Raw genomic sequence first — 288,358 nt, 5'->3', positions numbered from 1 at the left:
GACAAGACCCAAACCAATTTCCACTGAATTTCCACTCTTTCCAAAATGGTTTTTCAACTTTCCTCAAAACACAAGTTTGACTTCTTAAAAAATTGCTTTTAAGAGGACAGACACATTATCCTCACACTGCCTGTCTCAAGTATTTATGAGTCAAGTGTGACCATACCTATACCCTGACTTCAGGGCTTTGAACTCTGTGCCAGAGCACCCACCCTGGTGCTTTTTTCAACTTTTATGCTTACTTCATTGTTAATATTGATCATGGCTGATGCAATCCCAGACTCTTAGCACCAGTTTGACTGGTCTCTTCCCTTTTGTCAGTCATTCGATCTCCACTGACTCTTTGCTCTCAATACTCCCTTAGGAAAAAAAAACAGCCAAGTTAGCTGGCTACTGTGTTCTCTGCTTTTTGCATCATGGGGCACCATCTTCCCTCCACAGGTGATGGCAGAAGTACCCTTCTCTGACTCAGTGCCACATTTTCACCCTTTCTCCTTTGTCTTCTCCACATGTCAGCTCCACATGGCCCTCTGCTCCCCTGGTGTCAGGGTGCAGCTCCCACTCTTTTCTCATTCAGCCTTCCTTCTCTGCGTCCTGCTGGCAGGAGAGTCTGTCCGACACTGGGTTAGTTGTTTACCGAGGTACATACCCAACCTCTGAACATCTGAGCAGGTGCTAGCACCAGCATCCAAACTGGCATCAGCACAGTCAACACGGTTACAATTGTATTGTTGTTAAGTAACCCGAGTAAAGAGGCACTTGCCCCATGCTGCCCTGTCCTGGCTTGACCCTGACCTTATAAACTGCTTTTATTACCAGTGCTTAAAGGATTGCATCGCTTTCTATCTCTTCAGAAGCTACCAGTGGTTTGAAAGCTTCATCCCAAGTTCTTGTGACTAAACTTAGGTAAACGTCTGTATGTTCAAACAGTTATCCTGTCTTTAGGGACCCTTTTTATGAAACAGAAATGCCGAGCCATGTCTGACCAGCAGTACAGCACAAACATCTACTCATTGTCCAATAGTGGTCACTAGCTCTGGTACTTCATAGGCAAACCTGTTTTCACGTTGGCTGTTAAACAGTAAATTCCTACAAATTCTTTAGAGAGAATTTCTAGTTAAGCATGATGGCTTTTGTTCTTTGGTAATACTGGCAAGACGACAAAGCCTTGTCAGATCGTAATAACCTCTGTGTGTCTTATGCTGTGTACAGTTTACTTCAGAACTCTAGAAAAGCAATAAATAATTTCTTTGCCATTGGCCCTGCACAACTGCTGTGTTGCAGCCCAAGCTTGTGGGGTGGAAAATGAGAGGAGGAAGTAAATTTGCCTAAATTAAAAAGAAAAAATAAAAAAAGAAACAAAATAATTGTTAATAATCTCTGTTAATAGGATTTTCACAGCGTGCTCTACCACTGGAGTGTATTACTCTTCAGGGCAGCTTCCCTATCTGATTTAGCCAAATAGAAACCTTCTGTGAATAGCTGGTATCTTCTATCAAATCTTCACCTTGCCTTCAGACATCAGAGAGATATTGGTGGGGGTTGGTTAGAAACGAGGGGAGAGAACCTTGTTCTCCGAGGTTTCAAATAATTCATCAGCAAAATACGCTGATGACTCTTTTCCTTTTTCTAGCTGTGAATTTTTGTTTTGGTCTGTTTCCTTCCAAAAGTTTGAGTTGTTTACTTTGGGGATTACGTCTTTCATGAAAATAACCAGGCTTCCAAATGCAGTCTGTCAAGATTGCCAAGTTACTAGATACACAGGTTGCCAGTGGAGTTTTGCTTCTTGTATTGCCTGTAAGTAGATCAGCAGTGTGGGAGCTTTGATTTTTTTTCATGTCCTCAGCTCACCTGCCATATTTTGCTGAGGAAAGGTGAGGCAGTGCAATACAGAAGAAGTGGAATTTTTTGGTTTTCCCTTTTGTGACTTTCTGGTAGGGACAACAGTAAAGTGCATGGGCACCTCTTAAGAGCATGTTACATGCCCTAGATGGATGAAATCTTAGAAGCAAGCTGGGATCTTGACTGGGACAAGAGTCATTCTGGTCATATGGGAAAGGAAAGCCTAAATGTTCGTTACAGTTAGTTAAGGCTACTCAACCATGGGAATCGGGCTATTACAGAATTGTTTGGGTCCAGCTGTTGTGCATTTCCGTGGTACCTTTTACTTCTGGGGACAATGATTTTTCTTCATTGTTTTTCTGAGAACTGTAAGGCCTCCTTTGGGGTTGTTTTTAAGTAATTCTTAGTAAAATATATGTGTCCAAAGCAGCTCATTTCTGACGTGCTTGCTAAAGCAACATAGCCCAGAAGAGCAGCAAATAATACAGAATAAATCTCCAAAAAGAAAGGAGCAACATGACAGGCAAGATTTTAAACTCTCAAAAGTAAGACCATGTTAGGGATTGTTCTGCTTGTTATCCTTATGGTCTGCTCCCTCCAGTGCTTTGAATTTTAGTGGCCCTGGTCCTTAAAACCATGTTGTCTGCTTCTGTTGCTGGAGCTGCCTCCCTGCAGCACTTTCTTAGGGAGACAGTGGATGTTTCTTGACAAATATCTGTTCATCTTCTGAAAAAAATAAGCAAAAAGAAATAAAGAACGAAACAAAACACAGCCAACAGCTGTGATCTGTTAGAGAATATTTCTTTAAATGCTTATAATGGTTTGTGTGTTAACAAACCCATCCGTAACACAAAAGTAAACATGAGTCGACAATGCTGGTTTCCACTGTGCTGAATAAAAGCTCATGCAGGCAGGGGCATGTTACAGAGGCCTTGCACTTGGCCATCTGATACACAGGTGACCCAGTTCATGACTGATAGTATGTGGGAAGTTATCCACCAGAGTGACTGCTAAACTGTGCTATGGCACTCTGCAACAGGTGTTGACTGTAGCTGCCTTTGGAAAGATGTCAGGTCAGGCTGGAGCCTGGGTTTAACTCATTTATTATAAGGACTTTTGTCAACTGCTACGGATCATTTCAGACTGCTTTGTAATTCTCAATGGATGAGGTTGCAAATGTAATTCCTGAAAATTATATTAAACTGATCAAGCACAACATGAAGCTTTGGCTAGAATGTCTTATGTATTGCGGCTATGAACTCCTCCTAAACGTTAAACGGAACTGACTTAGTGACTCATCTTTCCATGTATCATATCATCCATCAGATAACAGCATTTTCAGAAGTACAGGAAAAGGAGAGATTATTTTGATGTCTTCTAGGGCATGCAGCATAGATTTGCTTTCTCTTTTCTCTCTGTCTCTTCCCTGTCTCCATCTCTGTCTCTGTGTCTCTCGCTTTTCCAATTTGTGTGGATTAAACAAGTCTCTGATTATTCTTTATGCCACTGCAAATAAAGTCATTTTCAGAAACAGATGTCGAAAGAGCCTAGTGAAATAATCCTGGAGGCAGATGCAGTCTTCCATAAGCTGCCAAGTGCATGGTGCAATCAAAGTGATGAAACAAAATGGAACAGGCTGCAGAAAAAGTAATTAAATTATAGTTCCATTGTAGAAGCACATTTTAAAATTACTGAGATTCAGAGCCCATAATGCTGGTATTATAGTTGAAAGAATACTTGCCATGGGTCATGAGCATTTTTTTTTTAACAGTTATTAATCATGCTTGACTGGAAAGACATGTGTAACCTACAACAAGCAGTGGCTGTAGTTGTGCCAAAGGAAGCTTTTGTTCCCTGAAGAGAATTGTATCAAAGGCCAGTGTGTCCTATTATTACGTGTGCAATAGCAACGTGCAGAATCTGAAACGGGCTTTTCAGATTTCAATACAGAGCACTGGAGGGGAAAAAAGAAAACAAGTATTGTATCTTTTTGAATACTATATGACCTCCTTTTCCTCTTACCAAGTTAACTTACTTATTGACTAAATAATAGTAAAAAAAAATTCTGAAACATCCCTCCCCTCCCTAACTTCAGTAAAAATAATGCCAAGACTCTGGTAAAAATGGAAAAGAGACAGAAAATGTCCAAAGTCTTGGAGACTGGAGATTAGAGACCTCATCAGTTCATGTGGCTCTGTTTGCTTTCCATTACAAAGTGAGTCTATAGAAGATAGACTGGACAGTGGCTAAAATTCACCTCCGTCTTTCTGTCATTTTTAACTAATAGGTGTTTTCCACTCTTCTCTCATAAACTACTTTTTCTTCTTCCACTTTTTCGGGGAAGGGGGGGGAGTTGGGGTTCTTTTTGTTTTGGTTTGCTAGGGTTATGGAGTGTCCAGATACAAATATGAAACAGGAGATGGTTATGTGAACATAAATGTTTCCTCTTTCCCCACTTCAAAGTGTAAGTTTTCAACCTTTATTTTGTAACTTTATGTCATCCCCAGGCCTTTCGTATCATCGGAGCCTTCCAGATTTGACTAATTTTTAAGAACTGGGTTTCCCTAGCTGTTGTATTTGTATTGTAAATATATTGCTTGTGTTGTAGATTTATTGTCACTTTCTTTTCACTGTGTTACTTTTTGGGTTATTATCTTTCTACTCCTATTTGAGCTCTTCTCTTTTTTTAACATCTGCAGTCCTTCCAAATGACTGTCATTAATGTGTTGCTAATACCCTCTTCTAGTTATTGATGTAGATACTACCAAAACTTTAGTAATGCTTTTTTTAATTTTGGGGGGGGGGGGGTGTTAAAATTTATTTAGTAGTAACCTATTCCTCAGCACATCTTTGGAATCTCTGCAGTAAGTCAGTAATTACCTTCTCTTGATCTTTACTTTTTTCTTTTAAATGAACGAATGGACTACTTTGTGGTCCCAAGACAAAGGTGGGAAGCTAAGGGCAGAGTCAAATTATTCTCATTAGCAGAGATCCTGTCTTGTTTTCATAAAGAACATAGAAGACCAAAGTACACATCCAGTTATGTCCGTGAAACTCTGTTAAAGGTAGTGGGATTGTGTATGAGTCACAAAGCTACTGGAGCAGTGTGTGTGTGGGGGGGAAATCGAATATTTGTCCTGTGTCTGCTTAAAGCACCTTTTGTTGGGAGTTTCTCTGAATATGGGAGCTTTTTCAGCAATTGTGTTAGTTGACTTTCAGAGTCCTCTCCTCCCACTTTGCTCTCTTGCAATTATCACTATGAGAGGAGGCTACCATATGGCGTGGCTGGCTGTGAGCTGCTGAGCTCAGTGCCATCAGTGCCACATCTACACCTCCTTTAAATACCTCCAGGGATGGTGACTCAACTGCTTCCATGAATAGCCTGTTCCAATGCTTGACAACCCTTTTGGTGGAGAAATTTTTTCTGATATCCAATTTAAACCTCCCCTGGTGCAACTTAAGGCCATTTCATCTTGTCCTATTTGGTTCATACCAGAACTTTTCCTGCGGTCGAACTGTGACCTTGTGCCTCTAGTTTGTGTCTCAGTGAAACTTGTGTGAACCTGACGCATTTGACATCCCTGTATCTCATAAAAATGTTGAAAGTGGTTGGGAAGCTTGTATACATACATGCACAAATACACAGGTAGGTATGTATACATGTATTTGTATGGAAAGGGACTGAAGTTTAGACAGAAGGACAAATACTTCATGAAACACTGTTTCAGATGAGTTACTGGGTGAAGCAAATGAGTGTTTATTCAAAAATAGGCTCCTTCCATTCTAAAGATTGCAGAGAAGTAACAAATGGATGGCTTTAGTACTGTTTTTTTCCCAGTGCTAGAGCAAGATATAGTGGCTCGCTTTACAACTAGCACTTTGAAGTCACTAATAAATAAACTGTTTGATTTTTTTCCTTTTTTTTTAATACTTCATCAATTAGACTGGCTTTTGAGTTTTAAAGAGTCTCCTGGTTTAAATCAGTGACAAAAATATTGATTTAAGTGGCTTAAATCTTGGCACGTGTTTGGCTCTTTACTCTGAGTATTGACGGCCCATAAAAGAGTCATTTATTGTGGGCTGGTTGTTGGTTTTTTTGATTGGGTTTTTTTTTGTTAAATCTTGTTTCAAATGAGGCCCTGGAACTTACTGGGGTTTTTTATTCACTGCATAGTCTTGGGTTTCACAGTAAAATCTGTATAATGCTGTATGTTTTGACTAACCACCGGTGACTGAGAACTTAAATATTCAGTTTGTGACTTTTGAAGGCAACAAATCCTGGCAGGACATGGCAATGTTGCTTCTTGTTTCCCTTTTATGCCCATGAATGATGGAAGTCTTTGCAGTGCTTAGCCATATTTGCAGCTGTTACAGCTGTACTGCTGTTGGACCAGTTTCTCAGACAATTCCCAATCCATCCTTGCCTCAAGGAAGCACAAGTGTTGTGTCCCAGGAGGGAGCCCATGACTTACATTCCAGAGGCTGGTACCAATCCCTTTGTGACAGAATGATGGGAGCTCATCCTCTTCCCTTCATTAGATGCTGTATGAATTTCCCTTTCTTTAAATAAGTATTTATTTTATCCATCTAGGAAACGTGAAAGGATTTTCAAATCACAGCCTTGTAAATAACATAATTAAGGTGATGACAAAAGTGATTATTTTTCTTGTTTGTGTCAGAGATTCAATAAATAGATAATATTTTTCTGTTTAATAAGGTGAAATGTATTATTATTATTAACCTCTTTTCCCTAAACTACAACCATGTTTGTGGTTTGAGTGAAACAACTGACCCATGTTTATCAAACTAAATATGTCTAGAAAGCCTTTAATTTACAAATAGGTTGGACAAAGAAATATTCTAGGGCAGATATAATTTCAACACTGATGGAATTATAAAAACCTAAAGATATTTAAATATCTGTTTGTTCTGTGCCCATTCAGACCATACTTGGTGGGTTAATATTTCCAATTAAAGAAGCTTCCATATTTCTTGGACTATTCTACTGCTATGGGGAATTTTTTCCTTTGATCAATAAGAAACTTATCTGTACTCCTGTATGTACTGACAAAGAAAATTACAAATCTCTATGTCTGTGAGACCATTTTTACTAAAGATAAAAATCTCATTTTTAAAATCAATCTATTCTTAATATTTGCTCATTAGATTATACCCCGGCAATCTTTTATCCTTGGCCACATACGTCATGTAAAAAAATATACCTTACTTGCTTCCTAGCATTTAACCATATTCTATGCACATATGCATTCTGTATTGAAATGTGTCTTTTTATACATGTATGTAAATCTAGTTCACTTACAATATCTTGGAAACAGACCATGTGAATGATTTCTCTGTTCTCTCAGAGATTTTAAAAAATAGAAAAAGTAACATTTTTTTAACCTTGACTTTCCTTTGGTGCCAAGTGGATTTATTTTTAAATCAACAAGCAAAGTTATTGCTTTATTTGTTTTAAACTGTATTAAGGTAAATGTACAATTTAAATGCTGTTTAAAAATAAAACCATTTAATTGAGGAAATGTGAAAGTCATGCGTTTGACTTTAGTGGGCAGAGATAATTTAACAGGTATAACAGATGTTTACAATGTTTAGGTTAGAATGTAGGGTTTTTCCAGGAACAAGTGTGGACCAAAAATCTGTTTTTATACAGTAGGCCATTCTTGTAAACAACTCTGTGCTGGACAGACCACTATGCTACTGGTGGTGGTGGTGGTCTGCTCAATTCTTCCCCCACCTTCCCTGTGGGGGTTATCTCACACCATATGGAATGATTAATTCAAGCTTGTTGGAGTATCTGTTTCTTAGTAGAACATAAGCAAGTAAGGCCAAATTTCTTTTTCAAACAAGCAACATAAAAAATCCCAGGGGTTTGAGAAACATGGTGCCTTGCCTGAGGATTTTGGAGCCAGAGGATAAAGTGGCAGGTAAAGCTGATTTTGTGCTCAAAGCTATGACTAGAGCTTTAGATTCTTTGGTAAATAACTGGTCTACCATATGCATACATTCTCTTCCCTTATATTGCAAACTGACAGGTTCATGATGAAGCTTACTGTTAATTTCATTGCTGCCATTAGGAAAGGAAAGATAACCACTTTCTGCTCTGCTCTGTCTGTCCTGAACTCGTCGTCGAATCCTCCTGGAGATTATGTCTGCGGAGTAATTTATAGTGGGCTGCCACAATTTCTTATTAGTGGAAGCATTTCTGTTTCATTAGTCTAGCATGGCAGCTTCTATCTGCAGGAGCTTTTATCTGCCTGGCTTTTTCACATATGCAGAAGTGTTAGTTGGCTACTGGATCTGTACGGAGTATCGACATGCACACTGCACTGCTTGTTTTTCAGTTCATGGTGAATTCTAAAGATGCTCTCTGCATTCCTGCCAAGGTAATTCTTTCTGAAAGAATTACAGAAAGGAGGAAAAAAAAAAAAAAAGAAAGATGGAAGATACCTTTGGCAAAATAATCACTGTGTTTTCCATAGGCTGGAAATGACTTACTTCACTCAGATCCCAGATCTGCTTGGCATTTGCTAAATGCCATGATACAGTTTTTCTAAATTTCCTGATACTTGATTTCCAGGCATCTAATAGCATTTATTAGCTGTTTGACATGTGATGTTTTCTGAAGGGATGACTTTCTTTATTTTTGCAGTGTGTAACTGTCTATTCACACACAGAATAATATTTTGACATTAATTTATGTTAAATAAACAATTTGTCATTGAGTGTTGATAGTAGGAAATGGTTTCATTAACAACGAGACAATAGCCTTTATTGTGCTTCTGTAATTTTTATTCCTGTAATAAATTCACAATACCATATTGTTTAGTCAGAAGACTTTACAAAAAGCTTTATAATTAGAAGAATTAATAAATAGGTTGCTGTTTACTTCCTGTGATAAATAAAAAAGGAAACAACCAGTGCCATTGGCTGAAGCATATGCTTTTTGATTAGCATGAGGAGAAGTGGTCCATTGAAAGAATGGGACTCATATACATCAAGTTCAGCAGCTAAACATTTATGAGTTGAGAATAGAAAAAATAAGTCTCTAATCTTTTGCTATTCTCTTCAAAGATTATTCAACATCTAGTGATCTTCAGCAAATGAGACATCAGTTGTATGGAGTGAGGGCATTTCTTGTTTTAGGGAGAACACAAGACAACTTCTTCTGTAGATAGGATAGGTTCTTCCTCTGGCTAAATACCATTAAACATATCTGTCAAGGAAAAACTAGTGCCACTTCACAAACTTCGTAAAATTACATTCAAACGACTGGAGTCTTGCCAGTTTTTATACTTGCTTTTGCCTTTAAAAGTTGTTCTGTTATTTTTTCATTATGTTCTTTCCATGTCAATTTTACATCTTTGGCAAACCTCCTACTTCTGACTCTCTTTAGTAACACAGATAAAGACATCTTTACAATAATTAGTAAAATAAGCACATGACTTGCTAAGCTGTGGAACTGCATTTTGTTGGGAGCTGTTGACTAGTGGAATAACATGTTGCTTTTTAATCTCCTTTGACTTTCGAGCTAATATTTTACCACTTAAAAAAACCCCCAAACAACCCACATGTATTTTTATATCTGTTGGTGTACTCAGTTGCTGCTCTCTGTGGCCCATGTTCAGCTTACTATCCTATTAGTTGTTATTTAGATCCATTTGAGCACAGAATTTATGAATTTCCTGAAACATTCTCTCTAGTGTTTCTTTAAATTTAGTTCTTGAGCTATTCCTGTATCTTATCTTTTTCCCGTTTTTCCAACTGAGACAACACACACACACACACACACACAGGCTTTGTTGTGGTAACACAAAGAATTAATTTTCTCATTTCTGGATTTTTGGATCCCTACCAGTGATCAAACTACTTAGAATGGGTCATGATACAACATTTTAAGGGAACCAGGTTCTGCAGATCTTGTTCACTTCATGAAAGAGTTAGAGATTAGCATTAAAGCTATTTTGGGGATATAAATTATAAGGATGTGAATAAAATGTATAATCTCATTCCTTTCTGTATGGTCCTCTCTAGTAATTTGGGAGTTGGAACTGGTGAAGTAGAAGGGTTCATGCTGCACCTGCTTCTTTAGCTATTTCTCATTAATCAGGTTCTCCTGGTGAGGCTTCTGTATAAAATGAGAGTGCTCCAAAGCCTGGTTTCTCCTTTTGCAAATAGCTATTATTGGAAGATAAATCCTTTGAAGAGTTGTCATTGTTATATTACTGTTTGATTATTGTAGGCTACCTGTGAGCTTTTTGTTCTTGGTAACCTCACAACAGTGTGGTTTAGTAACACTAGATTTCTTCATCCTTCAGTTGACACAGAAACTGAAGAAGTGTGGGTTTAGCAAATATCCAGTCATCTTCTATTGTTTCAGCTGAGACCGTAAATACCAGCTGATCATTATCCCTTTTCATGCTCTCTGATAAAAAGGTTTTTGAAACAAAATAATACAACTGGATCTGAGCTGGTTTTGCTTTGGATTTCACTTAGAGTTGTGATTGTTGGGGTTTTTTTAACTTTTGCCAATGTTTTTCTGTATCATAACCCTGTTTAGTCCTTTGACATCCAGAGATGTTGCTTTCAAGTGAAAAATCATAAATAATAACTGCTTGGCTTATCAAAGAACTTGAAAGCCAAGCAGTTATTTCTTCGTTTGATAGCATGAACTTTTCCATGGCAGACAAATTATTTTTAATTTTAAGCCTTACATATATGGCCAAATGTGTTGATTTCTGTTGATAATATCATCATTTCTTGTCCTGTAGTAATTTTCCTGTGTTCCTGTATTCCCTCCAGTTTAAATGAAAGATTAAAATCATGTGAATAGCATAAATCTGCCTCCGAAGAACTGTGCTCTGCTGAAAGCACAGGCCCTTTCTTCTCATCTCGATCCCTGGCAATGTGTTTCTTCCAATTCCTGGGAGGTCTCCCACCACCCGGAGGCTTCTGATTAAGAACATTTAGCTACAGCCTTTTCATGACTTCCAGTGTTTCAGTTTTCTCTGTTCTTTTCTATTCACTCTTGCTATCTTTTTTTCTTTTTTTTTTTTCTTTTGGTAACAACTTTTTTTTAAGAGTTCTTGCTAAAACTCCGAACTATTTCTTCATAACACCAGTGTGTTACTGTCCAACTTCCAATTCTTCATAACTCATGATAATTCTCTTTGTTCATCTTCAGGTTACTCTGATCTTGTCTTAGTCTCCTTATTCATCCCATCTTTTCCTGCCCCTGTGCTATGGCTTGATATCTGCCTAGCTAGCCCTCCTTTGGTGTGTTTCCACATATTGTGAAAATGACAAATTTACTGTGAGAGACTGAATGTTCTTATGTTTCCTTTATAGAAGTTATCTTTTTCTGAACCTACATATACATGGAAACCATATGACTGAGTTTAAATGTCCTCATTTAAATTAGACGTGACTTCTCCTGAATGTCAGTCGCTATACTTTCCCCATTCTTTTATCTTTTTTATTTTTTTTCTTCCAGTGGAACAACTGGGTTTTTTTCTTTCGAATTTCATCTGTAGATTCTTTCTTGCTTTCTGCATAATGGCATTTTTCAGTTGGTGGTGATGAAGCATCATAATTAGGTTCAAGAGGTTTTGAGGCCCAAGCACAGGGAATGCTGTGCTGGGTGCTCCGACCAGTTTCATTTTTCCCAACAGACTCAGATTTAACAACTGTATAATCAAGGTTTCAGATAACGGAGCAGGCTTCCTCCTTTATGTTTCCAGGTGATTCTTACTTCCACATTGATTTTTCTCACATTATTCCCTGTATGAGCTATCGGAAGCTTCATTTCTCTCTTACTCCCTGCCTTTCTCCTCTCCTCTTACCATCTCTTTGCTTTCCAGCACACCTCCGTGACTGTGCAGTTTCATCCCATATCACCCTGTACACATTCTCTCTCCCTCCTCCCTCCCATCCCTCTGGATCATCCAGATGATTAGCTTTCTTGGCAGATTCACGGATGTCACGTAATTTATTTGGACTTTAAACTCAGAGATCAATTGCCTGATGTCTGCCTTGGTACTATGTTGATTTTATTCATCTTTGGCATCCTTGCCTGCTGCTTTTTTATCCTGTGTGCCTGAAGTGGTCACCTTAGAGATTTAAAACACACATATTTTTTTTAAGCACTGTGCTGCCATATTCTCTGCAATGGTCTGTTTGTTTTCTTGGAAGGGATTGATAGGCTTGAGGGGTAGGAAGAAAGGAGGTCATGAGGTTGATTTTCCATGTCTCAGGCTTCAGGCAGCCATCTCACACTACCCCCTTAGCCACATGGATTCCTAACTTCCATGTGTGAGTATGTGTGGGGGATGTGACACTGCCCTTCAGTTGTATAGTTCATTTTGTAGCTTTTATTAATTCACTGAAATCCCTAAGGAACTGTGTTGGTTTTTGTAGTAGTCTGATGAACATGTGGCTTATATGCTTATTGTTTTATTTGCCCAATCTACCAACCAAAGCCGTGTTAGAAAATTGCATGTAATGAATAGTGAGCATATAGGACATGCAGTTTTGTGCCAGCTTGGGATAGCTGATACTAAAAATGTGTAGAAACACATACTTACAGATAAAAGGCATTTGCATAAGACTACATGCTCATTTTATTGGAGTTTTTAAAAGGTTGTGTTTGGTTTTTTTAAATGCATTTGCATGTCTTTTTCTACCTGAAGAAAAATGTTCACCTTTTACATGATAAACAGCAGTGAAAATGTCCACAGGACAGTGTAAAAGCCCCACAGGAAGCAAAGATTTGCAGTTTGCTGGGAACCGTCTGACATGGGCGTGATACGTTTTGCTTGTCACCTGGAACTTCAGAACCCCAGATCTTGGATTGTGTCCATTCTGGTCCAGAGTCCCAAGGTCAGAAAGATGATGTTGTCCAGCTGTCCTCCTGTCACTGCCAGCTCTCTGCTGAAGGCAGGCTAAAATGCATATACCCTCATTCTTAAAATTTAGCCATGCCAGTGACTGTATCTGTCTGCACAATGCTCTCTGCTCACCTGTGGAGTCCTCTGGCATTCATGAAAAGTGTGACACACTGATTTTTTTTCAGTCTAAGACTCAGCTCTCCCAGCCTTATGTATTTAACCTTCTTTTTGCTTGCAGAGAGACACATGTAAGCCAGGAACGTAGTAAATTGTACAAAATACTGATTTTGCAAAGGAGAGGGAAATTATTTTACTGATTAGATATTAACAATGAGCATTTATATTACAGCAGTAGGTTTGTAAATACACAGATGTATTGCTGTCTGGTAGGAGGCTTTGTGGAAGAAAACCATTCCCTTCCCTGTGCCATGATCTGACATCTGCATGCACACAGAGATCTAGATCAGCACGTTTGCAATGCTGTCTGCAGAAAATTTTGCTTTAATTAGTTAAAAATAATGAAGTACAACAATGCATTTTAATCTGTCTTTAAAACTGAAATACCCAGGTAGTTAACAGTGCTATATGTTTCCTTTATAAAAGCGTAAATGTTTTATCCAGAATATTTGCACTCTCAGGATGACTGAAGCAGATGTAAATGACCTGGCACAGTAAGTCTTCTCTCTTCATGGTATCTGTACAGGTTTCACATATTTCCTTATCATGTGAGACTGCCTTTTTGAATTAATTCCTTTTGTATCTCACACAGCTGCCTAACTCCTTGCAGGCACACACACTCTCAGCCCTCCCCCAGACATCTGTTCTGTTTCTTAGTACCAGGTGCCAGAGTTTAAGCTTGTTGGGGGGAAGGACAGTAACAAAATCCTTTAAAAATTAGGTAGCAGTGATATTTTTAATGATATTTGTGATGGAGTTTCATTTTTAGCCTCTGGCTGTCAGCAAAGAGCTGGTTGAGTAGCGTGAGACCATTCCCTTTCTTAGTCTGGGAACAACCACAGTCATCTACTCTGCTCCTCGCTCTGAACTTGTTGGAAGGGACTGTTATGGTCATCCAGTTGCAGGCTTTCCTCTGAGTCGTGGTCTAACCTTAGAGAAGCAGAATACATCCTGATATCTTTCTCTACCATTACCTACCATCTGTCTCATTTTCCTCTCACCCTCTTGCGCGCATAATGCATCAGAAACATGGCCAGGCTGCTTCTGTTTTCTGCCTTCTCATGCAGCCACCTGTCTGCTCGTCTCCCTTTTCTCCATCAGGATAGGGAATATGTAATGTAAGTGATAAGCCTAGAAATGTGGCATAAATGGATTTATATCAGTGTCTACAGGCTGGGTGATGGATCATATGGTATTAAATACACTGAGTCCGCATTGGGGAAGGAAAAATCAGGAAGGAGGAAAGAGGAGTTTAAGTTGCTCTTTCTTCTCACCTCTCCCCAGGCATGTCAGCTACTTACTCTTCTAGTCACTGAAGGCACAGAAATTCTTTGTGGTCCTTAGTACTCCTACAGAGGTTTGAGAGAAAACTCTGCATCTTCCAATGTATTTCCCACCGGCAAAAATGTCAGGAGTGGTTTGGTCACTCAAAGGCTCAGGCTAAAGTGAGAAGCTTCAGCAATCAGATGAGTGACTTTCTGGAATGGTCTTAAGAAAGTACTCACAAGGCAAAACATGTAACAAGAGCAAATTTAAGGCAGATAGAGCGGAGCACTTTTTTCCACACTAATAATGAACGTGCGAGACCAGAACTTTTGCAGACCAGATGTATGAATTCAAGAAGGCATTAGACAGATTCCTGGAAGAGTGGTCTGCCAATGGCTTCTGAAAATGTGGATCTGGATGCAGTCTCCCAGAATACCATGACTGCTGGCAGCTCAGCAAGTCTATCAGGAATCACTCCATACATGTTTCTTGTGCTCTTTCTTTAAACATTGCTGTTGATTGCTCTCACACATAACATGTTCAACTAAGGTGGGCTTCACTTTAGTCTAGTAAAGCGCATAGTGGCTCTTAAGATGGAGCTTAATCAATGGATGAAACAGTCTGCATGATAGTTCCTCCAGTGTTTTTAGGGGAATGATCCCGTAGGTCCTTCCGATAGTTTTGTCCCATGCCTGAGCAATCTCCACAAGGGTACAATAGCCTGCCACCTTAATGAAACACTGCTGTACACTCTGAAACACAAAATGGTTGTCCCTAGGAGTGCTCATTAGCCAGTGCCTGAGCATGGCAATTTTTTGGGAAGCTCAAAGATGCAAAGCTAATGTGGTTGTTAGAGAGGATGGGTAACAAAAGGGATGGTTACCGAGAGGCACGGTCTGTTTAAGGGTTTTATGCTCTATGAATTAAGTCTGAAAAGGACAAACTGAATAAGGAGTCGCTAAGCCTTTTCTACTGTGGAATTTGCCTGCCCTTGGTAATATTCCTTCCTGCCCCCATTTTTGTTTGTACTGATAAATTTCCTTGCATTAATAAACTCATAATGCATCTTGTTTATCCCTTCAAAGCTAGCCCTTGCAGCTTTCATTAGCATTTTAGGATATTTATGGCTTTGTAGATGACTGAAAATCTGCAATTTGTCATTAGGAATTAAGAAAAATCTTCCTTCTACTGCAGGCTGAAGCTCAGCTTTGGCCTTTGAGGGACTGAGCCACCTCTGGGCCTCATAGACAAAAACAAAGTCAGACAGTGCCCAGATTTACAACAGCAAGTGGTTTTTAGTTATTCAGATGTCTTTGATAATGTGTCATCCGCTGTTGCTGGCAGGGATCAGTGTTTAGGCTCAGAATTAATTTCTCTCTAGCTGAAGAGAAAACAAAAACAAAAATATCCCTTTTGCAAGAGCAAAAAGAGAGAGAGGTAGTAACGAGGAGAGAAATGAAAACCACACAAGGCACATGTAAAAAATACATGCATATATATATGTTTCTCATATACACACTGCAAAGGTTAAAGTGCTGTTCACAAGAAAACGTCGTTTTTCACTCTGCTGTGCTCTGTACTTTCGACTTTGAAATACAGGAAGTTAAGAAAATTTTTTAAGGTTTCAGAAAGGAATTTATCTTGTAATTGGTGAAGGGCTAGAGTTGGATGGGAGCGATAATAATCAAAGGAGCCTTTTCAACACTAAGCTGTAGTCCAGAAAATCAAAGGGAGGAATGTTAATTGGTTTGTACAACATGATATTCTCATTTCAGAGTAGCTTCAGCCACTCAATGGTATTTTTTTTCTTTTTTTTCTATCTCTCTCTGTAGGTTGATTAAGTGAATAGAAAAAATAAAAAAGAAAAACGAAGCTACTTTCAAGTATTGAAGATACAAGGCCAGGATGAACACGAAGGACGGAAAAGTGTCTGAAGGAGGTCTCAATGTCACGCTTACCATACGCCTTCTCATGCATGGCAAGGTGAAGCATTTACTGTGTGTTGAGTGAGTTTGTGCAGTTACCATCAGAGCCTGAGAGTAACATTGACAGAGGGTCTGCTCCTCCTCCGACTTGAGTCAAAAGCGCAATTGCCATGACCAAGAAATCACCCCCTGCCTTTCAAGGGATCCTGCTGAAGTTCACACTGCAGCCCAAATTCATTGAAACAAACCCTTTTGAGCAGATCCAGAGGCGAAAAAGGAGTTCTTTCACTGATAGTTAGCCAAACTGGGCAGACCCTTGCACAAGGCTGACTTGCATACAGCTTGCCTTTCTCATCATTTGCTGGGTTTTGCAGGGCTTTTTTTGAGATACCAGAACGTTGACTTGTGTGAAATAATTGTGACAGAGTTACTGTCTATTTCTGTTGAATGCAAATAGGATAGTTCTTCATTATTCTGATGTAACATGTTATTAGAGTGAACCCCCTGATACGCCAAGCGTTTGTCCAGATCCCCTGTGGGTTTGTTTTGGAAGACTGAGTGTCATTTTGTTTCTGTCCAGCACAGCACTTAAGTATGCAGATAAGTGTGAAATCTGTGCCACAGACAAAGTGCCAGTTCAGTATTGTCAGACTTAGCAGTCTGATCGCTGCTTATTTCACATTGCCAGATCATAAAATGGGCTTTTAATTAAAAAACACGTTTCATAGGTATGTTTGTAATATTTGCATCAGGCAACACCAGGCTTAGTGAATGAATGTTATATAAAGGAGGTGGTTTGGGTGCTTTCTTAACAGGGAACAGTGAACATATATATGTATTAATCTGGAGATTAAATTTATATATATAAATCTAAAGAAGTATTTTTACTCCTGGAATTTAATTTTAAAATAAAATACTTTTACATTTTAAAATAGTGGAGGTTTTTAACCGATAACATGAACACACGTATGATTACTCATAGCACAAATTGGAGACTAAGGTATCTCCCTCTGTATTTTACTTATGGAGAAGTATGAGGGGGTACAGCTTAAGTTTGCAAATTAAAAACCTCGGAAATTAGGTTATGTCAGATCAAATTATGTTTTTTCTCAGAAATGATCTAACCATTTTGTTTGATTTTTTTCCCCTGAAATAGTCAGCTTCAGGCAGGCATCTGGTGTGTAAATCTGCATCTTAAATAGGGATCTGTCAAACAAATTTAATAGCACTCTCTCTCTTAGAAAACCCACCTAAAATCTGTACACGTGTCTGCTCAAAATTAGGTCTTAGGGATTGATTCTACTGGGTTCTGGTCCCAGTCTATGAAAGCATTTGAACACATGCTTATCCCACTGGGTGTAAGCAACCCTACTGGTTGCAGTCAAATTCCCATGTGCTTAGTTGTGTTTTGTGTTTTGTTTTGTTTTGTTTTGTTTTTAACCACTATCTGACAGCTCTGCTTCTTTCAGAGTCATGTGTAATTTTCAGGACGGTTTACTTAAACAGTGGGCCAGGATTATTAGGTTTTTTTAAATCAGAAATTAAATCAGATAATGCTTGTTTTCTCTGTTAAACATCATTGATTGTGTGTGCAACCTCTTATAAGAATAATGGATATTATGTGTCCAGTCTTCTGTGCATATGTAGCCCCAACCCATAAAAGCTACCAAGTTCAAATTTTGACTGGAACTATACCATGCATCCTCACTTAACAGGGCATGGTGGGTATACCACTAGCTCCACTATGCTCTAATCATGTATCCTGTTGTGCCTAAGTATTGCAAAGAGTACATTAAATCAGAATTTATTTTGGTGATAAAAGTCAGACCCTTATGGTTTCTTTGATGTAATTTCTATGATTTAGGAGTAATAATACAGAGGAATGAAGGATGTCTGAGTCAATATGAACTCAGTGGGAGAAGACACTCTGAAAGCTGTATGTGCCTCTGAAAAAGAAGAAACAAGTTTCTAGGCTCTTCCTCAAGATTTGTTGTGGTAATGATATCAGTGGAAATTGCTGATCTCTAATTAGTATTTCTAGACAAAACAATTAGCTGAAGCAGAGCTTGGTCTGTAAATAACTGGTCAAAGCTTGAGAGAGAAGAGAGGAAATAAAAGGTTTTTAAAAATAACAGTAGCAAACTGGATTCAGTTGTTTTTGAATTAAACTAATTTTAAAGTTACTTATTTATTGATGTCTTTCATGGAAATATGAGGATCTCTCCCCACTATCCTTAACTCTCTGTCTGTAAACCTTTATTACCAGTGTACCTTTGCATAGGGAACTTCTATGTGTTTTGTGATATTTGCATTCATTTTGATTGAAAATCCATAACTTGTCCTTGGTTATCTCAGCTGTAAATCCTTCATACTTAGGAAATTTTCAGTATGTACTTTTAATGTGACTTGTGTAGAGGCATAATGTCAAGGATGGACATCTTAATTAGGCAATTAGGGTAAATTCTGTACCTGCAGACAAAAAAATTACAGTTTGTATGAATGGACAGACCTCTGCAAGATGGCAGGGAATTAAAAAGCAACAACAGCAAACAAAATAAGTAGAAAAAATAAAAGACATTAGTGTCTGGTGAAAGGAAAACAAATAGGAACAGTCCTGCGGTCTGGGAGAACCCAGGGCCAGTGCCTCCCCAGTGCAGATAGGACACAACTCATCAGCACCTCTGCTTTGTCTTGCTTTGAGGGAAGAAGCAGCTGTAGGGCCAGCTGAGTTCCTACATAGTTTTGTGCAGCCTCCGACTGAAAAGGCTGGGAGGAGCAGCTAAGCTGCTCACCCACAGTGTAGCAAGGTTTGGGAGTAGCCAGCTGGCAACGAGGCAAGGCACAGCCGTGATATTCTCAGAAAATGTGGTGTTAAGGAAGGGCAGCAATTGTTTTATCTATGGAAGTGGAGAAAGGGCTTGTGTGGGCCCTGCAGAAAGCTAACCACTGCAAGGTATAAAAGGGCAACCTCAGGGTAACCTCAGTGTTTCCAGGGTCTGATATAAAAGGTGTCCTGCTCAGCCAGGACTTCAGAGATTTTGTGATGATGTAAGCTGAAAGGCCTAGTTTCATCTTGTACCATGTTAGATCAGTAAAAAAATTATGATAGTTTGACAGCCCTGAAGAGAAACCAGGAGCAGCACAAAACATTTGTAATACTTTCTTGCACTGAATTAGAGGGCAGGTGTTAGGGAGGATACTACAAGGGCAGTGCTCAGGCATTCTTTGCATCTGCAGAGAAGCAACTGTCAGTGTTTGCAGGAATTATTAAAAGCAAGATTAGGAAAAACTTGTTAGGTGGATTTGTGAGGAGGGGAGGAGTCTGTCTGGGCACGCTGCAGCATCCGTCACTGAAGGTTTCTAAGGACAAGTCAGACAAAACTGAATTCATCCTGTAAAGCTGCCATGGCACTGCAGCCTTTTCTGCTCGGGACCTTTTTGACTGAGTTACCTGAATGGTGCTTCATTGAGGTCAGGAAGAGGAGAGCCTTTTGAAGCATATGCAGAAGTTGGATATATAGAATATACTAAATAATGCAGATATGCGTTCTCATCTCTTATTAATGAGAAAGATGTACCCCATTTAGAAATAAAGCTGTTTAATGGATTTCAGTAGAGAAAAACAGAAAATATGGATTGGAGCTATTTACAATACCTGCTTCTGTATTTTCCATCTAATTCATGCTGTTTCTTGAAGTAAAGTAAGTAAAACCTCTGTGTAGGACAGAGACGTGAATGGATATGGGTATTTTATTTTCTTTGTCTGCTTCAAAAGTAGGAAGGATTGGAATATTGCAGGGATTGCAAGATTTCTGCTTCCAGCAAAGGCAGTATTTACTCAGATCAGATCAACATTTTTGAAGGACTTAAGGAAGACAAACTGAGTGTATGCTGTCAGAGCCCTCTGTATGGAGAGGCAGAGCTCGGACCCCAGAAGAACGTCTTTTTCTTCCTTTTTAAATTTTTGTGAAAATAGAAATTCTTTTGGCTCTCAGCATATATGGAGAGAGAGAGAGAGAGAGAGCGAGAGAGAGAGAGAGAGCTCCATATTTCTCTCTTACCATTCCTTGCTCGCCTTTTGCTGAATTTTCTATTCCCTTGACTTGTGGCTGTCTTTTTAACTTGCTTACTGCCACAGGTAATGAGGTTGGAAGACTGGAAAATTGTAGCCTTGCCCACAGGTATCTGCCAACATACCTTAGTACTTGGCATCTGCAGTACTCTTGTTCTGATTTTGGTCAGTTCATGCCCAGAAAGAAATAGCACCTACTTTGACTGTACTGGATAATGATTACATGAATTTGGGCTGGTTGGGTTTTGTACGCAGTCAGTGTTAACTGACTGGTTAAGACCCTGGAGACTCACCATTAAAGGTTAATTTTAGATGTGGATGCTAAGAGATTGTGCTGGTAGAAAGATCTTAAATCTCAGGAAAGTAGCTTAATGGAGGTTTAAAAGCCAGGTCCATGAGGTGGAACCCAAGAAAATGTTCAAATGGGCCAGCACAGAAAGGCCGACCGGGTCACAAATCCACTCCATCTGAGTCTCCATCTCATAGCAGTGGCACAGGAGTCTCTGCTTCTTCTCGCCAGTACAAACCTGCAGAAGAAATAATGCATTGTTTCCAAAGGCACTGTGTGAACATGAGCATTGATGAAACTGTCTTACTGAAGACTGTAAGAAACCAAAGTAGAATATGGTAATGTATGGCATCTGAGGAATCTTTTAGAGAAAGGGAATGGAATTCAGAAATAAAAACTAAAATGAATTATTGAAGTTGGATGGTTAGGAAGAACAAGGAAGTAATTTACAAGTAGGATGAAGGAGGGAAGGGAAAACTGGCAGGGAAACAGGGCTCTTGCCAAATATTGAGAGGTGTAAATTGGCGAGTTGAGGCAATTATTGGAGAAGGTAATTTAGAAGATACATGTTCAGTGACAGGAGGAAATCTGGAAAGCATGAAAAGTTGAAAAGCATCAGATGTGACAGTGTCTAGAGAGTGGCAAATCTGGGATATGCCAAGTTGGAGAGTAAAGCTATTGCAGCAAAAGTATATGCAATTTTGGATGTATGGTGTTGGTGCGTCATGGGACAAAGAGACAATAATTACCTTACTGTTCTTCTGGCAAAATCACACCTGCAGTTCTGTGCTCAGCAGCAGATGCCATGTGTATGAGTGATGTTGAAGACTGAGCAGAGGGGGAATTCACAGAAAAAATAACAAAAGTTTTATGAGGCTGAGGAGACTGTGTCTAGCTTTCTTCACACATTCTCATAAATACCTGGAGAGAATAAATACAAGTGTAATGGAGTGTAGTTATTTTGAATGCTGCAAGTGCTTGTAGCTGGAAATAATGGGATAAAATAAAATTTTGAAAATAAATCCTAGTAAGAGAATACCAATAGAAATTCCTGGTATTGAGATTTTCACGAGGTTCTGTAAGTCTCCCATGCAAATTTTAAACATGTCTGGGAAAGAGTAGCATATGTACTATTAGACTGTATAATCTGCATTGATGGAGGAAAGATATGATGGCTGAGTGGAGCTTTTCTTTCCCTGATGCCATTTGCTCAGTGATATGTTTCTCATAGATTCAGCAGTAGCGAATTAGAAATATGTACCTTCAGTCAAATGTTTGGGTTTGAACAAAACCCTATGAGTACCTTGATTTTTAGGCGCTAAACTTACAGCTTAGTTTTAGGTTCCCTGAGGAACTCTGAGTATCTGAGTTCCCATTGATTTTAGCAGGATCAGCGGACTTGCAGCACTGAAAGTTCTGGTTACCGTGGACTTAGATCCAGCTTCAGTGGTGACTTTCAGACATGTTGGTGATTACTTTATGGTGCTCTATGTAGAACGTTTCACAAGAAAAAGAAAGAAAATTTAGATTCATTAAATGATTGCTCACACTTAACAGCTCAAATACAGAATAAAATCATGGAGAAAATTGCCATTTTCATCAGTACAGACAATACAATTATAGTATCAGGGATTTCTTTTAGTGGGCACTTTTTCATGTCTCCTTAATTGCCTCCCTGGAAGAGTTTAAAGCATTAGAGAAATAAATTTTCTCCATCTTAAAGTCCTTCTCCTTTCCCATTTTTTCTTTTATTTTTTACTTTTTTAAAATACAGAATACAACAAAGTAACTTCAAGAATCACCTTGTCAGTAATATAATCCAAGCAGTAAAATGCCAGTCAAGCCAATGTTTGTTCTGTTCTTTTCGGTTTCCATGAACGCTGTCAGGGTATTATGAGGATTGACTGTCCTGCCTATTGCTATTATAGTTCTTGTTTTGTTTGCTTGCATTACTGTGATACCTGAGAGGTCTAGTCATGGAACAAAGTTCTGCATGCAAATACGCAACACGAGATGGATCTCCTCTCAGTGTGTTTGTAGTAGCAACCGAGAGCCTCTCACTAGCCTAAAAAACCAACAGAAAGGAGAGAGAGAGTTCCCCCAGCCCTTAGGCACTGTGTATCGCTGAAAACAATCTCTGTAGCCGAATGTTCCCACTTGTACCAAACAAAATCTCCTCATCAGTCCGCAGTTGTAACCACGACTGCAGAAGGCGCACGCCCTACTCAGTGCTGCTGCTTCAGCATCACACGTGCAGGGACAAGCAAAGGGACAGAACTGGGTTTTGGGTTGGTTTTGCAGGGGAAGGCTGTGAGCTTTGGTGTGAAATTGAATGTAAACTGGATACCCATCTGCCATAAAAAAGCAAATAAGAAACATCCATTTGCACAGCAGCCCAAAACATGCTAGATGGACTTGTGAGAGATGCGTAACACTGGCATTTCCATCAGGAAGACCATGATTTGCAGGTTTCCTCATACACTACCGATTTATTAGCATAAGATTTGTCTCAGTAAGGGCTTGGACTGTAGTGCCTTACTAAGTTAGGGCTGTTAGCATCAGACAGTGACTACTGAAGCATCACCTAGGAACGTGAGATCTCCCGTGTCAGTGAGGCTAATCCCACGTAATCCCAGAACACAAATCAGATTCTCAGTTTATCTGAGGCAGCCATTTGTTCCCTGAGGTAGACACATTACATCATGTTTCCCCAAAGTGACTTTTCTTCTAGTCTCTGAAAAATACTGATGACCCGCATGCTCCATGCAAACACAGTGTTCAGAATGTCTTCATGAAACAGGAATGTTCCTGGAATCTTCCTGGAATCTTCCATGCAAGCGTATTCATGAGTTTGTTCAAGTATTGACAACTGTATCCTCAAAACAAAGTGAAGAGAGAGAGTTGAATTATGTATGCCTCTTTGTGGAGGGGAGAAAGACAACTGGTCTGGGTCTAGAAAACTTTATCAGCCCAGCAGTCATTTGCTGTTGCCAGGGCCCCTCCTTGTCCCGTGACAGATGTGTTTTCCCATCATGGAAGGCTGTATTTCTTTCCTTTCAATGCTTTTCTAGTAGGCTTTTTTGTTTGTAAAGTCCAACCGTAATGGTTCTACCTTATCTTTGCTCATAGAAAGCATAGAAAGCACATGCAATCAAAGCATTGCCTGAAGGAATTGCAGGCTTTAGGATGGGCCCTGTGACTTGTCAGATGCTTTGGGATGAAAGTATGTATTGCTATACTATTTCTTAAACCCGTTTCCTTCTAGATGTGGCTTTATCTCAGGGATTCTCTGAAGCTTTTGTTCTATTTGCCCCGTAGCACTGATAAAAAAGTTGTATGCCCATGACAATACAGCAAGACCTGTACTTTTCTATGCTCCCACAATGGCTACCTGGTTTTGTTTTGATTTTCTGGGACACAGTAATTATTAAACTAACCTCACACTTCGAAAAAATTATGGAATTTCACACTTCATGTTTACTGACCAAAGGTTAATCTTTAAACCGTGGTTTGTAACCATTTGTTAAGCTTCTTGTTTTCTTAATATGACTGATTTCTTTCTCTTGTTATTCAAAGGACACACCAAATAATTGATTAGGAAATAGCTTTCTTCTACAGCCTGTTTTGTATCTTTGTTTAGTTGTTCTCACCAGCAAGAGCCCTGCAAAAGCCTTGGGTCACAGACTTTGCTGCTGCCAGCTGGTGCTGCCTTGCCTTCACCACAGATGATGTAAAAACTGCACAAACAGCTTTCTGCTCTTTGATGGGCCCACTACTCCCCAGATGTTCATTAAGAGCAAAATTTATCCCATTTGTGTGAATAAGGTGTGCAAATAATATTATATGCTGCATTCCACATGAAAGAAACCAACCCTTGTTTTTAGCATTGCTCTTCGTCAAGATATCTACAATATATTGGCTGGTTGGCTTGCAGTATACTTTATTGATACTGACCAGTCTCCTAGTGTTTGTTCTTGAAGTTCACCCCTTTTTGTTTTATCTGTTTTATTAGAAATATCGTACTAAAGAAAACTGTAGTGACGACTCAGGCTTGAGAATTATTTTCAGGCTTTCTGAAATCAGCATGTAGATTTTCCTGGGGTTTTCCAAAAGGACTCTTGGAGCCCAAGTGTGAGACTACCCTGCATGAGGTGCTCTCACCAGGAGATGATGCCCTTTGTAAGGCACTACCTGGGCTAGGTACTGAGCACAATCTGAAACTTAGACTCCTTGCATGAATCTCAAGATAGGCATCCCAAATTGCTGTCATTTCTTGTAGGAAAGTTGATATCCATCTGTTTAGTGCCTGCATGTGTATACTGACTTTACACACAAATATATGTGTGTGTGAGTATACATATGTATCAGTGGATGTAGATAAACACACACTTGCAGCTTTTTGGAATCATCCCGTTCATCCAGCGTAGTTGCTGTGGCTCATCTGCTTCTGAAGGGTGGGTGTTTATATGCTGAGGCCAAGGAACCTGCATAATACTTTTAGCTCTGGCAACAGTCTGCCAGGTTGGTTTGGACCTGTCTTTCTCCCAGATGAGTTTTAATTCCTCCCTTTATAATTTCTTTGTGAGAACTACTTTTTGATCTGCCGTTGAAATGTGATTATATGAAACTCAGTGATTGTTGTCATATAACTTACTTTTCTACTATATTTACATGTAGATGGTTAGTCAATGAATAAATCTGAAATTGATCGTAAATAGTTACCATTAGCTTATATTCCTGAGCACTGGAATACAGCAAATAGTTCAGGAGTTATTAGTATATTCTAGTAGGCAATTATTTGCTACTGCAGCTAAATCAAACTCCTGTCTGACCTGCACTGACGCTGAATTTCACATCAGCTGTAGGATTCTGCTCACCAAACTTCGCATATGTTAGTGTCAGTTTAGGCTGCTTCTTCTGCAGATGAAGAAAGCCAAAACCTTTGGGAGTACACTTCTCTCCCCCTTCTTTAGGAACAAAATGTCCTCCATTCTCTCTCTCCCTGAACTTCAGAAAAGGCTGGCTGCCTGACTTACTTGTAATGAACCAGTGTAGGTGACATACATCTTAGGCAGTTAACTACAGCACACTGGTGTCTGGAAAATTTAGAAACATTTTCTAAAGGAGATAAAACCCTCAAAATAACCTTGGCTAGAAATACTGATAAAACTTGAGTGTCATAAAAATGGTGTTGGGTATCTCATTTAGCAGTAAACTTATTTCAAGGTGATATAAGAAGTTATATGAAACAAATACTGAACTGTATAAAGAAACATTAAAGGTTTGATGAAGTAGCTTTGGTAGTTTGAAGAGTGAGGTATAAAGAGTCTTTTGATTTAATCTGTGGCTGAAGCCCTATCATAATTGAAGACATGATCTGTTGTCACCAGTACTTCCTAGGAGCTTTCCTAAAAACAGCTAGGGGCCCAGAAAAAAAAAAACAAACTCTAAAGTGACCCATTTCAAACCATTTTGCATTTTTATTTTTTTTAGTAATTTGTATGGATCAAAATTCTGAAAAAATTAGAAATGTCCATGTAACGTTAGTGCTTCTCTGTGTCCCTGTGACCTTACCCCACACTGCCAAGCAGAATCCCAGTTTCCAGTGTAGAGGAAGAGGCGGCTGTTGCTTGGAAGTTTTGAAATTGCCTGCTTATAGAATAAGCTCTAAAGTCGCCCTTTGAGGAGGAGAAGGTTTGAAGTGCTCCATAGGATTACAGTGACATTTGCTAGCATGTTCCAAGGACCTCATCACCAGTCTTATTGAAATATTTTTTTCTCAGTGGGATTCACACTGTTCATTCATTCAGTCCTTTGGCAGCTTGTACTCTTTGTTAATAAATACCAAGGTGATAATCAGTCAGGTAGAATTCCTGTCCCCTCTGAAATCCATAGCAAAAGTCCCACAGAATTGAATGGAACAAGCAGCTTGAAAATCCTAATATTTTGTGCTCTACTTTGCTTGTTTTAATACTCTTAATCTCTTTGTTGGAAATGGACCATCTTTTTTTTACCAGTGCTACAAACAGTTTATTGCTTTTCTGTTTCTAAGGCAAAGTATGCTTTCCTATTTCCAAGGAAGATATATTTGTATTTATTAGCCATGACCCATCCATACATTTCTGAAAGAACAGCATCTGTCATTAAGACCCACCCAAGATGATCAAATGGGTTAGGGGAGATTTCATACTAAGTTTATACTGACAAAAACTTGCAGGTTCAAGAGCAGGCCTAAAGATTCTAATGAAACTTCAGGTATACAAAAAACCCTGAAGTTATACCATGGACTGAAATACAGTTGCTTGCCCATAGCAACTGAAACCCAATACACTCACCCCTAGCTAAAGGTCCTTCTACCTCCTAAGAATCTGTTTTATGAAAGTAATTATTTCTGAAAGCTGGGACTGAGAGAATGGAAAAAGTTTTCAAGGTAAAACTGCTGAATGTGCTAAGTGGGGAGATAGGAACTGCCAGACATGGGGACTTCCCAGGCCTTACTCCCTGTATTGTTTAAGCCCATTCAACAATTACAGACAGGTTGGCAGAGTTACAGTGACGATGTAAAAAAAATAGTAAAATCTTAAAAATTTGGGGGAATGGGTGTCCCAGATTTCTGTCACTGCTAACAAAAAAGCTGCATCTCGTTTTAGAGCCCACACAACATGCTGGTGTAGCTGTCTCAGCCATGTGATATAAAGCCACATATTAAGAGAAAATATTAAGATAATTTGGTAACAAGACAAACTGCAGTGAGTCTGCCTCATTAATTCCCATTCTCACAGAGCTGCTGCTTTGCGTTGTGTGTGCAGATGTACAGATGTCTAAGTTTTAGATGGAAACAGGAAGCTTTAGCAAGAACACTCACGGCTGTGTGATCTGTAAAGCTCTCCTGTACATCAGCCTGCAGACTATAGGTTTGCAAAGCAGATACATCTGGAAGATTTGCAGTGCCTGTCTGGACAATATGTGTTCTCTGATCAGTATGTACAAGAGAGCAGAATACCATCTTGGAAGAGCAGTTGGAAGGGAAATAAAAAAGGGAAATGGGAAACAGAAAAAGTAAAGTTTGAAAATAAACGTGAAAAGGGGCCTCACTGGATTGAGGAATTTTTTGGCGATTAAGGCACTGACTTCAGTGGGTATAAGGCTGTGATTGAAGAATCACAGAGCCCTGAAGGTTGGAAGGGACCCCAAAGGTCTCCAGTTTGACAACCTGAATCAAGCAGATTCCATTGGAGCAGGTTAATCAGGGCTTTGCCCAAGCTGAGTTCAGCCACCTTCAAGGATGAGGATTCCACATCTTCTCTGGGTACCTGTTTCAATGTCCAGCCATTCCCATGGCAAAAAATATTTTCCTCGTATTGAGTAGGAATTTGGTATTGTAGCATGCTTTCCTTATTGCACATTGCAATGAGACTCCCCACTCATTCTCTTCTTAAGAACAAATGCAGTTCTCTTAGCCTCTCCTCATGTGTCCTGGGCTCCAGTCCCCTGACCAATTTGGTGGCCCTGCATTGGATTCACCTCTGTGTGTCCTTGTCTGTCTTGTATTAGGAGCCCAAAACAGGACACAATCCTCTAGGCATGGTCTCACCGAAACAAGAAGACAAGAATCATTGCCTCAGCCTGCTGGCTACGCTCCTGCTAATAAAGTCCAGTTCTTTCTTTGATCAGGGCTGCACTGCTGATGCAGTAATGTATTCAGGTTAAAGTTGTGCAATGGGACCCTCAGGACTTCTTCTGCAAAGTCAGTTTTGAGGTAGCAAGTTTTTGTCCTGCATGGGCTTTTTCCATCCCAGACACGGGACTTTTCATTTGATTTTTTTCCACTCCCTGAGGATTCTCTCAGCCCGTTTCTCCAGTCTGTCTAGGTGACTCCAGATAGGAGCCATGTCCAGCAATGTCTGGACTATTCCCCAAGCCTGGTGTTATGTGCAGACTTGCAGAGAGTGCAAAGAAACCATATGCCAAAGTTCTTCATTGAGATAGGTAACTTCTCACTGAAGTCTTTACATCTTGTGAGCAGGATGTGAGGAGCTGCAAGCACAACAGCTTCATGGCATGAGCTTATAAGCAACTGGTGAAAAATAATTATTAACGTCACTGCAGTTAGTTCTCTACTGCAGAGTGAAGTTCGTACCACTTTATCACTAGTCCATCATTGGATAGAGCAATGGAGGACAGTTTCTAAAATCTAAACTTTGGGCTGTGTTTTAGGATGAACCACACAAATATATAGACTGAGTAGGGGAAATGGTGTATCGTATGTCTGGGACAGCTCAGCCATCTGAGACAGTCTTTAACGATTGAAGTAGATTTCCTAGTCTGTGTATAGGAGAAGAGTTTATTTTCCTTTATTTGGTCTCTCCATCAGATGATTTCCAGTCTGATGTCACAGCTGTGTGATTTGTGTAACATATCCAGACTACTCCCTTTAGAGTTAATAGTTTCATTTTTGCTACCTTTCGGTTTTATTTCCCAAGCTTTTAACCCTTGGGGTGCTGCCAGAACTGTCACATTGTTCCCCTATTCTATGTTCACAGCCATGTTTCTCAGTATTTTCTTTCCCTTCAGAGAAAATTGTAGGAGCCTAGTAGCAATTCCCAAATCCCTAAAAAGTGATTAGCGGTTATTGTTCTGTAAGTGCCTAATAGGGAGATTAAAACAGGCCACCAGGTGTTTACACAATAACACTTGGTAGCATGGAAATTCAGCTCTAGTTATTACATGGTGTAAAGGGGGTAAATGCCTGCCCTTGGAGAAACCAGCAATTATTTTGATGCTTGTATTACACCTCATTTTCTCTAATAGATTGTGCGGTTCGGTTATTTCTTAACTTTTCATTCCCTGATAGGGATTTGTCTGTGTTTCACTGTAGCAGGATTGATCTGTAACCACAAGATCAGTTTCTATTAAAGGTGTTTTTCTTGCACAGTCAGTTGACTGCAAAGCTGCATTTTTAGTCCACCCCTTTGTATCTAACATGGCATATTTGTATACAGAAACAGTGAAGGGGGCTATGCTTCACATTGCAGGTTTTGAAATAAGTGATGGCAAAATAGCTTAGAAACTAGAGCTTGCTGCTCTTCTGCAGCAAATTGTATCATTCACAATGTCTTTTTTTCTGTTTCAGGAGGTTGGAAGCATTATTGGAAAGGTCAGAAAATTACTTTATTTATATTCATGTCAAAATATTGCATATCAGTTCTCTTTTTTAGCCCAGGCTAACGTTTTTTTCTGTTTCTTTAACAGAAAGGTGAGACAGTGAAGAAGATGAGAGAGGAGGTAAGACAAGCCTTGATGTCTTCACTTGCCTTTCTTTCCAGCTCGGAGAACAGGGAATTCAGCATATGCAGACTGATGCTGCCATCAAGTGGGCAGTTAATTTAACATCACCATTCTTAGCAAGCGGTGGTGTATAAATATGTTGGCCTCAATTAAACATTGTTGTTAATGTAACCTCCTTATCGCAGCAGCAGTCTGGAGTCTTTCATTCCCACAGCGATATGCCTGCTGCTGTCTTATCTCAGGAACAGCTTACCTGCATTATTCTGTGCGTCGAGCCCATTATATCTTTCATTAGCATACCAACATCGGTCCTGCATGGGGCTTGGCCTCCTCCTAGGCAGTTTCCAAAAATCTGAAACCAAGCATTAGACTGATGCACATCAAGTTTGAGGGTAGACACAAGCTTATCAGAGCTGGAGACAGACTTGTGTAAGCCAAAGCATCCCTCTGCCATGTCTTGGCAAAGCCTTAACTCTTCCTCAGTTTGCATCTTTGAGTAGGATGTGGGCAGGGTAGACCTGCACACCTGCCATTCACGTCCTTTGAAAAGGTCATAGACACAAAATGATTAACTAAAACAGGCCACTGCATAAACCTCAGTCTCCCCATTGTCTACAGGTTTCTTTCCCTGCCACAGAGCAACCTGCACTGTCTTCAGAGGGGTATGCGCAGGTGGAGGTTACAGACCCACACTGGTCTGCAAGGCATCACATCTTACCTGGAGATCTGGGTCATTTTTCTTCTTTGAAGATACTGTTAAAAGTCAAAAGGCTAAATCCTACTGTTTAAAACTTTAGGAGTAGTGTATAGAGAGGATGCCTCAGGAAAAGTCAGTTTGGTTCTAGTAAAGCTGCAGTGCATTACTATGTCAGCTGCTTTGTTGTTTTGTCCACTGATAGAAGGTCTGTGGCAGGAAAATGTCAAAGTATTTTAGTAAAGAAAATTGCGGACATCCATCTTTAAATATACACAATAGGGATTTCATTGTCAGGCTAACTGAGTTCAGAGCTCCTTTTTTGACCATAAGAGCTTTCACCCATGTTTTCATACATAAGTACATTTGCTAAGACTTAAAAAAAAAGGTAAGAAAAAATGTTTCAAATATACTAGGTAATCCTACCAGTTGATTAAACACATTTTAGTTTAATTATTAATTATGACCATGAGCAGATATCTGTGGATATAAATTGCATGCACAGAAGGGAAGCCGTAATTGGAGAGTGTTCCTGACTTCTGAGTTAAACATCTTAGAGAAGAGTTATGATCCTTGGTTTGTCTTTCAAGATAAATATCAAATGTTCTTCTTCCAGTCCTGGAAAACACTGTCATGTATCTGTGGTCAAAAGGCACTGTGTTTGTTTGGTTGTTTTTTTAAAATAATGGAATTATAAGCATCTTTGTATCAGCAAAACACTAAGAGGCTATGTCTCCACATCATGGTAACTTGGTCCCCCTTTAAATTACTACTTTCTTCAATACTTCTTTAAAAGAAAAAAGGCAACCTTTCTTTTGGCTTTCCTGACAGATGTGGCATATTGCATGCCATCTTTATGATATAAAATGTGACTCCGTCTTACTCTGTCATTCGGGAAATGTCAGAGACAACTTCAGGCCTAAAGAAAAGTACAAAAACCGCAGTTCTGTGCCCAGGTCTGTGGCAGCACGATTTTTTTATCAGTAGTCTTGGGCTTCATTTTGCTCTTATTGTGTGTGGGTGCTTACATATGGGGAAATATGGTCTTTTGCTGTAGAGAAGCAGCGAGAGTGGGAATAAGGTCTGGGACACACAGCACATCAGGTGCTCATGGTGACCCTGAAGGCAAAGGGCCATATTAACCCAGGTTGTCCCACATTTGTTTCGGGCCCTGGTCCCCAAGGTCAGTGCCTGGGGATGAGTTGAGGCTCCAGTGACTTGTTAGGCTGCATTAACACATTTCCATGCCTGAAACCTCAGGGAACATATAGAGTGGGTCTTACCTGAACTGGATTTTATCATTATCTACACCAAGATCCTCTTAAATAAATATATATCAAAATACAATATATAAAACCCCGTGGTTTAGGGGTTTTCTCTGTGATACCACAGTAGCATAAAGAGGACTGAGTATACCTGAGAGCCATCCTGGCTGTCTCCAAGGCTTATCAGTGCATATTGATTGACTGCCTTCACATGAGACACATCCCTCTATAAGGAGCCTTCTCCATAGTGTAAAGTAATGCCCCAGCTGGAGAGGTCAAACCCTGCCTTTGAGGCTTGAAGCCTGAGAGTTGCATCATTCCTGGGAGATGTTGATGCCCCCTGGAGACAACCACCTTGTCTTAAATTCTGCAGCTGCAGTCCTACTTAAGGTTAATCCTCCAAGAGGGAAGGGAAGAGAACTGATTATGCAATTATTTGCAACTTTTGAGTTACAGAGGTGTGATTTGCATATTGCAAAGAAGGCTGTGTAAGTATTTACTCCGACAGGATCCTGCTTCCCGCAGTTAGATGAATTTTTGAAATGAGATCAGTTTATGCTGAAATTATATGATGTTGGGGCTGCAGTTGTAGGGGAGGGAATTAGATGCCTCAAGATATTCCTTCCCAAACTATATCCCTAATCCTGCTTAGTTTGCTCCCTGGGAAGTATAACTTTGAAAAATATTTGTTCCTTTTGACAGAGTGGTGCTCGAATCAATATTTCAGAAGGCACTTGTCCAGAGAGAATTGTGACAATAACAGGCCCAACAGATGCAATTTTTAAAGCTTTTTCTATGATTGCACTAAAATTTGAAGAGGTAAGCAAATAAAATATGGGGGGGGACTCTCTCTTCAAGTTGAAATACAAACACTGTTTGAATTTTCTCATGTTTGCTTTAATGTTAAATAGGATTTGTTTAATGTTCTATTTAATAGCAATGAAAGTGGTTGTATTTTTATAAATGCTTTTGGCAGCAATGCTGAAGAAAAATAATGGGTCAATTTACAAGCTGTTTGATCATTTCTTTTGCTTTTTGGAGGCTTCAGGGAACAGCAATTGCTTTTAGTAATGTGCACTAATGGTAGGAAAAATGTCTTGTAAAAATTCTAGTCCCATTGTGGGTTTGATTTGAAAAGAATAATTGCCTAACTTTTAACTTTGTTTTTATGTAAACCCAGCTGGTATTGATGTAAATTTTAGATACGTCAAAATGAATATATAACTCATTTAACTAAAAAATTTTTATTTTAAAAACAAAGTGTATGATTTCCACTTACTATATTTAAAGCTTGGCTTTTAAAATCAATTAAAATAAAGGCACTAAGAGAAAGTAAGGCAAGAGCGCAATTCACTGTAGAATAATTGTTCTGTGCAGATACGTACGTAAAGTGCTGAGGTCTCCTTCAATTTCATGGACCAACTACAATTAGATATGGTCACCACTTAATCAGGAACCTCACAGAAAAGACAGTAGAGTACAGAACACGAACTCTGGTCACTCTGGAGAGGATTTAATTCCCTCTACTTTTGAAAATCATATGTCTAGTCCAGGCATCTCTCCTGTCATTTCTGGAGAGACAGATGCTCTTGCAGAAAGCATTTCACCTTTTCCTAAAGGAAGAGCCTGCAGACAGGTGGACTGAATCACCTACAGCAGAAGAAAGGGGCTGTGTCTGTCCAGAAAGGATTAAACTAAAGGGATGTTAATCCCTTTCTTAAGAGTACTTATTTTTCTGAATCAGTGAGGTTAGTCTCCACATCTCCCCATCACACTGGAAGATGCTGACATTGATGAGAAATGTCAACGTGTGCCTTTATTTACCCATGGTGATTGCTGATGTTTAGAACAACAGAAGAGAGCTTATAGGCCATCAGATGCAGTTGTCATCTAGCATAAGCCATATGACTTGCAACTTGCAACTTCACAACATGATTAAAAACTATTTTGAATTTTTACTACTTCCTGATCCTGGATCCACGACTTCGGGTCTCTCATAATCTGACACTTTCTTTTCACTCCTCACCTGAATTTATTCATGAACAGTTTATGCAGCTTTGTTTCTGTGCCAGCACTGGCCACTGGTTTAAATAATTCTTGCCTTTCCATCCCTGAGAATTCCTCTCTTAGAAGTGTTTTTAGAAACTGATTTTATCCCCTCACATTCCCCACTCCTCTCGTGACTGTAGTAGTCCCTCTCTACCTGTTTCCAGTTACAGTTTGTGTTTAATGTGTGCATTAATTGTGGACAGGTTGCAGATGAAGTTCCACAAAGGTTTATTTGATTGCACTAACAGCCTGCCATCCTAGTTATCATGATCACACATCTGTACCACTTCTGGAAATGCCTCACCTCTTACTAGTGTAATGCTTTGCACACAGCCATGTGCCTAGTGGGTATCCCCAGCTCCTGCTCAGGTGTTTTCACCTCTTCAGTCTTGGCAAGCATTCCTGTCAGCCCCCAGACAAATGACCTTTTTTTTTAATATTGCAAATGTTAATCCTATTTATATTTCTTCCATCCTTCATGGTTTTTCAGATCTTCCTGTGTGATATCCCAGTCTTTCAACATGTTGATAAAATATCCGTTTTGTGACATGGCACATTTTACAAGAATGTTAATTTTTTTTCTTGCCTGTTATTAATAAAATAATAATGATTTTGAGGTTGAATCCTGCAGAACCACACAAGTAATTCTATCTAACCCAGTTTTAGTACCACCTATTGTCATCTCTTCCTCATCTCTTATCTCCTACCCATCTTGAACCAATCCCTGTTTCTTCTAGCTTAAGAGGTAGCTTTGTGTACAGTACCATACCCTCCAGTCCACAGAGTCCTGGAGAGAGCCATCTCTCTGCTCTCTACATGAAAAACATGTTCTGCATAGGGCCTTATCTTGAAAAGTGCTGAGGGAATCATTAACACAGATAATCCTTGCCAGTTCCCACCAAAATGAGTACCCAGTGGAAATAATGCTGCATTTTTCATAAAAACATCAAACACTGCACAGCATCAGATCCCCAGCCTACCACCCAACGCAATGTAGTCTTTGAAAGTGCTGTGGATAGCAGTAGGAGAAGAAATCTGAAATTCAGTCATCTGGATGGATTTTATGCATATTTGCACTAGCAGAGTTTAGAAGGTAGTCTGGACTCTTCATATGAGTGTTAGCAAAGGAGTATTGACACTCCTTGCAAATCAAGTACTGCCATTATAAGTTTTGAAATATCTGTATTTAGTTTTAAACATAATTGGTTTGTGGTATATTTAAAAGAACAGCAGTAAATAAATATGTTTCATATAATCAGTTAGGTTTCCTATAAATCTTCCTGTCAATAAAATGAGATAACTGTAACACTCTGGAGGCAAAATAAAGTACTGTTTCAGAAATTACAAATAAGCTAGCTACCAAATGCTATTTTTCATGCATATCTTTTTGTTGGAGATTTCTTCAGTCATTTAAAAAATTCAGTCCAGCTCTGGCTATTGCAGCTACATTCAAACAGAAAAAAAAAGGTGCATGTGTGAGACTGCTGCTTTGAGGAATTTTTTTTGGTATTTTTTGTGCACGCCCCAGGAAGCATTTTGACATGAAGCCCTTGAACCCTTAATTTCAACCCCTACAGCTGTATACCTGGGGATAAGGAAGGGCCTAGGAAGAAATGGAAGCCTTGGAATGCCTTTCAACTGTCAGTAAAAATCTCAAAATGTGTCAGATAGATAGAAAAAAAAGAAAGGTTGTGTTCTCGTTGAGGTTGCTCTGCAGCCTTATATCACTCTGCTTTGACCACCTTCCTAATAAAAGGTGATTTTCTAGCAGTCTTAGATGAATTTACAAGCTCGGTAGGTAATTACATAAATAATTTAAGTATCCACCGCAAAGGAAAAAGAGAGTTGTTAAAAAATGACAGTAGCCCCGGCAGACCACTGGAATTGCAAGAGAGGACATTTTAGAGCAGTCATTTCTAGACTGGAGGCTGAGACCTGAGAAATGCAGCTGGAACTTCACTGGTGAGCGGGGCAGCTCTAGCTTTGCTTCAAAGTGTATAATCCACAGGAAGCACGTGGTAGTTAAGCACTGGAGTAACCAGCAGGTACAGTTCAGCTGGCACTCCCAGCACTTCCAGACTCCCATTTAGCCTGTGCAGGCTGAGGAGCAGCCCACCAAGCAGGCAGAAAGCCATGCGAGGTCCAGCTCTAGTGTCTGACAGAGCCTTGAGGAGATGGATGCAGTGCCACGGAAAGAGCCCTATTTGGGAGCCTTCAGTTCTGAAAGGGATTTTTTTTCTGCTCATTTCTCTTTTGTCATGTTTTTAGGCTGGACTGACTCCTTTATGCACTCCACACTGCTGAGCCTGCATATTTAGATTTTGCTCTTTTTAAATGCTGAGGAGAAAATAAAGAGAATACTGGCTTTCAGTTTTTGCAAAGTGCTTTTGAAAGCAGCAAGTGCAACAAAGGCTTTGAGGCCAGGCCACAGATTGTATGGAGACATTATCAGGGTTGTGCTGTGTGGCTAAAGAGGGTTATTTACCTACATCTGGATGATCGTGTGCCTGCACCTGCCACAAACATGATATAGTGAGATGACATCTTCCAGCTGAAAAATCCGCATGACTTGGCCTTTATTTCAGATACATGTGTGCTGCAAAATTTTGCTATCCCTCTCACTTTATTTTGGAATGCAACCTCTCACTGACACAGGCACTAAACAAAATGTGAGTTACTGCTGGCTGGCAGAGGAATGATTGTCACATGCAGCAGTGCTTCATTCCATGCAAGATTTTTTTTTCTTCTCTTTTAAGCTGAGCAAGGTCATCCCAAGCCATTTCTTGGACAGAAGAATGCTGCCATCAGAGCTGGGGAGGTACTGTAGTGATCAGTGCTGGTGTTACTGGGCTTCCACACCAGTTCAGTGAGACATGCAGAGTTGCTTGAAGTACTAAGTAGTTTGTTGGATTTTTTTTTTTTTTTAATTTAAGGTCCTGATTGCACAGTATAGGCACCTTTTTTTGTTTTTCTAACAAGTGATAAGTGAGAATGTAGGGAATCATATCAGTTCTGTCTGCTGGAACTTGTGTTGCATCACAAATGAGTTAAATTAGTACAAAATGCATGTTTTCTCATTCCTGTCCAAATCTCTTGGGTAACATTTCTGTGAAAGGTATAATAGCTGTGCCCTGCCACCTCACAGATGGATGAGACAGTCTTTCTAGTTCATAGCTACTGTTACCAAAACACATTGAGATTCTTACGAGTTGTTGGACAGGTGCCATGCAGCTTGTGGTAGTATATTGAGATGTAGTAGTATATTGAGATGCTCATGAGAATGTATAGCATAGTCTCATTGGATAATGAGATACACAGATATATGTTACAGTACCTGGATACAGGCAATTGCTGTTCTGCTGAGCATTTCGTACTCTGGTTACATAGCCATGATGGAAAAGATTTTGAAACTGGGTAGCTCTGCGAGTGCTTATGGATCTGCTACAGAAGAGAAATTGTATCTAGGGGACAGCAAAATATTTGTCAAACTAACCTGATTTTCTCTGCTTCAGATTATTCACAGGTTCATTGTCATCCCCTTTTTTAATCTTTGTCTTTTGTACCAAATCTGAGAAGAAACTCTGTGAAATGTAAAGACATATCATATAATATAAAGATTCTAATTGAGTTGGTGGAAAAGAGACCAAGACAGGACTTGGAAGCCTGTGAACACAAAAGCCTCTGCCTTTTTCATCTGTTTGGGCTGGTCTAATGACAGATACCACCTCCTCCTCCCTGTCTTGCCCTCTGACCCCACAGCATGGACTTGCAAACAGCTGAAGGGTTCCTCTGGCACAAGCCGCTTGTGTGGCTCGTGCTTATGGTGTATCACCACCAGAGCCGGTGGTTTTACCCACCAGAAAACAAACTAGAACTGGTTGCACGCTCCCCAGGTCTCCACGGGCATTTTCTCGGAGCCCTTCAGTGCTTACCAGGAGTGACAAATCCCCCGCTAATGCTCACTGACATTGTGATTACAGGACATAAACGCTTCAATGACGAACAGCACGGTGACAAGCAAACCGCCCGTAACGCTGCGACTCGTCGTCCCGGCAAGTCAGTGTGGATCCCTTATAGGAAAAGGAGGTTCCAAAATCAAAGAAATCAGGGAGGTAAGTAGGTCATGGGATGTCTGCTGGGGACACTGGCTAGCTCAGCATCCTACTGCAGCATGCCCTGCCAGCATCACCCACTGCACTTTGCTCATCGCACCAGCATGAGCATGAGCGAGTGAAAAAACTGTAAAAACCTTGCTGTAGGAGAAGCAGTGGGTCCAACTGTGCTGGACAGCTGTACTGTCCTTGACACTAAAGACCACGTGTGAAATAGAAAAACAGCTTTACAATACATGAAGCCCTTGATGCACAATTTAATGAAACAACAGTGACAGAAATGGATCTTCAAGTTTCTCTTCAGGCACAGGCCCTTCCCCAGCCATACTCAGGTTATCCCAAGTCAGAGAGTTGCAACCATTTCCAAATTAGTTACCATGCTTGCAGACAGAGAAAGACCCAGGTAGCACTGGGAAGTCCAGGTTCTACTTTTTAGAAAAATATGATTTTCATGCTCCTGTTTTGTTTCTCCCTAGTGTTTATGTGCTACAGGTGAACTGGTTTCATGTATTACAAACACATATTGGGGTTTTTTTTTAATCCAAACTTTAGCTAAGGTATTCACTTAATGTGCTAGCAGCCACTTTTTCCTCTAACCAAAAAATGCAAAAATTATCGTACTTTGCCAGTTTTAATTCTTCCATGCATGACTGTAACAATATGCACATGCCAAGCCAAGGATTTGGTGTTTGTAAATCAGTCATACAAGAAAATTAGGAACATGCTTGGTTATATAGAGAAAATCTGACTTGGAAATTTTAGAAAAGTGGATTTTTAGTCTGAAGAAAGTGACAGTATTCCGTCTAAATTTGTATTCATTCCAACAGAGGATGAAGTGTTGAATATTAAGATAACATGTTGATCCATTTTTTTTATTTGCCTGTGTCAAAAAACCCCACTTTTGACGGGCTTTACCGTGTTCCTTTTTATCTAAAATGTAGATTCAAGACAGTAGGTTTTATGAAGCTTTAAGTTGATTTTTTAGTTGTATTAAAATTGGAGCAGGCATGAGTGTGAACTGTGTGCTAGTGAGTACTTAGCTCTAGGTTTTGCAGTTTGGATTTTATTTTAAGTATGGGTAACTCCATTGAGAGTACTGAAAGAATGCATTTAGGACATAGGATTTTAAAGGTAAAATTGGTCTGTTGGTTAAATTAAATGACTGAAGTGATTATCCTGGTGAGCGTAGTGTCATAAGCAATTACCTTTAGTCTAGTACAAGGAAGTAAAAGGATAGTGTTTGGCCAAATAGGTGTTTTGATAAGGCTAATGTAGCAAGAAGTCACACTACACATTTTCTTAAGCATAACGGACAAAATATTACTCATTTTTTCATTGCTGATGTATGACCAAAAAGACTGGCACTGGAAGCAAATGCATGAATGACTCTGGCAGTCTTTTGTGCTAGATGTACACATACCCAGAAATGTACGTTAAAAAGCAATTTCTTCATCACACAACACACAGAGTAGCAGTTGCACGAGGGATGGTCTTTTGTGTTCAGTCGTGCATCCAGAAACAACATGGAGGGTTGCAGTACTATTTTCAAGATAAGATTACAAAAAGAAAAAAAAAAAGAAAAAAAAGGCACGATGATTGATCAAATTATGGCAAAATTCCAAAGCCTATTACAGAGCAAGGAATTGATATTTTGGCCTTAAAAAGCAGTAGTGAATAGAAGATACAATCAGTAATTTAATCAGTCTTTGGAGAGAAGAATAACATGTGTTGTGTGTAACCAGCAGGAAAACAAATTAACTCCTTGCTGACTGACATGAAGTCAGTGGTTACTGAAAATACTTTTTTTTTAAAAGCCCCAGATACTGCAGTACAACAACAGTCAGGAATAGATCTTTTTTGCAATATGTGGAAGACCTAACTCAATATCAAATGCCTGAGTTTTTTTCTAGGGATTAAAAAGATCTTCCATGTTTGTGAAATAATGTCAGCGTTTGTTTTGGCCGCTAGTATTTTTTTCTTTGTTTTTTTGTTTGTTTGTTTGTTTGTTTTTTGGTTTTGGTTTTGTTTTTTTTTTTTGTTAACTAACAAACATTAGTGCCAAGATCAAATTTTAAAAAAAAAAAACCTCAAAAGTGGCTCATTACCTCCTTGGGTTCATTAATGAGCTAAAAGTTGATGATATGCATATATTTAATCAACACTAATTATAATTTAGAAGTGGTTCTGTACCATCCTGAAATACAGCATAAGGCAGCCTCAGATTTCAACGAGCAACACAAATCAGCCATCAATAGATTAAAGAGCCATTTATCTGAGACACATTTGATTAGTCAGTCTTCTTCAGTTATTGGTATTTTTTTCCTTTCATTTTTTTATTATTGAAAAGTACTTCATTTCACGTTTTTAACTTTTTAGTCAGCATTACAACTGTCTGTCTTCAAGAGGGTTAAAAGACTTCTCCTGAAATTCAGGTCACAATTTGATTCATTAACAGCAGCTAAGGACTAATCCTCCTCGGATGGGAGTGCTGACGAATTGGCTTGAACAGGCAAATCCATGTCCTACCAGACCCCAGTGTGGGGACGAGTTTTACATACACGCTCCACCACGTGTCTCGGAAAGAAAAGACAAAAAGTTTAGAGGTGAATGACTGGGTTTGGAGAGGTGCCATTTCCTCGTGGTGACACTCCCTTTGCTTTGTCTCTGCTCAAGTCCACAGGAGCCCAGGTGCAGGTAGCAGGGGACATGCTGCCGAACTCGACGGAGCGCGCAGTGACTATCTCGGGCACTCCCGACGCCATCATCCAGTGTGTGAAACAGATATGTGTGGTTATGCTGGAGGTGAGTGAGCACTTGGCATTTCACCTCTCACTCGGGAGCTGCTCAAACACAGTATTAATAATTTTCAATTGCCATGGGCTCCCCTGGGGTGCTGCCTGCCCTTCCTGTGCTGGGAATTTCCAGAGGGCTCTGTTAGACTGTGCCCTTCTGGGTGTTTGAGATCCTCTCGCAGCAGGGATTAGCAATCAAAGATCAAGGCTGTCATGTCACTGTCAAACAACAACCAGGTCCAGCACGGAGCTGCAGCTGTTCTGAGAGAAATGCATTTTATTCTGATGCAGAATAGGGAAGAAAACCCCTAAGTCTTGTTTAAATAGAAATAATTCTGACTAGTCAGGATATTCCTTAGGGTCAGGTCATTGCATAAGGCCAGAATGTTTTATTTTGATGACAGGGTTTTTAGCTCTTAGTTTAAATGATACAAAATTAATTTATGTAAAAATCCCCTTGCTGAAAATGCCCATAATTTCATGCAAGTACATTTCTCAACTGAATGGAAATTTGTAAAAAAAAAAATTTAGCAAATCAAAATTAAGTATTTTGACCTAGTAATTTTTGACAATGAACGTGAAACATCTCTGCTTTTATCACATTTTCCACTGGAAAATTTTCTGTGGTTTTTAGGTTTGTTTTGCTTTTTACATAATCTAGTCAAGGACTGTCTCATGGTGACCTCTGACACCCTACTGTTTTGTTATTCTTTAAAGAGGGGAGAAACAGTGGAGTATCTGAGACAGCACTACAACTATTGGTTGTTCAGAAGTATGCAGTGCATCAAAATGACATAGAGCCTTTGTGTTAAAATGTCATACAGCCTAAATGCAAATAAAAGCATAAAACCCAATAAATCCCCAGTGTTTTACTGGGGAAAACTGACTCTTCCTTCAGTTTTTGCTGGACTACTGTGAGGAAGGGATTTCTGTATAAAAATACAAGAGAATAGAAACTAATATTAAGAAATAATTTTAGTTTCTTAGAAATATTTTACATGAAGGCAACAGTTACCAGCTTTGTAACTACTGAATGTAGTCTACTGTCTATGTGACATTGGTGGAATAAATAGTTATTTAGTAAAGAAGAAGAGAGAAGCTGCTTCTCAAAATCAGAGAGGCACAATCCTATTTCTCCACAGGTAGAGCCACTTTTTAAACAACCAGCTTTCACTTAAGAGTACTTAATTTTAGGGTTAGGCAAATAGCAAGCAGCACAAAGAGGACACTGGCTTAACTGCAGTTTGCTGCTTCAAACATTTAAGAACACATATGGGCTCTAATTTGTAGCATATATTTAATTTGGCAACAAGCACTTTCATTGACATGCAGTAGCTAATTATATGATACCAATTCATGGACACACAAATTGTTGTAACCTTCTCTAATTGTAGTCAGCACACTGAAATCAGGGTACCATTCTGCTAGGTGTTCCACAGACAGCTTGAAGCGTATTTTGCAGACACATGCTCTTGCTTTACTTAGGAGGATAAAGTTAGCCTCAGGCAGGGGTTTCTCCTTGGGTTCTTGCCTTGGGCTACAGGGAACAGGTCCCCTTTTGATGCATTACAGACCGTTGTTACACTCCTGCTGAAGGTGAGAGGATTTTTCTCCAGCCTTCCAGCTCAGTCAGACGAAAGGCAGGATCAGGCTGATCATTTGCAATGGAACAGCTGACTTAATTGAGTTGGTAAAAAAGAAACCTTGAAGTGTAAGCAGTATGGGAAAAATTGATAAGCAGGAGAGGGGCTCTCTGTTAGCAAAGCAAGAGGCCAGGCTGGACTCTTCCAAAACAATGACAAATTTCAAAATTGTGCCCGTGTTTCCTGAAATGCCTTGGTATGCTTAATTAAGCTTCATAGCTTCATCTGACAGTGGCAGTAGTGAACCACAAGTGTCACCACTGCCTGTTTTGGCTGTGGAGTAGGTCCTCAACTCTTCCCCTGAAAGCCCAGACAGGAGGCCTCTGGCATTCTTTTGATCTGATGGGATGGAGGACAGGGTGGGCTGGGTTATCTGCATGCCTTGTTGTCTGAGGTGACCAAAATAAAGAGAGATTTTATTAATACAAGATCTGCTTCATTCTGCATTTTGATTGCTTTGTGTTTTTGTCTGCAGTCCCCACCCAAAGGTGCCACCATCCCCTACCGTCCCAAACCTGCCTCTGCACCTATCATTTTTGCAGGTGGCCAGGTAAGAGCAGACACCATTTTGGCTTCAGCTGGAAACCACACCGTCTTGGCCCAACCTCAGCCAGCGCCTGTTAGTTTTCAACTTTTACTCTTTCTTGCCTGGTATAGTATTGATGTGCTTTGTCTACTCTGCGTGCTTACAGTTTGCAGGACAGGAGAACACTGCATTGCAAACTTGATGCAAAATGTGATGACTGGTATTTTACCAAGATTTAAAATTGAATTCTGTAATTAAGAAAAGTTTGCCCTTCTGTGAATTGAGAGGTGTCCAAATCAGATGCTCATTGAGTGGGACAAATCTCCTTATTGTAGGGTCAGTTTTTTGACTCTTAATTTGTAGCTCCACTAGCAGTATAAGCAGTTTTGTCAGTTTTCAGAGCTAATCAAACAGCAGGACATCTCTGCTCATGAAAGACATAATTTTTCTCTCGTAGTTTTCATATTTTTTGGGACCAAATAGTGCGTTCTGCAGTAAAAATTTACACGCGCACAATGTCTGCTGTTTGTAGTCCCTTGGGACCAAGTAGCAACGGGTTTCTGAGGTTGCACGAACTACCTACATGCAAATGTAGACCTTACCAACCACGGCATGCAAGCCTGATTGATAACATAAGAACAGTGTTCCTGTTTCTTTTTTATGCAAGGAGGTTTTGATGATTCCCCCTTCATGTTAAGCTATATCAGTCAGGATTCTCATCTGCCTTTAGAAACCCATGTGCAGTGTGATTCTTCTGTGTCTTTTGGTAATGCTCTGAAATGAGTGTTCAACATGTGGCTGAGACATAGCAGAAATTTCTCTGCCATCATCCATTGCAGGGGGAATGCAGCTGTAGTCACTGATAAGCCAATGATGAGCACAGTTGATAAGTACTCTGTAAAACACCGTGGGAGGCTCACAAGGGAACCTGTATAGCCACCAGACTACGGGCAGTGGTGGAGCAGTGAAATGCTGCAACCCTGTCCAACTCAAGGGGAAATTGATCCCCTAAACCCAGCCTAAAGGAAGGCAGCCATCTCTCTACTCAGGATTCACATATGTAAAGCCTCTTTGGCAGTAAGGCACCCCCACCCAGCCAAATTTTTTCCCCATGGTGATGTCAAGACCTATTTTTAAGCAGTTACCCATTTACTCACCTACATGGTGGAACATCTGCAAGCAGGTTCCACCTCCCGTCCCATCAGCCCACCTCATGGTTGGTACATGACCTCAGGTCATCACCCTGTTGTGGGGTGTGAGCTGCTGTGACAGCAGCCCTAGAGACCATGTCCCACCCCAGGCAATTTGGAAGTCATATGAGAAGCTGGACACTGGGTTCCTGGTGGGACCGAGGGCACAAGGTGCTGCTGGTATTATTGGTGTGATGACCTGTGCCACCACAATCTGCTTGTATAAGGAAGCTCCTGCAACTCTCAAGCAAACACCAAAATGCCATTACTTCTGACAACCCTTTATCATGAGCTCTCTCTGAATTTTTTTGTTTTGGAGTTTTACTTTCTAGTCTGTAAGGATACGTTGTGATGTTTATGCAGATTTTTATAACTTGGATGTAGTATCTTTCCTCATGTTCAAACCTGCCAATGCTAATTGTCTTCAAAATAAGAAATCTGCTTCCTTAGTTACCAGAGTTGAACTGAAATTTAAAATAGCTTGCCAGAAATTGGTCTATGACTGAAAGTTCAGAATAATTTACTCCATATATATGTTTACACTGCAGTGCTTTCCTTTAAGAAATATGTGTATATGTATGCAGCAGCCCATTCTACCAGTATTGTAATTGCTACTGCCATCAAAGACTGTCTGCGTATATGACTGCTCAAAAGTATTGAAACTGTTTGCTAGAATGCTCCAAGCAGTTTGTATAAATAATTGAAAGCATCCTATTTTCCGTTCTTAATACTCTTGTCATCTTCAGTTTTATCAGCTAAAAGAGTGTTCTCACTTTTCTAATGCAGCCTTGTTGATGTGAGAAAGAGTGTTAAGAGACAGACACTTTCTATGTGCTTTGACTTTCTGTGTGCTCTGGCTAAGCATATTTTTTAAGAAAATGCTTAAGGTGTGTTTGGACATCAGTATGGAAAGACATTTTAACATGTTTCATAAGTGGAAATTAACACTGAAAATAAAATTTTATCAGCACTGTTAATCACATTCAACCTTTTAGCTGCACTATCAGAAGTTATTTTTCTGTTCTATATTACAGCATGGCTATCTCAAAAGGTTTTGGTTTCTTTAATACTTGCATATCAAGCAACATCAGCAAAATAAAATTTTTAGTTTTCTTTAACAAATTGGGGTTCTTCCACTATAAGTATTGTTTTTAATTCTCTTGTGCTTCTTTGATACTGCATTGCATAAAAAAAACTAAAAGGAAACTGAACACTGCCCTGCTCTGCCCCTTTACCAATACTTAGCATATGCAGTGGTTAAATTGGAAATTTCTACCCAGTGTGCTACATTGGTGTTCAGATGGGTACTCACAGGGTGCAACTTTGCTTTATGTCCCATAGCAGTTTTATGGTTTAAATTGAGGAAGAGTTGAAGACCGGGTTATCCCTGCTGTTACTTACATCAGTAGGAAAGTTGCCCTTGGCTTTAACATTTCACTGAGACATGAGCTATGGATCTGCTTCCATCAAAGGACAGATGTCTCAGCAGACTCTCCCAGGCTTGTGCTGAGTGTGCCTCAGCCCCAGAAACACATGGTTCCCTTGCTAAGGGGTAAACCTGTCAAAGACTTTTTTCTCAACCTAAATCAATCAAATGACCTTTTGGGAGCCTAAGAAATTAAGAACTTCCTTTTTTTTCTTTTTTTCTTTTTTTTTTTTTTTTTTTTTTTTTTTTTTTTTTTTTTACTGAGAAAGAAAATTCAAGTCCCATATTGTCCATGCTGCTATGATGGTTTTCATTGACAACCAAAGTGACCAAGTAAAACTAGTCCAAGCACTGAATGTTTTTGTTATTTCTCCAGTCTGTTTGCTTTGTTGTATATGTACATGGAAGTATGAGGGAGCGGAATGATGAGATAAGGGCTGAATTTCGTTAGGTTCACTGGTGATTTGTGAGATATTCTTGCTGGTTTGCAGACCACTGCTTGGGAAACAGCCATGTGAAAGATGTTCTCTCAGCTAGGTTAGAAGTAAAGCTGAGACCAGAAGGGACACTTGTGATCCAGCACAGAGGGTCAGACACCAAAGTGGAGTTTCCAAACCTGAGGCTGCTCCTGTGCTTGGCTAAGCACAGAGCCCCCACTCAGCTTGTCCTCATTTGGTAAAACAGTTAAACACGTCTTGTTTGCTTGAACACGTGCTTCCTTTAGACCCACTGATGGCAGTGATCACCTGTTCTGGTGGACTGGAAGCTTGTCTTTTGATACATAAACCCTCATTGATGGCCATCCGCTATAGATGCACATGAATATGTTTGCCCATGAACATCCCATTGAGCCCCACACTTCTGCCTGAAAACTACTCATGTGCATAATGTTTGCCTGATTACAGCCTGGCTTTATAACTAATTTAAAAACTAAATGAAATGTTTCTTCTCCAGAAGGGAAATTCTGCTGCAGAAATGTGCATCACGCAGTTGAGACATTAAAGGTTTTAATATCCAAACTCCATTAAATGAATTGTTTGATCATTTGCAGAGGATTCATTGCTTTCTAAGAGGCCTTTTGTCAAATAAGCATTTTGCAAACTAAGCTAATCAGCTCTGTTCCTGTTTATAATTCTCCCACTACAAATATTTATGTTATAATTTGTCCTTCTGTTTTCCTGCCTGTCTAAGCACAAGCACATTAAAATTTTTCTGGCATGCCATACCTTTCAGATACAATAGAAAATCATAAACTCTCTGTAGTTTGTAGGCCACTGCAGAGAGCTGAACAGAACCAGCAGAAGAGACAAAGGACTGTGTTAACTAGTGCCAGTTATATCCCTTCTCTGTCACATGCTTTTTTGCCTCCCCCACCTCAGCCCAGTCCTGCCAGAAGTGATGCCAGAAACTATACCCCATGCACTGTTCTTGTGGTGCAGAATGGCTGAATTTGGAGGGAGAATATTTGGCTTTTTGTGGAAGACAAGACCACCATGCTGGGGGTCTCCATCATGCTCCTATCTCCAGGTTGGCCTGCTGGCCCTGTGCCCAGGCAGTGCGGGACAGACTGCCATCCAGCACAGGTACTCTCATACCCCCTGGCATGGCAGCCTGGGGTGCAAGCCCCATGAGGTGTCCCAGGGCACGTGTTTGCTGGCACTCAGCATCTGTGGCTGTCGATAACCAGAGGAGGTGACTCAGAACTGACTGGCATGTGTCCATGCACACACATGGCAATCAGGAGCTGGATGGCAGAGCAGGGCAGGGCATCCACTGGGCACATCTGTCCCCTCTTTGCTGTGCCCCTTGCTGCTTCAGCATCAGCATCTCCCTATGTGCATTGGTGTCACTGGGCAGATGGAGTAGCAGTGAGGGGAAGTGGCCACCCCCTGTGCTCCTTGACCCCCTCAGTGTCCTCAGCTCTGAGGTCCTGAGGGTCAAGGTTGTCAGAGCTCAGGCAGCGGCACTGGGCATCCTCTGCACGCAAGGGGTACATGGACAGCCTGACAGAGACATTTCTGTTCTGTGCCAAGAGTTATCAAGCAGCACAAGACAATTAAACTTCACTCAGTGTTGAAAGCGATGCAGGTAGCATTTACCTAAGGGGCCAGGAGAAGCTTTTCTGATGAGAACAGGAGCGCTGCTTGTCCCACCTGACTAACCTGTGTCTTAACTGTGCTTGTTTTCAGGCATTCACGATTCAGGGGCAGTATGCCATCCCTCATCCAGACGTGAGTCCAGCACATGTAAATTACTCCCTTTTTGTTCCTTTCCCTCTTATTTGTTCTGGGCAGCATTTGCTTTCTACAGGTAGCAATAAAGACACGGCCTAAGGACACCTTTCCTGAACAACACACTGTATAGCCAAGTGTTAGCTCAGCTGCATCTCTTACCTTGTGTAATAATTGCTAGAAAGTACAATGGCCCAGGAACAAATGACAGTTATCTTGGTCTTTTTTCGCATGTGATATATTTGAATTCTTTTAATATGTAATCCTACAGTAATTAGTTAATATTAACAACAGCCATTACATGTAATAACAGTAGAGATGTCATTTATAACCAGTTTGGGTTTTCTTTTTTTCCTCTACGGTAGAATAGAATGAATTATTAAACCTTTTTTTTTCAATATAATTTTAATTAATCCAGTTTTAGAACATGTAAGATGGTTTCTCTGCTCTGAAATAATTCCATTTGATTGGTTAGTTCTAATTTCCCATCCTGCCCTGCAGTTGACCAAGCTTCACCAGTTGGCTATGCAGCATCCCCCCTTTACTCCCCTTGGGCAGACCACCCCTGGTTTCCCTGGTACGTACCCATGACCCCCTGGGGATGTCCTTCTTCTTAACAGCTTTGTTTCCCGTGGTCATTACATCATTTTAATAATAAATGTGGTCAATGACCAGCAATCCTTCTGTTTTTATACATTAACCTGTCTTCTTCCCCCCCAAACCTCTGTTACAGTTCCTGTCATCACTACTAAAACATGCTTTGTTTGTTACTTTTATTAATCACAACTGCTTCATTTGTGCCATTGGCTAAAAGCCCTGAGTTTCTTTTGTTCAGTCCTCATAAAGTTATTATGGACCATACAGTATGTACCAGTTGCTTACAAGTGAAGTACTTGGGCATGCTCCTTGTCCAATTTAGTAACATAGTTCAGAAAGAAATGAAAATGGGAAAACAGTATGTATTCATGGTACAGAAATACCAATTAAAGAAATTATGGCATGCTGAAACTTGAATTCCTGTAGAGCCAAATCTCTTGAGAGCATCTGTAGTCAGCACTGCTGGGACAAGTGCCTCACTTCCTACTAGATAACACAGATAGCTACAAAGTCCAATGGCAGTTTAGCTAAGGACTACAAATTTGTTCTATGCTTAATAAAGCTGAGGCTGAATTCTTGATTCAAGAGTGAGAAGTAACTTAACCCTGCAAATAAACATTTTTACTGTGCTTCACAACATACATGCTTGATACCTAAAAACTTCAGAGAACAGAAGTGCATATGTGCTGGTACATGCTTTGTATGGCAAATAACATTTTATCACATACATCAAATTCCTTGAGCAACTTGTTTGATATTTTTGTAGAATGTGACTTAAGCATATGCAACTCGTAATTGAATGTAAACATCAGTAAAATGTAGGCAAGTCACTTTTCTGTAGAGTATTTATTTTCCACCTTTTCTAGTTGGAAATTGGTATTTTTGGCATGTCTGTACAGATAATACAATAAACAGCAAAAAAGAGAACATAAGAGAAAGAGACATGACATCCAAAATATTCTTTTGTTTCTTTATGATGTATCTGATAAAATACCTACAAGTAATACTAAACTGCCTTTCCTAGCTTTGTATTTTCCTTATTCTTGTCATTAACATGCTGCTCCCCAATCTTTTCCTGGTTATATTTGTGAGATATACGTTTCTGTAATGTCACTGTGTGTTAGAGCAGTAATTCCATTTTTCCTGAGCATTTTCCTTTTGTCCACCCAATTTACAAACAAATGTATGCAGCTTAGAGTATTTTGTCCATTTCCCTTCCAAAATTACCCTTCCCAACATTTCTTCAGCAACTAATCCCACATATATAATTTCCAAGTTAGTTTCCTTGTCCTTACTTTAATTTGTAATTTTTTTATTTTTCATATCTATGTATTATGTTCTGCTAATTGTTCATTTGACATCCACTTTAATTTTCCATATTCTAGAACTCCTGGTAGACAGGTCAAATTTCAGCCATCCATTAATTTCTCAGTTGATGTGTTTAGAACAAACTTTGGAGACTATTTTTAGGGGAAACCCTTCATTTTCTAGAAGCTTTTTATGACCTTGTGGAATCTCATGTAACATTTGTTGCTTTGGTGGGTTAAAGGTTAATTAAAATAAGACTCATTTAAAATTAGTCCAGCCCTCAGAGTTTTGCATCCTTTGCTTTCTTTTCTGTTTCACTAGCAGTTCTCTTTTTTCTTTGCTCCTCTCTTCTCTTTTTTTTTTCTCTCCTGCCTTCTGTATGTTTTCTTCTTTAAAATTTCATTTGTTGTGTCTTGCCCTTCTTGCAAACAGCTGGCGTAACATTTTCCCTCTGTCCCCTGAATAGGACTGGATGCCACTACTCCAACCAGTTCCCATGAACTTACTATTCCCAATGATGTAAGTGGACCAATAGTCCGTATCTCTTTCTCTTCTCTCGCTCCTCTGCCACCAGAGGGGAAACCTCCCATCTTTGGCTGATCTGTAAACAGTAGCCCCCAGAATAAACTGTACAGCATTTAGTCTGTTGGGGAGAGGGTGCTTAGAGGTTAGTGAAATGCTGGATGGAAGTAGCAGAAGTGACTGTCCCCTCTTGTGTCAGGTCTCAAGCAATACTGGGTTGGTTGCCTGATGGTGCTGGTGCCGAGGTGCTTCATCGACTTCATTAAAGCCTGGGTGCCTGCTGCTTTCCTAGATGAGTTCCCAAAACTCATCTCTCAGGTGGCAGCAGCACGGGTGGTCTCAGCAGAAGGGCTAAAGGGGGTGTAAGAACATGCAGCCCCATGTGCTCTGTGTTGGGCTGGAGTCCTCTGTGCCAGGAAGTGGAGAGCTTGCTCCACAATGGCTCGTGCTGTACCAGTCCCCACTGCACCTGCACTTATCCAAGGCATCATTTTTCCTCAGCAAAAAAGCTACTTCGGTTATGTGAAGGTCCAATATAAAGGGTTATTTGAAAAAAACAAGGGTTAGAAACACTCCTGCTTCAGCTACTGGGCTGGCTATGATCAACAGGCCCAGTGTCCATGAGCAATATGGTGCTGAACCTTAAAACAGCTACTCAAAATGCCCAACTGATATACTGTGCATCACGTAATGCCTTCCCCTGTTACTCAATTTCATTGCAAACAGGGTTGGGGTTTTTTTCAGTTTTCATTGCAAATGAGTCATTTGGAAAATGGAAGTTTTCCCCTCTAGTAAAAAAAGCTTTCAAGCATAAGTGGGAACACAAATAGCAATTAGACTATTTAAAAGATACTTACAATATTGTGCAAGCCCTATTAAACTCAGTGGCAATGATTTACAGTAAGAAAAAGATACAGAATAACAAAGAAGCAAAGGTGTGAGTGCTGTGACTTCATAAGCTTTCTGTTACTTAAAAGATGCGATTTATCAGTACCTGCTTTACAACCCAATTTGTTGTATGTTGAGAATTTTATAGGAGCAACCTGTTTGTCCTTACAGTGCAAATTTTTTTAATATCGCTTTCAGGCAGATCTTGTTCTTGCCATCAGAGATATAAACCCAAGGTCACTCTTTTGACTTCTTTTGGGGTTCATAGCGGAGAAAGAAAAGGAGGAAGTTTGCCTCGGGTCCTGTAGTGGAGTAGAAAATTTAAAAAACCCATCAGTTTCTCATGTGGGAGGTGTGAAATGCCCCAATGAAAATGCCCCAGTGACAGTGAAATGCTTTTCACTGTCAGTGAAAAGCAAACACACATCCACACTTTGCTTCTGACAGAAGATTTTTATGGCTACGCCGTGTGAGTCTTGCTGTTGTTGCTAAAGGAGCAAAGTCAAGGCCAAAATGGGGTTAGGCTTAGAAACAGTCTGCACGGGCTCTAGAGGTGGTAAGAGGGAGTTCTGATGTTCACGGGGTGTCAAGGTGTGCATTAAAGCACCGAAGGACATTAGTGCTGCCCACCAGTGCTCTGTGCATGCCCGTGTCTGTGTGTGCACACTTGGTGTTGCAGTGCCAGCACAGAGGGGAGAACAGGCTCCCATGTCTTATCAGGCATCTGGAGCTGCTTGGGAATTTGCAGGGGGACAGCCAGTTTCCCTGTGCATTTCCCCAAGGCATTTGCTCTGCCTGTGCCCCAGCCTATCAGAGGTGCCTTGCCAGGCTGTCCTTGGGCTGCATCAGCTAGAGGGTACCTTCCCTGGGGTCTCCCATTTATAGGGTATCCCATCACAGCTTCAGTAAGGCTGCTCTCCAGGCAGCCCAGTGCCAAAAATTTTGTATCAGAAATGGTGTGACCAGCAGGATCAGGGCAGTGATTGTCTCCCTGTACTCAGCACTGGTGAGGCCACACCATGCATCCTGTGTTGAGTTTGAGTCCCTCAGTTCAGGGAAGACACTGAGGTGCTGAAATGTGTCCAGAGAAGGGCAAGGAAGCTGGTGAAGGGTCTGAGCACAAGTCCCATGAGGAGCTGCTGAGGCAGCTGGGGTTGTTTAGCCTGGAGAGAGGAGGCTCAGGAGGGACCTCGTTGCTCTCTACAGCTGCTTGAAAGAAGGGTGTAGCCAGGTGGAAGTACTTACTTACTTCCCAAGTAAGTAAGGTTGTGCCAGGGGAGGTTTTAGGTTGGATATTAGGAAAAATTTCTTCACCAAAAGGGTGGTCAGACATGGGAACAGGCTGTCCAGGGAAGTGGTGGAATCATCATCCCTGGAAGTGTTCAAAAGGACAAAAGAAAGAGATCAGGGCAACAGCAGTTGGGTAATTTGTCCTTGCTTTCCCATAAGCATCTCCTAGTCCCAGTCTTGGTAGACAGGCCATCAGTGTGGTATAATGGTTATTTATCTGGTTGAAGGTGAAGGAAGCTGCAGGCCCTGGCACAGAGCTGCAGTGCAGCCCCAGAGTTGCCCATGGCCAGTCCCCCTGCCTGCCCCAACTCCATGGATTCCCTGTGCTGCATGAGTCCCACAGCTTTCTTATTGTATGTGCTGATTTGTGTAAAAGTCCAGCACACATGAGAACAACATGAGACTTGCAAATACATGCTTTGCAGCTACTAGAGAAGTCAGTGTATATCTACATGGGCTACAACATACTCTTTAAAACCAAGATAATGATAAGCACATAAAGCCAAAGCCTCAGTGAGAATAAGGAGCTGAGAGTTTAGCCTAGTCTACAGCAAATAGATGTTAATAGCCATTTGCAAATTACCTAGCTTCATATTGAAATAAATTTTCCTCATTCCCTCTGGCATTAAGGCTGTGACAGAATTTTTTTTTTTTATGTCATTAATATTTTCTGTAACAACAGTATGCTGCTTTCTTCATACAGTATGCTGACAGTACCGCCTAACCTGTTGCTTGATAGCAAAGAGATTCTGGAGAATTAAAAAAAAAAAATGTTTTACAGAAGGTTATTTTCCACATGCTAAAAGCTGAGGCTTCCTCTCCAAATAATGAATTCAGAAGATTTGACTTTCTAGGTTTTTTTCATAACCTCTGTGTAACTCCAAAAGAACAGAAAGGAAATTTCTCTTGGTCCCTCTCAGAAGTCACTTTGATCCTTACCTAGCATCTCCTTTTGCTCATCAAAACCTCTTACAGGGGCATTTGGTTGCCTTTCTTTCCTTGCTGGGATCTTGGTTGTCCTATCACTGCTGCCCAAGTTATTCAATATAAGTGTGTTTCACCTAAATCCGAGAAAAAAGTGGCATTAACAGTGGCAGGTCCTTAAAAGAATGGAAGAAACAGCATCCATGGGTGTAGGGGATTGGACACAGAAAGTAGATGTCTTAAGATTTCATAATTCAATCTTCCAGAATGCCCATTGACAACAAACGAACAAACCAATAAAAATTAAACAATCTGTCTGATTAAAAATTGGCCATATTTTGCATATATGTGGGAGAGACAGGGACAAGTAACGGGAAAGCAACTTACCCCTCCAAAAGCACCAAGAAATTTTAAGATCAGTATTCCATAGACAGAAATGCCAGTCCATCCAATTTGGATATGGCGCACTTGAAGAACTGCCTCTATTTCTCCATGGTGCCTTAAATACTTCCCTGCAAATAACAAAGGGGGACCCACATCAGCAAAATTTTCTTGGAAAATACTGAAAATACCCAGTATCAGCTCCACAGGGAGCATGTGGCACTGCCTCTTCCACCAGCAGTCCCTGGAGGACTGAGCTCTCGTCTTTGCAGATCCCCAATCCACTGCCTGCAGTGGGGAGAATGGGCACAATCCATTGAGGAGAACATTAGGGCAGTATCCAACCCTAGCTGTGACTTCCAGCGGGGCCACCCACTGCGAACATGTTACAGGAAAAGTACACCTCACCCTCCATACAGCCCTCTTCCAGAAAAGTCCCGAGAACAAGTGCCACGTTCTTACAAAACTAAGATGCTGGCTAAGTCCATCCCTGCCTCAGAAGCTTTCCAGTTGTATGAGAGGATTTAGAATCAATGGTTAGGCAAAGACTTAATAATCCGTACAAGATGTGCCGGGAAAGGTTCTGCAGTAGTCTAAGTCAAAGCACTTCTACTGAAGGCAAGGGATTTCTGGATTCAAGCTCAATAAATTTACCTTACTGCCGACAGCTTCCCGTGTAGTAGAGAAATAATGCTCAGAGGAAAAACACAGAAATAACCAGATTCTGTCAGTTAGCAATGCCTATGAGGATAGTTTTTGTATTTTTTAATATGTTTGCACATGGCCTGATTTGCATCTCCCCTTAATCTAAGAAAATGGCATTGGATTCCTCAAGTAGACCTGTCCGAATGAGCTCAAGAATCAGTAGAATGATTTTGCAGACTTAATATGTATCAGAGGCAAAGTGAAACCATTTATGGGATAAGGCACTGTTTAGCATTGAAAGTAATATTCCCCAGAACCACCTACTGCTCACTTTAGGGAATGAGATGGAAACCGGTGTTGGGCCCTCAAAAAAATTGAAATGCACAACAAATATTGAGTTATAAAACCCAATAAGAAGGCTCATCTCTGAACATGGGTTCTCAGTTTTCTATATGTCTTCTTGCAAAGTCTGTGAAAATTGTTATAATCCAGATTTTGCATTATCCTAGCAAGGAAAGTGACATTTCTTTTCATTATTTTTGTTTTGTTTTTAAGAGATACAGAGTATTTAAGAATCTTTTTCCAGGCCCTGCTGTAAGTCAGTAAAGAACTGTAATCAAACCTCAGGAGATTATTTCTCCCTATAGAGTACTATGCCCTGGACTTTCTAATTAAAAAACCACAAAACAAAAAAACTCAAACCTGAAGCTAAGAAAGCTTGTATAGCTTTCTGAAAAGTGATTGAAGAGTCTCATTGATGATGCTCAACTAATGAAGAGGCTTTGCCAAAGCAAATGGACTTGTTCTGTGTTGACAGAGGAGAACCAAGGGAAACCATGTGTACCTGTGGACAGGTATGGTCAACTGCTCCAGATAGCAGATACCAAGTTGCAGAGGCTAATTCTTTGCCCTTTTTACAAGCACTACATTATAAAAATCCTTTTACCTTTGAGAAAAGCAAAAGGATTTTTTTTACCAGTATTTAAAAAGAAAGTGATCTCCATGCCACTTCCTGTGGCAATCAATGTTCTACAGCATTGGACTGTTATTATTAGGCTCTGTCAGTTCTTAAGCATTACAAGAAAGATATCTAGATATATAGATAGATATATATAGATATATAGATATTTAGCATTTATATTTACCATTGTGGAGAAATAAAAAAAATGGAAGAGAGGGACATGAACCAGAGATGACATAGTGTATTGGGAGAAAATGTCAGGATCAAGAGTTTGGGAGGAATCACAGCAGACTTTTGAATGCCACTCGTTAAGAGTCCGGACTCCTGATTCAGTCCAGTTTGCACTCGTACCAGCAGAACTTTACTGAAGAACGGAGTAAAGCTAGAAAAAGGCAAAAAGCAGAACCTTTGTTTTACAGTTGTTTGGTTTGGAGTTTTTTTGGTATGAGGAGAAACTGAGGGTAAGGGAAGATGGATGGAAGTGGTATAGAGAAAGTGAAAAGGGAAACATTTTTATCTGATGCTCACAGTCCAAGAAGAAGGGTACATCAGCTGAAATTTTGAGTTGTGCCAACGAAGGTGATACTTACGACACAGAACCAAGCTCTGCAGGTCACTGTCGTGGCCCTTGGGCAGCAAAAGGAGAAACAAGTTCAAAAAGAAATTGTCAGACACATGAACTATAGAGCATAAAGGCAGAGATACCAGGTGCTGCTCAGGTATGTAAGCCTTAGATGGAAATTTGGAATACCAGTGGTAACTTTTTTTTATACCTCACACTGGTTCTATCTTCTTCTTTTTTGTAAGGGTGTGCTACTGCCACAGGCTGCTGGGCTGGGTGCACATCTGATCCAAGCTCTTCCACTCACTTCTTGAGAAAGTTAAAATACATGTGGGTATACATGTACATATATTGTGTGTGTGTTATATATTTATAATACATGCATTCACAGAATTCACAGAATGGGTCAGATTGGAAAGGACCACAGTGGGTCATCTGGTCCAACCTCCCTGCTCAAGGGTCATCGTAGAGCACATGGCACAGGATTGTGTCCAGGCAGTTCTTGACTACTTCCACTCAGGGAGACTCCACAGCTGCTCTATCACCCACACAGTAAAGTTCTTCCCCCCAAATCTTTGTTCGTGAAGCCTAGCCATGAAAGTTCTTCCTCATGTTGAGGTAGAATTTTCTGTCCATCAGTTTCTGCCCGTTGCCTCTTGTCCTATTGCCTGGCACCACCAAGAAGAGCCCGGATCCATCCCCTTGGGCCCCCTTTTTCAGATACCTCAGACATTGATGAGATCCCCTCTCAGTTGTCTCTTCTCAAGGATGAACAGGCCCAGCTCCCTCAGCTTTCCTTATAATCATCTTTGTGGCCCTCCTCTGGAGCTGCTCCAGGAGCTCCATGTCTCTCTTGTCCTGAGGAGCCCAGAACTGGACACAGCACTCCAGACATGGCCTCACTAGGGCTCCATAGAGGGGTAGGATCACCTCCCTCGACCTGCTGGCAATGCTCTTGCTAATGCACCATAGGATATTGTTGGCCTTCTTGGCCTCCAGGGCACACAGCTGGCTCATGGGCACCGTGTTTTCCTCCAGCACCCCCAGCTCCTTCTCAGCAGGTCAGCTCACAGCCTGTACTGGTGCCTGGGGTTATTCTTCCCCAGGTGCAGGACCCTGCACTTGCCTTTGTTGAATTTCAGAAGGTTCCTCTCTGCCCACCTCTCCAACTTGTCGAGGTCCTTCTGAATGGCTGCACAGCACTCTGGGGTATCAGCCACTCCTCCCAGCTTTGTGTCAACAGTGAACCTGCTGAGGAGGAATCTGCCCTTTCATCCAAGTCATTGATGAATAACTTAAACAATACTGGCCCAGTATTGAACCCTAGCGGAACACCGCTAGTGGCAGGCCTCCAACTAGATCCTGTGCCACTGATTATTATAGTATTATACTACAGTGTATAATGGGCTTGGTAAATTCTACAGTAGGTTTGGCTCCTCTCCCAAGTGGGACAGAGATAGGTGTTTGGATGCAATTTGACATGGTTTTATCTCAAAGCAAGGCTAGGCAGGTGTTTTTATGTGAAACCAAATGTTCGTGGCTTGATTGATCAAAGCTTTTTAGATGAAAACTTCTTCAAGAACTCATCAGCTCTTGATTATTAAGGTACTGCACAAATTGCAATGTAAGTAACGTGTAATGGGAAAGGCACCCCAGAGAGACCCCCAGCACTGCTGTCCTTCCTGCATGGCAAATGGAGTAGTGTATTCTGCATGAGCAGAATACATGCGGGTTGTGTCATGGATTGCAGAGTGTGTTTAAGCAGCCTGATGTGACAGCAACAAAGGAGGACTTTGGAGAGCTTCAGATGAAAGGTTACCAAACCTCTCTTCGAGATGATTGCATCACCAGTATCCATGACTGGTCTGGACTGAATCCTCACTCCATAACTCAAAGTCAGCTAGGAGATTGCAAATTCTTTGCACTGACCCACCTGGGTTATAAGCTGGGGGTCACTGGAGGACCTCCAGCACATAGAAGTGGCAGCTTCCTGAATGACCCATCAAGTGCCTTCTCTGTGCTCTGGTTGCTCTCTTGTCCTGCATTACCTTCACTACCTGCAGACCAGTAAGGCTGAGGTGTAGGAAGTGGAGGCTTAGGGATCCCTGTGCTACCAACAGCTGGCCAATGCGGGCAGATTTGTGTGCACAGACAGGCTGGAGGCTCCCTGGTGAAGCTCAGATCAGTCCTCTGCACTGGCACGTGCAGTCACACTCTCAGACAGGTCCTTGGGATAAGGACAGGGAGCTCAGCGAAGCCCTCCTGTTGTAACAGGATGGGATATCCTGTGTGCATTTCCTGCCACCCCATTTCCCCACCTCGTGGTTGCTCCTCTTGTGCTTGGTCTTTGTTTCAGCTACCCAGGTACCCACTTCGGCTTTCTGTTTGTCCCTGAGTGTGAAGCAAGGATTGCGTTGGGAGGTTTTTCTTCTTTTGATAAAATGTCTGGACAATGTGAATCTGTTTCTGGCAAGTTACTTCAAGTACTACAGTACCAGAAAGGGGAACGTGTCAGGGCCTGAAGCAGCAGGAAGGGTTGGAGGGGAAGGCAATCTCTGCATTTTGGCACATCCTTCTGCAAAACTGGCAGCAACATCCCAGTGTCAACAGATGTGTAGAGCAAAGTTTCCGTTTTCTACCCGTTCTGGCCATCGCTGAGCTTCTCAGCACCCATCCTTCCTTAACACAGAACAAAAGCCTCCTCCTCACCCTTACAGAAACCAAAACATCTCTGCCTCACCTGCTGGCTCAGTGCCTACTTGCTGGAGGAGCAACACCCCGGTACACACATGCCCACACAACACACAACTCAGGCTCAGTTTTATTCACAATATATGAGTTTTGGTAAGCGCCTGTAAAGGAAAGCAGATAAATTTCAGTCTCTTCCTATGCCTGCTTCTGCCTGCAGTTACAGAGCTGTAAATCCCACTGACTTTAATCACACAGTACCTGGCCAAGCAAGAACCACATGTTCCCAGGGAGGTCTAGGACTAGCAGCGCACTGGAAGGGTACAGAGCTGCACGTGGCAGCTTTGGATGGTCAGCCTGACTTCCAGCTGGTGTTCTTGGCTTGCTGCTGCCACTGGCAAGTCAGGCCAGGCTGTGTTTTGTTTTCCTCAGCACCACGGCACACTGCCATTTTCTGCCATGGGAGATAGCAAAATAGTCTGATAGTGAGCTAATAATAACCACGTAGCAGCAGAGCTAGATCTAGAGCCATAGAGCCAATAGGCTGCACCAGTTACCCCTTCCAAACAGCACAGCAAAAATCTGGTTTGCTACTGAGCTTTTCATAACCATGTTTTTAGCAGTACTACAGATTGCAGTTAAGTGGTTTTTGCTTGTGTCTGTGGCACTAATCTCGGTCTTTGTCCCGCTCCAGTTAATAGGCTGCATTATTGGCAGACAAGGCAGTAAGATAAATGAAATCAGGCAGATGTCAGGAGCGCAGATCAAGATTGCTAATGCCACAGAAGGCTCCGCAGAACGACAAGTTACAATCACAGGATCCCCTGCAAACATCAGCTTAGCACAGTACCTCATTAATGCAAGGTAAGTTTGCTTTGTAAGTGATCATGCTTCTGCGAGGTTGCTCTGTCTGCTCTCCAGCAAATGTCTGTCCTGGGTAGATCCAGAAAGTTGCTTTGCAGTGTCCATTTCGCATAGTATTACTCAATTCCTAATGGGTTCTAAAGCCTGTATCATTAGAAGCTGTGTTTGCTGTTGGTTTATATGGAAAGGAGCTTAATCTGGTGCAATTCCAGGTACATGTTGAATGACAAAAGCTGCAAAATCTGAATACTCATACTGTCATCCATCCTAAAATATAAGCAGATAAATTAAATTAAATGACAATCATAAATGCTTTAGAAGAAAATACTTTTCACAGACGCATTTTACTGTCCTAAATGGCAAATATAGTGAAACAGATTGCAAAACAGATTTAATTTACCAAGTGGAAATTGCCACTCAGAGTTGATTTCAAACTGACATTCGGTTGCTCAAAAGGCATGGGATTTATTTTTTCAGAGGCAGCACCACAAATTTGTGAGAAGCATTCCCTAATGAGACAGAGTGAGACTCCCTGCTTCTTCACTTCTCGGTCCCAGAATTATTGAAAGCACTGGCTGTTTAGCTAAGCCATGACGATGGTTAAAGTGTCTAACAGTTTTTATATGATTATATAGAAAAATATTAAAATTGATACCGCCTTTACTTGCAATTATCCAGAGAAGAAAGTGCAATGGATGTAGCGCTGTCTCATAGATCTACTTGCAGACAGTGGACTGAGACAATATATTGTGGGGGAGGGGGAGTATCTATGTATTTTATGGCTTTTTATCTTTTATTTTTTTTCCCCCCACAAAAATACTGTGATATGAATCAAGCTTTGTGTTTAACTATGTTTGCTGTTAAGGTAGTACAAAGCATGTGATTTATGTGGGGGCTGTAGTCATAGCAGGTCTACAGCTTCCTGTGGTCCAACCTCCTCTCCATCCCAGCTGTGTAGTGCACCAGTGAAAACTACTGTAAATGGAGTGGAGGACGTTTGTGCAGCTCTGTGTTACAGCAAACAAAAATACTACTTTTTATAATTCAGTCTGAAAGCAGCTTCCTAGGGAAAAATATATTGAGGGGTGGCACTGTGAAAACTAAGATAAGCCGTTTCCAGAATCTTAAAACAACCTACAGCTCTTTTGATTTATATTCTTTGTAGCAAATATAAGTCACTTCCGTAAGCCCTGTAATCAAATAAAAATGTGTTCCCTCCTTTAACCCTTAAGGATATGTTCTTCTCTTGGTGTTCAGGGATTCCCCACACATCGAGACGAGAATAGACCCCTTCATTTTTAGTTGCACAAACACCATATGGCATGCATCTGGATCTCGGAAGATAACAATTTAAGATCTTCAAGACAGCTAAAGCATGCAAATAAAGTAATGCACTTATTAATGGAATTGCAGTGAGCTGCTCACCAGAGACAAACTCTAGTGAACAAACCTGTTTGACTCACTTTAGAAAAGCCTGTGAACTCTCACACTTCTGTTGATTACTGTCTAATGATTCTTTTGACGGAATGGGATCTATATGAGGTCTTTTAACATACTTTCGCAAAGAAGAAAGCTTCTCAGCAGTCATATACTACGGATACTCAGTACCCTGTGAAACCAGAAACAAAGTATTTTCTTCTTGTTAAATTTCTAGATAGAAGTCATTTGTTACCATCGTCTACAATAAACCATCATATATTATTATGTACCATGTGTTGAAACTGTATTTAGATGAAGTGACTTCATTTGTAAATGAAGACCTTAAAGTAATGTTTAATAAATTAAGCTGTAAGGTAACATAGGAAATTAAGGTGCCTTTTTCATTTTAAAAAGTGACACTGTTCCAGATCTCTCCTTTCGCAAGAGACACTTCTGTCCAGCCAGGTGCCACCACAGCAGCAGTGCTTGGTGGCAGTTGCACTGGAGAAAGGACTGAGAAACTGTCAGGCAAGTGGGAGGTTTGCTCTAGCTGGGGTTTAGGTGCTCAGGCAGGTGTCCGAGGGTCAGAGCCAGGCGGCTGCTGCTGCTGCTGCTTTTGCTGCCTCTGCATGCTGGGGACGTCTCAGGGTTGTCAGTCCTAAACCTGTCACAAGTGATGCCTTCTCTTTTAAAGATGGTGGCATAAAACAGCACTGGGGAAGAGATGAGTACAGTATAGTACTGCCCAAAGTATAGTCTGGTATGGGAAAATAATAATTATAAAAAATAAAAGCCATATAAGCATTCAATGTAAGGTAGACTTTTTCTTTTTTCTCCCGCACCAGATCTGTTGTTTATGGAAATTTGGTTTCCAGGGCCAGTATTTCTGCATAAACTAGTGTCTTTCAGCAGCATAAGATGTAAAAAATCAAAACTAATCTATCCACAGTAATCCTGAAACATTCTGCGTGTATCTTTAAACTATCCTCCAACCAAAGTTGCTAGCTATAGAATAATTTATCAGCTTGCTTTAAGACTTTTATTGCAATCTGGTGTTGGATATGTACATAGTATACTCTAAATTATAGATATATAAATATATTGATACAATATCAAGACAGAGATATAAATATTTCTAAAGTATTGTTTTGATTCTGTGTTGATTATCTGAGCACTGACCTCTGTATGAGTAGAACATGTCCTGGTTTGTTTGCAGTAGAACTGTCTTATTTCCTGTAAAACATTCTGTCTCTTAACTGGTCTCCACTGTAGTAACTGGATTTTCAGTACCCAATTCCATCTTCTAGCTTTTATTAAGAACGAACTGCAGTTTAGTTTTCCTGTGTAAGACTCAGCTTTGGATTATAAATGAACTGTAGCCAGCAGCACTTGCTCCTTGTTGAAGGGCAGTTTCCTGAAAGGTATTTTTTTACTGTCCTTTTCTCAAGGGGTTCATTCATAGAGCTAATAGGACTGCCAAAGCCACATCTGAGCTCTGTTCTTTTCAACAATTTTGGGTGATGCAGGATGTGGTCTTCAGTGTATATATTCAGAAAGCATAGTTCTTCAAAGGGACAGTGTAAAATTGTATGAAGGCTGCCTCATCCACTTTCACATTTAATTTTATTGCATCCACAACCGGTTTGGGAAACCGCCACTGCCATGGGACAACTGACAGTTAACCTGATGAACTTTCCCCTTATGTGTTGCCCTTATGTTTCCAGTAACAAATGGGAAGCAGGGCAAATTACTGCTACAGTCATACCTGTGTGAGTACACCAGAGACAGGGAGTTTGAATGGCTGCTACCAACACCAGCATTTGGTCTGTGGGATCTGTTCTCCTTGCTGGTGCAGGAAAAATCTCAGGCTCAAACACCTTGCCATATCAGTAAGGATTTTTTTTGTTTCTGTTAAATGCACAGTAGGCAAATCTGGAGTCACTGAAACACTTGAGTCCTGCATTATCTTTCTATATGCCTCCCTACCAGAATAATACTGAGTCATATTAAAAAATCCCAACTGTATAAACTGAGTTTTTCAAAACATACAGGGTATCACATATAACTCCTACACCCCCAAGTCGAGGATGTACACTGGAGTTGGATTCACTGATTCAGTGGTCTTGATGTAAATCCCTCAGTCTGAGTAGACTGCAAGTAGCATGTGCTGACAGCACAGGGATGCTCTTCTCTCTGCAAAGAACAACTCTGCTGCGAGGGTTAGAAAAATTCTGAGTTGCTCATCCATGGGGACAGATAAAGACCACCAGGGAGGAAAATAAAAACTTTACCTCGCACAAAGCAGTCTGCATTTCATGCAATCACCCTCCTCCCCTCCCATCTCCGCACAGCTAATGCGCCCCTTCCAACTTCCCAGCAAAAGCCGCTGAGGAGTTAATATTCCAAGAGCCCTCTTTCACAAGAAAGAGAGAAGCTCCGTGCTTAAGCTCTCCCTCTCTTCTCCATTTTCCTCTCCCCAGCTCAGACCCATTCCAAATATCCTTTAGACTTCCCCTCAGCAGCAGTGCTTTGGGAAGCTCTAGTCCCATGTCCCCATTCCCTACGTAGTGCTGGTTTATCACTTGCATCCTTGCAGGAACCTTTCTCTGGCTGTTAATAGCCCACGGGCTGTTACTCTCAAAACTGCGTGTAAGTCTAAGGTGAGGAAAAGCGAGGTTCTTGCAAGCCCTGTGTAGGGTGATCGTGCTCCCCTCCCAGCCTGTAGCCTGGCTACAGCTGCTCTGCAGGCCTGCACACCCCGTCCCCAACAGGGACCAGCACAAACCCTATGCTAGGAAGCCTCGTAGGGCCTGATGTGGTTTGGTAAGAAAGGGGCAGGTCCTCTGCAGAGACAGCTAGCAGCTTGTTTGCACTCCACTCTGGAGGGGAGGAGCTTCTGCAGCTCCTCAGATCACCTAAGGAGAAAGCCCAGGAGCCTGACAAGTTAGTAATTACCACAGAGAAAACCCCAAACTTAATAGGAATATACATATGACTGTAGCTAGCAAAGATTTCCTAGCCCATAGTCCTATTTATATGCTAGGCTGCCATAGCTCACAGCTGGTCACCTGCAAAATGCATCCTGAAATTAATACTTAGGTTATTTGTTGGCCCAAAAGCCAGTGCACAAGCTGCAACAAACAAACAGCGAAGGGAGGATTTATTTAGGCAAACATTTTGTCATCTGAAAAAAAAGATGCGTCCTTGGAAATACTGTCTAAAAATGTACAGAAAAGCAGGAGTATGTGGGCCAAACTCATCTCACTGGCTGATGGGTGGAGTTAGGCTAAAGTGACGGTGGTTTGATACCTACATCCTCCAAAAAGAGACCATTGCTGCCTTGGGCTCGGAGGTTGGGTCAGTCTTGAACTTCCTCATGCTGTTGGGGTCTGTCTGAGGATATGTATGTTGTATCCATGTAGTACCTTGTCTGTCAGCTGGTAAGCTTTTTCATGTTCACTGTAACCACTGCCACAAGCTCAGAAAGGATACCACTGCTGTGTAAGCCGGGGTGTTTTTCAGTGTTCCTTTTTTACTAATTAACTTATAATTAGGTTGCATAAATATTTTGTTGTGATATTAAAAAGTCTGGGGGAAGTACAAACCGAAGTGAACACACTGGCTAATCTGGTTTGTTTTATATGAAAAATGCACACTGACCTCACAGTGAATGAAATGAAAAACTAACTTGCTTAAAAAAAAAAAAACAACCAAAACTTAATGCCTTAAATGGAAGCAGCAAAATGTTGCTCAGTCTCCTCTCATCCTAGCAAAATGACAAAGGGTACTTTTTATGTCACAAACTGACGAATTGAAAAAATTACCAAAACCCCCCGCGTCCCCCTTTCAAAAATACCCTAATTATGAAAAGCAAAATTCACCATATCAGTGCTGGGGAGTAAACTTCATAGTTATTTTAAGTTTTCTCTTAAGTTTCGTTTTTTCCATCTTTTTGCCATTACCTGCATTCCTTAGATTTCTTTTTTCATGCGTAAAATGAACTAGCAAACCCCCCCACCCTCCTTTTCTTTTCTGTTCCAGAAGAACTTTAGAGTCTCAGTAATGTTTTCACCATCGAATCATGGAAAACCCTTTTGTTATTTCTCTTCTTTAACACATAACATGTTCCTCCTTTGACCCTCATTTTCCCTTTTTTTCTCTCTCTCCCCCTTCTCCCTCCCACTCGTCTGTCCCCCTCGTCCACCGATCTAATCCTGCCCTTTCGTGGTTGCTGTCCTTCCCTCCTTCCTTCTCTCCCTCCTTCCTCCTCCTCCTCCTCCTCCTCCTTTTCCTCCTCCCGGCCCCACCGCCCTGGCTGAACCCTCCCAACCTGTTTGTTCCTCTTCCTCTCTTCGTTTGCAGCTTAGAGATGGCTAAAGTCAGCACCCAGACCGCTTCCGTCACGACCCCTGTTGACCTCAACATGAACCTCTCTCAGTCTGCCACCCCTACCTCCACCCCCACCTCCATGGCCGTGCTGGCGGCCTCCGCCGTTACCGTCAGTACCCCCCCTCCCCTACCAACTCTGCCAACCACCCACTATGCCGTTCCTGTCTCCAGTCTGCTTGGCATGAAAACTGTCCCACTCCTGGCACTAAATGCCGCGGCCGCTGCGGGGGCCACGGGGAGTTTGTCCGCTTACACTGCCAAAATTCCTTCGACGAGCGGGGTTAAGAAATCTGACCGCCAGAAGTTTGCTCCATATTGAAGGGATGAGACACACAATGCAAGCTTTGCCAGCTCTACCAAGAGTCTGTGGTAGATCCTAGTTATCAAGGAAACAATACGGCATCTTTTATTTTCTGTTAAATTGCTAGTGTTAACTGTTGCCAACTCAAGTCGTCTTCTGCTCTCCATAACAACTAACACCCAGGCACCACCTACCAACTAGTTCCAACAGCAAGCAGACACCAGCCTGGGCTCCTTCTCCCCCAACACTGTCCCTCTGGCAGGGCGGCAGCCAGGCAGGGTTGCCCCCACCCCAGCAAGGAGAAATGTGAAAGAGACAGAAAAAACATAAATGAGGCAAAATTTTGACAGCCAGGTCCTGCTCCAGCAATACTGCCCAGCATCTAAATACACTTATTTGCAGGTATTCCTCCAACCCCAGGACAGTTCCTTATGGCAAAGTGGCATCTCTGATGACTTTTTCTCTTGCTGGGACCTGCAAATCTGGCACTTGTGACAATCACTAACGCCCCTGAAATCCCACATGAAGTGCTGTTGGCCCCCTCAATCGTTCTTCTGCTCCCAGTAGGCCCAAAAATCCCTGTCCCCCTGCCCTGAGACCTGCCTGCAAGCAGGAGAGGGAGGCTACAAAGTACAAACGTCAGGTACTTCTGCATACAAAAAAAAAAGTACAGATGAAGCTTTCTGGTCTGACAAAAACTGCTAAATTAAAATGATTGGAAAACAACAAGGAAAAAAATATCGGGCACCTGTGCCATTCTTTTAAATTTTTCTCTGCTTTGGAAAAACATATTTTTAAGAACTCTGCTGTAGGAAGGGAGAGTGGGAGGGAGAGCAGGCTCTTTGTTTTGCGGTCAGATGTTTTATATACACTGACAAAGTATTTATTTCTTTAAGTACTTAAAAGCAGGTGCAAATCAGATATGCAGTCACTATTCTGGTACCTCCTCCCATGTATATTTTATTCAGCCAAAATGACCTTTTTTTTGTTGTTAGGTTTCTGTACAAAAGACATCCCTGTCTAACTCACCACCAATAATGCAGTCAGGTTGTATTGTAATCATGAAAATGATGTAGCACTTATCAAAGGTCATTCAGAAGTTGCTGCTTGGACAGATACCATCCCTTTAACAAGAACTTAAGGATGTTCTGATTACAGACACCTAATTGCAACCAAAGCCAAGAGAGCTGGGGGATGGAGTGGCTGGTTGCTAGCTGTTGGAACTAGTTCTTAACCGCATTTTCTGTTTGTCCATCCGCCTTCCTTTTAATTTCTGTTGCATAACTCAGTAATGCAATATTGTTTTCCTCACCACTTCCAAATCCAGAATCCCATTAGCCTGCCATGTTCATCCACTTTGCACTCCTTGGACACAAAGCTTTAACAATTGAACTGTATTCAGTGCATTTTAATATAAACTAAAAACACAATGCAAATGCAATACTTTTTAAAACGTGGTATTTCAAAGTGTGTTATTGTATAGGGCTAAGTACTATCTCAGTATTTTGTGTCATTTCTGTATTCTGTGGGCTTTTCTTCACCTTAGCACCTTTGCACTAAGTTTTGTCACTGTAATCATTTGTAGACCTGCCATTGTTACAGTTCGCATTTATCCAAATGGGGTTTTTGGTTGCTTTTGTTGGGAATTTTTTGTTTTGGTTTTTTGTTTGTTTGTTTTGGGCCTTTTTTCGGTTGTACTTTTTTTTTTTTTGAGTGTATATAATGAAGGAAAAACTGGAAATAATTTCAAGGTACCACAACTATTCAAAAGCTCTAGAAAACTGCTGTAAAACTGTTCTGGGCTATTGTAACTGTTTCAGTAATTGACATTTAAGAAAAGAAAAAACAAATCACCAACCTGTGTCAGAAAACTTGCCTGCACTGAAATGCTGTTCTATGCTGGTTGTACTCAAGTGGTATTTTTTTAATAGTGAGAAGATTTTTTTCTTTTTTTTGCCTTTTTCTTTTTTTTTTTTTTTTTTTTTTTTTTTATTTTCCTCATTTTTGTTCCTACATTTTAGGCTGTCTTCAGAAGTTACTGGCCTGGGGGCTCTCTAATGTATCTCTTCATGCCCTAGTGCATTAGCCACCAGACAGGACTTTTCCAAAGCCCCATGAGACAATGCTTTCTATGGACTAATCTACAGAGGAGTTTCTGCCATTTCTAACTTTCTTATTATTCTGAGACATCAAAAGAAAATACTTCTTTACTCTTTAAGCAACTGTGCTTCCTAACTCTTGTGTTGCTTTCATTACTGTTCCAGTTTTAACTCTGTTGTGGCTCATAACATAAAGCAAAGACAAGTTATTTTCGGGGGTTAATTTTTATTGATGTTCATGCTTTGGCTAATCTGTATAAAAAAGCATGGGCCGTTAGTGTTCTAAGCCACTGTATTCAGCTAGAGACTTGACAGTAAATTAAATGAGACGTTTTTATAAATAAATTTTTTTCCTGATTAAAAAAAAAAAAAAAGACGTGGTAGCTTTGTGCATACAACTGTTGTGTTGTTTAAATTTTGTTCTTTGTAACCGAGTTGCTAATTTGTCATTTAAGAAGCACTATTTTATGAATTGTCAAACTAAGATCACAGACAAATCGCTTGTTTTCATTAATGATTAAACGTTCATATTATCACGCTTAAGGTCCCACTGCTCATTGGGAAAGAGTGTAACACCTGTGCAAAACAGGCAGTGTTAGAAAGGATGTTAGCCCGTTGTCAGGGATGATGAGGCTTTTCAGGAGTAGATGGAGCCAGATTGTGTAATTAGTAGAGTAAGCAATATTTCTCTATAACTTTATTTGGTGTTTAACAAAGTTGCTCTTTAAGAACCTCACACAGTGAACAGAAAAGACAAATTTGTCTTCTTGTTACAAGCAGCCGCTGGTTTGTATCTCCAGTGTTTTCCCAAACTGGTTTATAGATCAGATACTGGGGAAAGAAAAACAAGAACAAAAGAATGAACTTGGGTACTGAGTACAGCATTGCTAAGACCCTTCGTTCTTTCCCATTCCCAGCAGCATTGTTGAGTGAGGCTTCTAGACAGCACCTTCCATTCTGCCAGGAAACTAGCCCAGCAGCTGGGAGGAGCATGGCAATTTGCATTAGAAGAGGGAGAATGGAGAGCTGAGGAGGCCAGGGGACTGTCTCATTCTGCCCTGATACTCTGCTCGAGCAGTTCAGGTTCTCCTTTAGATCTGCTGAAGCGCTGCAGTCACAGCCTCAAATTCTCTCTTCACACACAGGCAAAAGAAAGGTGCTGGCCCTGAGCTGCTGTTGCGATCCAGCATCTCTGGCTGCACGCTCTGGCCACCTCTCCTCTTAGGGCACTGGCAGTACTTCCACATTTACTGCTTGCTCTACCTTCATGAGAAAAGCAGAGTTTTCTGGCAGTGCAAGTGAGTAGCATCCTTAATGACATGAGCCTGATTCTACAACCTTCATCTATTAAGGTCTCTACTTGCTTCTGGGAATTTAATTTGGGGTCCCACTTCCCTTCCCTGCCCCAGCTGAACTTGTGAGCCATACCACTATTATTTTACACTCTCTGCAGGATACAGACAGCTCTAAAGTGTCTGGATCTTGAGTCTGAGCCTGGTACTGTATGACCAAGATGTGCATACAGACTTGCACATCTCTGTAGAAGTCAACAACTTTTCCAATGCAGATGCAGCCACAGAGCAATTCTTGACAACAAAGGCTGCCAAGGAAGATTGCACAGAAGAACTCTTTGCATCCCAGCATCCAGGAAGCCTTACCCAATGTTGGCAATTAGCTATTTCAACCCTTAGGTTAAAAGAACTATAGGCCATAGTACTAACCTTGATAAAATTCTGTTGTTATTATTACTTAAAAAATATTTATATTACTTAGAATATATTTAAATTCATACTCTTGAAAGGAGAGCTAAAGCTCCTTTTACAGCAGAGACCTCCACAGTCTTCATTTCCACAACAGCAAAAGCTATTTCTATGGCTAGCCTGGCTAACGTAAACGAAAAAAAAAATTACTGCAGCTCAACACTAAGTAGGTCAAGACTTTGCTCTCCCAGTAGAGCTGCCAGGCAAAGGGCAGCAGCAGCAGCTCTGTGTTGTATAGTATCTTTCACATTAATAATTCACGTATGCCTTGCAGAATTGGCTAGAAAAGACCGAGATTTAAATGAACTAGTGTAGGGACACGTTTGTGTATGGAATGAGGAGACATAAAAGCACAAAGGAAGAAAAAGAAGTCTTTTGAGAGGGTTTTTGCAAAAAAATACAGGCAGAAGTGTGATAAACTCTAGGCTCATTTTAATTTCATTATTTTAGTTGGAAAATATTTCTGAATGGCAAGAAAAAGCTCCTGAATAGCTTTAGTATATAAACCGGGCAAACAAAACACTAGAAGGTATGTCTGGAGGGGGGGAAAAAATGCAAAAAATAGTACTACTCAAGACAAAAATCTAAACCACTCATGCCAAAGGTAGAAAAGAGGAAGCATGTACCCAATGTGAAAAGGTCACTGCCCACACAATTGTGAGTTTCCAGATGAAAGACAGCACAAGTTCTGCAGCTTCCGCATCATCAAATAGCTGTTAGGTTTCTGGAAACATCTCAAATGAATTCAAGCAGCTCTGTTGTGTTTCTTGAGTGAAAAAAATTGAAATTATGAATGCTGGCTGGAACAGTCAACCAGAAGGAAAACAAAGTTAGTCCATTGTTAATATGCAGAGTGCTTTGTGTTCTCAGGCATAGCCAGAGGGCATCTGTGGGCCCCAAGGTTCATATCTGTGCCAGTCAAAGCTCCTAGGAAGCTAACAGCATAAATCTCACTGGTGCCATCAATGCAGGCACCTGGTAAGGGCCTCAGCCTCAGAAGGCTTGCATGGACAAGGTGGTGTTTGTCAGGTTTCACAAGAAAGTGTTAAAGCGTGTGCTGACCCCTTTCCCACCCAAACCAGGTAGAAATGGAAACACTGCCATTGCTTTCATTTTTAAATACCCAACGGCATGGAAAAAACAGTGTTTCTCTCAGATGGGAAAGATCCAAATCCAGTTTATTCCACAGCCTCAATAGCAGCTGAACGTATTTCAGCACTATTTATGTACTTGGAACAGGACTTTCCCCTTCTTGGCTGAGTGCCACGATTATCTAACAAGAAAGTCACATATACTCACTAATTCAGTCATTTTACAAGGGCACAGCTTCTACAGAAAAGACTGGAATTGTTAGACTGCTCAACTAGGTCACACAAAGTGGCCGTTCAAAGGACAGCATTGAAAGGAGGGATTTGAACAGAGATCTCTTGTATCCTCCGTAACTGCTGCAGCCACCAATTGTGCAAGGCATTTGTTCCTCCGCTGTATTTTTGGAAGACCTGGTTTAGATGTCTGCACAAAGGAAATGCTCGCATTTCTTTTCTTAGCCATCAGGCCAGGATAGTTGTAACTGAAGTGATGAACAGAAGATCAGTTGAAGGCAGATACTGAAAAACTGCTTCACACCTGAAATTTCCAACTCTTGGCCTGAGCAATCCTTTCTAGGGATACAAGTACACACCGCCCTTCCTGGCACTGCAGTGTACTCGATCAATTCACTCGTTCTATGAAGGAATGCAGGAATGTTGATTAAAGCAGTGTCTGCATCTGTCCTGTGTCCTGGATGCATGTGTCCTGTCACTCTACAGAGTGGCATGTATCTTAAGACAGTAACTGAAATGAAAGAGAAGTGTCAAATTCATTTGATGCTACCTAACAAAAGGGAATTTCTTTCACATTATATACTCACATTAAGGTTTCTAATGGCAACAACATGATTCCTACAGGCTGAATGTCTGATTTTCTAGTGCAAGCTTTCTGAATTATAAGAAAAAAATTCGGAAAATATTGAAATATTTGAAAATATTTGAATATTACTTCTCATTAGTTATTTCTAGCTCCCTGTTTTAAAGATGATAAAATGCAGAGAATCTAATTATAGTGGTATGAAATAAGCAAAATCTGTCTCTCCTCAAATTGAAATTATTGGCAGGTGGCCTGGCAAAAGCTAATGTTAGCGTTCTTTTTAATCAGTATTTGCAATTCTGAAGCAAATTTTTAAATTAAATTCTGTGGTAGAGGAATAACAATCATGTTAGCAAATGAGAACGTTGTTTGGTTTGTTGTTATCTGGGTTTGGTTGTTTTTGCACGGTTGCTTCTGGCCTTTTTCCACAATCTATTTTCCAAATACAGACCTTTTTCCACATCTGCTTTTAAGTCATGACAGCAGCAGCAGCAGCTTGTTTCTTCCAGGGCAAGAGAGAAGGTAGCACACCGATTACCATTTGTGACTGACTGCACTCACCTGCCAGAGAAGAGCTGATCATGAGCAGCTGGCAGCTGTAGCTGTGGTAGCTGAGCCTGCAGAGCTGCTACTTGGAACTCCATTTCGAACATTCATGCACCTACAGGCACATACATCCATCCTGGCCCTGCAAGGCACTTAACCAGTTTCACAACCACTGAGCAGGGGAACCTCAGCTACTTTTTGGTGGCCTGAAATTCCACAGTTCTTAAGTTTGGACAACACTCTCCATTATTATTATCAATCAACGAGGATTACAAATGTTAAGCGCCTTCCCCCTTAATTCTGATTCTTCAGTTTTCTGGAAGTCCTGGAGATCAGAGAATTAAAATAAGTCTTCTCAATTCCAATTAAAATTTCATTTTTAATAGTGGCTATGGACAAAGCTAGTTATTAGGACTACTTTAATCTTTATTGTTTAAAAACAGAATTCAAGAAAGTTAAGAAATGAGAGAAATTAAGGAAGTACACGTTTTTAAAACAATTATTTTCTCTGATTAATAATCAGTCTAGCTTGACAGCTCATCAGAAGTACATAACATTGTTTTCTAAAGCTGAAGATATATTTAGATTATAAACTAATTATGCCTATGTTTTTCTAAGACACAGGAGATTATTTAACTTGATAAATTAGCTTGACTACTGAGTAAGGTTAGGATATATCCCTCTTCTCCCTTATAGCCATGCTACTTCTGTTGCTAAAAAGCTGGATGATTTCTTGCCTTCTTAACATAACAGCACACGTACATCAGTGGTCACAAAGGGCAAAGTCACTACTCCCACTACCTTCACAAAGCTCTCTAAAAGCTTTGTTCCACATGCTGAAGAAATGTACAGTACACAGCAGTAAGATGGGTAAAACTTGGATACAACATTATGTGTAGATCTCTGAGATTCCTCCAAGAGCATCAACCCCTAAACAAGAAGCAACCAAGAGGGACCAATGCTGTCACTTCCCCAGCAATGCATACACACACTGGCCAGTCCATCGCCTTTAGTCTTTCAACAAGTAGTGCAAGGATAATGAATAGAACGATGAGTGATCTGGTGTTTATTCCTGCCATCTCTTCCTAATAATAACAATGGGCTGCACTGGTTTGGATTTCAATGTACAAGCTCCATGCTGTGTAACTAAACTCCCTGCCTTTAGCTTGTTACCACAAGATACCCCTAAAGATGAGGGCAACTGAACTAAAACAGCTGAACTGTTTTAATGCTCAGTTCATTTCCTGTTCATCTGCAGCTGAAACCATGATTTGCAGGTTCATGTACAAGATGAAAGTAAAACTACAGAAAAATGTACAAAAAAAGAGATGTCAGTTATAAACTCAGAGATTAACATTTTCATACTGTCAAAACATGTATGTTCATGATGCTCAGTGTAACCTGACATTAATCACATCCTGTTTCTCTGATGTTAAGCCAAAGGCAGAGTGGTTCTAAAGCTCAGTGTTAACAAGCTAGGATGCTTTTGTGAGTGGGGTCAGTGAAAAGCAAATGTAAGTAGAACAGTTAGAAACTGAGCTTAGCTCTTGTCAGAGGGAAAGTGGGGGTCTGTCTTTCATTTTGTTTTGAAAAAGACTGTCCATCTCTTCAGACTGTAGCACTCTCTCAGCTCAAAGTTCTCTTTACAGTGATAAATGGATCTAGAGATCTTTCACTGCAGCGTGCCAGGCACCTTAGACATCAATATTCAAGTGTTTCACGCTATAAAAGGAAATTTTATTTCAGTTTTGGTCCAACTAAGTCTTCTCCAGCTTGTCCAAACATTCTTATTTATTTTGATATCCTCTGAATGCTTATTCTCTATTTCAGTACTCTCTGAATATTGCTATTTTAATGACAGTACTAATTCATGTAAGACTGCAGTGTTTCATCAAACATTTTAGCAGCAGCAGCTACTTACATTTAGGGTTATTAAATCAACCAAGACCCAATGGCTGTAATCCAGCACATGTGAGCAGGAATAAATGGATGCAATAAACTGCTAAGGACCATTGCTTGAATTTTGACAGCTTTATAAATATAAAGAGCTGAACCCAAGCATCATGGAAATCAGGAGTGATAAAAAAGCATCTCTATCACTATATGGAAAGGGCTCCCACCGTATCAAATCGTTCTTCCAAAACAGGCAAATCAAATATCTAACTTTAGTTTTAATCTTTATTGCTTGGTCCATAAACATCTCTGAGACAAGTAATGAGAATGCCCTCATAAGAGTAAAGCTTGTTTTCTCCCTTTAAAATCTAGCTTTGAAAGTAGAATCTTAAAGGAAAACGTTAAACTGCTCCTTCGCAACTTTACTTTTTGATATAAATCAAGCCACACATCTCCTATTTTTTCCAAGTGCTCAGCAAATTTGAAATGTTTTAAGATTTGCTTCATTAAAAAAATAAAAAAGAGACACTTACCCATGCTTAAGGTAGGTCTGCTTTTCATGTCCCAGTCTCGTCAAATTTGTTGGTTCTTCATTTTACTTAATCTGTGTTTATCAGAACAGAAATTAATTTTAGATGCTCTCAGTGCCTAAGATAATATTTAAAGAAAATTTCCAGTATTTACAGCTAGAGAAATTATTTTACCTTCTCAGTGTCCAGTGCAGTACCTTCCTCTCTGGCATTTTGTCACCCTTTCATTTAGTTATGCAGATATGTAACTACTGTATTCTTATCCCCCTGGTTCAAGAAATGTGAGGTATGCTACATGATGGCTGCACTAAGCAAAACAGGATACTATAAAGAAAAATATTCAGCACTGCCTATGGCACATCACAGAGTATACACTGTGAAGAAGCTGTAACTCAGCATTTCTGAGCTAGTCCTTATATACACAGAGAAACTGTAACAGATCCTGAAAAAAAATGTACATATTTTATTGGAAGCTGGGGCAATGGACAGAAGAGCACTTAAAATTTTAAGAAAACATAAATATATAATATTTTCCTTTCCCTAACCCCACAGTCTGGAAAAACTCCATAGACTATTCAAATCCTTTACTTCTATACACAATAAGCCAAGTCTCAAAATTACCAAATATAGTTAATGCTTCCAAAACCTCAGAGATTCTTTATAGACTTATTAATTCCACTAAAATACTTCTGGTAAGAAACCAATAATTTTAATAGGAAAGGTGCATTCAATATTGTAAAACATTTGCAATGTACAGTTTTTACAACAAGTAATACACCACTTAGATCTACAAAGATTTTTTTTCTTAAAACACTTGGCTCTTTACCATCTCACAATCCTCTTTAAATAAATAATTAACAAAAGTGTCTCACTTCTAATAATGGAAGTAACATTACAGATAAAAAGAGTATCAGCCATGTTGCAGAAATGCTACAACAATGCCCCTTTCACCCGCCAGTCTTGAGACAGCAAATCCTGCAGCTCTTCTTCATCTTCACTACCAATATCCTCATCCTCTTTCTCTTGTGTTGCTCTTAATCTCATGGCTTCCTTTAGCTTCTCCTTCATCTCGTCTTGGCGGTTACGCAAAAGCTCGACACGGCGATAACATTCACTGTTGAAAAGTAAACCACCTATTAACACTTATGGCCTTTTCACATTAATTTGATCATCTACAGTGCTGGATTTTGCTTCTCCAGCTTTGGATAAAGAAGCGTTACAGCTTCCAATCCATTTAAAAAAATAAGCTTTCAAGATGCTACTGCACCTTCTCTGTGTTAATGAGGTGGAAAGAGACCAGAGGAGAGGAGCGGTGTGGGCAATCTCTAGCAATGAGATCAAATCCAAATATTTTAACAACTGCAGTACCACCACAAATCATTTTTTAAAGAGCACAGAACCAATATTTACTTCCACACAAGAAGATACAGCATTCTTTCCTCAACCTGTGGTTTTCATATGTGATAGAAAGGTGAGACATCAATTGGTTATCAATTTTGATAACTTAGAAGTGGCATCTCTGAAAATAAAAAAGCAGCACAAGTGTTCAGATTCTTTATCTGCTTCCTATGTGCTATAGCAGAACATTTTAAGTAAACATAATCCAAAAGTTTCAGTTTTCCATTTACTTAAAAAGTTCTGTCCTTGAAATATGTTCTGTAACAATTATTCTAGCCATTTTAAACACTGTATTTTGTTGAAAATGCCAACTAGTACCTGCCTGATTTAAATACATCTTTGCTAAGAAAAGACACCAGGGAAAGATTACAATCCAGATCCTGTTTCCCCTTGTATATCTCAAATACAATTACAGGGAGTCATAGCTGAAACTTTGAAGGCTAAGGAAAACATTAATGTCTCTGGAATTAATTTGATTTTCAGTTTAATTTGAAATAGCCTGCATTTAAATACAGTCAAAAGACAAAGCTACAAAAACTCTAAAAATCTATTTGTAACTTTTATTTTGGAGAAAATTAATTTCAGTAACAAACTTGAAATTCTCTACAAATTTCTGAATTTGGTTCTGTGTATCAGAGCATCCTTAGCTACTGAGAAAAGTGAATCCTCAGAGAGGCAGGTTTAGCTCTCCCCAGCCCTCTGCAGAATTAGATGAACACTGTTTAAAGACATTCCTGTAATACCAAAGCTCAGTTTGAACCCCATGCTATTGTTATTATACGCTGATGTGTAGCGTGCAAATCTGCCCAGATGTCTTAAGTGTTGCTTTAATTTTTTGTGTCTTCTTTTTGTTGCAAGGTTCATCAAAATCAGAATTCATCTTTTCAGTCGCTACTACTGCCATTATCACTATTAATCAATGTGTTAAGCTACATGATAATGGTAACAAACTGTTCTACAAAGCTGTATTTCAGGTTACTGAGTTTAAACTAATGCTTATCCAACCGCCACATCTGCCATTTCAGCAAAACAAAACAAACCACTTCATTAAATGTAGTACATTGTTCAACATAAACTTTAAGTAAACTTTTACTAGAAACAAGCAGAGTTGGTCACAGAATAGAACATTTCAGTACAGCAAATGCTTTTTAAAAATGTGCACAGAAATTCCAGAGAAATACAAATTAAGACATTTGACAAGGGAAGGGGGGACAGTTTGTTCCAAGAATTTGCCTTCTGTACTTTCAGTGATTCACATGTGTTTTTTCTTTGGAGAAAGTTACATAACTTTGCCCCAGAACTCATGTCTTTATTAGGTATAATTCTGCAATTTGAGGGAGTCTGTCCTTCAAATATTCAGGTGATTATTGAAAGGTAGTATCACAGATTAAAAATGTTTTTATCACTCTAGTCAAGTAGCAGTCCGTTACTGCTGGAGAACAGAGAGTTTGAGGAAAAATTGATCTACTTACATCTGCTCATCAATTTCTCCAATCTGGCGATCTAGTCGTCCCTCCTCATCATCTTCTGCCACTATTGCTTCTGAAATCTAAACCAGAAAAGCACCAAGAAAATTCACCTTCATCCTGAATTCCACTTTCGTTCCTTTATGATGTCTGTCTTTCCCTCCTCCCTCCTATCTCGAGTTAGTGTCAATCTCCTATATGTATATTCCCACTTTCACAAGGGCAAATACAGAAAAAAAATGGTATGGTTTGATATGAAATGGAAATGTTTTTTCATAAAAGCAAAAGTAGATTGGCTGCTTTGGGGTTAATCTTTTGATTTTTTTCAATACACTGCAATTTGAAACTGAGCATAAACAAACTACACACATCCAAAGTCTGAGGCTGAAACAGGAGCTATATCCCAGTGCTTGGGACTTAATTACACACGCTTATTGAACATATCACTTAAATATTCCCGCTAGATCCCGAAGTGTTTCTAACCTGTTATTTTTTTCAGCATATACTTTCTCAAATCTGAATGTCTGGGAGATGCTATGCAATCAATGGTCCACGCATAACTGAGAAGATTCCTCCTAAGCTGAAGAATATCTGAATGGCTTATGCTAGCAAAATGTATCCACCACTGCTTTTGTATGAACATTCGCTCTGTTTATAGTGCTGACGGCTTTAAAATGAGCAATGACAAATTTTTCTGCATCACTTTTCTTAGCAGTTGACAGATGAGTAATTATTTACAATTAAAATAACTTTAAAAAAAGCAAATATTCTAGGGGAAGACTGAGGACACCAGGTATTCTTTAGTACAGTTTTATATTGTACAAAAGGGCAGATGAAAACCTGCTGCAGGAAGACTTTCCATGCAATGCTAAATAGTAAAAAGTGGAAGTACAGAAAAACTGTGGCCAATTCATGTGTCTCACACACAAACTCCTTTGTCATTTTCCCAAATTTTGGGGTTCCTTTCCAGTACATTTAAATTAACCATGAAACCCAGGTTACCTACACTTTATAGATACATTTTGAAAAAGGCAGACAAATGGGCGTGTTTTGTTCTGTGTTTTTAAAGGTTAAAATATACATATATCTCTAGATCTAAAGAAGAGTCCACAATCATGTCCTGTTTGGATACAGGACACTGATCTGAGGTATATAGTATTTAAATAGTATTTAAATAAAATACAATTTAACAAATGTAACTAGATACACACTGATGACTGGATCCTGATCAAAGGTTTTTCAACTTAATTTCCTTTAAGTGGAAAATAGAAGGAACCCTTTGCTCATTTATACAGTGCATTTAACCACACATTGCATTGAAACAAACAGCTGACAAATGCAGATGTCAGTCATTCTGCAGAGCTGCATGAAACTGTTGTTTTCTTTATTGTGTATAGTATTTAGAATCAATAAAAATAGATTCCATTACTTACTGTGTTGACCTGTCGCATTGCCTTTTGAAATTCATCCCATTCTTTGTCCATCTGATCCTTTGGAGCATCAACTTTTCTCACCTAAGGAACATGAAAATTTGTAAGTTAACAATTTATGTCTAGTGACTCCTTGGGGCACTGTAAAATATCAGGAGAAATAGGAAAAATGCTATCAGAAAAGTCTGGTCGATGTACTTCAGTTTAAGTAATGCATATGAGTAAGAGAGTGCACCTGCACAATGGTTTTGGAGGAAAAATCTGACTCCTGGATTAAAACAACATCAGTGACTGTAGCATTAAAGAATAATCAAGCATGGCTGGTGTGGAACATCTGGAGTAACAAAAGTGACTAAGTCTGTTAATTTGATGGACTGGAATTTCTCTGTGTCAGGTGATAACTTCTAAATTCTTCTGTAAACTGCCTGTTCAATTGCATACAGTAGCCATTTCACAAGCCAAAAAGCAGTAAATTATTTGTCTTTGGCATAACATAGAACATCAGCTTTTTCGGTCGCTGTTGTTGTTAGATAGTCTGACTGTATTTCAAATCTAGTCTAATTCTGTTGGCTAACAGAAGAAAATGTACAGCTACAAACCAATTTTAGTGGCACGTAAAGCTTTTTATTCTGTGGTAGATGGCATTAGTTACTAAGACATGAAGTCTGAAAAAGCAGTAGCTGTAAGAACGTGTTTAAGATCTACAACTAAGGTAATCAAAACCAGATTGTGCTTTTAATGCCAATAAATAAACAAGATAACCTACCTGTGTAATCAGAACTTTCACAACTCAAGACTGGAAGATGTGGCATATAACACGTTAGATGACAGATTATGCCTGACTCAGGACTGGGTAGAAATTATATAGCTTGGAGAACTAAGCAGTTTGAACACAGTAATTCATGACACCATCTTTTTGCATTAGTTTTATTTTTCCTTTATTTGTTCTGCTCTTTTGGTGACACATCAGTCATCACCTCGGTAAAGAAAACAGTTTGGTACATTTTGTTCCTGAGTAATTATACAAAATCGAGTAGTATGAATTAAGTTTATAGAATAAATTAGAAGCTTCCAAGCAAACTCATACTGGGAAGTAATAGTCATCATTTCATTTTTCTGTTCTGTGATTATTTCTATCATATGTGTATGTACTGTGTTATTATGCATTGTGGTTGTCTTTTGTAATTCATAATTATTTGTATTTCTTACAATAAATTTAAACACTAAAGTTATTTTTTCTTGAAATATTTATCTAATCTAGAATTTATACACTTTACAAATACCCAATGTAAATAACAAACATTTTTGATGCCCACAATCTCCCTTCCAAATGGTCAGATAATTTTTAAAATAATTATTTTATGTTATGATTCCAAAACAGGACCACTGCAGCCATCTCAATTTAAGTGATGTCCTTTGTCTGAGTATTAGCTACACTCAGAAAGAGTTCATTAAAAGGAAGAGCATCTGCACCAGTTCCAGGAAGAGCTTGTTGGAACAAGTAACTGCTTGTAAATTTTATCAGTTGAGGCAATAACCAGAACAAAGATCACTAACCAGTGTCCTCACAGATATAAGCAGATTCTCCTCTGCCTGCTAGGTATTCCCAGCTTTGTACAAGCTTCCCAACTCATGATGAAACTAAGTATTTGAAAAATTTAACACTTAAGTTAGTCAGAAGCGAAGAAAACAAACAGAAAATGAAAAACACCCTCCCCCCCAAAAAAAAACCAACAAAAACCCAAAACCAACCAACCAAAACCAAGAAAATCAAACCAAAGCAAGCAAAAAAAGAAGTCGCTTTTTCAGCTACGTATTTCAGTATTCAGAACATCACTATTCAAAAACTATTCACATATGGCAACATGTGGCCATGAGTGGTGCCAAAAGAATCTTGTCAGAGTAAATAAGACACCTAAGCTTGTTAGCTGAGACAATGGGACTAAACATAAAGAAGCATTATTTGGAAGGTCTCCAAATTAGATGTCATGGCTGGACCTCACAATGCAATTTAAATACAACAGTAGCCTTCCACAGTGTGAACAGGGAAATATACTCATGGAAAATAAAAAAGACTTGAGCCCTATAGCACTATTATTTCAATAAAGAAAGCAAGAAAGTCATCAAATCTGTGGCAAATTTTACAAAACAAAACAAAAAGGTTGGTAATTGAAATATCAGTGTTTGTTTTGGTCATTTGGCACTGTGCAAGTTGAAGGAAGTGTGAGGGTGGAACAGGCTTCCTGGAGAGGGTGTCCATGCCCCAAGCCTGCCAGTGCTCAAGAGGCATTTGGACAATGCCCTCAATAACATGCTGTAACTTTTGGTCAGCCCTGAAGTGGTCAGGCAGTTGGACTAGATGGTTGCTGTAGGTCCTTTCCAAATGAAATAGTCTATTGTATTCTAAGTAGTTCAGTCACTTTCTTTTATTCTGGTATGACTGATTATCTGGAGAAGCATCTACTCAGAAAATGATTACAACTGGTAGAAATAAATCTTGCAGCATAAAAAGAGTAGATCACTTACTTTTGCATCCACTTCAGGATCATCAAAGAAACCTTCTGGCAAAGCTTCAGCAGTGTTTTCTTTCCTGAAATATTTGATTACTATAAGCCCAGGTTAACAGTTTGCAACCTGATTTATTGTAGAGTTAAAAAGTCAAGAATGAAATCCATAATCTTTTATAAAAGTACCTAGAAATGGACCACGTTTTTTAAGACCCAAATTTTACCTATAATCATCAAAACTTCCTTCTTCAGCTTGGTCTTGCCTCACTGACAAGGAAAGTCACAAAAGGGTTTAAATCTCACTGTGAAAACAAGCACTACAGCTTATGCTTCTTAACTATTCTTTCCACTGTGCTGAGCATCCTAACATTTTAACAGCACAGTCACTACTTCTGAAAGACTAAACCACTGTCTACAAGTGCTCAAGTGAGCTGAACCATTACTACAAAACAAGCAGTTATAAGCAGTGGCTGACATTAAGCTTCCACAGCACCCTGTGTTAAAATTTGCAAACAGACATGTCTAACAGATATTGTATGGCATTCCTCCACGTCTTATTCTGTCCCTAAGGTGCAAAATACCTGTCTGAAATAATGCCAGAGGGTGGCATATATACAAACTATTCTGAATGCAGCTTAACAATATGACAGATTTCTAAGTGATCATGGTCTGTACTTCCTGTAAGAATAATTACAACTCCTAAAACTATCAATATTTGATTTGGCTGCTTACCTTTCCACTATCTTCTCTTGTACCTCTGCTTTCTGTATGGATCCTGAATGGGAAACTACAGGAGCAGCAGGAGTTTTGCTGTCAAAGAAGTCTATAGGGAAGGACAGAAGTCTATGACAAAAAGAAGAGCTATTCAAGCAGTTTCTAAAATTCTGACTAGACAGGAATATCAATTAACACCTTACTGAATCAAGGGAAGAACACCCAGGCATTATCTCACTTGACAGCCTCAAACAATTAGAACATAAAATCAATAATCATGCTGACAAACCACCACATAATAACAAATTAGCAAAGAATCTCCTTCCTCTAATTCCAGTATTACCCACCCTAACCAGCTAATGGCAACAATTAGAAAAATAAATTAAAAACCCTTCATCATCAGTTAAAATACAGCTTTTCCTTACTGAATCACTTACTATTTCAGTCAGCATTACCTGCAGGCAGAGAATTAGCTATTGCTTCTTGAGTTGGGATTTCAGTTTTATGCATAATGGAGGATTTGCTTGACTGTTCTTGTTCCTCCTCTTCATCATCATCGTCATCATCATAATTTCCTGACAATAAACTGGGACCTGGACCCTTGGAAAGCTGTACATTTGCACTGTCTTGCTCCGCTTCATCAAAAAAATCTGATGGCAGCCTAGTAAAGAGCCCACAACACAACGATTTCAAACTTCACAATAAACCTTGATAACTACATGTAACACAACTACTTATTTTGGGTACCTACTGCTGCCCAGAACTGCAGCTCAGAAAAGCCACACAGGTTCAGCAGTAAGAAAACCCAGATTTGCTTAGAATAGCTACAGGCCTCCAGGCCAAACAATTTTCCATGTTATATTTTAAACTAATCACACGGATGAGTTCAGAAATCAACAAACCTCTCAAGTGTTAATTTTGCACACAAACTCAAAACTTCTACAAGGTACATAATATCTATGCAAGATAATAATAATTCAGCCTGTGAAGTGTACAATAGACCCTCAGGTCTCATGTGACATCTACCAATCCTGCAAAGATGTCCGAACATATCAGACATTTTTAGTGGCAGTAAAGGTGCTTAACCCACTCCCTTGAAGTCAAATACAGTCCTTTATTTGTTAGAGTTCAACTGCAGGATATGCACTTACATGAATTTTAAGTGACAAAAACCATCTTAACGAAGATCTACTGATGACATTTGTTAGCTGTTTTTGTAAATATAATTTAATTATACATTCAAAATTTGTCTTAATTTCAGACTACCACCTCTTCTGCAGTACTCTAGCATTAAAGATCAGAGTGCATGCCATAAACCAGTTACATTCATTCTAGCAAACTGTATAATACCACCACGTTAATATCTAAAAGTCTGATAGTGACAGTAAAAGAATTCCTGTTTTCCCAGAGACTCTAAGAGTAGATAGGATTTTCTCATCTGCACTGAGGAAGATGCTGCCATGTTCAGGAATATACAACCCCATTAGAAAATGATCGGAATCAGGGATTTGCTGACACTCTGAATCTTTACCCTTGGCTAGGAAAGAGTGACAAGGAAGAACTGGGCGAGAATGCAGCTGTTGGTAGTTACAAAGAAATCATCTACTTACCCAGCTGTAGACGTATGTGGCTTTTCGTCTGTACCTGTACAACAGCCAAGAGTCACTCCTTAAAATTCATGCTTTTACAAGAAACAACCCTCAGACTCCTACTACAGAGGCAAGTTCACAAATGCACACTTTGGCGTATTTCAAGGGTTTACATGTCTACACCAAGAGAAAAAAAATTAACTATCTTTCCTTTAGCAAGAACTTTAAAGCATGGGTTGAGGTAAAACAGTGGCTTGATCCCACTGAAAAGGAGTAACACCACTTCTGGGCAAGTGCTTCTACTGCTTAGCTTACACTGCTACTGGTTCTGTTTGGGCCAAGCCCACAGTTCCGTGATGTACCAAAAACCCAGAAGAAAACTGCCAAAGGCATTGTTTTCTCCTGACAGTGAACTAACAGAGAAAGACAGATTTCTTCCTTTTCTAGCCACAATGGGCTGACATTAACTCAACAGTCTTGTGTATTCATGTGTATTCACGCTCACTTCCAAAGGACAAAAAATAAACCAAAAACATTCAGGATGTAAAATGGCTGGATTCTGGCAGGTACTTGATAAGTATTTTCCTCTCCTCACCTTTTACTCTTTTTAGCTCTGTATTTTCCGTGTCAACAGTTTTTCTCTTGACAGGATGAGACGATGTGCCAGCAGCTGAACCAGTTGCAGTCTGCTTTGTACCCTTTAATTCTGCAACTCTCTGTAAAGAAATAAAAATTCAGGACACTTTCCTAGCAGTAACTTCTGGATTGCATCTTAAAATACAGTGCTTTTAGAACAGATTATAAAAGTGAGCTAATATCTTTCTAGAACAGGATCACTGAAACAAAGACTGTCAACCTCTGGAATGATGTGACATGGGGACAGGCACCTGCACAAAGGAAACTGTATGAGTAAGAAAGGAAAGATCAGTGATACTGACAGCAGTAGGGCACTGGAGGAGAAAGCAGGAGGGCTGGACTCATTCTAAGGTCCTGGGATATTAAGTGTTTTAAAATTAAGACACAGCACTAGCGTTAAAGACATGTCAGTATGCCTTGCCATGGTCATCTAGTCTGAATGCAGGCAATGAACTAGGAACCCCTCAGTTCTTTTGGTCTTTTCCTCGGTACTTGTAAAATTAAGCACGATCTCCCAGCTTCTGCTAAGAAGCAGCAGCAGAACTTAGAAGGATTAAAATCCCTCCCCCAGATTTAAGGCTGCATCCAAATTACAAGCTCCTTGAATCATTTTATAAATTCTTCATCTTTACTGCTAAATTACAAAGAAAAAAAAAAGGCATATTTTCTTAACCTTAACATATTTTCCTAAGCTGTCACTTGACAGCACACAGGTACCAGAGCAACCCCCAGAGGGGTTTCACAGTCCGAGCTTCAGACAAGTGACAGCCAAAAGCTGTGGCTTAGGTGGGAACCGCTTCACCTTACGGGCAGGCCAACTGAAAGACACAGGACCCCCCTCCTTTTAAGCGCTGGCCTTTCGATCCCTGCACAGCTTTTAAGAAAACAAAAAGCGGACGAACCAACCAGGCTTGTTTTCACACTCTTCCCGCACCCCGGAGGGTGCTGCGCTGCTCCCGTTACTGCGAACCCTCGGGAGCAGCGAACCCCCAAGCCCCCGATCCGGCGGGGGGACCTTTCCCCAACAATCCCTTCTCATGTGCTGCCCCGGCACTCCCGAATGGCAAAGCCCCAGACAACGCTGAGCCGAGACCCGCATCCCCCGGGACCAGCGGCACACCAGCACCACCGCCCCTCCGCAAACCCCGCTCACCTCCCGGTGCTGCTTGCCCAGGACGTGGGTCTGCCACAGCAGCTCGCTCTTCACGGGCGCGTTGCACAGGGAGCAGCTCAGGTGCCCCAGGCTGTTGTACGTGTCGGCCACGTTAAGGAAAGAAGCAGCGTGCGGGCGCGGACTCCCTCTCCCTCTATCCCTTCTTTCTTTCCTCCCTCCCTCCCACAGCCCCCAAGCCGAGCGCTAGGGAGCCCGGCGCCGAGGATATTTGGCGAAGGGCGAGTCGATCCGCTTCTTCCCCGCGTTCTGGCGCTGCTTCTCCCGCATGAGGCGCCGCAGCTCCTCCTGCCGCACCTGCTTCCGCCCCCGCGCCAGCCCCGGCCGCCGCCATCTTCCTTCGCCCGGCGCCCGCCGTGGACGCGCCAGGAGGCCGCCGGCGGGAGGAGGAGGAGGAGGAGGAGGAGGGTTGGATTCTCCGCCCTCGTCAGGCTGTGCGTCGGTTAGGCCTTTGGAGCGCCGTTAGCACTCGACAGGCCCAGCGATGGAGCTGTGGGACGCGTCTCCGAATAAATTCCCTAAAACATGCCCCCTCGCCTCCCGCCCCAACCCCCAGTAAGTAAAAAATAATAAACGGTACGTCCTGTACATCCAGATACCACAGAATGGGTCCGGTGGGAAGGGTGAGTCATCTGGTCCAACCTCCCTGTTCAGGCAGGGTCATCCTAGAGCACATTGCGCAGGATTGTGTCCAGACGGTTCTTGAGATCTCCAGTGAGGGAGACTCCACAGCCTCCTCTCTGGGCAACCTGTGCCAGACCCTCGGTGCACAACGTAGTTGTGAAAGGAAAAAGAAAAAAAAAAAAAAAAAAAGAAAAAGCTGCCACAAAACCCCACGGCTTTTCTTTAAGCTTTGGCTCACTGCCAATCCCAGGACCGTCCCAGGCCCTGGATCACTGCGCCCTTCAGAAGGCCCCCCACACCCGGTGGCTGCTCCCAGTGCCAACACTGAGAGCATGTGCACCTTCCCCACTAAAATACAGCCCATCTACAGAATTTAGTGACCACAACATGACCAAGGACAGCAGAGAACTCTCCTTATTTTATTGTCACCTTTTCATTTATAATAGTAGATAGTACAATAAAGTAAGTTAACAAAAAAAATCTAGTGCCAAGTTCCACTCCAAACCATGAGTGTCCATTAGAAGTCAAAAAGTGTTGCTCCAGGTTTACAGCGACATTAGAGGACTTGGTCACAGAGGATGCCACTAATTTTATGCTGTTTCCAGAGAGCAACCCGTCCCACGGCTCAAGACTCCACAGCTCCCTGAATGTTGGGTTTGGTTCATCTCACACCAGCCCGTGGGATCTGGGGAAGAAAATGGGCCAAGGGAGTGTGTAATTCAATTTCCATTTTCCTAAAAGACAAACCATTTTGCCCAGATGGCAAGTCCAAGATGTGTAAACACAGCCAGAGCAACACAGCAACTGGAGGAAGACAATGGGATAAGTGCAACTAAGGCAAAAGGGAGTAACTTCTGTTTTGACATGATCAGGGCAGGTGGCTGGGGTGAGGAAATGATTCAGTAGCAAAACAGGTATCACAGTACACCTGGACTACAGAATCATTGAGAATATAGCTTAAGCTTGCTTGAGATCTATATTTACAAATTCTAAAGAATATTTAAAATCTCTCCCTTCCCCTTTCTCCCACAACTGTAGTCTGCTGCACTTTTCAAAAGCATAGATGCTTGCTTTTACCGAAATTTAAGGCTATTATGACAAAAAAGTGTAGGACTCCTCTTCGAAAACTAAGTATAAAAGTCAATCCACTCTAGAATGTCTTAGATAACTCTAAGTACAACCATCTGTTTTCCAAAACAACTCATTTTTGTATTTGGAAGACAAAAAAATTTATACTGCAAAAGTTGGTCTTCATACACATTCTTTTGTCCTAGAAATCAGACACCAGGAGTTATCACTGTAAGGTGAGTTCAGCCCAGGACACCCACTCTCTGCAGAATACAGATGTGCTGGTGGGAGAGGTTCACCATCACTCTTTTTGCCTAAAAGTACCAGATCATCAAGAGATCTACTACAGAACATCCTAAAATTAATTCACCTTGCTTTGAGACAGGCTGAGGATGTACTCACATAAGCACACCTCGAGAAGCAGCAGCTTCTGGGAAGAAGTGCTGGGAAGATGATGTCTGCCTGCAGCCTTAAGTGTTCTTGCCTGAGAGAGAAATACAAAGGAACAGCAGAAATGGACATAGTTCTAGCCATGACCACAGCTCCCAGTTCTCTTTGTGGGCACAAGAGGATTATTTTGCTTATTATACATGCACCTGTGAAAGCTCAATGCATTAGAGGACCTATAGTTGGGAGGGTGAGGATCCTTTCCATCACAGGAAAGTGGATGATTCTGCATTCCCTGAATTAGGCAAGTGTTGCTGGTGGTTTAAGAGTCAGCTGAATCTGGTCCAGAAGCAGCAACAGGCTAGGCAAGGCTTCACAAAAATGGCTACAACCAACGCTTCTTCCTCTTAACCCTAAAGTGCTGGGAAAAATGCAGCATGACCAGACTAGTAGCCTAGGATAAAACCTCCACAGTCCTACGATACCATTTCCTAACATAGATAAGGTTCCTAGGAGTTTAGACCATGAAATCCTCCACAGATGCTGATAGGAGAATTTCATAAGTTAAAAATACAAGCTTGAAATAACTGGTTAACAACATGGCAACACAAATCTTGGTATGGTCAACCAGCATTTTAGAATAGTGACCCTTTCTAATGCAGGACTATCACTTCACTTGTCCAATGGCATTTTTCACTAAAAAGAAAATGCTCCTCCAATTACAAACATCAAAGATAATACTTTAATAATAACACTTTAGGCATTGTTTAAGTTTTATAACTTATTAGAAGTTAAGATCTTTTTACATACATTTCCTATTTTTATCTTGAAAGGACAGCTAACATTAAAACATATGGATAAGGGCTCACTACCTAAGGGCCATTTCTAAACATTCTCAGTCTGACTCATTTGGGATGAAAGAGCTTTATTTTTCCCACAGAAAGAGGCTCCTTACCAGTCACTACTTCACCAGCAGCTATGTGTATGACTGACCTACCAACCAGAAGCATCAGTGAAAAAGCAACTCCTATTACAGTTGTGTTAGCTACAGGCGACCACCTACAGTATGGTCACAGGCTCTGACCATAGGCTACAGCCTCTGACCAACAACTGCAAAGCTGGCTGCACCCACTCAAAGTTCCTATCTCTGGCAAAAACCTTATTTTTCACCTAACAGAGAAGGTTAAGCACGACACATATCTGACTGTGAGAATCAGTCATAACCCTCAGACAAATGGCATTGCTAAAATAAAGCTGTGTCACTTTGCAATGTGTTATAAAAATTCACTGACTGCCTTAACATACTAGAAATAATCACTGCATTTTTCCATTAAATATAGCATCGTGAATTCAGTAAAATCAGAAAAAAGTATAAAAAACCCTTTCAAAATAGCTCCTTAATTATACCTTGCTTGAACTGAACCCTTGGTATTTGAGCAGCACGAGTAATCTCATTTCATTTCCCAACATATTTTAAGACAGAACACAAATAATAAAAATACAAATAATCTATAAAAACCACAGTACCTCAGAAATCTATGTAAAAAACATACATCTGTATCAAGGAGCTCAGTAACAACTTAAAGCACCACTCAAAATTAAGTACCATACATGTTACAGTACATTCCATTTATTATGACAATTTAAGGCTAAAATAGGTACAACTCCCTTATAGTCAAGCTTTCTTATATTTATAAATGCATACAAACATTAAGTAGATACAAATGCGTAGGGTTTTTTATTGCTCTGAACTGTCTACTAGAATGTTCAGCTTTCCCAGATGTTGTCTCAGTTTGCCTTTTTCAATCAAGCTGAAGTCCTACAACTGCAACTTATGGCACTTGTACAATTATACACCTTCTTTGATTTGAGCTGTAAATAAATTCAAAGATACATCAGACAAAATTGCCCATCATCAAAAACTTCATAACTTAGTTAACTAAACATTCATCCGTAAGATACATAATTCATCACAAAGATTAGTTCTGCCATTCTTCAGGAAGGATTTTCTTTTCAAAATAATATTTCTAACCAAGCGGCAAACCAGCAAGAAATGATTGACTGGTACCAGTCTAACAGACTGGGTTTAAAAAAGAAAAAAAAAAAAACGGAAGCTGGATATGTGCTCCAAAACAAAGAGCAAACTTTTCTTCTTGCTCATAGAGCAATTATGTTTCCTAATTATGTAAGGCGATGCCTCATTCTGCCAATGCCAAATTCTTTGACTGTAGCTTGTCCATTTCTTGACCAATATTTCCTTCAATGGTATCACACTGGGCAAGAAAAACCTAAGAATAAGAAACAAACAAATGTCACTGGTTATGCAATTTAGCAGTGGAAGGTGCCTCTTAAGAACAGAAAGTTCCTATCCTGAATCTGAAGATGCCAACTCAATAACCACCTTCCAGCTGTTTTGATAATAGCTTATTCACAACTGCATTTATCCAGAACCCAAAAGAAACATGACATTTGATAAGGCAACAGCATGGCTGCCCATCATCACCAGTCCTGCCGCTGAAGTACTTTCATAAACAATAATGAGAAACATAAAGGTTCAGACAAGTTAGTGCTTCATTCAGTTTGGAACATGACTTTTAAGCTCCTTTCCAAAACACATACTTCAGAGGCCAAGGGGTGGGAATGACAAACCTACTCAGTCAAATCTAAAATGAGCTTTCATTAAACCAAGAGCTCTTCTATTTCTCTGGACTACAGGGCACCATTGAACCTTCATCTTTATCAGTAAGTAGCATTTAAGCCAATAAATGATTTTAGGCCAATCCTAAGGTAAGCAAGTACACTGCAGTTTCTGAGAAGATTCTTCCACTAGCTATTCAAGTCTTGCACTTGGTTTTGCTATGTCTGCACCAGACTCTAACAGTCAAACCAGATATTTCACATGATTTACATTAAAATGACACTAAGAAACCTCTTTCCCTCTAGAGCAGCAAACTGTTGTGCTAGGTGAATGTTTCTCAACCATCGCACTGTTTTCAACCAATCCAATCCCTTGAGCCATCATCAACTTACATCATTAAGGACTTGAGGGATAAAAAATCAAGGTGATAACAACTGCTGCTGCTGGCTGCAAGTGTTTTATACTTATCTCTGCATCCTAGAAGATATATGACTGCCAGCAATAGAAGGCAGTTAATAGCTCCCCCTTGCTTTCATGAATACTTAGGAGTAACAAGCATAACTTGCCACTGTTTTCTTGTTCTTGCTCTGGAAAAACAAACTGTTGTTGACTGCTCTGGTCTGCAACCCCTAAAGATTCTTCTGCAGTCCTCAAAGGGTTCATGACCTACAGTTGTAGAACACTGTGCCTATAAAAGCACATCAGTAATTCTGATCTCTGCTCAACAGAGTCTGTTTTATACTTTAACAGCAATTCTTATTCAAAGCCCCACTTATTTCTGCTGTAACTTCATCCAGGAGTGGAGGTCTAATAGCTTGCCACAAAGTTTATAGCCATCAGTCCATGCTGCTGTGGTTAGGCATAAGGAATCAAGAGCACGTTCAGAGCCCCATATAACACAGCTACTCCAGCAACCACCTTCATTCCAATTTGCATTGTCTGAACTTATCTCAGTAACTGAGTACAAATGCTTTGTCCCTAAAGCTTTAACTAAAACCATTTCTACTACAAAGTGCTTCTTCGTAGGCCCTCCTCTAAAATAGATGGCTGTTTTAAAAAGCTTGTGAAACACCAATGTGAAGTACTTAGTAAGGTTACAGTAAAAGACAGAATCTTTCAACTCCATATATGAATGCCAGGTACTTAACACAATTAATTTTTAGGAGTCTAACCTGGGAATAAAGCAAAACAAATAAAACCAGTAATACAAGTAGCATTAGCATTCATTTATGTAAATTTGACTGGAGGGGGCTGAATTCCAGTATTTATTAACAAACCTTCAGTTCAAGGTCTCTAAGCAAACAATGCCTAGGAATTTATAAGCATCATAAAAAAGCAAAGCAACTTAACCCCTCGCCCCCAGCTGCTCTTCTGTACAGATCTTATTTTAAAGACCTACTCTCCATACAAAGTTGGTACATTGCAATAGAAGCTAAATTTTCCAAAGAACATCTCTGGCAAGGTCAGGAGTAGGTCAGCAGGGGTTACAGCTGACTGCATCCTTGTGCCCAGACCTCAGTCATTACTCCAATCCACCAGGATGCCAAAAAGAAGGAATGATCAATCCTGTTTTCCTTACTAGTTATACTTTATAAGAATTATTTAACATTATCACACAGCAAAAAGGCCAACCACTAATGTAAATGGCAAGCACTGACAACCAGCACGAGCAATGAAAATCTGTATTGTTGTATGCTGTTTTATAAAGTATTAAATACCTCTCAAAGGGAGGTCATAAAAAATATCAATGTCAGAACAAACACTGAGAAAATCTAAACAGCTCATTTTCACAAACTCTTGTGTACAAGTGCCCAGCATTAATGGGAAAAAAAACAGGAAATAAACCGCCACCAAAAACAAACCAAGAAAACTCACCTGAACCCTCTTCACTAACCCCTTCTTTTTGAGTTTGCAATCACTGAAATTCTCTGGCAGATTCTGCAGTAAAATAAACAAACAAGTTGATGAAGCTTAATGGTGAAATTAACATATTAGCAAAAACTGAAATTATCAAAGAATCCCCTGAACAGGCATCCTGAATGTCATGCCTGCTTAGTGAGGATGATTACACAAGAAAGAATTGATAAGAAAAAGTAATAAAAAAAGTCAGGGATGAGGCATGCTGACTGCAAAAAAACAGAGCTAGAAAATTTACCACTTGTCTTTAGGTAGCATACAGAAATAAGCTACATAATACATTAACTCAATCATTTGCCATCATTAGAATGTATCATCAGTAATGCAGACATTGCCAGTCTGTTAGAGCTGTATATCTGATCATCTCTGCAATGTACTCACGGAAGGCAACAGATGTGAGGTGTTACACGCTGTCAGCTTTTAATTTAATTAAAATGGCATAATTTTCTGTACTCCTACCACCCAATATATATTCATGTATTTCTTCCTGGCAAATGTTACGTCTTTTGTCCTTTTCGAGCTATGTGAAAGTGGAGTGTTGCTGGGGAATGGTGCTCAGGTTTATGATTTTTTTTAACAGTTAAAATACCCGTACAGATAATTATCATTATATAATGTTTATGTAAACATGTTTAGAAACATTGTGCTCTCACTGTTGAAAATACATACAGTTCTTGAATTTTCTCATTAGTACACCTTTTATTTTCTAATCTAACTCCAGATCAAGAATAGAAGTTTCTTTATAGTACTGTTTCATTTCAGCAAAAATGTGAGCCCCTCTGCAAGGTTTAGAGACATAAACTTTTGTAACAATCAAAAACAAAAAAAAAGGTGCTCTTTTATTGTTCAGACAAATGGTTTCTAATCCTCCTGTTTGTTGGCCGTGCCACATGCGTTGTTGTGAGGCACTTCAGCTGGGCTGTCAGCTGTATCACCTTCCTAGAGGAATACTTCTTAAAGCCTTTGAGGTATTTCATTGGTGTTTCCCTCTTGGTTCCTAAGAGCAGGGTGTCTGGAGTAGAAAGCTACAACTTAGTTTTCACTACTGAAACTTGGTGGGACGAATCCATGACTGGAGTCATGAGATGGCATTGCAGGGAGGCTGGACAGCAGCAGGTAACATATTCAACTGTGGAGACCCGTGAGGGGGTCTCTCATGCTGTTGGTGTGTGTCCCTGAATCTTTCCTGGGGTGCCGACAGACTAATTAAAGGTGTGGAGACCCAGGAGGGGGTCTTTCTGTCTGCATGTAACCCTGAACAGGTTAGCTGAACTGCCCTCCAGTCCACACTGCTCAGTGAAGGGTCCCCATAACAGGACACTGCAGACACATTGGTTGGGCACAAGAGTCTTGGCTCACCTGGGGCAATGACAGATTAATCAAAGGGTTTGAGAAAATCTTCCCTTTCATGTGGTGATGCTCCTTGAGCTTTAGAAAAATTGTCCTCTGAAGCTTTAAGTTTATGTTTATGATCCATGCTAAGGGATTGAAGGATTATACTAGGGAAAGCTTATCAAATGCTTATTGATCCAGACAAATTCAAAAGTTTAATAGTAAGTTCTCATCTTATTGTATGTGGCAAAACTTCCCAGAAGTCTGGCAAATATTTGCTACAGGCACAATGATGGTTTTTCAGAATACTTCTTTCTTTTAATCCTTTAAATGTTAATTTGGTATAGATTTACCAGATGACAAGTATAGCAGGGACAAGGAGAAGTTAAGTTTCATCAGAACAGCACCGTAATTTAAGTTCTAAAGAAGAACTATAACTCAAAAAAATCCTCAAGAAAGGAGGACGGGCCACCAGAGCATAATTATGAGTCAGTAACACTATCAATGTCCTCACTCCTGATACATGCAATTTGACAGATTTGTCATGAACTTATGTAAACAAAATCAGTGACTGGTATTTAAGAAGAGACAGGTTTTTTTTCAATTCTTAGAACAACCTGTTCTCTGCAATTACAAATTCTAGATTACAAATCTGCCATTTAATAAAAAAAACATATTCTTAACAGCAAATTTCTGTTGGGATTTTACCGTCTTCTGTGGTTAGTTAGTTACTTACAATGGCATCAATCTGTTCCAGGGTTTTCATGAACTGCTCTGCAGTTCCTTTTATCCTCTTGTCCAGCTGTTTTAGTGCTTCTGCTTGGAGCTCCTTTGCTAAAAATCCCTGAGGAAGGAAAACCAAAATTATCCCATACCCTACAGAATACTAATCTTCGAAGATCTGCCAATCCACAACAACAGAAAACACCATTTACTATTTGTGTAGTTTCAAGCATGGTAGGGACTCCAGTCTCAATCTGAATTCTATCAATCCTTGACATGGTAAATGTAAGATCTGCTAGGTTTACTTAAAAGATAAACAAGTAACAGATATTCTCCTTTGGACTTTAAGTGAATTCTTTAATGTTTTTCCAGATATAAAGAATATAATTTATCCCACATGAAACAAAATTTACCTTTTTCCAAAAAGTGCCATGTCTCTATTTTGCAAACTCATAAATGGCATTTGAAGTTCACTAAGAATTATACAGGACCCTTGGACAGTTAGGAGGGACAGCCTATTACTGACTACTCAAAACCTTTAAACTGTTTTGGTTTGGGTTTTTTTAATACATATACCTACAAAATTGTTTTGCAAAGATATAAAGTGATACAAAACTGGCATACCTTCTGGATACTTGTGAACTCTTTATTAACTTCCTCTAACTTATTAGCTATTTGCTCCACTGACTTCTCCAAATCTTTTAACTTCTTTAATTCAGCCTCTTCTTCTGGACTATTCTGTGTATTCAAAAGTACAACATTCACAACTATGGAACAAGTGGATACACAATGCAGCTAAAAAGCAGCAGCAGTGGCGACACAGACATAAAGGCTTCTGTTGGTTTACATACTACACTGTGGCTATTCTTTTCATATTTGAGAATATGTAAATTCTCATGAATAAGCTTCTTCCAAAGCTTAATTACAAATATTAGAAGAGTAAGGTATATAAACACACTAAATGAAATTAAATTGAAGGGAAAAAGGAAAAGTGCAAACTTTTTTTTTTCTTATTGTTAACTTAGCATTTTTAAAGTAGAGGTAGCATTTACATCACAAGATTATTACCTTGTCCTCTACTTGGCAAAGCCAGCCACAAGTCCTTTCACCAGAAATAACCCAGCAGACTCAGTAGCTACAGTTGGGGGAGGTTTTTATTAAACCAGAAAAAAAAAGATGAGCAGATAAGGTCATGGTTCACAGAAGGTTCATGAGCACTGACAATAGATTACGCAAAGTCTTGTCAATAACGTAAAGCAGAAGCCAGTCAATAATGTAATTTCAGAAATGTACAAACTGCAGTTATTTGCAGGGTAACATGAGATTGAATTCAATTTTGTGGATAGGTATACAAAATTAGGTTAATGCTGTAACCTGTTTCTGTGTTCAGCATCTGACTTACTGACAAAAATTACAATAATTTAAGGAAAAAAAAGGTCCAAAGGCAACACTTACCCTTTTCCCAATCAACATGACTTTGCAACCATTTTTAACGCCAAGTGCTGATAATGGTTGTTCCAGTTCTTTCAGAGACTTTCCTAAATGAAAAACAAGAGAGAAAAAAACCAGCTAAAGTATGGTTAGTGGCATAAGAATGTCTTTTTAAAGATATTCAAAACATTGACACTTGAAAGCGACTAAGATGAAATGTTATCATCTATAAGAAATGTTGCAGATTTATAAGTTACCTTTGTATATCAGTTTCTGAAAGGGAACTGGAACTCCAGTGACTTGTTCAATAAGTACAGCCATGTCTTGTAGTGTAGGTTCACCGTCTTCTTGTTGAGAAGCAACCTGAATACTGTGTTTTTCGTTGCCTAACAGAAAAACAGAGTAACAGTAATACCTAGAAATACCTAGGAAACATTACAGAAAATCCATTTCTAATATTTATTTCCATTAATGCAAAAAGTTCTCAAACCACTGATTCTCATGTAAAATCATAATTTTCAGTCTTTCCTCTTGGAGTGACTGACCTGAGTTGAAAGTTTTGGTTTACACTGTAATAATCTGAAGAGTTCGATTGGGTGTATTTTACTGGCATAATGCTCCTGCTAAATATTACTCCCTATCTCTTTTTTAAGAGTACAGATAGTGTCCAGACATTCCACAAGCTGAAGCATGAAAGCCCACACCTTCCTGATGTATCCCATTTCCCACTTGTAGGAACTTTTAATAGCATGAGTCTTGGTATCTGAGACAATTTATCAGTTCCTTTGCTCCCCACTCCCCATACGTGAGAAACAAGCCATCAGTGTCTACCCTGTGTTGCCTCCACACCAATCAGACAGAATTCTCACAGTCCAAAAACTACTTCTCCCCATAATACTACTGATAAGTAGCCTTAACCACTTTGAGAAGCCCCAGCTTATCTGTCACAATCCACTTATGGAGCATCCTATTCAGACTCCCTAAGATTACTTGCATGCAGTAAGGAGGAAGTTCTTAGGAAAAAAGGAGTATGCCTATTAATCTCTGCTTTGCAACAGACCCTTTCTATAACCCTCTGTTCCCATGCATTTAAGATCTGTCAATCTGAAAGCACCCACAGGAATCAGCCATCACTGGCTGCATGGGAAATCAAGACAGGTATTTTTTACTCTGCAGGAAGAGAAAAGTCCTGAGCAAATACCAGAAATAAAACTATTCTCATGCCACTAATTTTAAGTGCATGTATCTTTGATAAAGAAGATTAATATTAATATTGATATTAAAATACTCCAGCCTCCCACAGTCACATGAAAAGTGACACTGTGGCCTCAAAAACTTTAAAGCTCTAACAATACTTGTTAATTCTAAGACATTCTTAAGCTTAAAATTACATTATGTCCCCCTCACTGAAGCATTTTCCATAAACAGAACTTCCCAATTTGTTGTGGAAAAAAAAATCCCACAAAGCACAATCTCAGTATATTTCAAACAGTTGTTTTGATATACAACTGCTTTGCATAAGGGCTCTGCCTATGAGGAGTTGAGAAAAAAAAAACAAAAACAAGCATTAACTGAGGAAAAGAACAGATGAAGCCTGTCTAACTAGAGAACCAGTTTAATTAGAAATTATAAGTACCACTTTTGGGCAGACTGTAAAAAAAAAATTCACAACAAAGGTCCTCAGTGGAGCAGAGATCCACCTGCAGCCTGTGGAGGAGACACACACCAGAGCAGGTGAATGCCCTAAGAAGGCTATGGCCGCTTTGGGAAGCCTGCACTGGAGCTGGCTACTGGCAGGACCTGTGGCTCTCTGAAGAGAGGAGCCCACGCTGGAGCCGATTTGCTGGCAAGGCTTGTGACCCTGTGGGGAACCCACACTGGAGCAGCCTGTTCCTGAAGGACTGCAATCAATGGGAGGGACCCATACGCTGGAGCAAGGGAAGAGTGTGAGGAAGAAGCAGCAGCAGAGACAGAGTGTGATGAACTGACCACAGCCTCCCTTCCCCTGCACTGCTCAGGGGGTAGGAGTTAAAGAATTTGGGACGAAAGCGAAGCCCAAGAAGGAGGGAGGGTTGGCGGAAGGTGAGTTTTTCTCTTTTAGTTCTCATTATTGTACTCTGATTTGAATGTTAATAAACTACGTTTCCCCGAGTCGGGTCTGTTTTGTCCGTGACAGTACCTGGTAAGTGATATCCCCCTGCCTTTATCTCAGCCCACCAGCCTTTCCTTCTATTTTCTCTCCCCTGCCCGGCTGAGGAGGGGAGTGACAGAGTGGCTTTGGTGGGCACCCGGCGTCCAGCCAGGGTCAACCCTCCATACTTGCAGATTGTGAAGTGATGCATGTGGGTCTACTGCTGTTCTGTTTCTCAACCCTAATTTGCATCTTTCCCCACTTTCACTCATGCATGCAAAACTTTACTAAAAACATTTGTGCAAAGTGTTAAATCAGCATCTGACAGCAGCAGGTGTAAATCAGCCAGCTGAAGCCCAAGGTGAACAATGGCTTCTATTTGCTATTTATTAATGACAAAGTAATTACCAGGTAAGAAAAAATAGGAAAGATGAAAACATTCTCACATAAGATGACTGATGGCAAAGAGCAAGATGTTGGAATTATAAATATGTCAATATCTCGAAGTTATTGACATCTTTGCAAATGAAAACCCCTCAGACCAAATGGAGCTCTCTGAAGGCATCAACGAGCACATGAATAATGACAATTCAAACATATTATTCCACAAAGTTCCTCACCAAAGACTCTTAAATAAAACTACCAGGTGATAAAGAAAACATTTTAACAAAATAATGTAACAATTTGAAAACATGAATGAGCAAACAGAAATAAACTCTAAAGATGGAAAGAACATCACCAGCATGGTGCAAAAGGAACACAGGCTGAATTTATTATTCAATAATTTAAAAAAATCTAGTCAAAAAATTAACAAGTTTTGCTAACAAAAATGAGCAGAATACCTTGTTGATTTAATACCTTACTATCCTCCTCAGTCCTCCTACTGTCTCACTTCACCAAAATTTAACCATGGTATTTCCATACTGTGGAGTCAGGGCTATTCTCACCTCTTCACACTAACTTTTTATATTTTTTTGCAGATATAAGACCATCTTCCCTTCCACCTCCTTCTCCCTCCTCATATTTCTTTTTTTGAGGGAAAAAACCTCAACTGTGTAAGCCGGCCTTTGAGTGACCCATTCCACCAGGTCAGCACCCATCTGTCATACTGAAGAAACCACACTCTCTGTTGCAGTCTTGCAGCCCACTAGCTGCAAACATCCAAGTATTTTTCAACAAAGAAGAAGAAAACCTATCAGGTAGCACCTGCCTTTAACATGCAGTGCTGACTTCAGCAATATATTGCATCTAAATGAAGATTACTACCGAACAATAGGATCACAGAATGGGTCAGGCTGGAAGGGACCACAGTGGGTCAGCTGGTCCAACCTCCCTGCTCCAGCAGGGCCATCCTAGAGCAGATGGGACAGGATTGTGTCCAGATGACTTCTGAATATCTTCAGAAAAGACCACTGCACAGCCTCTCTGGGCAATCTGTTCCAGTCCTCAGTCACACTCACAGTAAAGAAATTCTTCCTCGTATGCAGGTGGAACTTCCTGTGCATCAGTTTCTGCCCACTGCCTCTTGTCCTATTGCCTGGCACCACCGAGAAGAGCCCGGATCCATCCTGCTGGCATCCCGCCTTTACACATTCATACACATTGACAAGGTCCCCTCTCAGTTGTCTCTTCTCGGGGCCGAACAGGCCCAGCTCCCTCAGCTTTTCCCCGTAAGAGAGATGCTCCAGCTCCTCGATCATCCCCGCTGCCCCCCACCGATCCGAGCTCTGCGCTCCCTGGCAAAGGCCGCCCTGTCCCCTGCTCCCACTATCCCCCCTCACGGCAGGTCTACGCCTGCGATCCAGCCGGAGAGAGACACTTGGAATCGGTGGCCAGCAAGGAGCGAAACCTTATGGCAGCAGTGGGGATGGAGAGCGGGCCGAGCGGGGCCGAGCCGGCCCCGGCCGCTCCCCGCTTCCCGGGGCAGCCGCGGCCCGCCCGCCCCGCCCCTGCACACCGAAACAGCCGGACGGAGCCCCCGCCGCCGCAGCCGAGCCCCCCGGCCGCTCCCCTGTCCCGGGGCTCTTACTGTAAGTGACGGTGACGGTCACCGGCGCTCCGGGCGCCGCCATCTCACCCCGGCACAGGGAAGCGTCTGCGGCACCTCCCGGGGCGCGCCCGTAGCACGTCACTTCCGCACCAGGAAAACGGGAATGCCGCCTTCCCGGGGCGCTGTTATTGCTTTCTCCCCCCCACAAGCAGCAAGGGCACGGCCGGGGCAACCCGGCCGTAAACGGGACGGGTTTTTTTGCCACCCTAGATGCTTCTGGGATCAGATCCAGACCCCGCCTCTGGCAAATCCTGTGCTTGTGCCACACACTGCGCTGATAACCTGCCCCCGCCCCGTCTGGAAGACCAAATCAGGTACCAAAAACACCACACAGAGGGATCTGCTAATCTACGTGGTTTTATGTCTCCATAGAATACATAAAGTTAACGACGACCCGATTTGGTACAGTTTTCTGAAAGGTTACAAGTACAATCGCATAAAACTCTCGAGACTGCAGTAGTTTAAAAATTGCGTTGAGTTCTTTTATCAAATAAGCATAGTAATAAGGGAGCTATTTTACAGAGAGTAAGCAGCAACGTACAGTCTTAGTCTCAAGAAAGAGAAACATAATACAAAGTCAAAATAAACCTCAGCTATCAACAGCCACCACTACTCTTCACGTTTTACTTTGTCCATTAGACACGGAAATCAAAACCTGTAAGACTGACTGCTTCCACCGAAGGGAATTGTGACGAGTTTTCCATTAACAGAAAAGTCAGTAGCAGAACAACTTTCTTCAAAGAAAGAACACCACCAGCCATTCATATTGCATTCTAGGATGTAGTGATATTAAGGTTACACTGGAAGGACAAGCTCTCCAGGATTTAAAAAAAAAAAAACAATTTGTAAAGTATAGTTCATTATATCCATTGTGCTTTTGAAACATTTATGTTGCAGGGATCTTTGGCAATCCAAATTCATCCACCAATACACCATCCTGTAAGAAAGAAGAAGAATGGGTTAACAACTCTCTACCAAACAGAACGTTTCACAAATGTTTCCTTACCATTTCTATAAAGTTTCTATATCTGCATTTGTCACTGTGTGACAGCTGGAATCAAAGTGTACTTCCTCCATATGGAGCTCTATTAAAGCCCCAAAACCAAACATAGAGAACACTTTCTTACGGTTTTAAGAATAACTATTACTAGAGTTGTAACGGTACACTTAAATTATACTTCCAGTCTGAAAATATTTGATAGGAATTACAAAATGCCATTTTAGTTATTTTCTTTAAATATAATTAAGAGCATTCCTGTACCTGTATTCTGTCATATGTAGTATTCAAAATACATAAAACATTAAGCACACTTTTTTGTTCAAAATATTAATGGTCCCAAATATAAAGTAACCAACACAAATGTGATTAATTCAAAACAAACAAACAAAAATGTAATTCACTTTTAAAAAGCAAAAGACTCACTTTGTTTTTTGTGTCTGTAGGAGTGACCTCTGGGATTGCTGGTGCAGATGCGGCTTCATCTAAGTAGGAATTGTCTTCATCAGCTAAAAGCTCATCACCTAACGCATCCAGTTCTGAAAGTGAATTATGCTGGTTGAAAAATTATGCAAGGAATTCCTTTTGCAAAAGAAAAGCTGCTCTTACAAAGAAACACAGTTCATACTGAATGCTTACATTCAGACTTAATTAGCATTAGTCATCGGTCAGAAATACACACACACATACACACTAGAGAGAACCTCTTTCCCTGCCCTGCAGCATTCCATTGGTGAGTACCTCATGTTTGTCTCATGCTCTTGTTACTGCTCTTAAAGGAAATGCAGATTTAATGTTTAAAAAAACCAGTTTTTAAAAAATACATTTAAAGCATTTGACTTATCAAATTAAACCTCACTGTATGACAGTATGATGATTTTTACATTTAGGAATATAAAAAATCATCCTCCCCTTTCCTCACCTGCTTCCAAATCATCTTCATCAATATCTGGTGTTCCATAGCTACGACTCAGTGCCTCCTGGACTTCATTGGCTTCTTCCATCATATCCTCCAACTGATCTTGTATGTCCTGAAGCAACAATCAATTTCAATTGGTCCGTATTTAATCAAATTCTGTTTAGTAATTCCAACATACAAAGCACTCAATTCTTTTAATGCATAAACCATTTTTTTGAAGCAGCATTAATACAAGTCAAGGCACATGCATTCAGTGCTAATGTGGCTTTAACTACTATTAAAATTATAATGTATGAGATAGAAAAAGAGGAACCTTGAAACATCTCTGCAAAATCCTTTTGTTTGAAGTATTCTTCAGGGAAAACTAAAAACCTCTAATAAATTAGCCAGTCCACCATTATCTTGAAAAGCAGAAAAGGTATGAAATCTAGACAAATTAAATCTACCATCTGGAAAATAAGCACTAAGCTAAGTTGTGCCACAGCAAAATTTAGAAGATACTTTAGCACACTTATGGGCACTGTACTTGGGTACAAGTAAGGAGACAATAGTTGCCTAAAGGTTTACAATTCAGGCCACATAACTGCGTAGGAAAGAGACCTTGAAGGAATTCAGCACTGGCATTGGATAAGAGCTTAAGTGCAGCATTTTTGAAATTATATTTAATGATCTTATCAGGGGGGTTATACATTGTCTGAAGTCAGGGCCAGGCCTTGCTGATTTCTTGAAATTACATTTTTTTGTTTGATTGGTGTTTTTTTGCTTTTAGGTTTTGTTCTTTTTAATCAGGCACTTTCTTAAACTGGGGGAGTAAAGGACTAATCTGCATGGGGGGAAAAAAAAAGGACAAAAAAAGCCATAGCAGGAAGTATCCACTAACATTTATGCTGAAGTGCAGAGGAGAGGAAAGGAGAGAAGGGAAAGTTCAAAGATTAGCTCAGCAAGGAAACAATAATCAGAACAATAAGGCCAACAACTGATTACGCAGTACCAGAAAAATCAGGAAGGGATTACGATGGTGGTCCCATAAAAAAAGCCAACTAAAATAGTCAGGAATAGTGGAGTATTAACCTTCAAGTTAATAGTCCACTCACCACTATTTCAGTACATTATTTCTGTTCTTTAATCATTTAACTATAGAAGCTCACCTCAATTTGATCAATCTTGACTTGCTTGTACGCTTTCTTCATTTCTTTCACCCCCAGTTTCATTGCATCCACCTAAAAGAGAGTCAGACCACATGCTTCTATCTGATGTAGCACACACAAATTAAACAAGTGTGAGATTAATAAACTGGTACCGTTGTCTTTGTATCCTTCAGTGCCTGAATAGTGTAATTAGCTTGTTCCATATTAAAAGACTGCTGTGACAGATTATCCCTCTGTTGTTCATACCTGTTAAAAACAATACAAATAATGGCTTTAAAACACCACACTAATTATTACCACAAACATTTTCAATTTTTTTTTAAAAATTGAAAAATCAGCAGAAGTAGTCTAAACATAGGAACAGATTTGGGGTGTTTTTCATTTATTATAAACAACTGCAGAATAAACAGCTTCATAAGAATCTAGCCATTGTGCATTTCTGTTTATTTGAAGCTGACAAAGCTATTCCTGAACTAAGCTTCTGTTTTAACTGATAGCAACACCAAATTTGCCTAGGAGTAGGTGAGCATATAGGAGGAGTTTAATCACCATAAGCTTGACATGCATGCCATGCTCACTAATGCTCTAAGCAGAATGGAAGAGTTGCCAGGTTATCCAAACCACAATGGCTCTGCACTGGAGCTTTGCAGGGCAGGGAGTGGGGGGAGGATAGGGTACCAAAAGGAAACCATTAAGGCTAACCAAAAACAAAAGGGAGATTTTAAAAATCAAGAAACCATCCTTCTCCGAGGTAAACTTGTATTAAATCAAGAATGTAGACTACGTCAAGTTAAGCAAAAGAACAAAAGCATAAAAATGAACAATGAGTCCTTCAAACATCCAAAGTGGGAGGTCTGCAAGACAAGGATGAACCAAATACAAAATCTTCTGGACAACTAATAGCTAAATGCATTACTGTTCAACAAGAGGGAAAAGAGATGACTGAGGGATATGACAATAGCCTATTATGAGGGGCCTGGCAACTGTAAATAGAGGAACAACTAGCAAGGAAGATTAACAGGCAGCACAGTCAAAATACAGAAAAAAAAAAATCAAAACGTAAACCACAAAATCAAGCCCTCCTCACAACATCTAACTAAACTATTGCATTCCTTGCCATATGATATTTTGGATGGTAAGAGTTCACAAATACTTAACAAGTAATTGAGTAAATCTATAAAGGTACAATTTATCTGAAGGACATGAAATACAAGATGACACAAGCTTTGGCTTTGGCTCAGGTAGCATCTAAGATTTGCAGTTCATGGACTGTAAGATATTGCAATGAAACATTCACGAATACTTGCTTTGTTCTGACATCTTTTCTTTGGATCTGTTCAAGATACTTTTCAAGCCAGTATACTAGACAAGACCAGAGCACATGATCACCCAGCCCGTCCATTTTGGTTTATTTGCATAAACACAATTACCTTCGCTACATCTGCTCAAGTCCTCAAGGGTGTCCCCAGAGAACAGGTAAATTTCCAATAAACCAGAGCAAGGTCTTCAAGTACACAATTTACAGTAACCAATTAATAATATAAAATGAGGCAATCTCTCAGAATGTTTAGGAGCCAAACACAGCTACACTAATGAGCAGATTTCAGTCACCTTGTACCAATATAAATTTATAGACTGACATTTAAATGCTGATGCAAAATCTGTAAGAAGATGCTTCTGAAAGGCTTGTTCTTTAAAGGCATTTTTCTTTAAAGAATGCTCAGAAGAGTACTGGAAAGAGAGATGAAAGTGTGCCACCCCTCCTTAAAGAAAAAAGGCTTTTATTAATCACAAGCTGAGAAAGGCTTCAACTTACATTCGCTTCTGCTTTAACACTCTCAGTGCTTTCTGCTTTACTGTATTCTGAAAGACACAATATTGTTACATTATAAAAAATATCTGACTTTACACTTGATTATACTGTTTAAACCTAATGCATTAGATTTATGTTTTCTAAAAGATTCCTCAGTTACTAGTGCCAGGAGGTTAGCAATAGTCACATTCAGTGTTGTCCTGCATTAATGATTAACCAAACAGGTGAGTACACGAAGCTTCTAATAGAAAATACTTTCAATTCCAGGCTTTTGAATTATGTTTTCAATAAACATGAAAATCAAGCTTAGTCCATCCGAGCCATCTTTCATTAACACATTTTAATGGTCAGCATCAAGTAATACTGCAACAGGTGCTTTAACAATACTGTTTATATCAGATATGTTTATTATTGGATACATCTTGTATTGTAAGTTCATCCCCTTTAAAAATGGGTTGTCCTGCTCCCTTTAGGCATAGTGCAGACCTTTTGGTTTTGGCTGATGAACAAAACAGACTCTCTGTCACACTTAATTAATACAAGGAACAAGGCAAGCAAGTTACTTCTGACTGAGGAATTACATGACACTTTAGAAGAAATAAAAACCAATGAAAACACTGTTCAAAGACGCATGTCTAATAAAAATAATCTTGCAGGATCTTATATCTCATCTGCAGGGCAAGATGCATTTCTAAGAACCCGATGAACTGGCTAAATCACTCCACTACATGACATGAAGTGTGAGTCACATCCTCTCATGCTTAAACCCCACAGAAGATTCTTACCTTTGCAGGTCCCTCTCTCATCTTCTTCATTTGATCCTTATACTTCACCAGTTCTGCATCAAGCCTAGCGATTTTCTTGTCAATTGACTCAGCTCTGCTATCCACCTTTAATATAGGACGGGGAAAACAAACAAAACAACTTTCATTAAGGTTTTATTCAGGTATTGGACAACAAAATGAACAACCTCAGTTTCAATATGTTTCTAACTGAATTGTTTCTTCGCTCAGTGGTTTTATAAACAAGTGAAGTCTAGATTTTGCAGAGAATCCAAAACCAGAATCAAGTGAAACAACTTGTACAAGGAGCACAAGAAGCAACACACTTGAGGTTACAGGAAGCTCTGCTATTGTAACATGTTCTCATCATTTTGAGATGCTCCCTTGCAAACCCACTCAAGTCACGTCTCCATGCAACAATTTCTAATAACAACACAGGGCCAGGGACTAAACTGGAATGGAAAAATGTATAAGCGTACCGTGGTAGCAGATCAGGGGGTGATGCAAAAGTGAAAGGTGCGTGTTCAGCAAGGCTTGGGGTTTATTTTTGGTGGGCAGAGAACATTAATCCTTCAGAATGATATCTGGATTACAGGTTACATCTAAGAAGCCCAGACTTAAACAGTTTTTCAAAGGTGCCTAACTGCTTTGTCAGAGAGAGATGCTGTTCCCATCAGTTCCCACAAAGGGTCCCAGGACACAGCACTTTGACCTGGTAGCTACTCTGAATTCTTACTGTGCTTTTGCTCCAAATCCCAACAGTAGTTTCATAGAGAGACCCCCAGCAGCCAACCCTAACAGCCCTGGTGCAATGCATACCACAGGGCTGTCATTAGGGAAATATTTTAATCCTTCACCATAAGAGGGTTAAAGATGACAATTACATAACCGAGAATGGGTATAGGTAATTCGAACAGCATACACAAATTCATAAAAAGCCTTCTTAACATGAACTGACTATCACAGCATTTCTCTGGAAACAACAGGATAAAGCTTATTCACTTCTCATTCCAAGGAGCCCCTCTAGGGATTAGAATACAATGACATTCCAATTATAGCAGGAGACATCAGTGCAAATTTACAATTCTGACTTGCTAATGCTGTGGCTAAGCACATACAATTATGTGGATTTTCATTCTGGTGTTTCAATGACCCTTCAAAAACTGTGCTCTATGACAGCAACATGCATTTGCCAGAGGCATCCTGAGTGGAACGTTTGATATGATCCCTTCACACAAGATAGTGAAGTGCCTGGGCACAGCTGGCATTGAAAAATTTGTATTAAGCTTTCTATTATGCCAAATATTTTACTAATAGCAAGAAAGAGAGATATTTGTGATTTTAGAACTCTTCTATGTTCAAAGCATAGCACCTCCTCAAGATCTTCATCAGCTAAATGCATCTTTGAGGTCAGCCTCCATAGGGGAAAAACAGTTATTTGGTTTATTATGTAATGATTCTTTTAAGAAGTACTAGCAGGAAACTGAGAGAGAGCCTCCTACATCGATTAACTACATAAAAATTTCACACACACATTACATGGGACCTCAGCTTTTAAAAATGAGACCGGGCAGAAGAGGGGAGAATGGATCTAATCTATCCTGAAGAAAATTAGACTGCGTATTAGGACTTGAACAGTTGTTGTATACTATTTACAAATAAGGCACACCCAGGTATATTTCATTGCTACATATTAGAAAGGTCCCAATCTACACAAAAGAAAGTGACCCTGAATTTTAACACTGTTGTCACAACTTTTGTTCCTATGTTTTCTGTTTACTACTCTGAAAAACCCTAGGTTTGGAGCGTTTTTTTCAAAGAAGTAAAAACACTACTAATGCCACACTTCCTGATGCATCCTTCCTCCTACTGGTCTCGTGATAACTTTGAGTCATCTGACTGTGCCCTGACAGCAAGCATAAAAAATCTTGCCATTAAGTGCAATGAATTTCAGATATCTAAACTTGCCTACACAGGAAAAAACATCAAAACACAGGCATGATTACTGCCTAAGAGTTGTCCACATTTTTACCAAATGTTAACTATGAATATAAATTGTTAGTCACCGCATACAAATTTTCCTAACTGCCATTTAATGGCTAATTACCACTGAAGTAGCATGGTAAGAGATTTCCCAAAATAATTTGACTCTTTCAAAAGGTAGAGCAAAATGTGTCTAAGACAGAAAATACCACAGAACTGACATTACTTGAGCCTCCAAACTGCCAAAGTTAACGTGGTAAAGAAACAGTGCACGTTTTTTAATATCTCAAACAACTCTCTTCAACAATAATTCACATGTAATTTAAGAAAAAAAATCCAATCATGTCTGTAGTTCTTTAGCAGAAGCTATACTAGAGACTTCACTATAGTGAAAATGAACTGAAAATACAGCGAGTCTTTCACAAATCAGGTAGATTACTGCATATAACTTGGCACAAAAAGTTAATTCATAAGCTTCAAACTTGTAAAAGGAAGCATATTACCCATGTTTACTAGTATACAGAGATGTCTTAAATTTTAATTTCATCCACAGAAATTGAGAGGCATCGAAACAGGGTGGTTTATAGACTTCCTGTGATGACACACCCTTAGCAGGTATGTTTGCAGCCAGCCCTTCATCTTTCATCAGCTGACCAACACAGGCTCTTGATTTCATGTTTTAAAAACCACTCTGTAACTCATCACTGGTTGCCAAAGTCATCACATACCTAAAATAAACCTGAAACTCCGCTTTTCAGTTAACCTGCTGTCTTGCATAGTCAAATTTTCAGACAATGCAATTACAAACAACAAGAAGAAGATCAAAACTGCATTCAGCAGATTTTGGAAAAAATCCTAAAATTTACAGCTGTTTAAATTACACTTTGATGAATCCCAAAAATCCAATGGGATTGACCAAGCTCTTAAGTAGAAGACAACCTGCAGGCATATCTAAATTGTCTTTTGATTTGCTACAACATTAGAAAACAGGCATTAACTTGGAACTGGCAAAATCAGCATGAAAAATCTAACGGACTAATACAGGAGTTGGTGGTTGTGAGGAAAACAAAGTTTCCTGGTCTTCAGCTGATACTGCCAAAATGACAAATTTAAGTACTAACAACAGTATCTCAGATGTATTTTGGAGTCCACCAAAGTGTTTACTGGCAACAATGGGAAAGCTAATCCTGATTTTCAATCAGATACTTTATTCATTGTTCTAACTAAACATACTTGGACTTATGTTTGGGCTTAATACTGCTAAAAAGCAATACAGATTCTCTGCCAGTAAAATAAGGTACCAGAAAAACACTATGACCACTTCTCTCCCTGTAACACCCAGTGGCATACACAAGAAGCCAATGTGTAGGCTTGTGTAGGTAGCACTGACAAATATTAATTAGGTATTTTACTTAAGAGAGTCTCTTCACTGGGTAGCAAAATAAATCTTCTGTGAGGAAAACTGTGATTTTCCACAGAAGGTTTTATTGTCAGGTTCCAGTGACAATGCTTAATTAACATCCATTTATACCCCCACCGTTACTGACCTTTCACTGGATTTTGTTAACTACTGACACAAACACGACCTCTGTGTTCTTTTTTAACCTTTTAAAAGTAGCTTACAACAGAAGGAGCTGCAAAAACATCCTACAGTTTTCTTCAAAAGCTTTAAAGTCAAAAAAAGACTATGAAATTACAAGACAAATCTTCTTAAAATTTTTCTTTAATCTTCTTTTCAGGCAGGCCAAGATTACAACAGTTATAAAGTGTTCTGCTGTGCCTTTCCTCATAATTTCTTACTTGGTTATCTTGACCTTGTTTATCTGTCCACCTGCACACACCTTTGGCAGCAACCCTACAGCGATCCTACTCACCAAAAGAGACAGAACACTCTTCATTAGAAGAATTCATCACAAGAGGGAATTGCCCTTCCACCCTCCCACCTTCTGTATTGGACACAGAGGCTGGTTTTCTTGCTCCTGCCCCTGCCTTGACACAACTTGGCATGGCAGGAGTTAGCTAGTGGAATCACAGGAGGGAAGTCCTCAAATGGCAATACTGAAAATATCCATGAGGATGTAAGGAGAGCCATGCCTTACATGCACATCGTGTGCAACTGCTTATGGGATGTGCTTCTACGCACGGGAAAAAAAAAACACAGGCATAGGTGTATATACATACAAAGGTACATGCCAGTGTACAGGCACAGGTTCATGCTAAAATACATGTATGTATATGTATATTATATATATATATATATGTACAAACGCGCTGCAGCAAAACGTAGCCGTGTATCTGTGCACACTGAAGGACAGTGTTCAAGGCCGGGTGGGACAAGGCTCCGAGCCTTCAACTGAAGGTGTCCCTGCCTAGGGCAGGGGGGTTGGAACTGGATGATCTTCAAGGTCCCTTCCAACCGCCCCCGTTCTGAGGTTCTACGACACACACCCATTTCCCAGGGGCACACACGCAGTGCCCACGCCAGCCGTGTCCCCACACACCCCGACACGCCCGTGCACAGGTGCCGCCAACGGCCCTCTCTATGCGGCGCGGGCCGCCAGCGCCAGGCAGGCTCCGGCCCCTGCAGGTGCCCCGTGGGCTCTCACCGTCCACGATGCAGTCGGTGAGCTGGGCGGGGGCGCCTTCGGCTGTCGCCTTGCCAAAGAAGCGTTCATGCGGCGGTGTCTCGAGTCGCTCCCGACCCCGGCCCCGGCAGGCGGCGCCTGAACAGCCGTTCCCCGCGACCCGAGAACCTCCCGGCCGGCTCCACCCCGCGGAAGAAGGGCCGCGGGAAGCAGGAAGCGCTCTCCCGGCGGCGCATCCCTGAGCTCCCGCCCCCTCCGCTGGGTGCCCGTGGCCCTCGGGGCCGCACGGAAGCACGGCTGTTCCGCACACGGAGACGCTCTTCTCCCTCGGCGCCCCCCGTGTAAGGAGCTGCTGGGCTTGCACCGCCTGCTCGAAGTGTGGAATCATCCCAGTAAGGTCATTTGATCTGATCTGTTACAAACGCCATGAAAACAGTCACAAAAGTGACTGTCCCCCTATGCTCAGCACTAGGGAAGCCACACGTCAAGTTCTGCGTCCAGTTCTGGGCCCCTCAGTTTAGGAAGGACATTGAGGTGCTGGAGCAGGTCCAGAGAAGGGCAACAGAACTGATAAAGGATCTGGAGTGCATGTCCTATGAGGAACAGCTGAGGGAGCTGGGGGTTTTTTAAGTGGAGAAAAGGAAGCTCAGAGGAGACATTGTCACTCTCTTCAACCCCCTTAAAGGAGTTAACTGGAGCCTCTTCTCCCAGGCAACTAGTGACTGGACAGCAGGACATAGTCTTAAGCTACACTAGGGGAGGTTTAGGGTGGACATCAGGAAGAATTTCTTCACTGAAAGCGTGATTAGACATGGGAATGGACAGCCCAGCGAGATGGTCGAGTCACTGTCCTTGGAGGTGTTTAAGAAACAACTGGATGTGGGACTTGCTGCCATGGTCTAGTTGCCGGGGTGGTGGTGGGTCATAGGCTGGACTTGATAATCTCAGAGGTCTTTTCCAACCTAATTAATTCTGTGATTCTGTGATATCATATTTGTTTTATTTTTTTATATTAAGAACACTTTTTTTATTTTGTACAGGAGTTACTGTGGACCTAACATATCTTTAGGCTTCACCCACTGATCAAACTGGTCTGACGTAAGGAACCCCAGCTTTATAGCAGCTTCTTTTAACGTTGTCCCTTCTTTGTGCGCAGTTTTGGCAATCTTAGCTGCTTTATCATATCCTGTAACAAAACAAAAGCAACAAGTTAGCCATTCACAATTTCAATGATTCATTAGAAGTGAGAGAAAAGTGGGACACTTGGTCTTTGGAGAATTATTTGCAAGGCATTGCTATTACTATTTAACTCAATTTGCAGTAAATGCACACCAAATGTTTACACTAACTCCCTATTTAAAGCGAAGGTAAATTCTGTTATCCTGGTCTTAATTTACTTAGATCAAAGATTTATGGGACCTTCTCCTTTAAAAAAAAATAATCTCATAACATAATCTTTCACTTATCATTATTAGCGGTCAGTTCAGGAGAACAGGTTCGCAAATTCTCCCAATCCCCTTCTGATTCTAATGAGAGATATTTTTCTAATGCACTGGTATGGCCACTGCAAGAAGGATACAACATCTGCAACAGTAACAGCAATTGGTGATGTTGAAGTAAATTAATTTTTGACCTGAGCCATGACTTGGTCTCCTAAACATCGTGACAATATGGATACCATGTGAAAAATAATGCTGCCACAAAATATTTCAGTATAATGTTTTGAGAACTTTCTGAGCATTAAACCTACCTATATGTGGGTTCAGTGCTGTTACCAACATCAAAGATTCATTCATCAGTTTGTTGATCCTGTCCGTATTGGCTTGAATTCCTACTACACAGTTGTCAGTGAAAGAAACACACACATCTCCAAGAAGTCTTGCAGAGTTTAAAACATTTTTAATCTAACAAGACAAAGAAGGAAACACAATTACTTCATTCAGATATTACTAGTTGCACATTCTGGCACATTTGTTCATAATCAGTGTCCCCCTTTCAATATCAAATTATTTAACAGGCTATTTTCCTTCCAGTATCTGAAGGTGGTCTACAGGAAAGCCAGAGAGGGACTCTTCATCAGGAATTGTAGTGATAGGACAAGGAGTAATGGCTACAAACTGAAAGAGGGGAAATTTATGCTAGATGTTAGGAAGAAATTCTTTACTGTGAAGGTGGTGAGACACTGGAACAGGTTGCCCAGGGAGGTTGTGAATGCCCCAACCCTGGCAGTGTTCAAGGCCAGGCTGGATAATGCCTTGAGCGATCTGGTCTAGTCGGAGATGTCCCTGCCCATGGCAGCAGGGGTTGGGACTAGATGATCTCTAAGGTCCCTTCCAACCCCTTAACAGCAGTACAGTAAATAGTACGACCTCCTCCTTTTGCATTCCTATTTAAATGAATTTGTGAGAAGCAGAATTCCTGAGTAAAAACAAGCACAGTATGTGTAATCATTTTGTTATACCAATTCACAAATAACCAAGTAAAAAATACAAGAAGGCATTTGATTTGTTGTAATTTTCCCCCTCAGGTACCAATTACAAGAACATATCTAAAAATATTAAGGACAATAATGTCTGGCATTAGTTGTCTTCTTTGATGATCCATAACATGCCACCTCTTTTTTTTTTTTTTGGAGAGGTGACTGTTTCTATCAAATTTATCTTCTGACAGGTACACCTCTTGGCTGTTCAATGTAATTTTTTTTTCCTCTTCAAAACCAGGTGCTATATGCTTAGAATAAATATATTCAGATTGGCAGAGAAAAAATTACCCTAAGCAGACAGTAATGAAGAGATCAAAAAATGCTTTTATTGTAAAATATAAATTTTCTTTCAATCATTTCTAACAAGCATAATAAAAATGCAGCATCAGTCAGTACAGGCTGTGCAGAAAAATTACATGCTGCTTCTTTTGTGCCTCTTATTTTTAACAAGGCAACAAAACCTCAAAAACTTTCCTTTTATTTCTATTTAGTATCTTCTCTAAAAGTCACCTTAATTCTTTTAAAACTATCACCGCTACCTTAACCTCTATGTCATTCTTTCAACATCTTATATACAGTTCTCCACAATCTTCTGATTTGGTGCTTTTGTTTATATTCTTGTCCTCAATTTCTCCTCTGTTTAGTTTACCTTCTCAGTTTTAAGGCATTAAAAAAACCAAGAAAAAAGCCCCAAACAAACCCAAAGTAGATACTCCAAAGGAAAAAATAAGAATTACGACTTCTTGTCAAACCATACAAATTTCAGTTCAAGGTGATTTGTAACACTCCACTAGCTTGACTTTTATTTAAAATTAAATATACAAAAGCAGCAGCATGTATCTTGGTATATCCTGCTCACACTGTAGAAGGCAGACATTATTTTAAATACTGAAGTCTAAGGCTAATCATTTACAATTTTACATGCCTCACTTGCAAAAAGCATGTAACCCTTTGGCATTCAGCAGTAGCAGAAATGAGTAACAGATAGCTGCTAAAGAAAATAAAAATCCTTGTTTTTAGCTAAAATACCAAATTCGCTGTGGCTTTGTACAAAAATCTTGCCTCGTTTTGTGTCTCTGCTTACTTCCTTAGGCTGATGATACGCATACATCATTAAGGCAGAAGCTTATTTGCATAAGATAGTTTCACGTAAAAAAGATTCATAGCTCCCTGTCAAAATAACAAGGGCTTGCCATACAAAATAATAAAATTTGTTCTCACAATTTATTAGCTTCTCTGGTGCTTGTATTGACCAATTATTCACTGAGGGTTTTTCTGCCCACGAATTATCTGACTATAACAAACAATCACTGGAAAAGTCCTAGATGTTTAAAATTTCATGAACTTACCATCATGGGCTTAAAGACATTCAGTTCAAAGTGTCCATTACTTCCTCCTACAGTAACAGCAACATGGTTTCCCATAACTTGGGCTGCCACCATCGTTACAGCTTCACACTGGGTAGGGTTCACTTTTCCTGGTTATGAAAGGGAGAGAAAAAGGTTACCAAAGAAGGAAGGAGAAAAACCAACCAACCAACCATCACCAGTCAGAAACCAATGGTTTCCTCATCTACCAAATCACATTGAATAGAAAATGATTTTTAAGAGGTAACAAGTCTTACTAACTTCTGTGCACCACAGAAGAAAAACTATTTCCATAAATGATATTAGATTGACTGCAAATATTCCAGTATTTCAGCTAGGATTTTTAGAACAGCTCTGGCTGCTTTAGCAATCTACCAACACTTCAAGAGCTTGATCAACTGTGCATGAGCTAAGCAGCTGTTCATTACCATGGTTCTTAATAGTCAGGAGTATATAACCTTACTTACCAACATACAACCGTGCAAGCAGGTATTTTTATAAATGCAAATTCTGGTATAATAGATAAGAATTGACAGAAGGATTGAATCATGGACTTACTGACATTTGTGATCACAGAATCATAGGATATACTGAGCAGGAAGTGACCCATCAGGATCATCAGGAGGCTGTTTGGTAAACATTTGTTAAGAGACAGTGGTCCAAAACAAAAGAAACAGGTAATAATTCTCTCTGCTTTCTCTGTACCTGGCATGATGCTGCTTCCTGGTTCATTTTCAGGCAGGATGAGTTCTCCAAGTCCAGAGCGCGGTCCAGAACCCAGGAAACGAATATCATTAGCTATTTTCATCAGACTACAGGCCACCGTGTTCATGGCCCCACTGAGTTCAACTAGAGCATCATGGGCTGCAAGCGCCTCAAACTTATTTGGAGCAGTGACAAAAGGCAAACCTACATGGAGGAGGGGGAAGTATTAAACCAGTGAGGCACTTCCTTGCAGACATAAACCAGCTAATCAAACACATGATTAGCTTAATAAAAAATAAAAATTAATAACACTATAACATCACCTCTCTTCTCTACAGCTTACTTCACTTAGTTCTTAAACAAAGTCAATACGAAAGACACAATAAAAGTCATTAAAATACAGAAGAATATGACATTTTAGCATCTACCAACAACAAAGGCACAAATGTCAAGTTTTCATTCTGTTATATTGCTTTTCATCACAGTATTTTGTGAATGTCAAAAATCTTTCAGAATTTAGCCCAAACTTATGTATTTCTTCCAGTAAATCAAGTTAGATAATTCAGATTGTTAGTTGCTTTGATGGGTTCCCTCAGTTATAAAAATAGATGGTTTTGCAGCATTAAGGTAAATGCAGGCGTTAAGGTAAATAAGAAGTAATCACAATGGAATTACCTATTTAAAGGAAAAAGATGCACCTGAGTACCAGCACTGGAAGCAAACAATACACCACTCAGAACATGTGAAAGCTGATTCAGACTTAGGAGGATGCCTGCCAACAGCAAAAGCACAGCAGCAATGGAAGTAACAGCTCTGTTTATGTTAATTAAATGCCTGAAGATTTAAGCCTAGGTTCCGTAATGAAAAACATTTCTTCAGGACCTTGCCCTGGAAGGAAAGTCGAGCAGAATGCTATTAGTGGGAACAGATATCATAGGGACTGACTGTGGGCTGGACTTCTGCCCCATAGAACTACTGATCTGAGCTTTCATCACCCATTCAAAGAAGAGCAGCATAACCTCCCTAATTTCTTGTGTTTGGCAGCTCCTGACAAACAACACCAAATCCCACCCAATCTGCATGAGCTTCTGAATTGCACAGCTGCCTTCTCAGTTGCAGAGATCCAACCAAACTTTTCCTCTTGTCCTGGCCAATAAACATCCTCTACAAGAACATATGGATCTTCAAGAGTCTGCCCTACTCGTTTTAAACTCGTACAAGCTGCCATTAGGACACCTAAAGAGCACCAAGATGGAGAGCTTCATAACACCACCAAAACATGCCCCGTACTGCTCCTAGCAGCTGTTGTTTACAAGAAGTTACTTCTTCCCTCTCAGGGTACAAGAAAGTATTGACCCTCTCCAAGACAGTGAATAATAGGTCCATTAAAAACAAAATACTGTTGATAAGCAATTTTAGATTTTACAGCAAATGTAAATGACAGATGTGCATGTTTATTTTGGGGGCATTTTAAAACCTTATATTGTGACACAAGATCTGGTTTACAGATCAAAAAACTCAGTTATCATTGTAAATTAAGTTTTAAGATCTATCAAGACAGCATTGAAAGAATTAGAAAGCTAACCTTTACTCTTTCACATGAAAAAACCAGAGTGGCTTTGGGAGCTTTTTTCCCCTTCTTTTGTGCTGAGTCACTATAAATTAAGAAAGCCAGAGGAGCAAAGATCAAGACAGAAGCATTATAGTTGGGCTAATAATAGAAGTCTGAAACTGTATCCATATTCAATGAGCCTTGCTCAGAAAAACACCATAATTTCAGTCACTTTCAATCCACTGAGTATAATTACAAAAATACACTGCAAGAAAAATCTGAAGTAGAAGGCATATAACAAATAATATTAACAGAAAGTGTCATGTTAAAATAAAAATACAATTTGAGCTTATTAGAGGTAAGGAAACAGAAAGATTTAGTTTGAATTTGACTGTGTGTTACACATACCGCTTTACTGGTAACTCCAAAATATCATTCCTCACCTGTCAGTTCAGCCACTTTAGCAGCAACTTTCTCAGCAAAGCCAATTCTTGTGTTTAATCCTGTGCCAACTGCAGTCCCGCCAGCTGCCAGCTGATATACTCTTGGCATGGTTGATTCAATCCTAGCCACACCATATTTAATTTGTTGCACATAACCACTAAATTCCTTTGAAAGAAAGGAGGACAAGATAAAGGAACAAAGACAATAACCAAGAATAAACACCTAGAATCATTTAGATTTTTTACATGATTTGACCTATTTTTTAAAAAACATGCAAGCACTGAATTTTACCCAAATGCTACACCTTAGCATGTTGTCAGTAAAAGTATGGAAATATTAGATGACTGTTCCCACACAACAAACAATTATACATAAAACCAATCTGAATACATAAAATAAAATTATGCATAATGCCTTTTATCTCAGGCGTGTACTTAGTAGGATCTGAATCCACATTAAAACAGCTCCAAGACTGAACTAATGTTCTCCAAGTACAAATAAAGAAATGGATCTTGGGCTTTGTTCACTTGACTTTAGTTTAGTAAAACCCACCTGTGCATTCTTAGAGAAAAAACCACAAACTTTACCTGGATATCAATTCACTTTAGTTCATTACCAAATTATTGTAATATAAGCCATTCTTGACAATATGATAAGATTTGCCATCTTTTATGTTTATACACACATATACAGAGGATCATATATCTAAGCTTTTCATTCAAAACACCTAGTAGTTTTGTTTGTTGGCAAAACCTCATTTACATAAGTTTGCAGATTACAGACTGCAATTACCTCTTCCTTGCAACGCCAGCGTAACTGAAAAATCGCGTTGTGTTATTTGGTAACAAAACATCATTTAACAATCATTTATATCTTAATACTCTTAGAAGTAAAACACACATGCAAAAAGCTAAGAAAATTTATGACCCAGTTATTAGAGTACAGCATATTCAGCAAACTCCAGCATAGACTGAAAATACTCACACTGAGATTCAGCCTATAATTTCTCTTAAACTATCAACTTAATTCAGGCGTTCTCAAGTTGGCCTCAATATCCTCCAGTACATTTACAAGAACTGTCCAAAGAAATGCCTAATTTTATTTTTTTTTTTACCTGTCCAAGTGTAAGTGGAACAGCATCTTGCGTATGAGTGCGCCCTATTTTTATGATTTGGGAAAACTCTTTGGATTTCCCTTCAAGTGCATTCTGTAGCTTCTTCAGTCCAGGTAACAACACCTCATTAACCTCCTGGGCAGCAGCAATATGCATTGCTGTTGGGAAAGTGTCATTTGAACTCTGTGAAGAAAGTTCAAGAAATTTATTTACAAGCTTTTTTCACCACTATTGCTGTAAGACGTGCACATATGGCTTTCTTCTCTTTATTTTAAAAACAATTAGAAACTAAACTAAGAGTAAGCAACTTAGGACTGTTCCACAAGGCCAGAGTCTTATTGATAAATCAACTTTTTATAACTATACCTTAAGAAAGTTAAACTGAATATAAATTGTTCACAACAACACTGGGACAAAAAAAAAAGAAAAAGAATTACTACAGTAGTTATGAGAGACAGGTAAAACAGATGGATGATTTTAAAGGAATTGTAGGTGACTTTAAAACACCTATGTGTTGCTTTGATAATGTTAAATTCATAGTTCACTGGATACTGAGTAAGCAAAAAAGATTAGGAAGGGAAACAACCCAGTCAGTGGCTTAGTATTTTGTTCAGATCAGCTGAAGTTTGAGAAGGAAGTATAATAAAAATGTCTACCATGATCCAACATTTAGAAACTGGATCTATATTTAAGTTCTTTTAAGGCTGCAGGAATAGTCATTGTCATAAGGCCACCTCTGCCCATTCATTATGTGTGAATTTTTCTGTCATGAATGAGTTCAAAGTTTTTAATCTCAACAGCTCATACTGTCACTGACAAACATCTTAAAGTTCATTTAAACTGAAAAAAATGGAAAATTGTTGCCAAAGCTGTACCCAAAACTACTTTTTTTTTTTTAATTTAAACAGTGGATATAAGAGAACTCAAAATTCAAAAACCCAAAACCTCTGAAGTTCAAAGAAGTATAATACAAGCATAACAACCTGGCTTTTGTTAACATGGTCATTCGGATGTACTGGCTTTTTGCTCCCCAGGGTGCCCCCCATTATCTCAATGGCTCTGTTGCTGATGACTTCATTGACATTCATATTGGTTTGAGTTCCAGACCCAGTCTGCCACACTACCAATGGGAAGTGATCATTTAATTTTCCTTCAGCTACCTATAATGGAAAAAGAGAGAAAAGTTATTCTATGAGAAAATAAAGTAAAAGCATAAACCTTAATATTTTATAGCTATAATTAAAACCATGCTCTCTATTGTATTTTTAAATCTACATATAACAATTGTGAATTCACACAAGAATAATTAACAAGTTTTTGATGTAATACCAGATATTAAAAGGGAAAAAATCATTTGCTATCTTTTTGAAGATGCTGAATTGTGAAACACGAAGTTACATAGAACTTGATTTCATATTCTACAGTTATAGAAAGAAAAGATTTTTAAAAGGTATTTTAAATTATATCTTCTCTTTCCCAAACAATGCAGCTGATTTTACAAGTCAAACACATCACCCACTTTACCAAATTTTAAAGCCATTTGAATTCTAATCCTCCTGGATAGGACTAGAGGTAGTACATGCTGGTTCTCCCTTCCACAGTTATTTGCTCAAGTTAGAAAAATTTTTAAGGCAAGAGAAATATCTTAAGAAGTTTTTCAATCAGAGCACATAAGGTGCTTCACGGTGCAGATTCAGTGTGGTGTGTCTCCTTCGGTTTTGACCATTTCGACAAGGCTTATCTGTTCCCAAACTTCTCACCATGGGTGTGCTGCTTTCTTCTAGGAGATCAAGATCAACAGCTGCACAGTTTCATCATGTACACTGATCACAACTATCAGCTCGAATTAGAGGCACTGAGAAGTCAGTTCCTTTGGGAAATAGTCCCCCAGAAAACATGTTTTTGCCAAACATCGTCAGCCATCCACATGCAGTACATGAAATCTGTGTAACTGGACTGTGATATTTCACAAAAAAGAAATTTCATAGAGGAAGTTCCAGACCTCTTACACCTGTAGACATAACATTTTGCATAGACAAAGCCAGCAGGTGGCTGATAGTAGCAAACACCTTCTTCCTGTAAGGCACGCTCCTCTTTGATCAACAGTTTTTAGAGTCTATTGAATCTTATGCACATTTAGAGAGTTTTCTAAACATGTGTTTGTGATAGCATCAAAATCTGTGCTCAGAAGTATCACACCCGTACATATGAGCCTCAGAAAAGCAAAGGATCTGTTGTCACAACTCTGAGCCTAGATAACCATCTCTGGATTATCAGGATACATCAGTCCTCCTGGAAACATGTTTTTCAGAAAAGGATCTTACATATTCCCCATCTTATACAGGGGCAAAGTTCCCACCTCCAGGAGTAACTTGATTCCTTGATGTATCTCTTTAGGTTGTATTAGAAAATTATTTTGTAGGTAAGAGAAAGGATATCATTGCAAGGATGTTTTTAAAACACAACAAAAAAAAGCCCCAAACAACTTTCAGAACTTATGAATCTAAACTAAGTAGCCTTTAGCCACCAAAACTTCTAATCCACCTTTAACTAGGGGAACCCTAGAAACAACAGAAAGAGCCTGGATATATTCTGGAATCCCCCACAGCTATTGGCTCTTGGGACTTAGGCTGCTACAGCTGGTAGAAAGAGGATGAGGCTTCTGCAAATACTGAAATATTTTTAAGCAAGTTAGAACAAGAAAACTCTGTTAACAAATGCTTCTAGATAAACAGATCTGTTGATTTATACAAATCAACACACTTGGTATTACCACACCTCAAATAATGGTCATTTACAACTCTGCACTTGGGTGGCATTTATCCTAAGAAAGAGGAAGATGCCCATTTGTCTCATCATGTCCTCTTTAGCAATAAAACTGATACTTAAAAAGCACAGATTTACCAGTAAGCCTAAGTATGGAGAGGAAATAGACCAGTAACAGATAAACTACTCAAAATGCAGACGGTCTTCAGATTACCAAGATCCAATTGCTTTACAGATTAGAGACTTCCAAAACTAAAAAGCTTTGCTTGGCAAATCAGACTTCATTTAGTTAAATGAACTGAGACTCTATTCCCCTCCTAGGTTCTTTTATACTGTTCATCTGGTAAGAGTCAACACTATACAAGTAATAATTATTCTTAATAGAGGGGAAAAAAATCACATTGCTTTAAGTATCAAAATGCATTTGAATATTCCATAATTTCTTTAAATGCAAGAAGTAAAATACTAAAATTATTATATAAAGTAAATGATTTCTGGAAAACAAAATTCACTAATAAATGCTTTTCTCTAGCAATCGGAGAAATGCAATCCCTCAGGTTCCTTGAAAAGCTTAACAAAAATACAATGGCAGTTCTAGTATTTTAACAGTTTGTTCCTACCTCATTTGCTGCCTGTACAATAGCTTTAGCAATCTTTGGGTCGAGACCATAATCTTGATTTACTTCAGCAGCTGCTCTCTTCAAGATGCCAAAGGCCCTTATGACTTGAACCTGAGACACAAGGGTAAGTTTAAATACACAATTTTCTTCCCCCAAAGGACATGTTAGGAATTTATAGTGCATGTCTAGTTCTAAACCAAACTCCTTCTGATCATAAATCCAGCAGTAGTTCATTGAACAAACCAGAGAGCAATCAGGTCCTATGGCCTATGCTACCATTAACAGTAACATTCATCCAAGCAGGCCAGAGAGCAGTATACAGCTTTCTTTGCAAGTGCATGTATGCTCTGTGCATCAAAAATTACATGCATTAAAATTGAACTGGTTCTATTTCTAAAATAGCCTTTTGAGGGAAAACTGACATATGTTTCAGTACATGGAAAGTCAGTATATGACAAAGCAAGTGCACACTAATGCTCTATGCACAGCTACAAGTGAAAAAGCAACTTTATATCAATTCATGCTCTGCTTAACAACCTCAATAAAAAAACTATATAAAAGACACAGCAAACAAATTATTCCATTCAATTTTTCATCTCTGGGAAAATGAAAGACAGATTTCCACTCATCCTGGTTATTAAAAAATTAAGCAACACAATAAAAATTATTCAAAAGCAATATTCAATTTATTTCAGTGTAACAAAAAAAGGATTTCTACCACAGAATGATATATTGCTATGGAATTTGTACCTTTAATTAAAATTCAAAGTTGCTTACACTTCCAGCAGAAGTCTAAGAAAAAGGTATTCATTTTCACATCCAAAAAGCACTTAAGAAAGAAATTTACACAGCTTCAAATTACTTACTGGCATCCTTTCTGAAACACCTCCAATTTTGAAGTTCATTGTAGATCTTACAGTTTGGGCACCGTAGTATTTGTCACTTGGGACCTTAAGTTCACCAAAAGTATCATATTCTATCCTAAAAGCCTCTTGAGTGGACTGCAGAAAAACAAAACAAAAAAAATTCAAACACTGGTAAATGGCACATCCATTTTCAAAGCAAGCAGTCAAGAAAAAAAAGCCCAGAAGGGGGAAAAAACACAAAGCAAAGACATGCGGCTAGTCATAGGTAGTTTTATACCTTTGAAATTAAGATATTTTTCTAGTTTGAGCACCTGTCTCACTAGAAGTCACAACTACTACCACTGTGAAGCCCAGCTGTCCCACTGGTGACAGGCAGCACTGCAAGACTTAAGACCTCGGCTGTCCACTGTCATCCTGATGAGAGACTGTTTCTTCTTTTCTAAGAATTAGTACCTTAGCTTACAGTTTACAGAACTGGTGTTTTGTTAAAACCAAACTGAAGAACTAGCATAGTAAGAATTCAGGTAGCATCTGCCCAATCAACATACATGTAACATAATTCCTATTTGAAACCCACACCCTACATGACACTTAATACTGGAAGGGAGCAACTGACTAATCCAGGACCAATTAATTATCCCCTAATTACTGACCATTAATTATCCCCTTTGGCCTAATAAACCAGAAACACAGTTGCCCTAGCTGTGCAACACGAAGGAACTGCATCTAGGTATACTTTGTGCACTACTTAAATATGGCAGCATTTCTGTATCATGTATACACCTCGCATATGTTATTATCTAACACAGCCACAGGCAAAATAATTTTAGCTGACATACACCAAAAAAAGTAATTCTTTACTTTTTGTAGAACAACAACATTCATTTGGGATGATGTGATCACATTCACATGCAGCTCTACAAAGATTATGGAACTGGAGCAGGAAGCAAGACCACTTTACTCTTCCTCTCCCCACACCTTGGTCAGCCAAGTCCCAGTTTTCTGTGGGAAAGGTATTCATCCTTCCTAAGAGGAGGTTACCTTCTTCCAGATCTTCAGGAAAGGGAAGAAGTAATTTTCAATTCTTTATTGTGGATAGAGTAAAACAATCCCAGTCCCACAGGTAGCATATATACATACACAATGCCAGGTCCTGACCTAACCGCAACCCTTAGGGGTGAGCCCTTGGGAAAGCTCTATCAATAGAGTCAAGTCAGTGCTGCAGTGCAGTCAAAGGAGAAAACCAAACCCAAGGAACTATTGGGAAAAGCAAAAGATATAAAAAGAAACATGCCACCATGTTCATGCCTTGCCACCATGGTTCATCCATAGTCCAAGGAAACAGTTCAAAGAAAGGCAATGAAGTTGATAAAAGGTAGGGAACACCTTTCTTAAGACAAGTGGCTTTTTTGTTCAGAAAAGAGGTAACTTGGGCATTGAAGGAAAACTGAGGTCAATAAAAGCACCCGTATTAGCTGTTCACTGTCTCTTCCAATACAAGAAACAGGAGCCACAACATTAGGCTAGTAGGAGTCAAGTTCAAAGCAAGGGAGAGGGAGCAGCTCTTCACAGAAGTCACAGGTTGATGAAACTCCTTGCCAGCTGATGCTGCAGATGAAGGAAGTCTGCATGAGTTCAGGGAAGATGAGATAAGCACTCAGAAGAATAAACTGGGTTATTACACAAACCAGGGATGGTGACTTCACCACTTCCCTGGGCAGCCCATTCCAATGTTTGACAACCCTTTCAGTGAAGAAATTCTTGATGTCCAACCTGAACCTCCCCTAGTGCAGCTTGAGACCATGTCCTCTCATCCTGTTGCTGGCTGCCTGGGAGAAGCGGCCAACTCCCACCTTGCTACAATGTCCTTTTCAGGCAATTGCAGAGAGCAATAAGGTCTCCTCTGAGCCTCCTCTTCTCCAGGCTAAACAGCCCCAGGTCTCTCAGCTGCTCCTCATGAGACTTGTGCTCCAGACCCTTCTCCAGCTCCGTCATCCTTCTCTGGACTCACTCCAGCACCTCAATACCTTTATTGTAGCGAGGGGCCCAGAACTGGACACAGTACTCGAGGTGCAGCCTCACCAGTGCCATGTACATGAAGAGTTTGGGTCAGAATACAGGGAAAGCATCATACATGTTAGCACAGTTCCTACTCTTCCCCAGGAGCCCACTTCTGAAGTCAGACTGTTCCTCTCTTTTCTTGGTTCATTTTACTCAGTCCTTGTTAGGTGGGTCTCAGTCTTCTTGGGCAGGAGCACAGCTGTGTATTGGCCAGAATGCTCTCTCCAGCAGCCCTGACCTTCTGCAGCAGCTTGCCCAGGTTTGCATCACCACGGATGGCATGTTGCAGGAGGGGAGAGGGGAACGTCTCAGCCTTTTTGCTGACCTAAGCATCATTCCCAGCCAGATGGAGACACTCTGCCATCAGGTATTCCATCAGTCTCATACCAGAGACACTAGCCCTGCTCACTTTTGAGTACTCGCAGAGCAGATGGTGCACATGATCCAGAAGAAACTACAGCCCAGCCCCCAGCAAGGGTTAGCTCTCACACTGCCATCCGCTCCCCGTATCTTGTGTTTGGGCTGATGCTCTCCCAGACACTGACTTCACAAGAACAGAAAGATTAGTGTGACATAGTACATCATTCCTATGTTCTTTAATCTTCTTTATCCTATTTGAGACACTTAGCATTCATTTACATGCTAACAAGAAACAGAACATAGTAAACGCATCTTCAGTATCTTACTGCCAAAAAATGTTTAATAGGGATGCTTGTGGGTCTTACTGTACATGTGCACATATTAATATTCCAACAGTTGGGGAATCCCTGTTTTTGATATTTTGGCACCTTGTATAAGCAGACAATGTCAAGCTTTCACAGAGCTGGATAAGCAGAACCAATTCAGTTCCAAGCCCAGCTCTCGATATGATCAGTGGTTCAATCACCAAAAGCATCCACGCTCAAACGATATAAAAAAGATAAACTACTTGTGACCTTTCAGACAAAAAAGCTAGCAGTTGCACAACTGATTCCTCAAACTTACATAATCCCAATGTCAACAATGGTGAAACAAAGATAAATAGGATCAGTGCATACTTGTACAAGTACTTTCTAACAACAAAATCATTATTAAAAAAAAATTACTTCCCTAGCAAATTCCACATTACACATTCACAAACTCCAATGAAGTTAACAGGTTAAGGTGCTTTAAGATGAATGTAATTTGCTGATTCACAGAATAAGAAGTGACATTAGCTAAAAAAGCAAAGTGCTATTTTTCATACATACTGAAGTAACTAAACTGTAGCACCCTGAAGAAGCCTTGTCTGAATCTGAATGTAACAAACATGCTTCCCTCACTCCTCAGCCGGAATTCACCCTCTTGAGTGGCTTTATGAGTGGAAGGTCCCAGTTCCTGTATGTAAAGCGGTTTCTGCAGCCACTCTCTGGTCTACAGCTGCTATAAAATGGTGCATAATCAACACACTCTTGTCAACCCTCTACTCCCCCACCCCCTGAGCCACAGAAGCCAAAAGCAGACCTAATCAATTCCACCATGAGCCAAGGCAAACTCCTGTGCTCTCACCTAGTTTCTATCAGAGCTACAAGCCTCTGCTCAGAACTACTATTCCTCACCTTTACAAATTTATTTTTTTTAAATTCCTTAAAAAGGCCTGACAAGGCATGCTCTGCCCTCCAAAATCCCTAGAACCCGCAGTCCAAAGCTAACAGAGCTAGACAAACAGAACTGTACTTTTGCCTTGTTGGAGGGAACTAATCAGCTAGAACTGATTGCACCGTAACACGCTGGAGATACTCAAATGGTACAACTGCTGCAATATTGCTTCCCGTGGAAAATTATATTCTGATTTACAGATGCACCAACTTTTGGTATTTCAATTCAAAGAATCATCGTTTTTAGCCTGTCAAAAGCATTTTCTGAGGCCATCAGAAAATGCAATCTGTGCTCAACTGCTATGCTTTAGCAGATGAAGGATGTTTCCATTTTTAAACATCATTTGTCCTTTATATATCGGGTCGCGTGCGCTTGGCACATCCTAGGTGTTATTACCGAGATTTGAAGTTCCTTATTCGAATAGCAGTTTTGTTTCCATGTTGAACTGTGTGCAGTAATCAAATCCCACTCATGTCTGAGCCCAACACTCTGTACTTGAACAATTACTGCGGATGCCTGCTAGAGGCCACGGGTTGCTCTCTCAGCTAAAAGCTCCCTAGTTTTCAGACGGCCCCAAAGATATTCCAGATATCCGCACTCCTGTGAGGACGCAGCTTCTCCTTATTTGTACCTCAACAGCTCTAAGAAAGGCTCTCAAATTCCTGTGGGAGCAGCTGCCGCATGGTAGAGCTCCGTTAGACCAGGTCCTGCACCAGCACCTTTCCTACCTGACTCCCCTCGCCGACCACAGCAAGGCGGCTCAGGGCCGTGCTCACGGCGTCAATGTCATCCCCCGGACAGCTGCACATCCCGGCCCGAAAACCGGGAGGCAGCTTGCCGCCTCGGGCCGCCAGAATCTCGGCGGCCCGTCAGCGGGGGCGAGCCTAGGCGCCGGCGGCTGCCGCAGGAAGGATGCCGGGAAACGGCCGCGGCCAAGCCGGCAAAGAGCACGGCGGGCACACGCTCCTTCCGGCTTGCCGGCCGCGCCTCCGAGGAAGCAACAACAACCCGATTAAAAGCCGCCCGGATCAAAGCCCCCGCACACCGCCTGCCCCGCAGCCCGCCGCTCCCTCTGGGCCAGCGCCCGCCGCTGCCCCGTTCCCCGGGCGGGGGGCGGAGCGGAGGGGCCGGGCGGCCGGCGGTTGGCCCTACTAGAGGTCACCGCGCCCCTGCGCGCGCGCATTCCCCCCCATACCCGGCTCACCATGGCGGGCGGGGCGGCGGGGATCCCAGCGGGCCGCCGGGAAATTCCAGCCGAGGGGCACGGCGGGAGAGCAGGAGCCGGGCGAGCGGCGAGGCGGCGGCATGGCGCGGAGTGAATTCGGGTGCCATGTGGAGGGGGCCGGAGCACGGCGGGGGTGGGAGACGAGGAGCACCGCCCCCGGACGGAGCGTCACGCCGGCCAGAGCCCATTCCCCGCCGAGGCCCCCGCCCGCGCCAAATCGCGGTCCCCAGGGCAACACTACTGGTATTTTTTTTTTTTTTTTTTTTTTTTTTTTTTTTTTTTTTTCTTTTTTTTTTTTTTTTTTTTTTTTTTTTTTTTTTTTTTTCTTTTCTTTTTTTTTTTTTTGGTTTTTTTTTTTTTTTTTTTTTTTTTTTGTTATTTTTTTTTTTTTGTGGAGTTTTGTTTTCGTGTTTTCAGCGCTGCAAGGTCATACGGCGGCCGGCCGCGGGGAACGGGGCCGGGAACGGGACACGGGATGCCCGAAGCGGGGGGCCGGGGCCTGGCGCGGCCCCGGCGAAGGGCAGCGGGGGAGGCGCCAAACAGCGATTTTTCCCAAGCTGGAAAAAAACTTATAAGCTTGTCCTGCCTTACTGTAACCTTGTCAAAGATGCATAGAGCGTTATTTCCTCTCCCCCGCGCCCCCCCCACCAGCGACAGCCAAGGCTCCTTCTATTAAAAAAAAAGGCTTCTCCCTTCCTGCCCATGCAAGGGTAGTTCTTCGACATGCTACGTCTCGCCCTGGTGCGAAGTACAGAAACACTACAAGAGTGAAATAAGGCGTATTGAACTTTTCTACCCAGCACCAGCAACATTTCAACACTTCAGGTTTTCCAAACTTCTTTTTTTTCCCAACAGCAGCCAACATTCAGCAGTAAACATTTTTTTTTTCGTCAAGCATCGCAAAATGCTTCATTCAATTGCAGTCTGCATAGTTACACTTCCGTCATCCAAGAACTGTAAGTTATTCACAGAAATGCTGCTAGAAACTGCTCTATTAATGCCTTACAAGTTACATCTTGGCACTAAATGCACATTAAATTGGAGTTTGGTAAGCTTTAACATCTAGGCAAGTCTTCTGCCCCTTGATTCCTCTGACAGTGAAGAGGAAATACACACACAGGGCATGCCACAAAAATGGCTTTAGAAGTTCCAGAGTCAGTAAAGATTACTATTACAGTCTACATTATATAGAATATCATATTATTCTATTACGGAGGAAGTAAGCAGAAACCTCTTGTTTTATTCAATAAAAAAAAGTATTACACTACAAAGTTATAATTACTAGTGCATCATTCTTCTTTTCTGCAATGTTACTTATAATCATAAATTATGATGTTTAAGTCCCCACATCCCAAAATTCAATATCTCCATTGTGTCTAAAACTAATGCGATGCGTTTCACAGAAAGATTGGAAGGGCCCTCTGCAGGCCATCCAGCCCAACCTCCCTGCTAAAGCAGGTTCACCTGAAGCATCGTATCCAGGCAGGCTTTTAACTTTAGAAGGAGACTCAACAACCTGTCTGAGCAGCCTGCTCCAGTGCTCTGCCACCCACCATGTAAAGAAGTTTGTCTTCATATTCAGATGGAACTTCCTGTGCTTCCGTTTGTGCCCATTGCCCCTCGTCCTGTCACCAGGCATCACCTTTCTTGTTCTTAAAGCATGGAAATTAACTATACATTCACGATAAAAGCACTGTAATTATATATATATATATCAGCATATTCAAACAAATACGAATACAAGACTTGTAATGACTTTATTTAGACACATTTTGTGTTGTCCTTGTCAGTTTTGACAGATTGGTGAAAGAACATAAGCTTTCCTGCATTCTATTTTTAATAATTGTACAATAAGCCACAGCAGAATACAAGCTGGAGAAATGTTTAGTCAGCATTTTCCATTCATTGCTAGTGATAACATTGTTTTGTTTTGCTTGTGCTATGCTTATGTACACTGGCCCCGTCTGGGAGAGGGCTTCAAGTGAAATGCAAGTTGCTAGTAGGAGCGGATTGCAGGCGGGACGGTCTGGCAGTCTTCCTCGTTCAAAGTTCTGTCGATCACAGGTCTGTATTTCAAGGTAACCTGAAGCAAAAGGGAAGAAAAAACAACTTTAGGACAAACAAACATCCTGCATCTAAACAAGACAGTCTAGCTAATAGGAATGGCCAAATAACACAGATAACAGAACAACTTCATGGATGTTAAGCTAATTTCTCCATTAATTTCCTTCCACAGAAAATGAACAGTTTGTAACCTACAAGGAATGTTAAAAGTTCCATCACATTACCACTGACTAAATTCCTTAAAAGCAAAGCCTGACCAGAAATGGTATCAGAAGACTGACTTTAAAAAGGCCTTTGAACAAAAGTAAACTTTTGGCTAAGACTGCTAGCTCCTAATTCTTTCATCTAGGAAAGCCCTGCAGATGAGAACCCAATGGGATCAGTTAGGAGACAAAACTGTGTTTCTTTCCATTCTCAGCAGCTATTCAGGAAGTGAAGTGTTCTCACTTGTCCCCAAACTAGTTTCAAGGAAGTTAAAACTGGCTGGAGAGGAAATTAAGAGGATTCAAAACCCCCCAAAGGTCAAGACTTCTATAGGGTCACAATTCAGTTCTATCTTTGAAATACCATAAAGCCACTGTGTTAAACACCACCAACAGGTTTTGTCACCATTAGAAAAGAAAAGCTTTTGAACTAGCCTACACAAGGGGAAACACAATTCCAGTTCAAAGAGCAAAGTCACTCAGCAACAAAATAAGTTTTGTGACAGTATTATCATGATTACAAAAGCTGTCTATGCAAGCAGCTGTCTGTTGACAGCAAAAAAGACCCTCAAGCATCATGTACCTTCCCAGATGGGATATCCACGAATGAAAGGGTGTGCTTTCTCCAGTGCTCTTCAAATGGCTTTCGCTGTTGGCCTTCGAGTGGCTTAGAATAGTCAAACTCATCTACCCGTAACTAAGAAGAAAATTAGGTTAGTTTTGGCCAGAAGTTATATCTGCAGATCACTTTAAAACCACACAAGTAGTTGCACTTCAATTACAACTGTAACACAGCGTGTCTCCAAACAGACAGCAAGCTTTATCTTAACACTGCTCGTGTCCAATTTTAAATCCTCAGGCTTAACAAGGGCTTTAAGGTAACTTCCCTTGCACAGGACAATTATTCTGTGTGTGCAAGCTTATGTCCTGTTTATGCATTCATAATGTTATTACTACAGTCCTACTGTATTACTAGAAAGTCCTCTGTATTACTGTAGAGAGCTATAGAGGTCTCTAATCATTCAGATGCACACACTGAACAACTCTTCTCAAGACTGTTGCCCAGTGTTGCATATATTGGTCATTTTATATATAACAGATAAGAATAGATAAAGCAGAACAGATGGGACCCCAAACAAATACTACACTAATCATAACACTGAAGACAGTACTTAGAAAAAAATTACTAATTTAAAATAATCCATCTGAGGACACATAACAAAGAAATTCAATCCTACATGCAGGTCACAGAAAATATTTATACCTTATAATCCTCTCTGGCATGGGCACCCCGGGACTCTTTGCGAGCCTCAGCACCATAAATGGTTTGTAGAGCACAAAGCATCAGGTTTTGCAGTTCGAGGGTCTCCACCAAGTCAGTGTTCCACACAATACCTAGTAAAATATTAAAATACTATGGAAAATGGTCTACAAACAATCATTCCTCAATTTACTTCTGTCCTATTGTTGATACTTAGAACTGAGCTACCCAAAGCTCTACATACTGCAGTCACAGTACTCCACAACACTGAATTATTCACATTGCTTGCAAAGCTCAGGAATGACTCCAACACCCTAACAATCATCATGAATCTTAGAAAAATTAGAGTTCTACCAGTCCCTGTTGCATGTGTACTATTGAGACAAAATTACACCATAGATTCTTGCCTGAAACTCAGTCCCCATACCTCATTTCAGACCCTAAGATCTGACTACATGATAGCTCTTTAAGTATATCCCTAGTAGATCCACACAACAGGGTTTTCCCTTCCTTCCTACCTATAAATCCTGCTAGTCATACAAGGTTCTTCAAGATGGACTCAAGTTCACTTACACAAATGTATCTCCATTCTAAGCTATTTTAACTTTTCTTGATGCTTAGCAAGAGCTGTCCAAGAAACCCAGTTCTATTTTTAGTGTTAGAAAACATGCCCAATAGCAGTAGTTGAAGAGAAATACATGTGAGTGAACAAAAGGTACATCATCAGTTGTACTTAAATAACCAAGTTCTCTTAAGATACATTGCCAGACATGGCAGTATCTGCATGCACTTTGATCTGCTCAGATGAAGAATGAAAACTGAGTGTTAAGTCTATGAATAGTCTTGCAACTCCCTGGCCTTTTCAGAAGATACTAATGAAGTTCATCATTCATCTTAATATCAGAACAACTTCACCTCATGTTCTGAGAGAAGAGCAGTTTGTACCTCACACAGTTAAATCCAATTTCAGTCTCTGTTTCTTTGAAAGATAATGCAACCAGAAAATGACCAATAAGATCAAGTATTTTACTGATTACCACGTTTAGTAAGTAGGGCTCTACAAAATATTTTGAAAGATTCAAAATGGTCAAAGTCTTCAGCCAAAGTTTCAAGAAATACATAAAGTTTATGGGACAAAAACCCCAAACACCAACACTCTTCCCAGAGAGTACTCTGACCAAGGTGTATTGTTTGCTATCAAATTACCTCTGTCAAAAGTCTTTAGATGAGCCAGATCACTGTAAATTTGGCTAAGTTTTTCACAGCCTTCTTGGAGTACAGAACCAGTACGAAATACAGCAGCATGGTTTTGCATTGCCTGCAACACAGTAAAACAAAATCAGTTTGATATGCTGCATGTAACGAACCCATGTAACCTCCTTAGCTCCAACAGAGTTTGCTACAGAGGGATTTGACTCCATTCTTCTATTCACCCCAAACAAATGAAACCCCACTCGATTATACAGCAAGTAAACCACACAAGAGGAATGACCATGAAGGGAAGAAGAAATTAACAGAAGACATACAACCTTTGCTGCACACAATCTTATCACACACTTTTTTACTTCTGCAAAGCAAATCCTGAAGTGCACTTTGCAAGGTGATCGAACCCCACTGCTGCTTGCAGCTTCTCCCACCCTGTACTTGAGAGCTCCACCAGGCTTACCTTCTGCATGTTAAGTCGCACTTCTGAAGTTCTTATGCTCCCGTTAGCGAACCTTAATTTGTCAAGATTAGCAACTGACTCTTCGCCAGCATTTGGTTTAATGGGGGGAACTGGCTCTCCTAATAAGAAAGTGGCAGTAAGTTTAGTAGTTTGGCTTGGCTTTGGTTACTGGCAGTTTCACAGACTAACGACTACTGAAAGATTTGACTAAAACACCGTATGTTTGTTTCCTCTGAGGTACACATTAACTGTAACTTTCCTGAACTCCCACCAACAGTATCCATACAAAAATAAAGTTCACAGAGGAACATATGAATCCCATTCTTTACTATGACAATTCATAGAGGTTTTACAGGTTTGCCTGAATTCTGCTGTTCATTCCTTAGAAGCAGCACTTGATCAAAATTCTTCTAAAATATGGAATAAGCTTGTGGTCCTTAACACCTTTTCCTATACTTTCCTTGTCTCCTCATTCCCAAACCTCCCACCTTCCCTTGGATCTGTTAAGGCACCAGTACAGGTCCATAAGCTTGGCAGTTACATGAGCTCTGCTTCTTAGCTCTAATACTGGAACCCACGTGTTACCAGGTAACAAACCAAACACAGGATCTGACCAGCACAGTTCACTTCACCTGTAGCTTTGCGTTCAGACTAATAAAACCCTTTCTACAATTTCAAACTCTAAGGAGCCACAGAGAGATTCAAATAAATGTTGGCACAAAGCCAAACAAGAAATACCACATGATCTAAGCCAATACCAACAGGAACCATCACTCTGCACCTCGTGCAGTCAGACTGAAAAAATAATCTGTCTTATTATTTTGGACATTAAGCAATGAGAAAATAGATGATGACTGCTGGAATTCAGCTGCTCTGGCAATATAACTGCCACTAACAGTATTTTATTGGGGGAGTTGTTTGTTTTTTCAGCTCAGTAACTGTTGCTGAACCAGAGTATTTTAAAATATTTAATATTCAGCAGTGAGTATTAAATCTCATCAGGGAATGAGATGTTTAGTATCTATCTGTTATCACTTGCATGTAAGTTCTTCTTATAAATCAGCAAAGTGGCAGCAAATTGCACTACACAAAAGTGCCAAGTGTAAGACAGACTACATTTTGACATAGAAGATAGTGCAGGATGTAGAGAAGTCAGTCTTCACATTCAGTATTCTGTTTTAATTTGTGAAAAAAAACAAACTGTTTTTGCCAATAGCACTGACCCAATTCTAGTTTTAAAAGTATCAACTTACAAAGCAAATGTTAATGTCAAAATATTTTCACAGCAAAGAACACGCCTATAAAAAGCATCAACACTGATTTCTTTCTTTTGTAACAAATAAGAGCCTATGTCTATCATTCTAAATTTGATTCAGGCAGCAACAACTCTGTGTTGGGCAGAAATAAAATCATAAAGGTGAACGTCTCTAAAAAAGTGAGACTTACCAGGCTTGCATGTATTTGCAATAGTAAGGGCACAGGCACGACCAAACACCACCAAATCCAGAAGTGAGTTTGCTCCAAGTCTATTTGCACCATGGACAGATGCAGAGGCTGCTTCCCCACAAGCATATAAACCAGGTACCACTTTATCCTGACCATTCACATGTGTAATCACCTGTCATTTCAGACACACAATTAATACTCATTTTTCAAAGAATTTATAACATTGCAAACCTCCTTATTGGCAGAGGTCATGTGCATGTAAGGATGAAACACAGCAACTGTAAGTTTTCTCCAACTCTAAACCCATAATTACCTTACTTCTAAAGGGTAAGTAGTAATACTATACGCAGATGGAACTAAACCCAAATACTTCTTTATGCATGCTTATGAAGAGTACATGGCCCTGTTTCCCGACAATTTTGCAGTGAGTTGGAAATGCACAGGAATAGTCTGATCTGCACACATTTCTAAGGTTAAATTTTACAATAAAATTTTACAAGTACAATACACGAACAGAGGAATTTAGCTGACATGATCACATTGACTTCTAACTCGTGTCAGTTGGAGGAATCTACTTTAGTGTTCAGATCACATGAACTGCAGAGAATTAATATATATTAACTCAAGTTACAGATTGCAACAGAGCTCTAGTTTGATCAGTGTTCAACTATACTATCTTCAACTTGATAAACAGAGAATTTTTGTCAGATGTGACAGTAACTTCATTTTAGATGTTTCTGGGAACTCCCACCTCTCCAGATGGACTGGAATATGGTTTTCAGGTTATTTTTAAAAACAAACCAAATTGTGTGTTTGAAGTATTCTGACATCATCATTATATTACTATTAATAATGGTATTAATCATCCTTACATTTATGAAAAACATTCTTAATGCTTTTATATTTGGGAAATAATTTCCTATTACAATGATGATGAAAAAAAAAAACCAAAAGTGATGTATATTACTTACCTGTCCTTTGTAGTTAGTAGGAATACCTCCCATGTTATAATGCACAGTAGGCAGAACAGGGATAGGCTCTTTAGTGACATCAACTCCAGCGAATATCATAGCTGTTTCTGAAATCCCTGGGAGACGGGTTGCTAGCTGCTGTGGTGGCAAGTGGTGCAACTGCAAGTATACATGGTCTTTTTCAGGACCACAACCCCTACCGAAAAAAGGGCAACACTGGAATACATAACAGGAATTTACAAACACTAGTAACATTTCTAATCCAGTTTGTTTTGCTTGTGAAAATAAATAACTTTTTTTTTCAAATGTTATCTGACAAAAATTAATATCTAGGACATTAATAAGACTCTTGCACTTGGCAGAATTAAGACCATTTTCCAACTCCCAGCTTTCTTTTCATAATAATTCACACTGTTTAAGACTTTAAACCAGTATATCTCTGCAGAAATATGTACAAATAATTAGTCAAGAGAAGAGAGCACCAAATTATGTTCATTGTTTACAGTAAGAGCAAATATATTAAGAGCAATTGTCTCTAGACACATCAAATTCAAACAGGAGACTCCTAACATCTTCTGTTCTCTTTCAGTATCATTAGGAATTAACAAGAAAAATTTCAGCCTTACACGAGGAGATCAGCTAACACTTATTAAAGCTCACTCTCACAAATTATCATGTGCTTATCAAATGAACTACTGCACCACATAAAGTCTAGCATGATTGAGTATTTATTCTGCAGCTTCGTTAAGAGTATGTAACTAACCTTCCTTCACGGATTTCTATGGTCATAGAACGAGACACTACATCCCTGGAAGCCAGATCCTTAGCAACAGGTGCATATCTCTCCATGAATCTTTCACCTTGACTGTTAATTAGGATACCTCCCTCTCCACGACACCCTTCCGTTATAAGGCAGCCAGCCCCATAGATACCTGTTCAACAAAGAAAATACCATCAAATGAGATATTTTCTACACAGCTTCACAATCAGGATGACAAACACGGAATAAACAAGATCTTCCTAATAATAATGCAAGTAAGTCAGATGGGCAGACTTCATTCCACCCTAAATATACCACTAGGAGTTGTCCCCCAGGACTACATAGAAAAAAGTGTTGTTATTCCTTTCAAACACTCTTCCTGAAAGGTAAGTAAGTTGATTTGGAACACCCACAGTATTTAAAATATTAAAACTGGAAGCAATCTGCACCCATCAATGTGCAAGGAGAATTTTACAATTATTTGCTTATTTTTGTTTCCTCTTCTCCTGGGCTAAAGCAGTACAGACTGACTTCAAATTGTGTGGAATATTCAGTTTTCTTTTCCTTTAGAGAAGGAAGACCCATCTGTTAGCCTTCAGCATTAGTCACCACAGAAAACAAAACCACAAACCAACTCATGCACTTGATAATTATCTTAAAAGCTACAGAATTATCACACAACCAATGAAGCTTCTTTAACTGGAAAAACTTTAAGTCAGTCAAATAAACATTGGATGTCTATGATTGTAAAATTAAGCAAACAGTTAAAAAAAACCCTGCAAATTAAAATGAAGCATTTAATCAGCTACAAAAGAAATCTAGTTTGCAATCATTGTTCACAGTTTAGATACTGATTCATGCTATAAAACTACAGTCCTAAATATGTACCTTAACCGTTAAAATATTAAAGACAAAGGAGATATAAGTTTAAGAGGTGAAGCAGTTTCAGCTTTGAATTCATAAAACCTGTTAGTAAAGACAGTACCTCAAGATATTTAACACTGGTCTTTAAATTGGAACAGCTGAGACCTTTCCCACACTGTAAGTCTGACTCTCAGATTTATATTCAACAGGAGTTGCAGACAAATCTAAACACATCTCAAGCAACTAATGAAGTGCTGCAGAAGAGTGCAAACTGACTTGAGCACATTTTAAAGCAAAGCAAAGCCTGTTGCTTTCTTCAACTCGTTAAAAATAGTGTTTGTGAGTATTATTTCATATTCTGTACCTGTAGGGTGAAACTGAACGAATTCTAAGTCCTGGCAAGGAAGCCCAGCTCGTGTGACCATTGCAGTGCCATCACCCGTACTAGTATGAGCAGAGGTACAACTGAAGTAAGTGCGGCCGTACCCACTGCGGAACACAAAAGGTAACAGAATCAGCAGGAAGAAAAATTAAAACATCACCAGAACATGTCACTCAATTATGGTGTTTGTATAACAGTGGAAATAGAGCAAAGGGTCAATAAGAAAAATGCATAAGGTTTGCCCTCTCCTGCACTAAGTTCAACCAAAAGAAAACAAAACTGGTATTGCCCTGTTACGCTCAACCATATTTGAAAATGGCTGGTGACGGAAGGTCAAAAAAAAAAGAATACCAACTCCAAAGCAGGCTAGTTAGGGTAATATCAGAAGCCTTTCTGCCAGCAAAAAAAACCAAGTTATTTCAGGAAATTCTATCAATCCAATACCATTCAACTTAATTCAAACTATTACTAGCAGTTTTATAAAAAATTGCATATAACAATGATTTATATCCTCAATATGGCTCCTAACTTTATATTCTTATATTTAAAAACTTAGTTTTCTAGGTATTAAACATGAATTCTTACTTTGAAAACTAGGTTAGCCTCCCATGTTATTGAGAACTGCCAATAAGCCAAAGTTCAGGACAAACTCTCAAAAGAAATATCAATGTACATATTGTATGTACCTAAAAGTACACAAGTATGAAAATTGCCTTGGCTTTAAGAAAGCAATATCACATAGGCAACCAAGCTAAATAGTTTTCTTTGACATATATGTTTATAAATGTTTTATATACTGAAATAGATAGGAGACAGCCATAAGCAGCAAAAGACTAATGCATATAGCACTATAATAAACATATACAAACTTTGCAACCAAGTAATGTTAGGTTACACTCATATTCTGCTAATTTCATCCTAGAACAGTTAGAATTACAATGGTAACATCTTAATGTCATAGATTCTTCAGAATTTTGACAATAGCTGTTTTCTAAAGGAAATTTGAGACTCTACAGATATACATACACATTTGTAGCATTGCAACAGTATCTGCTTTAAACAGCAAGTTTTAAAAACCAAAGACCAGTTTAATCACACATACCATTCTTATACATTCCTAGTTTATGTCAGTGTTCTAGAACTCAAAGTCAGATCTCAAACCAAATTTATACTTGGTCACAAAATTAGTATGTGCCTTCTTTCAGAGGGAATGACTGAATTCAGTTATATCGCTTTCGGGGTAGAGGGAACTAACCTATAACGTATCCCCTCCACACTGTGGATTCAAACACATGCACAAACACACAGACTGCCAACAGTAACACTCCCAAATTTCTGTCCCTCACCACAAACATTACATTACCCAGTGGCAATGACCGTGTTCTTTGCCCTAAAACGATGTATGGTGCCATCTTCTATGCACAAGGCAATAACACCACGGCATTCTCCATTCTCCATAAGTAGGTCCAAGGCAAAATATTCAACAAAGTAGCTTGTATCATATCGTAGGGACTGGGGGAAAATTAAAAAGGGAACTTTAAGAAAAATTGAGACAATTAAGTAACCTCTCTTCAAAACTGTCAATGTGTGTGGGCTGTACCAGTATAGCAAACACCACCCACCAACTCTCAGGGAAGACTGTTTGCACTCAAATATTTATAAAAAATTGCTAATTAATCTATTCTAGCTTAGAAAGACACAGGTAACTACCAAATCACTTAATTCTGAGAAGCCATAGCTAGCCAGCAGACTTGTTATTTCACCTCTACATTTGGCAACAGGCTACCCCAGCTGCAGTGCTGGATACACGTACAAGCACGTTGTACTTAAGCTCTCCAGGAGGAATGGAATATATCTCTGGGAGCCTATTATACCAGCAGGAGCAGCGGGCACCAAGTCAAACATTTTTTCATGCCCTCAAGGATCAGAGCAATGTTTGGCAGCACTGAGCATTTGAATTGCAGCCGCACACACAGTGCAAACCTGAAGGAGTGCAATTAGCTGCCAAGTAAATAAAAGACAGTAGGTATTAGGTACTTAATTTCAGGTTTCAAGCAGCTCGCTATGATTTTCAAACAACCAGAACTTTCTTCAGTTATGATCTGTAGAATTAATAGGCAGAAATGCTGGAACACCAGTCACTTACTTGCCACAGAGCAAGCTCAGAAATGCACAGTGGGCCTTAATCCAGCTACACCTCAACTTCCCCTGGTCCTCGTTTGAATAACAGTGAAAGACAATGCTGTCTTGTACTTCTTTTCAGAGCTCCCCAATGCTGCTGTCTCAAATGTTTTGAAAAAGAAGTTTTTTTTGGGGAAAATTTACATAAATTCTTTCTGGGTCTATCAACAGACACGAAAGCACTAAGAGTGCAGAATTACTCCAGACCATGAAGCTAACAGTGTACACTAATTAACATCCATTGTCTTCATGAAAGCCATTATATTTACAATCTTTCTATTTATTCTGTTTCTGCTTACTCCTGACAAAAAACAAGTATCACCTAGGCTATATCCTTCCACATTGCCCCACAAAGGAAGGAAACCCAGAACTGTTATAAGCCATTCCCCTGGATTCCTCATTCATATGTGAACAGCTACAGGTTTTGTTTGGTTTTGGGTTTGATTTTTTTTTCAAACTCTAGGAGAAAAAAGGAAAAAAAAAATATCTTTAACTGTAAATGCAAAAACCCAACCCAAATTTACTTTACCACTGCTTACCCTGCCATATAGAGTATGTAAGAGTGAGTGTCCTGTCCTGTCTGCAACACAACAGCATCTGTGAGCCTGTCCTCCTTTTCCAAACTGAAGACTCTGTCCACCAAATGCACGCTGATAGATTTTTCCTTCTTCAGTTCTGCTGAACGGCATGCCATAATTTTCCAGCTGTTGAACCCAAAAAGAAGCATCAGAAGCTCTTGTGCATAACAATCCAACCAGTTATTTTAAGGAGATCTCCTTGGGAGCTAGCCTATGTAATAAATAACTACAGCTGACATCAGTTCCAGTGGGTCTCACCTCTATCACCGCAGCTGGGGCTTGCTCAGTCATGTAGTGTATGGCATCCTGGTCCCCCAGCCAATCGGACCCTTTCACTGTGTCATAGAAATGCCACCTCCAGTTGTCATCCTCCATGTTTCCCAGAGCAGCATTGATCCCTCCCTGAAAGTGAAAATCCATTTGCCTAGAATTACATTACTAAAATACAGTTTTAGTAGGTTTATCTCATTTCTATTAAAAAAAAAAACAAACACACACCACTTATGCATCTGTGTACATGAAATACAGTAAAGTCAGATTTCATGTGGCTCTGAAAAACTTGAAATTTCTCAGTTTCACAGTGACTCATCTTGCAGTTTTGTGAAACACAGTGAATCACAAACTTACACAGAAGCAGCACTGCATTTTGAAAATCTTTAGAAAAGGGAAGAAAAAAGAGGCAGTATGGTGAAATGAATACATAAGTGAGGAAATAAAAATTATAAGAACAACTGAAAGGGAGATTAAAAAAATGTGTCTTGCAATGTCATTAGGTTGGAAAGACACTGAAAAGTACCTGTTACTTAATATAAAGTTTGGCAGTGTTTGGCTAATGGTTGGGCTGTATGATCTCAGAGGTCTTTTCCAACCTTAATGATTCTGTGATTCTACGATATACTGCCCTCCATGAAAGTTTCAATTAAATATGTAATATTTATAAATGAAAGTGTGGCCTTGAAACATGATGTTTGGGTGGGGCTCTGAGCAACATCATCTAGTGGGCGGCACTGTTGCCCATGGCACAGATGTCGGAACTGGATAATCTTTAAGGTCCCTTCCTACCCAAACCATTCTATGATTCTATATCCAAATCAGCTTTCTGACAGCAAGCATTTTTTAAACATTTGTTCTACCTCATTTCTCACCTGTGCAGCAACTGTATGAGATCGGGTGGGAAACAGCTTGGTAACACAGGCTGTATTAAATCCAGCTTCTGACAAACCAAATGCAGCCCGCAGACCTGCTCCTCCCGCACCCACAACAACTGCATCGAATTCATGGTCCACTACTGGGTATTGTGTAGAAATCTGGAAAAATAAATCAGTTTGTTATGATCACAAATAGTTCAAGATACATCAAACAAGTTTCATAGAAACACAAGCAGTATAAGTTCAGTGTTCTTCACAGACTCTTGCAGCAATTGCTACATCTGTTATACGCTCTTGGGTGAAAACTATCATTAAAAAAAGGCAGGTATTTCAGCAAATCAGTCTCACTAGGTACTTGAACACAACACTCCACTAGAAGCCAAGTACCTGGCTGTTACACACTCTCAAGCATTAGGTGTATTACTTAATCTGTTACTCATGATACAAAACCCACAAACCTACCGAATCAGAAACCTTCGTAGAAGCGTTTTTCTTTCCATAGACGGTGAAGTGTAAGTTGCGTGCAGGAATCTGGCATGCCGCTGGCCACTGCGGAAAGAAGCCGAGACAACTGTTTTAGAACAAAGGTTTCCACAAGGAAGACTCTGGGCATTCTCAGCTACCCTACGTTCATAACAAATTTTCACTTACCACTGACACCATGCACACAAGACTATTGTATGAATACATTTTAGAGCTACATGCAATGAAGTTCTATCTTTCTATGATCACACTGAGAATAAAAAGCAGGAAAGTATCAAGTTTTGACCGGATGAGAGAACACCCTGTAATTAACAGGATGTCACAGACTATCCCTTATGTACTTCACGAACAGTGACCAGTCTCTCAGACCTCTCTGAGGCAGCACCAACAGAAGAATATGTTTGTAAATAATGCTGTAGATTTCTTCCATCTTTTTTTCATAATTAAGCAAAGATGAAGACAGCATAATAAGAACCACAGGAAGTAATGGCAAATACCTCTCATATTGAGCAATCATCATAATTTGAATTATTTCAGGTAGTCAGAATAATGAAGACTGAAAAAATAGGTTGAAGGGAATGCTGTTCCAGTTAAGCATTTCTTCAAAAGTCAGAGACATTTCTTTTTTCTCATGCTCTTATTAAATTAGTGACACACTTAAAAACATTTATTAATACTTAAATGAAGCACAGGGGCACGAGTTTTACCCTTCTGCAATGTCATTCCCTCTCCCCTGACATATTCAAAAGCAAATCAAACCAAAAGCACCCACACCTACTCAGTACTGAGCCTTTGCTTCAGTAGATTAAAACAACTAGAATTTTAGTCTCCCCCTCTCCAACACATTGGAACTTCTTTACGAAGCCCAAAAAACACACCTAAATCAGCATGTATGACTGCTGAGAAGAGCACCACAAAGCCATACTAGTCACCTGCCCAGTGACATCAGCACTTCCGTATTTGAAATATATCCTAAAATGCACTGGAGTGATATCTGTCTTTTCCAGCAACTGTTACATTCATAGTTCCATCGCCCTACACTACACTACCAAGCAGCTCTTCCATCCTCATCACTTCCAAATGTCCACCTCTTTGCTCATCTCTTACATGAACTACAGAACACTTCCCTCAACTTAGTTTTGTCATTTCTCATACCAGTTTCCTCAAATTATCTTCTTGAATAACAGCAAGTTACACAAGTCTGTGTACTCAGACTTGCTAACATATTTCTGGTTTTTACAGTTATCTTAGAATAAGATCAATCTTAACACTGCCCTGTTATCATGCCTTGGGGCAATTCCATGACCATCTTAACCTCTGTATCAATCTTCTTCATTAACATTCTTCATTCATATGCAAAAACAGATCAACTAGTCCACTGACAGCCAGATGAAACCTAAACATCAGACACAATTTAACTGAAAACCAGCTTTCCCAAGTCACAGCTCAAGTAGAAATGGGGTCGCCTCTTTGCAGCAAAACTACTTTCACAGGCCTGGAGGGAAACCCACAGAACTCTACGCCGCACACTTGAAATGCAGCAGCCACGTATTCTGTAGCAGACACTACCTGCTTGTTCCCAAAACGCTGTTCCATCAACAGTACAGCTCCTTTCACTGCAATAAATTACTTCTTACACATGTGCAACAACACATTCAGTTATTGGATTAAGTGATTCAAACAAAATCTTAACTGTATGTGAAGACAGCACACAAAGAGAGATCTGTACATACTTGGTATTGCTTAAAGAAAGTGCAAATGACTGAAGGGAGAAAACCATAACTGGTTATGCTCTAAAGCCTCAAAAGAAATTGAATCTTTTTTTTCTCCCCTCAGACTAAACAGCCTACTGCGATCTCCAGTCAGAATTCTGACACAATACCTTGCAACTGATTTACTTTCTAAAAACTTTTATTATTTTCTGAAGTCACTATCAACAGTTATCTAATACATTTTGCATCAGAGAACTCTGGAAGTATATTATTAAAAAAAGCCACAAAATATACAACTGTTTAGCAGATTGCTTTTCTTTTCACATCTAAGCTTCTGCAAAACAAGTCTTCAGAACTGCTATTCCCATTCACATACAATTGTTTTGTTAGAGCCATACATAAGAATTTCTCTTGCCACTGAATTTGGTTAGAATGAGTCTGAACAAAAGTCCGCAAAGCAGAAGAAGGTGTTGTAATAAATGTGAAGGAAACACTGATCACAGTAATCCTGAACTGTAATGCTACAGGGAAGATTGTGACTCTTATGAAATTAAAGGTCCCATCAGGGCCATCTAAAACAGACACACTCTTTAAACTTTTCCTCGTCTCAGTAGATTGTATTTTCTGCACTTGCTGTGTAAGACATGGACAAGTACAGTTGTATTTACAAGGTCCTTTTCCCACACGTTTATCTTTTGTAACCCCAAGCTTGTACGGACACACACAGGGTGAGAACAGGGGAAAGAAACTGCAAACTCCCACCTCACCACGGAGAAGAAAAAACCTTCCTTCGGGACCTGCAGCTTACAGCCCAGCTAACACAAACCTACCAGATGCCTCAGCAGCCCCTTCTGCCAGAATCACCAGCAGTTTCAAGCAACACAAAGATATACACTGGCTTCCTATGCAGGTCCAGAATCACAGAATCTGTTAGGTTGGAAAAGACTTCTAAGACCATCAAGTCCAACCGACGACCAAATACCATCACTGTGAACAAGACCATAAACACCAAGTGCCACATCCAGTCTTTTCTAAACACCTCCAGGGGCAGTGACTCCACCACCTCCCCGGGCAGCCCATTCCAACGTTTGACCACCTTTTCTGGGAAGAAATTCTTCCTAATGCCCAACCTAAACCTCCTCTGGTGCAGTATACTCTCTCATCCTATCGCTGGCTACCTGGGAGAAGAGGCCAAGCCCCACCTGGTCACAACCTCCTTTCAGGTGGTTGTACAGAGCAATAAGGCCACCCCTGAGTTTCCCCTTCTCCAGGCTGAACAATCCCAGCTCTCTCAGCCAATCCTCATCAGACTTGTGCTCCAGACCCTTCACCAGCTTCGCTGGCCTTCTCTGGACCTGCTCCAGCACCTCAATATCCTTCCTGAACTGAGGGGCCCAGAACCGGACACAGTATTCGAGAGGTGGTCTCACCAGCGCTAAGTAGACTTCTCTGGTCCTGCTAGCCACACTGTTCCTGATATATAGGGAGCCTGCGGCGACCTTTTCACCCCGATGCTGGAGCTGCACCTGCCAGGCCCCTCCAGGGCCTTTCCCCGGCACATCCCTTTCCCGCTGCCTCCCTCATTCCCTCAGGACTCCGCTCACGGCCTCAGGCTACGGCGCTCGGGAGGCGCGGCCCGGCCATGCCCACAGCCACCTACTCCCTGGTCTTCCCCTCAGGAGTAACTTGCCTCCAGGACACGAGCAGCAAGGTCGGCACGGCTCCAGAAACGACATCAGAAAGACCGAGCCTGCGAGGGGGGGGAGCCGAGGCACCAGCGGGTCAAGGTCACGGGGAGACAGCGGGGTCGGGCGCCGCCAGCGGCGGCAGAAGGGGCAGGGCCAGGGTCGGGCAGCGGGACGGGCAGGGGCACAAGCAGGGGGGCACAAACAAGGACAGGCACTCACCGCCCGCGAAGGCCGCCGCCGGGCGCAGCCACCGCCTCGCCAGCCCCCGCGCAGCCGCCGCCGCCATCTCGCACCGCGGGCACGGGGGGAGCGGGCGGGCAAGACGCAGGCGCGAGGCTCGGCGGAACAGACCAACCCTGCCGGGGGGGCGGGGAGACCAAGTCACGGGCTCGATGCCGCCTGAGGGATACGACCCGACAGCTGCGTGTTTGCTTTCAGAAAACCTGCTTGCGGGTGTGTCTTTTCCGTGAGGAAAGGCTCCTAAACAGCTTCTGTTTTCAGAGGAATTAAAAAAATAAAACAAACCAAAAAACCCCCACAGAAAACACGAACCTAGAATTCTGTTACTGCCATTATTTTTTTCTTGGTGAAATACTGAAAAATGTACTTCTCCGGCACTGTAGGATTCGGCCTCTCCTCTCTTTGACAGTGCTTGAAATATTGCCGCTTAACGAACAGGCCACAATTATTTTTTTTAAAGCTGTGGGAAAGATCGCTTTGTAAACATAAGGTTTGGGCAAAAGAGTGAGGAAAAGACTGTGAAGCATTTTCTTTATGAGACAAAAAACAAAACAAATCAAAAGGAGATTCAGCCAATTCGGAGGGTTTAGATGCCACTAATATTTGTGTTCCGCAGCCGATGTTTATGGAATAAAAAGGGCCCGTCTGGGGCGGGGAGGGACGCCCGGCAGCGTCCATTTATTGTCCCACCCCCTCGGCTCCCCCCGCTTTGTCTCGGCTGATGGGCCGGCCCGGGAGGGGGCGGGGCCGGCAGGTGAGTGGCAACGGCAGGGCCCCGCGCGCTTCCGGACTCGTGCGTGGGGGTCGCGCTGGAGGGGGATGGGGCCGGAGATGGGAATGGGGATAGGGGTGTGGGGACGGGGACGGGCCTGGGGTGCCGCCGCGGGGCGGTCCGGGTTGGCCGTTCGGAGCACGGCCACGCTCCCAAGTGTCGGGGCCGCCGTCCGAGGGGCTCGGACAGAATTCCCAGCCCCGCAGCGGGAGGAAAGGGTAGCAGAGGGAGCGGTCCCTGCCCCTCTGCGCGCTTCGCTGCTGAGGCCGTATCTCCCCTCTGTACGCCTCAGGTGCCTTCATGAATAACTTAAACAACCCTCCCCACTGGAACATCCAGCCCAATCGGCGCGATCCCGGTGATGACGGGAGCAGATGGAACTACGCTCTGCTGGTCCCCATGCTGGGCTTGGCCGCCTTCCGTAAGTAGCGCCGGAGCCGGGGCGCGGGGCTGTGCCCCGGCCTCGCCCCCAGTCCAGGGCGAGTCTCTGCTGCAGCCCAGGGATAAAGCCATGCCCTGTCTGGGGATTTCCTCAGGTCGTCTTGTTTGTAAACAACCAGTACTGCTCATAACGCTAAGGCAGTGGCCATTTTTCCTACATGGAACGGAATCTATGTTTAATAAGATCCAGTTTATAAAGTTCTCTCGGAGGAGTGGACCCAACACGTACTAGAGAGCCCCAAGGTAGCAACCCAAGAAGTTGCTGATGTATATTTATTTACTGGACCTCAGAGGTTCTCAGTGCAGTACCTGCGTTGGAAACCTCCAGTTTGTTTCTGCATGACTTTATTTTCTTTCTTTAATGCGAGTGTTGCAAGTATTGGCAATAAAGGAATAGGGAATATTTTACTTCGGGGAAAACATGATTATTTAAAGCGACTTACTGTGAAAGAGGGACCACAGAAATACATTTTGTGGGGACATGTAAATAGAAGTATCACTGGGGAGGGCAGGAGAGAGAGTTATTTACCACTTAATAGCTTCCTTTGAGGCATAGTTAATTAATCGCACCTGTCACTGTTTTATGCTATACTCGTGTCTGAAGTCTCATTTATATATGGTAGGTTGGATCTGGACCAGAGAATGTCAAAAAGAAATAGAAAGAGAAAAACAAGAGTACCATAAAAAGCAGTCATCTTTACAAAAAGACCTGGAAGGCAAATACCGGGATATAATCACGGAGAACCGTCGTGCTGTTGCTCACTTGGAGGTGGAGCTGGAAAAGGAACGCAACAGAACCCTGAGTTACCGCGAAGCCCTCGTGTCCCAGAGCCGCAAACTAGTAGAAGAAAGGAGGCTCCTAGAACAGGAACAGGAGAAGTTGGAGCGAGAAAAGCAAGTCCTCTTGCACTCAGGAGCAGAAGGTAGCTTGTACCAGAGTTGCCTGGCAAAGGAAGAAGAGTGGCAAAAGAGAGCCAATATTTTACTGAAAGAATTTGAAGAGGGACTTAAAGAAAGACAGGACATCTACTGCAGTCTCGTTGTACCCAGAAGTCAGAGACTAGAAATAGAGAAAAATCTGCTAGTTAAAGCAGCAACTGATCCTGTTGCTATGGCTTTACATGTGGAAAGTGGCTTAAAAGATATTTTCAAATATGATAACTACTGTGGTAATATGCTGAACAGAAACAAAAGTCAAAATGGAAAGCTTATGTGGCTGTATCTGAGAAACTGGGAACTAGCTGTTGAACTGCAGAAGTTCAAGAGGGTAGAAAAGGCCATGTTAGGAAAACACTAAGTAGGGAAAGTAATGGGATTCTGCGTGATCCACCGTGCATGGTAGGGACAATCACAGTTGTAGTCCGAAGCTGTTAAACTCTTCTACCGTGTTGCCATCTCCCCTCCTCACTGCACTTGTATTTGCATGGGACATGCGGTGCTGGTGCCTTTCCTTTCACTAACAGCGGACGCTCCGGCGAGCTGTGCATGCTCTTAAACTCTGTGAGTGTGTTTGTATTGCAGACTGCAGTGTAGTGTAGAGATAGGCCAGCTTCCACAGGTATCAGAAGCAGCAAAATAGAACTGGGTTTAGAGGGATTTACCTAGTTGGTGGTCACACTCCATCAACAGGGAAGTGTGGTTTGTCTCCCCCAAGTGCGGTAGCACACTGTGCTCCTTATCCCTGACTTTTTACATGGTATCATAAGACTATCTTTTTTTATTATTATTATCATTACTACCATTTTTCAAAGTTTGTTTAAGCAAGACTGATTTTGAGGCAGATATTCAGAAGGGACAATGTTTGGGCAAGCTGCTTGACACAAATCCTACATGTCTGTACATACATTCATACAAGTACGTGTATGCGTGAATGTGTGTGTGTATAAATGTATGTATTAGTATTCTGGGGGGGGAATAGCATGATCCTGTTTCAAATTCATCAGCCTTTCATTGTCTTCCAGCTTGATATACAAATAGTATTTTAAGAATGAAACATAGGGAAGATGCTAATTAAAATAACATGTAAAGAAACAGACTGATGTGAGTCTCATTGGGGCTCAGGATCCATTCTTGAGTACTAGAGTGTATAAACTTGAAGTTACATTCTTATCGTGTTGGAGATATGTTAGGAATACTTGTATTTTTTTCTCAGCTAGAGTTTTAGTTGTAACCCAGCAATGTGCCTCCATGAGGGATGATGTCACCATGCTGCTGCCTCTGCCTCCCAGGACACTGGCTGCTACCTGGTTAGCTTGTAGGAACCTCCTTGGGTTACAGCTGTTGCACCTGGCTTTGCTCCTTGGACAGGTCCTGTTTGTTATTTGCAGGTAGAAACTTAAAAGCAGCCTGCACTGGTAGCCACAGTCTCCCTCTCTGACTGTCTCCATTCTCCCAGAACTGAAGTACACTTCCCCACAGCTCTTAAATTTTGACCTTACGGTTCACCACTTCATGTACACCTGACCATGATAGCCTACAGATGTACAAGCTTTGCAAACTTTTAAGAGAGGGGACTTTTTAATTTAGTTAGTAAAAACAAAATAGATACGGTAAAAATAAAATTATAGATAGAGGAAAAGAAAATAATACAGGAAAATAAGCAGCTCTAGATTAAAAAATACCAACATCAACAAAAAAGCCATTGCCTGAAATCTCTTAAAACTTTGAGTATACTTTGACTCCTTTTAGCAATAGAAACCACGTTCTTTTTCAACAGTGCCATGTATTTTGGATAACTTTTTTCTTCCTCCTTTGTAATCCAGCCTTAGACCTCAAAGGGGCAATGTTTAACCTTCTGTTTATACTATCTGGTCTTCTCTGTTACTTGACTTTGATTAGTGTTGGTAGGTTGTCAGGTCTTTAATTAGCAGTTCATTATTTCCTGAGGGCTAGACTTGGTAAACAGGTTTGCTCTAGGCAATCATCTAGAATCATGTCTTGGAAGCAATCCAGCTTTGTGAATGCCCATCCAAGTTCAACAGAGAGCTCTTACAGATGTGGGGTTTTTTCTGTTACTGTTTTCTCTTGGTTTCATCTCAGTCTGGGCACAGAAGAAAGCAGATAAATCTTTTGAAATAGTGTGTGCAACCTAATCCAATTACTCAGCAAAAATACCTAACATGGAATGAGATTCCTAAACGAAATAGGTGCTTCCCAACTACTCAGTTTTGCAGTTGTGATTTTGCTCACCTTATTGGTACTAATTATACTGTTATGTTGATCTATTAGTATTTTATGTACTATTTTTTTTTAATAAAGTTGTAGTCGACAAACCTAGAGGAAAGAAAAGAGCTCATCACAAACACCAGAAGGGGCACAGTGTGTCTGGATGCGAAGCGTTATGTGGGTTGGGAGATGAGAATGCAATTGAGTTACTACTCACGTGTGACTGCCTGAGCCAAGCTGCTGCCCCTGGCCATATACACACACCCTAACTGCCGAGTAGAACAAATCAGTTTGAAAAACCTACCCCATGTGCAATTCCTTCTGAATGTGGAAAGTGACCATCCAGCTGTGGCGCCTTTCGCAAGTCGGTACAGGCAGTTCAGCCACTCAGCAGACAAACGTCAGATGAGAAATCAGTGCCAATGTATTTGAGATTCATGCCTTGAATTTGTACATCTCAGTATTAAAAGAGCAAAGATTTTACGCTTTTTCATTTTTTTGTAGTTTGTCACTGACATCACTCAAAATGTTTAAAGAAATTGTAATCAAGAGGGTAAAATATTTTTTCAGTATAAATATGTATGCTGAAGCATCATACGGTCAGTTGTACAGGGTTGGATGCAATAGAATAGATGCACTTCTTTTTTAGAAGTGTTGGTTATTTGTTCAACTAATCACTGAACTATTGTTCATGGACTTTGAAGATCACTGTATAAAGACTGAAGAGTTATGTCAGGAGGCTTTTTAAAAGTGTGTAACTGGTTTAGAAGCACTGGTCCTGTTAGTTTCTACCCAAACCCATGTTTGTATGTGTGTGATGTATTTTTGAAACATTCCCCCTTTGTAGGTTTTTATGTTGAAAATGCTAATTTAAGTTTTATCTTGCCCAGCACTGTTATTCTGGATTGGTTAATTGTTTGGAACTGCCCATATATATTTAGAATGCAAGAAAAAATTTAAAATATGTAATGAACTTTTTTTGTTATGAAAATTGTCACTCGTTAAACAATAACAATTAATAAAAACTTACGTATTTCTGCACTGTTTTGTAATTTGGACAAGGTGGGTGGGAGGAATGGAATTTGCTATTTTATTGCAACTTTCCAAGCTAATTGCACCATTTTAGGTTTAACAAATTGTACATTTTTTATATTGGCATGTAAAAAGTATTGATCTTAGGGCTAAGAGAATGTGATTCTTAGGAAAGAACAGCATCATCAAACAGATAAGTGCACCAGCATTAACTAAAGATATGGGATTAAAGATGACGATCCCTCTGAAAGACTGGGGTCATCCTTCAGTAGAATGTTGTGTAGGATATTCTGCCTTTGTGCAGAATCCCTCAGATGATCTCATTCTGCATGTCAGCTCTTTTCATTTCCCTCCTCTTCCTCCTCCCTGTGAAGTGCTACAACCCAGGTGCTCTAGGGTAGTGTTCAGGCACTCCGGAAATCCTTGTTCCCATTGTATAAGATCCTCAACCTATTTGTATTTGACACAATCCTTTGCCACCTCCTGGCTCTGTAGAGCATGCTTTTGAGCACTCATGTGTGGGGATGAGAAAATAGTGAGTGAGACAAGGCAGAAACTGGTCAGCGGTTCAGGTATTGTGGTAAAATCAAAGGAATTTGAGTTATTGCTGTGATGCAAGGATGAAAATCAAGTTTATATTTGCAGTTTTGGTGCAGCTGGATATGAAGGCTTTGCTGGTCTTCATGCCAAAGGCACTTGATCATTGACTGCCTCGTCCAGGAGCTTTCCAGCTAATCACTGCATAGCTGAGACAACAGATGGATCTGCTAAGAAGTAACTCATTGGAATTTAGTAGTTTGACATTGAGGAGATCAATGGCCACGTCACAACAAAACAAGCAACTGATTGCTGCAGGAGCTTTCCCAGCAGCAGGGGATATGAAGGGTTTTCCCCACGTAGCTCCTGCTGATAGGCAGGAACTCTGCTCTGTAAGCTGATGGACTTTATCTGTATGTTAAGATATATTGCTTAATGACTTGGGGTGAAAGATCCAGTACACAGCCTGGGATTTTCCCAAGCAGCTCCTGTTGTCAATTCAAGAACTGACCAAACCGTACATAATTTTATATAGCCAGTGGAAATTGTTCCTGCCTATGAAAAGATAGGTACGTGGCGCTGTCTTTTATTCATAGTTGTGTTTCTTACATAGCTTAAGATAATCAACAAGAACTGATCATGCATATGCTGTAATGATCACATAGAATCACCAGAGCAGTTTGGGGAGTCTCAGCCCATGTAACTGAAGACACCATTGAGGGATATTTGCAACATCAGCATCCAGGCAGTTGTCTTGGTCAAAAGATCCAATTCCCCCCGTGAGCATTACCCTATGCAAAATATCCCAATAAAAACAGTAAATGTTCTCTGTGTGAAAGTGTGCAGCAGTATATTCAGTCAGTAAAGTTCAAGTCTAAGAGCGAGAAACCATTTCTCAACACAGAGAAGCGGAGAAGTTTCAAAATCTTGTAAAGTTGATAAATTGGCCTTTTAAGCTGATAACACCTAAGCACATTTTGAAGGAGATAAAGGAAAAGTAAAACCTCAGCACCTGACCTAGACCAAGTAAGTTTAAAAGGCCTTGTACAGACAGACCCCCTAAGTTAGCAGAACTTTGACTTTGCATGTGTACTGGGTAGTATCAAGGAACACAGAACAATTTTGATACTGAAATCAACTTAGATGACAAAACTGAGAGTCCTATCACGATCTGATCAAGCATCTTAGTACTCTTTACGTGGATTCTGACAACCAGGGTAACAAAAGCTTGGCCTATTAATGGTCAGTGGGTAACAAAGAGGCCTTATATCTGAACCTGGTTTCTCTGAGAGTGTACAGACACTCTAAGTTGTCATTCAATGTACTACCAAAAAAAACAAGCCTTGTGGGGAGTATTCATGGAAATGGCCAAGGCCTCCTACTCAGTGACACATGAGCATACCTTTTGGTCCTGAAGTAAAGAGAACTATCTGAACGTGTGGTCAGATGAAACTTGATCTGTAAGTGTCACCACCATGACAAAGGATCATACTAAGCCAATTACTATCAAGGCCACTGTTAAACAACAGGATCCAATGTCACCAAATCAATCCATTATTCTGCAGCCTAGAAAAATATGTCTATGGATTCCTCCAGAGCAAAACCAGATTAACCACCTTGGCCTTTGTTGATGACTTGGTCTTGCCAAGCAACACATGGGAGAGGATGCAAAACACCTCAGAGCAACCTTTTTGTATTTGCACTGATCTAAAAACTCACAAGAGAGAAATGTCATGGCTTTTTCATCAACCCCACCCATGACTCCTGCATGATCAGTGACTGCAACCACTGGCAAGTATTCAATATAAACTGAACACGATTGCTCCAGGAGACTCTGAAAAATACCCTGGGTTGAAAATATACCTCTGTATAGGGATATCTAAACCTGAATATTGAAACCTGATTCTTGGTTTTCTAACCTAAGAAAAGCTCTGTCAAAACCTTCACAGAATGCTGATAACTTTGAAGACCTACCAAGTACCAAGAATCACAAATATGGTGAACTATACAGATGTTAAGGGGACAACCTGGATGTTAACATCAGAAGGGCTGTTAAAAAATTATCACACCTCCCAGCTTATACATGTGATAGACTACTGTGTAACAGCACTAAAGGTGGTGGCTGACAAGTCACCTGTGTGGCAAACTTTATTCCAAGTGGACAAGCACAGTAACAGCATATAATGCTACTCACAAGGTACCACTGTCTGAGACATTACTGTGGAAGGAGTTTTGCAAAAAGACTAATTACAGAACGATTATGGTTAGCCACTGGAGAAAGTCAAAAGATGAAACACTCCTGGTAAAATAGCCCTGAAAATGCTAGTAGCTGTGTATAATACTCATGGCAACCACCAAAAAACTGAAAGTAAATTGTGCCTCTGGAAACAAGGAGTCTGTGGATAGAAGGGTTTGAAGAGAGCTGAGGGATTGTGAGACCTGTACTGATGGCCATTTGCAGTCATGCGCCCTAACAACCCTGTGTGCTGATAACAGCCCAAGCAGTCCAGCTGCTGAAAAAAATGCGTCTTCATTCTTCTCTTTATAAGAATGGTTTATACTTCTCTAAACTTGACTTACACAATCAGAATGAAATCCTCAGGTACAGCGGTTGGTGCTTCGTATCACTAGTTGCTGCCTCCCCCTTGTGGCTAATGGCTCTTCCAGACAGCAGCCTCAGCAGCACCTTCTGCTCCCATGAGCAATGCTGGAGCACATCTCCGATGCTACACAGTCAGACTCCTCTGGCCCCAACACCACTGAAGCGTAATAACAAGAAATATGAGCAAGAACGCGGTGTTCGGTGACCAAGACAGAATGAACTTGTCTCCACCAAAGTGGGTACTGCAGTAGACCTCCATGCAAAGGTGACATACAAGACTTGGATGTAGTTCAGCACCTGGTTAGCATCTCATTGTATATTAAAGCATTGGAAAAGAAAACAGTAACAAACTTGATTCAAGAACACTGTTCATTGCTTAATGCATATAGCAAGCAACAACCTATAGCTGTTAACATGTTCTGCTGCCTGCTAGAGAGGAGATGTTTGGTGAGACAAGATGTAGGTGAGGCAGATCCAAGCACTTTACTGTCTAAGAAATTTAGGGAGATGCTGGACACCATAAAATTGTAGAATGGTTTGGGTTGGAAGGGACCTTTAAAACTCATCTATTCCAACCCATCTGTGATGAGCAGGGACATCTTCAACTAGATCAGGTTGCTCAGAGCCCTGTCCAACCTGATCTTGAATGTTTCCAGGGATGGGGCATCTACCACCTCTCTGGGTGACTTCTTCCAGTGTTTCACCACCCTTGTAAAAAAATTCTTCCTTACATCTAGTCTAAATCAACTCTCTTTTAGTTTAAAACCATTACCCCTTGTCCTATCACAATAGGCCTTGCTAAAAACTTGTCCCTCTGTTCATATAAGCCCCCTTGAAGTACTGAAAGGCTACAATAAGGTCTCTCCTGTGTATTTTCTTCTCCAGACTGAAGAACCCCAACTCTCTCATTCTGTCTTTGTAGGAGAGGTGCTCCAACCCTCTGATCATGAGATCAGATAATTTGGTGCTGTCCACTGAAGCATTTCTATACCTATGCCACCTACCTGTATTTTCCCCCAAAGTTATTCCAAAGATGAAATGTATTCTTCAAAGATGAAAGGAAGAAGATGATGATCTTCTGACTGTACACAGTGAAATATTAAGGACAGCACATCTCCCTCCTTGCTGTCAACAAGAAGAACCAAACAAAGCAGCATGAGCTGATATTACCTTACTGAAATATTTATATATAACACTGAAGTAAGTATTATGGAAACTACCAGTATAGACAAATATAAAGATTGCACTTCTTTCTAGGAGATAAAAAGGAGAAAAAGGCCACACAGACATCAGTGTCAGCTCAGTTCTGGATAAACTACACTAGATATGCTGTTCATAGCTTGTTTCCTTAAATCCTGCTATGGCTAAGAACCCTGCTACTTCCACAATAAACATGAACTGACAATTCCTAGGTATATCAGATTGCTGAAGGAAACTCCTTGACACCATACAACCACTCCAGAATGGGATGTTTGTGGAAGTCATTGTGTATGAAATCCCACCCCTGTTGCGTTTCCAATAGCCTGAGACAGATTTTCAATGACAGCTCAGTGCTGTCTTATTTCTCCTCTGCAGTGATACTTGATAGCACCAAAAGACTTCTTTCTCAACTGGAGAAGTTTGCAGTCTCATGGGATGAGATTTAGCTTCCACGGTTTACTGGATGACTCCAAAGCCTTCAAGGTATTCCTGCTTGAACTGCTGTGGGTTGATGGCAGCAGCCTTGAACTACAAACATAGGAAATCAAATCATGTCAGCTGAAGAGCTGTGTCTTTTGGTTACTTATCAGGTAGAGTTTGAGAACAACAGAGCATAAAACTTAGATCAAGTTAAAGATCTACAGATAATTTATTGGCAAAGTAAACTGCATGACCATTTGCCATTGATTATTACCCTTAAGACTAAGCAACTCTGAAATATTTTGCCTGCATCTCTCCCCTTCTAATATGATCATCGGTGTCCCTTAGGCTGGTGATTTTGAGTCTCCTCCCGAGCCTGAGGTTCAGTGCTCCCTCTTTGCACAGCTATTCAAGGATGTGACCCATGGGCAACTTGTAGAAGGATTTTGTGTTTTCTCCACATATTTTAAAGGATGGTCCAAACAGGGATGGGCTTTGAATTTTCTTCTTCTTTTTTCACTTTTATTACATCTTTACCAATTTACACTTCCAAATGAGAATCCTGTGCTTTAGGCATTTGGCTGTATAGTTATCACCATCTTTACTTTTCCATCTTTTCCTGGTTTAGGCTTATCACATAAGCAAGAGTAATTGCATTACTGTATATGATGCTTTGACTATAAAGTGGAGACTGACTGGAAAGAAAATATGACTAATGCTGGTAAGACAGTGCTATAGAATTACTAGAGTAAGATATTTCAAATCAGTATCTGCTACAGTACTAAAAAGGGTCATAGAATAATGTAGTTAATCCTAATAGCATGCTATATAGTAAGTCCAGATAAAATTATCTGGAGAATTACAGATTTGTCCTATGTCACACTAGGAAGGATGGAATCACAAGGAAAGGACTGTATTGTATTTCATGCCTGAAACTATGGCTGGATGCAAACTACATATATTGCTGGTGCTCTCTGCTTTTCTCAATGGCTTTATAGCAAAGGATTTGTTTTTTTTAAAGAAGAGGTCCCTGCTCTATCATGCTGATTTCTCTTTGTCCTCTCCTTCACAGGATCCAGCCAAAAGCAGTTCCCCCAGTGCAGTTCCTTCCAGCCCATGATGGAGGGCAGAAGAATCATAAAATATGATTATCTCAAGTTGAAAGAATCATAAAATATGAATATCTCAAGTTGGAAGGGACCCAGAAGGATCATCAGTTCCAACTCCCTGGTTCTCACAGGATCATAACATTTTAACTCAAGTAATTCAATCTAAGATCTGTTTTCTCCTGCATTTATAATTAGCAGTTTGCAATACATGTCTTGTTTAGCAGCCTATATCATGAAAGGATGGATTTTGTGGAGGTTTATTAGCCATAACAAACCCTGTGGGACTTGCCAAATGTAAGCTCGACATGAACGAGAAGTTTATCTCAGAGCACAGGAAGGGGTTCTGCTGAATAAACGTGTGACTATGACTATGGAAGAGCAGCTCCAACTTGCTTGTTCAAATCCACAGGGGGGCAATATAGACAACCCCTTTGAGCACCTGCGGGTAGGAGCTGGTGTCATTGCTGCCCTAGGTCCTTCAGAAAAAAGCACTGTGCCTTCCAAAGTCATTAGCTATTATACTGATAAAGAAATTTGAGCTAGATGCTATAGCAACACATTTGCTTCTGCAAATATTTAACCACTGATAGATAACTAACAACCACTGGAACCTTGCATTACTGAAATAAGATAAAATTCTTCAGAAAGAGGATTTGTTCGGTAGAAGGCAATCTGGAATGTGGTTTTGGATCCTGATAGAAACTGCTTGCACGTGAAACAGCAGAGAGAAATTTTCAGTAGACCAGTTGCCACTTGACCACAACTAGATGTATGAACTGAACTGAACAGGAGATACAACATGAACAAAGTAGTGCAGTTGATGCAACAGAAGGAAGGGATGCCATCCAGGGGGGACCTGGACAAGCTTGAGAAGTGGGCACATGAGAACATAATGGGGTTCAACCAGTCCAAGTGCAGGGTGCTGCACCTGGGTCAGGGCAACCCCAAGTGCAAATGCAGGCTGGGTGGAGAATGGATTGAGAGCAGCCCTGGGGAGAAGGACTGCGGGATGTTGATGGACATAAAGCTGGACATAAGCCAACAGTGTGCTCTTGCAGCCCAGAAGATTAACCAATCAACTCCTACATCCAAAAAAGTGTGACCAGCAGGTCAAGGGAAGTGATTCTCCCCTCTACTCTGCCCATGTGAGACCCAACCTGGAGTGCTGCATCCAGCTCTGGGACCCTCTGCACAAGAAAGATTGTTGGAGTAAGTCCAGAGGAGTCCACAAAGATGATTACACCTCTCCTATGAAGACAGGCTGAGAGAGTTGGGGCTGTTCAACCTGAAGAAAAGAAGGTTCCGGGGAGACCTTAGAGCACCTTCCAGTACCTAAAGGAAGCCTACAAGGAAGCAAGAGAGGTATGTTTGACAGGGCATGCAGTGTTAGGACAAGTGGTAATGGCTTCAAAATGAAAGGAAGTACGTTTAGATAAGATATTAGGAAGAAATTCTTCACTATGAAGTTGGTAAGACACAGGAACAAGTTTCCCAGAGAAGTTGCAGATGCCCCATCCACAGGTTGGATGGGGCTTTGAGCAACTTGGTCTAGTGGAAGGTGTCCCTGCCCATGGCTGGGGGCTTGGAACTAGATGACCTTTAATGTCCCTTCCAAACAATTCTATGATTCTATGATGACTCTATGAACAAAGAACTAGGTAAAGATCTAATTATGATGGTAAGCTCGTCTGAAAGGAGAAATGGTGGTCTAAGGGGAGGTTACTATGGCAGTTCCTTAGGATCAGTTTAGGAACAGTGTTTTGTCATTCTTCCACTAATGACTAAGGACAAAAATAGTAGCATGTTAATGAAATACTCATGACACAATCTCAGAAGTATTGCGAATGCTGAAAAAGTATCAATTCAGGAAGAACTGAGCAGCTCAATGCACTGGAGCAGCAGAAAGTGAGTGAAATTGAACATATGCTTTGGGCAGCTTAAAAGAAGTTGTTCTGCTGCAAGCTAGGAAACCTGTAGGTGAAATCACCAAAGGAGAAGAAAGTTGATGATCCAGTGGTTAATCAGGAAACAGCTCATCCACAGACCTGACAGGGTCATGAAAAAGGCAAGTGCTATCACTAGGCAGACTGAGAGATATTTCAGGTTAAATTAGGGAAATATTAATACCTATTACAGGGAAAATTCATCTAGGCTACTGTATACAGTCGTCCATGTGAAGGATGAAGACTTTTTTTGTAACTTTTCTATTCAAAAGATAATGAACAGCCTTTGGAGTCAACTTTGAATCCACATGATAAGGCTGCAAAGGGATGCTGTGATGTGTTCACCTCCTTTGCCGCAGGCTGGAATTACAAGATCTTTTCTAGTTCTTTATTTTGATGACCCTGTATAATTGTATGCAATGAGCCTGTAGGGCTTAGCTGAAAAAAACTCTTATGATAAATATAGTGTTAGATTTTATGAATAGTTTTCAGTGGCAAGTACTTATCTTTTGATAACACTGAGGTACAAATGGCAATTCTTTTATCATTGTGCTGAAATAATGAGTATGTGGCTAGTATCTGTGGTATTTGTTAACCAGTGTCTCTTTTTTATTTTGGACCAGTGTATCTACGGTCATTTAAAAGGTGAAGGGACCTTTGATTTCAAGACCATTTATAAAAAAGACACTCTGTTCTTCAGACCTTGTAACGATTAAAGGCATTAGTGTAAGCAGATTATGCTTATGACTTTAAAGATCAGATTTTATAATCCCTTTCATTTCCCATCCTTTTGGTCAGAACATTCAGGTCTCTAACAGAGGAACATGAAACATACGATTTTGTAAGTGAACGCTACGAGAAACTGAACGTGATGGTGAGTCACAAGCAGTTTATCTTCCTGATAAGAAATGATACCAAGTTTCTATATTTGGTCTTAGACCACTGGCACCTTATTACTTCTTATTTGCTTGGGCTATGTATGTATTTCAGTGAGTTTAAACAAGGGAGTGGCAAGGGATGTTATATATCCTTATAGGCGATTACAGTTTATAGCCAAATTATCTCCTGAATTACATTAGCTGAAATCCATGTTTTCTACTAGATGAACAGGCTGTTCCATAAAACCTTGACAGATAAAGCATTAATAAGTGTCAGAGCTGACTTGGTCAATCGAATGATTTGCTGACGCTTCTTTTTACCACAAGCCTGCACTTACAAATCTAGTGCCAAAGGTTCACTATATATAGCTGAAGACAGCAAATAGATGGTCTCTTTTTGAGCAGGTTTCTGACTAGCTGCCTGTTTCATTGTTCCTCACTGTGGCAGTGTTTTTAGTCAGGAAATTTAAAATATGGTAAAGCTAAAGTTGCCCAATCCTGGCCTGGAGGACAGGATACCTTCTCATGCTGAACTTGAGGTCCTTGAGAAACAAGAGGCAGACTCCAGACCAAAATGGGATAACAAGGCTCAGTATATGCTGACATGCATAGGGTTTTGTGTGGGCTTAGGAAATGTGTGGAGGTTCCCGTATCTCTGTCAGAGCCATGGAGGAGGTATGTCTTTAATATCTTAAGTAACTTTGGGTATAAACCAGGTTTAATCTCTCTTTTGGGAAACCAATAATAGAATATATTTAGAACTGGTCAGTTCCTATAAGAGAGTGATGTTCTCTCTAGAAGACTGTACAATGGAAAAGGTCCTTTCACAGGTAATGAACATCCACAGAAGTCATGTTAGTGATGGAAGAAAAGGAAGGGTCTGTTTTTTGCTTCAGGACACAGGATTGAACAAATCGGTCTTGCACTGTTATGTACATAGTATATTTTCTCAGTCTAAAACCAGTGTTACTTTATGTACATATATAGAGAATGTGTATTTTAAAATATTAACTAACAAATTGGCACTATGATTCTGATCGTGATCCCCACTGATGTTTTCATCATAGGGTTTCATTGGGTCTGGACTGATCTGTGTATCACCTGTAGGGTCAGTGTGGGTGTAATTTGTGCTAGGAGTAACAGCATGAAAGTAGTTAACATTGAGAATATGTTTTTAGAAGTTGCTGTAACTAAGTCATTTAAAATCCAAATATGTGGTATTTACTGGGACTCCTTAGGGTTCAGGTTAGGTCTGAATGACCATATTAAAAATTTTGTTTCACTGTTTTGCTGTTTGTTTTAAAAGATGATTTTGAGCTGAACCATTGCTTAAATATTATACGACAACATAAATGTCTCATTTTCCTACAGTCTTTTCTCTCTGCTATCTAGTTGTTGTCTGCATTTCAGTTTGGGATGTGTGTAAAAAAAACCTTTTGTTCCTTTGTAATGTTTGATCTTGAAAGAAAAAAATGGCTTAAGGAACAGTATTTCAAAGTAATTTTCATTAAATGTACAAGGTGAGTTGTTTAAAAATGGCTCTTCCTAATTAGAGTGGGGACAAATGAGAGTTCTGTGGGAAGTTGCTCCTACAAAGTCAGGGACATGTAATGACCAGTGACTCCGTTGCAAGAGTAGATGCTTTTAACATTAAGATTTTTCTAACATGGACTGGGGTTTAGAGTTTCCAGAAAGTGGAGATGCTCTGTTTTCCACGGTAGACTTATAGGCACTTTCCTGCTTTTTGGTATTTCTTTCCCTTGTGGTCTAGTCATGTGAAATGCAGCTAAAAAGCAAACATCCAATAAATGCAAAGAACTTGGTATGGATCATGGTTTTCTGACTGATGTCGGTGAAGATTTATGAATTGCTTATGTGTGTGTTTCAGTACTCTGTTTTAATTTGTCCTTTGACAGCAATTATTTTCCTTTCTCATCATCTTATTGCTTGTCCTTTCTCAGGAACACTAACAACAGTTATCCCTGGGTTTTTTGTTTCCCTGGGACTCTCTCACTCAAATTTTAGGCAGAATTTGAAAGGGAGTAATAACAAAGAAATTTTGTAGCTGGGTCTGCACTTAGAGCTAATACACAGATGTGTGTCCTTCTAGCCAGAATTGCTACCTTATTTATCAATTATTCTGCATAGCACAAAATGCCATGACTCATATCAATGCACAAGAGTCATCAGGAATGCCTTCCTGTTACTTCTTAGAAAGGATTCCTTAATTTCATCATATGTGAGGATGGAGAGCTACTGTGCTTCTCCTTCTCTGCTGTACAGTGCGTCTCAGACTCTTCTGGTAGGTCTAAGTCCAACTCCTGCCACCACTGTCATCCTCTCATTACAGTGTCTGCTCTCAAGCTTCTCCCTTTGATCAGGAAAAAAAATAAAAAAGACTCTTGCTGATGTTTGGATGGATGACTTTGAATTTGAACATGTGACACCATAAAACCACTCCAGAATTGGATGCTTGTGGAAGTCATTGTGTATGACATCCTACCTCTGTTGTGTTCCCTCTACCTGGCTTCACATAACTCCAGTTGGAAACACGTATTTCCTAGATATTTTATACGAGTTTTGCCTTAGTCTTTGCCCCTCAACATGGTCGTCAAGATAATTTATTCATCTTTGCATTTGTGTGGCCCACTCAGGGGCACAGATTTGCCTCTATAACAGAGTAGGGGGAAACTGCAACGTTACGTACCTTCTTCCAAGTTATCCTTTAGAAAGAATACACCACACTCATGAGTTCACGGTGGAAGCTCCATTTTCCCCCAGCAGGTCCAGTGCCTTTATTCTGGATGGTGTATGACTTCACACTTTGTGTCTTCAAGATATGTTTTCACTGAATCCTGAGTGCAGGAATCTCTGCTGCTGCTCTGTCACTGGAAATGGGGATTATGTTCCTGGCATGATCATGGGTTATGGCTGTGCATCAAGAGATTTTAAAAAAAAGCTATTTCCCATGCAGTAAATATCTGCAGAGGATGACAAAAAGTCCTATGTGATCACATGGTCAGATACTAGGTACATACTGAATCAAGGCTGATTGTCCTGAAAATTGTTTCTAATTTCTAAGGATTTGCTTTGCTATCTTCTTTCTTTTTGAATATGAGTTGTATGGATGAACACTTAGATCATTTAGCATGGATGAGATCTGGTAGCAATGATGTAGATAGTATTTCAGCCAAGGACATTCCCAAATGAGGCTGGAGTCCACTTTGTGAACTGGTGTTTGCAAATTTTCTATACCTTATGAAACATAATTGGACCACAGTGAAGTATAAAATTTGTGCTTGTGGTACTTAGACTTCAAAGAAGGTGGATTTTTTTCCCTGAAAATTATCTGTAGTGAAGAGAGTTAGGAGCACTGAGTTTATAAGTAACTCTTATTTTCAGATGTTTGAACTTGAATCTGGAATCATTTAAGAGCTGCTTCTTCCTAAAAACAATACTGTGATAGTGTTTTAACACTGTGATACCCAAATATACAAAAAGAAATGGTGTTTACATAATTTACTTATTTTCTTGTCATAGAATTTGAGTTTGTGGGTTTTTAAATGGAATATTTACCCTAGTGAAATTTAGTAGAGCAAAGCACATTTTATCCTTTAATGGCTTGAAAGTTGTCAAATACATCATTACCTAAGGAGAACTGGAGTTCGATATGCACACAATGTAAAACGTATGGTGTTTGCCTCAGTGCTTTTACCAGCTTAATGAGATTTTAATTTCCTTTCATTTAATAGCTGTCTCTGACATTGCACATAGCTTTTGTTTAATCTTTATTGAGCAACATGTCATTTAATCAGCTGTTGAGCATTTTTGTTTCATCCCTTATGACCATAATATAAAAGAAGATGCATATTTAATGTTTGAATCATTAATTTAAAAAAAAAATGTCTCTAAGTCTACAGCTTGCATATGGAAACCTTGCTTCTGCATGATAGAGAACTTTCTTATCTCTGTGTGTGCCACACTGAATGAAGTGACAGTAATGACATTAGCAGTCCCTTACTGGTACCCTCATTACAGTTGAGGTCTAAGAATATGATAATATAGTAAAACACCTTTATCTGAAGTCTACCTGCCTTCCCTTCACAAGGAATTATGTGCAAGCAATAATAGTTTTTTCAATTTCACATTAGAAGCTCTTAGATTAAAGAGAGAGTAATAGCAATATGGACGCTCAAACCAAATATTATGTGTTCCGAAATACAGTACTGAAACAGGATGAGAATCTAATATCTTAACTATAAGGTTTTTAGACTGAAATATTAATCATTATTTATATACAACTATACAGCATCTATTTTCAGATCATTTGTTTATTTGTTAGGTTCATAACACTGTGACAGCTTCAAAAGTATTGGTTTATTTTTTTATGTCCCATATGAACCTGGAAGTGTTCTAAAGTCATGTGGATGTGGCACTGGGGACATAGTTTAGCGGTGAACACTGTGGTTATTGTCAGATTTGATGATCTTAGAGGTTTTTTCCAACCTTAGTGATTCTATGATGCTATATAGCAGCTTTGCAGAGTCAAATTATTTTTTTTTTCCATTACAGCTTCTTTTGGAAAGATTGGGGAGAAATTGAGAGAAAGGGAAAACACAGCAGAGATGGATTTCTGAGCTGGCTGTTAGAATTGAACCCTAGAAAGAGAAGAAGCCAAGAAAAGGAAAAAAAATTTCATATATAATTGAGAACTGTCATTTTATTTCTCTTGAAAATATAACGATATTCTTACACCTAAATACCAGTAGTTTTAGTAATTCGTCCAGTTCTGACATGGCACACCATGGATTTTTACCTTGTCAGAGCTACCATGATATACATGGTTCAAGCCAGAAATACTTTCGTTGTATCTGCTTGCATATGGATATAGTTTCTGCACTGCAGGTCTATACACACACCATGTACTTCATGTCTGTGATAACAAAAGGGGTGGACAGAGACCCACCTGCTCCACGGGGTATCTTCTTGATGTTGTCTATACCAGAGTTTTTGAAACAATCATTATTGCAAAGTCTAAATTTTTTGGGTACTTCAATAAAGTCTGCTAAAAACAATAACACAGTATCAAGTGGCCACTATTATAATGAAATCAGCCAACTGCGCTTTTTGCTTTCTACTCCTATGGAATTCAAGTAATGATAGTTACAAACTTGTCTTTCATTGACATTTTCAATGTTTGCTAATCAAAATCAGCAGTTTTGAATACATAAAATGCTACTCAAAATGCTGAGCCCATTGTGGCACGTGCCACACATCAGGTTGAATGATCAATCACTGATGCACTAGAAAAGATATTTTTTATTGAAGCCACTTGCCAAAGGTAGCTGTACAGACATAATACTCTCAGACTTCTATAAAGCATGTTGTTTAGCAACAAAAAACCCCCCTTCTTACTAAAAGTTTATCAGTTTTTAAAATCAGTGTAGTTCATCTTGCATGCATTAAAAACTAGCTGTTATTGTAAAAATATAGACTAACTGAAAAGGTTTCAGAGGAAACCCAGAAGAATAACTGACTTGGGACATACTTTTTGTTAGTCAGACTGAGGAACTCATTATGAATTGTTATTTGCAGAGATGTTTGCTAAACTTTGCTGACTATTCCTCTCTTTCTTCTGTGTCAGTCTACCACTTCAGGAAAAGGAATATGTAGACGTCACCTCCAAGGAGAACAGTATTCTATTTGTTTTCTTCCCCACTTTTCACATCTCAGCTACATTCCCTTTTCATAGCCTTTGCAAGAACAAAAGCCTTGCATTAATGTGGAGCAGCTACATGATAAATCTAGGAGCCTCAGGCTGGTACTGTTTCACCTTGGAGAAAAGTGGCTGTTTTGTAATGCCAGAAAGAATGAATTATGGTGATCCACCCTAGTTCTGAGGAAACTGAACTCTCCTAGTTTAAAATTCAAATTTAGCACTGTGGTCTTAGCTCAGGTATTGTTACAAATGGTGTCAGTGCTAAAGCAATCGGTTTCTGATTCGTGTCTTTCTGACTACGTATTTTCATGTCACAAACCTGTGAAACATATAGGGCATATTCCAGTTCTTGAGGGACTAAGTTCACTTCCAAAACAAGGTTCTTCCCTCTCTCTTCCCACCTCTCCAGGGACTTCTACAAAATTATAGATAGCAGGAGCTACTAATGTCAGATGTAACAGGGCAGCCCTCTCTCCTTACTTTGTTGACTGGTGGCTGAAAGGCAGCTATGCCAGAAATGGTGATAGACTCTTCATCTGCATGTGCCCTGGCACCATTGTTGACAATGCAAAGGTCTTCCCCAGTGTTGGCAGAGGTTCTGGATCTCATTGAAACTGTGTCACACTCAGTCACTGCAAGGAACTGACTCACTCTGTCCTTTCAGTTTCCAAAGGTTTGTCCTGTTTTGTCTCTATGGACTAGCTTAGCTGTGCTGAAACATGCTCTGGTATGTACCCAAGGGCCCCTCTTCACCTGGTTGGATAAGCAGTGCATGTAGATTTGGCTTCAAATAGTTCATTCGCTACTAATACTGTACCCTCTGTCTGTGAATAACACTTCTGCTAACTGTTTTATTCTTGCTTTCATAGAAATTAGGATTTTTGCAGGGTATGCAATGAGTGCCCCCTCACTGTTGTGTTTCACCCCCTTGAATCCTGATGGCTTCTTTCCTACATGGGAAGGTTGGTAGGACAACCTCCACACACAGAATGTCTGGCCTTTTCCAAAGACAAAGTTACTTGTCCATGTGAGGAACTACAGGCAGCCATAAATATGTCATGTTCTCCAACCCCATGTCAGGCTGGCACACAGTTTCCTTCCTGTCACACTCTTACCAGGAACTCTCCTGAGGGTAAGATGAGAGAAGGACATGATCATTGTGTTTATACCAGCATTTTTAAGTTCCAGAGCATTCTCTCTCTAAAAGACTCGCTAAAGAGTTTGTATGACTACTTCATCTGGATCTTTTCCTTTTACCTGCCCTTTTGGATGCCATATAGGACTCTGCCACACCACAGTTTCGCTTCTCTCTGGTGAAACCCTTCTTTGGCAATAGTAAGAGTTAAGTCCAGAAGATGGATCTGTACAGCTACCTTATTCAAATACTCCTTATTTGCACTAAGGATAAGTCCTTGTCACCCTTTGAAACTCAACTTCCAGTAATTTCAAATAATCTCTTGAAACTTAAGAATGGATTTTCAGTTAGTTCTGCTAACGTGCTCCTCACGGAGAGATGTCACTTTTTTTTTTTTAATCAGGTCACAGTAAGATCACTTAAGGACTTGATTAGAAATTATCTCCCTAGTGAAAGATCTTGTTGAGTAAGGAAATACACAACCTTTGTATTCTATTCAAGCTACAACCACTTGTTTCTTATCATACCTTTCAAAGAAAGTATGTTTTGATAGCTGCTATCTCTGTTAGCAGAAGGGGGAGAAGATCAGGCCATTTCCAATGCAGTATTAGAAAGCATTCAAAGGTAGTCTGAACTTTTTGCTTTCAGTAGACAGCAGGCAGATTAATATTCTGATTTGGGCTTCATTTTTCTCACACTCGAGACTTTCTTGCAAACCTTAACTGCAAAGTACGCCTCCACTCACACAGTTTTAGCAGTCTGGGTAGACATCATGGCTTATTCTCCAAGACAGCAAGGTTCAGCAACAGCGCAGTCCCTACGCCATAACTCTCCCTGTCAACAGCACAGTGGGTAAAATTCACTGCAAGACTCTCAGAATTGAACTACCCTCTGCCGTGGACGTGCCAAAAGTGCTCTGTCAGCCTTAGGGCATTTCCTGAGGCCTCAAGATACTTACAAAGGTACCTTTATAGAAGAAGTCTTCAAGCATAACATATCTATGACAGAGCAGTCAGATGAAGGGGCTCCATGACGGTCCTTGCACAGACATAAAAATAGGAACGGAAAAAAGTGAAAAAGGTGTGCTGTGTGCTAATAGCTTCCCAGCTTTCTTGCTACCCTGGAATCATCAGGAAGTAGGTTTCAGCTTCTGGCATGGTTTTCATACTCCAAATTTCCTCTTTAAAATGCTATTTGATTTTCATAGCATATATGAGGAAGAAGTCAGCAAATTCCCAGACCTGAACCATTCACACACTGGTCTGCGATTTCTTTAATGCATTCAGATTTTTTACTCCTATTTAAATTGTGAAGTTAAAGACATTTTGCAGTGACAGATAACCATAATTCTATTATTAGCTATATATAATACATATGCAATACATAGTTCTATTAATAGCTATATTCAAGCATTTGATTCTGCACTTTGGTAGTCCAGTATGGTGTTCTATGTTGTCTCTGCTTTATCCTTGCTCAGGAAAAAGTAATTTAAAATACTTGCCCTATAGTAAACAGCTTTCTCATAATCAACAATGTTTGAACCCTGTACTTAGATCTCTTCTAATCAAACATAAAGGCAATTTTGCAGGGAAAAGAAAAAAAAGGAAGTAATTCCAGGAAAATAATTACCTTTCCTCCACTTGCAATAAATTTTTTCAAAGTTTAACCTTGAGTAATTTCTGTTTATGTTTGTCCTCTGGGAAGAATAAAACTTCCTACCTGAAACCACATATGTAATGAAGTCCCCTGCTTGGGCAATCAGGCAGAAACATTACTCAGAAAACAGAGAAGGGTTTCCACAATGATGCTTAAAACTCACTTACTATGTCAACATCTCACAAACCTGATGTTTGTGTTTTGCTGTAGCACTTAACTGATCATTAGTTTTCTTATCCATTCCAGGAGCCTTCATGATCCCTTTCCTGATTTTGCTAGTCCTGGAGGGTATCCCCCTGCTTCATCTTGAGTTTGCCATTGGTCAAAGGCTGAGGAAAGGCAGTGTGGGCGTATGGAGCTCTATCCACCCTACCCTGAAAGGAGTTGGTAAGTCTGACGAGGATACAAAAAGCCACCTGAGAAAGCACAAATCTCTGAAATTATGATCTGTGGAGCAAATCTTCAAGATTTTATTCTGGCATGCCATGAGAGATTCCAAGATCTATTACTTTTTCCTTCTTGCTAACTCTTCATTGATAGGTCAAACTAACCATGATGAACAACTATGACAGTTTTGTGTCCACGTTCCTAAGTACCACGGGCCCAGTTAAAACATGTCTTTAATTTCAGACCCGTTTCAGGCCTCAGAGATATTTTCTGTGTTATTGATATTGGCTGTTTTGCCATTAGGATGAATCTTTAAGTGTGCCAAAAACTATTCTGTAGCTGTTCTGTGGATAAATAATAGTTGAATATTTATCTGGTGGACCTCAGCTCCATCTAATGTTACCTTCTTGATTCTGAGAGGTACTAGAAGCCACAGAAGCAGTATTTTGCAGAAAATACTTCTTCACATCTGTACCAGACTTCTGAGTATGGTACTGCAGTAGAAGCAGCATTATGCACACAACATAAGAAACTCTACAGATACCTCATTACACAGAAAACACAGAAGGTGCCACATGAACATCAGGAAACACTGTGAGAATGCGAAAACACTGGCACAGGTTGCCCAGGGATGTTGTGGGGTCTCCAACCTCACAGATATTAGAAGTCTGCCTGGGCATGGTCCTGGGCAAACAGCTCTATGTGGCCCTGCTTGAGCAGAGGATTGCACCACATGACCTCCACAGATCCCTGCCAACCTCAACCACACGCTTGAAAGGGAAGAAACACAGACAGTTAGTATTGTTTCGTCACCTCCTGCATTTGTAAATCAGTTACAAAAGAAAATTATTCATTGCATCTGGAATTTTTCAAGTTTCTTTAGAACCTAAGAGTTCTCAGGAGCTAATCATTAGCATTTACTGTCTGCCAGAAAAGTCACCAGAGGCTGATTACTTGGGAACAAGTAGAGAAGGAGAGATACCTGCACCTTGTCACAGACTGTTCGTCCTGGCAGCCATCCATCCTATACAACACTCCCTCTGCTGAACCCTGCAGTGACACTGTGGAAGAAGAAGACTATCTGGTCTCATTTAGGCAAAACCCCAAGTCAGCTGAGCATCCCAAACTCCTTCAATATCAGCTGGCAAGACTGTGAACAGGACTGCGAGGTGTCTGTAGATAGTCAGTCTGCTCACAGTGTTGAGTCCTAAGTGGGAGTCAGTTTCAGCCTCAGAGCAGTTTTAGGATATACATCTGCATAGGACTCATTTGTCCAAACTTTAGGTAACAAATTCACAGTGATTAAACCTACACCCAAAACAAAGAGAGGAGAGGGGAAAGGCTATAAATCATAGAATTAGGGTGAAGAGGGGAGGAGGGAATGATTGAGGCTTATACCATATACTTTGGTATGTGTTGAAGACAAGACTGTTGAAATTTACATTGTATTCTGATTTTATTTTTTTCAGGCATAGCATCAATGTTTGTATCCTTCCTGGTGGGTTTATATTATAATACTATTATTGCCTGTGTGATGTGGTATTTCTTCAACTCCTTCCAAGACCCCCTGCCTTGGAATAACTGTCCTCTCAATGAAAACAGAACAGGTATATTTTATGAAATATTGTATTTTGTTGCACAACACATACTTCTGTTTCTAACAATTACCCTAATTTAACCTCTTTCTGTAAAACAGCAGTAAGGCATGGCAGTCCCATTAGGCACATTGTGGTATTTTGATGCTTGTGTTTTGTAAAAATTCACATTGCATAAAATGAGATCAACTCTTAATCTTTCAGACAAACTTTGACTTTTTATATGAAGCTGCATGGTTGATTGTGACAGATACACAGAATATTCACAAAGTGGAAGTCTAACATAAACATTCAGATTTTTAAGATAAGACTGGATGTGGCACTTAGTGCCATGGTCTAGCAACCACAGCGGTAGTGGATCAAGGATTGGACTTGATGATCTCGGAGGTCCCTTCCAACCCAACTGATTCTATGATTCTATGATTTTCCAGATTTAGGCAATATGTTTCATTCATCTCTTCACCAACAGCCCTCCATTAGCATACTGAAAAGAAAAGAAAAAAAGGAGTTGCATAATTCATATGAAACACCTGTATCCCTCAATATGCTCTGTGGAGACTGCTTGGTTTTCCATAGTCAGCACTGCGTGAAACCGTATGAAGCAGGTTTTTCCAGTGGGTCAGTGAACAGCTGTACAGAGCACTTTGCTCCTCTCCTCCCAGAATAAGTATGAAAATCCTCATTTAAGGGAAGACCAGGGCAGAATATTGCACAGGTCAGCACACTGCAGGGAGCTGAGAATCCAACTTGAGCTAACAAGACCTGAAAGGATGTCCCACAAAACAGAAAGACAAAATATTGATGACCTGAAGGAGGTATGGGAGGGAAAGGAGGTGTGGGAGAGGAAAAGCTGCCTTATTAAAATCCCTGTTAAACAATTCTCTTTTGAATCTCTCATTTTACCATGAAACCAGCCTCTAAAAATCTGAAATCTGCCAATAACAAATTAGTTGGCATTAGGTGGTACAATTTAGATCACTGATATTTATTGTTTAGCTTGCTTATTTCCAAGTAAATAAAAGACATACAGAATGACGACCATTTTGTTGTTACAGATTATGTAGAAGAGTGTGCCAAGAGCTCTCCTGTAGATTACTTCTGGTACAGAGAAACATTAAATATCTCCACTTCCATTGAGGATTCTGGCAGTATACAGTGGTGGCTTTTGCTATGTTTGACGTGTGCATGGGGTGTACTGTATGTGTGCACAATCAGAGGCATCGAAACAACAGGAAAGGTAAGTTATTTTGGAGGTCTTTTATGAGATGATATTAATAATGCTGTTGTGATTCCTTATTTATACAGACCTAATAATACTGTAGAAACTGTTTCTTGAGTAAAAGCATATCTAAAATTTTGTGTGTCATCACTGGGACTGCTTTTTGAAGAAGGAAGATGAATGAAATGAAATCTGATTGATTTACGTGAGCAGTTTGTCTTCCTTGTCCTTACAGGTCTTAGTAAAACATTCTTTAGGTATTATCACCTTAACATTAATATTAATCTTCAATGCAGGACCAAGGAACTCTCTTTTTGTTATACCATTCTCTTCAAAATGTACATATACAGATTTATTTGGGTTTGTGCTATTCCTAAATATTATCTCCTTGAAAGAGTGACTGATGTTCTGCTGCCCAGCAAAGCCCTAAGAGTCCATCCTTGCATCCTTGCAATCTGGTCTCAGGGTGTAGATTATTTTTGATGCTGCTTTTGAATGATCTGAGTTGAATTTCAACAAAGACAACTTGTCTTAAATAGAACACTATTGCTGCAGAAATGTTTGTTGTCAAAGTATACCACACATACTGTTTCATTTGAACACTTTCTGTAGTATGCTAATTGTGACTCACTTGAAACTTGCCCTTATTGCTAATCACCATACCTTGTTTGCTCTCCTCTTCTCTTCCCTGCAATGCAATTTTTATTCAAATGTTCTGTTTTATTTGAGTGTTTTATTTACATTCTTTTTGTATAGGCTGTGTATATAACTTCAACTCTTCCATACGTTGTGCTTACCATTTTCCTAATCCGTGGCTTGACGTTGAAAGGATCAACCAATGGAATAGTGTATCTCTTCACCCCTAATGTAAGTCACTGCGTGGTTCTCCTGTCAGTGAAACATGATGTAGTTCTCTGTAATTAACAACCAATTGAAAATTAGTTCTCTCCACTGGAGCTTTTTCAACTATCCCTGAGACACCTTGAAAATCTTGATTCTGGGAGGTGAACCCTTTGGATTGGATGGAACAAGTGTACATATACACAGACATTTTCTCTCTCTTTCTCGCTCTCCATCCTCCATCAAAATCTGTTATAAAAAATTGAAGGATCATCACAGAAAAACTGGGTTACCATTGTGTAACTTGATTTCTTTTCCTGTATTCTAGTTACGAACAAGTCTAAAATTAAAGCATAAATCATGTAATGGCTACATGGACAAAAGACCAAAGAGAATGGTTTAACTATACAACAGTTTTTGAACAAAATTAAAAGGGGTTTCATTTTCCATGAACAGACCTCTGAATGATCATTATTAGTGCTAAATATTAAACACCTTTTCTGAAAACAGACATGGCAGCTGTCAGCTATGCAAATTAATTTTTTAATCAATTTTCAAAATACTTCTATAAAAACTACAAATAGGTTTTTCTTTTGGAAGAAAAAGGTAAGTTTGACAAAAGTACTGACCTATCTGTTGAAATCCAGTGAGTTTTGCATGGTTAATATTCTTGTTTTAATGATTGTTTTGAATGTCTCATACTTAGTTTAAATAGCAGTGTTGGATATGCTTAAAGCTGTATGTCTGATGCTTCAGGTTACTGAGCTGGCGAACCCACTGACATGGTTGGATGCGGGTGCTCAGGTGTTTTATTCTTTCTCCCTGGCATTTGGAGGCCTCATTTCATTCTCCAGTTACAACTCTGTTCAGTAAGTAGCCAGGCAAAAGCCAAATTTTATATATTTCATTCTTCCAAATGAAACATCTCTACTTTGCCCTATTGTTATGCTACTTGGAACTGGGACAACATCCCCTCAGATGTGTAAGATGTATCTCCTCTGACTGATCCTAACTCTCCTGAGACAAGATTTCAGGTCTCAGTGCTGCCTGACTTCCTATAGAAAGATGTAGTGGTGCAGGATAGAAAGAAGGGGACTGACTATCCACCCCCAGCTGATGAGCAGAAGTTTCCTCTGTGGGAATGCTTAGTGCATGGTGATGACCTTGGTCTCAGTGCTGTCAGAGTAGGATGATAGTACACACATTTCAAAGCAAGTCACACAGAACAGTTTAAATCCTTAGTTTTGAGATGAGAAGATATATCTAGTTTCAAAATTCAAATTCAGTGCCTTTATATATGATTAGTGAGGCCAGGTAGTGTGAACTCCCATCATCCAGGGACTGTCCCATCCTGCAAAGTATGATGCAGTGCTATATTCTACACTCTGTCTCACAAAATACTGGAGAAGCCACCAATGCTTCTTGGTGCCTGCCATTCCTTCAGCACTGTCTTTCCTCTTGAAAGGCAAACTGTGTGACATTCTCTAAACCTAATATTTTTGATAAATGTCTCTGAATTATGTTTTGGGTATGTGGTTTGGTCATGCTTTCAGAAATCTGTGTTTCAGTTTTAGCTTGGGTTCAATTACACCACACCAGAATTTCAGCTACCAAAGTAGTTCCCTCCCTCCACTCTTGATTTCAGATATTTTTGAAAAGATCATCTAGAATTTTTGGTGTCTGCAAGTCTCGGTGCAAGGCACGAAGCCCTGCTTCAGGTCCAAGTCAGTGTCCCACAACCATGGGGAGCAGGACTGAGAGTGTTCTTCATCTTTCCAAAAAGGCACAAAGGAAAGGAACAATGTCCTCCTGCTTTTCCAACACAGAGGGCTGTGGCACCTGGCCATCCTCCTTCAATGCTCAATCATTCATGACTTAAGGGGGAAACTGCAGAAAGTCATTATACTCCCAAGGAAATGCAAGGGAAAAAAAAACCCAAAACATGCAAATTTCACAGTGTTACACTGTGGTGTTGGGCCACTTGCAGTCCAGCACCAGCTGGACCAGGTGTCAGTGACTCTGCCTGTGGATGGTTTGGGAGTATAAAAATCTCAGAAAATACTAAAAGGTTTTGATGCCATCAAGGATTCACTAATTCATAATGAGAAGGAGCTTGAGCATCTTATTTTCTCTAAAAGGAAGAAATGCTTTTATCAAGCCTGTCATTGAGAATGTCATGTTACAATTCAAAAATAGACATGAGACTACAGCAGGAAATTTTCATTCAATGCCCTACACCTGGTAAAAACCAATTTGCAATGCTATAAATGGGTAAAGGACACAGCGTGACAGGTCTTGGCTGGACAGGCTTGTCCTGGACACCTTGAAGGTGTTCAGAAAATTAACTAAGACAACATCAAGTTAATTTCAATAGTCCTATTTTGTCCAGAAGGAATAAAGTATCTACAGTTTTACAGTCTTCTCATAAAACCATAAACTAACTTAGTGTTGATGTTTTATCTTGTCCCTCAGATGAAAGTCTGTTTCTGGCTCTGCAATTTTTCTGTCTTAGCACAGACACGCTGGCAAGAAGTGCCTGCAGCAGAGAAGTTTCTACAGACAGCTTTTCTGTCCAACCTTATCATCATGTAGTTCCACTGTGTTTCCAAAACTTCAGGATATTTTGAACCATCTTTTGTTCAACAGCCAAACAATACTGTCCCAAGTCCTCTTGGCTACTGCAATTTCACCGTATCTAAGTGCTATGGAAACTTCCATTCACTTTTCCTTTTTGGCTATCTAATTCAAATCCAAGTCTTTCACCTTGCAGCAGAATACACTAGCAATGTAGATACAGCCCATGGCAATATGTGTCTGCACACATGCATGCCAAGTTTGAAAAGGAGGAGACATATTCTTTTGCCCCTCATACTTCCTGTGACTCAGATATGAAAACAACTCAGGCAGTTATTCCTTATGAATAGGATTATTTGAAGGGTAAAAAACTACCAAAAAAAACCCAAACCAAAACCATAGCTATTAAATTGTTTAAGACACCAATTTTTATTTTACTAAATCTATCTTTAACACCAGCACTTGTCTGCTCTTAGCAGGTACACTGATGTACCTGTGCATCTGTAGGCTACTCTTTTCTTAGTCTTAGTAGCCAGTTTTAGTATTTGTTTTGGGAATGTGTTTGAAATCCATTGGTTTTTTTTCTTTGAATTGCAGCAATAACTGTGAGAAAGATGCTGTGATTGTCTCAGTGATCAACGGTTTCACTTCCATCTATGCAGCAACTGTCATATATTCCATCATTGGATTCAGAGCCACAGAAAGATATGATGACTGTTTTGACACGTAAGTTATTAGAAAAAGCCCCCACAGAATATGCAGGTGTTTGTTTGGCTGAGTCAGCTCTGTTAGCCTGATGACAATGGATTTATCATTTCTGAATAATTGTAGGGCTTGACCCACATGGTATTGGAACTACTCATTACTCAAAAAAATTTGAATCATGGAATAAATCCCTTGGAAAGCGATAATTGTTTGAGCCACCTGATCTCCTACTTAAATGTTGCATAAGGAACCATAATTGGCATTATTCCCCATGCTGACATATGGCATGAATGAAATATTCCCTGGGGCCCGTGTCAGCTCTGTATTTAGGTTTCCTCTGGAAAGCTTAAATGCATAGGTCTCATCAGAATTACCTCATTTTACCAGGGCAACCAGACTCTTTTCTAACCGGAACTGTAAGACTATGTGGGTTCCAGTCTAGCTCCTCCACATTCAACTGCAAAAGTGCGTGATTCATGACTGCGGACAACTTAGACATTCCCAGAAGCTGCCCAGTCTGGGAACTGGTGCCCAGTCTGCAATGTAAAGATAGACACCTAATTCCTGCACAGGTTCCTAGAGTGTCCATCCATTTAGTGATCATCTTTACCATGAAAGACAGCATCAGACTTACCTTGGAAGAAGAAAGAAAGACTTGCATGTGCACATCTACTGGAATTTCAAAATCTGACCTTGATAATGCGCTCTTAGTAACTTGCTTGATGATGAAAATGAGGATGCTTAAAAATAAATAATTTCAAATTTCTTGCATTTCACTTTTTCAGAAATATTCTTACTCTGATGAATGCATTTGATTTGCCGGAAGGTAATGTAACCCAAGATAACTTTGAACAAATGCAGCAGCTGTGTAACATGACTGATCCGGCAACTTTTGCAAGCCTGAAGTTTGAAACCTGTGATCTGGAAACTTTCCTGAATGATGTAAGTTTAACACCCAACTCATATTGATACCTTAAATATGGTATGAATGCGTAATAATTATTTAATTGCAAAATGTTTTTTCTTCTGAGGTGATTGGTTTTTTTTATATTTCCACCGATGGATTGCAGTTGGCTTGGAATGCTCTTGGACTGAAGAATTACTTTTGTTTGCCCCGTTTTTCTTGTGAAGAGATAAACTGTTTAATTCCCCTGAAAAGTATCAACGGTCTGTCACAGTGTTCTAGGCTGGCCTCAGGTAGTTGGCAAAATAGCAGCAGGTCTTTCTCTGAAACTAGCTGGTTACAGCTGTGGTGGGACAAGATGACTGGGAAAGAGACACCCAGAGAGAGGTTAAAAAGGTGGTGAGTTACAGATGAAAATAGACGTCCATGAAATTCCATAAAAAAGAATATTAAATAGATTCTGTACTATATTACAGTAAATATATCCCTGCATTAGGAGATCTTTGTGGAAACAAAAAGCATAAGTACTATGGTATGTGTAGCATACATCAAGTCTAATGAATGCCAATAAAAATTTAAGTGCTGCATGATGTTAAGGAGCTTCAATCTTCCACAGGGAGCTGAAGGAACTGGCTTAGCCTTTATTGTCTTCACTGAAGCTATCACCAAAATGCCCGTCTCACCTCTGTGGTCCATTCTCTTCTTCATCATGCTTTTCTGCTTGGGTTTGTCATCTATGTTTGGAAATATAGAAGGTGTGCTTGTACCTTTACAAGATCTTAAGATTATACCCCCCCGAGTGCCTAAGGAAGTTGTTACTGGTAAGTGCCTTTTAAAGACAAGTGACTTCCCCAGGGAACAGCTTTTATGCTGAAAAAGCAACTCACCACCCATCTACTTTCTGATCTGGAATGGTCCTAAGACACCCAGACAACCTACTGAAGACTTTCTCATGTTCCCCAGTGGGGCAGCTCCTGAGAGGTTCCTTTTGAGCCTGCAGGCAGCTGTTCGCCCTTTGGCTTGCTCATCAGTTTGCTCATGATGACTGTCCATCTCCTCCATTGGGAAGCTGGAGGACCCAAGTCCTTCACCCAGGCAGGTTTTCTCTCAAAGTAACAGTGTCCCACCAAGAAGGAGGAAGAAGACATGTTGTCCCTCCTCAGCTTTCTCCCCTTCTGTTTGTAGCATCTCCCACCTGTGCAATGTTAGGACAGTTTTGCCATTTTACCTGCATAGAAGCAGGCCTTCTTGGAGTGCTATTAAAAAATAAAGTGGTGACCTTCAGGCTGCAAGAATTACTTATTAAGCTTTATAGTTACTGGGAAAAGACATTATTATTATAATTATTGTTATTATTATTGTTGTTGTTGTTGTTATTTTCATTTTGCTTTTGCTTTCTTTACCTAAGTGTCCTGTTGTTTTGTTGTTTTTTTTTTTTTTCCCACAGGTCTCATTTGTTTGGTGTGTTATTTGATAGCTTTTGTTTTTGTGCTGAATTCTGGTAATTACTGGCTGACTCTATTTGACGGTTATGCTGGCTCTATTCCCTTGCTGATAATTGCATTTTGTGAGATGTTTGCAGTCGTCTACATTTATGGAATAGACAGGTATGAAATACAGCTTAAACATTATTAGATAGCAGTGTATAAAGTGATTAGTTGCATAACTACAATCTTGCTGCATCTCCGTGCGTAGCATTTCTGTTATAGAAATCACTGAGATGATGCAACTGTAGTTTAGGCTTTCTTATATGTTTTAGCTTTGTTAAATAGTTCTCAACAAAAAGAAAAAATATTTATTAGGAATTTGTACCAGAAACTTCTCCACTTTATTAATACATTATAATAAATAATGCTCTTTAATAACCAGCTCAAATAAACACATGACTAAGATATTGTAAGAAAATATTTGGCATTAATAAGTGCGCTAGAGTGTAATAATATGAGTGTAAATAATTTATATTTAAAGTAGGCATCAGAATGTAGGTGTTTGCATGTTACATAAGAGCCACTGTAGCTCACTTACATTTTAAATATGGTGATATTTACAATAACTCTTCTTCAGGATAATTATATTAAATATTTAGTTAGCAGAAACAAAGTACAAGTGCACTGAGCTCAAAGTTTAAAACAGAGGTATATCCCAGGAGTGTTTACAACAAATGCTTAATGATACTGTCCAATGCAGGCTGCAGATGCTGTTTTACAGCAGGATGCAAATCCAAGGCTACTGAGATACATTCTTAGCAGATAGACTCAGTACTTTATCAGTTGTAGCAGTGAGTAATTATCCTCTCAACTTTCCAGAGATGTAATAAATCAAATTTCAGCATCTTTATGTTTATAATTAATATGTAAGAAATATGAAAAGGAGCACAGGGAATTCAATCACCCATAGGATTTGCTTGAACCTGTGCTAGGTCCCCCCGCTGCTGCTCCTGGCAATGGGGTGAATGCCCTTGTGGCCAATCTTCCCATACTTAAAGATTTATATTGCCTGAGTCGGCATGAATCAGCTTAGATAAATTAGACAGAGTATCCTTGAGAAAGAAGGCTTATTTTAATTTGTTAAGGACAGAAAAGTCTGTGTTGACCACTTTTCCTTACCTTTAAGATCTCAGAACACTTTACAAAGTAAAATTAAAGCTATTCCCAGGCCACAAATGTGGGCTGACTTTAAAAAGGGGTGGGGGTTCATTCAGAACAGAGCTTCACACCAAACTTCAATGTTCCTGGCCAGTACAGATCACTGTAGCCCTCTTTGAGAACAGGGCTTATTGGAGCTGCCCAGAAGTGCTCCAGATGAGTTTCTGTGATCTTTTTCTGAGAAAGGGGCATTGGTAAAAAGATAGATCTCTTGCTTGAAGGATAATGTGTGTTATCCATGGCACTCACAGGAGCTACACCTGGACATGCCCTGAAGTTGGGATGTGGGGCTCCATATCATTTTAGGACACCTAGATCTAAGAAGTTAGGGATGAAAAGATGAAACAAATTTATTTGAGGCTTTGCTGAATTCAGTGTGTTGTTCATAGCTGAAAGACCAAGTGAATAGCCCCCTTAGGCTTATCCCCACAAGACACACAGGAAAGCCAGACAAGAGGACTAAGAATAGAACCCCAAACTTCCAAACGAACTATTTTTTAAGAAGTGTGGGCACAACGTGTTGTCATAAATTGGTGCGGGACTGATGCAGACAGTATCACTCTCAATGCAGGGATTGTTTCTTCTTATAGAAGTATTTTTTCCCCATTGTCCACTACACATTCTTTGAATAGTCCAAATAATGCATTTTTAGATGTTCTTAATAATGTGGAAAGTTAAATATTGTTTCAGTACTCAACCTGAGAAAACTGGTAGAAATCCAAATTAAGCTAATATTATGTACAGAATCTAATTAGTAAAATTACTGCAATATGCTTTTGTTCTTTTTTAATATTGTGCCATTCCTTTTAATTTATACAGTAATGAGATGCTTACCAAGAAGTTGTGAAGCAATACAACAATATGTTTTAGGGAAAGTCCATCTGTATTGACTCTTACCTGTTGAAACTATTTTGCACATGCCTCACAGACTTCTAGAAGATAGTACATTTCCCAAAATAATTTTCTTGACTTGTAATTATATATGCTTAAATTGAACTACTCAGATTTAACTCCTGATGTTGTTGACAATTCCAGTTTCACATTGACATTAGCAAAGTCCTGGGAAGCACAGCTAGGGGTAGTTTGGGCTTTTCTGTTTAGGAGCAGGCACTCTTTGATCCTCACCAGTTTTTACAGTCCTGAACTTCCTGTTGTTGTTTCTAGGTTTAACAAGGATATTGAGTTCATGACTGGACACAAACCCAATATTTTCTGGCAGATAACCTGGAGACTAATTAGTCCTCTCATTATGTTAGTTATCTTCATCTTTTATCTTGTGGTGAATGTCAGCAAAGAACTGCTTTACAGTGTTTGGGACCCTAACTATGTAAGTATATAAACCAAAATAGTTTTTAATAATTATGTATTCTTCTTTAATGTAAAAGTCATGGTCAGATATATTCATCTCCCACCTGAAACAGTTTTCTAATTGAAACATACTATGAGAAAAAGTAATATTAAACAATAACACTTAGAAAAATAAGTCCTAAATTCATCTGTAATGCCTGCAACTGATATGTAGTGACACCTGAATAGCTTTTCCAAAGAGGATAAAACCAAAATACTAGTCCAGTTTTCATACAGGTCTGAAACAGATATCGGTTCCCCAGTAGGGATTATAGAAGATCTGGAAATGTCACAACCTTTCCATATTGACAAAGGACCAAATCTTTGAAGCCATTTTGATATTGCATTTCTTTCTGCTTGCATTCAAAATTACAGAACAGCGGTAGTGCTGGTTACTCATCACTGACAGAAGAAATTAATATTAATATTCAGATATCTCCTTTCCTCTTCCAAATGTTTTGGTTTGATTTAACTTATGATTGCAGCAATAAGTTACCTACTTTTCCTTTCCTCCCCTTGCAAAACAAAAAGCTGTATGTGGTACAGAGAAAGGAGTATTAGAAAAAATGTGAGTCCCATCATTTTCTCTGTCAACCCACCTCTTCTCTGCCTGTCTAGTTCTGCTTTCTGTTCTATGACTTTATACTAGTCACCATCTTCAAAGCAGAAACAGTCATGCCGCACACTTAATTTGTAAAGATAATTTTAATTTTCTTAGGACAGGCACAGAAAGGGAGAGAAAGGAAGATGGGGAAATGGGAATGCTTTCGTCTCTCCTCCTTGACAACCTCACTTCCTTCTTAATAAAGTTTCAGCTCTCCTTCACCCTTTGATTTCAGCCTTCCCACCCAAAGGCTGTTTGACCATCAAACTTGCTTCCTTCATGTCATCTTCTTTCCATCAATTTTAGGTAAAAATAATTCCAAAACAGCTGAGACTGGAAATCCTTGATCTGAAAGCTGCTGTGGAATTGGCAAATTGTTGTGCCATTGAATTATTGAATGTGAATTATTGAATATGTCCCAGGTATTTACTCTTCACAACTTTCTACAACTTGATTGTTTGCTCTTACAGGAGGAGTTCCCCAAAACGAAGAAGCTCGAATATCCCCCTTGGGTGTATGCTGTTATTGTGGTCCTTGCTGGAGTGCCTAGTTTGACCATCCCTACTTTTGCCATCTACAAAGCCATCAGAAATCGCTGTGAGAAAAAAAATGACCGTGCAGGCCTTATTGCTACGTCTGAGACTTCCATTAATGGCAACTTGAAGTATTCATCATAAATCTACTTTTTAAAATGTGGAAGGAAGCTTTGACAGTGAGGAAAGTAAAAAAAAAAATTTTAAGAATCGGGAGTTTTCACGGAAGGGTAACTGTGTTGTTTCCAGGTAAACATTTACTTGGCAATGCAATGCACTGTAAAGAGTTGATGTCCTGGAAGCAAATGGTGACATTTGCAAGTGATTGGGTCACCAGGCCAAATAGTTTGTCCTCCTTCTGGTTTTGAAGCCAGATTGTTTGAAATGGGCTTTCATCCCCTCTGCGTGGGGAAGCACTGTGCTTGAAATGCTCTAAGTGACTCTTTCATGTGCAGTCATTCTGGTTGGTGGCTAATATGAGGGGTAACTTAATATTGTATTCTCTTGCACATTAAATTGTTTTTGTTTTACATGCCACTGTGTTGCACAAGGCCACCAATATTATTTGTCTCATACAGAAGTTTAAAATATTTAATAAAAACATTTCTAAGTATGAGAATGACAGCTTGATTTATTTAGAATTCTATGTATTTTATAAATTACTTTCAAGTTCCCGGCAGATAGTGATGCTTCTGCTGATGACAGCAGAGGTAAACTTGCAATAGGGCAGGAGCAGTTCAGGAAACAGCAAAATCTGCCTTCTCTGGCATCCCTGAGCAAGGGGTGCACCACTTGCCTGGGAGGTCCAGGCTGATGGGAGAGCCATGGTACCCAAATGGTGCAAAGGTTCTTGCCCTCATCTGTCACAATCAAGGTGGGTGGCTCTGGTTCATGTACACACACAAACACACACACACAGGCACACTTATCTTACAACTATTTCAAGCTTCTAACTTCCATGTGACTCAGAGGAGCTCAGTGAGAAGTCCCACTCCTCATATGGTCACCTGAGACAGAAAAGGGCACCGTTGAGCACCTGGGCTGAGTGCCAGAAGCAGGCAGTGTACATGTCCCCTCTGCACAGGTGGTCCTTTTCATCCAACTGTCCATGCATATGGGCAACACATTTGCAGCAATCCCTTGCAGCAATCCCTATACTCACATTTTAAAACATGAATGGGTCCAATTTACACCCTGACACTGATTATAACTGAAACACTCTCTTACAAGAAATAGGTATACTTCAGGTATATTTACTATAGAATGTATCTTTAGAGTAGTATATCTGTTCTAAATAGAGAGTAAAGTAAGAGGTATTGCATGTGTACTTCATGGAGTCATACAATCAATGGTTTGGTTTGGAAGAGACCTTAAAATCATCTACTTCCACCCCTCTGCCACAGGCAGGAACACCTTCCACTAGACCAGGTTGTTCCAAACCCCCTCCAGCCTGGCCTTGAACAGTTTCAGGAATGGGGCATCCATAACTTCTCTGGGCAACCTGTTCCAGAGAATTTGAATGATCAAAATAATTTCCATTCCAATTTCTATTTTTTTAGTTACTCAAATGTGAGTAGTTATTTAAACTATTTAAAGATGTTATTATTTAATGGGAAAAACATTTTTTGTCAGATTTTTCTGCTGATAAAAAGATCAGCCACCACGAATGGATAAAACTGAGTTTAAGTGTCTGACTGTAGGTGGCAGGTGTGGAATTCAGCATTTTGCTAGAAGGGCCCAAGTACAGCAAGAGGCACATTCCCGACTGGAAGTACAGCAGCAGCCGGGGCGATGGTGGTGGGTGCCATGGCAGCACCGATGCTGTGTAAGTGCTGCCAAGCCTCACTGCATACACAGATTCGTGTGGCCTGTGGGACAATCTTGATAAGAGACTGGCAAGTTGAGTTGCTCCATCTATGGATCTGGATATTTGCAGAGCTGCAAGCAGAATGAGCTGTACCACCTGGAAAGACTCATGTAGCCTAGATCTGAAACCGGTTTCTGGTTGCATAATCTGCAACCTGACCATATTTTTGTGCTTAGCTCCAGAGCAGGGTTTTTATTTTGGAGAAAACAATTCACCTTCACTTAGATACTCTTCCCATTTCAAGAGGATAATCCAGCCACAAAGTGTTGATTTACTGAACAAAGTAAGCAGACTGGCTGCTCTGTTTGGTGTGGAATGAACTGATTCAGCTTGCAAACTAGCAAAATCTTGGTATAACTGAAAGAAAACAGAAAAATATTCTCCCATACTTTCAATTGAAGAAAAGTATTCAGCTCTTGCATTCGTCAATAACTATTTAATGAACAATAAAAATAGTCATTGGGGATTCATTGACAAGCGGGAAGTGAAACTTCTAGCAGCTACTGTAAAAATGGACCAAATTCTTATGTCTGAACATACAAGGTCTAATTTTTCTTGCTTTTCTTCCTAATTGACTTTTTGAATTTGCAAAGGTGCCTTCATTCATTTACTTCTATTAGCAAACTAGTAAAGGAAATGGCAACATTTTATTCACAGATTTTTTACCGGTATTTTACAGTTTTAATTAGTCTGTTGTAAAGGTTTCTTTTTAATTATATTCAGTGTCACACTTCTCTGACAGATTCTGAGAACAGAAGGAGAACAGAAAATAAAAACCTGTTTGATCCCAGGTTACCCATTAACAACATATTCCCAAGCTCTCTAACTACAGAAGGGGCTGCAAAAAACGCAAGAGTGTTAACTATATAATAACAATTCCTGGTTTTGTCTTTAAACTGCGGCCTTGGCAATGACACATTCCTTTGTATCAGATAAAAAGAGAGCTCCACCTCTCTTCTAGGATCCTCCTGTCACCCTACATAAAACCTGTAGGATAGACAGGTTTTGAAGCATCTTCAAAAGCATCTTATAGGGAAAGGGGCTAAGGAGCCAAGGATATTTCATTAAAATGTCAAAAGATTTATCAGCAACACCTGAAATCCCTAAAGAAGATGGCAGACCCAAGTGGGACAATAAGTTCCAGTATATTTTAAGCTGTATCGGATTTGCTGTTGGTCTGGGGAACGTGTGGCGATTTCCATACTTGTGTCAGATACATGGAGGCGGTAAGACTGAAATGGGACTTTGCCAAAATATTACACTGCAATTCTAATATAATTGTACTGACTTCTGAGAGGTATGGAAGTTATATAATTTGTATCAGTTACATCACTTTTTTTTTTTAAAAAACTATCTAATTCTCATAAATGTTTTGCTCTAGTTAGATTAGCTTTTTCTATGGAAGTATATTTCATTTTAAAAGGATGTATTTGTTTAGGAAGACCTGACTGATGCTCGCTCTCAGAAAAGGCTATTTTAAAGTTTTTACATTACTACTACAGTCCCAATGGGACCAGGAGACTGAACCTGCAACTGGCTACCTTAAGGAGAAGCGAGAAGTCCTAGGGAGGATTGAGTGAACTGGCACCCAGCCAAATGGCCACTGAGTTTTCCTTTGGGAAGGTGAGCAAACCATTCCTTCTCTGATGCTCTTAGGAGCTACCTCATCATCTGGAGCTGTCCCTGCAGAAAACTAAATTGTGCTTTTCGATGTCTGAGAGGCTGTTTAAAATGCTCAGCTGATAGAACAGCAACAGGAGCCTGTCAGGTGGTGTGGACAGGTGCCCAAACTGGTTCCTGGGCACCAGTTCCACCAAGAATTGCTTTAGAATCAGACAATTTGGTATATATAAATGGATCAGAAAAGAGTGCTTGGTAACTCATCATCCATAGTAGCTTTTGAAATCTGCCACTGTCTAAAGCAGAGTGAGACAGCAAAATGTTTCAGCTCAATATTATTTGTTATTTTTCAATTAATTGGAGAAACAGAAAATTCAAACCTGGAGAAACTGTCAAATGACAGAAAACATTATTAAATCCAAGCTTGTTTTACTAAGGTATCTGTATTTCTTGATGAACTACATATATTTCAATCAACCAAGGAACCAAGAGTGGATGTTGCCTTTAATGGAAGGTGTTTCAGAAAGGAGTAGCTACTTAGGGACTCTGGTAAGCAGCTCAATGAATGAGATACAGTAGGTTGTATCAACAGAAGGAATCTTGGCATATAAAAGCAGAGCACTAGGAAGTAGGTAGAGATATTGCTACCAATACTAAGTCAACTTCTGAATCTCCGACTTTTTCTGAAAGTCTACTTTTCAAAGTCAACTTGAAAAATTAGACAAAATGCAGACAAACACCAACAATTATTCAAGGGCTGGAAAACTTGTGGGACAAGAAACAATTTAAGAATTCAATCTATTTAGGTAATGAAGTTGAAAATGAAAAAGTATGTCTATCATAGTCTTTAAACAAGAAAATGGAAATTATTTTGGTGGCAGGGAGCTTTTTAACATCGAATATGTAACAGCTGAAAGTTACAATTACACAAATATAAATAATAAAAGACAAGATGCAGTAGGTTAGATTCCTCCCAGGAGTTTTGGTGGTTTCCATTATTTATTTTCAAGATGAGAAACCCAGTTAAATTCCCTTAGAGAAGTGCCATAACTGGGTGGCTAGAAAGCCATAGGTTCACACTATTTCTCTGCATTTGTCCATGGGAATGACTGGAAAAAAACTGGTCATTTCAGTTGGTGATGCTTGCATTAATGAGACATGATAAAGACCTTTAGAAAGACATCCCCATAGCAGATATGGCATGAGACCTGCAATGAAAATGTTCTGGAGCAGGAACTGCAGGTCAAATACTCAACAGCATCCCAGGTGGCCTTTCAGTCTTGGAAAGCTAAGGAAGACATGTACAGTATTAACAAATAACACAATAAAGCTATGATATTTTTGTAATGTAACGAATGATTAACACAAAGCATTCAGTGGAAGGTTTGAAACTCACAGGCAGTTCTCATTGCACAGAGCTGCTTCTGGGGCCACCAACTGCGTGAGGCTGCATGAAATTTGTGCTTCAGAGTTTTGTGCAAATCTAGATTAAGATGAAATATTGTGCTACTGACTCTAAAAAGGTTCTCGAACCTTCCCATGAAGCACCAGTCGTTGTTTCTCCATGCTGGAGGTGGGGGAGCAGCTTTGGCCAACAGTTTTTCAGTATCTTCAGATCCCAGCCTTGCTTCAGAAGACAGCAATGCTCATCTGTTACTGTGGTTTGATCTCTCTCATCCATCCTCCCTTCTGGGATCCCCTGCATCCCTGCCCTACAGATCTCACCATTCCAGGAGAAGTGTGAGACAGACTGCAAGGAGACCCGTGGTGACCTGTCTAATGGATTGAACAGTGTTCAGAAAGTCTGTTTGCTCGTGTTATCTGGCTCCAGATCTCTGATATTTCCCACAGGAACTGCTGGGACAAAAAATACGGGGGTTAGAGAAGGTTGAAAGATAATAAAAATAGGAAAATGCTGCAGGGATAAAGGCTGAGTTGCTCTTTTGCTCTGTGAATAGTAATGTTGCCAGTGAAAAACCAGTTTAAAATAGCTATCAGATTCAGTAATGGCAAACAGCTATTTTGCATCATCACAAACAGTGGCACAAGACAGTGGTGATTTAAGGTCAATGTATGGATGTGCAGCCAGTGTTTGGTCACTCAGCCTCAATAAAGGGCTCGAAGAGCTCAACAGCAGGATGAACTCTGTAATAAATTGTGGTGGGGTTTGTGAATAATTTATCCCAAAGAGATGACATTGGAAAAGTTGAGTGGGTCATGAAGATCACTGAGAAGACAGAGCTGTTGGTTTTACACTAGTGCATAAGGTAGTTGCATTTTTCTTCTGTTAGTTTAAGGCAGTGATGTGATTAGGGGTTGCATTTTTGAAAGTAAACAGCTCAGACGCAAAAGCCCGATAGATTTTCAGGAGTACTGGAGCATAAATCCTGTTTGTGTGCATCTGAAGATGTGAACGTGGGAGAGAACAGCAGCAGTGGGAGAGAACAGTTAACTAGGAGCCCTGAGAGCTGCAGTGGATTGTGCCTGCAGCCGCAGTCATAAGTGCAGCTAAACCTGGTATGGATATGGCATAGACATGCTCGAAGGCTGAATAGTTTCTGTGGTACAGTTTCACAGCTGGTTCAGGTGGTATCCAAGTATTTAAGCGTTAGGCAATGTACTTTTCCTCATTTCTACATGTTTTAAAAAACAAGAGATGAAAACAAGTGCTTGCGTTTTTGCCTCATGTCAGCTGTTCCCATCAGACCTCTGGACCTGATTCATTGCACATTAGTGTTACTCAGTAACTCGTATCTAATATAATATCAGTTTTGCTGACATTTATCACCTGCTGCCGTTACTGATTATTTGGATTTATTGCCTGAGTTAAGTTAGTTATTTACTTTTCATGACTAATGGGTATGAAGGTTGTTTGCCACAGTCAGTGCAGACAAACACAAATGTTCCCAGGCAACTGGGATTGAAAAGAAGTCTCTAAACAGCCCAGTATATTGTTGAGACACTGCAAGTGTATATTGACTCAGTATATATTGAGACACCAACAAGTCATATAGCTATATGTGTACACATAGAGTCATCTGAGTATACTTCAGAAAAATCATCACAGTTCTAGCTGAACTGACTGCAATGGTTTACTTTTAATTTTTGCTAGTATATGCTTGCCTAGCTCATGGGCATTAAAAATGTGCCTGAGCCTATAAGGTGACTGAAAAAATAACTTTAATATAAAATACAGTTTCTTTCTAGGAAAAGAAATACACATAAACACTACAGTCATAGTAAAAAGGGAGAACTGTTTACTTCTGGGGCAACCATTTACAGACTTTCATAACCCTACCTGACCTTTTGCTCAAACTTGAACTATGACTTGCTGCTAAATGCCTGGCTCACTGTGCCCTCAGAAAGAAAACAAAACCCAAGAGGAACAACATGTATACCTGGAAGATACTGAAAAGACACACAAACCCAAACATAGTATGTTGGGAAGTGCAAAACAGTTCACTCTCTGACAGAAAAATTGTGTTACAGCAAGCAACAAACTTAATTTTCTGAATTGTTGTCGTGTTCTGCTCAAGTCCTTGGTGTAAAGCTGTGACATTTGGAGTTGATCCTTTCACAGTTTGTTATATTTGTTTGCCCTTTACAGCTCAGGCTGGTGCGAGTGCGGCTTGCTTGCATCCTTTAGTCATGAGTATTTCAAAGGAAGTTCACCAAGACTATTTTATAAGTTGATCTACGGGTGTTACATGTCTTTGTTTGAAATGGCTATTGCGCCCTTGGATTTCTGGACTCAGCTTTAGCTCCTTCAGTGTTGCTCAAGGAAATATGGTAATTTACAGGGGAAATTCAACCCTACCAAATCTCAGTCTGTAAGATGTACAATGTGACTTGCAAGTCAAAATCAGTGCCATCATAAATATGCTGCACAAATATGATGTTTATACTAGCTCATACTTTTCATCTGAATTGAGGCACATGCAGAAGACATAATAAAGGTCATGAAGTACATTTTCTAGAGAGAGGAGTGAGTGTAATTAAATTGCTTCTTTTTTCCTACCACATGTCTTGATGTGATTCCTTGCCGTGTTGACTACTACATTGCTTAGCTGAACTCCCATAGAGAAAATGGGACGGGTCTGATAATCTGCTTTCAATAGCTAATAGCTTTTTCTTTGTATCTGAACAAGTAATTACCACCTATTGCAAGTTCTTGTAGGTAAAACACAAATTGTTGTAGGTGTCTTGCCATTAAGTCCTCAGCATTTTGGAAAAGTGCATCTATTGCCCTTCCTCCTATATACCAACAGAACCAGTAAAGTGGATCTCTGAATTCTTGTTGCATTGTATCACACTGAGATGTGCTTTCTGAATTTTTCAGACTCTACAGATGCATTTGAAGTTACTATTTTTACACTTTCCAGGTCATTTCAGTCTTTATCATAATTATTTTTTCTATTACTAAATCTCTATCTGAAGGAAAGTTATTATTCAAGTTCTGCCCTTTCAAATGTTTTTGTGTCTTTAGATCATAATTTCAAATCGCTTGCCTTTCTTCTGCAAGCTGATCCACAAGCACTGCTAAGATGCAAAATTGAACACACAGGTCAGTTCCTGCAAGTTTTTCTCCAACATTTAGGAAGTCTTCCTTAGTATACCATCATCAAGCAAAGCTACTAGGTTTTCTTCTCTGCTTCTCACTGAGACTCATCGATTTCTGCTGATCTTGGTATATGTAGATCAGGAGATCACCTGGCTGATTCTTCAAGCTGCCTTACATTTCCACTAATCAGGTCTGTTGGTCTCTCTTTCTAAGAAGTTGCAAACCCAGTTAGGTTCTTTCACTCTGTTTTGCTGGTTGATGTGAACCAACTTTACACTGTGCTCCTTCCTGACCCTCCTTGTCATTCTGCCCTATGGTGCATCAGCAGCTCTCCCCAGGCTGCATCATAGCACTTCTCATCCAGATTGTCATGCGCAGGTGATATAACAAAGATCGTGCTCTTCGAGTGTCATTCTGCTAAATATGGTTGAGCAGTTGCCTGTGCATTGCAATCAAGGGGTCAGCTTAAAAACCCTCAGTGTATCTTGAGTGCACCAGGTCCTTTCTTTTCTACTGCTGCGACTGCGGAGCTACCTCCACTCCAGTGGTTCTTCACCAATTGTGTCACACACACTGGTGCTCCTTGTCACTTGGGACTCTGTTCTTAATGGAACCAGCTCACCAGTGTGTCCAGTATTTGCAGTTGTTGATAGCCTGATTCGAAAAATTCTTGAAGGCTTTCTGTGCCTTCTCATGTGCACAGGGATTGTTCCACAGCTTTGTGGCATCCTTGTGCAGGACCTCCTTCCAAAATAACTTTTAACTCTCATAGATTTTGAACTGGGTTTCCCCCTTCCCCTTGAGCTTCTTTTAGTACTTCATGTATCTACTTGCTTTATGAATCTTCAGTGTCTTTCTGACAGAAGGAATGATGTAGACTAAAATTTTCCTAGGTCATGCCTCAGGGATGCAACTAAATCATGCTCTGGCAATACTCTCAATTTTTATGGGCATTTCTCCAGACTTTAAAAGCACTTAAAAATACTTCATCACTATCATTTTCTTAGTCATTTTTTAAGAGGAAAAAATTACTGAAAATAAACCTTTTATAAAAGAGGTTCCTCCCCATCCTTGGCTTGCTTCTTATGTAGTTTATTTTCCTTTCATTGCAGAGCATATAGATCTAGAATATCTAGATATAAGTATACCTAGAATGTCCAGATACAGGATAATTTGTTACTAGTGTTTTATGATTGTTTCTGCTAAGATTTCCTTCTCCCATGCCTCATGGAAGCCAAATCTACAGAGTTTCTCCTGTGCTTGTGCTATGCATCATATGGGTTCTGATGGGGTTTTGCTGTGCCTGTATTTGAATGCTCTGATTTGTGATATCTGCTGTGTGTTAGGTACCAGCTTGCTGATTCATTCTGCTCCTTGGATTTTCTGCTTGCCTTTTCCACTGCGAGATTTCTCAGTGCATTTTTTAAAAAACGGTGCTTAAATTTTGCCTTCTTGCACGTCCTATCTATTAAACAGAGCCCTTGACTATACAGTACTAGAGGGTTTCTACTCACTATTCCATATATGATACCTTCATGTTAATGCATTTCTGGTTTTGCTGTAGGTGGGGGACTTTATTGTGGAAAAGAGTAAGCTTCAAGTGCTTCAGCAGGCTGACTGTCCTTCTCCTGACTATTTTCTTTTTGCCTAAAAATAGGGTAATGCAAAGGAATGAATAACTGAAAACTTAATTTTACACTACAAGCTGTTTACTTCAATTAGATTCGAGAAAGATTGGCTTCATAAACTATTTCTTCTTAACCAAATCTTCTGCCATATTTTCGTATTTGCAGATAGCAGATTTTTTATATTCTCATGAAAAACCAGTATCTTCTTTCCAAGTGTGACATTGCATTTTGCCATGCTGTAAATATGCCTAGAGGTACACACAAGCCTGCGCAAAGTAAACAGGTTTTTATCAGCAGAATGTCTAAATGCTTTGCTGTCACTGGCTCAACTAGTAAACAGAAAAGGCGAGAGAGATAACAGAGGGTAGTTTGCACTAATTATTACATAGTTATTTCCCAGGAGATATGATATGGGAGATAGGTTGGGCTCTTATGGAGTGCTCTGTTAGCAAGGCCTCAGCATTGTGTGGATTGAAGCAAGACAGCTACTGCCCAGAGCTGGTGTATGGCCAGGCAGCCAGACAAAGAAGTAGAGTGCTCCGTACTGTGGTGCTCTGGTCACCTGCCTGAATATTTTGCTCTTCTCAGGGGCCAGTCCAAGGCATTGGGCTGTCAGGTGTGCTGTGGAGAGGGATACTGCAGCAGGTTTGAAGCAGAGCGCAGAACTCAGCATAGCAAGAGGTTACTGAGTTCTTGTGGAAGGGACCTCCAAATTCCTTCACATTTACATGGGAGCTTTGATAAGTAGCTCCAGGTGAGATTTCATCAGATGGCAAATAAAAATAAACAAATTACTGTGGTCCTTAAGTCCCTCCGTAAATCTCTCTTGGAGGGGGGAGTTTGTAACAGCCACTTTAGAGCTTCCTCCAAGGACAAGGACTACTGAGCAGGGGTACCAAGGATCCAAATCAAGGATTTAACATACTGGGAATTAACTGTGAAACTCCTTTTCCAAATCTGCTTCTTAGCAGTTAAAAACATCTTAAGAGTTCAGGTCATAAGGCAAGACATTTATTTCCACCTTTGGCAATTTAAAAACAGTCCTCCATTGTGAAGAGCTTCGCTGATTTTTTGATAGAAGTCTCAACCATTCAACACCACACCTTCTTGGGATGTTGTATGTATTTATTGCAGCTCCTAGCAATAGGTAGTGAAGTTACTGCAATACAACACTAGCCTAAGCGATTAGAATTATCTGCCCAGCCTTTCTAAATAACCAGTGATTGCAGAATCCTGGCGCCACTCCAGGTGGAGACGGAAAATCCTTCTGCATTCCCCAACCTCCCTCTCAGGGCTGAAGACTGAGCATAGAGCAGAGCTACTCTGTTCTGCTCTCTCGGATGGGGATGGTGAGGCTGATCTCCTTGCCAACCTGGAGGGAGAGGAGAAAGTTTCCAGAGCTGGAAGAGCAGAGCTGAGCAGACTCAGATACGAGATTTGGAGGCAAAGTAGAAATGGTAGAACAAGGCACAGGTTTATTGACAAAGCAATGAGGAGCATAGAATCAGTACACATTGGTAGGAGGACTGGGAGGTGGCTGAGGCAGGACTTCTGTCTTTGTTTCCCCAGAGAAAAGAGGCTTCGTGGTCACAGTGGTCGTTGGTCATGGCAATAAACTTCAATCTATTACACCATTTCAATTTGATTGGACATTTGGGCAGGTGGTATAAACATCCTGATGGAACTTCTCCTGGTCTCATAAAAATCAGTATCGGTGTAAAAGAAGGGAGACCCAAACCCATGTCCTTTCTGAGGGAAGGTGTGGGAAACAAGGAATTGCACACAGTTTAGCAGGAAACAGTCAGGCTGCTGGCAGGACTGGTCCCTTCCCACAGGTAACCAACAGCATGTGCTGCTTCTGGCCCAAAGGAGATGCTGTGAGAAAAACAGGAAAGATGTAAAGGATACAAACTGGGAAGAAATTGGGTTTCGTTGCCCCCATGTCTAACAGAAAAACTTCAGCCTTGCTTTCAGTTTTTTGTTAGCCAGAGGCTCTGTGCTCTGAGCAGAACTTCATGTAATAAAGCAACCTGGTCTCTTGGGGGTATCCAGCACAAAATCATGCTTTAGCAGTGGAAGACGGAGGAGCACATGCCTGAGAGCTTTAAGAAGGGGAATAAGCCAATGCACTGAAGGGAAAACAGATGGTATAGGGGACAGGCAAATCCTTGTTCTTTATGAGAATGGGGACAAAAGATGCTTAAAAGAAAGGGAAAAGGATGAAATCGTGAGTGAAATACTTATAATGGGCTGTAGAAATGCTTGAGGAGAAGTGTCCTGCAACACTAAGCATCCCAGTCTTTCCTCCTCCATCTTCACCAACAAAATTACCAGTAACAAATTTGGCAAGTGTCCCTAGAAATGATCCCTCACTCATCCTACACAGACTTTGTTAGGTTCATAAAGCAGATTAATGACCAAATGGTAATTTTAGTGAGATGTAGATAATCATGTGACTTAATTGCACTTAATTGTCTTTTCAGGGGCTTTCCTGATCCCATACTTCATTGCTCTTTTCTTCGAAGGAATCCCACTGTTGCATCTTGAATTGGCCCTAGGACAGTGCCTGAGGAAAGGCAGCATTGGTGCCTGGAACACTGTCTCGCCTTACCTTGGAGGTGTTGGTACGTCTCTTTGGGTCCCAGCTCAAGGAATTGCAAATGAGCTCCCATCCAGCACGCACTTCCTACACACCTATGCCTGATGCTTTTTAAGATACAAAAATTAATGAGTGTTAGGATTAGAGAGAATTTCTTTTCTATGAGGGTGGTGAGATACTGGAACAGGTGGCCAAGAGAGAGGTGGTTTCCCCTGAAATTGTCATGGTCAGGTTGGGAAGGGCTCTGAGCAACCTGGTCTAGTTGAAGATGTCCAACCCAAACAAATCTATGATTCTATAATTCAATATTGCTCTCATCAGGTATTACTCTAGGCACACAGGAGCCTAAAATGCAAACCTCATAACCTTTGCTGTTGGAAGCACAATGAATGTGAGCTCTGCTAGCCAACACTGTCCTGTTCCTACCATATCTTGGTGCTCACTCAAGGGCTGCCCGCCCACAGTGCTTCTTGCTCCTCCGTGACAGCCCCTCCAGAAGCCAGTCTTCTCTGTCCATGAATAGTCAGACTGAAGGGAGGACAGAAAGACATGAAACCAGGAACAGGATCCAGCCACCTCCAAATGAGTTTAAAGCACCTGGGAAAGCTGCCCTCCACAAGAGGGGGCCACAGTGGGGCTACTGAAGGGACATTATTAACACAGCTGGGCAAATGGTACAATCCACATGGCAGTGTGCATCAGATTGGTGTGTAGGACTGTACTGGCAATTCTTTTCTATTTATTGAATATGCACTGAAAAAACACATCTTGTGTCCTGCATGAATTGTTAGGCTGTAGAAGTGATTGGGAACAGCCACCATGAGGACTGAAGCATTGACTCTACTAGGTATTTGAGATAGCATCCTTGTGCCTGTAGGGCAAGGAGAAGCCTCTGAATGCTCCAGCCAGCCCTGCTGGATCATGCCCTGCATTAAGCAGGTGCTTGAAATGGGCTTGGCACTGACAGCCATGCCTGTGGGCACATGTGGGAGAAGGGATGGGTGAGAGAAGTTATCTAAGGGCCAAGGGTAATAAGGAAGAAATACCAAGCAACAGGGTGGTGCTTCCAGCTAACCCCACATCCTTCAATTAGGCATGTCCTTTGTAAAAATACAAGCAAGCAGAAAATGTGGTGATATTCTTCCCTCCTTGTCACAGGAGCAAAACAGAGATCAATTTGGGGCATATGTGCATGATTTGGGACAAAAGAGTGGCCTCATGCAGCTACAGCATGCTGTAAAACTTCAGTCTCTTTTGGTCTCTACTATTAAAGTTGTCCCATGTTATAGAAAAAAATGTATTATGTACTAGGGCAAAGGTTTCAATCCTAATCTTCTATATAAGTAGAGAGTGTCAGCATTCTTGGAACAGGGTCGATGAGCTGGGAGACTGTGCACTAATGTTTGGCTACTGAGGACACAAATGCCCATCTTTCAGGGGAAAATCTCTAGGAGGGGCAGGGGAGGATGGACAAGAAAATCTTGAAACAATAGGAAGTGTGAGCTTCCAAGAGCTAGTGCTGTGACTGACTGATAATTTTTTCCAAAGCTTTTCTAAGCTGAGATCTTGTGCTTTCTGCAGGTGTTGGTTCGTGGGTGGTGTCCATTCTGGTGAGCTTATACTACAACACTGTTTTAACCTGGGTGATGTGGTATCTCATAAACTCCTTCCAAGAACCTCTTCCTTGGAGTGTTTGTCCTCTAAATGCAAACAGAACAGGTAACTACAATACCATGATCACTGCTAGCAAAAGGAGGATCAGAAACATCAGTGTGGGCTCACCAAGAAATCCTGAAAAGCCACATTTGATTTGGCCCTGAGTTGTGCACAAGTCCTGGTTTGATTTCACGTTAAAAAGGTCCAAGAGTCACAATAGCCTACTCAAATTCATCATCCTCACAGAAACAACAAGATCCAGAAAATCCATGAGCCATTTTGCTTGATTTCAAAATGGAAAGCAAAATAACAGTGTTAAAAAAAAAAGATAACTAAATAAGCAGAGTAACTACTTAAAGTGGGATTCTTTGGTGCTCAGACCAAAGTCATGCTACCTGTTACAAAACTTTAGTAAGACCAAAGACAGACAGTGTAGCTAAGCAGAACAAGGAGGACTTATGTCAGGTCTTTAAAATTGTTTTTCAGCTTTCTTTTTTGCTCAGTTTGACAGAAAACAAGGTCCAGGCAGAGCAAGAACCATAACCTGAGTTAGAGGCTAAGTGAAGAGACAAAACATAAAGAAGCCAACCTTCTTTTGGAGGCCATAGGACTGTTCTAGAGTAGGAAGACAATAAGACATAGCCCATATTTCTTACAGAAGTAGACAAAATTATTTGGGCCTTAAGAAATAGGATTCTTTCATTTCTCAGGTTCAGATGTCCCAGTTAGGGAGTTAAACAGATGTTTTCCAAACCTGCTTTGCAGATCAAATATTTAATCAATATTTGTTATACAAAACCTTGCATTTTTAGTTTAGCATTTTTTGAAAATAAGGAAGAAACCCCTTAAGGACAGATTTTTCAATTTCAGTGCCAAGATGGGAAGAACCTGCACTTCTCCATCACAAAGGCAATGCTCTCTCCAAGGAGCTGCTTCCTGAGACAAGTAGCTGTTCCCATCTACCAAGCTTAGGTGAATGCAGACTCCCCCAGTCTTGATGTGTGCTGGACCTCCTGGTTATGGGACAGCTATCAGTGCTGCCACACTGTGTAACTTCAGCTTTTGGAAATGTACTGAGTGTTCTCAAGACACACCCATTTCTGGTTGGGAGCAATGGCAGGGGCTGCAGCAACCAGGGAACTCGGGTTTCCAGCTAAAGACAGCAGGTCAGTGGGTTTCCTGAGGATTCTCTGTCAACCCCCTCTTCAGGGATTTAGATTGCTCATAAGCAGAGGGGTAAGCATGGGTTGTGATGTATGTCATGTTCCCCATTCCTTTTTCTTCAGGCACAGAACGTGGCTGGGGAATGTCCTCTCTCCTGGGTGCAGGCGCCTGAGGTTGCACTAACAGAACTCCTGGAAACATAAGCCAAAGAGGCCGATGCCTGGGTCTTTCCCCACTACAGGGCCATGACATCGCCAGGGGAGCCTGGCCTTAGAAGTATCCTCAGGTGCCTCAAGCCTGTTATGGCTCCACCAACTTGCAGACATACACCTAAAAATTCCATAGTCTCTAGTGCCATTAATTTAGATTTTACCTTGCACTGCATACAACACTGTTTCTATTTAGAAAGTTATCCCCTGGAGAAATGTTGGTGATGTTCTGGTGAAGGTCTCAAGTAAGTCTCAGAGTCTCAGAGTGATGTGACAGAGTTTGTCTTGCTGCACTTTACACAGTGCAGAAAGTCCACCTCTGAATTTGATTTGGCAGTCCACAATTCATTCTAATACTTGCCACATTTTTTTTTTCAGGGTTCAACAAAGAATGCTATGAAAGCACTGCAGTAAATTATTTTTGGTATAGGAAGACTTTGAACATAACACCTGATATCTCTGAGAGTGGCACATTACAGTGGTGGCTCATTTTGTGCTTAGCAACTTGCTGGGCAATTGTCTATCTCTGCACCATCCGAGGAATTGAAACCACAGGAAAGGTACACAGGACAGAGAAATGCATTACCCCAACCTTTGCATCTTGCTCTCCAGATACCGAGTTTTTACCACCAAGGAAAGCCTTCCCTATTTACCACACTAGCACCATTTCACTGTGCTCCTTGTCCGACGAAGCCAGAACAGCAGTACAGGTGGCTTAAAACGATGCTTCTCTCTTTCTCCATTGTAAATGCTTCTGCTCTACCAGCCTTCTCTCCCACAGTTTTAAGGGCAATTTTCTCAGAAATATATTATGCAAAAGTACACCCTGCTTCTTTTAAAGATGGCAGTATTCATCTGTAGCTGTCTTATCAAATATTATGAGGATTATATGTTGCAATAATTTAAATAGGTTTTATTGAAGTTATTGCCAGTGACTGTTTGTCTTCTGACTTTCCTACTTTAGGCAATTTATGTAACAGCAATATTTCCTTACCTGGTCCTGACTATATTCCTTATTCAAGGACTCACTCTACCAGGAGCCACAGACGGTCTGGCTTACCTCTTCACCCCTAATGTAAGTACTGCTGCTATAGTCAGAAATATTTTTCCTTTTTCTCCCCCTCAGATTTCACACTGCGTACTCATTTTCCAGCAACTCTTGATCTAGCTCTCTATCCAAGAGCTCAGATAAGCTCTTTTTTCTGAGATGAAGTGATTTAGTATTTTAATATACTTCGGCAGAAAAAAAAAGCATCAAAGTATTTAACAATCCAGTAGTAAGCATATCAGAAAAGACTGAAAAATTAAGTATGTTATGGGTGCCTCAGTCTTGAATATGTAAGTAAACTTCACAAGCACATGATAAAGATGAGATTTTCATGCCAAGGTTATAGAATTTACGCAACTTTAATCTTTTAAGAATTCACAAGGAAAACTAATGAGGAGTTACACACCGCAAAGTGGGTTTTTTTTAAGGTTGAAAGTAATTTTCTCCTATCCATGTTTCTCCTTAACTGCAGTTTCCTCCCCTTCATTGTAGCTGTTCCTAAAAGACACAACGGCTAGAGAAGAACGCCTCTCCCATTTTTTCTCATCTTCTCAAAGGGATGGGAGTTCCAGATCCCTCGTTTCAGAAGGCCCTTTTCACACTCTCCTTAGTGGCATTCCCAAATGAAAAGTCAGACTGTCCTGCTGAATGGTTGCTATAAACTGTAAGATCCTCACAGCTCTGCCTTTGTGCTAAAAAGCTCCATGAAATGGTGAGTGCAGAGGACGAAAGCAGCACCCACTGATAGGTGGTCTCAGAGCATCCACTGGTTCTGCAGCCACAGCAGCACTTCCAACCACAGGAGCACTGGGTTTTTCCCTTTCCTTTTCTACAACAAGAAAACAGGCTTTAAGGAAAACATAAGTCAGGTAGCCCAGAGATATATTACATGCCAGGCTGGAAAGGGACAACAACAGGAAAAAGCTCAGAGGAGACATCTCTTTATCCCTCCCTCTGCAAGCCCAGTGGCATGGACAGCCATCTAAATGCTGCCAGAGCTCAAGAAGGACAACCTTGGTTATTACAGGAGATCAGGACATACACTTGCATTTTTTTAGGGCCCAGACGTGACAATAAAAGCTTGGTGCAACATCTTAAGGAAGACAGCAGGTTAGACAACACAACCAGGAACAGGGCTGAGCCTGTTGTCATTTGGTCTCAGCCTGGCTGTTGGGTTTCTCTGGAAGAGCTCAGGCATCTCTGGGACTTGGGATCACTGCACACTGAACTTAACACAGAAAGTAGATTTGTTTATGTTCCCAAAAGCTTGGAGGTATCGCAGTGCTAAGGAGGAGCGGATCATCATAAAAAGAGCCGGATGGATTTGTAGACTGGTGCCAGAAGTCAGAGTGGAAATCCATCTGCAGTCAACCTGCAGTTAATGGTTAGCTAGTTTGAGGAAGCAAATCCTGGGGACATACTTGACAAGTCATCTGAAGATGATTCTAGTGATGAAACTATGTTCTCATCTACAAACATGGGAAAGCTGATGCAACAGCCTGGTAAATTGATACCTGCTGTGGGTGTTGCCATTGCACAGAAGGTTATAGTGTAAGAGAGAGAGAGATGGCTTTGTTAAACCAACCTACCAACTGCTATGGAGGAGTGTGGTACTTCAAGGACTTCAAAAGACAGTATGCATAACACTGCCCTTCTCTCTTCTTCCCCTTAGCCCATAACTGCAGTACCAATATTTTCTTTCCTGTTAGCCTGTTTCATGAGGAACTATTGCCACCCCCGCCATCAATAAACACAGTCGTGTTTCCTGTTATGCTTCCCCACAAGGAATGTCCCGAAGTGAGTTGTACAGGGGGGCTATTGATTTGTGGGTTGGGGTTTTTTTGTTGTTTTTTGTTTTTTTGTTTTTTGGTAGAGATTTACCTGGTCCATCCAGACCACACTTGCTTACAAAATTGTAAAGTGTGTTTCTTAAGTGTATGCTGTTTCCTTCTTCTTTTCCTGTCTTTTGCAGGAAGTTGGTAAAGTTTTAGCAAAATAAAGTAAGAATTAGCTCACCTACTGCTTTTTCCACTTTGTTTTTAAAATAAATATATAAATAAATAAAATCAACCTTCTTGACATTTCCACTCACCGGAGGCAATATTTTCCAACTTTTTTCCTACTTTGCAGTGCAGTACAAATTGTAGTTTCTGACAGCTGCCACATCCACCTTCTGGTAACTGTGACACCTCACTGTTCTTGAAAATCTGCGAAAGAAGTAACGCCTAGTGCTAAAAGTTATATCTTACCCAGTTTCAGGATCATAATCACCCAAATGAATTTTTTTTTCCAAACCATCACTGTTTAAGTTTATTCACTTTCTAAGTTTGTATTTCAGTTCTCATTGAAAAAATATCACAAATAACAACTGCACTCATATGGATTTAAAATGTGGCAGGCTATGCAGAAATACATAGGTTTTTTGCCATCTGACTTACTTTCATACCCCAAATTTTAGAACAAATAATGAATACTTCTTTTCATTGACTTTCAGACATGGAAAAGTCTGACAATTCACTCACTCTTTCTAAACTCTTGGCTACCTGGAGAATGAAGCTGCCAAGAAAATAAAAAAGACTGAAATGATGTTCACAGACACTTGAAGGGAAAGCAGAAGTTGTCAAAGATGAAGCAACACAAGAGCTGGAACAGACTTTTGGAAAGGTTTTTGAAAAAAATAAGTAATGAGAGGCAGCAGAAAAGAGATCCCATCAAGCATCAGCAAGAGTCTGCATGGCACACCTTCAGTGGACATCTGTGCAAGCTCAGGAAAACAAATGTCTCCTTGTCCAGTCTTTTTCACATTTGAAAGAGCTTCAGAGACTGTAAATATTTGGAGGCTTGGCAATGAAAAATTCCAAGAACTTGGTTGGGCAACTGATGCCTGTGCCCAGAGCTCTGCAGCTATTTAACAAGCAGTGAGAATAGCCAAGAAAAAGAAAAAGGCAGCACAGGCACCAAATCCTCTATCCACAGAGGCAATTTGTAACTTTTTCCTCTGTTTTGCAGTTATGATATATTACTATGCATGGACACTTAAAGCTTCTTTCCAGGTACCTGGACTGTCCATACTGTTTCTGGTATTAAGGAGAGCAAAAGCATTGCCCTAATGAAATGCTGCCTTTAAGTACAGTGTTACTTGTTGGCCTTATGAGAAAAGCATCAGTTTTTACACATCACAGGGACCCAGTAATTTTTAATTCTGTTTTAAGAAAATTTCTGTCTGTGTTTCATGTGTTCCAGTATCCAAAAATCTTACCACTCATGAGGCAGCAATTATACTTCCTTTCCTCATTACTCCCGTGTTTATTCATTGACATTCTGGTCGTATATCTTCATCTGCATGTTTCTGGCATCAGCACATCTTTTCTTCTGAAGATACTTGGTAAAATCTGTATGTCATATTACTTAAAATGTAAATAATATTTTTAATAATTTGCTTAAGAGCAGATAATGACATTGCCATGGCATGCTTGCCCACCTGCTATTTCTTCAAGTTTGGGGGTTGATTAGTATCTTTTAGAGTCAATAAGTGCATTGCACCTAGCACCGGTCATAACTATCCCCAGACTCATCTGCCAAAGTCCACAGCCAAAAATCCAGACTTGCAGGAGTTGCATCTGTCAGCACTGACTTGGCAGCACTTAATCAAACTGTGAAGGTCATACAGTAATGTGAGGGCCAAGTTTCTGCACTGCGATAGCAATCTAGATCTGTATCTGCACAAGGCCCTGCCAGTGAGCACTCTGGCCTTTGAGGGTTTGGTTATGATCTTTCAAATTAATCCTCTAGAAAGGTTTGCCTAAGCTGAAGCATTTCAGCCAGCAGTGGTTACACATATCTGCTTGTTATGCTATGTTGTACAAAGGGTTACACCGCTTTTGCTGGGGCCAAAGCACTGACATCCCTGTGGGGAGGGCATCTGCCGTAATGGCATTACCTGCATCCATCCACACTGAGGTGAATCCATTATTCTTGCTCTTCAAGCCCGGGCCAGCCGCAGAGAAACCCAAAATGCTATTAAGGATCTTTTGACATACTTACCTCTCACTCCTGCAAATGTTCTCAGTCATGTACCAGGATCAGATAGACACAGAAGACACACAAGTTGTCCTGCAAGACTGGGATGCAGATTTGACTCAGTCTGATGTAAAACAAAGTGAAATACTCTGCAGTCCCAGTATTACTTTTAAACCATCTTGTTTCTAAAACATTCTTAACTAAATACTGGTTTCTATTCCCCCTCCTTGATAACAGATTGGAAAGTAATTCACCTGGTAGGCCATGAATATATCATGCCCTTTCTGCAGGAAACTAATATTTATTGACCACATTTACATTTTGCCCACTACTTATGTTTTATCTTTCCCAAATCTGCGTTCGCGAAGCCTAGCCATGGTGATGTTTTATCTTTCTTTTAGACAGATTTCAATGGCAAGACTCCTTAGTGCCACTATTTAAAACTGCTTAACATTCTCTGTAATCCATTTGCTTTTTCATTTAGCTTCCTGTATGACATTAGTTGCCCTTACATCAAAATTCAAATTTCACTCTGTCACTTTCTTCTTTTTCCTTATATTTCCTCAAAATTTCAGAACTGAAATAAGAGATGAGCTACGAGAACTGGAAGAGAAAAAGCAATTTTAATTTAAGCCTAATACATGCATTTCTTCCAATTATTTCAGCTGAACACTTTGAAAAATCCCCGTGTATGGCTTGATGCAGCTACCCAGATTTTCTTCTCTCTCTCTTTGGCTTTTGGAGGGCTTATTGCATTCTCAAGCTACAATCTGCCAAAGTAAGTAGAACTACAGCCTTTATTAACTGGCTAAATTCTTGCTGCATTCTGTGCTTTTTTTTTTTTTTTAAATTTTCAAAACTCTTTCTTTAGAATATTTATAAATTATCTTAATTTTTCTAAAGGATCTTAAAAGATGCTGTCTTTCTAAAAGGCCAAATGGATCTTCTAACAGAAAGGGGGGGGAATCTAAAAAATTAAAGTGGTTGCAGAAATAACTGAATCACAGATAAAATACTGCCCTTTTTAAGTTGTTTCACTTGTTTGAATGCTATCCCTAGAAATGACTGTGAAAAGGATGCTGTGACAGTAGCAATTGTGAACAGCATGACATCCCTCTACGCTTCCATTCCAGTCTTTTCTGTTTTGGGGTTTAAAGCAACCACAGCCTACTGGGACTGCTTGGACAGGTGAGAAAGTTGTGTTCCCAACGTTATAATGTGGTTCCAATGCTTAAATAGATAATGCGTTATTTGAAAAACATGCATTTAGAGAATTTATTTTCAATAAAAAGGAAAAGCATCCACGGATGACAAGCATGTATGGAGAAGTCTAATGTAAAAACAGAAAGTATTATGGCACTGAGGCAAGAATGGTCAAGGGTAGCATTCATAAGAAGCAAGAAGAATTATAATCATATGAATACATAACCATAACCACATAAATATACCCATTTCAAGTAGTGCATCTAAGTTCACGTCTCAATCTCAGACTAGCACTAGAAGTAGTAAGAAACCAACACATTTTTCTATTCCACCAGATTCACTAAGTTATTAAACATGAGTGGTGGAAATGATCTGGAGAACCTGATAAAATAAAAACGTTTTAGAGACTGCATCTGCATAAAGTACTCAGAGTTTGTATCTGAAAGAGATGACTTTAAATACTCTATTTTTTCCTGTTTTATAAAAACCCTGTCAATTAATATTTTCCTTTATATTGTAAAAAGCAGCACAGGAAGTAAGCACAACTTTTGAGTAACATCTGGATACATGGCACAGCATTTCCAGTCACAGCATCTGCAAACATTTAAACTAATGCTATGTTGGCTTCTCTGGCAGGAACATTATGAGCATCATTAATGAATTTGATCTTCCGGAAGAGAGCATCATGCGACAAAACTATACCTCCTGGATTAGTTTCCTGAATTCATCACATCCAGAAAAAATTGCTGGACTCAAACTGAAGAGCTGTGACCTTCAAGAATTTCTTGATCAGGTACCATAACTGCTTCCAACAGGTAACCCTTAAACAAAATAATGTAGAAGGATTGGTATCTTCCTTTTTCTTTTAAGTGCTTGTATTTTGCTCTACTTGTAATGAATATATTATATATAATCACTGAACAAATCAATTTTTCAACATTTGAAATAACAATACCATTGTAGGGTAGTTTGAACTTAAAGCTGTCTGTTACAGCATGCAAAATTACACACAATAATCACAAAACTAATCTTCAAGGGTGCTCCTACCTGGAGCCTACCATGGACACTACATTCAGTTGTACTTTGGTTTATAGGAATAAGCATAACAGAGGACACACATCTAGATGAAAGATTACAGAAAAAGGATGCTGAATGGGAATTTCCCAAATCCATATTTTGGAATCTTCCTAAATCTACATTTCCTAAACCTATACTTCTTAAATCTATATTTCCTAAATCTATATTTAGGAAAGCATCAAAAAACCTATAACAATGTACACTGTTTGCCACCAAAATACATTAGGATCCTCTTCTTTTCCTTATTTTCTAATCCTCCTAAAACACTTCCCCTATCACTACACATGGATGTTTCTTCTCTGTCTACTTGTCCTACCTCATTCCATACTTTACTCACATGATGGAGAAGTCCAAGGAGGACATTCCAGCCCTCCAGCCCCGGCACAAGTCAGTTTGTTTTGTCTCACTTCTTCTGATGGCACCCATTTCTGATTTATGGTTTGAAGTATCTTACTTCCAAATTATGGCAACATTAGTATCTTTCAATGCTTATATTTAAATATCCTTGTCCTCAGGAGACTAAATAAAAACAAATTTGTCTGAAATTGGCTTTTTCCCCTATTAGTCTTTTCTGCCTTTGCAATTATGGGGTCCTTTGTAATCAACAATTCACCATTTGTCTTGCTGCTAGTGTGACAATCATATCCTTATTTACATCTCTTCCTTTCCAGAACCATCAGAGATTTTTTGAAAAACACACTTAAGATGGCATTAGCAAAACAATTGCTATTTCAATTACAACTCTCAGATCTGCTTTATTGTGGACCTATCTCTCTGTGCAAGCCAAAGCTCTGCTCCATGACTGTCTAGACACCTCTGATAGAAAATTTAAACTCCCCACAAACACTCCCCACTGCACATTTTCTCAGCAGCAGCTGCCACAGAGCCCCAGAGGCTGACCAGCACCCTTGACTTCAGAGAAGGACAGAAGTGTGTCATAATTACTCATTCATGAGAAATGACATTATAATGCGTATTTTTATCTGTTTGTGAATTCTGCAGAGTGTATCAGGAACCGGCTTGGCTTTCATCGTTTTCACTCAAGCTATCATTCTCATGCCAGGCTCCCAGGCCTGGGCCATCCTGTTTTTCATAATGTTGTTCAGCCTGGGCCTTTCTTCGATGTTTGGAAACATCGAGGGTGTCTTCACTCCTCTTCTAGAGCTTCAAATTGTATCTAAATCAACACCTAAAGAGTTATTATCTGGTAAGGTACTTGCTTTGTTTGAAGAGGGTGGCTTCTTTATAGATGCACAAGCTACCAACTGCTTAGTAAATATCACAGAGGAATTAATAATTCGTAATGTTAATTTAGCTTAATCTCACAGTGTAAGTAAGGGCAGTGGACTGTGTTTGCAGAAGATAAGCACAGAGATGAGGTAGCAGTTACGGTAGAAGCTGTCAGGTTACTATTATATTGCCTTTGCCATCTTTTTTCTTAAGTTTGCGAGGTAGCCGTTTCAGCCTGAGAAAGTTCGCTAAATTGCTATTCCTGGAGTCAAGTTCACTCTGAACTGCTGTAGACACCAGGAAGAGCTTTGTCTTCCCTTAAGCCTTTGGCACTTTAAGGCATCCAATGACATCGGCTGGTCTGCCATAACCACCTGCACATGAACTTCTGTCACAATTGTAGGAGAGGTCATTCACCCCTCATTCAGGTTTATGATACTACAGATCGTTTCACGTTTGCTATAAACATGCCAGAGTAGAAAATTACGACTTGGAAAATGAGGAACTAGTGTGTGTGATCCTGTTCTTGCACCACAACTGGGATCTTTTCAACCAGAGGTGGGTACTGAACCCAACCTGCTCCTTAAGAACCAGGCTTGATGAGGGTCTGAGAGATTCTACTGTGAAACTGGTCCAGAAAAATTTCTGGAAGTTTGGATTCCACAAGGTGCCCTTTTAAATTCTCATGGGAAATACTGATGTCATGCCTTTATTAGAGTTTTCCTGGGGCATTTAAATGATATCCTTCATTTTACAACTTTTTATGCAGAAACAAATTTATTCACAACCTGATGAGGTAACCATATTAGTTTGAAATTGATTTTCCAATTGTGAACTTCCTTAAGTAAAATTAAAAAAATGTCTGGAGCCAACTTTTTACAGAATTGAACCAAAGGCCATCTTAGAGCCAGAAGAAATTAATACCACATTAGGAAGACATACAAACTGATGTGCAGCCCCTGTCTGCGTCCAGCAACACTTTCCCTCCTTCCCACTTTTCGCACAATTACCACAAATCTAAATCTTGCTAAAGCAGAACTGACTGTACAGAAGAGTGTGCTGAAACACAAACCATACACACTGGAACATAAGGGACATACACCTTTCTAGCTCTGGGCTCTTTGAGGAAGTGGGGGACAGAAATTCAGGGAGTCTTTACACTTCTGAGGTGACAACTGCCTGTGCTTTGATTCTATGGCTGCATGGAAATCAGGGCACTCGAAACTCACTGCATCAGCCAAAAATTAACACTGGGCAACAGCATAGCACAGCCCAGGCTTTCTAAAGGATTAACAACAGGAGGATGTTCCGAGTCACACAAGTGCATTCCTTCTGCAACAGTCATGCCTCTTGGCCAACACACAAGGGAAAACTGAATTTGGGAAGTGATATTAACTCCTGTAAGGTAAAAATAGTTTGTTGTAGCTCCATAGAAGGAGAGAGAATAAAAATTACTAGAACAAGAGCAAAAGTAATTTAGAACAAAAATATACTTACCAAGTTCAGTACTCTAGTAACAAAGATATCTTTTTTTCTTCAGGTATAATATGTCTAATTAGCTTCCTCATTGCTCTGTGTTTTACACTGGGTTCAGGGAGTTACTGGATTGACATTTTTGACAGATATGCAGGCTCAGTGCCTCTTCTAGTCATTGCTTTCTTTGAAGTAGTTGGAGTTGTGTATGTCTACAAAATTAAAAGGTATGTTGGAAACAGATGGAATTTTTTTTTTTCATAAGACATAAATACAACTCAGGTTGCAGTAATTTTGTCCCTGACCTGATTTGATTTGGTGCTGGTTAATTCAGACTTCTTCCTAACATGCTGTTTGTTCCCTTGATAATTTTGCCTTTTTATTTTAAATATTTGAATGGTCTGCAGAACTGCTGAAATATTATCATTTATTTGTACTTAGAAACCTTAGACTAGGTGTTCTGGTAATGTAAACTGACTGTGCAAACTGGTCATTGATCTCTGGTAGGGATCAGTAAAGACCTACTTCATTGACATTATTATTTACTCAAGTCAATAGTGAGTTATTAAAGAATGGTATGGAATAGAAATGATTTAGGGTGCTGTACCATGTGTTTAAAACTTACAGAAAATTATAAAAACTGAAGCTGTTACCACTTTAGATCTGACATCATAACCATGCTCTCTTTTACAAGGTTCAGTAAAGATGTGAAATGGATGACTGGTCGAAAACTCAATCTCTACTGGCAAATCACATGGAGGTTTATCAGCCCTCTGCTCTTGCTAATTGTCTTCATGGCCTTTGTTACTCTTCAGATGCTGAGGCCGCCAAGTTACGCAGCCTGGAACCCTAAATATGTATGTTCCCAAATATTTTCAGAACCTCTAATAAAAGCAAGAATTATCTATTTTTCTCCCTTACCAGATCCTTTAAAATCATTGCTATCTACTGCTTACCTATGGAATGCAGTCTGAAGCGATGTAGTGCTCAGAATGAGAAGGCTCCAGTATGCAAAGAGGTTACACAAACTAAAATGTGTCTCTTCTTGAGGTGTCCTACATACTGTGTGCTCCATATTTGTTATAGATGTGTGTAATGCTGAGAAGTGTTGAAGTGAAATGTCTCACAGACTTTCCATACCTATATAGGGTTCAGAGGTAGAACAAATGCATGAGCAGAACTGCAAAAAGGATGTCAGGGAGGAAAACAGTTCTCAGTGAGAACTACCAACATCACTGCAGTCCTGAAGAATATATGAATGTGTACTTCTGGCAGGCAGACAGGAAGGGAGCAGTGGTCTGAGAATAGTGTTGGTTAATTCAGCAACAAAGTCATGTCAGTGCTCAGAACAACTGATCTGGGTGCCACTGTCTCATGCCACCTGCAGTTTCTTGGATCCCTCTCAAATACAACCTGTGTAGGGGTTTGGAGATTGATTCTGGCCCTAAACTGTATGACGACTACACAGGATCAGTATCTCCTCCAAATGCCATTAAGTATGTATCATTCCAAATAAAACCCACAGCCACGGACTTGCAGAAATTGCTTTACCATCATTCCCTCAAAATCTCTGACAGAAATCTTGCCTGTTTGACAAAGAACATGCTCAGTCATTGCTGACACCAGATAAGCTTTGAATACTAACACGAATATACAGACTTTAATCAAGAGAGGGTGAAGGTTTGATAACTCTTTGGGCCATCCTTGTATCCCTAGTAATGTGTCACAATTACAGCTATAAATCTTTGAAACTGTAAAATACTTACAGCCATCTTTAGACTCGAAGGGTTTACAGAGGACATGGCCACTGAGTGCTATTGTTGACCAAGAGTAAAATGTTGCTATCCTTACCAAAACGGTGTGAGAAAATGCAAATGTAAGTGTACCTACCAATTATTTCTTTCTCTTGCTTTTTTGTCTCCATAGGAAGGCTTCCCCATGAAAGAGGAGAAAGTTTATCCACCTTGGGTACAGGCAATCTGTGTGCTGTTAGCTGCCCTTCCCTGCACGTGTATACCTCTGGTAGCACTCTTCCATCTGATCAAACAAAAGCGCAGAAGCAAGGACACAAGCCTTGTATCAGCAGAAGTATTTTCATGTCAGGGGGCTAATAGCAACTTTCCTCATCCAAAAGAATAAATACCCATTGTATCGCTCTGCAAGCAAAAATAAGCCTTTGTTAGGCACGATGAGCTGTCATACGGTATTATCAACCAACCTGGTATATGCAGTTCATACACTTACAGCCAATCACTATTACTATATAAACAGTAGTGCTATGTTTCCTTTAATTTCAACCTATTTCACTGCAGTTACGTTAATAAAATTGTGCCTCCTGCATCCTGTCCTAAATCCTGCACACTGACCTAGTACCAGCCCCATTGCTTTAACTCTTCTTATGCACAGGAGGTTGCTGCTGCAGTAGCTGTGTGAGGGGGATACTAAATCTAAAAAAAAGAAAAAAACTAAAAAAAATTAAGCTGCAAGATAGAAATCATCCCCTCTCCCTCCCACTTAAGGTTGGACTTAATGATTTTGGAGGTCTTTTCCAACCTTAATGATTCCATGATTCTGTGAACTGTCCTGGACAGTAAGATTCTCCTGAAGCAGTGATGGGAATAGAAACAGTGGCATCCAAACAGTCTACACAAAATGATGAAAAGCACACTGTGACTCTGCCTGCTAGAAAGAAATGCACAGGGTAAACAGTCTGTGTGTATAGCAGTTGCCAGGCCAAAGCCTCCTGGCTCTTCCCCTATGTGGGATGAGCAGTATCACCTGCAAAACAGTTAAGTGCCTGGGCTACACGTTTTTATTTCCAAGAGCCGTGGACTTGGCCAATGGTCTGCATGAGAATGTCCAGCAATGCCCCATGGTAGCCTGCCAAGAGACCCAGCCCTTCAAGTCAATAGAGGGGCAGGTACCCCAGCAGGGAAACACAGCTTCTGTCAACAGAAACCTCACAAGTTACAAAGGTCTAATCAGAGTTCTTGATGTTCTGCACCTATGCACCATAAAGCTTTTGACAATGACATGGAAGATTTAAATCACTACTCTGCCTGTTGCAAATAAAATTTGAAATGTTATGAGTAAAAAATGCTTCCAAAAAGAATGAATAACGAAAAAAATAATTTAAATTTTGTGCATGTATTTATATAAAAGATATGAATACAAACTAAAGCATATACTTTATAATCATGTCTCTGACCACAGGTAGCTAGATGTTCATTAAAATCACATATGCAAGTATATGCAGCAGGTTTAAGTATCTGGTCAGAATTCTGTTGTTACACAAAAACACATCCAATCAATGCAGACACAAGATGAGAAAATAATTAAACTACATATACAAGACTTTCAAGTCTACAAATCCATCTTGCGTCGCTGGCGATGCACTCACAGACTTGTTGACTTTTGAGCTGCCCCTTCCCATTCAGAAGAAGAGAGACTTCATGGGTCACTGGACATGCAGTTCAGCCTAGGACAGGACTCAGAGAGAAGACAATTTTCAGCTCCAGCAACTACAAATGATAGCAGGGAAACACACTATCTGAAGTTACTGTTTAGCTGCAGGAGACGTAGAAAACGTGTTGAGCAACTCTCACAGGAACATTCTGTTTCTGTTGTCAGTGCCCTTCTGATGCGACCTCTACCCAAATTCCTATGCCAGAACTGTAGCCTTATTCCAGTAAAATCAGTGCTACAACCTTCCCCTTCCTATTCATGTGAAGCACAGCATCTTATAAGTACTATTTTCACTTGAATTGCATGACTGACTCTGTTACTTGGGGAAGGATGTGCATGTAAATATGTAACCGAACATATTGAAGTCTTACATACTAAATGCTTTCTACTTCTGCTCACTCCTCTTTGAATTTTTTATCTCCATATCCCAACAAATTTTTCTATAATACTCCGCAGTGAACTCATACCGTTCTGACAGACAAGACTTTTCTAGAATTGTCTAGGCTCTAAGGACAGACTGGATTCTTTGGGGGTAAATTAATAAAGGACACAGGGACAGCCTTAAGCAAAATCCAAATCCCTAAGACAAGGAGTTCAACTGCCTCTTAAAGGAAAAAGCATCAAAAGGAGCATTGCAACAGCACTATAAATAAGGACATATCCAAATTATCACAATACAATAAATAGAGGAAAGATGCAGAGAGAAAAGCATATTCCTTCTGGAACACAGGCAGTTTCCTAACTTGGAAAACTTGATACCTACCTCAAATTGAGATTCACGGTCCGTAATTCCCTCCTAAAAGGAAGTAGTGTGGAGAAGGATGTGTTTAATGAATGCCTCCAGATACTACAATATCTTCCAGAGGGACTTCTGTCAAATTCCTCCCTTCCAGCCCTGCACACACGTGAGGAAACAATGTTCAGCCCTACCCCTCTTCCTCCCCATATAAACCCTCCAGAAAGCTCACTTACATTGAGTGGCTTACTTCTCTCTACTGACCTTCTCTTAAATGCTGAGACAACCTTAACCTTCACCCCAACCCTCAAATCTTTTGCAATTTTCCCAGCTGTCCAATGATTGCTGAAAATCCACATTACAGATTCAGAACCGTCCTAAGCTAATTCATTTAATATTTCCAGATTCAAGTTATTCAATCCAGCCAAACACTTCCTGTCAGCAGTTGCTGTTTAACGCACTGCCTTACTACCAATTAAGTAGAACATATTTTACCACCATAACATACAGCGCTATTTCTTTTAGAACAGTTCTGTGCAGAAGCTTTATGCAATATTTCTACCTTCCCAACAGTATAAACATCTAATTTTAGACCAACAAATGCATCCCCTTGCTATGGTTAATCTATTCCTTACATGTATGCTCACAGTACTGTTTTTCCAATTATCATGAGCCACCGCAGCAAGTTCAAGTTTCTAGTAGAGACTGCCAGCTCTTCTTCAAATATCCAAATTCTCCATTTGCTAAAGCACATACTAGTTTCAGCTTTACTTTCACTTGCCTTCTTGAGTGGAGGATATTTTAAATGAAATAGTCTTCTCTTGTGATTTCTGCATTGTATTTGTATCTGTTTACAAAGAGCCTTCAGAAACAGCGGTTACTGTTCAAAACTAACGACTCGGCCAGTAATTACAGGTAAAGACAAACATCAGCTCAGGGAATTGTAGGTATTACACTTTATTCATTTTTATAAAATTGCACCTTCAACTGAGACCACATCAGCAGTTTGCACACTCACAGTATCCATTGTGATCCAGAGAAAATATGTTCTAATCCAAGTCATCAGTGAAGTTTACATTCTCTCCGTTCTTCACATTGGAGCATCTTGCTGTCTCTTCCTGCCCCATGATCCAACCAAATAAAGCTTCCTGCCAGGCCAGGCCTCTCTTATGCGATGTTGTCCACGATAGTGCTCCCTCACACCAGTATCACTGCAGACCATTGTGGGGCACAGGAGTGTTTAAATGTTTGAGCTGCTGGCTGAGAAGCAACTGGGTTGTTCTTCATCTCTAGTAGGAACAATTATTTATGCCTTTTTTATTTTTATTTTAACAGTGCCACTTTTTAGAAAGAAAAAACCAAACCTGTATGACTGGTTGTACATTTTGAACTGAGTTGTGATATTAATGGAGAGATTGCAATATGGCAAATCAGCTTCTAGGACCTGTGTTGCCAGTCCCTGTGTGGTGGTCTGCCAGGGATGAGACTTCCATGACTTCTTGGGGCAACCTGTTCCAGTGTCTCGTCTCTCTCACAGTAAAGAATTTCCTCCTTATATCTAATGTAAACCTACTCTCTTTCAGTTTAAAGCCATCCCCCTTGTCCTATCACTATATGTCCTTGTAAAAAGGTTGTTTTTTTTATAGAGGCAAAGATAAACCTAAATAAAAAACAGTAAATGCAAACAGAAGAACAATATATGTGGCATGTTTTCTAATCAAGAACTTCTGTTTTGTCGGTATAAATGCACCAGCATTGTTCCATATAACACTGTATTAAAAATATCACCAAGGATTCAAAATATATAAAACGTGTACTAAAAAAATCCAGTCTGGACAGTGAAATTTTGTCATATACTAGCTGTGACCTCCAAAGCATAACATTTCCAGCCTGTGCATCTTGCTAGCTAATGCCATGGAATGCACTTGCCCTGTGAAGGTAACTGTTTTTCATGACATAACCCAGCTGGGCAGAATATTAAAGATTACTATAAAATAAAGGCACTGGAAATAAGTATGTGTTATTGCAATTAACCAGGCACTTTATTATAAAATAGCCTGCAACACAGAGAAGTAAAGAACAGTCCTTCAAAACAACTCACTGAAACATGAAAGTACATAATTTTGTACAGAACATTATTAATTTCTTCATCAAGAGGATGGGAATCACTGCATGAAACCAAGTAAATTACTTCAAATAGCCTGTGAATTTAAAACAAAAAAAAACACAAACAAGAAGGTACTAACAAATTGTGTATTCTTCTTAAGTCCTTGTATGGTATCCGAACTTCTGAACAAAGTTGATTTTGGTCCACTCTATCAAAACAAACTAGAGAGAAAAGTCACCTAAAGGCATAGCATTTATTTTCAAACCTGAAAAAATTATAAAATAAATATCAATCTGTTAGTCCAGGATAGTTTTGAAATCTTGACAAAGAGACGGTTCTGTCACTGTCTTCAGTAGTGCCATAGTATCCTTTGAGATCTTCCTGAATAGTTGCATCTTACCTACCAAAACATCAGAAGTAATTCATCATAAGTGCAAGTAACTATCAATTGTTGTTTGGGGAAAATACTAATGAAGTAATGAAATCAATAATAGCTAAATCCAATTAAAAAGTTGAAACATCTGGAATATGGGGATAAAAAAAGCTGAAATAAAATGTTACCACTCTTCTACCTTTAAATAAGGCTAATAAATAAAAAGACTGAAAATTGTACATGAAAATATTAAAAAAGAAAACCAAGGAGCAAATTCCTCCTACTTTCATTTCTTGTAACACTACTTTGTTTGGATTTGAGAACTTCATTAAATATTTTTGAAAAGTATAAAACCATTTATTCAATAACTTTATCCACCAAAAAAGGCCTTCTGTCAAACCACAGTTACTTTGAAAGACCCTGTTTTAAACAATGCTAAGGACAAGGGACAGGTCCTTATCTGTCGCAGGAAAGTATTCCCAAACTGTTTCTTTTCCCCTCTACTTTCAGATATGTCATTGCCTATGCCTGGAACTGACATATGCAAAAAAGATTAAAAAAAATAAAATCATGTGGAAAATGCACCTTTTGCTATAAGACTGGAAACAGTAATTCTCCCCGTTGTGTTTCCATGCAGGAGAAGAGAGGTTAACTGGAAAGCCACCCTTATGGTGGAAAATACTGAAGACTAAATGAGATTATCAGGAATTAATTTTTTATAGGAGAACATAACAGTTTGAAACACAGAAGGTCAGTGAATGCCCCATCAACAGAATTACAGGCAGTAAAAAGGACTTTTTAAAGATTAGGAGGGACACGTAAAATCCTAGCAACAGTTTAAGTCCGTCACCTAAACAGAGTCAGCAAAATTGTCAATGGTGCAGAAAGGCAGGAGTGCTCAGTAAACATTTGTCCTTTACTTGGAAAGGAGACAAATGATGTATTTATATCTTATCATGATAAAGAAAGACTCTTGCTCCTTTCCCTGCTGGTAATAATAGGAGAGATGTTAAACAGTAACTATGTTTTAAATACTTAACTCTGAAGAATGATGACAACTCGTACTGACAAGCCCCTGAAGCTCATATTTAAAAGGTTTGGGAATTGGGGGAAGAACCTCCTCCCCAAAACCTATGAGCTTGGTATTAATTTCCTGTGGAGAGTAATGGAAAGGCATGTGCAGGGACACAAAAACCCCCATGTTTATAAAAATTACTATCAACAATATGATCTTACAGGGGTAATAGGTTTTATACAGCCAATACAAACTCAAAAATGACAACAAAAAAATGTAGCTGTTAAGTCAACACAGGGGCTATTACCAGCCTTGGTTATCCTGTGCTACAGATTATTCTACCGCACTGAGCTAACTTTACAGGACCACACCTGAGTTAGTGACTTCCCTGTCATGACTATTCCAACATCTACACATGCTACCTGATTTCCAGAAGTAAGACAAAAAATTTTGTCTTACTTTCACAGTAGAAATGAGTCAATGCCTGCTAATTGTTTAGGTAGCTATGAAGCAAAGATCTCTAAACCCTTGACCTTTCAGCAGTTTACCTGAAGTCTCAGACATTTACAAAAGAAACTGGGCCCTGTAGATAAAAAGACTGTGTTGTCTTGACACTGTGGATGTGATGAACAGATTCTGCCTTAGATAAGGTAAGATTTATGAAAGAATAGCTGGAAATTACTCTTTTCAAGAAAACATCACCACTAACTTTCTACTGACCTTTGGACTTTTCCTGCTCCACCTCCACAATACTCAGCAAGTAGAGTGTTAATAGGCTTTCCAGGAATTTAGGAAGAAGGATGATTCCATTTCTCAGGGGCAATTCTCACTGCCAGAGAAGCCAACTGATAGATGGTCAGCCTTCCCTCTTTCCCTTCTTGGGCTAGAAACTGTGCACACAGGCTTGGACCACACGCAAGTTTCAGGCCAGTACTGCAGTTAGGCAGGCAGCTGTATGGGTACAGCAGAAGGAGCCTAGTGACAACCACTATTCCCACTAGGGAAACTGCACCTTACTTCCCAGCCCATTTTCCCTGCCACTTGTGGTGGGGGGGTTCTGTGGAGGGCAGAAACCACTTTTATGGCAGATGCATGCAGCCATGGAAGACAAGATTCTGCTGAGCAATAACGCTGCCTGGGGCTGCGCCCTCACCCTGAAGGTACTGTCAGATTCAATAGTAAAGCATGCACAGAGAAAGATGAGGGAGCTTTGGTTTGGATTGTGGTCTGCCAGTCAAAGATCCCAAGAGCAAAACATTCTTCATTAAAGACGAAAACTCAAATGTGCCCTATATGGATCTTGGAGAAGTGAGGCAGCTCCCATAGAAGCCATTGTCCTACAGGGTATGACTACTGCATTCCCTGCTTAGTTTTTCAGTTCCTGCCCTCTCCAAGTGAAGCAAGTAGCCACCCCTGGTACTTCTCTGCAGCAGTAACCAGACATGGGGCCTCTGGTTTTGGTGTCAGTGAGTAACTCAGAGAAGGACCTTCTCTGGGAGAGGCTGCTGGAGTTCTGCTCCATACAGAAAGTCCATAGCTGTCAAGAACATGGCTGGTAGAATCTCAATCAAGTCTGTTTCCTGTCAAAGTTTAAGTGACATCTTGATACATTCACACTGCACCACCAAAAATCAGACTGTGCACTCAGGCATTGCTGCAAGCCTTTGATCTGGGAAGAAAATGCTTCCTTTCAAAAGGAGAACTGCTCTCCTTTGGGGGCACTGGTCCTCAGTACAGGTATCAAAGTAAGCTTATGATACATTTCAAATCAAATAGATGTTATTCCAGAATGAGACTGAAGAATTTCTCAGTATTGTATAATAAAACTGCCCAAGCAATGACTCATTCAGAGTCAGCATTGAGAGTCTGGCCTTCAGCACAGCTAAATTCATCAACAGTACTGAACTGCTTCAGGAAAACCTCCTGCTGTTCACTTTTAGCATCTTAGAACTGAAAATTCTATTATTTCTGTGGCTGACCAACGGACAGACCACACAACTGCTTAAGGAGAGAGCTCCCCAGAAGCCAGGGACACAGACAGCTTCTTTACCAAGTAGAAGTGTCAGAAGGATGCCAACACCACAACTCTGTAAGAATACAGGACATGAAGTGCAGTCAGTGTTTCTGTTTCAAAGTGACCCCAGTGACACTTTTTGGTAAAAGTTTAAATTGTCAGAGGAGCTTATTTAGTTGCCAGTTAATCTACATTTTTAAAAATCGGAGCCTGAGCATTTGTATTTCATTTAGTTAAACCTGCTGAGAATGCTTATATGATTACCTCAATCTTATTAAGCCTTCTGAACTGCACAAACTTATTAAGTGCCAAGCATCAAGAACTGTCCTGTAAGGACAAGGCTCTAGAACACGCAGTGCTGAAAAACATACCATTTTAATTTGCCTACTTATCCTTAGTAAATTTGATTAAAATCAGAAAGCATATTAATGTACATTTTATAACAACATTTTACGATGAGAAAATTTGAAAAATCCATTACTTGCCAATATTTATTAAAAATAACCTTAGATAAAACTGTAAAAATAGTTGAATACTTACAGATTTTTAAGGGCGTTAGCAGGCATTTGTAAACAACTTTGTGATTTGACAGTTTGACAATGAAGGCATGGTAGCAGAGCCATTCTGCTGCCTCAGAAGGGAACATGTCAGATGCACCTTTGTTATCTAAAGCAATCCCTAGAGACAGAACAGGAAAATAATGTCACTGAAAACGATGAGCATCAGGAAGAATGTCTGATCTCTCCTCTTTTTCTGTAAAACTACTTCAAGACTTTTTACTAAAGACCTATTTAGTCAATGATACTGCTCTTAGGCCAGCAGAAAACTAAAAACTAAAGCCTGAATCTCAATCTTCAGAAAACTGAGTTTAAGAAGAAAAATGGACTGTGATTCTTATCATACACTCCATATTTTTCATTCCTGATCTTTATCTAAAAATTACATTATCAGACTGCACATTCAAGATGCTTCATTTGTCTAAAAAAACCCCCAAAACCAAATACTTCATTGTCATTAACAACCTATACCTGCATTTTTTGCTTTCAGGATGCCATAGCAGCATGACGCAGTCTCAGAGATGATCCTTAGGAAGAAATAAGGATTTTTTCTAACTTGCTGGTTGAATGGAAGTTGGAGAACACAGGCATGGAACCTGTTCACAAAAACCAGCCTATTTAATCAAAAGTCATTTGCGATTTCAAGTGCAACTATGATTACATACCTTAGGCACTACACAACATTTAAAAGCACCCAACAGTCTTTAGCTATATCAACACTGTTACCGTATGACACCTCTCCCAGATATACACATTTCTGGAGTGTCGGACGCACAGGATATTTGTTTCTAGGTTTTATGCTGAATGAAGATCTTGAAGCCATCTGCCTTGGTAATAGAATTCTCTTCTGAGGACAACAACTGTCTTATGTGCAGGGAAAAATAAACTACACATCGTCACCAATTCCATATCACAGACCATGCCATCCACATGAAAGAGTTTGAGAGGAAATAAAAGCAAAGGAAAATTCCACAACAAATTCTGTTCAGGTATTCAGGAAAACAGAGTTCCAAATGATGTGGTGTTCCAGAGACCAGGATACTCCCTATTTTGTGTATTTGGAAGCCAATTCTACAGAAGTTATTTGTATCATATGCCTCTTTACACCTGTTTGAAAATACTTTAAAATTGCTGACTTTTTTTCCCCCTTTTTTTTCTTCAGACTCCGGCATTATAATCCTGCTTATGTGAATATAGCCAATTAAAATGCTGACTTTTAATTATTCAACAATGTATATACTTTTTCATTAAATTAGTGTATTGCAATCAGTTTAAAAAATTCTGACATTTTCAAATATTTAAAGCTGCATTGAGGTCTCTGGATGAAGTAACCTGACATGCAGCTGTAGACAGTTTTTAAAATAAGATATAAAGACCATTGTTAGAATGGTACCCTAAAAGCATACAGAAGTAACTAAGTAATCATATCCAACATCAGAAAAAAACCATAAGTCACTCAACACAAAAGTTTGACACATCGGTGCTGTACTAGACAAACCCAATTACACTTCTTGGACAAAGAATACAGTTTGAATATAGATCAAGACGATTTTAAGAACAAAACTAAAATGTCACTTCCTAACAAGTACGAGCCTAGCAAAAGATCTGTTAAAACAATAAAAAAAATTACTTTCTGTTGCCAATCATTCAAAGTTTTCAATGCACAGAGTTTAGTATTTTCTCCCAACCTGCTTATCAGTTTTAATTTCTCTCCGTTATCTTTGTTTATCATTTCCTCTGCTGATCAAGACCAGCCCACAGCGACCAAGATACTACAAGCTAAGGAGCAATTAAGACATTATCAGCAGGTAAGAAACTGCAGTTAACTTGGTAGAATGAAACCTCACTTTACCTAGTTATACTGGCCAAAGTTCTATATGAATTTAATAGATACGAAGTTCTAAATATAAACTGATTAATATTTAACTGGTCTAAATATAAAATGGTTAATAACGCTTCCTGTCATACTCCTGAAGCAAAACAAACTGGTTTTCTTGGAGTCAGTTGTCAATACCAAGAGATATTGAAAATCTACTTAGTGAAATATCACTTCAACACACACATCAATATAATCCTGTATCCTAAATCTAATACTCTTACTTAAGAAGTGTTGAAACAAGAATAACTTGACTTGCTACAGATATTTACTAATGCACACATTACACATATATATACACAGCACATTTATATGACACACTTTTTTCTAATCCACAGCTCCTCCGTGTGTTAAGAAAGAGTAATGAAATATTGACAGTTACTACAGAAGACCGTGACTCACCTGTAAGCCTGAAGTAAAAATATCTTGTAAATGTTAATGAGAACTGTTCTAAGGCTGTTGATCTAGAACAGAACAGAAACAGAACCTTAAGAATATTTTAGTGTCATAATAGGACTTGTTGAAGATCTAGATAAAAAACATTTCATGCTAAACTTCAAAAATTTCTTTTATGCAACTAAGTTAGCAGGCTCAGTTCTGGAAGACCCTACAATATAGTTGATGTCAACAGTCCCAAATTATACGGATTACCTCTTAAAATAAACTCTTTATGTTACAACTCAAAGCAGTTTTAATACTCTTCATCCATAATCACAATATTTCCAAACATCCATTTTCATATTCTCACCTGTAAATCAAGAAATAAACAATGACATTTCAGTTTGAGGACTGCAATCAGTTTGTGTTTCATGTTTTTCCCAGCTGTTCTACTTGAATTGAAGGAAAGACTTGATCTGATAGAAGTATAGGAGTAACTAGAAAAAAAAAAGAAAAAAAAGTAGTTAAACTCCATGGGTCAATAGACTATATTAAATTCTGTAAAGTAAGCCTCATTTAACTTCCCACGTTACAGAGATTCCTGCTAATCAACGAGCCAGTAGCTAAAAGATGGTCATAACTAAATTCAGTGTTGAAAAAGACTAGACACTGTGGCTTTAAGGGTATTACCTAAGGAACAGCTTCAATACCTCAGGGCTGAATAACTCACCCTGCTAAAAAAAAGCCAAACCAATAACCTTAAACACAAACAAAATGTATCTCTAAAACACATAGTCTAGCCAGAGCATTATTAATTACTCCAGTGACAATAAGGTTATAATCTAGGATCCATGCAATGCAGGATCTTAGGCTTGAAGCCATCGCAGTTGCTGGAACAATACCAGTGTTCCAGTTACTTAAGTCAAGCTTATCAAAAGCAAGGTAGTCCTTGTAACAAACACCATGGTGGACTTGGCAGTCCTGGGTTAATGGTTGGATTTGATGATCTTAAAGGTCTTTTCCAACATAAACAATTCTATGATTTTATGATTCTGATTAGTGTCTCCAAGACCAGTAGCGCCGATGCCATTTATCAACATAAACTGTTTCTTTCAGAAACACAGCTAGTGAATAAATCTCTTTGGCTGCTGGTTTTAGTCCTTTGCTATGGAAAATCAGCTCATACAAATTCCTTTCCTACACTGACCAAGCTTTTCTGTTTAGGAAGACTACTGAAGAACTTTACCATTCAGTTGGTGGAAAACATCCTCCTAGTTTCCCACTTAAATGCATGAAGCACTGTTTATACTAAAAATGGTCAATAAGGCAGCAATATTACGCTTGAGTTTAAACAGTTCTTTCTTTTCAATCTTTAGCAAATGTCTAATGCCACCTCTAGTAGTCCATGTAAAGGGTCTACAGAGCTTTTTAGTAGGATACATTGTCCTGTCTTGAGTTCTATGCCACTTCAAGCTGTTTTGTGTAGATAGTCAAGAAGTTAACTCTCCCCTACACTACCATCTGAAGGGAACACCTCTGATGTTGAAAGGATTACTAGTCCCTCCAGTCTATACCAAATTAGTCCCAATCTGTAGCAATCGCAATCCCTATCTCAAGCATAATACTTCCTGCTTCTTTTAGGAAGGTACAAAAAAAAATAATTTCAAAACTATAAATATAGTTATATGACATCAAGTGCAACACAGTGCATAGTGGTGACAGAAGCTGAACTGAGCTGATTGAATAAACTTTTTCAGAACCATGAGGCCATCATGTGGTATATGCCTTCTGATCACTAGTGAGTTAGCCACATTTGATGGTGTTAATGATATGCACATTCCACCAGGGTGGAATGAAGAAAATAGCAAGCTGTACAACAGAATAAAGTGTTTAGATTACCGTATAAGAATCAGAATTGTAAAATATATTTTGCAGTTAATTCAATTACACCATTCACAAGACACCCTTGTGCCTCTTACACTATGTACAATACACTGTAAAGCTGACACTGGAGTTCACAACTCTATTTACCTGGAGTAATCGCAGTAAACCTCAAGTGTCTGTATATCTAATAATAAACCACACCACGGGATCAAACGACAATCTGGCAGCTGTTTAAATTTGGGACATCCTGGGATATCATCAACAGGAAAATTCACGACTGTCTTATTTGGGTTTATTAAAAAGCCATACTCAGGAATACCTGCTGCTAGAGTCCTAAAACAGACATAAACAGTTAGCCTAACTCTCCCCACAAAAGCAAACAAGATCTAGCAGAAAAAGTCAGAAATCAAAGAATAAAGGGAACCTTTACTCTAGGTTAACTCTAGGTTAAGGAACACAGCTAGAAATAAACAAAAGTGAAGATATTAGAGGTAAATACATATATAAAATAAACTTTAGGATAATGGAGAAGAAATTTCACAGATTAATGCAAATATCACAGATTAATGTAAATTAAGCACTTCAGCCATGAAACATTTGAGACAAGCTGCATAAACCACACTCACAGAAACCACTGAGATCATAATCACTGGAAAAAGACAGATAAGAGTTATTGCTTTTGAAAGTTAACAAAACAAAAGAGAACCCATATAACAGTAACCTCATTTATTTGATGACAGGTTTTGAACTTAGTGGAGAAAGTTTCCCCTAAGGATGTTTTCATTGGCAGAATGCCTGCTGATTATCTACCCCTACTGGATTAGTGGTGTCATGGACAAGCAGTAATTTGTCTTACTTGGCAATGTACTTATGTGCAGGCTTCGTCCTTTTAAAGAGTGAGAGGAAGAAGTAGGCTCTTCTTCTTGGGGTGCCATAGTTGTAATGCTGTCTCCTCATAATTAATTTACTGAGTCCCCATGTTGCAATACTACACTAGACAAAACTGTTACTACTCCATTTGTGGCATAGAGTTCATAGGATCTGTAAGCAGTTCTGGAAAACTCTCACAGAAGAGGTTGCTTCTCTACAGAAAATAACACAGATGGTGCAGAAGTTGATATAGAACAAAGGTGCAGGTAACTTCAAAGGGCAAGTAGGACAACATCTGCAATGCTACTGCAAATGACATTGTGTTGAAAACATACTATAAAGATTATTAGCTTGAGGCACCCCCTGCCTCTTAGTTCAGTTTATAATTTCCAGAACTGCAAACCCACAGATCCCTAGAAATTTCTTTCTGTTCTGATAAGGAGATGAGGATAAATGAAGTCTTAAAAGTACATTGTCCACTATTTCGTACAATTTATACTTCAATCTGTACTTAACTGATTCCTCCATCACATTTCAGGTTCACAAGACAGCTGCATCTTTCTCACTATTGAAAAGCATGATGCAACTGACTGCTTTGCAGATCCTAAGCTTCAAGACCTGTCCTTTGGATCCATTACATTGGCTTTGGCATCAGCAGAACTCTCCTTGGATTGACTGTACACTCCTACCTACGGTAAGCAGGAACCTCTTTTGGGTTTTAAAAGAAATTTTAAAGAAATTTAAAAGAATTTTAAAAGAAAAGGTAGTTCTGAAGCACTCTACAGAATTACTGGTTTAAAACTTCTGTGTGAACTGCATGCTGCCATGCTATTGGTATCTTCAGATACTCATCATGGAATGTTAATGACCAGAAAATTCTTAGCAATATTGGATCAGACAAAAGTTGCACTCTTTCCCAGGGAACAGAAAGTAGCAGCACATCTGCTCAATAAAAATATTTTAGGAATATAAATACGATATCTTCAAAATTTGAGGGAAATTGGTCTTAAAAGACACCTGTCAGCTGCTTTGGTTACTAGTGTACTACTAATTTTTGCTGGAAGCTCCATCAATGTCAGTAGGTAGGTCCCTAATTTAAACTTCAGCATCTGAGCTGCAACAGATTGTAAGCTGGCTATCAAGAATGCAGCTATTAGGATTCTTCCCAAGCACAAGCTTACACTAAGTAAGGACTCCAAAACGACCCTTGACTGTTAACTCATAAAACAAATACACCTATATGCATAAGCATGTATAAAGACTAAAAAGAATTATGTAAAAGGTGTTAATGCTTATTACTTTAAAGACTGTCTAATAGCATACCTTAGAAAAGTTCTTGCCTGCGATAAATGGGGTGTAACCAGCAAAAAGTCATCAATGAGACGTATTAGGACTCTGTAATCAAGAAGAAACTGATATCAGATTTTTTAATATGTAATCCTTTCAAATTTTTGTCATACTCTTTAGAGCAACAATGTGCCCATTTTAATTCACAAGATGGTAGAGGCCAATATGATCTCCAAATCCAGACTTATGAAGAAATTCTCAGTTCTGTTTCTTTCCTAAATATAAATTTAGAAAAAAAAAAAGTAAAGGGACTGGCTACATGAAACATGAAGGAATTTACAGCACACAAGCCATTCCACAATAGCTCCCCTGGATGCAGAGTTGCACACTTTTCCAAGGCAGAATTTGCATTATCTTAATCTATAAGACAAGGAAATGAGGTAAAAGACCAGGTATATGGTATTTTCAAGAAGAAACCAGATTCTTGATGGGCTCTAATTCTTTATCTTTGTTTACCATATAATAACTTGATGTAAAACATACTGCCATCTACCACTATAAAGGCTGGAATTTTTTTTTCCAACAGAATTAAGACCCCAAGCATGCCCATATTTTTCTGATAAATCCTGCCTAGCAGATCACAGAAGCTCTGGAGATGATCTTGTAAAGTCTCCCCTTCAAAGCAAGAGTATTGTCACCACTATGATCAGATCAGCTGTGCCTTTGCCTACCCAAGTCAATAGCCACATTATTCTTTTGACTTAAAGGATAAAGAAAATTATCAAAATCATTCAACAGGTACCTAAGCAGCATTCTAAAATCTGTTTTTTATAAAACCAGCTGCAACATTAAGGAGTGCATTCCTCTAAATCAGTTTCATAATTTCAGTTTCATAAACAATATCCTTTGAAAGCAATAGACAACTGTTCAGACTCATCACAGAATCCCAGGGCCTGTAAGAACTCTACTAGTTTTGTAGGGATATGTTTAAAATTCTGAGATTTTCCACTGCCCAGTGAGCCTCCCAGGAAGAAATAGCAGACAGATGCACTTATCTGGAGTATTCCTACACAATTCTCAGTTTCTTTTTTCTTTCTTAGGATGGAATTCGCAGCAATGAAGGGAGATGTCTGAACACAGATAGGTTTCAGGGTCTAGTTCATGCCTAAATACCCTGATCTGGGATTCAGTTTTACCTCCAGTTCACATGGAGGGAAAAGGGACCCCAATATTTTTAGAGATAATAAAGAGGTAAAGCTTTTATATCAAGCTCCTAAGAAGTAAGCACATGCAGGGCACAAAGACTGAGAAGATTTACCAAGAATCACACAGGCCTTCAAACAAGAACCAACACCCCTCATAAAAAGTCTGCAATAGAGCTGTGTCCCATGTTAAGATTTACACACAGTGGATTGGAAAGCCAGCAGGCAGAACTCGGGAGTATCAGAAAGCCTATAACAAACATTGCATCTTGTTTGAGGTCAAAAGACCACAGATGATGTGGGAATGAGCGTGGCAGAACCATAAACTTCTTAGATGTACAAAAACAGCTTGTTGGACTCTCTACAGCATCCCTAATACAGTTCTCTTTGTAGGAATAATTCTCCTACCAAAGATACAGTAAAGCTTCTTTTCAGCACTTTTCCTCCTAATCTTATGACAAAAAGGGAAATTGCCACACAAAATAACCACAGTTTCACTGAAGCTGCAGAGATGTTTGTGGGCACCACACTCCTAATGAAGAGTTGGAAATTCTTGAAATTGAAAGTTAAACTTCGGAGAAAATTACTAATGCATATACTACATATTCATATGTATACATAGAACAGAGCACAGAACAAAGCATCCCTACCCATCCTGCTGCACTCCACAGAGCAATTTGTTTTCCATGTCTCCATAGCATAAGCTGCAAAGTAAGGTTGACAAAATGGAGCCCTGTGGAATTCCACAGCACTGTAAGTAGTACCTAGTAAAAAATAAAAGAAAACAAAAAATCAAGACATGCAACAAGATCACAATAGCCATTAAATATTTTTTATTTCAAGTGTAACATATGTTTCAATATGAAATACACTACGTTTGCCAGTTAGCCTCACTTATATTTGTTTGTTCTTTCATCTAAGAATCTACATATGGATCTAGAAGCTTAAAGAACGAAAAAAAACTAATACACATATTCCTTTCATATTAACAAACTCTAGGAGACAACTGTCATTAAATGAAAGAAATCTTATAGCTGATCTCAAATCACAATGCCTCCTTCAGCTGCAGAGACAGCCTTCCTTTGAGCTTTTTAATTCTTTATGTTACATCTCACACAGCTTCAAAAGAAGTGTTCTTGTACAAAAAACAAAGTGCTCTGGGTAGATCTTTCAAACTATAATGTATTTATTTTTAATTTTTGCTGAGGTATTTATCTTTTTTTATATTTGCACAGCATGACCGGGCCAAGGAAAATATTTTCATGTGGTTTTTGGTTTTGGTTTGTTTCTTTTGGTGCTTTTTTCCCCCCACAAATAAATATCATTTTAATTTTAGAGAAATTTCTGATGTCTTAGCCCAATAGAGCACGACCTGGTTTTATACATCCCAGCTACACTCTAAATCACATTTATTTCCTCATTTAGCTCCTCAGGAATGAAGCTATATTACTTCTAGTTAGGAAAAATCACTACATCCTGTGAAATGCTAACCTTTATTATTTGTAATTATAGTCAACCTCCCCGCTGCCCTGCTTGAAAAGTTCACTGAAGTTTTCAGTTGTCATTTTTGTTTTGATTTGTTTCTCATGGCTTCAAGGAGTTCACACAGACATAGCAGAGGGAGGTTAATTAATACTTCTACTTTGTTGCTTGTGTACACCCCATAAGACCACACAGAGTAATAGTAATGTATCAAATCTAGATATGATACTAAAGACAAAATCCTCCAAGAACTTGTGCCTTTTCTTGTGCTGGCAGCAACAGAAGGGTTATGCCTCACAAAACACACAGGAATTATTTTCACAACACTTCTTTGAAATAGGGAGATGTTATAATGTCCATTTCAACATTACTACATGAATGGCTTGGTGAAGTTGAACAAAATGAAATTATGCAACTGGATATCAGAGCCACATACTACTTTTGAGCACTGATCTTACCTATGTTTTGAGTCATCTGCAAATTTTCCTAGCAGGAATTTTACTTTTTTACAGACATTTGATGAATGTATCAAATGGTATTCAAAGATTCCTCCTAGGTACCCAGCTCAACAATCAGTATTTTTCTCAAAAACAACAAGTGAACGTTGACTGTGACAGCTTTTTGAGAACCATCAGTTAAAGAGTCTATTCATTCACTAAACTTATCCGCAGTTTTGTTTTTTTTTCTGAACAAATGAGAATAAGCTACTTAAAAGGTGCAAACTCGTTCCAGTACAAACAGTATTTCTTGTTACAGCTTGACTGAACTCAAGTAAGTGCGAAGCTGGCTTTGTCAGACTGTGCTTTCTGTAAAACCAGTCAACTTTCATGAAACACACTGACGTTGGTTAGTCATTCTTAAAGTCATGCCACATCGGCATTCCTGTGATCCTCCCAAAGTGAGTGTAAGCATCAATGCCAGAAAAACCTATAAATGCTCTTCTGTATGCCTGCTTGAAAGCTTTTCTCCCTCTCCCTCAGTCCTTTGAGATTAAGTATTCTAAAATAAAGGTATTTTTTCAAGAGCAAGAAGCTATTCATTCTAATACACCTCACTCTGAATTTACAAATAAAGATCATGTAAGTACTTGCTTTCTAGACATGGTACACATTTGCCACCAACAGGTAAAACGTTAGCACATAAGCAACACAAAAAGAAATCTGCATTACTACCCTCTATAACATCTGATTCTTAATTCTGGAGTTGCCAAATTTTAATTCCTACTGCTATTGCTGTTGATTTTTACTGTAACTTGCCAAATAGGAAAACCATGCAGAAAAGGTTTAATTTTACACTACAGGGAAATGACTAAACAAGGCTTTTGATTGGATGGTACCTTGCTTTTTTTCACCACTGTGGATCCCAACATTTTTAAGTATTTTCCCTTTGAATTACACTTAAAGTCTTAGATCAAGAAGGTTACATATCTATGAAATAATGCATTCTGTGTATAGGTAACATCATCCAGGTGGGAAAGAGAAATTTTATTCAGTATAAATTTGATTCCAAACTCTTCACACTTTTATGGAGCTTAATTTCAAATTAACATGAAATAAAAATCTTTTAAAAATAGCTATCAAAAGTCTCCTGAGCCAATTAAAAGTATCCTTAACAGAAAACAAACAAACCAAGCATGCTATACAAAGAAAAACTAACTTCTTTTTTACCTGTTCCCAATCTCCAGGATGTTGTTATGTATCGTTTGAAGAAAAAAATTAAACATGCTGGTACTTGTCTCATTAAAAGTTAAGCTCTAGAAATGGGACAAAACAAAACAAGATTTGAAACTAAAAATACAGTATAAACTTTGAAGATGCACAGAAATCTTAAAAAAGGTAGACTATAGCAGTTTGAACCTCTAAGTAAATGAAAAAACAAACCCTAAACCCAAGATCTGGATATACATACTAAAAAGTTGCTCACATCCACCAAGTTAATTTTTTGTTGGGTGTTCTTTTTTTGTTTTGCCTTAGGAGAAACTGAATATAACATCTAAACCCACTTTTTAAAGTGCTGGCATATTATATTGGATTATTACAATCTATGAGACCTCGCTCTTTTGGGCAGTTTCTGTCCTGTAGGACAATTTCTGTAACTGTTGTGACTAAGTCAGGATTCTGTTAAGATTTCCCAAGTCTAGATACACCCATTACCAGTTCTGCAAAACACCTACTTTGCCAGATATTACCAATGATTCCATGCATGACTGTCCGCCTAATATTTATGAAGCTTTTTGTGTTAAAAACTGTAAAAAAAATCCATTTAGAAGAGTTTGAATACCTTTAACAATGACTTCATGCAAACTAAAGCAGAATTAATTCCTACTTGCATAGATTAGACAGCAGACAAATGCACCCAACTTCTGACAGAGCCGTACAGAACACCTGGCCTGACATGATACTTTTCTCAGAATACTTTGTTCTTTCAAAATAATGACACACAAATTGTTTTCAAATGTAAAATACTTTGAAATAGAATGCTGCTGTTCACACAATATCTAGCACAGTTATCTAAATCAAATGTACACTGGAAAAAAGAACAAAACAAAATGTACTTATACATCATCAGAGATCCAGCTAGTTTTCATTTTCATCCATGTACTCATTAGGTTTTCTGCTTTTTGTAGGATCCTGGAATTGTACACCAGTCACACTGTATATTCTACTCCTACGTCCACAGATGCACAAGATCATTTTACTCGTATGTCAGAAATTACCTTATGTCAACCTTGTCATTTTCCACTGGCAGGTTTAGAAAAGAAAAATTTAAAGGGGAATTATTAGCCTGTTAGGAAATACCTTTTTGGTCATCTGCTCCTCAGGTAATCTTGTATGATGTTATTACTATAGGACACCGGGATTCCAAGCAATAAAACGCATTAAGAAACTGAGCATATCACCTACATCTATGCCTTTCTCTGTCATGCTCCTTGCACAGAAGGAAGTCTTGGGAACAAACACTGGCATCCCAAAAATTAAAACAGAAGGATGCTTGCTTCTTACAACAAAGTCTCAGTTGGCGTAAATATAAAATACAGGTAATTTTTAACTATACTTTATTTCATTGAAAGTGAGGAATCTCTTTAAATAAAAAACTGTAAGAGTTTCTTATTTTGTGTTGCATTAAATGCTCTAAAGAAGAATTAATTCTTATCAACCTTGGTAGGTAATCTTTAAAATAAGCTCTCTGATGAGGCATAAAATAAGCTCTTAAAAAAAAGTTATCTTTCTATTCTGCGAAGTTTGCTATTCAAGATGCCACATTCTTAGCTACTTGGCTTATAATACATTTTTCTCACTCTCATGTTTTGGAGACAGCAAGTGTTGAAGTCCTTCTTTATTAGATAGTTAATTTCTCACTTGAAAACTCTTACAAGAAACAATGAAGTTAGGAAAAAGAAAACACTGGTTAAAATGAAAGTTTGAGACAACAGTGAGAAAATCTGGGAAAAGTCTAGAAGGACATTTTGTCAGATTTATTGCCTGGTGCACTCCTCCCACTGAACACTGAGAGCCTGTTTTATAAACATCACAGAAGAGATGACAAAAGTCTTTCTACAGAAGGTGTTGGGTAACTAGAAGTGGTGTCACTACATAATATGTACATTCAATCAAAAATCCCAATCTTCTCTAATTCTTCTGTAGCTTTCTTTTCCAGTTGAAAAGAAGTCCCACAATACTTACCTGCTCAACTACTATTGCATTTTGCAATGAGGTAGTCTCCTGAAGATGGGACACAAAATGCTTCATGTCTGGCTTAAAATCCTTGAAAGTAGAAACCTGCATATTTGCATAAATTGTGAAGAAATAAACAACAAAAGCAATAGAAAATTCAATCATAGACTTTTTTATTCAGTGAAGGTCAAAGGGCCAGTTATTTTAAAACAACGATTCTGCTACTGTTAAAATGAAATGTCTCTCTCATAAACCCCTATTTCCACAACACATTTATCTTTATTCTTACTACGAGTGAGTAAAAACTTTAAAAAGTACAGAGAAAAAAGAAGCTTTTCTACCTCTGGAAAATATCAAACACTATTAAAAAAAAGGGTTTATGAAGTATTCAAATTGCAACTATAAAAAGCTAAAACCAGCTACAGATAAAATCTTTCCTTGGACCAAAATATATTTACAGCAAACGGAAGAAATCAGCAAGTCATACATGTCTCCTATAGAGCCTCCTGGCTTTTCCACTTGTGGTAATCATAATCACAGCATAGCGCCGTATGCAGTAGACAGTTCTTTTCTCAGGCTTTAAGATCCGCGAAATCACTTCCACAAGTTTATCATGAGGAATGCTATCATAAGCCCTGGACACATCAGCCTGAAATACAAGAAATATCTTCCATTATGTATTCATCAGTATAGCTGCAAATATTGTGGTAGCATAAAAAAAAGTATATAAGCAAGGCCAAAATATAAATCACATAGGAGTGAAATTACTGCATTATTCAGTCCAAATTTGTGACAAAACAAAACCTCATTGCTTATCTGAAAAATTCTTCCCCACTCATCGATGAGCATTCCTTTATAAGGGATATCCAAACTATCAGTTTTAGCACAATTCAGAAGATGACACCATATGCAGTTGCACTGAACCCTCAATCATTTAAATTAATTTCTCATATTTTTATATGTTTAAATATTTGAAGAAACTTTCCTTGCTATATGATCATGACATCTTAGGCTTTTGGAAAGCTGCAAACCTACATATTTTACCTTTCCTAAACCTCATATTGCAATACTACCTCTGCTTGCATTTGTCAAAGTCAAAAACGAAACTCTTCTAAAGAAGCAACAATCTTAGTAACCTGCGTATTATGTCAATGACATGATCCTTTGGTTTGAAAGATAATGAGACAATCACTGAAAGGGTAGTACGCCAACTAACATATGAGACACAACAGTCATCCCATATAATATAAATAAATGTGTAATTTACATACATCTGTATACATTGCCCCAACTCAAAGCTATGAATTGAGCTCAAACACAAAATATTGCCTGATAACTGAATATTGCCTGATAACTGATAACTGATAACTGATAACTGATAACAAAATATTGCCTGATAACTGAAAAGTGTGAAGAAGAAAATCCTTCAAATAGTAGGATATGAGAAGCACTCACTTTTCCAAAGTGGAAGAAGGAACGTGTTGGAAAAAAACACTAGAAGTGTTCATTTTCAACAGAAACTAATGATACTGAGATAGAACAGACCAATTTTTTAAAAGACACTGAATTTATCCAAATGCACATAGCAAATTTTTCTGGTTTTCATTTGGAATGATGGTTCAAAAAGTGTATCTGAGCTTTTATCTTTGTCCCATTTTTATACCCAATGTATAAACGTAACTTCAAAAATCCAGTGCATGTACAGAAGCAAGAGCTTCTACATCACAGAGAGATGGACACAAAAATATCCAAGGATAGGAAGCACTACTGCAGGGACACCCATCCACAAAATGCAACCAACCACCCACACCAGAAAACCAACCCGAGTATGTGTTAGGTATGCACAAAAGTTTATTTTGAAAAAGAAATAATTATGCAGTCAGATCACAGCTGTTACAGTTATAAAAGTATCTGCAAAAGATGGTTTTGAAAAGCTAGTGTGAATATGTAATTAAAAATACATACCTTTACACAGTAGAAATGAGGAATTTCACCACCAGATTCAAGAACCTTCATAACAAACTGCTTCCATGTCTTGTAGATATCATCTTTCCCGAACACAGAAGAGCCTAAAAAACTGGTGTTTATAGTCCGTTCATAGTTTAACACACTAAATAGATTTTTTAGTTGAGTGTTGTAATGATGCATCTAAAGAGACCAAAGAGAATCACCTCAATTTATGTTGGAACATATTAAATTCTGTGAAATACAGAGATTTCATGTTTAGATGAAGTTTGAGATTAAATTTATGTATTTACTATATTATTTTGGTCAACAGAAGCTTTCAGAAAGCCTGAATATCACTGCAGCAACTACTTGGAAGTCATAAAACAGCCTTAGAGAATTTTTTTTTTTGGTACAATTAAATCCTATGGAAAATGTTTTTGTTTCTGTACTTGACTCTTGGAAATCAACAGTTACAGAGAGAAACAGGTGAACACCACCAAATAAAACTGCCACTGATTTGAAGGTAATTCCTTAAATATCATTCATTCTCTCTGCTGGAGGTAACGACTGCAACAAGACTAGCAAAAAGAACACGCGCCCTGAGATTTTATGCTAACTTTATGCTGAGCCTCTAGAGGTACTTTATACAGGTACGATAGCAAAGATTACATAGATTATACTGTGCACTGCATGTTCTGTCTCTGCTCCCACACTGGAGTTATTCTCAGTTTCCTTCCTATCTCCCTTCTGTGCTCGATCCAGCTTCCTTGCCCCTCTTAGACCTCCTGTAACACACCCGGTTCATCACTGTTCAGCTCCCTGGACTGATCTGGCTCCACAGACAACTAGTCAATCAACATGCACAATCAGTATTCAGGTAAATCCTAACAGGCCAGACTCATCCATCCCAAACAAAATGGGATTACTTGACAAGCCATGCCATTCTGTTAGGCTCATTTCCATAAGACAGGCTTGCAAACAGCAGTATGTGATTCTGGATCTGAAGGCTAATGGTAATTAAGCATTGGGAAGGGAGAATTTAAGTTGTAACAGATCAATTCAGTCATTCTGATTAGAATGTTTCAGTTCACCACATCAAAACTAGTTTACTGTAACAAAAATCCTTACTCAGTTTATTAGCTGCCTACAACAAATACACATAAAACAATAATGAAAATAAAAACCTTCTTTTCTCTGCTTTCCCTGCTGAATGCTTGTGCTTCAACAACACCTTTCACTTTTACTATGGGTCTTAACCCATTTAGTTTGGGAATAAACCGGAGCTTTGATGCCATAAGAACAAATTTTTTTTGACGGACAGCTTCCATCTCCTTTGAAGATAAAGGTCGTAGACGTACTCTGGCAAAATGGTTTCTGAAATACAAATACACCCTTAGTGTAAGCAGTGGGAAAGGCAGTAAGTTAAAGCATGTAATATCTTTATGATAACTGATGCCAAATATTTTTCTAAGATAATACAAATACTAACCTCTGCAGAAAGTGACATGGAAACCCAAGTTTCAGAAAAATTTCACAGTATCTTAATGACAATGTAATACAATAAGAAGGGAGTACACATTTCTGCTTGATGCCAATAAAATCCTCACTTAATTAACACAAATTAAAATTTAAGCACAGATTAGCAGAGTACATTTGAACATTATGACAAATGTTTTACGCAAGAAGCAGGATGCCGTATATTTCTGATGGTTTCAGAAGTTTGAAAGACATTAACAAAGTTGAACAGAACCTTCTGAAAACTATGCTAGGAAAGCTCCAAGGAAAGACTTACACACTGTAATGAGCTGTTCCACTCCCAACAGTTAGGGGACCTACTACTTATTAAAAGTTATAATTAACTGAGATGATAAGATACATACACAACATAAGGGCATTTAGGTATCCAGGACTGACCTGATGTGCAGTTGTCAGCTGAAGTGAACAGCAGAAAATAACGAAAACCCAGAGGCTCCCAAGTCACAGTTCTGAGTTTTGTAAGTTCATCTTACTGGGAAATGTGTTTCCCCCTCAGACACCCCCTCAGGATTTACAGTTCAGTGTAGCTTAGCCCAAATCAATACTTTCCATACAATGAGTCAGGAGAAGGAGGTGGAGCAAAAGCCCTTGTTTTTACTTTAGATGCAGCATTAAAGTACCCCACTTGCAACATAAAAGACCTGGATCAATCTCCTGCACTGCTTGTATTGTTCAGAATGGCAAAATATGCCATGGTAAAAAGCCCTACAGTCTACTGGTTATGGTCCTCTGCTGTGAAGTGAACCTAGGCAATTCAAGTCCCTGCAAAAGAAGGAACGTGAATCTAAACTTGCATGAAGACTTTTCACATCCCTCACTGGGATGGTTAGCAAAAGGAGGCCACACTACCACAAAAGGCAGTTGGTGGATGATGGAAACCTGGTAAGCATGCACTGGGAGACACCCAAGAAGGCAAGGATGCAGGTACAAGAGGCACACAAATACTTTGTATACGTCTGTATGCCTTTGTATGCCAGCACAACTCACACACAAGCTAACGATCCAGCTGCTTGGGATTGTTGGGATCTGAGGTATACAACCCAAGGCAGGCAAGCTGAGCTATTACTGAGAAAGAGTTTTGAGGATTTCTATTCCGACTTTGGAATTAAATTCCTGGTACAGATGCTGCCCAAAGTAAAGCAGAAAGGACCTATCTGCTTTTCCACAGATAGAGATCACTATTTTTTGTAGAATTACATTATTTCCTGACCACGTAAAACTTCATCCTCTACTATAGTATTAGGTAGATCACCAAGACAAATCAAGTGACTCCAGTTCAATAGAAAAAACTGAATTATCAAATCTCCATCCCTCTTTAGCTCACATTCAAGATGGGAGGGGAAAAAAAATCACAATCAACCTCAATCACTATATAAAAAAAATAGAGACATCCTTTGAAACTGAAAACAAAGACCAGTTATTGGCAGATTTTCACTACTACCTCTGGCCAGCTGTAGAATTGCATGTAATTTTGCCTTCAGCAACACTCATTGTTTATTTCATGGCATCTATAGCATTGCTAATGATTTTGACTGTGTGCTAATCCAGCAGGCACTGAACCGTGCTCTCACTGGCACACTCACAGTGCTGTTAAGCACGGGAACTTGGAAGCAGCTGAATGGATGGTCCTGCTGTCTTTTGACATCTCACTGCAGTCTCACGGGTGAGATTCAGAATTTCTACAGCATTTTTAATCCTCAGCAGCCACTGTATATGGCACAGGCAGGGAGGGCATGAGCATTAAAACATGTGCTGTAACCACAGCACTGCGCTCACTATTTTTAAAACATAACTTTACATTCTGCAGGCCATGGAACTTGAAGCAACGTATCATGAAATATTTTTTTCTTAGTAAATACTGTTCTTAATTTGGGGTATGAAGTTTGGTATAGCTTCAAAAATCAACACAAAGTTGTTTGTGTGCAGTGACCTGCACACTCACACCATCAATGCAGCAAGGCAAACATGGAGATCCAGGTCCCCTGTCAGAACCACAGCCTGTATCCTTGAGAGGGATTCTGCACAGGATGATCTACTCATATGGACAGTCCTTCAGGACAAGGATTTACTCCCTAATGACAATGCAGTGCAAGGGTAAGCTCACAAGTAAGATCCAGGTCCACTCAGCCCATGCTTGTTCCATCTATTCTCTTTTTTCAAAGGAAGATGCAGAAGAAATGGAAAGGAATTAGTAGCTACAAATGCCTTCCTGCAAACCAGCTCAGAACAACTGCTTTGAGCAGCTCCAGCTGAGGAGAACCAGAACAATCACAGAACAGCCATTAGTGAACAACTAATGGCCACCAGATACTCCTCCTCCAGGAAAGACGGAAGCAGCTCAACAGCCTTTGGCACTGATTCACCAACAGCGCCTGAAAACACTGGCTGGTTAAGAGAGGACAGTGCTTGGACAGCCTCAAAATGGCCAAGGCAGCCATAAACACTTGTTTCCCAATATCTGTAACCCCCAATTTCTCTCCTCCCATGTGAAGTAGGCAGCTGACCATGTGTATGAATGCAGTAAACTGGACCACTGGCAGACTTCACATTGCACTACAAACTGTAAAAAGCAGTGCTGAAAGCCCTAGTCAGCAAAGCTTAAGAGTAGCTGTTGGGATCAGACTAAAAGTCCTTATAAACTACGTATCCTGTAGCCAACAGCAAACATTCCGTTCTTAGAACACGCCTTTGGCAAGCACACAGCAGCACTTCCTTGGAATGTTTCTCAAGCTTCCAATAATCTGCAGTTCAGGGACCTCCCGAGCCAAAGGTGAGAAGGGGCTTCCTTTATGGTGGGAAAATATATAGGGAGGAAATCAGAAGGAAGAAGACGAGCCTAGATTAGAGTCTTTTGAGTGAAAAGCACCTTGGGTTTTTCTGGGAAACAGGGAAGAGGGACAAAAGACCCAAACTCCAAGTTACTTGTTTTCTTTAAATCACATACCCCAGTAAAACCAGCAGTATCTCTATTATGTAAAAATTGCTCGATCGTACTTCATGACAAAAAGTAGCCCTTAAGTACATTACAACTGCATAAAACACTAATTGCAACACTAAGGCTGTTAGTTTGAAGACAAGACAAACAGAATGTGTGGGACCGAAAATTACATTCTACTACTACTATTTAAAGTGCATCATCTGTGCTACAACTGCAAACAAGATCGAGGCCCCATTATGTGCAAACATATATGCAAAGAGCTGCACTGGAGATATCAATGTTGAAATCAGGGAGTGGTGGGGCAGAAGGGGAAAAATCACACATATAACATTGTAGACCAACAGATCACTGCGAAAGCAAAAGGTTCACCATAAAGAACAGCCAGTAAAACACAAGATATCGAATATGCTCATTTTTCAGTTCCAAAGCTCTCTCAGACACCAACATTTTATAATGAAAACCTGAAAGATGTGAACAGTATAGATGGGTGCACAATACTGTTCGTTAAAATTGCCTTCAGGTATTTCCTGTTTTCTCACTTAATTGCTTAAAAATTTACCTTAAATAATGCCCTAACTTAAATTCATGCATGCATTTTTAATACCAAAAACCAGCATGGAATTCCACAGCTGCACTAAAAAAGAAGCTGTGGCTTCTAAAATCCCTTTAAAAAAACCCACTTCTAAACCCACAAGGCTACTGTCTGAATTTTATTAGTAGAGTATTACAGGATTTTAGCAGATGTTTGGTTTTCTTGTTTTTAAATTAAGGCACTTGAAGCAAATTGAGTATTTTTAAAATGAACTTCCACAAGGATACTCTGGGGATTCTATCACTATGCTTCACACACTGCTAAAAGGTGTAAGAAATTTACTTATCAAAAAACAAAAACCTCTTCATAATGGATTTTATTATTGCAAAGGTTTCTCCTACCTAAGAATTTTAAATTTGCATCAGTTTTCCCCCACAAAATATTTCTGAAATTACAAACTCTGCATGCTACAATGGCAGGTTGAATTTTCTTTTGGGAAGTTAAGCAAATAAAAGGAGGATAAATGGGCAACAAATTAAAGCAGAAATATAACTTTACACGACAAAACACAGTATTTCTACATATTCCATGAATTTTAATTAGTTTTCTTGTGTTACCTAATTCCAATGTTCTGCAACTTGCCCCAAATAAACTTTCGGTAGTAGAAAAGCATGTTTTTCTGGAACATGGTCTCGGTGATATAGAAAAATGATCTGAGCAACCCAACAACATACGTATCCATCAGCCAGTACAGGAATTTGGCCAAAAGTTCTTCACGGAAACAATGTTCGTCGGCAGGAACAAAGTGATCACCTTCAATAAACAATTCAAAGGTAGTTATAGTAACTATCAACTATTTGTATGAGCAAAGAAACAGATCACACAAAAAACCCCCCCACAACATTATTTCCTTAGCTTGAGGTCAGCTGAAAGAAAAGAAGCAAGCTGCCACTCCAAATCTGCACCGGCATTAACGTGACTGACTCAAGCTTAAAGTAAAACACAGAAACTAATCTGCAGTGACAAACGTACACAGAGGATACAAACACATGCCGTTAGTAGTCCAAAGACTTACTTTCTTCCCCCAGCATTGACTGGGCAAGACCATTAATGCACAATGGCAAGATTATTGTGAAAGGAAAGGTAAAATAAAAAGAAACAAATCCACTACAACATTAAACTTTTTTTTAAGAAAGGAAGCAAAGGGTTGAAAATACTTAGGTACACTGTAAAAAAAGAACAAAATTAAACTGGGATGGCTTGGGGATGAGAATGATATTCAGATTTCCCAATTCCCTGAAAATTAATTTCAGGGTTAGGCTTTATTTCAGACATCCTATATAAAACCTATTGCTGCAGTAAAAGAAAAAACCCCAAAAATTCAAATCACCCCAAGTCCATGTGCACTTGCAATATGTAGATGGGGGAATAATTATGAACACAGAACATTCCTAACTACTGTCAAATTTAAGGCCACATAGATCTGTAATGATGTCTAAATATGGATAAGCACGGAATAAAACCCTGGGCTACAATAATGATTTTTTTGCCAACTTCCAATCATAATTTTTCTAATTAAATTTAAACAGTAGAATTTAGCAAAAGACAACAGGACATTTAAAGAAACTGTACAGAAACACTAGTTTAGCTGCATAGCACAAATCATGATTATGGCACGAATGAGTTAAAAACAGCTTAATTTTGACATAACAGAGCTGAAGCTTAACAGTGAAACTTATAAAATGGAAATAAATTTCCAGTTCTCTACCTTGTTTAGTTTTTGTGTGCTTCAGGGCAGAGACATTTTCATGTATTTACAGCACCTAAGAAACAACTACCATAAAGAGTGTTCACTTCAACAGAAGCCAAGTAACACCAATGAAAAAGTCCAATGACTGTTAGAAAACTCTTTAACTGAAGAGTTGCAATGTGCCCTGGTAATACACAAATTAAATCAGGATGCTGTTCTGGAACTCACAGCTCTTCTGGAACTAGATCATTTGTTTTCTAAGTTCCTGACAACAGATGTAAATGATGACTACAATTCAGGGATCTGACAAGAAACCACTACTACAGCATTTGGAGGAAAAAAACCCCACCTCCAGTGCAGCAAAGTAAATGCGTGTTTAAACTCCAATCACAATGGAGTACTTTCACGAAAATTAAAATCAAGCTTATGTGTTGCTTTACCTGGAATACAGCCAGAGAACAAGAGGGTGTTACATTTTTTAAAGATAAGATGTTCCAAATGACTATGAACCAAGCGTATATTTTAGAATAAAACCTTTAAAAATATTTAACTCCTTTTCAATATTTAGCATTTTGAAAGGCATGTTTTTGAACTATAGTTTCTAAAGCAAGAAACAACATATTTCCAAGATTTAAGTTTCTTTTGAAAGTGTAACCTCCCCTACTTTTGACATCAGTTCTCAAACATCACTTTTAAATCTCCCTCTGACACTACAAAGAACCTGTAGTAATTTCAGCACTTACTACACCTTTTAACAAAGGAATACCATTTTCAGCTCACATTACTGTAGGATCCAAGTACAATACCAGCTAAGAATAAATACTGCAAACATACTAGTTAAGGAAGTGCAATCCACATTTTATAGATGGAGAACAGAAGCACAGAAAAACGAAAATACGCATTAGATCCTACAGCAATCAATGACAGAACCACAGCTTCAGCCTAGATTTAAATCTTAGCATAGTGTCTGAAGAACAAACCTGAGGGAAGCAAGATTTACCTGTCACCTGAAAAGAGGACTAAACAGAAATGGATTCACACAGAATTTGGAGCACTCATCTGTTGCCCTCATGAAAGCTTTTAGCCAGGAACCACTCAGTGAGGTGACTTCTGCACCACCAAGCACACAGCCTGAAGCAGTGCTCATTAAGGGTCTCTTGATCCTAGAGAAGGGCTCTAGAAGGTGACAGACCTTTTTACAAGGGCGTGTAGTGATACAATACAGGGCAATGGTTTTAAACTGAAAGAGAGTAGGTTTAGATTAGATGTTAAGAAGAAATTCTCCATTCTGAGAGTGATGAAGCACTGGAACAGGTTGTCCAGAGAAGCTGTGGACATCCCATTGCTAGAAGTGTTTAAAGCCAGGTTGGATGGGGTTCTAAGCAACCTGGTCTAGTGGACTGTGTCCCTGCCCACAGCAGGGGAGTTAGAACGAGATGATCTTTAAGGTCCCTGCCAACCCAAATCATTCTGTGATTCTATGCTGGGCAACCCCTGTATTGCATGGGTCCCATACTCACATCTTTCTCACGGGGCTGATGCAAGGGGGTAAAAAAACCCTGGTTTTTCCCTCCCATAGCAGATAAACACATGCCACTGCAAGTGTCTTGATCTGCTTTCAGTTCTTTATGAAGGCTTACGGTGACAAACAGGCAGACTGCATTTTTTCCTTACATGCTTAGGTCATACTTCAGTTACTGCAATTTGGATGGTAGGAGTGGATGGGAAGGAGTTTTGGTTTGCTTTTTGTTTGGCCCAGGTTCTGAATTCATGTTTATGAGGACATCATTCTATTAAACACAAAAAGCATGAATGCAAACAAGTTTTGGAAGGAAAACAGGCTTAAGCATGCTTCCACCATCAGTTAAAACATTATTAGGTTTGCTCTCAGCAATGGTTATTATCAATGAACTCAGGAATGCTGACTCCAGATTCAATATCCTCCCCTTCCCACCTTAAACACGAATACCAGTCATGTGACAGCCCCGCCACTTAGTTCTTTACTATAATAAGTACCTTTGCCTAGACGAAGCCACATGCAGTCATTCACTCTCATCTTCCACATCAACTCCTGCAACGAAAGCTTAGCAAACTTCCCCCTGGAAATGAATGCTTTCACATTTTTTAGGAACCGGCACTTGTTATGGTTTGAACCCCAAAGCTCAGCAGGGATAACATGCTCCATGCATTCCCTCACAAACATGTACCCCTGCCAGTGGCTGCTGTGCTGCTTGAGGAGCTCCCTGAGGGCTGAATCACACACCTCTCCTGGGTTTTGCTTCTCACTCTGCAACTCTCCACATACAGATTTTGCAAGAGGGGCACGTAAGTTGCCTGATACAACACTGTGACCAGATTCACATTTGCTGCTTGTCACACATTTAGTAGGCTCCTTCCCAAACTGTTCTGCTGGCTCACGAACCTCTGCCTGACGAGGCAGATTGGTTTTTCTCCCACTTTCAGATATCCGAACAGGGCAATTTTTTTTCAAGAGAGCTAAGTAAGGACACTTTCCATGGTTCTTTAACAGTTTCTGAAATATAGGTCTCATTTGCCAGTAGCGTTTGGGCAACCTCTTCTTTCTCCAGCGGCGATGTGGCAGACTTTGGTTACGCCTTTGCTCCAACAGATTTCGGCTTAAGAATATAGTTTCTATAAGCCTTCTTCCACCTGCCTGACAGCCCTGCAAACGATTCAGAGAAAATGATTTAGGAAAACATTCTTGGAAACTCCTCTGAGAATACAGAAGAGACTTCCTGTCAATGTATACAGCAGAACGCAGGAGTCTATTTGGTAACTTCTTTGCCAAATTATGCAGGGGACTTTCCTGCTTTCTGCATTTTGAAGAATTACCCTCCACGGGCTTGATTTGTACAGAATTCACCTGAGGTTCACACATATGCATCTCTACTCCTTTCCTATGGGATTCTGCTTGCATTTCAATACTGGACTTCAAAGGTTTGTTACTCTGAACTCCTTGCAGAAGAAAGCTTTCACCTGCCACAAACTTCTTCCTGTCATGAGATGTGTGAACTAAAGAAGGACCAGACATAGCACCGTTACTTCTTTGAGAAATGTGGTTATTTTTAATGAGGCTTTCAGGATGTGATGCTACATACCCAGTTTCATACCTCTTGGAACTACTTTGGTTTACATGAGGAGTAAGCTTACAAGCCTTTTCGTCTCTCACTTTCTCCTCTACTTTTGCTCTCTTAGCTGGAATTTCAAGCTGTTCCCTGTGAAGCTTCCTTTTTAGAGATGGTGCTGTAGATGACAAACATAAACTGTAGCTATTTGTTTTTTCCAGATGTTCAGTGACCACTCTGATCTGTTTGCTTGCTTTCGAAACATCTTTTGCAGAATACTGGTAACTGGACACTAAGCTTCGTATGTTGCTATTTTTTTTATTTCCCATGCTGGAGACATTATCTTCAAGTCTTTGTCTGCATTGCCACCTATGTGACTTTGAAAGATACTTTCTATGAAAACTTAGTCTTTTCTGCACATAGTCAAGCAAGCTATTACACTTATGCTTTGAGACTCTCTGTTTAACAAATACTGGGAATGAGTCTACATTTTGTGAAATAAGTTCATAAATTGGTTGCCCACAAACTTGGTAACAATTACTAGGGGGAACCAGCATAAAGATTGCACAGTGTTCTAATAAATACATCATCACATCATCCCCTATCCTGCTCAACAGTGTTTCCCAGAGGCCGCTGATACGAAGAGTTTCTGTGCTGGTATTGGACAAGTAGCTGCATATATTTGATAATGGTATGATTTGGAAAGGAGAACTATTTTCATCCACTAAGGAGTATCCATATGCAAGGACATTCTTCTTTCCTTTTTCACATAGTCTCTGCACAACTCTTGTGATGACTTCATTCTGACTAGATAACTGAAGAAACAAAGAAAAAAGAAAATTAGCTTTTTTCACCAACTCTTCCATAAACCACAACATATCTTTTAAATAAAAAGACAGGCAAGACACACAGCCCTAGACATCAGCTGTCTAAGCAGTATTAGTGATTCCCAAGTGCCATACCCAAAAAGAAAGACTCTTCAAGTGTACCACGAGGTGTTCACACGTAGTAACGTAAACCTACGACTTTAAGGAAGTCTTTTTAATGTCTGCCCTTTTGATCCTGGTTTTCATTCCCAGGAAACACCCTACACTACTCCCCCTGGCTCCCTCAGCAACCCAGACTCCAAGGCCTTCAGGTCACTGTGCCCGTAAATACGCGCTCCTAGATCCAAGTTTGTAGACACGCGTTCGTGGATACGTGCTCGCGCAGGCTCTAACCTCCAGGGAACTAACGCTCGTTTTCTTGAGGCCTCCATTTCCTTTTATGTAAAGAAAAGTTCAACTAAACGACTCCGTACGCAATTCTAAAACCCACTCAACAAGCTCGCGAAGGCCGCTTCCTACCCTAGCACGGCTTTGCTCACACACGCGGCAGCACTGAGAGAAAAGCAGCCTTTCCTCTCTGAAAAGTTTCCTCTGCTTATAGGCCGACCCGCAACCCTTTCTACCCCGCTCTCCTCTAACCTCTCAAGAGTAGGTCGGGAAAGTGGCACCTTCCCTTTCCAGCCGCTCCCCGGCCACGCTCGGTTTGTTCACCCTCGAGTCGGCCCCCCCACCCCGCCCGGCCGCCCCCCCCGCGCCCGGCCCCCCGCGCCCCCCCCCGCGCCCCGCGCCCCGCTCCGCCCGCAGCGGAAAGGCAGGGAGGCAGGAAGCCCCACTTGCAATGCAGACCTTTGTGTCTCCAACCCGCAGCGCACGAACTTCCTCACCCACTCCCAGAAGGGGAAGGCGTATCCCCACCGCTCGCCGCTGCCTCGGGCCGACAGCGGCGGAGCTGTGGGGAGGCAGCCGAGGCCCGGCGGCAGCGGTCCACAGGAGGGCCCCCGTGGCCGCCGCCGCCCCGCGCTCACAGGAGGCAGGAAGCGGTCCCCCGGGAAAGCCCCCGCCGCCGCCCGGGCCCCGGCAGGGCTCTCGCCGCCGGCGAGGCTGCGCTGCCGCGGCGCCCCTCGCCCCCGGCTCCTCTACAGCTGGAAGGTGAAGGGCCGGGATGGGGCGGCGCCGCGGGGGTACGCACACCAGGCACTGCCACACGAAAGTGCGGTATGATGGGGATTCGTCGCCCCGCGCAAACCTGGGTCCGCGCCGCTCTCCCCCAGCCGCTGGATGAAAGTCTCAAGCAGGGTGCCCGGCGTGCAGCCGCGCAGGCGAGGACACCACGACCGCGAAGGAAACTCCTGCCCGCCATGTTGCGGCCAAGGAGCACACGGGGCCACCTGGGGCGGCCGCTGCTCCCCTCCGACCCCTCCGCCCCGCCGCCGGGCAACGGGGAACTGCCGCTTAACGAATAAATAAATAAACAAATAAAAGTATTAAGGGAAAGGAAAAAAAAATTATAAACCTAACTTTGCAGATACCCGCCTCCGCACACTCGAGCGCGGCTGCAGCGCCCGGGACGCCACTCTAACGTGGTGCAGAGGGGCGGCGGGGCGGGGGCGGCGGCGGGCGGGGGCGGGCCGGGAGGGCCGCTGTCCGCAGCTCCACAGCTCGGGAACGATCCGCTTGGATTCCCCTCCAAGGAACCGTTTGTTTGTTTTGGTGTTTTTTTGTTGGGTTTTTTTGTTGTTTTGTTTTGTTTTTCCAGGATCATCACTCCGTTGAGGATCTGTCTGAAATGGGAGCCGCTGTAGGAGAGGTTATGGTGGAGATGAACCCAAGTGGCTGCTCCTGGGTTTCTCTCCAAACTCATGAATTAAGAAGCCAAATCACTTGTGGTAGTCTGTAACCTACTACTCAGAATTTTTCTTAGCATCTGAAGACTTCATGGTAAAAAACTTGATGCCAGACTATGAGAGGGACAGCAATGGAATTGGGGGGAACTGTAGGTCTATATCCTGATATTTATTCCAGGTGAATTAGTAGAAATCATAGAATCATAGAATGGTTTGGATGGGAAGGGACCTTAAAGTTACAACTTGTCTGCCATGGACAGGGCAATATCTGTGAAATAGTAGAATATAGGATTAGTAGATACTGGGAGAAATACAAGTTGCTTAGTCAGCATTACTCCTGTAAAAGGGAGTCCTGCCTTTGAATTCTGTCAAGTCTTGGAAAAACATGAAAATTATGGTCACCCGGTTGAAATATGCTACTTAAGTTCCCAAAAACCTCTGCAAGGAAATTTTATCAATAATAATAAAAAACTAAAATAGAAGGTGCTAGTGCAGATATATTATTTTTTAAACATAAAAGATAGAGGTAGGGATAAATCATAGAATCATAGAATGGTGTGGGTTGAAAGGGCACTTAAAGATCACCTCGTTTCAATCTCATTGCCACGGGCAGGGATGCCACCCACTAGAGCAGATTGCACAAGGTCCCACACAACCTGACCTTTATGGTCAATTCTTTCAACTGAGGAAAATCTGCACCAGAGTTCCCCATTAGTCTGCACTGTGTTACTTTCATAAATGATCCAGAAGTGCCATAAATAAGCAGTAAGTAGAAAGATTTGCTGGTGGGATAAAGTTATTCAAAGCAGCAAGGACACAAACAGAGTACAAAATTGCAGAAGAACTTTACAGGACTGTGTGATTGAGCAATTACATGACAGACGAAATTTAATGCTGATAAAACAAGTATGGCACAGAGGTGAAACACGTTCCTAGCTTCATGTATAAGATGATGAGTTTTGAGCTGATTAGTACTACTCAGAAGTGAGACCCCAAGGTTACAAGACCCAAATAGACACTGTGCTCAGCAGCAGTCAAAAAAGAAAACTGAGTTTTAGGAATGATTGGGGAAGGACTAAAGAGGGCATCATTATGCCATTGCATAAATTCATGGTTTGCCTACACCTTGAGTGCAGTTCTGGTCTCCGCATCTTGAAAAGGATGAACTAGAATTAGAAAAAGTGGATGGCCAAATGTATGGAACAGTTGTGTGTGAGCCATGACATGGTAGGGTGGAACTGGAAAAGAGAGAAGTTAGTGGGGAAGGGCAAAATGCTGCATGCCATGATCCATCTCCTGATGCAGCTGAGTATGCGCCCCGGGGCCTGGTAGTCTTACAGGCTGCTTAAAGCATGTTGCAAAGGCATGGATCACCAAGTTCCTCTCCAAGTTCAACTCGTCTCTTCCATCTGCTCTGTCCTGCTGGTCTCTCACATGCAGTCAGAACAAAAGAAAGGGAATCTAGTTCCCAGTACAGGTCTGCTGGTAAGGATGCACTCCTGGCCTGGGGGCTGTAGGTGCTAGATTAAGAACAGAGAAGGGTGTGGCACAACACATGGCAAAAATTAAAAAAATGCAGGACCCTAAAGTAAATGTTTGAGCAAGATGGAGTTAGCACTCTTCTACGGATGGTGGGGTGACTGTCTTCTAGCTAGGCTTCATAGTTGGGTTTCTGTGAGTACCCTGCAGGAATATAAGAGTTCTCTCCTTCCCAAAGATTAGAGAGTATCTCATCTTTGAGAGGAATCAACTAACTGCTCCCATTGTGGAAAAGATTTTTTTTTAGGTGTGTCAGTAGGTGAAAGTTTTACCTCACCATATATAGGTTATTTGATGAAAGGAGAAAGGAATACAGCATTACCCTGCAGAGGCTGCTTGGTCTCCGCCACCTGCCAGGAGCACTACCAGAAGAATTGACTGCTTAGGGTTACATTTGCATGTGTGGAGTAAATGCTGTACAAGTGCTCTGAGTATACCTAGCTCATGTTTGTGACTCATTGTGCCAGAAGGCAGAAGTGTGGCTGCTCAACAGCCCAGTGTAAAACAATTCCTACCCCTGTGACAGCAGGATATGAGAGCCTGTGTGCACTAACCCTTAGTAATGTCCTGAAATGGTCCAGTGATAGAAAAGCTCTGCATGATGAATAATCTAATTCTGCTTCTACAAAGCACTTTTCTTGGCATTTACTCTTGGTCTTGGTGATTCTGTGTTGCTGTCTCACTTCACAGATAGTCCATTCTGATAAGAAATTTTCAGCTTGACTCTAAAAAAGAGTCAGTAGTTGGCAACTTCATTAGAGAAGGAAGTATCCTTTCACTTCTCTGCCGAGTCCTTCAGAGCTCTGCCACAGTACTGTGATACCACAATACAGTCCCAAGAAAGAACTACGGAACTGTCGCTGGGTATCTGTCGAAGGGGTCCCGGTCCAAGGGGGGAAGAAGACGCACAACACACATGAGGATCGTGAGACAAAGGGATGTCTGCCTGCTCAGAGCAGCAGGCAGCCTTTTATTAGATTTTCCTGCCTCTACTTTCTCACACACATAGCACAAACATCTTTCTACAAAAATACTAAGGAATGTGCACCTGCACACAGCTCAAGGCTGTGTCCATGGGGATTATCTGGTTGGCTTCACTGCTCCCATGAAAAACGGCCTAACAATCCACAATACTCCAAAGTCCTCAGACTTCAGCTGTGGGGCTGTGACTTGCCCCCACATCATGCCGTCCAACTCTCAGGGCCGCTTCCATGGGAATATGCAGCCACCTCCACCTTTCTCAGGGGAACGGTCTTACTCCCCTCAATGCCTCCAGCTCTTTTGCTTCCAGGGGGCCCAGGGGTTCCATGGGCCTGCCATCTCCCCCCACATGAAACTACATTTAACCTGCAGAAAAGATGCTGGGGAAGATTAATATGAAAAGAGGCAAAATATATGATCATGATGGTAGCTGAATATAAGACCATTACCTTCAGTTGGTCAAATCTTCAGCAGAATAAAACACCTGTTTTGCGTATGAACTAAACTAGCCTTTGTCACTGGAAGACTTTCAAATAATGTGCTTCCTTTGGAAATGTAGAGGTCAGAAGCTTTTCTCAGCTTTTTCTTTCTCTGTTTTTTTTTTTTTTTTTTTCCTCTGGAAAGACTGGAAATGGCTGTAGCTAATTAGCAAGAGAAGAACACAATCCTTTCTGAGTTCCTGGGACAGAATATCAGAAAGTTTAAGGGACTTGTCTGGTACTCCAGCTACAGGTATTTATAACTAATCATGTAAAAACACTGAAAAAAAAAGAACTGTCATCTTTTCCCCTTGCCCCTTGGGGCTGAATGCATATTAGGTTTGAAGTGACAGGTGGACAAAAGTAGTAGTGAAGGACATGAATGCTCTCAGAGGCTTGTATCTTCAATTCTGATTTTTCAACTTTTGTTCAGTGGAGGTTTTTGATAATAAGCAAACATCCATAATGTATTGCTGATCTTGGCACATTTGGCATAGCTAAAGAGGATCAGAGCAGCGTGTATGAGGCTGCAGAGAATACTTAGTGTGTTCCAAGGATAATGGAGACAAGGTTTGTGAGAGGGATTTTTTCAGATCGCATGATCCTCTGATATTAATCTGAGATCTCCAAGTTTACAAAAACTTGAAACTACACAAATTCCTCTTTCAAGTTTTTTTTTCTCTTTTTTTTTTTTCCCCCTCCTATGTACCTATAACAACTGCTGGGATGGGAGAGAGGCTAGCCAGTTCTTTCTCAAGCAAGTTGATGAAGGGTTTGTTGGTTTTACCAAATGAAACACTGCTTATTCCTTTTTGTTCTCATGGTCAGTACTAGGCAAACGAAACACTTGCTTATGATGGAGACTAAAGAGCAGATGTAGCAAGAGCTGAGAATTTCAGCATAGGAAATGTAAATTGCTAAGTCCAGTTGAAAAAGTAGAGGCTATACTCCAGTAGATCATGTGAGTCCAAAGTAGGTACCTATGTCAATCTTTGAGCTGAAGTGCAGACGGAAGGTTGCAGGGCAGCAAGGAGGCAAAGCGTGCTGGATAGACACTGCTGGCTGGCCACAAGCCAGGCATTGAGCTTTACACCGCACTGAGCTGGAGGTGTGCCAGGCCTGCTGTTCTGAGTGGAATGTAGCTGTGATCCTCAGGTATATGCTCAAAGAAGCATCTTGCTTCCGTGGCCAAGTGAGTAGCTGGACCAAAGCATGCAGATGAACCACATCAGTGACACATTTACCTGGCTACAGGCCTCTTGATACAGACTAACCTGTAGTTAGAGACTGCTAGAGGCAAATAATGCCTAGTAAAAAAGTTTGGTGTCAACCCTTCAAAGTCCAAAATAAGAGTAAGATAGTCCATGAGTCTCTGAAGGTGCACAAGAATAGGACAAGAAATCATCATAAAGGCAACCAGCAGAGCTCTGTCTTAACAAGGATTGTGGAACTGTGGATGACAAAGGAGAACATGAGGATACAGAAACTGAGAGGTGACTATACCCAAATAAACATTTTTCTCAAAACAGCTTGCAAGAAATTTTATGGCTAGTGTATGGCAAGTACTAAAATCACAAAGTACTGCTAAACAGAAAGCAAGGGGCAACAGGAGAGAGGCTATACTATTCTTTTCACCAAATGTAGGAAGGCATAAGCCAAAATGCCCCAATGTTAAAGTGTTTGTCTTTTGAATCTATTTTGTTCCTTTTGATGAAGGGGGGGTGTAATAAAAAATAAATTAAAAAAACACCCACAAAATAAACCAGGATTTTTGGGGACCTGCTATTAAAAGGAGCAGTAAGAAACAGCATAACATAAAGGAAAAACTGGAGCAAACTGGTTAGCTCTAGATATTCTTAAAAAGGAGACATCACAGTTCTCCCTTTGTACTCAGAAGTCTTAAATAGAATCATAGAGCCATAAAATATGCTGAGTTGGAAGGGACCCATCAGGATCACAGAGTTCAACTCCTGGCCCTGCACAGGAACATCCCCGAGAGTCACACCATGTGCCTGAGAGCATCATCCAAATGCTAATTGAACTCTGTCAGGCTTGGTACTATGACCACTTCCCTGGGGAGCCTGTTCCAGTGCTCAGCCACCCTCTGGGTGAAAAACCTTTTCCTGATATCCAAGCTAAACCTCCCCTGACTCATCTTCATGCTGTTTCATTGAGTCCTGTCACTGGTCACCACAGAAAAAAAAGAGATCAATGCCTGCCCCTCCGCTTCCCCTTGTGAGGCTGTTGAAGACTGCAATGAGGTCTTCCCTCAGTCTCTTCTCTAGGCTGAACAAATCAAGTGACCTCAGCCACTCCTCATAAGGCTTCCCCTCCAGACTCTTCAACATCCTTGTGGCCCGCTTTTGGACACTCTCTAATAGCCTAATGTCTTTTTTATATATGCCTGTAACCACTGGAAAAGTGCATTGATCTCACAGCTAGAGGACCAAACCTCTCCTAGTGTGAGAGGTGAAGCAGTCAGACTGTCATTGGGCATCTGGAGAAGTTGGGCTCTTTCTGGCTTTATTTCTCAATACCTATAGCTAGATTTATTCACTCAGAGGGTTTTACACAGCTTATAAGAGGGGGAAGATGCTGTGCTGGTAACGGGCACCCACCTGTTTTAGATCTTATGATACGGCAAAGCTGTAAGCTGTAATGTAAGGGGGACTAGCACTATATATAAATTGCCATGTTTCACTTCCTCAAGATGAGATTTATCTTCTGATGGAAAAACTGGAAAGCGTGGTGTTTACAGACACACTACAGGATTATCTGTCTTAGTGGTTCTGTCACCAGCTGTAGATGCTGCAGTTACTGGAGCGCTGTATTAAAAGGGAACATGTGCTGGTGCTGAGTCCACATTTTAGCAGCAACACACAGCCCCTGCTCCAGCAGGAACAGAAGCAGAGCAGAGCAGACTTCTCGAGCTCTGCTGGTAGGACAAAAACTGTCTGTGCTGCTGCCGATTTTGCGTATCAGTTCCTCCCGTGGCTCCAGACAAAAAAGTCATAAGGAGAGAAGGTCAGCTCCCAGAGAACAGGGTCACGGTGCAGGAAGTAGCAGGATATGGAAGTGGAAGGGCCATGCAGGAATACAGCACAGCCTCCGTCACAGCCAAGACGCACTGTGCCACCAGGCCATGTACACCCACAGAGAGTCAAGCCAGCTGTCTTTTGTCACTTATGTCCTTACATAAGTGTAAGGAATCACAACTGCTACGTTATTATGCACTATTAAGTCCTGTGCAAGAGCAGCTTCCAGGAGTGTATGATTTTCTCAATTAATTCTAAAACAACCCCACCCCCCCAAGCCATTACAAGCTTAATGAAGATGAGGAAGTGAGATGGTCCTATTAGAAGTGAGGAAGTTTTTAAGTTACTCTCAAAGAGTTAAATAGGTCCTACATACTGATAATCCACATGAGCTGCAATACTTCCAATGAAATTTTATGTAAGTTTTTCTTCCACATTAATCACACTTTTAAACTGATGCCATTTCCACAACAAGGTTAAAACACTAAATATCTCCAAAGTTATTCTACTTACATACTTTTTCCACCACATTTATTTCTAGTAACAAAAGGTAACTCTTTATCCCGTATGACAAGTCTTTTATTTGGAAATGGAATGCATAAACAATGACTCAAACGGGAAAGTCTTGCTCATTTAAAGACTTAAAATATTCTAATTTTATATGCTTTATGACTATTGTATAGGATATTATGAGGTCATTTCCATCAGAAATGCAAGACAGAGGACCAATAAACTCACAGTATGTAAAGGTGGAAGAGTGATTTTTCAACAGCTATATAAAAAAAATGAGTGATGAAACACCAGAAATATCCAAATATGGTATTCTGGATTTTCAGAAGCTACTCTAGAATAATCAGTGACTTGGTTGTTTTGAAATGGTAAAAAAGGGGAACATGCTATATGCATTCTTTATATCAGGAAAAATTTTCACACACATTTAACTTATGAAATAGGAGCCACAAATTAGTTTGCTTAAAAGAAAACAGCTCATTCCAAACAAATTCAAAACAGGTACAAGATATACCAAATGCAACCCCAGTTTTGCATAGACTTACTTATGTGTGTTTGATGCTAAAATCAACAGTCCTCCTTAGTTACAATTAACAGCATAAAGAGACTTTAACATGAACAAGAGCTAAATATTCACTTCAAGACTCTTTTCCATTGCCAGGAGCACGTAAGGAGGACTTCAGTATAGGAGAGACATACTGACATTTCTTTTGCCCGTGACAAAAGAAATTAGACACATTTCTTAATTTTTTTGGGACCCAAATATTTATACGTTCAGACTTTTGCAGTATCAGAACTGGATAAAATCCACTTCATTAACCAGTTACAGACTATAGGAGTTGACCTGTGTTCTTCAAGGTTATTCAGTGAATATTTTCCATCAATTCAGGTTTAACAGCTTTGCACAAAGAGCATGCAATTGAAGAAACTTAAGAATCGTTAGGCTTAGTTTGTAAACATACTGACCAAAGCAAAACTAGAATTGGAAAGGAGAATTCTGCCTTTTGGAATTGTTTTAATTACATTTTATTTGATGCTGAAAGGAATGCACTCTGTATTTCACTTACTGTTACTAAGAAACTTGCTTTTTAAAATCTAGAACCATGGTTTCTAGATATAGCTGATAGCTGTGAAGTTTCTATTTTGGTATAATAATTCAACCTGATTATTTTACCAGTTTGAAAGAAATAGAGCAAATACTTCCCTTAATGAATTCCATTTCCATGGAATATGAAAAGGCAAACCTGTTCTTCACCAGGATATTTTTTTTTCCTCTGTATTAGGGTAGTTTGTTGAACCTGTATTGTATTTAAGCGAATTTATTCCACCTGAATGAGGCATGTTTCATCTTATAAACAGGATGGGGCAGGTAGGGAGAAGAGAAAAGACCAAGGAATTATTCCCTTTGAAACATGACAGAACTGACCTAGTAGGTCACTGAGGTACCAAATTATGAACAATTTAAGATGTGTTAGAGACTTTCTTAGCACATAACAATGATTTGCATTATGTGAACAGCTGCTATGCAAGAAATCAGGTTTGTCAACAATGCAGAAGGATTTATGTAAACTTGGATACCTACCAAAAGAAATCATGTTACAGTTTTTTCCACACCTTCATTCAGTTTAAGACAACTAAAACCCTGTGCTGTGTTGTGGACCAAGAACGTGGCAGAATTTGAAGTTAACAAGCCCATCTGTCTCATCCGTCTCATCATATATTTCCAACAATGTATTTTTTAAGTTATGAAGTCACAATTTCTAGAATTTTCATTATCTCCATCATCAAATGAGAATTATTTGTAATTAATCCAATATTATATCTTTTATTTTTGACAGCCTCTAGTTTGGCAATAATGCTTGGTTCTTTAGTAATGCATTGTCTCGTTTTTTTCACTTTTCATGGCCTAGTGGTGTGGGCACCACACTTTCACTTAATAAGTTGTCTTAAAAACATAGATTTGGATCTTAATTACCATGGTCAGGATGCTTAAGCTTTTACTGAAGAGAAGCTGAAACGCAGGAAGTTTATATAATGACGTCTGGCAGACTTTGAACCTTGTGAGGACAAAAGAGGGTCTTGAAACAGGAGGATATCAAAACTAGATTTTGGCAATATAGAAGATGTATTGTCCATGTAGTTTTGTCATAAGCTTTAAAAATACTCTTATTAAATAAGTTTTTCCTTCCTTAAGACCAGATAATACACAAAGCAAGTAAAAGTCCAGGGGTCAGAATCTTCTTCAGTTCTTAGTTATTCTCTATGAGCTTTTTTTTTTGTCTTTTCTTCATAAGATTCTCCATATTCATTTACTCTGCTCTTATCCACAGGATAAAGCCTGGCAGAAAAAAACCAAATTATTAGTTACATTATAGTCTGCTATCTGAAGGAATTAAACAGCTCTATGATAGTTAATTTTAAAAGTGAATTTGTCATCATATTCTCAGTTTCATATTCTCTGCCCATTTGTGGCAAAACCCAAAAGTTTTAAAGATTAGCTACAGACATATCAGCTTCTTCACAACATGACTTAACCAGTTGTCTCGTAACAGGACCTCTTAAGAGATGTATTAGCTCCCCTAAAGCTTGGCTGGAGTACTTCTCAAGCAATCCAGGATACCTTTCAAACTTGAAACCAGTGTCCAGCCCCTATTTGAGCTCCTAACTTCTAGGAAAATACCTCAGAAGGAGACTTATTTTACTACACTTACGTATGATTATATAAACCCCAAACTGCATTTAGTATTCATAGAATCATAGAATCAGTTGGGTTGGAAAGGACCTCAGAGATCATCAAGTCCAACTCTTGATCCACTACCACCATGGTTACTAGACCATGGCACTAAGTGCCACATCAATGATTAGTTAGATGTACACATCCATATATCCTGGTATAATCTGAACTTGTCTTAAAATTCTTGTTTGCTCCACATGTAAGTATTTATCCTTGGGAATAAGAAAACACTTTCTGTAGCTTCACTATGAACAATATTTCATGAGTATTGCATATAGCCTTCTTCCCCATCTGATTTTAGTTACTAAAGAATCTGAAACTCATTAGGTACTCAACTTACAAGAGAACCAGATAACTTGTGTTTGCAAACTAGATAAAGAGAAAAGCAGAGCAGGGAAGTCCCTCACCAGAAGACACCTTTTGCTACTGCCTTGCAGAGCAACTTGGAAAGCATGCCTCAGATACTGAGCATCTGCAGACATGTGGCCACTCAGCAAGGGTTAGAAGCCCAGAACTCCTAAGTGGGTGTGTGAATACAAGTTTAAGAATTTCTCTCCTTCTCTCTGCTTCAGGTATTTATGTCTCAGGCTTTAGTTGTGGGGTATTTGTTTGTTTTTTGGGTTTTTTTTTTGTTTTTTTGGCAACTCGAAAATGTGAAACTATCTGTTGGGAGGGAAAAAGGGTAACTGACAAAACTTCTGAGTCCTGTGAGAAGAGGAACTTTTTGACTACTCTGTAGCATGTCCACAATTACTGTCATTTATGGGAAAATGCTTTTGTTCCTCTTATCTCAAGATCTTCTTTACAGAATCCCCTGCTCACCATTCCATTCACTAGGCATATACACAACTACCACTATCCAGACCATACCATGCTATATATTACTATAGTATAAAAATTCTGCTTGAAGTCTACTCCAAACTGTAGTTCTTTATAGCAATAAGACTGCAACCATCTACAGCATTTCTAAAAACTCCAGTGAATATTAAAGAAAGTCATACCATCTTTGGTAAAGATACACCAGGAACACAACATCATCTCTAAAGCATGCCAGCCTATGAGACGTTGGCATAGTGATGATAAAAGCAAATATATCATCAATAAAGGTGTTGAATGCCTACAAATAAAAGAAAAGCATACTTCAGTGGGCTGTGAAGAAAGGAAGTCATCAGTCACACAAAGCTAGATTTCCTATGTTTTTCAGTAGGAGCACAGACTACTTCCATATTTATAGCAACACTTAAGAGTTACGTGAAAAACTAATTAATGCAAACTTTAAATGGCTTTCTTTGAATGAAGACCATACTGTCTACTACTGTTATAATTACGAGTAAAAAAGAAGTAGGACTGTTTCAGGCAAATGAGAGTATTGTCATGGGAGGGGAAAAACATGGGGTTAATTTCCGTGAAATCTTAAAAAGAAACTGGAAAAAAACCCCACACATTTGTTCATTTATTACTCAAATATCTTAAGATTTGCTAAATGTCACTTCACTTTCATTTTCTGTAGAAATGAAAAACATGTTAATTTATTGCTCCTAAGAACATTAATCATTGGAGAGATTTTAAAATATTTTCACTGATCTTCTGGAAGTAATCATGTCTTGAATAAGGGATGGATAATGTTCTGCACCATTTTCACTCAACTAGGCATACTATAGGTTCTGTTTCTGCAGCAATAATGAAAGGTAAATAAACAGAAGAGCAACTCCTCTGGATCTGGCTCTACCCTACAGGGAGGTTACAGAAATCAACTCTTAACAGTGCACTGGCTCTAATGCTCATATGTTGCAATAAACAGTTTCAACTCACTAAAAACATCAGGAAACAAATCCAGCAAAGAATATTCACTGTTGGGTTAACAAATTCAGTCATTAACATGGCTTCTCCTTTAAGTATCAGCAAGCTGTACATTAATCCATACCATAAGAAGGGGGGAAGTGATGTATCTAAGCACAGAAGGACTCTTCAAACTGAACTAATGTTTATATGATAGAACAAAACATCAGCAGCAAATGGGAGTGTTGGAGGGTTCTGATTAGTTACAACAGGAGAGCTCTTTCTGTCAGGTCAGAACAAATCCGTTAATCTGAAGTGACTGAAGAATATGGATGGTACTTCTCAAGTCTATTCTTTTGTCACAGAACAAAAAAAACAGGCCTTGCAAGTTGGAAAAGACAGTTTTTCCAAGTCAATACCTAAGTGAGTGATCCTACAATGATAAAAGGAAGAAAAAGCTAAGTGCTCTATCCTTCAGGCACATAGCCACTGCAAGTGAATGCATCAAGGCAGCCCATCTAATAGTGTTTAGACTAGATAATTTTCTTTTGAGAATACCTCACTTGAAGGTACTTCTCACAAATGTATAAAGGGCATAAACATAAAACCTACAGAAACTGGAAAGTCAGAGTTCAAATTAAGGAAAAAAAACAACAAAGCTCTCTAAAACAATGATCACAGATGAGCCCTCAGACTCTTCTTTCCACCTGAAGTGCAGGAGAGAGCAAGCAATTTTAAATATCCATTAAGAAAAAGTAAATTACTCTCTCCAAAGCCCAGTAAGTTAAACATAATTGAAAACACCATATACTTCTTCCTCCATACATACAAGCCTTTGTTCTGGGCAGTCTATGGCATCTAAACAGGAACATTAAATGCTCTGTAAGAAAAGGCTATTCAGCAAGGTTGTATTACTTTCAAAGCTTCTTGCTTGAATAACCTCCCTTCACTGTTTATTTAACTGCTAATGGCTCTGCTCAGTTACCATTTTTTGATGGTGAAGTGAAATTGTGAAATTATTTCACTAATACACCTTTTACTTCTTTTTTTTAAGAAACATACTGATTTGCCTAGTCCATGCCTTACACACTATGTTTATTGTTATTTTTTACTCTATTTCCACATCAAACACTGCTTAGTTGCTATTCTGCTACCAGCTATATTTCAATCTGTTTTCCTAGATGTACTCTAGTTTCTTAAAAACGTTAAGACAGTAGAAAGTTGGGCTATTGCTGTAGGCTTATAGAAATACTAAAGCCTTGAAAGGTTTTTTAAATTTTTAGATTTTAGTTCTTTTGTCCCAAATAATCCGTTCAGAATTGGACACCATTTCTTCAGTGTTTTTTAACACTGTTTCTTTTAAAGTACTGATGTTCTGTAGAAGTGTAATACATCAACACAAAGGAAGAATGAAAGCATTTATGAATGGAAGCAGAAGTAAAAAGGGCACAAGTTGATGGCATCTAGGTCTTGATGATCCAGCACATCCAGCCAGGGTTTCTCAGGACACAATAATCAGGAAAAAAAGGACAGTACAAAAATCCTAATGTCTGAGACTGGTAGGAAACGATGGAGTCAAAACACTGTCAGTTCTTTAGGGGTACAAGAACAAAACTAGCATATAGTTGCCAACTGAGGAAGAACGTAGGAGACCTACGAACTCAACACGGGTGTCACTTGTTATCTATATCAGCACAAGGAATCCTGACTGGGATACTTGGATATATTCATCTTGGTGTCTGAATACAATACAAACCATGAGGACACATAAGTATACCTGTTATACACGTATCAAAGGGTTATTAATTTGATTTCATTTTGAAATAAACTCACCTTCTCCTTCTCCAAGGTCTGATATTAAGCTTTGTTGCAGCACTGCATTATTTCCTACTAGGGCAGACTAGGCAGGGGGGACACCACAGTGCAGCCCCTATTCCCCCCCCATGGAACAACCCACCACACACCATTGCCCAGGAGCTCAGAATTACCACACCAGCACAGTGTGTATAACTTCAGTCTCTGGTAGCTCCTGGAACCTGCCAAAATAAGGTCTCTTAGCAGTCCTATCTGTTTCTTGAGAACTATTCCTTGTCACTATAATCTCTCTCTTCCTAAAATGATGCATTAAACTGAGACTGATTGATTTATCTACAGGACCAACATCTGCACCCATACAAGACAGGTGACAGTACAAACAGCAGTATTATAATAAAAACTAGGATGCAAGTATTCTCATTATAACAAAGTCATTATGAAAACTGAAAATTTATTTTTTTTAAGGAGAGTTGCAAACAAGTTTAGTTCTTAAACAAAAAAGTACTGTCAAGCTACATATTACTAAGATGTTTCTTACAGAAAATAATTTTCAAAATGACTGCACCAAACTTCAAACTAGAGCTTTACTTACTTTGTATGTGAAAGCCTTCCATGGCAAGTGTGCAACAGATTTCATCTAGAAATAAAAAATATCAATTTGTAATAAATTGGGAAGTCTGGAAGTCTATAAGAAGAGACTAGAAAAGCAGACAAATTACTTTTCAATCTTACCTTGTAGTTTACAAAGAGTTGGGGCAGCATAAACAGGAATCCAAAAGCATACACTCCTGAAGATAAAATATGGAAAAAAACCAAATGCACACAGATGTACATCACACAACTATACCTTCACAATTAGTGATTTAAAGTAATTTTTTTCTAAAGAGAGAAGATGTATCTAATTCTTTTGTTCACTTGAGTTTACTCTTCTCCCTTTCTCAATCACTGTGATTATTTTGGAACCTACAGCCAAGTTATTGCTCTGTATTACACTGATCCAACTGACAGCAGTCAATTTTCCACTTTTGGGTCTTAGCCTCCATTTGAAGAAATAAGAATAGAAAAAAGAACAGAAGAAGGGACTCACCATTGACAAAACTGTTAATCAACCAGGAGTACCAGCTACAAACAAAGAAGACAGTCCAGTTATTTTTTCACTTCAGCCAAAATTATAACACATCCTCTACATGACTGTATGCTGACTACACCAAGAAATGGCTATGTTGCAAATTACTTTACACAAGAACTAAATACCTCACATCCTCTTTTGATTAGGAGGGGCTTCAGAGAAGGTAGTTTAAGCAAAGGTTGCTTATCAGTCCATAGATGTCTGGAGAGCTTTATCAACTGCTTTTATAATTTTTCAGACCATTCTAAGACTTCTGTATCCAAACTGACATCAGATAATACTGTGCACTGAACCCTGATTATATTAAAGCTTGCAAATGTAACACTCGATTCTAAATACCAAAGAAACACTTAATATGGCACTGTAAGGACTTATCAAATTTCAAACAACAAATATCATTCAGTGCAAGCCATGATAGTAGGTACTTTAGAAAAAAAAAGTAATCACAAGGAATCTACATTTTTCCTTCCTTACATCTAATAACCCTCCCAGATGTTCAACAGAGCACAGTCTTAACAAAGTAACAGTAGTGATACAGACAGTGTTTAAATTCCATACCTTTGCTAGTGTTAGTAGAAACAGCTAATAAATGTGATGCTCAGGTTGCGTCAATTAAAATTAAACTTGCACTGCTGTGTTAGTGATACGTTAATAGCAGCAATACAGTTGTAGCAGCACTTCAATAATCCACAAGCATTTAAAAAATGCATCAAAAAATGCCTCCAAGATGAAAGGATAATCCACTGTCAACATTACTTGTTCTGTCACATTTCCTTACAGATTTAACAATGGTAAGAATTCTACGATATGAATTGTTTTCATTTCCTTAAGCTGCAGCTCATAAAACACCTGGCACACACTATTTTCCAGTACTGAATGAATTCACGAATTTTGCAAGAAAAGTAGGATTTTTAAATGCTGCATATTTGCTAGTTCATTACTAAGACAAAAGTCCTTTGAAAAAACTGCTTTTCTAACAGCCCAGAAACTGTCCCAGTTTCTAGTACAAGTGCTACGGCTCATGAACGCAGCAACAATAATTCTTCCTGATGTTATTTTAGCTACTGCTTGCTCGCTCCCATCCCTTCTGGGCCTAAAGACTATAAAAAAATATGTCTACATGGCTACCACCATGCTTGTGTTTGCAGATTTTTTCTACAACAAAGTCTCACGGCTGCACACTTGCTTGCATCCCTCCAATACAAACCAGCTATTTTCACAGAATCACAGAATATGCTGAGTTGGAAGGGACCCAAGGATCATCAAGGCCAACTCCTGGCCCTGCACAGGCCATTCCCAAGAATCACACCATGTGCCTGAGAGTATCATCCAAATGCTTCTTGAAGTCTGTCAGACTTGGTGCTGTGACCACTTCCCTGAAGAGCCTGTTCCAGCACCCAACCACCCTCTGGGTGAAGAAGAACCTTTTCCTATTCCCTTAGGTCCTGTCACTGGTCACCTCAGAGAAGAGATCAGTGCCTGCCTCTCCTCTTCCCCTCATGAAGATGCTGAAGACTGCAATGAGGTCTCCCCTCAGTCTCCTCTTTTCCAGGTTGAACAGACCAAGTAACCTCAGCTACTCCTTCTACGGCTTCCCTTCAAGGTCCTTCATCATCTTCATTGCCCTCCTTTGGACACTCTCTATTTTGAGTGAAAATGGATAAGGATTTCACCTGTTCATGAAATATTGAGTCTCCAGCTCTTGCTGAAGCATTAATATGTTGCAGGAAATCCATAGATTTAAAGGAATAAAGAGGCTTTTCTCAAAAATGCTTTTGCTTGCTTGCCATCCTAGCTATCTTGTTTAGGAACAGACAAGCCTCTTGGTCAGAGCAAATAATTTTGGGACAGTTTTTGCTTCTCTCTGTTACTGGACAAGTTCAACCACTGAATTCATGTCATCTCTCCTGTCACCATATTGGTCCTCTAAACATCAATGGCAGCTTTCTTCCTCCTCTTCTGACTGACAGCTAACTCATGGATGCAAGTATTGAATTCTGTTCTACAGTAATATCAGATTACTTGTGAAATACAACAGTCTGTAGCCTTACAGGGTGTTAAAAAACCAGCCATACTCTTCAGCTTTAGATACTACAGAACAAGGAAGCTTTCAGTTCCTGACTTATGAATTAAATAACCCATCATCTCCAATTCATTAATATAGAAAAAATGTGAAATGTTTCAATTCCATATAAGATCATTATTTATAGAGTTATAGTACCTTTTGTATTTGACATTCAGCAAGGAATAACCTGCACCTCCAATACACAGTGGATAGAGCAAATATGACAAGTATTTCATAGCCTAATAGACAAGGAAAATAGTTTGTTAGTTCACATTTGATATACAGATTTTTAATGGCATCAACCAGAAGACAGCAACATAATTTTTTCCTCAAAATCTTTTTCCTATTCCCAAATGTCTGCTATTATTTCCACTATGCTTCCAGTTCTAGTGGTGGTAGTGAAAATTCCAATGCCCAATTCAGACAACCCTTAGAGCATAGGCACCAACAGGCAGCACGAAGATCAGGGTCTAAGAGTACCTCCCTACTTAGCAACAATGTTGCCACTTATGCTCAATTCCTCTCAGAAATCAGGAAGCACGTGAACTATCCTTCAGTATAAATAACAAGTACAAATATCAACTTTCGGCTTTGTGAATGAACCCTTTCAGATCTCTCTTCTGGTAGTCAATTGCAATTCTACTTCTCAGAAAAATGTTTCAACCAGATTCAGCTAACAAAAGAACTCTTTTGCTGTTTTGCTCTTTTCATAAATTATCAGAATCAGTCTTCACTATCTGATCATCCACACAATGATGATCCACTTGACAACTATGAGAACATGAAAATGCACTTGCAGCAAAAAAAGAGCAAAATAAGTCAGTCAGTAGGTCACATATATAGACTTCATAGAAGTCATATGATTCCCTCTTACCTGGGCATCATACTCCTCAGTTTTCTTTTCAGAGTCATTGTATGTACCAAACTGCAATACATATAAAAAGCATAATCAAGTCAGAACATGGAAGGAAAGCACTTGTTGTCCAACTCCCTAAACTCAAGATTTAAACTGCAAACTAATCTGCTTAGACATTAAGTAGGTAACAGTTCAAAGTTTTTATAAGCTCCTATGCAAGAGAGTTATACATCTGTGCTGTGCAGCCTTACAAGGTAGGCAAAAAGATTAATTTTTCCCTTCATATTTTACACCAAACTTCCAGGACTATTTTGCTTAGAAAAATGTTGTCAAGACAGCAGAATTCAGAAAGCAAAAGCATAGTGAAGGAGCTAAGATTTTGGCAGATATAGGAAGCCTTTATTAAAAAAACACGTCCACGTAGAGGTCAGTTCCACATGTCCAGAAACTATGACTGCTTAAACACAGTTCCTTGAATACTGACAAAGGAACAACAAGAGCTGTCAGTTGCTCAAGGCACAGACTTAAAGCAGCACAAAATTCCAGTACTTGTTGTGAAGTAAACACTGAAGATTAGACAACTGTTTCTCCTACCAACAAGATAAACTTTCGGTGTAGATTGCAATTTCAAAAGATTACACTCACATTAAAAAACGTTAATTTGAATCCCTGCTGCCACTGCACGTTCTGCAGTTGCAGGACTTCACTTTTACCCAGAACAATCATCAGAGTGTGCTGTTCCCAGAACATGTCACATCTTCTATTAGTTCCACAATGGAGAAATTACACCTACAGCTTCATGAAAAAGATACTTTCATATTTCAAACCACGATGTCAGTTAAGAGTGCCTTTCCAACAAAGTGGCAGGAGCATGGTCCCACCTCAATTTAGCAGGACTGACAGAGAAGTTCTGAGGATTCTCACACCATTAATACAAATAGCTGCTTCCTCTACAGAGCTCAAAGAAAGTAATAAGTTTGAAAATGCTCATCCTGCTTTTGGATTAAGCCCTTCCTAAAGAGCAGATGTACACAGGAAACTTCAATGGGTTTTCTTTTTGAATCTTCATCTCACTAAAAGCCAAGTTGTATAGTAGTGTGAAAACAGATGGATGACTCAAGAGTGTAATCATTAACAGGGCAATGTCTACTATACCTGAAATTTGGGTCTCAAGCCTTGCCACTTGATTGTCATCTTCAAGGCTTTCTTCACTTTCCAGACCTGTGATTAGCAAAAACAAAACATGCACGTAAAAGGTTATCCAAAGGAATGTCTTATGTAGGATCCAGATAATTAGAATCAAGATTCCAGAGCACCTATTTCAAGCACCCATTGCATAAAGCAGCCTGATTGCAGCCTTCTGCCTGTGTCTATACAAACCAAATGCCATGTCATCAGACAAGTACAACATTGTGAGCCTGGACTATTATGTCTCTGTACCAGATGATGAACTTAAAATGAAATAATGTAGTCCTTCCAGGATATCTGGATTGCAGCGCTCAGGTGGAGGTTAGATGCCCTCAGCACCAATAGGCACCTGAGGCATTTAGAGTTTGACCCTAAAGCAAGCAAAAGTTTAGTTCATCTGAAAATTTACTCAGGTACTCATGAATTTCTGATGTATTTAGTGGGTTCTTTTAAATTATTTCGATTCCAAGGATCAAAATATAAGATACTCTACAAAAGAAGGAGCATATTTATAAGGGCATATATATATATATATTTATCCCTGAAATTTAGTTAAAATTTCAGACAGCTAAAGAACATTTGAAATATAAGACTAAATTGCTATATATAGGAACAAAACCACCAGAAAATCTGTTACAGAAAACCTAAAACAGAGAAATACATCAGACTTTAAAATCTCAACTTACAGGAAAAAAAGGTTACAGTCAATGAAATGGTACTATTTAAGACACCACTGTTCATTACACAACAAACTGAAATTTAAGAATCACTTTCTGACTTTGCATTCAACAATTTAATCACTAGAAGTTCTGAACTGTTTTGCTTCCACAGGAAGTATCTGCAACTATAGTAGATGTGTAGTCAAAAATTCCACAAGAGTCTTGAACTTATTTTTAAATGCTGAGAAGTAAATAGACCTACAAGCAATGTTAGGTAGAGAAATCTCACCTTCCCATTACTGCTGACTTTGTGCTTTATTACACATAAATCAGGCTTCTAAGCAGTACCTGCAACCCAGTGACTGGATGTGGTCTTCTGGAATAATGAACACAACCAGCAGTCTCCCCCTTTTCCTCCTACCCCAATCACCTCACAGTTCGGGCACACTGTTTGACAGCACAAAGCCTGCTCTTTGACAATGTTTCCATGAAGGCTTGTTGACATGGTTATACTTGCCTGGCCAGGAGTGATGCCTATCAGATGATGTGATAGGAGGAACCTCAGCGTTGCTATATGTTTGGTTTCTACAATATCATCTGGACCATCTCAGAAAAAACAGATACTTCCAGTTTATTTATTTGATCAAGGGACACAATCTCCTCTGCCACTGAAAGCCAGTTAAATAATGATGCAAACACAGGATGGTACAGCAGAATTTTCCAGTAACTAGTTTAGCATTCTTTTTCTACAATAAACTGTGGATTTTGCTGCAAACACTTGTATTTGGTTCTAAAGCTTTAAGAACTCACCTCAATCAGTGCACCAATGCCTGCTGGGATCAGTACCAATAAACTTGTTTGTTCATCCAAAAGGAAAAGAAATATTACCACAGTACTAAAGCACCGCCAAAGCACTAGACAGAAACAATAAAAACAAAAGGCTTATTAATATTTAAATGAACAGCTGAGATGACAGAAGACTCCTGGCCTATTTAATGTAATATTGTCTTACACAGTGTAAGCATGAACTCCTGTATACATCTTGATATATCTAGCAGCCCTAGAAACAGACAGTGAACTCCAGGCAAATAGGGAACAAAAACATTTTATGCAGGCCTTATCACAAAGGATGAAAGAAAATTGGAACATTTAAGGAAGACTTCCGTACTGCAGCAATTCAGCAATGTATCACTACTATTATGAACCATATTCACGATTCTTGTTTCCAGGAAGCTGAAAGGCTGTGAGGTAATGTAATGTCAGTCTCTGAAACTCACACAACTAAATTAATGTTTGTAAATGTTATGTAATACATTTTATATACTGTCAAATAGATCTGTTTTATGTATTTCATTTACTTATTTATATTTAAGTTTATTTTTCAGGTTTTGCAAAACCTTGGATGCTTGTAAGTGATTCCCAACTAATTTTTACATTGAATATCCATCCCCCCAAGCAGGGAAAAAAGGAAAAAAATAGGTACAACACACTCAGACATCAACAATTACACTGTACCACTCCACACCAACTGCCTGTCAAACTTCTCCCTTAGGGTAAGAAGGAGGCACAGGCAGAAAGGTGACTAAGGCCTGCAAAAGAGAGGATGGAACTATCAATATCTGAAGACTGATACTTTAACAGTAAAAACCCCTTAGCTGCTCTTTTCAATTTGACTTTTCTGACTTCTGAAACTGAAAATTGACACAATTCTGAAATTCCATGGACCATTTTGAATTTTTACTAACCTTTTGGCATACACACGCCAACAGCAGTATAAGTGCTTTAAAGAAAACCAAATGCACTCTAATAAAAATGATAGACATGGGAAAAACATATTGCTATTTATTGTAATTTAGAATGCCTTTTTTTCCCTGGTATTGATATTCCTCACATGTCCTAATCCATCTGTAAACATGCTAGAATTAGGGATAGTCTCAGATGTCAAGTGACTCCAGGTTTATCGTTTTGGTTTATAATCAAAAATGGAAAAAATCTGTTAGAAAAACCTTCATCTATTTCTAGGAAGGCATGGCAGGATATCAGATGTTCCCTCATCTTTTCTATATACAAAACAATTCAACCCTCCTATGCTCTCCCACTCCCCACGTCCCAGGAGTCTCTATTGCTCCTGTTTACATCAAAGCCCAAATCAAACAAGAGCATTACACAACAGCACTTTCCACCCCCAAATATTTTGGAACCTGGGACTTGCAGCATTACCCATGATAGCACACTCTCTCCACCCACAGAACTTTTTCTGGTACTCATGCTTTTTTCAAAGTACTCTTCTGTTCCTTCAGTGAGGAAAATACAGTAATTGACTTAATATTAAATTCTCAGTTGCAAGACAGTCAAACCCAGAAGTGACATGAGTGCTTAAAAGCAACTAATACTGAAGCTAATGAAGTTAGAACCATCTAACTCTATAGACTGTTAGCCATCTTTTTTCATACACAAAACCATCTCATTTTGCTATCTTGGTGAATCTACAAAGTGTCAACTTAGGCTAAGACTGAAAACACACAGCATATATTACACATCATTTTGCATTCTGGTCCATACCTGCTTTTGTAGACATCCCAATCATGCTCCTCTTTTTCTTCCAAAAACTTATGTCATTTTTGAATGCAAGGAAATCAAACAGAAGCTGCAAATAGCAAGAAACATACTCATTTACTTGAAACATGCACTAATTAGAGACTGCCAGTTGAACTGTTAGAAAAGCATTTAAAATGGAATTCAAGAAAAACCTGTTTTAGAAGCTTCAGAAATTAAAATTAAGTATCACAAATAAAAGCTAAAAAGAAAAGTTGTTTTAGGAGCCCAGGCTCTAAAAGCAGTGCAAAATGACAGGATGAATTTCAAATACTGCTTCTGTGCAGCTGCACAAATCAGCATTCTGTAAAGAAAGTCAATGACCCAATACAGGGTAACACATCACAGAGGGTGAAGAATGAGGACCCTGATGAATTGTGTACCTCGAGAGACCAGGGAAAGGCTCAGTAAATTAGGTTCAAAGTGCTCTGTATTGGATTCATAGTCACTTTAGGTTTGGATAATACCAAAGCTTTTTTCAAAAAAATCCTACAATACAGCAAGTCAGGTTTCTTCTCTGTTTTGTCACTAAGCTGACCTAAACTTCCAGGATATTTTGGAATTCGTAGCAAGTTGGTTGTTTTTTAATGCAGTATTTTCATTTAATACATTTTTCAGTATTTCCTTTAAACATTCAGTGTCTTAAAAAACCAGCACAGATTCAAAGAATTCTTGGGTCAGAGAATTTTGATGAGAAAGTTTTGGGGGGTTATTTTGTGTGTTCCCCACCCCCCTCGGTTTTTTTGTTTGTTTGTCTGTTTTTGGCTTTGGGGTTTTTTTTGTGTTTCAGTTTGGTTTTTGCTTTTGTTTTTTTTTGTTTGTTTGTTTGGGATTTTGTTTGTTTTAATTTGGGCAACCGATGCATGGAAGTAAACAGTACCAGAAAAGCCTATCTCAGTCTACAGGTATCTTACAACCTGACAAACAGAACAGAAAAAATAAATTAATATGCATGGGAAACCTAATGCTTTCCAATCAAATTAACTGTATGCAATGTAAGTATAAAGAAACATAGCAAACATTCTCAGCAAGTTCTTAACTTTCCCAAAGTAATTGTGTTGAGTGTAATTGTAGACTACAAAAATGTTCACAGTAGAACAACCAAGTCTAAAAAAAATTGTTCATTAAAACAAAGATTCAGATTTAAACCAAGACACACACAATGTATGTGTGACATACACAATAACAAATAGGCATGACTGGACACCTGTGCTCTGCACTTTACAGCAACATTTTTGGAACAATTTATATCAGCTGATCTAAATTTCTCCAGGGATTAGAAGTCAGAGATTCAAACTCTACTATTGGTGCTGCAGTTATGCCATTGCAGTGGTAAACTTTGTGACATGTCAACAAAATTTGAACCAATGTTGACAGGCATATTAAATTTAGGGGCTTTGGTTCAACTACAGAATAAAAAAAAAGTGATTATGAAGTTTATGTTTTATATTTCATCAAGATTGTTAGTTTTTATGTAATTTATGTAATTTTATGTAATTATCCCAATATTCTGTCTTATTTAGGATTTTTATAGCTGACTTGTACCAGAAAACACTTCCACTGCTCTACTGAAATTACTGTTTCCAAGACCAATTCTTAATAAACAACTGAAATTCAGACAACTGACCTTTTTTTTTTTTAAAATATTATGTAGTTCCTAAAAATTAAAGCTACTTACATGGAATGCTGCTACAAAGAATGTCAGAGTCAGAAAGTAAAGGTTAGTATCAACAAAAATTCCTTTTACTTCATCTGCATCCTTTTCTGAAAACCCTAAGAAAAAGAACAAATCATTATGCAAGAAGTATCAGGCAGTTCATTGCTGTTATGCTAGAATATGAAAGGAATCTTATGTCACCTGCACAAGTTTCGTTAAGAAATCATAAATCCAAAACATGACGGAAACTTTATTGGTAAAACCCAAGTCTACCTATATTTTGACAAGTTTTTGGCTTGCCTTAAACTAAACCCATTAGTTACAAACCTTTAACTTGTGTAATTACAATGTGTTTTGTAACATGCCTTTAAAATGTTGTGTGATTACAGACTAAGCTGAACATCTGACAGACAAATGCCAACACAGAGGAAATCATTTTGGCCTAAGTTGGAAGAAAAGGGGTTATTCAAATTGGCCTCTGAACTTTTGTTTGATACACAAGAAGAGTTAGCTTCACATCAAAAGCTGAAAAGTCAGAAAAGGAATATACTGTAAAGGACAACAAAGGTCAGTGAGAAACACAGTTGTAGATGCAATGGTGTGATTCAAGTCTACAGTTCTCAGAAAATACACAAGGCTGCGTTTATGACACTGGTGCTAATTCCAACACTGGAGAGTTCAGCACCAATTTACTTCACCATCACAGTAAGAAGAATGTACTCATTTTCAAGTGATTTTGGAGTTTTGCTACTAACCTAAGGTGATCTTTCAAAAATTTTTTCCAAAGGGAAGATTTCAAACCTTATGATCCACTATCTACAAACTTACAGAGAACAAGCAGCATCTTAGGCGAGCTTTTTTTCCAGGCAGAGGAAGCACTCTTAGGATAGGTCTTCCTATACATGTTCATCACAAGACAACCAAGATATGGAACATGAAAATTTCAATTATGCCATTCTGAGGGGGCTCACCAAAAAATCATGGAGAAGTGATGGTGGCTAAATACCCTATAAAAACTCTGAGCAAGCAGTTACTTGATTCTTTCAAGACAGTTATTTTTAGAGGACATACTTGCAGCTTCAATATATATTAGCCTGAGCTAAGGAGAAGCAGTTGGATTCTACCTGGAATGACTTTATTCCTTACTTGCCCTCTCTCCCCCAATAAAACATGAGAAATGTTTAGACTGCAAAAGAAACGGAGAAAGTCTAGGCTCTCAGTTAAGTTACACTGTACACAGGTTCTGTCTTACACCACTACATTCTGAAACCAGTGCTGAACCAGAGCAGATTATTTTTTCCCAGCAGAATCAACGCTTTAAGTGTTAAGTTGTCCATCACAAAATATTAGCTCAGAGATGACAGTGAATAACCAAACCCTCTTGCCCTGACTAAATTTTGGTGAACAAAAAACCAACACTGAGTAGTATGAAAGCAGCATTATGTCTGTTGGGAAACTAGTAGAATACTGCATTTATCTGTATTGGGAAAAAAAAAGATAAACTTGGAAGAATATAAAAAACATTACAATAATACAGCACAGAAGCTTCAAAGTTCAAATTGCTGTCTGAAGAGCTCCAAAAAAGAGGATCAGAAAGAATCCTACTCTCATAGATCAACACCAGTTCAGTTACAATGTAGCTCCTTAGAGAAGCATAAAGAAGCTAACAACAGTTTTGTACCAGAAAACTAAGTCAGCAAATATAACCTTGAAAATTAGATGTGGATTTTTTTAAGAGTGATGATTGGACTCACAAAGGTGTGCATCAGTGAAACAAGCAAAGACAGTAAATGTTTAGCTTGGCTATACCATCACCAACAGAGCACATGAACTTCAGAGTGAAAGTGTATACATTCCCCATTACATTTAAGCGAAACATAGAATTTAAGTTTCATGCATGTAAAGCCTTTAGTTTATCTGAATTACCTTATAAATATGTAACTGAGCCAAAGCAAGAGGTCAGACAGTTTTGGTGTCAGAACAGTATGATCAGAACCCAGATGATTCCTTCTTCATGCTAAGCTCGAACTCAGAGACTTTGCCGTGCCTGACTGTGTTTCACTGTAGATATATGTCTACACTGACCTGCTGTATATAACTTATATCAAAGCTTATGTACCACTGACCCAGCTTTTCTGTTCCACGAATGATAGGAGATACCCATGGTGAAAATTCTCCTCTTGATTATGTCCTCTTATGCTTTGACAGAGTACTATCCAAATAAATTTCCTTTTAAAAATGGCTGGTTTACCTCTGTATTCTTGTTTCCGACCACATGTCAACGTATATTTTCATCTTTAACTTAAAGTGAAACAACGCAAGATTTGTAGCATGAGAAAAAAAAGCGTCACCTGTGTACTTAAAAGAAACAAATTGAGGGGATAGTTGTAGTTTTTTGGCCTAAAGACATTAAAAATAAACATACCGAATTGCTGGAGGGAGTACACAGCATCCTGCATGTGGATCCAAAATCGGAGTTTTCCAAGAGATATTTTGTCATATGACACTGTAAGAGGTAGTTCTGTTGTTGAACGATTTATAACCTGCATTTCAAAAAGATATAGTTTCATTTTTAACAGAAGAAAAATGGCAACGATTACTTCCATTCTTTCTTTTTATATATCATTCTATAATTTAATCACACAATTTTAGGAAGTCTGTTTTTTGAAAGGGAATAAGATCTTAGACTTCTATATCATGCTGGAAGTCTTAGGGGTTTTTTCCAAGAAATGTTAAATTACCAGTTTGTTCTGTTCAAGTTCTTGTATCAACCTCACTGTTCCTGTATACAAATGCCTCTGGGATGGCAGCATAAAGTGGGAAAAGCATACTTGAGATAATTCTTTTGACAGTACTTCTCTGAATGTAAATGCTAAGATTACCTAAACTAGAATATTAAAAAAAACCAAACCCCAAAAAATTGCCACAGTCAGAACTTTAGCAAATTGAGGTTGGTTTTGAGAGAAACTGAAAAGGGAAGCAAGATGATGCTACTAGCTCAGACTAGTGAAAACACCACAGCTAAAGCTAAGCAAGATACTTTGCGATCTGGGGTGTCACAGAAAACTTCGTCTTGCCCCAAAAGAAACAAATTTCAGCTAATTCTATTGTATCATTTACACTTCAGTTAGATGAGAACTACTTGAGGCCCCTTTAAGATGAGGGAAAAAAAATGTCCTAAATTGCCTTAGCTCCTTCTGCATGATAGTTGTCCATCTCTCAAACATCCTCTCAGATGTCAGAATTCTCTGCAGCTACTTCAGTACAAGTTTAGGTAGTATGTTTTACATTTCCAGGGATAGCTCAGGAACTCTGCAATAGTTAAAGATCTATTGCTCCAGGCTCCTAATTACTCCCAATCATGATTCCCATCTCAGTCCTGCTACTCTACACTGTATCTATTTCTACAGTAATTAGTTATCTGACACTTAGCCAAGATGAATGGGCTTCTTCTGATTCTTGTGACACACAACATGGTTTTAGCCTCCCCATGTATCAGTCAGGTGTGAACTGGAGTTACATTCACTCTCCCATTCACTGTTTCCTTCAGTGAGTACAAATGAATCTCAATCTCACCACCCTCCCAAGACCCTGGAAGTTTTTCAGACTGTGGCAGAACATGCAGGTGTACTAGAGATACAAAGGGAAGCTGAGAAAGTTTTATGAATACAGCAGGGAGAAAAGCTTGAGAAACTAGAACAGTGCCAGGAATCTCTGAACTGAATGGAACAAAGGAAAAACAACTGGGTGAAACCAATGTGGATAGAGCTGACTGTAAGGAATGCTGCCAAGATTCTACAGCTGTTTACCAAAAACTATATAAACATCTGCTAGGCTGCTTTTCCTTTTTAAAGGATTCCTGTAATCTATCTACTCTCCTTCCAACTTGTCAGTCTACCCATGATAGCATTAACATTTTTGGAGAAAAGGAAAAGAAATTTTATCTGTGGAGGACAGACAGGAAATAAAAATTTTACAAGTGCCTGTAAATTTTACAAGGCAGCATGCAGCAAGTGTACCACAAACAAAGAACTACTAAGAAGTTAGGGGTAGCATAGGGAGAAAATCGGATTGCAATACAAGACAGAGACAGGAATTCTCCAACAACAAAAGCAAATTAAATGGAGATAGAAGGATTAGAAGAATGAACCCTTTTTCACTGAGCAATTAAAAGTCCACAAGTGCTGCCTCACAACCTTGATGTGAGTGTGATGGTTACTAAGCCTTTGAAAGCTTGAAGTTACCAAACCTCTGCAACACAACCTGCTCTTGTAGTACAGCGTCAGAACATCACACATTACTTCCAGCACTCTACTTAATCAATACGACAAACCAGCATGTAAGCAGTATGAATTTAAATTCTGCGCAATCCCCAAAACGCCAGCACTGCCAAGCACGTTTAAAAACACGAGGAACACACCACCTCTGGACCGCAGTACTTACCACAGAAGACGTACATCTTGATCAAAATAATAGTCAGTTCACAATCTACACAGCCTAGCACAAGCAGGGAAAATGCACCTTCAGCTCCATGACTTTAGATCTGGCACAGCAAACAGACAGTATCTGTTCCTCTAGCCAAATGTTAACCTGGCTCCACAAAAGCTGTACTACCTTTTTCCCTTATTCTTTCCTGCTCTTCCCTTACCCCTCATCATCTCACAGTATATTTACTACAAGACCACTCTTTCTGCAGTGCTTGAGAGCAGTGTGGCCAGTCACTACTGAGGTGTCACATGAGTCAGTGCTGGAGGGGAAGTCTGCTAGTTTTAATGGAGTGTCTGTAGCACTTTTCAGGATCTTTAATGACTTCAAGGCAGTGAGTTACAACAGCATTAACTGTAACTTGATGACAACTGCAGGAATGTCATTAGTAACATGAGAATGTGAATTTGTTTGTAAACAGGGTACATGACTTGATCAGTTAGAAGTTCATATGAATGTATTGAACTGAATGATCTGTGATATAAAAACTTAAAACAAAGGACAAAACCGCTAATAAAGGCACTGCAAAAGTATACCCAAGGAAATATTGGACAAAACTATCTGCTATCAAGACTTGTAACAAATGCTCAGGACTTTATTTTGTTGAACAACCTTGGGGTGGAAGGGATACAAGTTCTTAAAGATTCTCCCCAACACTAAGTAGCAAAATTCTTTGAGCTAAAGTTAATGAATTGGAGAGAATTTAGAAGGTCTATGGAAAGTTTACAGCTACTAAGGCTTTCATGTAGAAGATGAAGTATTCAAACATACTCATTTAACAATTTTGAGACACTCCCCAAGATGGTTGGTCCCAGTAACTCCTAATTACCAAATTCCAATTGGTACAACTGAAAAGAACTGCAAGGCTTAACGAAGAGCTGCTAAGATGAACATGTTTTAGATACAGGGGACTGCTATGTGTAACTTGTAGCAAAGGAACTGCATAATTTCCTACAAGAGAAGATTCGGGCAAAAACTGAATACAGAAAATTCTATTTAAATTTATAAAAAACTCTTTCTACTTTTTTTTTTACTTCTGGAGTGACTGAACACTAGAACAAGTTGCCCAGGGAGGCTATGGCATCTCCATACTTGGATATAACCAAAACTCAGCTGGAGAAGGTCCTGAGCAACTCGCTCTATATGATCCTACTCTGAGCTGGGTCACTGTACTGGCAATCTCCAGAAATCTCATACAATTTTATCCTTCTGTAATTCCACTGATTAATGTAAGAGCACAAAATCATGGGATGTACTGCAACATCAAGCTTTCAGGTGCTCAAGTTGCTCTAACATGACAGAGAGCAGTACCAGAAAATTTAACCACAAGTGAATTTTGTGGATATAAGAGAATGAGTAGCTACTGACTTGTGTCCTTGTAACTCCACTATCAGTTGTAGATATGTGAATATGTTTATTTCCTAGAAGATATCAGAAGCCACTCTGGGATGCTAACACAACTTCTTCAGGTTAGGGAGTCAAACTACTCATGAGACTTCTCCTGCCACAGCTACAGTGATGTCCTCCATATCACCCAAAAGACAGAAACAATGGAATCCAAATATCTTTTGGTGGAATAGAAGACAGTGCTTGGCAGATAATTCTGCCAGAAGAGAATCTCAAACCCGGATCCAGCTTCTGCAGTACCACAGTTGATCACATTAAGTTAAACTGTCATTGAGTTCTTTTGTGCTTTTATACTTTTTCATTTCAGCAAACAAACAATGAAAAAAATCTTAATTAAAACAACAGTGAAGATTACTGTTAAAACTGTTAAATATAATTAAAGATATTCTATTACTCACCATCAAATCTTTCACTCTGTTGCTTAGCTGATCAATAAATAATATTGGAAGGTAATGCACTGTCTTCCCCAACTGAACCCTAGGATGTTTAAACATGGATTTTATGACTGCAGTGATCTAAAAAGCAAACTACTTTTATTCAAATTAGCACTCATTCATCACTTTCAGATCTACCCATGTAGATATTTCCCACCATCTTTTCAGGCACATTTTCTTTTAACACATACCAAGAAATTAGCCACTGGCCTAGAATCTTTCACTGAAAGATATTTGCATTAAAAAGTTTTGTTTCTTTTTACTCTTCTGTAGAAAGACAGAATAAGCAAATAAAAAGACAAATGAAATTGGTTGTGATGATGCTGAAGCTTTTGCATGATCGGGGTAGAGGAAATCTACAACTCCGTGGAAGAGAAACATGCTGAAGACTACCACCATATATTTGTATCCTTTGTCTCAAGTATCCTGCTCGTATTGCAAAAATAACAACTCTCCACCATCTTCCCCACTCCTCTGCACCTGGTAGGTCATCTATCAGGTCAGCAGCATCATATGCTCTAGCATGAGGGCTGGTGTGCACACAAGGAGGCCAAATACTACCTCAGAGAGCGCCCAAGGAGCAGAAATCTCCCCTGCCATCTCTTCCACAGAAGGTCTCATTTGGATTGCTCTATCACCTCACCAATGTGCATGAATCCAATAGAAACCACCCAACCATTGAGCCCTCTATCAAGTTGATTAAAGCTATTTAGCAAATTATAACCTATATGCAATTGCTTTGTCAGTATCTTAGAAAAGTATTTAGCCCAGTGCTCTAAGAGAGACAAATTCTTAAGGTCTTCACTAGAAAAGGAGTTATCTGCACTGTGATGTTCTCAGTAAAAGTCTATGGAACTAATCTAAAAGAGCTTTGTAAAGCCTGAAAGCTGAATTTTAGTTGTTGACAAAAGAAAGAAGTCTCTGTGCATCCTAAGAAAGACTGCATACTAAATATACAAAGTGCAACAGTAACACAGAAGAGTACTAAACTGAGGCTCAGAAATATTGCTTGGTTGTTTAACCAAAGCGGTTTAGACTTCTAAGTAATAACTACAATTAAAGCTATTGCTAGTGGAATTGCAGCAGGTTATTTCATATCCAAACTATTTCCTGTACAATATAATGACAAAACAGCACTGATGCAAATCTAAACATGACCAGAAAAACATCCTCGTTCATCCACCCCAGTTCAACAACCTCTTCTTGTTATGTGCCTATCCTATGAGTTACTAAGTTTTTTTCTTCTGGCTGGAAAGCTATCCCAGAACCCCAGTTGCTTAATCAGTCTGCTGATTAAGCAACTAATTCTGGATTTAACAGGATACTTGTAGAGAAAGGCATCATCATACAACAGCACAAGCCAATACAGCACTACTTATATGGTTGACACTGGAAGTGACTTATGCAAGCTGTGAACAGAAGCTGCTGTCTGCATCTAGTGGCCTAAAAACCTATCTCTGCTTTTTAGTGCCTTCTTGAGAAAAATAACATAATGCAGGAATACATGCATTAAAGTAAAACAAAGCCAATCATAAAGGCAGAAAAAAAGATACCATAGGAGGCCACCTGTGCCTGTTTTCAGCACTTGGGGTTTGTACAGGTAACTCGCAGAAGAAGGATAACTGGAAAGGGTCTAGGGACAGTAACTGCTCTAAAGGCTAGAAGAACAACTGGAGAACAAAGGCAGAAGCTGCAGAAGTCTGCTGGAGCATTTTACTTGTGTCTGCTTGTCCTGCCATGATAACTCCTTACAAATAAAGTATTCTAAACTCTGACCTGCCCAGGAGCAAGGTATCTCCAATCAGGTTTTCTAGTACACAATAACTTAGTAATTTCTCTCTAAGGAAAAGCATTCAGAGCGCCTATTCTTGTCTCCTAAGTGCCCATTTAAACATAAAATTACTAACAGTGGCCAGGGAGGATTTTTGAAGAAATGTGCCATAAGTTTATAATAGCAAATGTATAAAAATGAAGTCATCAGCTTACATTTTCATGTAACGGTGAACATCAGCAGGGAGGGATGATCCATCAAACACAAAATCTTCCACCATGACATTTAAGGTTAATCTTGACCTCCAGTGAGAGATAGGTTCATCCAGAGCATTTGTGTGCTTTTCCGCTTCGATTTGCTTTAAAAGAAGAATAAAAATACATGCTGCTGAACAACACAAAATTTTGAATGGGATAATAATGTAACTCACAGACTCTATGGAGTCATTAACTATATTACAAAAAAAAAGCCCATGAAGAAACACTTCACCTTAATTTTGACCAGATCAAGTATTTTGCTCAAATGCAACAGAGTAGATTGTAAAGGCCCACCATAATCTGACACTGAAAAAGTGGAGTGACCAATCACAGCCTTGTTCATCAAGAATGAATATTCACCTAATTAATCTTCATACCTTAGGAATGTGTATACTAGTAAGAAAAACTCACTTTGAAAACAGGACTGTACAGTAATTAGATGATATTTCAAAACAGTCAAAAGGATGTGGATGATTAACCAAACAGCATATCTGTTTGTTTTCATATGTTATTCTGCTATTTTACAATAGCAAAGCATATTATTTCACACAAATTCAATTCACTATAGAAAGCAGTTCCATGCTGTCACAGAGAATGGATTCTACGATTCTATTACACAGCAATATTTCTACCAAAAGCAATGAATTCTTTAAGTAATTAATGTTAACTAGAGCAGTGTTTTAATAGCAGTGTTAAAGAAAGAGTTCTGCCTCTGCTCTGGGGAGTGGTCTACTGTTGGCACATGATAATCAAGGAGTTTTGATTTTTTTTTTCTCCACAATATCATTTTTAGTTTAAAGACGCAAGCACATCACATACTAACACTACAAGTGTCTATAAAAGAAATCACTTTTTTTGCAGTTCTTCTTTTGTAGATGGAAGAGCTACCTACCTGTGTGGCTGATTCTCCAGTGAGTAAATTAATCTCTTCTGGTTTGGGGACCATGTATGTGGTCAGAGGGCTTACTATATGCACCTGCTTACCATCATGCCAAGGCAAAATGCCAGCATGATGAAGAAATATATATGCATATAATGTGCCATTATTTCGCGTTTTCTTTGGTACAGAGACATTCACTGTCCTAAAACACAAAATAAATACATTATGAGATGTACACGCTGAAATATTTAGCTATTACTAAACATTTGGGTTGCCTGGAACACAACAATTACTTCTAGTTAGTATGTCCTAATGATGCATGCCTGGACAGGATAATTTTTTATGCTCCAGTACATATTACAATATAAGCATTTCCAAAGTTTTACTATTATCTTAAGATAGTTTAATCTTTGTCCATTTCATACCTTACTGCTCTAGCTAACACAGGACTGCATCAATTCTTTTGTTGCTTTCCTCTACTGCTATGTCATAGGGCCAAAGTTATGACAACACTCACAAAAAACAGCCTTCCATGTGCTGAATATGTATCACAGATTGTATACACAATACAAAATTTAATAAGAAAATCACAAAGTTTTGCCATGCACTTTGCATTAATAAAATATCTTCTCAGTTATGGTATGCCAAGCACAGAACTCTAAATTGGAGCCCCAAACCATGAAGTCACTCCCCTTATTTTAGCCAAGAAATCATTCTACTTGCAACCTTGCATAATGCCTCCTCTGTTCCTGTACTCTGAGACACAGGTAAGATGCCTCTGCATTTTTAAAATAAGGCATTTTTCTGGTTTACTGAAATAAGTTGTGTAGATCTTTTTTATGTGTTATGTGGGGTATTTGGTAACTAGTATTTGGGAATTTGTATTTGGTATTTTGGTATTTTGGATATTAACTTGGGAGTTCAGACTCATTGGTTTATTTGCTTTTGGAACCGGTATTTGGTTTATTTTGTATTGTGGGTTCTTCAGGTTCCAAAGACGGAATTGTGAAGAAATCACCTTCGGGTTGTATTTTAAAACACTGGAGAGAAATGGGACAGACCTCTGGAGAAAGAGCTAAAATTGCTGTCCTGGGTGGCCAATGCAAAGAAAAAAGGCTGCAGGCAGAAGCATTGCTTGCTGCTGAGCTGGAAAAGAGGCTACAAGCAGAGGCATGGCTTGTTGCCGAGGATGATCATATCCAAAAGCTTCAGGTGGAGCTTTGGAATGCGCATGAAAGAATCTTACAGGATAATCTGCAGGATGTAGAACCTGTAATGTTCTCTGAAACATGGTCTTGTAACTAAAACTTACTGTGTCCACTGGAGGAGCTGAGAGACTACTGTCTCAAAGCAAGTCTGTTGTTCTGATAAAGAGCAAAACGCAATGTTTGCATTGACATCTGATGACGACAAAGTAGCATGTCAACCCTCAATTAAAGCTGAAACCTCAAATGACTGCCACAGTCAGCAAACAGCTACTAAAACAGTGCCGTGTACAGCCACCAAGATATCAAAGTCTGGCCATCTATCGGGTGAGATTGAAATCCAGTCAATATTAATGCAGTGGGATGCCGAGAAGCTGGATCCACTTCCCAGACGGCAGCCAATCACTGGAGTAAACTGAGCAAGCATTATCTGTGTAACTGATAAGGTTAATTCATGGCTCCAGGGTAAGAGGCAGAAGCCTGATAAAAACCCTAGAAGAAACCCAGCAAAAGCAGCAGCGGCTTGTTGAATTTGTACAAGCAGTCTCACCCCCTCCAAACATGATATTAATTGGAGGAGATCCCCTTGAAAAGATGGGGCAAGCAAGAATAGCAGTGCAGCAAGCACTTTATGAAACAGAAGCTAAAACTCCACCTGAGAGATACCAAGTTCAGGCAGTCAAACTTCCTTCACTAAGGGGTAACTTGTTGGGGAAGTCTGTGTTGTTTTTTTTTTCTAGGAATGCCAGCATCCCCCCCCATTGAAGATCAAAGGTACCAGTTCAGACTGGGAAAACTACCAGGGGAGTTACAGGCAAAGATGTGATTACCATTTTTCCCTTAGGATCTGTCACCTTTGTGAATCTCAGCATTTCAAACTCAAGTTACTGCTTTAGTAGTATTATACCAGCCTTCCTTTTAATAATCGATCTGTACTGGGCCAAATTTTCACAGATCTTTTTATAGGAAACTGCCAACAGATGAGATAGAGCTGTGTGAAACCTATGAAACTTTTAATTGCCCCATAGTTGGTTGTATTATCAGTTTATTAATTCTTGTGATTTGTTTGTGTTTGTGAAGCCTAACTTCGCTTCATGCATACTTCTGTCCATGTAACCACCAGTGAGGATTTTTGCTTCAGAATTAAAGAATGAATTCTGACACCTCAGATTCTACTAGTTCAGATACTTACCTTTCAAATTTGGACTCAATATCAAAATCCTCCACATTCAAAACGAGATCTATATTACTCTCAGCACCAATGCTTGACCTTGTGGTAGTATACACGCTTAACTGAAATCAAAACACAGCATGAAGAAATCAGAGTATGGAAATATTAAATCCATGCATTGTTATGCCTAAAGTACAGGTCTGTATTTTGGCTTCACTAATTCCCCAGCCACAGGAAGGTTATATACATAGAAAATAATGTACTCAAAAAAAGTCTTAACACAGCTTTCAGCTCCTTTTGGGGACAAAAATACATGATAACCCAGCCACTAAATACATTTTAAAAGGATGACCTGTCCTGGAAGTTGAAAGTAGTGGAGCCATCTCACAAAATCACAGAATTGTTAGAGTTGGAAGGGACCTCTGGAGATCACCAGTTCAACTCCCCTGCCAATGCAGGGGCACCCAGAGCAGGTGACACAGGAACGTGTCCAGGTGGGTTTGGAATGTCTCCAGAGAGGGAGACTCCACAATCTCCCCGGGCAGACTGTTCCAGTGCTCTGCTACCCTCAATGTAAAGAAGTTCTATATCAAGTTGAGATGAAACTTCTTATGTTTTAGTTTATGTCCATTGCTCCTTGTCCTGTCCATGGGCACATCTGAAAAGAGCCTGGCACCATCCCCTTGGCACCTGCCTTTGAGATATTAACGAGCATTAATGAGATCCCCTCTCAGTCTTCCCCAGACTAAACAGGCCCAGCATTCCTCCTGCAATGCTGCTCTATCCAGTGTGTGTGTGCCAACAAGTACACGAAATCAATAAAAAACGCAAACCCCAAACGCTTCCACTTTCCCCGTGCCAGCAGCCACGGGCGCTCTGCACAGGGCAGGGACAGGGACGGGGGCAGGGACATGGGTCATGGACAGCGGCCAGAGGCTTGGGCAGGGGCCGAGGGCAGGGACAAGGGGAAGGGCGGTGCCGGGGAGCCGGTGACACCGAGGGGCCGAGGTCCGTCCCGGTCCCGCTCACCTGCAGCTTGGGCCTCCGCGCAAGGTAGGGCAGACGCACCCCCCCGCCGGCCGGCCGCCGCCGTCGCCAGGCAGGGCCGCGTGTAGACGATGCCGTACATGACCCAGCAGGTGTGCGCCACGTACACGGCGAACACCACCACCAGGCTGGTGAACGAGCTGCGGCTCAGCATGGCGGCGCTGATGACGGCGGCCGCCCCCGCCTCCCGCCGCAGCCCCGCTCGGGATCCGCCGCCGCCGCCGCTCGCGCATCCCCCAGGCGCCACCCGCCCGCCCCGGCATGTCCGTCACTTCCGGCGGGCGCGGGAAGCACCGCCCCCCCTCCCGGCGACCAGCGTCGGGAGCCGCGCGCGCCCCGCGGGGACGGAGCGGCCCTGCTCGCGGCGGGCGCGTCACGGCACGGCGGGGGCCGCTAGGGGGCGCTGTGGGCAGGGCCCCGCCAGGGACCGCCCGGGGTTAAGGGTTAGGGCAAGTAATGATGACGGTAGTGGTGGAAATGGTAATAATCCCGGAATCACAGGGTCGGTTAGGTTGGAAAACACCTCTGAGATCATCGAGTCCAACCTGTGACTGAACACCACCATGTCAACTAGACCATGTCACGAAGTGCCATGTCTAGTCTTCCCTTAAACACCTCCAGGGACAGTGGCTCCATCACCTCCAGTGTTTAACTAACCTTTCCGAAAAAGAATTCCTCCAAATGTCCAACCTAAATCTCCCCTGCAGCAGCTTGAGACTATGTCCTCTCATCCTGTTGCCAGTGGCCCAGCCACAGGACCCCTACCTGGCCACAACCTCCTTTCAGGTAGTTGTAGAGAGTGACATCATCACCCCTGAGCCTCCTCTTCTCCAAGCTAAACACCCCCGACTGTCTCAGCACTCCTCATAGGACTTGTGCTCCAGATCCTTCATCAGCTTTGTTGCCCTTCTCTGGACCTGCTCCAGCACCTCAATGTCCTTCCCGAATTGAGGGGCCCAGAACTGGACACAGGACTCAAGGTGTGGCCTCATACACGAGTGACAAGTACAGAGGGAGAACCACTTCCCTGGTGCTGCTGGGCACACTATTGCAGATACAGGCCAGGATGCCATGGACTGTATCATCATGCTGGCTCATGTTCAGCTGGCTGTCGACCAGCATCCCCAGGTAATAATAACAACAATAATAATTATGTAATAGTAACAACAATAATTGTTGTAATAGTAACAACAATAACAATAAAAATATCCTTTGGCAGTCTAACAAAAAATTACCTTACTCACAGACTGCAAGGTAGTTGGGATATGTTGGGAAAAAAAGTCAGGGAAAGGAAAGAAGCAACACTTCAAGGCCGGGTTGGATGGGGCCCTGAGCAACCTGGTCTAGTGGAAGGTGTCCCTGTCCACAGCAGGGCAGCTGGAACTAGGTGATCTTTAATGTCACTTCCAACCCAAACCATTTCTGCTCTACTCTGCTCTGGTGTGGCCTCACCTTGAGTACTGTGTGCAGTTTTGGACACCGCAATAAAAAAAGATACTAAGCTCTAAGAGAGTGTCCAAAGGAGGGCAACAAAGATGGTGAAGGGCCTTGAGGGGAAGCCATATGAGAAGTGGCTGAGGTCACTTGGTCCGTTGAGCCTGGAGGAGACTGAGGGGAGACCTCATAGCCATCTACAAGTTCCTTGTGAGGGGAAGAACAGTGGCAGGCACTGATCTCTTCTCTGTGGTGATGAGTGGCAGAACCCAAGGGAATGGTCTGAAGTTGTGTCAGAGGAGGTTTAGGTTCTTTTCCCAGAGGGTGGTTGGGTGCTGGAACAGGGTCCCCGGGGAAGTAGTCACAGCACCAAACCTGACAAAGTTCAAGAAGCATTTGGACAATGCTCTCAGGCACATGGTGTGATTCTTGGGAATGGTCCTGTGCAGGACCAGGAGTTGGACTCAGTTACCCTTGTGGGTGCCTTCCAACTAAGAATATTCTGTGATTTTGTGAACAGGAGCAAACAGCGAAGGGCAGTGGCAGAACCTAGAAGAAGGTGTCCATCCGTCAGCAGCTGAAGAAGCACCCTCCGGGCAGTGCACCTGCCAAGCAGTCACACTCTGTTCTTGTAGGCCTGAGCTACCAAACATTGTCCCTCGGGGGAGCTGGAAAGGTTCTTCCAGGCCCTTTGCTGGGAGAGACAAAGGAGCACTTCTTGTGGTCCTTGTATGCGCTCATAGGGGGGCAATCAGGAGAAAGTGGTGGTATGGGTATGTATCTCAAGTACACCTCAGCTGAGGAGCTCGGGTAGAAGGTACACTAGGGCAGAAGAGGCATAAATATGGGTTAGAGATGACTGCTCAGTGAGGTGACAACCAGGAATTTCCCTGCAACACAGACAAGGGAGAAAACAGGCACTTGGGCAGGTGAAGGGTTCAGGCAGTCTAGGGCATTACCATAAGTGTGTGGCAGGTTACATGGAGCTTTGAAATACCATGGGGGAATATGAAGATGGATATCTTCTTTAAGAGAGGAGAGTGGTAGAGAAAGGTGGGAAGATGAAGACGGAGAAGAAGGAATGATGTGAAGTGTCACAGCTCTTGCTGCTACCTTAGGAGAGACCATGTCACCTGAAAAGATGCCAAAACAAGAGAGCAGCAAGGAGAGGCTGGCTGCAGATTTAGACCCCCATCGGTTCCCTGTTGATCCAAGCAGCTCAGTGGCAGGAGATGCAGAGTAGAGCTCTGCTGCCAGGGCAGAGCAAAGCCAGGGCTATAACCTGTCACCTCTGGCAGGCCTCATGATACCCTGAGGCATGCAGCAGGGAAAAGAGGGGTTAAATCAAGATGGTATCAGGTAGGGGAATCTTTACCTCTGGAAGAAAGAAATCTGACACGCATTTTATGCATCTACACATCTGTAATATTTAAATTATGTCAATCACTTCCATTTTGTAATGAATAAGCATTTGTGAAACTGTGCCACACTCTGATTTTATCCTCTGGCATTAGTTGAATAATTTTCTAGTTTAATCTACTTTCATAAAATAGAAGACATAAGTTATTTGCATTTTAGAGCAAAAGAAAAAGCAACAAAAAGAAGTTGAGGTTTTAAAGCTTTTCTTCATAAGAAAGCATGCCACATTGCTGCATGACTAGTAGGACTTACTGAAAGAAGAAATAACTAGATTAAATTGTGTTTTAGACAAATACAATATTCAGTCTTTTTTATTACTTAGAATAAAATTACATGCATCTGCTATCATCTAGAGATGTCTGTTCTTCCACATAAAAGACAGAAAAGACTCTTTCAGGCAAAAGAAAATACTGAAACTCTGCATCCACGCCAATCCTGGTTTCAGCTGGGATAGAGTTAGTTTTCTTCCTAATAGCTGGTACGGTGCTATGTTTTAGGTTTAGTATTAGAGTAATATTGATAACACACTGATGTTTTGGTTGTTGCTCAGCAGTGCTTGCCCCAAGTCAAGGGCTTTCAGTGTCCATGCTCTGCCAGTGAGGAGGCACACGAGAAGCTGTGAGGGAGCATAGCTGGGACAGCTGACCTGACCTGTCCAAAGGGATATTCCATACCACAGAACGTCATGCCCAGTATATAAACCGGGGGAGTTGGCTGGGAGGGGCCAATTGCTGCCTGGGGACAGGGTCTGACATTGATCAGAATGGTGAGCAGTTGTACTGTGGACTTGTCTTTCTTGGGTTTTATTTCTCTCTCTTTTTGTTGTCTCCCTTTTCATTACTATTACTATTATAACATTGTTATATTTTATTTTATTTAAATTATTGAACTGTTTTTATCCCAAGCCACGGGCTTTACCTTTTTCCCATTGTCCTCCCCATCCCACTGGGTGGGGGGGGAGGGTGTGTCAGTGGCTGCATGGTATTTAGTTGCTGGCTGGGGTTGAACTGTAACAGTTCTTTTTGGCATGTGATGTGGGGCCCAACGGGCTGAGATAATAACAAATCAGACAAGAACACATTAGAACAAATATAAGCATTATTAGTTTAATAGCTGCTAATTGTACTGTTGATTTATTTGCTCTCAAAGTTAGTGTGCTTGTTCTTAAAGTTGTGTTATGTGATGCCTTACTTGCAGTCTGTGTGTCTGCTTTGTGCTGTTTATCACCCATGGGAACTGGGCCAAGGTTATGATTTTAATGTAACTCTTTTTTTAAATGGAACTCTGTCTTATGATATGATGGAATGGCTGGACTTGAAACTAATCTGGTGTTTGTACTCAGCACTGCCATCAGCTCTGGACTTTGTGAGCCATCTATTGGAAACTATTAATAATTATGCCTTTACCTTTTCTCCTCAGAGACCCAATCCATGAAGCAGATACCTTTTGAGAATTCTGAATATCCTTGGGCTGTTCAAACCAGCGTGTTCCTATTGCTATGTCTCCTGCATGTGTTCCAGGGCTGGTCTAAGGTTAAACAGCTACTTAAGAATCCCACCCAGAGATTTGCTCTGGGGCTGGATATTTCTGAGTGGCAGGGTGTGTGGAATAGCATGGGCAAGTACCTAGGACAGTGGGCATCTCCAGCATATTGGAACTTCACCCTTGAAGAAGTGCAGAATCTGGAAAAGCTAGTAAAACATCTGGAAAAAGTATGCTGTCACCCTGTCTATTCCAGAGAGGCACAAAGGACTGCAACATGCTGGGGCCTGGCCCAGGCCTCCCAGGTAATCTTTGACATTATTCATTATCCTCAAGAGAAAAAGAAGCTCTCTGAATCTGATGACAAGACAAAAGAAACTGGAGCTACTCCAACCTTAGTGACAGGCACTGAGGTTACTCCAACCCTGGTGTCAGGCACAGCACCTGAACCAGGGAACCAGCCTGTGCTGGTATCAGTTGCCCCTATACACAAGAAGTAATGGACACAAAAGTCAGCTTCTTTAGTAAAGGAGAACAAAGCCACCACAAAGAACAGGAAGAAGAGGCAGAACAAGGTGGGACCTTCCAACATCAGGATACACATTTAGCAAATGCCACCTGGTTAATGAACACTAAGGGATCTGCCAGCTGGGCTGGCCCTGCTCAATCAGAATTTCCACCTACTGTAGAAGGGGATAAAGTTCCTATAGTGCATGTAAAAAAATCTGCTGGGGAAAACAATCTGGGTTACTCCTGCCTCAGGCAAAGGTACACCCATCTGTGGGACTGCTGTTGCTCAAGGACCTGGGTGCATTTGCTGGGTAATGTGGAAGGACTGGGAATTCCGATGCATACCTCAAGGGAATTTGATTTTGGATGAGAATAGCCAATGAATTAAATTCTATGTTAATTGCTATTAACACTGTATTATCACTTCTATAGTGACTATATGCTCATCAGTGCATTGTCTCTGCCACTCCGATTTGGGGATTTGACCCTGACTGTTCTTATCTTGACACACAGGTTTTTCCTTTTTTCCCCCCAATTCTCCTCCTCTTCCCACTAGGCATGAGAAAGCAGCTGCATGGTACTTAGACACCAGCTGAGGCTAAATCACAACTTCATCACTTGAAATTGGAGAATAACATTACAAAAACCACTAACAAGTCTTCCCTTGAAATCTTCACATCATGATGAATATATGTACTTTATCTGGTAAGCTTCCCCACTGTTTCACTTGTATTCTTAATGGTTCAGCTTATATCCACTGGACCTCAGAGTATGCCTTTTTTCCACCCTCCATTATCAAGTTTTCAGGTATGTAGGCATCTGAACTGTTGGATCCCTTCTTGGCTATTCCCTGGACAAATGCAAGTAGCCAGAGCTACTTCAGTCTAATTTAGACAGCTTTATTCTCCAGAGTTCTGGAGCACCTTTTCCAAATATTTTTTGATCTTTCAATATTCTTTAAGCACACATAATAGAACTGGAGTCAAGATCGCTGTCACACAGGGATATTGTTTTTTTCTTTTCTTTTTTTTTTTTTTTTTTTTCCACACAAACCTCCCCCTTAAGCCCCTGTATTTCATGCTCCCAAGTTGTCAGGTAAAGAAACACTGTTTTCCTACACACACTGACAGAGAACATATATCAACAAAGCAAACCTAAACATATACAGACTCAGTCTCATTCACAGATAGGGTCTGTATCCTTTCCCTTACTGTAAACTGTGTTGTTTATAAAAAAAATCTAAAACAAAATCCAGAGGAAACCAAACATTTTTTGTTTCATTTTTAATTTGGCTTCACGCTGAAAATTCAATTTACAAGCCATTCATGAGGAAAATGTCCAGTTGGGAAGAATGAGCCATGATTGTGTAACTGCACATCAACACTTGTAGTGTATCATTTAGTTCCCTTTTAGTAAATCATCATACGCCTTCTATAGCACAGTTTAGGCATCTACATCATACGGCTCACTTCATCACGCGCTATAGTCCATTCCAACCTATCAGACAACTAACAAGAGAAGAACACTCAAATTGAGGTATTTTCTTTAAAAATTTACTGATCACTGGTATTCAGAGGTAATGTTAAATCATATAGTTTTAAACATTGAAAAATGTACAAAAAACAAGTTCATTTTTAAAAAATATTATCCTTAGTCTTCCATGCATGTTAATAAAAAATATAAAAATCAAATTTGTAGCACTGAAGCTATACTTTTTGTTCTGCAAAAGTATTTCCACAATTGGAACCACAAGGTACAGTCATCTTTAGTACACTACTTGTTTTTGCTCTTCATTTATGAAGTATAGTCAGTTCAGTGCAAAGGTAATAGTCTATGTACACATATCATAGGAGCCACATGAGGGAAATTTACAGCAGAAAATACGCATTCAGATCATTATTATCCAGTAGCACTATATATCGTTACAGATTTACACTGCATATCCAAGGGCTCTTGTAATAAAAAGCTTGCAGTCAATATGCATCTTTAAACACATCAGGTCTGCTTGAGCAGCCTTGAAGTCAACAACAGAAGTTGTACCTCTGATGGAACAAAAATGTGATACCTTCCAAGTGAGTTCCTACAAAACAGATTCCTGCTCTGTCAGCACAGGTTTCCAACTAAAAGCATCCTCTTCATGGCAGTGCCTAACTTGGATTCAGTAGCGGTAAGAGAAAATTCCAAAATTTGATCATTTAAAAGGTTCACTTTTTTGCTTTTGCATTTAAAGTTTCAAGTGTATTCAAAAACATAGCAATATTTTTTTCCAAAATATAGAAATTATATCCTCAATGCAAGTTCAACTATAATTCAAGAGATCAAAAACTTTTTTCCTGAATTATTTCTCAGCTTGTTGATTACTCAGTTTTATTCTTCCAAAAAGATGAACTAATACTTGTGATCAAATTAGAAATGTCTCACACACCTGAAGAGATGCTGGGAATTACAAAAAGGATTAGAAAGTGGTCCCGTTGAACAGATGTCAAATACTTTCAGCACAACGCTGCAACACTGAAGTTTTATAGTACATAATACAAGGTTAGCTGATGCTTAGTCTTGGTCCTTGTCCAGGAAACAAAGTCTACCACTTCTAAAGAAATTTACTTCTGACTTCTATTTCTAACATTACTGATTTACATGGAGCTCTTAATACCCTTAGAGCAATTGAGAAAGCAATATAAACAAATCACCAAACACAAACAACTATAGAGACAAGTAGCTGTAACAGTTTCACTTTTTGTCTAAGTATATACAATTGCTAAGGAGACATGTTTGACTTAAAGGAATTCTAATTCACATATTTAAAAATACAATTTCAATTTTAGATGTTTACTTTATAGCTGTTCTTGTAGTCTATAAAGTACAGCACTGGCTAATCTAAGTGTCCCTTCTGAAATATAAGAAATATTTTGCTTGAACTTCATTATAAAAGAAAACATAAAACAAAAAATATACCTACTTAGGGCAAAAAAGATCTTTAAAGGTTTATTTCTTTAGCATTTAAAATACAAAACTGTCTTCATGCTGGATAGTGAATAAAAGATATGTATTTGGGTTTTCCCCATATACATTCATAGACTTAGAAACAACCTCGTCAGATGAATTTAATTTCCAATACCATGGTAGGATGAAAAGTGTCTGAGTGTCACCTTTCTTCAGTATTCATGAGGAGACTTTGTCTGCGATCACATTTATAGATTCTGTATTGGGAACCTGGAAGTAAACAGGCTCACACTGAAAGTGATACAGTGAGCCAGAAGTCAACCCCATTTAAGGTTTCATTGTACTGTATTTGTAAATTTGATTTCTTGTTGTTCACAGGAACAAACTGAATCTCATAAGCTCTTTCAGACCTGCTTTTACCTGGACATATCTGCAATGGTTGAAGTGTGCGAAAAGAAAAAGCAACTCTTTACTTAGCGGCAGGCACAAGCTAAAACAGTACATGAACCCTTAGTTTTGGGTGGCATTAGCAGAACAGGACTTTAATATTCAGCTGTCACTCGTGGCTCAGGGAGAAAAGTGTGTGAATGTCACCTAAGAGGCAGAAAGGTCTCCCTCAGGCTCTCTCTACAAAGAACAGACAGCACAAGCAAGAACTAGAGATACAGTAAACCGAATTCACCAGCCCAAGATGCAGAAAAGATCCTTCTTTACTGTCAGAAAAGGTCAGCTGCAGAGTAAAAGCTCTGCTGCCATGCTAGCCTTGATGGGCTTTCCTACTTGCTGGTTTGGGATCAGAAGTTCAAACTGATTTTTCTCCAGCTGACTTTGGCTCAGAACTGGCATTCTTAAATAACACCCTACTGATAGCATAAAAATAGAGTATTACAAAAGTCATTATGACTTTCCTCTTGCGCCTAACATTTTTGGTCAAAGTAAAAAACCTGAAATTTAACATTTTACTGACAGATTATCATACAGCACCTTTTTTGAGATCCCTAAGCTAATCTCAAATGAGCTCTAATGTTCATATGGCTCTGTGCAATTTAGCTCAGAGTCAAGCAGCATGACAATTACATTCATAAAAAGAAATACCCCAAAGAGATAAGTTAATTAACAGTTAATTACGCTGGTGTGATGTGTGCTAAGGTGATTCTATCATTTCCGTTCCCAGAGACTCATCATTTTAAAACTGCAGATATGTCAGTATCAGTTACAGATGGCCTCCCAAAGCCAACCTGCACAGGAGTGCTCTGCTCTGCCACTCTGCTAAAGAGAATGAAATAAGCAGCCACTGCCATCACACAACTACTAAAATTATTTTGCCTAATGATCTTGCAAGACAATCTAGGCAGTGTCAACAGCTGCAGAAATGTCTTAGCATATCTCACAGAAACATAAATGCTCCATTTTATAAGCCTCTTACATCCTCTCCTCTCTCGGTATCACCCACTTCAGTTTAATCCCATTACACATCATAAAACACATCATACCATCTGGGGAAAAAGAAGCTGCTTTCTACAAAACAAATCACTCCTCCACTTGTAGAAGTCAAAGTAATTATTATCTTGAAATAAACCTGAAATATTTCCTAGAGAACGAAACTGCTGTAACTTGAGCACTGGGAGATTCAGGAAATACTCACAGACCCAAGCCCCGGCACATCTAATGGATGACCAGTTTGCTGCTGTGTTCTCTCAGTAGTTTTACATCAGTATTATATAATTTATGCATGGTTTATTACATAATTTATGCGTTGTGTGATCACAAGGTGTTGGTGACTAACATGTATACCCAGTTCACTGCCATAGCTATAAGCATAGAACTATTGTCTTTGTTGATCACCTCCGAGGTGGTGCTGGAGGATTTTACCTTTAAGATCTTACAAGGTTTGAATACTGTCATGGTTTGAATTTTTTTTTCCAAAATTCAAAGGAAAAAGGCAGGGTGAGAAGATGAAACCTCACTAGCTGCACTGCTGGTGACCAAGATGTTACTTGGATACATGATGCTGCAGTACTTTCAAGAAATCATCCTCTGACTGAAGACCAGCTGGCTTAATTTCTACCAAATCAGGATGGCAAAATTACCTAAGTGACAATCTCAGCCTTCCTGCTCATATGTGAA

At 39.9% G+C, this 288,358-nt stretch overlaps 11 protein-coding genes and 1 long non-coding RNA gene across 38 annotated transcripts in view; 4 read left to right on the top strand and 8 right to left on the bottom strand.

Annotated features, from left to right (window-relative positions):
• Nucleotides 1–79,689, top strand: part of LOC103764732 (poly(rC)-binding protein 3) — a 142,407-nt gene extending 62,718 nt beyond the window's left edge. For 2 of the 14 annotated variants that reach the window (XM_018070045.2, XM_018070044.2), the window contains exons 2-13: nt 16,022–16,172; nt 29,609–29,632; nt 29,728–29,760; nt 32,425–32,541; nt 37,752–37,883; nt 40,557–40,685; nt 42,794–42,937; nt 47,650–47,706; nt 48,193–48,268; nt 50,063–50,115; nt 59,152–59,321; nt 65,103–65,849. In XM_018070045.2, coding sequence (XP_017925534.1) covers nt 16,095–16,172; nt 29,609–29,632; nt 29,728–29,760; nt 32,425–32,541; nt 37,752–37,883; nt 40,557–40,685; nt 42,794–42,937; nt 47,650–47,706; nt 48,193–48,268; nt 50,063–50,115; nt 59,152–59,321; nt 65,103–65,448 — 1,359 coding nt within the window. In that variant the 5' untranslated portion in view covers nt 16,022–16,094 and the 3' untranslated portion in view covers nt 65,449–65,849. Of the gene's footprint in view, nt 1–16,021; nt 16,173–29,608; nt 29,633–29,727; nt 29,761–32,424; nt 32,542–37,751; nt 37,884–40,556; nt 40,686–42,793; nt 42,938–47,649; nt 47,707–48,192; nt 48,269–50,062; nt 50,116–59,151; nt 59,322–60,553; nt 61,322–65,102; nt 65,850–67,451; nt 67,904–77,526 lie in introns of those variants that run through there. The other 12 variants (XM_018070051.2, XM_018070054.2, XM_008931662.3 and 9 more) reach the window with 12 other exon arrangements.
• On the bottom strand, nt 74,606–85,408 carry ZNF830 (zinc finger protein 830). The gene is given in 11 exon segments (XM_008931659.3): nt 74,606–75,277; nt 77,034–77,110; nt 78,461–78,541; nt 80,984–81,047; nt 81,697–81,787; nt 82,134–82,339; nt 83,289–83,322; nt 83,863–83,983; nt 85,057–85,156; nt 85,286–85,383; nt 85,385–85,408. Coding segments are annotated over 11 exon segments (1,080 nt in total). The 3' UTR covers nt 74,606–75,093.
• A 690-nt stretch (nt 85,409–86,098) lies between these two features.
• BAG1 (BCL2 associated athanogene 1) lies at nt 86,099–99,438 on the bottom strand. Of its 2 annotated transcripts, XM_008931663.2 has the most exons (7): nt 99,355–99,438; nt 95,452–95,580; nt 95,219–95,301; nt 94,388–94,501; nt 93,777–93,884; nt 91,667–91,729; nt 86,099–89,441 (listed from the first exon to the last, which is right to left on the bottom strand). In XM_008931663.2, the coding sequence occupies exons 1-7, from the start codon at nt 99,395–99,397 to the stop codon at nt 89,352–89,354; spliced, it is 630 nt and encodes a 209-aa protein (XP_008929911.1). In that variant the 5' UTR covers nt 99,398–99,438; the 3' UTR covers nt 86,099–89,351. The 2 variants fall into 2 exon arrangements, with proteins under 2 accessions (XP_008929911.1, XP_017925587.1); XM_018070098.1 differs by lacking the exon at nt 94,388–94,501 and having other exon boundaries at nt 99,355–99,434.
• Nucleotides 99,439–99,714: 276 nt separating this feature from the next.
• Nucleotides 99,715–105,209, bottom strand: CHMP5 (charged multivesicular body protein 5). The gene is made up of 7 exons (XM_029958935.1): nt 105,038–105,209; nt 104,256–104,302; nt 102,592–102,685; nt 102,440–102,511; nt 101,295–101,403; nt 100,799–100,911; nt 99,715–100,312 (listed from the first exon to the last, which is right to left on the bottom strand). The coding sequence occupies exons 1-7, from the start codon at nt 105,065–105,067 to the stop codon at nt 100,262–100,264; spliced, it is 516 nt and encodes a 171-aa protein (XP_029814795.1). The 5' UTR covers nt 105,068–105,209; the 3' UTR covers nt 99,715–100,261.
• A 5,371-nt stretch (nt 105,210–110,580) lies between these two features.
• On the bottom strand, nt 110,581–126,008 carry FH (fumarate hydratase). The gene is made up of 10 exons (XM_018070067.2): nt 125,925–126,008; nt 121,519–121,653; nt 120,653–120,763; nt 118,250–118,426; nt 117,267–117,449; nt 116,152–116,317; nt 114,157–114,360; nt 113,434–113,561; nt 111,353–111,506; nt 110,581–110,788 (listed from the first exon to the last, which is right to left on the bottom strand). Exons 1-10 carry the CDS (start codon nt 126,003–126,005, stop codon nt 110,646–110,648), a joined length of 1,482 nt encoding a protein of 493 aa, XP_017925556.1. The 5' UTR covers nt 126,006–126,008; the 3' UTR covers nt 110,581–110,645.
• A 2,145-nt stretch (nt 126,009–128,153) lies between these two features.
• SDHA (succinate dehydrogenase complex flavoprotein subunit A) lies at nt 128,154–145,142 on the bottom strand. Its single transcript, XM_029958898.1, has 16 exons — nt 144,938–145,142; nt 144,048–144,184; nt 140,408–140,494; nt 139,943–140,104; nt 139,056–139,199; nt 138,759–138,923; nt 137,402–137,550; nt 136,021–136,145; nt 134,796–134,964; nt 134,033–134,228; nt 133,062–133,233; nt 131,616–131,734; nt 131,156–131,267; nt 129,953–130,083; nt 129,272–129,385; nt 128,154–128,504 (listed from the first exon to the last, which is right to left on the bottom strand). Exons 1-16 carry the CDS (start codon nt 145,140–145,142, stop codon nt 128,418–128,420), a joined length of 2,274 nt encoding a protein of 757 aa, XP_029814758.1. The 3' UTR covers nt 128,154–128,417.
• Nucleotides 144,780–149,487, top strand: CCDC127 (coiled-coil domain containing 127). Of its 2 annotated transcripts, none has more exons than XM_018070136.2 (3): nt 144,780–144,822; nt 145,133–145,261; nt 145,905–149,487. In XM_018070136.2, the coding sequence occupies exons 2-3, from the start codon at nt 145,141–145,143 to the stop codon at nt 146,576–146,578; spliced, it is 795 nt and encodes a 264-aa protein (XP_017925625.1). In that variant the 5' UTR covers nt 144,780–144,822; nt 145,133–145,140; the 3' UTR covers nt 146,579–149,487. The 2 variants fall into 2 exon arrangements, with proteins under 2 accessions (XP_017925625.1, XP_017925626.1); XM_018070137.2 differs by lacking the exon at nt 144,780–144,822 and adding an exon at nt 144,838–144,861.
• An 8,598-nt stretch (nt 149,488–158,085) lies between these two features.
• Nucleotides 158,086–180,649, top strand: SLC6A19 (solute carrier family 6 member 19). 2 transcript variants are annotated; one of them, XM_018070151.1, is made up of 12 exons: nt 158,086–158,163; nt 166,924–167,064; nt 168,534–168,671; nt 169,715–169,896; nt 170,635–170,745; nt 171,475–171,587; nt 173,890–174,018; nt 174,783–174,939; nt 175,518–175,722; nt 176,349–176,508; nt 178,711–178,873; nt 179,968–180,649. In XM_018070151.1, the coding sequence occupies exons 2-12, from the start codon at nt 166,932–166,934 to the stop codon at nt 180,172–180,174; spliced, it is 1,698 nt and encodes a 565-aa protein (XP_017925640.1). In that variant the 5' UTR covers nt 158,086–158,163; nt 166,924–166,931; the 3' UTR covers nt 180,175–180,649. The 2 variants fall into 2 exon arrangements, with proteins under 2 accessions (XP_017925640.1, XP_008929916.1); XM_008931668.2 differs by lacking the exon at nt 158,086–158,163 and adding an exon at nt 158,573–158,842.
• Nucleotides 180,650–182,891: 2,242 nt separating this feature from the next.
• On the top strand, nt 182,892–208,644 carry LOC103753963 (sodium-dependent neutral amino acid transporter B(0)AT3). Its single transcript, XM_008919723.3, has 12 exons — nt 182,892–183,123; nt 192,190–192,330; nt 193,887–194,024; nt 195,713–195,894; nt 196,299–196,409; nt 201,068–201,180; nt 201,462–201,590; nt 202,242–202,398; nt 203,685–203,889; nt 205,453–205,612; nt 206,080–206,242; nt 207,312–208,644. The coding sequence occupies exons 1-12, from the start codon at nt 182,967–182,969 to the stop codon at nt 207,522–207,524; spliced, it is 1,869 nt and encodes a 622-aa protein (XP_008917971.2). The 5' UTR covers nt 182,892–182,966; the 3' UTR covers nt 207,525–208,644.
• On the bottom strand, nt 190,838–209,824 carry LOC108639184. Of its 8 annotated transcripts, XR_003915671.1 has the most exons (10): nt 209,614–209,824; nt 207,276–207,541; nt 206,342–206,525; nt 205,410–205,597; nt 202,308–202,426; nt 200,427–200,503; nt 199,642–199,774; nt 198,475–198,589; nt 192,318–192,412; nt 190,838–191,581 (listed from the first exon to the last, which is right to left on the bottom strand). It is a non-coding gene; the product is annotated as an uncharacterized LOC108639184 (long non-coding RNA). The 8 variants fall into 8 exon arrangements; XR_003915668.1 differs by lacking the exon at nt 199,642–199,774 and having other exon boundaries at nt 200,427–200,526; XR_003915666.1 differs by lacking the exon at nt 199,642–199,774.
• A 2,024-nt stretch (nt 209,825–211,848) lies between these two features.
• TERT (telomerase reverse transcriptase) lies at nt 211,849–241,530 on the bottom strand. Of its 4 annotated transcripts, XM_018070039.2 has the most exons (15): nt 239,025–241,528; nt 235,876–236,071; nt 231,437–231,626; nt 230,271–230,453; nt 228,793–228,954; nt 228,315–228,410; nt 226,299–226,384; nt 223,800–223,913; nt 221,984–222,055; nt 219,938–220,123; nt 218,277–218,403; nt 217,931–217,992; nt 216,124–216,248; nt 215,636–215,773; nt 211,849–212,093 (listed from the first exon to the last, which is right to left on the bottom strand). In XM_018070039.2, the coding sequence occupies exons 1-15, from the start codon at nt 240,970–240,972 to the stop codon at nt 211,990–211,992; spliced, it is 3,789 nt and encodes a 1,262-aa protein (XP_017925528.2). In that variant the 5' UTR covers nt 240,973–241,528; the 3' UTR covers nt 211,849–211,989. The 4 variants fall into 4 exon arrangements, with proteins under 4 accessions (XP_017925528.2, XP_017925530.2, XP_017925529.2 ...); XM_018070041.2 differs by lacking the exon at nt 219,938–220,123 and having other exon boundaries at nt 239,025–241,529; XM_018070040.2 differs by lacking the exon at nt 221,984–222,055 and having other exon boundaries at nt 239,025–241,529.
• A 7,834-nt stretch (nt 241,531–249,364) lies between these two features.
• On the bottom strand, nt 249,365–278,651 carry CLPTM1L (CLPTM1 like). The gene is given in 18 exon segments (XM_018070107.2): nt 249,365–251,647; nt 253,045–253,160; nt 256,230–256,274; nt 256,370–256,425; nt 256,725–256,759; nt 258,988–259,070; nt 259,706–259,756; nt 260,843–260,908; nt 262,345–262,448; nt 264,097–264,181; nt 265,808–265,902; nt 268,212–268,329; nt 272,077–272,155; nt 274,099–274,241; nt 275,033–275,222; nt 277,418–277,518; nt 278,426–278,494; nt 278,496–278,651. Coding segments are annotated over 18 exon segments (1,623 nt in total). The 5' UTR covers nt 278,598–278,651; the 3' UTR covers nt 249,365–251,562.
• Nucleotides 278,652–288,358: the final 9,707 nt, after the last annotated feature.

Source organism: Manacus vitellinus, unplaced genomic scaffold (genome assembly GCF_001715985.3).
Source record: "Manacus vitellinus isolate BGI_N305 unplaced genomic scaffold, ASM171598v3 scaffold_17_pilon, whole genome shotgun sequence".
Taxonomy (NCBI): domain Eukaryota; kingdom Metazoa; phylum Chordata; class Aves; order Passeriformes; family Pipridae; genus Manacus; species Manacus vitellinus.
This window is presented reverse-complemented; position numbering and strand designations above follow the sequence as displayed.

Excerpts from the sequence above, each read along its gene's own strand:
- BAG1 (XM_008931663.2), bottom strand. The coding sequence starts at position 99,397 with ATGGCGGCGCCCGGAGCGCCGGTGACCGTCACCGTCACTTACA. Across the intron at positions 93,885-94,387 it reads AGTTCACAAGTATCCAGAAG|GGATTTTTAGCAAAGGAGCT; the intron begins GTATGCCAGTTT and ends TTCCTTCCTCAG. Across the intron at positions 91,730-93,776 it reads TGGAACAGATTGATGCCATT|AATCTGCCAGAGAATTTCAG; the intron begins GTAAGTAACTAA and ends ATTTTACTGCAG.
- CHMP5 (XM_029958935.1), bottom strand. The coding sequence starts at position 105,067 with ATGAAGAAGATGAGAGAGGGACCTGCAAAG. Across the intron at positions 102,686-104,255 it reads GTGTTAAAGCAGAAGCGAAT|GTATGAACAACAGAGGGATA; the intron begins GTAAGTTGAAGC and ends TGTTTTTAACAG. Across the intron at positions 100,313-100,798 it reads CTACAGACACAAAAAACAAA|GATGGTGTATTGGTGGATGA; the intron begins GTGAGTCTTTTG and ends TCTTTCTTACAG.
- FH (XM_018070067.2), bottom strand. The coding sequence starts at position 126,005 with ATGTGCAGCTGTCCGGGGGATGACATTGACGCCGTGAGCACGGCCCTG. Across the intron at positions 116,318-117,266 it reads TTCCACTTACACTTGGACAG|GAATTTAGTGGTTATGTGCA; the intron begins GTAAAAAAAAAA and ends TTTCTTTCAAAG. Across the intron at positions 111,507-113,433 it reads ATGTCTTTAAGCCCATGATG|ATTAAAAATGTTTTAAACTC; the intron begins GTAAGTTCATGA and ends TTGTCTTGTTAG.
- CCDC127 (XM_018070136.2), top strand. The coding sequence starts at position 145,141 with ATGAATAACTTAAACAACCCTCCCCACTGGAACATCCAGCCCAATCGG. Across the intron at positions 145,262-145,904 it reads GCTGGGCTTGGCCGCCTTCC|GTTGGATCTGGACCAGAGAA; the intron begins GTAAGTAGCGCC and ends TATATATGGTAG.
- SDHA (XM_029958898.1), bottom strand. The coding sequence starts at position 145,142 with ATGAAGGCACCTGAGGCGTACAGAGGGGAGATACGGCCTCAGCAGCGA. Across the intron at positions 136,146-137,401 it reads AACACGGTCATTGCCACTGG|TGGGTACGGCCGCACTTACT; the intron begins GTAATGTAATGT and ends TGTGTTCCGCAG. Across the intron at positions 131,268-131,615 it reads TGCGACTTAACATGCAGAAG|GCAATGCAAAACCATGCTGC; the intron begins GTAAGCCTGGTG and ends ACTGTGTTGCAG.
- SLC6A19 (XM_008931668.2), top strand. The coding sequence starts at position 158,641 with ATGGTAAAGCTAAAGTTGCCCAATCCTGGCCTGGAGGACAGGATACCT. Across the intron at positions 168,672-169,714 it reads TCTCAATGAAAACAGAACAG|ATTATGTAGAAGAGTGTGCC; the intron begins GTATATTTTATG and ends TTGTTGTTACAG. Across the intron at positions 174,940-175,517 it reads TGGAAACTTTCCTGAATGAT|GGAGCTGAAGGAACTGGCTT; the intron begins GTAAGTTTAACA and ends AATCTTCCACAG.
- LOC103753963 (XM_008919723.3), top strand. The coding sequence starts at position 182,967 with ATGTCAAAAGATTTATCAGCAACACCTGAAATCCCTAAAGAAGATGGC. Across the intron at positions 196,410-201,067 it reads CTTACCTCTTCACCCCTAAT|CTGAACACTTTGAAAAATCC; the intron begins GTAAGTACTGCT and ends CAATTATTTCAG. Across the intron at positions 201,181-201,461 it reads TCAAGCTACAATCTGCCAAA|AAATGACTGTGAAAAGGATG; the intron begins GTAAGTAGAACT and ends TGCTATCCCTAG.
- TERT (XM_018070039.2), bottom strand. The coding sequence starts at position 240,972 with ATGTTGTGGTTTATGGAAGAGTTGGTGAAAAAAGCTAATTTTCTTTTT. Across the intron at positions 228,955-230,270 it reads CTCATTTCTACTGTGTAAAG|GCTGATGTGTCCAGGGCTTA; the intron begins GTATGTATTTTT and ends CTTGTATTTCAG. Across the intron at positions 215,774-216,123 it reads CCTGAAAGCAAAAAATGCAG|GGATTGCTTTAGATAACAAA; the intron begins GTATAGGTTGTT and ends TTCTGTCTCTAG.